This window comes from Malus domestica, chromosome 15 (assembly GCF_042453785.1).
Source record: "Malus domestica chromosome 15, GDT2T_hap1".
NCBI classification, from domain to species: Eukaryota; Viridiplantae; Streptophyta; class Magnoliopsida; order Rosales; family Rosaceae; genus Malus; species Malus domestica.
This window is the reverse complement of record NC_091675.1, coordinates 32,901,871-33,190,228: the sequence shown is the minus strand read 5'-3', so window position 1 is coordinate 33,190,228 and position 288,358 is coordinate 32,901,871. Positions and strand designations below refer to the sequence as shown.

General features: G+C 38.3%; 16 protein-coding genes, 3 long non-coding RNA genes and 1 pseudogene across 39 annotated transcripts in view; 8 read left to right on the top strand and 12 right to left on the bottom strand.

The window, feature by feature from the left end:
- Nucleotides 1-2,387: 2,387 nt before the first annotated feature.
- Nucleotides 2,388-8,609, bottom strand: LOC103444942 (probable LRR receptor-like serine/threonine-protein kinase At5g10290). Of its 2 annotated transcripts, XM_029095220.2 has the most exons (11): nt 8,424-8,609; nt 7,587-7,735; nt 7,023-7,155; nt 6,823-6,894; nt 5,496-5,639; nt 5,322-5,393; nt 5,125-5,190; nt 4,899-4,969; nt 4,668-4,811; nt 3,435-4,165; nt 2,388-3,009 (listed from the first exon to the last, which is right to left on the bottom strand). In XM_029095220.2, exons 2-11 carry the CDS (start codon nt 7,666-7,668, stop codon nt 2,695-2,697), a joined length of 1,830 nt encoding a protein of 609 aa, XP_028951053.2. In that variant the 5' UTR covers nt 7,669-7,735; nt 8,424-8,609; the 3' UTR covers nt 2,388-2,694. The 2 variants fall into 2 exon arrangements, with proteins under 2 accessions (XP_028951053.2, XP_070669418.1); XM_070813317.1 differs by lacking the exon at nt 6,823-6,894 and having other exon boundaries at nt 8,424-8,601.
- A 38,326-nt stretch (nt 8,610-46,935) lies between these two features.
- Nucleotides 46,936-54,938, top strand: LOC103444941 (pentatricopeptide repeat-containing protein At4g39952, mitochondrial). 7 transcript variants are annotated; one of them, XM_070814462.1, is made up of 5 exons: nt 46,936-49,304; nt 49,461-49,699; nt 51,524-51,782; nt 52,364-52,491; nt 52,570-53,022. In XM_070814462.1, exon 1 carries the CDS (start codon nt 46,955-46,957, stop codon nt 49,295-49,297), a length of 2,343 nt encoding a protein of 780 aa, XP_070670563.1. In that variant the 5' UTR covers nt 46,936-46,954; the 3' UTR covers nt 49,298-49,304; nt 49,461-49,699; nt 51,524-51,782; nt 52,364-52,491; nt 52,570-53,022. The 7 variants fall into 7 exon arrangements, with proteins under 7 accessions (XP_070670563.1, XP_070670565.1, XP_070670562.1 ...); XM_070814464.1 differs by having other exon boundaries at nt 46,936-49,699; nt 52,679-53,022; XM_070814461.1 differs by having other exon boundaries at nt 46,936-49,699.
- A 2,378-nt stretch (nt 54,939-57,316) lies between these two features.
- LOC103429474 (wall-associated receptor kinase-like 20) lies at nt 57,317-59,105 on the bottom strand. The gene is made up of 2 exons (XM_017330688.3): nt 58,066-59,105; nt 57,317-57,574 (listed from the first exon to the last, which is right to left on the bottom strand). Exons 1-2 carry the CDS (start codon nt 58,973-58,975, stop codon nt 57,489-57,491), a joined length of 996 nt encoding a protein of 331 aa, XP_017186177.2. The 5' UTR covers nt 58,976-59,105; the 3' UTR covers nt 57,317-57,488.
- Nucleotides 59,106-67,224: 8,119 nt separating this feature from the next.
- On the bottom strand, nt 67,225-68,113 carry LOC139191872 (lysophospholipid acyltransferase LPEAT2-like; annotated as a pseudogene).
- An 11,214-nt stretch (nt 68,114-79,327) lies between these two features.
- LOC139191871 (7-deoxyloganetin glucosyltransferase-like) lies at nt 79,328-92,216 on the top strand. Its single transcript, XM_070812901.1, has 3 exons — nt 79,328-79,465; nt 79,568-79,832; nt 91,942-92,216. The coding sequence occupies exons 1-3, from the start codon at nt 79,328-79,330 to the stop codon at nt 92,214-92,216; spliced, it is 678 nt and encodes a 225-aa protein (XP_070669002.1).
- Nucleotides 92,217-92,336: 120 nt separating this feature from the next.
- On the bottom strand, nt 92,337-95,700 carry LOC103444827 (haloacid dehalogenase-like hydrolase domain-containing protein At4g39970). Of its 2 annotated transcripts, XM_008383769.4 has the most exons (11): nt 95,048-95,700; nt 94,860-94,953; nt 94,531-94,575; nt 94,329-94,379; nt 93,893-93,967; nt 93,741-93,774; nt 93,212-93,267; nt 92,960-93,019; nt 92,804-92,863; nt 92,660-92,706; nt 92,337-92,566 (listed from the first exon to the last, which is right to left on the bottom strand). In XM_008383769.4, exons 1-11 carry the CDS (start codon nt 95,398-95,400, stop codon nt 92,518-92,520), a joined length of 924 nt encoding a protein of 307 aa, XP_008381991.1. In that variant the 5' UTR covers nt 95,401-95,700; the 3' UTR covers nt 92,337-92,517. The 2 variants fall into 2 exon arrangements, with proteins under 2 accessions (XP_008381991.1, XP_070670561.1); XM_070814460.1 differs by lacking the exon at nt 93,212-93,267 and having other exon boundaries at nt 92,960-93,057; nt 93,708-93,774; nt 95,048-95,616.
- A 9,738-nt stretch (nt 95,701-105,438) lies between these two features.
- LOC139191870 (uncharacterized) lies at nt 105,439-110,158 on the bottom strand. Its single transcript, XM_070812900.1, has 7 exons — nt 109,958-110,158; nt 109,405-109,443; nt 108,478-109,062; nt 107,580-107,961; nt 107,064-107,189; nt 106,157-106,353; nt 105,439-105,858 (listed from the first exon to the last, which is right to left on the bottom strand). The coding sequence occupies exons 1-7, from the start codon at nt 110,156-110,158 to the stop codon at nt 105,439-105,441; spliced, it is 1,950 nt and encodes a 649-aa protein (XP_070669001.1).
- Nucleotides 110,159-116,671: 6,513 nt separating this feature from the next.
- On the bottom strand, nt 116,672-117,958 carry LOC114821284 (uncharacterized). Its single transcript, XR_003768727.2, has 2 exons — nt 117,358-117,958; nt 116,672-117,090 (listed from the first exon to the last, which is right to left on the bottom strand). It is a non-coding gene; the product is annotated as an uncharacterized lncRNA (long non-coding RNA).
- A 20,366-nt stretch (nt 117,959-138,324) lies between these two features.
- Nucleotides 138,325-142,375, bottom strand: LOC103444823 (uncharacterized). Its single transcript, XM_008383766.4, has 3 exons — nt 141,557-142,375; nt 139,192-139,302; nt 138,325-138,836 (listed from the first exon to the last, which is right to left on the bottom strand). The coding sequence occupies exons 1-3, from the start codon at nt 142,190-142,192 to the stop codon at nt 138,681-138,683; spliced, it is 903 nt and encodes a 300-aa protein (XP_008381988.3). The 5' UTR covers nt 142,193-142,375; the 3' UTR covers nt 138,325-138,680.
- A 3,241-nt stretch (nt 142,376-145,616) lies between these two features.
- Nucleotides 145,617-150,071, top strand: LOC103444824 (uncharacterized). 3 transcript variants are annotated; one of them, XR_011576602.1, is made up of 6 exons: nt 145,617-145,740; nt 146,159-146,313; nt 146,589-146,722; nt 146,871-146,956; nt 147,583-147,679; nt 149,727-150,071. It is a non-coding gene; the product is annotated as an uncharacterized lncRNA (long non-coding RNA). The 3 variants fall into 3 exon arrangements; XR_011576603.1 differs by having other exon boundaries at nt 149,808-149,936; XR_003771277.2 differs by lacking the exon at nt 149,727-150,071 and having other exon boundaries at nt 147,583-147,841.
- Nucleotides 150,072-164,397: 14,326 nt separating this feature from the next.
- LOC103444825 (phospho-2-dehydro-3-deoxyheptonate aldolase 2, chloroplastic-like) lies at nt 164,398-167,713 on the top strand. Its single transcript, XM_008383768.4, has 5 exons — nt 164,398-165,073; nt 165,433-165,710; nt 165,924-166,200; nt 166,411-166,656; nt 167,108-167,713. Exons 1-5 carry the CDS (start codon nt 164,543-164,545, stop codon nt 167,369-167,371), a joined length of 1,596 nt encoding a protein of 531 aa, XP_008381990.3. The 5' UTR covers nt 164,398-164,542; the 3' UTR covers nt 167,372-167,713.
- Nucleotides 167,714-181,317: 13,604 nt separating this feature from the next.
- Nucleotides 181,318-186,098, bottom strand: LOC103444822 (polyadenylate-binding protein 2). 2 transcript variants are annotated; one of them, XM_008383764.4, is made up of 6 exons: nt 185,712-186,098; nt 185,513-185,615; nt 185,058-185,128; nt 181,912-182,103; nt 181,696-181,820; nt 181,318-181,604 (listed from the first exon to the last, which is right to left on the bottom strand). In XM_008383764.4, the coding sequence occupies exons 1-6, from the start codon at nt 186,003-186,005 to the stop codon at nt 181,556-181,558; spliced, it is 834 nt and encodes a 277-aa protein (XP_008381986.2). In that variant the 5' UTR covers nt 186,006-186,098; the 3' UTR covers nt 181,318-181,555. The 2 variants fall into 2 exon arrangements, with proteins under 2 accessions (XP_008381986.2, XP_008381987.3); XM_008383765.3 differs by lacking the exons at nt 185,058-185,128; nt 185,513-185,615; nt 185,712-186,098 and adding an exon at nt 182,777-183,321.
- A 348-nt stretch (nt 186,099-186,446) lies between these two features.
- Nucleotides 186,447-187,646, top strand: LOC139192430 (uncharacterized). The gene is made up of 2 exons (XR_011576601.1): nt 186,447-187,080; nt 187,249-187,646. It is a non-coding gene; the product is annotated as an uncharacterized lncRNA (long non-coding RNA).
- A 1,761-nt stretch (nt 187,647-189,407) lies between these two features.
- Nucleotides 189,408-194,117, bottom strand: LOC103444820 (ABC transporter G family member 1-like). Its single transcript, XM_008383763.4, has 8 exons — nt 193,519-194,117; nt 191,876-191,955; nt 191,273-191,737; nt 191,101-191,187; nt 190,808-190,933; nt 190,504-190,695; nt 190,320-190,406; nt 189,408-190,222 (listed from the first exon to the last, which is right to left on the bottom strand). The coding sequence occupies exons 1-8, from the start codon at nt 194,027-194,029 to the stop codon at nt 189,548-189,550; spliced, it is 2,223 nt and encodes a 740-aa protein (XP_008381985.3). The 5' UTR covers nt 194,030-194,117; the 3' UTR covers nt 189,408-189,547.
- A 15,110-nt stretch (nt 194,118-209,227) lies between these two features.
- LOC139191869 (uncharacterized) lies at nt 209,228-210,037 on the top strand. The gene has a single exon (XM_070812899.1). It carries the CDS (start codon nt 209,228-209,230, stop codon nt 210,035-210,037), a length of 810 nt encoding a protein of 269 aa, XP_070669000.1.
- A 185-nt stretch (nt 210,038-210,222) lies between these two features.
- Nucleotides 210,223-212,955, top strand: LOC139191868 (uncharacterized). The gene is made up of 5 exons (XM_070812898.1): nt 210,223-210,816; nt 211,006-211,080; nt 211,333-211,992; nt 212,311-212,455; nt 212,582-212,955. The coding sequence occupies exons 1-5, from the start codon at nt 210,223-210,225 to the stop codon at nt 212,953-212,955; spliced, it is 1,848 nt and encodes a 615-aa protein (XP_070668999.1).
- Nucleotides 212,956-229,932: 16,977 nt separating this feature from the next.
- LOC103444819 (ras-related protein Rab11D) lies at nt 229,933-232,119 on the top strand. Its single transcript, XM_008383762.4, has 2 exons — nt 229,933-230,489; nt 231,487-232,119. The coding sequence occupies exons 1-2, from the start codon at nt 230,266-230,268 to the stop codon at nt 231,929-231,931; spliced, it is 669 nt and encodes a 222-aa protein (XP_008381984.3). The 5' UTR covers nt 229,933-230,265; the 3' UTR covers nt 231,932-232,119.
- Nucleotides 232,120-232,258: 139 nt separating this feature from the next.
- Nucleotides 232,259-256,595, bottom strand: LOC103444818 (uncharacterized). Of its 10 annotated transcripts, none has more exons than XM_070814538.1 (15): nt 256,278-256,510; nt 256,058-256,160; nt 255,899-255,965; nt 255,667-255,782; nt 255,377-255,443; nt 255,170-255,218; nt 254,717-254,802; nt 254,272-254,491; nt 254,108-254,163; nt 253,964-254,004; nt 235,514-235,606; nt 234,544-234,878; nt 233,508-234,061; nt 232,870-233,104; nt 232,259-232,781 (listed from the first exon to the last, which is right to left on the bottom strand). In XM_070814538.1, exons 10-15 carry the CDS (start codon nt 253,966-253,968, stop codon nt 232,546-232,548), a joined length of 1,458 nt encoding a protein of 485 aa, XP_070670639.1. In that variant the 5' UTR covers nt 253,969-254,004; nt 254,108-254,163; nt 254,272-254,491; nt 254,717-254,802; nt 255,170-255,218; nt 255,377-255,443; nt 255,667-255,782; nt 255,899-255,965; nt 256,058-256,160; nt 256,278-256,510; the 3' UTR covers nt 232,259-232,545. The 10 variants fall into 10 exon arrangements, with proteins under 10 accessions (XP_070670639.1, XP_070670636.1, XP_070670640.1 ...); XM_070814540.1 differs by lacking the exon at nt 232,259-232,781 and adding an exon at nt 236,125-236,178 and having other exon boundaries at nt 233,059-233,104; nt 253,973-254,004; nt 254,235-254,491; nt 256,072-256,160; nt 256,278-256,595; XM_070814535.1 differs by lacking the exon at nt 253,964-254,004 and having other exon boundaries at nt 256,072-256,160; nt 256,278-256,514.
- Nucleotides 256,596-277,398: 20,803 nt separating this feature from the next.
- On the bottom strand, nt 277,399-279,386 carry LOC103440605 (uncharacterized). Its single transcript, XM_070813850.1, has 4 exons — nt 278,919-279,386; nt 278,744-278,817; nt 278,582-278,664; nt 277,399-277,756 (listed from the first exon to the last, which is right to left on the bottom strand). Exons 1-4 carry the CDS (start codon nt 278,958-278,960, stop codon nt 277,521-277,523), a joined length of 435 nt encoding a protein of 144 aa, XP_070669951.1. The 5' UTR covers nt 278,961-279,386; the 3' UTR covers nt 277,399-277,520.
- Nucleotides 279,387-287,610: 8,224 nt separating this feature from the next.
- Nucleotides 287,611-288,358, bottom strand: part of LOC139191867 (uncharacterized) — a 7,092-nt gene continuing 6,344 nt past the window's right edge. The window contains exons 5-6 of the mRNA XM_070812897.1: nt 287,808-288,358; nt 287,611-287,744 (exon numbers count right to left, since the gene is read on the bottom strand). The exon at nt 287,808-288,358 is cut by the window's right edge and continues 50 nt beyond it. Coding sequence (XP_070668998.1) covers nt 287,611-287,744; nt 287,808-288,358 — 685 coding nt within the window. The remainder of the gene's footprint in view (nt 287,745-287,807) is intronic.

Here is a 288,358-nt window from a genome sequence, read left to right as displayed (position 1 = left end):
CTTATAGATTTGGATGATAACCTCCTATGGAGCATTATTTTCAATTAGGGTTTGAACTTTATTAATCTTTACTTACGAGGAATTCAAAGTTTAGAACCTATATATGTGTCATGCTTTAGGCATGCAACAAATTAATCAATGTCACTTATGACTTTATATAGTTTGGATGAGACAAATGCGGATGTATCAACACTAATTCTTGACGTTCTTTGAAAACTATCATTTCTCCCCCGAACGTCGGGAATATTGTCTCACCAAAGTGACGGTCCACAAAACTGTGGTAACTATGAGCAAAACTTGAAACAAATTGACTTGAATCCCAATTTTAAATGCTTAAAACCATCTTTGTGTACACAATTACTTGTTGGTTGGAAAATAAAAATCAACCAAAATGATCATGATGATGCATGTGATCAAAATGCATCTCCCAAGCAAAAATTTGTAATGAACAAAACACATAAAGCTTGTGGTAAGCCATGAGAGTTATGTGCTCAAAATTAGTCCCAAATGGCATGAAATGGCCTACCAAATTTGGGAATTTCACTTGTAATTGCGAGTAAATAATATAATGACCATCGATACATCTAAGTCATTGGTCAAATAATCCACAATAAGATGTTGAATAAGCTCACAAATACACTTATAAATTCTTGAGAAAAAATACAGGATCCAAAGTAAATTTTAGATAGTCTGATGACCAAGTTTCCGTGTGAGCAATTCTTGGAAGGACATGCACAATGCACTATGTTAAGGCATATAAATATATCAAAGATAATTCTACATCTCATTGTGGATGGAGAATGGCCAAGATAATTATCCCATGATTGGGTCACTGAACTTCTAGTTCATGAAAAGGGTACACTACTTCAATGATTGTGTAATACAATTCATAAAAGAAAAAAGTAGGAGTTTCCGTTGAAAAAATGAATGGAACGATATACAATTCGATATGATAATAAATTGAATAAATGAATTCATAGTAACATAAAAAATAATTGAAATAAACAAAATCAAAATTAAAATAATAAAAGTGCCAAAAAATAAAGAAAATAAAGAGCCAAGCTATATATGGGAGATAACTCAATTGCTAATTGCTTGTAAGCTCAAGGATGGAGAATAAACTCAACCCCTACGAATGGAATAAAATGATTTTCCATGTGTATTGAGAAGTCTTATATCTCAGAGTGGGCTATGTCCACTAAGTTCAAATTCATGGGAGAATTGTAAAAATTTTCTCAATCATTTGTCTTATTTTAATCAAGACTTGGTAAAAATACACCAAATGTTTTAGCGCATGGCAGGGTCGTGCTCGATGCCAATTTGAATATACCACAGAAAACAAAATTGTATAGTTTAGTTACACAATTAAAACTCGAGGAAATTTAGGCCTTCAATTACTTAAAATCAAAGAACTTTAGGTTCCGATTCAGTCCAATAATTTGTAATTTAAGATGTGATATTTCATACCTAGTCCTTAGACAAATTTATCTCATAGTGTCAAGAAAAAAAACTCAAGGCGAAGTGTTTACATCCACCGAGTCCGACGTATTAATTTACTCATTTGGAGTATGAATACAGTGAGCTATATGCTACATGCCTCCCACTCATATTGGATGAGAACGAAAGACCAACAGATGAATGTCTCGTAACATGATGAGAGTTTGAAAAGCTATATGCCATGATTTCATTAAAACTCATTATCCCAAAGAACTCAAATAGATTGAGGATCAACACTTCGTTGGCTCTTTGATCTCATACAACTCACATAAGTCAGTTAATACTACGATATAGTGATATTTCTCTTCATTTGTAAGTGAGGTTTTAGATTCAAATCTCGCCAAATATTATTGTTGACCCGTTGTAAGGCTAAGCCCATATCTTTTTCCTTCGTTTGCTCAAAAAAATAAAAATAATAATAAAAATAAACTCACATAAATAATAAATGAGTGAGTGATTAAATGGAAACTAATAACTCTGAACAAATATGAATCATCTTCCATTTAAGATTACATAAATTGGCAATCATGAGTTCCAATATTAATAGGTATTACTAATAAAGGAAAGCATATTAAAAGTTTGTATCCATCTCATTAATATCCAAAAAATATGTAACTTTAAACGTGTATGGAAGTGGCCTTCGATATGGAATATAAGAGGGCATAACATGTTTATGTCATGTATTAATTCAAAATAATTCAACGCTCGATTAATATTTGTCAAAAAGGAACGAACAACTTTGAGCATGGTAGAGTCTAATGGTCGAGTATAAGAAACTCTAAACTACATGATGACTCTAGCTCAAAAGAAACATAAAAAGAGCATGCTGATAACGTGTTAAAAAATGAAGTATAAGAAATACAATGAACAAGAGAGAGAGAACATAGAGATTGGGAGGAGAAATACGAGTGCATCCTTATATTATTGTGATTCATGAGACCCCTTTATATAGGGTAAGAGTAACTTGGAAGAGAAGCCCAAGTGCCTCTAATTACATAAATGATCAATAAGAGATTAACTACATAATTGGTTACTAATGCGGACGGCCACATAGACATAAATATTTACAACATGTAGTTTTATTTTGAATTGGAAATACAGATATGCTTAATTCAGGGTTTAACCGAGCTAAACTACCAAAAACAATACTACATGCAGACGGTGTAAGAGGAAACGAGTACAAAATTACTAATTACCTCAACGTTCACCAAATAACTTAATAGCATCCTGATTATATACAGAATCTTCTCCTTGGTTAAATCTCCTTTGTAGTCTTTCATGCTGTTGCCTACGAGTAACCTCAACATTCTGCCATTCTTCCCAGCGCTCGGCCAGACCATCCCCTTGTAGCATCCGTACCACCTCCGACATTAATGGGCGGTCTTCAGGGGATCCTTGCGTACAAAGAAGCGCAACTTTGATCATCATTTCTACCTCTTGGACGTTGAAACTATCATTCAAATTTCTGTCTACAATAGCATCCAGTCTCTTTTCCCTTTCCAGCTTTTTGACCTTCATGAGCAGATAGGCAAAGAAGGTTAGCACAGTGAACACAAACTCAGGCAAAATTATGCACTCAGTGGAAGTAAAAAACAAACACCGCATTTTCTTCCTTAAGCGTGATCTCAATTTGTTTTGAGCATACGTTAGGCACAAAATTCCATACCATACCTACATATAATCGGAAACTGTTTTTGACCATACAACTACAAATCATTTGTGAGCATGCAGAGCTCCCAATATCAAAGAAACAATTGTTACGAGTAAAAATTAAAAATCATGCCATTTTTTTTAGTTATCTTAACATGCACGAAAACAAGTTTATCTTTCATGGTCAAGCAACAAAAAAAGTTAAGATAAATGCACACTAGGAGGAGGTAGGGAGAGGGGGACTTGGGAAGAGAAAGAAAGACCCAAATACAGAGAGTTTATCTTACATGGTCAAGCAAAAAAAGATCATCATCTTCGTCCAAGCGTGAAAAATCAACTGCCCGTTGTCCTGTTACAAGTTCTAAAAGCATAATCCCATAGCCAAAAACATCCGTCTTTTCTGATGACTTCCCAGTGGACAAATATTCAGGTGCTATGTGACCCAATGTGCCACGAACTTCAGTTGTCACATTAGTCTTTCTAACATCCACCAACTTTGCCAAGCCAAAGTCGCCAACAACTGCTTCAAAATCTTCATCAAGTAATACATTAGCAGCCTTAACATCTCGATGAATAATCTTAGGATTACAATGTTCGTGCAGGTACTCTAACCCACAGGCTGTGCCTAATGCCACCTGCCTTCTTGTAGGCCAATCTAAGACAGGCTCACCAGGTTTAATCTCTCGCAACCGATCGGCAACACTTAAATTCTGCATAAAGGGATACACAAGAAGGCGTTCTGATGGAGTCGTGCAAAATCCGATCAGTCTTAATAAATTCCTGTGAACAGCTACACTTATCATTTCAACTTCGCGCCGGAAAGCTGCATCACCCCCAGGTCTCTCATAATCAGTGAGACGCTTAACAGCAACTTCTGTGTTATCAGATAGCACTCCTTTATAGACTTTTCCAAAACCTCCCTGTCCTAGAACATGTTTCTCACTGAAGTTGTCTGTTGCTAGCTGCAGTTCCCTCCATGAAAATCTTATTAACTGGCCAAATGCAATTCTTTGGTCACCTTAAAAAAAACCCAAATGAGCTAAGTTATGCATGGCAGGGATCATCCAGGCCCTTTTGGCTCCAATCAATTTTCTCACAGATACATAACGTTTTTAACGGCAAGGGCCAGAGGCCAAATCAAGCCTCCCAACCAAAATGTTGTTATTCATGAAGTTTAGCCCTCCAAATTTGTATTTGAGAACAACTTTTTAACATTGACTGGAAAATAAACGATATTTCTTTTATGAAACTACAAGATATTGGCCACCCCCACCACTCTCAACGGTCAACCTTACCTAATGTGCAATGGCATAACATACCACGAACATGTAAATATTTATCCTAAAGAGGAACCCCTTACTTAACTTCAGTCATTGCGATAAACCAATTCAATAATAATCCTAAATTGGTTGAATAACTTTAGCATGATGGGTCAAAAGACTCAACTAAAATCAAGGTTCCATTGATTGGTCAGATGATGGAGTTGTTAATCAGTTCTACAACTAGAAAGCAATGCGTACCTGCAACATCCTCAAAAACTTCATGCTTGAAGCCTTTGTGTCTACGCTTGCAGGTAAAGTACAGTAAACCTCCAAGTAATAATAAAATGATAAGCCCCACAACAAGTCCAACTATGATTCCAAGCTTCGGCTTACTTTTAGCACCTGTCAAGAGTGGGAAAACCCCATCGTGTAAGCTTATAAAAAGAAAGGGTAACAATTCAATTTCAGATGTTTGTTCGACTCATTAACCTGAACCATAAATATCAGATGCACAATTGTGAGGGAGAATCACGCCACAGTTTAGGTGGTTTCCTGTAAAACTGAAACAAGCAACACAGGCCAAATCAAGACTAGATAAACATATTTTGAATATGTGGGTGTGTGGAGAGAGAGAGAGAGAGAGAGAGAGAGAGAGAGAGAATGGCTTGCAGTCTTGTCAAGAATAGAAACACTAACAGTAACAAGTTGTTCATACTTGTATGTTTTGACGCTAAACAGCTGCTCGGATATTTGACCCATGAGAGCATTAGAGGCAAGCTGACTGCAAACAAAGTTTCAAGTATGGCATCAAATACTGAAGAACTGAGCCCCAAGTATACAACTTCACACAGATAACGTTCAGAATTCTAAAAGATGGAGTGCCAAATTAATTGTCCATGAAAAATAACGTACAGACTAATCAAGTTTGAAAGACTTGAAAGTGACTCTGGGATAGTACCACTCAGATTATTGTTATTCAAAGTCCTGTTTACATCGTCAAGAAAGCACTGTCAGATAAAAGTAAGGATAATGCAGAGTCATTAGATATTAGTGAAAACATTAAACAATGTGGACAAAACAACTTACAAAAATTGGAGATTTTTCAGATTGCCAAAGGAAGCTGGTATTTCACCATTTAAATTATTGTTTTCTAAATTCAAGGTGGACAAACTTGTCAGATTTCCAAACTCTTTTGGTATCTCGCCAGTTATGCCATTTCCTTGTAATGAACTGCAAGATGAATGCACCTTATACGTATTAGAGTCGTTGGCATATGGAATGCATATAAATATATACATGTCTACAAATAGAAGAGGCTAAAAAAATCAGACAAATGGGAACTGCTGCGCAAGCTTTATACAGAACAAAAAAATTAATTGCTACCCTAAAAAATAGTTTTCTAAAGATGTTAACAATGGTCTCTCATGTGAGTAAGAATTCATCTCAAATTCCGTTCATCCTAAGCTAATATAGGACACATGTATTAGCAGTATGTACAATACAGAAGTGAAGTGCTACACCATGCTTTCAGTCATCTAAAGCTTAGCTCCTAATGGATTAGTCTGCACGTGTTAACAAACGAAAATGAGCACAACATAAATTGCATGAAATCATGGAATTACATATGGGCTTTTGGAAATTCTCATTGCCTTTCTGTTCTGCCTGTTACATCTTATGGTGATCAATAGAAATCCAAAAAACAATATATATATATATATATATGTATGTATGTATACACTTGTTCTTCATAAGTATGTTGGTGTACCACAAATCGGGAAAGCTTCAGTTGTTAGGAAGAGATCCACCACTTCTTTTATATTCTAACAGTTCTCCCCACATGTAGGTCTCTCTCCACTGTCATATTCCAATATGTGGGATTCAACTTATTTGGGAGGTCGCAATTGCAGGACTTCAAACTCATGATTTTCAATACTAAACAATTTGTGAGGTAGGGCAAGCTTCAATTAAAGAAGTTAAATGTCTCAGGCAAGCGATCAAACAGAAAATAACAAGTGAGGACACATGAAGCTAACCAAATTAGCTACAAGTTGGATCAAAGTTTGTTTAATCCTCAACTAATCTGTAACGCTTAGGTGAGTTGACTTTGAATCATCGAAAAGTTGACATTGTCATACTCTACAAACAAGTCTAACCATACGATCTTAACAATTACCTTACTTCTAATGCATGCGTCTGGAGACTAAGCTAAAAACAAATAAATTGACTTCAATAACTGAAGTACATAATCCAGGTCGCTGTCAATGCATCCCAATGATGCATGACATTATTTATTCTTCAATGCATCCCAATGAGAATCCAGCATTTGTGGTGACAATCCTAGTTTTAGAAATGACTCCAGAAAATGTAGTGTATAGAAATTATGATAAACAGGACCAGTATTCTCCGTGCTTACAGTGTTTGAAGATTTTTCAAGGATCCTAATTCCGGAGACAAGATGCCAGAAAATCCAATATTTGCCAATATTCTACAAAATGAAAAGACAAAACTAAGCATAGACAAGTAAAAAAAACCTTAGTCTATGCAAGGAGGAATTTCGTATTGTGAAGTGATCCGTTGACAACAATACATCACGATAAACAAAGGATGTCTTACACAGAAACGACATTTTTGTTAGGGTCACACTCCACATTGAGCCAACCGCATGGATTGAGTTGGTCGGGGTTCCAGTCCTTGAGCTGATTGGGTGAACTATTCAAAGATTTCCACAATGAAAACAGTGCCTCTCCTGAAACCGAAAATGCCAACATTCATCACCTAATCGGACAAATTCGCCAACAGAAATTCACTACCACATTACATAAATACTAGAAAAGGAATAGATACAACAAAGGAAAGTAAAAGATAGTGAACAAATTCTAACATACAAAAACCTCAAGACAGTGCACTAACACCCTGGGTCTGTGTTCGTTCTATAATATCCTAGAGAGAGAAAGAGAAGAGAGAAAGAAAGAGTTGCAGAGAGGAACCCCAATGTTTGAATGTTTTAATTGCATCGAGGTTACAATATTGGGTATATAGCATTAATCAATACTAGACTTGTTTGCCTTAGTCTTGTTTCTTATGATATGTAACTGAAAAAATGCGAAGATTGTTGTGATTAACATATCCCAGATGCTGTCCGAATGAATTAAATGTTGCAAAACCTCAGAACCGTACCCTGTGAATCAGGCAATACAAAAGACTGTAAGCAAGCCAAGACCAAAACTGCAAAGACTAGATCCATTTTCAACAGCATCATTCTTTCTAGTGATGGATGCAATGAAATGCATGGTGTTGATCAAGGAGCACTTGAAACAATTCCATATCTGCAAAAAGGGAAAACACCCATTCAGTGAGCTATAAATATTCAAATACACAGTAGGAACTGCAACAACAACAATGCCTTATCCCACTAAGTGGGGTCCGCAACAACAACAATAAAGTAGGAACTGCAACAATAATAAATTCGAGGCAAGCCTATGTTGAAGATCCTCTACAGTTTGCTAGTAGCCATGCTATCGGAAATTGTCTTCCTTTGGCTGTTTAAATTTTGAAGTGCACAATGTAAGAGATTCAATTTTCGATATGCCTCCCTCTTTGTTGGGGTCTAGTTTTTATTTACCACATCATGTTGTTGGCTTGGCTGTTCGCTTCTCAACAATCATTCATATATTACAAGCACTAGCAGAAATATTACTACTTCCTATCCCACAAGGTAGAAACTACTTGAAAATCGAAAGAATCATAGATTCAGCTCAACCCACAAAACCAATACATAAGAAATGGGGGAAATTGCAGTTCAATCTTCATTCAAGGAAAAAGTTTATTCTTTTTTTTCAGGTCCCAATTAAATGTTCAAAAGTTCAAACTTTTGTCACTTCCATTTCCCCACGATCCCATCAAATTTCCCAGCAACCAAACAAAAGTGAAAAACAAGCAAAACCCATGTCTGCAAATAATCAAAAAAAAGAAGAAATGCAGCTGAAAAGAGAAGAAGAGGACAGAGAGAAGTACCTGTGAGGAGGAATCAGGAAGACATGGCAGAACTTCTGGAAGATTGAGTGAAGCTAACCACTCACAAGCTTCTTAGCTGTTTCCATTGTCCGAGTTGGCTGTGAGACTTGAGAAGAGAGAGTTCAGAGGCTCCGGTTATTCTTAGCAGCAGGCAAATCTCCGAAAAGTCAGACACGCTAATAATTTAACGGAATAGAAGAATGAAGAATTAAACCTTGGATAAATAAATTAATTAAGGGTAAATTACATTTTACCCCTCAGGTTTGGCATCCATTGCAACCTCATATAATATCTTTAAAACATTTCAATTTCATACATTAACTTATCATTTTATTTCAATTTCATACATCCGTTAGAAAATCCGTTAAGTGATGTCGTGGCAAATATGGGATCCACATTTGTGCTAACGTGGTTGACAAATTTGTGCCACATGCCAAAAAAATAAAGGGTTTTTTTAATAACACCCCACAAATTATTGAATACACCTCACTTAATATTTAATGTTAAACGACTTGTATAAAATGACTATTTAAACCCTATTTTTCTCAAAAAAAAAACCTAAAATAAAAAAAGAAGCAATTATTTTCTTCCTACACCCCAAATCATGAAAAATAAAATCCTAAAACTACCCGTAAGTTTATTTATAATTTTGTAGTTTGTACACACCTGCACTCACAATGTCTTGTCATTATGTTTTTTTTATTAACTGTTAAGTATTCTGCAACATAACAGACAAAGATATAATCTGAAATATTCAAATCTTTGAGATAGTTTAGTGGTGTTTTTTTTTTCTTTTGCTAAATTTTTTTAAGCATGCTTGCTGTTTATTTCTTAGGATGGGTGGGGTTGCAATATCATTCAAGCATGATTGCATAACCAAATTTTTAACCTGGGAACAATAGGGTATAAATGGTCTCTAGTAAAAAAATGATCTTCGTGGCTAAATTGGTAGTGGGCACTGAACTTTTCGGATTTGACATTTAGATAGATTAGTAAATTATGAGCTTTGGTAAAAAAATGGTCTTCATGGCTAAATCGGTATTTAAACAAAGCAAGTGAATACCATCATCCCTAACCAAGATGCCAACATATAGTCCCCTACGTTAACACGAGTCACCGAGAGATAGTTCAACATGTTAAATGAAAGCAAAGGAGAAAGCCAAGGTAGCAAAACTATCTGTTGGACAAAAAGAAGGAAACAAAATATCATTCCATGGAAAATAATGAAAACCACATAAGCAAGAATATAAACTCAGATCAATTTTTATAATGTTTTATTTAAGGTAACAGATGCATCGACTAATAGAACTTTAATATAATAAGATTTAAAGAATGTGGGGTGCATGTGAAAATGTAAGGTGTATGTTGAGACTGTAGGGTGTGAGGGTATTATGGAGAAGTATGTGAGGTGTGTTAAGATAATTTTTAGTTGAAAAAGTAAATATAGGGTGTATTAAGTATCTGGGGTTTATTCAACAATATGTGGGGTGTTAATATAATAAGCCAAAATTAAATTTTCTATGCATTTAAAAAATAATAATTTAATCAGAATATTAAATACTAAAATAATTAATTAAAAAAAATTTTAAAACAAAACCCCATAAAACCCATGTCTTCCTTTTCCTCATCCCTAGTCACATTCCTCACCTCTTCTCCCATCACCACCCCCTTCTCCCATCACTTCCGCACAAAGCTTCTCTCTCCAGCACCATAACCATCCCCCATCACCACCACCTTCCTCATGACTTCTGCAACAAGCTTCTCCCTCCAGCACCACCACCATCCCCATCACCACCCCCTTCCCCCATCATTTCCACACTAAACTTCTCCCTACAACACCACCACCATCAATTTCCTCATCCGCAAAGCCCCAAGCAACCGAGAGACCCCTAATTTTTCCCCGACCTTCATCACCACCTCAAACCCTTGCCTCGATTCCTTCTTCTAAATGGTGCCCTTCACCCTAGCCTCCTATGTTACATCTGAACCTGGCGAGGGCTAACGTGATTGTCGACTTCGACGAGCAACAGCAGAGGACGAAGACCTTTTCGTGCCACCACCTGCACCAAATGAAGGCTACGACCATTACTAGAACTAGCCATTTCTTATTCTTAAAGGCCCGACCGAAAACTCCATCACAGACACCCAAAACCCAACCCCAATTTCTCAGTCGATTTGAATCTAAATTGAAGGAAGAATTCTTGTTTTCCAGAGAGATTCAAAGATTGAAAGAAGATGGAAGAGAGAAGGTCCAAAGCCATAAATGCAAATTTCATTTTTTTTTCTTTTCATTCTTTCGGTGGGGGGCATAGGCTGATTTGGAAATTGGATCAGGGGATTAAGGGGTTTGCAGGGGGAGAGGGAGAATGCGGCTGGGGATGGGGAAGGGGAAGACATGGGTTTTCGGGTTTTTTTTTTTTTTTTTAAAAAAAGAAAACTTTTCTTTAATTAATTATTTTAGTATTTAATATTCTGATTAAATTATTATTTTTTAAACGCATAGAAACTTTTTTTTTTTACCACATGGCACAAATTTGGTAGTCATGTCAGCACAAATGTGAATCACATATTTACCACGTCATCACTTAAAGGTCTACTTAATGAATTTTCTAACAATGTATGAAATTGAAATGTTTTAAAGATGTTGTATGAGGTTGCAATCGACCCCAAACCTAAGGGGGTAAAATGTAATTTACCCATTAATTAACTACTTTCTCTCATTGGCTGGTGGTTGCCGTGCTGTTGCTGCTACTTGTGTAACGGTTCCGTTCAAGTCTTCTGGTCAAGCAAGAGTCATAAAACCATGTCAATTACTTATTCACCTAATTATTGAGAGACAATTGGCTGTCTGTAACCAAAAAAGCTACTCTTATTACCTATTTATATCCCATTTGTACCACCTCCATAATAATGATGGGACCCACATGTGTTGGCGGGTCCTACATCTATTAGAGAGATAGTACAAATGATGGTTCAAATAGGTGGTAAGTGTAGCATTACTCGTTTGTAACTGTTGAATTTGTTGAATTGAGACCAGTAGACATGATACATTGGGAAATTAGATCTACTCCGCACCTTAGTGTTCGAAGCCTAAGGATTAGCAGATATAGACCGTACAAATTGAATATGACGATCTCTATTAACTTATTTTGCTAGCCCACAACAGATAAACCAACAGCTCTAATTTATTTTACACACCAATTAGCGGCCCAAATGTGTTTATCCTTAAGCTCCGGACACTAAGGTCCGGAGTGGATCCAATTCCAGAAGTTGGGAGCATTTTTGCTCACTACCGTAAACTATGGTGTATGCTTACTATACACCTAATTATCTGTCACGTGTCCTTTCACTTAACCTTAGTTAATTTTTTTTCAAAATTGAAAAAAAAAATAATATTCCACGGTTACGTTCAAGTCTTCTGGTCTTTCCCTGTTGTGGCCCAACACTCATCGGCCCACGCCGAGCCAGCTCCTGGCCCTGGTCATCCATCATGTCACATCGCCTAATCCTAGGCTTGTTGCCAAGCCATGTCATCACCATTAGGCAACTCTGTAATACCCTGATTATTTTTGAATATGTGATTTAATTATGAAATTCAAATGGGGGAAAATGTGAAATCCCGTTTCTGGATTTTATTCTTAAACATTCTGTAGTCGTAATCAGAGTTGTGACATATTTATATTTATGGCGTCTAATTTTTCGATAAGTGAAAAAATGAAAATGCCCCTAGTTAGCTAAACATAATTATACGAGGACGTAGTATTTCTTGGCATATCTGAATAAGGTCGATCCTACGAGCACGTAGGCAGAAACCGTTCATGAAACTGAGTTACAACGAAGGAGATATAAACGAACAAAGTCAAGGGCATTTCGATCATTTGACCCTTCGATTCCAGAAAGCTCCAACTTTATTGAAATGCACGTAAGTGTGATGTTGCCACATGTGTGGTTGTGGTTGGGAAAAGAAAAGAAAATGAGAGAAAGGAGGGGGAAAAGTGACCAATCGGGGAAAGGAGAAAGTAGGGAAATGAGGGAGGAGGGAACCCGGGCCAATACAGATCCTCCTTTGACTCGCGTGACCCGACCCGGTTCCTTTAAAATTTTCTGACAGTTTCTCTTCAGTTTTTTTGGCGAATTCGTCCAAAACCCACCTAGAAATGAATCACCGTCGTCCCAACTTCAAATTCCAAAAGAATTTGAGTCATTTTGGCTCTTGTTTTGTGAGAATCAAAGTTATGGCGTCGTGAGTGTCACGGCGGCAATCCGCCATTCCTGCAGCTACCACCATCGACCACCACCACCAAATTACTTCCCTTGAACCCAGGAACCATGCCCAATCATTGGTTGGAGTGTTGGGGCTTGATTTGGCAGCAATTCAAAGAACACCCATTTTAGGGTTTCCGGCGGATCGAGGTGAATTCAGGCATCTTTCGAACCGAATTGTACTTCGGCCCAAGTATGAAAATTCTTCCTCGTGGTGTGTTCTACAATCCTGTAAAATTTGGTAATTTTTAGTGTTGGTCGGAAAATTTGGTTTCCATTAGCCTAAAACTGCCGCTTACAGCGGCGTGTGGCCAGTGGGCCGACTTTGCCTTTTTACATTAAATTTGATATTCTGAATTCATAGTTGCTATTTGTTTTATATGATTCGATTGTTTGAACCTAGTATCGTTAACATTCGATACTTGAAAATTATAATAAACGGTCTAAATAAAGTGGTGAACTATAAATGGCTTGATCACGTTTAAGGATATGTAGGCAGTCTAACAAGAAGGTTAGAAGCAGCCATAAAGTAAACCAAATAAATTTTAATTTAGGTTGTATTTTATCTTACAAGTAATGATAAATGGCAGGAAAAAAATTTAATTTGTAATATGCAGGTGGTAGATGTAACCAAGTGAATCAAGGTAGTGGATTGTGAATCCACCATGACTTTATTTTTGACCTATCATTGAGTATCACTTCCAGATAAGTTTGGGTCATTACAAGCTCGTGGTGCCACAATCAGCCACCGATGACAGCTGCCTCGCAGCAGCTCCTAAAAAAAAAAAAAAAACAAGTAAGAAGATCTTCTTACCTTGGTGCGGTGATGAACAACTCTTTGCAAGGGTAAGCAAAGAAGATGGCTAGGGGAAGGGAAATAAATTTCCTCTGCCCTTCTTTCTTTCTTGTATGGATACAAATTGCTCTCCATATTTATTTAACTCCTTACTTAAGACAGACTTAAATAGGTTTTGGTGGCAATTGGTTTCCCTTTCCTAGAAGACTTTATTTCTAAGTCAAATTGAAGGATCTACATCAAATTGGGAAACAACTCTCTACTTATCTAAGCAGCTTGGGATTTCTACATTTATTGCCCTTTCATGCGAGCAGCCCAGTAGGTTTTGGGACATTTGTGGAGCCAAAAATAATCTCAAAAATCCACAAAGCGACACATGGACTTTAGCTCAAGAAAGATATGACTGCCCTCATTAAATAGGCAAGGCTCTCAAGTTCCCCACGCGCAGCTCAACATCCTTGGAAGTTGAAGCAGTGGGTGCTCAAATGGAAAAGTCAAAGCTATTAAAGATAAGGATTAACTACCAAATCCTATCTTTAATACAATTGTAAATGAAGACCAACACACCACGTAAGAATCTCTTTCACAATCAATTTGGGATATTCCCATCATAATTCCAAGATGTTATCTCCTAATTAATATCTTGGAAATATTGTTTCCTTGCGCATATCATGTATGATGTAACTTGGCCAATAAGAAGCCGCCATGTGTAAGGCAAAACCCTACATAGATGGTCGGCCACTACCTCCTATATATACCATTATTTCCACCAAATTTTGGTAAGTTTTTTGCTATACAGAAAACCCTCAACACCCACTATATTCAGAGTTACTGACTTAGGCATCGGAGATCGATTGGCCAAACCACCCCCTCCCCCAACTCCTCATGGGCACGTGAGGCTTTGGTCTTTGATCAAAGGTGTTGATTGTTTTGTAAGTACTTTTTTGTCAAGACTGAAGACGGGGAAAATTGACTACCACAGTTATATGTTTGTGAATAATATTTGTGTATTTGTGATCAATTTTAGGATTAGGGTTTATTTGAATCAAGTAAAAAGGGATCCTTGTGATCTTGATCTTCATCTCTGTTTACTACTATTTGTAGTTGTTGTGTAGAATAACATGAATCCCTCTTGCCATTTTCATAGACGATTCATGCCTTAGACCATCTCCAACTCTTGGGTTAAAACCTAAAGTATTTCACCCAGAAAATTTAAGTTCTAACCACAAACAGTTTTTCTTCTCCAATGGTTTTAGGTTAAAATTTTAGCCCGAGAATATTAAAGAATGAATTTAGGTTAGATTTTCTTTTCAGTAACCTTTTTGAAAATAAAATTGATGTAGATTATCATAATTTATTTTAGATTATCATATTTACTTTTATGAACATTTTAATATAAAAAAATATTAGATTCCAATAAAAGTTGAAAATCACTAAACCGACCCCAAGAAACATGTATTTATTGAGTTTTTGGGTGAATTGGATTTAAAGAATTTTTTAATTATTTTAGCCATTGGGGTTAATTTTTGTCAGTTACATCTTTCTTTTTTTACCGTTAGATTTGGTCATATTTGATCTCAACCGTTGGATTTATTGTATTTAAAAATTAATTAGGTTTGAATTTTGACTCTTGGATCAACCAACGGTCTAATAATTAAAACCGTCAAATCAAACAAGAGTCATTGGGCTCATTTTGGGCAATTGACATTCTTGTTCTGAGCTCCACCTCCTAACCACGTGGCGAAAAAGTTCGGGCTCAAGGCGAAAACCTGTTTCTTGGTCATAAAGGCGTCCAAAACCTTGGCCCTTGTCAAGGTCATGCACTGGTTCGCAAAGCCAAGTTCAGTATCCACCCAATCTGCCCAGCTAGTGGCCTCATTGTAAGGGAACTCAAAGTGGATCGACATGGCATAGAAACAACCCACTTTTGATGCAGCATTAGAAAATGGGCATGGGATCAATAGGAGTGAACGAGTCTAAGGAAGGCTCATCCTCCTTGAAAGCCTTGTTCTGAGAACTAAGAAGAGGCGGCGACCTACCTCGCTGAAGGCCGTCCTTGGTAGTGAAGGACCTGTCCACTGCAATTAAGCACTTTAGTGATTTCGTAGCCATAACGCACCTATAGAAAGCATGCGTCAAACCATAGATACTACAAGCCAATGCAACATGCAGGAAGAAATATGCAAGCATGCAAAGTGAAGCACGACAAGGAATCTACCTTGGGAAAGCAAGCAAGCACGCCCCGAGAAAGCAAAATGGTACGTTCATAAAATTCAAAGCCTTTCATGCAAAAGTCGAAGACTTTAACATAGGACTATTTTTCCTACATGCTATCATGCAAACACATGCATATTTCCCTACACATGCCATGCTATCAAATCCCTATAAGATCTAGCCACGGAAAGTATGTTATACGCATAATCGAGCAAAAATAGGCTATATGCAGTCAAGCTAATCATGCTAAGTAGATCGATGTAATTAATTGATTGATCCCGCTCAAGCACGCATCAACACACAAGCAAGCCAAGCTCGATGACAATTGCACAATATACATGACAAACAGGAAAGAAATCACAGAAAGCAAACACACAAGATTTTGAAGCAGCAAAACAACCCAAGGAGTGGAGTTTGATTTCGAAGGAAAAAGCTACACCTCTTGTGCGCCCATGCTGAAGCCCCAAAATGTTTGGAAATCATAATCAAAAGGAAGAAATAAAGCCTAATTTCATCACCAGGGCAAATAGAGAAGGCAAAAAAAGGAAGAAAAATTCAAAAATGGTCAAGGGAAGCACGAAAGGATGGCACAACCCAACACAGAAAGCAAAGAGGAATTTGAAAGAAAAGTAGTTATGGGAAATTTGAATAATGAAGGAGAAAGATGAGAAGGAAGATCAAGGACAAATTAAATAATTGTCCTAAGGAGAAGAGCAATTTGTAACGATAACCAAGTGGATGTGAGGGAATACCCAGAGTTTCTCCATATGATTGGACATGCATGGGAAGCAAGGGAGCACAATGATAGGGAGTTATCAGTTGCCATGTGGGAAGAGAAAGAGTCATATTAGGAGGCCCACGTTAAAAAAAGGAATCCCTTGGGCTTGGGGTTGATTATTCAACCTACTCAAGGTTTCTCATAGCCCAAATAATCAAGGGGGCTAATGTTGAGGCCCAGAAATGTTGCACACCAATCCAACCAAGTCTCAAGACCTAGCCTACATTCAAGCCCAAATACATACCATGCCATAATGATTAAGCTGGATATTCACACCATGCTCATGCCTATTCATCACGCCATGGTTCCTCATGCTAATCATTATTCATGCTAAGCCTAAGTCACATATTCGGGGCTTGTCAAGTAGATTGTGGTGTGGATGGTTACAAAAGGTTATCGGGTATACGTGGAATCGAGGTCATGAAAGACTTTGGGCTGGTTGGAGGCCCAAAGATCCAAGCCTATACCTTTTACATTTCATGCAGGCATCATTGAGAGAGAACTAGCCTAGTTTGCCCCTTTCCCTAGCGAGTCAACCCCCTTAGTTAAAACTAAACTAGAAACTAAACTAGATTCTTGCATTAAATGCATGCTAAACCCAACAAGTCAGGCATTTAATGTTGACTTTCCCTTCTTAGCTTGCACAGACAACCAATGCATGAAAGCCATGAAGCGCACTACCAAAAGTAGCGTTTGCGAAAAGTCGTGCCTTAGGAAGAAGCAAATTGCAAGTCATTATAATGTAGCTATCTGACCCCAGAAGGGGAATAATAGGAGAGTTAGGGAGAAATGAGGGGAAGACCAAGCCATAAAGGGAAATTCCCTTAAAGCCTAGAGAAGAACCCTTTACCTATATAAGGAGGGAGAAACCATTAGAGAAAAGAGAACACAAATGGAAGGAGAACACACAGAAGGTAACACAAACTACACCTCTCCATTGGGTTAGTTTAAAACCTAAACTTAGGTTTTAACCCAAGAGTTGGAGATGGTTTGATTCAATTTCTCATATTTTTTCTTTTTTTCTTTGAATTTAATGAAATAATATTAGAGAGGAAATGGAGACGTGTAGTTTATGTTATATATTACCACAAAGGGATGGGGATTGGAGAGGGGAAAATGGTAAGATAACGGGAAAAGACAAACTTTTAGCAAAGGAGAGTCAAACCTAATTTTTTGCAACGTTGGATCATATGTAGTCCTCACTACTCTTTATTTTTAGAGTCAATTTTAACAATTGTGGCAATATTTCAATTAAAAAGTACATCAATTAGCTGGATTGTAAAGGTTATAGATTTAACAATCAAATTTTGATGTAAACAACAATGTCGTATGCTCGTTAATGTTATAAAAAGTGTTACTATGCTTTTCTATGTATCGCTTTCTCAAGTTCCAATGCCTTCCCAAGTCTTTTCACAAGTTCAAAGGCCTCCTAAACCTTCAAAGAGTAAATGTCCAAAAAGAAAGGGAAAGAAAAATGTTGAAGTAGTGACTTGAAACACCAAAACTTTTTTGTTAAATTGCATAAACAATTTTTTTCTTCGGGTTGTACTAATGCCATAAAGCATATTGAAGAACTTTGTTTGAACTTTAATTACAGTATGGTAAATTTAACTTTCAATGGGGTAAACTAATGCCATAAGGCATTTTGATGTTGAACTTTGTTTTAGCTAGGTTGTATTAATGTCATAAAGCATTTAGTTTACAAATGACTAGGTTTTGGACTTCTGAGTTTGTTTGAATGTTGAATACTTGTTAGGTCCAAACCGAAGCCAAAACCGTTTGAAGCCTAACCGAACCAAAACCAAACTGTTTGGTTCTATTTAGGTTCACATCGTAAAATCAAACTGAATTGGACCAAAATAAATTTCAGTTTCAATTTTACTCAAAAACCACACTAAACCAAACCATGCCCACCCTTACATGGCTTCAAATTTAGTTTTGTAGACTCGCTTGGAGATGCTCTTATTTATTTAACCATTTGAAAACGATGAATTTCTATTCAGAGAAAACCAAAGATAAACGAAGGGTAGTCTATTAACACACTCATTTTACCTCTCACACACCCTTATTAATACTTGTTCACTGATATTCTTCAATTCATTTGATCCAATGGATAAAAATTAAAAGAATGTGTGAGAGGTAAAAATGAGTGTGGATTCCACCACCCTAAATGAAAAGTTATAAAATAGTTAAAACTAAATTAAATAAAAAACCTTACCAAAATGGGAGGAAACAGCCTTGAGGCATTGCCATAGTGGAATAGCCAGATTTTCATGTATCATGAAAAATTTAGGACAGTGGCAAAAAATAACCATGAAAAAAGGGAGAGATAAAGGTAGCATGATAGTTCGTGTGGAGGCCTAGGTTCAAGAACTAACAACATCTTGTTCAAAAATAAAACACTAACAATGTCATATCTATTAAAAAAAAAACTAACAATGTATTATGAAACTTGGTATATCAAGTCGTATTTTCAACATACTGAAAAAAATTTCCGTTTGAAATTCTAGGTTTTTTGTTTTTTTTTTGAACAAACGATATTTACTCTAAGGGAGAGAGGGTGAGCTTAGCCTCACAATAGGTTAGCAATAATGTAATTCAAATTCACCTTTGGCGAGAATTGAACCTAAGACCTCTCACTTATAAGTAAAAAGAAATACCACTACACGTTAATATTAAGTGATAGAATTCTAGTTAAGAGAAGGGAAATTTGGTATGTTGAATGTTTGACCATTTTTGTTCTTTCTAATTTATCTTATCTAAACTACTTATTCATACAATCTTGTTTGTCAATCAAAATTTCATGAAATTACCATTTTGACCCTCACACCAAAAGGATGTAAAAATAAAATACACAAGTCATTGAGCAAGTACATGCTACATAAACTTTGCTGTTTTTAACACCAACCTCACATCCATGTAAGCATAGCACCCCTATTTAAAAATTAAAAAAAATATGCCCACTATTATGGCTTATTTTAATCTGACAAGGGAGAGAGGAGGCGCGGCAGAGAGAGTAGGGAGAGAGATATGTTTGTAAAGTTATGTAAAGGATGTGTTATTTCTCTACGCAATGCCTTTATTTATAGTAAGAAGGGATGGAAAAATCATTATCCTCCAAGGAATACAAGTCCTAATAGGGAAGAATAACTAGTATAAAATCTAATCTAGAATTTACACAATCACACTTTAATAACATGTTTATAACACTCCCCCTTGAGTGTGTAAATACTCAAGTAGATTCAGCATCATGTAGAGTTGATGAAGTCGACTCGCCGACAATGATTCTAGAAACACGTATGTCTCAAACAAAGAAGGAACTTGCATATGGAACTAAGTCTCACAAAAAAACCCAATGACAATGGTAAAACCCAAGTAAGGACAAAACCCATAGTCTAAAGAAACATGTGTGAAAAAATGCATAGTCAAATGAAACGTCTAGGGACGTCATCAAGGAAATGATCAACCTAAGGTAAGTGCCTCGTCAAAACCTCGATAGGTAGCAAAAACACTAAAGGAAAAATGCTCTTAATCGTAGGGAAAACGAGTATATTTAGATCAAGCAAGTATACTTTAGGATACTCCCCTTGAGGTTGACATAATTCCAAAGAGAACTAACAATGTTACAACTCAGAAAGTTTACACATACATATTCCTTGAACAAGCTTCTGAAACGTCGCATTCGGTAGTGATTTTGTGAAGAGGTCTGCCAGGTTGTCTTGTGAATGAATTTGCATGACTTCAATATTCTGATGCTCTTGTTGCTGATGTGAAAAAAGAACTTCAGCGCAATGTGCTTGGTATTGTCTCCTTGATGTAACCTTTCTTGAGTTGTTCAATGCATGTAACGTTATCTTCATAGATCTTCGTGGGGACGTTAATGATAGGGTAAAGATCACAGAAGCTTCGAATATAGTCTACAATTGTTCTTAGCCAGAAGCATTCCTGAGTAGCTTCATGGAAGACGAGTATTTCAGCATGGTTAGAGAAGTGGCAACTAAGGTCTTTTTGTTGACATCCAAGATATTACAATGCCTCCAATGGTAAATATGTAACCCGTTTGAGAGCACGTCTTATGCAAGTCAGATAAGTAACCTGTGTTAACATAACCAACAAGGCGGGAATTGACTTGAGAATTGAGGGCGTTTGTGGCATCACTCGAGGATATGTAGGGATATAATAGACCCAAATCCATAGTACCCTTAAGGTAACAGAAGATGTCTTTAACATTAGTCAATTGTCTGCATATGGGTGTATTACTGTATCTTTCCAAAAGATTAACAACAAAGAAGATGTCGGGTTTAGTGTATTGAGCTAAGTACAATAAAATGTCTATCGCACTTAAGATAAGGAAATTCAGGTTCCAAAATCTCTTCATCCTCTTTCAAACGAAAGGAATCTTATTTTGCATCTAACAATTGAATGACCATAGGTGTACTCGAATGCTTCGTTTTATCCTCGTTAAAGTGGCGTAACACCTTCTGGGTGTAGTTCAATTAATGTACTAAGATTCCATCTGAACGATGCTCTATCTCGATATCGAGTCTTTGATAAGATCTTTCACAAATTCTAACTTCAGGTGTGCGGCAGTTCTCCTAAGCTTTTCAGGAGTTCGGATGAGTTTCATGTCGTTGAAATAAACTGCAACAATCACAAAACCGGAATGTGATTTCTTAGTGAACACGTAAGGTCATAGTTTGTTATTCACATATCCCTGACTAGTCAAATACTCACTTAGACAATTATACCACATCTTTCAGATTGCTTCAAACCGTAGAGTAAATGCCTTAGTCAAATTGAGATTGTGTTTCAAGGTTTGAAACTATTTGATCTAATCAAAGTAAGTCATTCAAGAACTTTCATATAAATTTTTGTATCAAGATCCCCATAGAGATACGCAGTTACTACGTCCATAAGCTACATGCTTAGTTTTTTGGAAATTACCAAACTGATTAGGTAGCGAAAAGTAATCACATCCATAATGGGTGAAAAAGTTTCATCATAGTCAATCCCAGGGCGTTATGAGAAGTCTTAAACAACATGAGCTTTATAACGCACAATTTTGTTCTTCTCATTATGCTTCTGAATGAAAACCTACTTGTAGCCAACTGGCTTCACATGTGGAGAAGTAGGAGTTATAAGTCCAAACACCTTACGTTTCACAAGTGAATCAAGTTCAACATGGATTACTTGTTTCCAGTTTGACCAATCAGTTCTATATCAACATTCATCAATAGAACATGGTTCAATGTCATCGCACAACATGATCTCGGTAGCTACTACATCGCATGCATCGTCGATTATCATCTCATTCTACACCAAACATCATCTAAGCTAGCATAATGGACCAAAATCTCGCTATTCTCGGAGGGTGAATTCATCTCTTCAAGGACGCTTCTGTAATCTAGAATTTCTTCTTGAGTTGGATAGAATGAGTAAGCAATGGTCAAATTCACAATAGGCTCAGTGGCTTGTGTCGTAGGTTTCCTCTTTCGGGGGTGTGAATCTTTTGAACCAAGAGGTTTGCCACACCTTTATGTAGGCGCAGAAGATTATCTAGCCACTAATGTATGTGGATTAGCCACTAGGGCGTCCCATGCCTTTAAAAGGGATATCCGTCGTACATTTGGTACATCCATCTTTGCAGGCACATTTGTAACTGGAATATGCGATCTTGTTACTCTCACTAGATCTGTGAAAGCATCTGGCATGCTCTAAGCTACGCTATAAAGATCTAATATGCCTTGCACTTCAATTTTAGACAAAGCGGTGCGGGGATCTAAATAAGACAAAGTGGGAGTTGTCCACGATAATTCGCTTCATTCTTCAGGAACGGGGACGTTCTTAACTCCTTTTAATGATGGGAAGATTATCTTATAGAAATGACAATCCGCGAAATGAGTGGTAAAAGGATCGCCTACCAAGGTTCTAAGTAACGAATAATTAAAGGAGAATCATATCTGACATAGATTCTCATCCTTCGCTAAGGCCCAATTTTTTTACGTAAGGGCGGTGAAATCGGCACATAGTGCCCCACAACCAAAAACGCGCAGATACGATATGTTAAGTTTGTATCTGTTAACCAAATGAAGGGCGCTATATGGTTGGATCGCAACATGCCTTAGGCGGACCAACATGGTTGGGTGCAATATTGCATGGCCCCAAACAACGATCGGGAGCTTGGTACGTATGACCAACGATCGAGCAATCATTTGTAAGCGCTTCATGACTGCCTCTGTAGGCCGTTCTGGGTGAGAACATGGGGTACATGATGTTCAACTTCAACCCCAACTGACATGCAATAATCATCAAAAGTTTTAGATGTGAATTCTCCAACATTATCCAATTGAATATATTTGATTGGATAATCAGGGTGGTGAACCCTAAGCTTGATAACTTGAGCCAACAATTTAAAGAAAGCAGCGTTCCTTGTGGACAACAAATACATGTGTGACCAACATGTGGAAGCGTCAACCAAATGGTCCGCATAGAGGATGAATCGGTCTACAAATGTCCTCCTAAATCCTTTATAGAAAAGTAGGATGATTCGAGCAAATCTTGTCATAGGAAGGCTTAATGATAAGCTTTCCCAAATAGTAGGTTTGGCATGCGATTCCTTGAATTAAACCTAAACTTTGGGTTATTGGATGCCCGTGTGAAGATTTGAGGATATGGTGCATTGTTGTTCATCCCGGGTGTCCCAAACGATCATGCTAAAGTGTAATTTCATGCGCAGTCCCTGAGGTAGGGCCTACCACATAGTGGCTCTCTATAGGGTGTATGGTTGTAGTATACAAACCACTCGGGATACACTCCATCTTCTCTAGAATATGCTTTTGGCCATATTTGTAGGAAGTGATGCACAGAAATTGAACTCAGTTTTCTACATAGGTTTCAGCGTGGTAATTATTGTCTCATATGTCTTTGAAGCTCAAGAACATTCTCCTAGAACGTGGAGAATAAAGTGCCTCATCAATGGTCAAGATCGTACATTGGACAACATTATACATATCTTATCGTATCCTTCGATCAGGTTGGATGGGCCTAAGAGGGTTATCAGATGTGCATTCTTATGTACGAAGTTAGTGAAACAGATGCGTTTACGTAAAATGGTGTGCGTGGTTGCAGTGTCTTCCAAACAACTAACTTTCCCATTAGTTATACCTAGAAAGTAAAATTAATTTGAATAGGTCACATGTATAAAAGTTCTAAAAACAAATATCCATTCAAAATAATTTAAGTATTTGAGGATGGTAATTAAAAAAACTTAATATCCAAAATTAAAACAAATCACCAACAAATAATCCAAACATAAAGGAAAATTGTTCAAACTTAAACCAAAAAAACAAGAGGGGTTTGCCCACTTAGTGAAATTCGCCTTCAGGAGTCTAAAATTCAACTAAAACCAAAAACCTCTTGATTCTAATCTTTCATAGGGGTAACAGCCTCTTGAAAATCAAAAACCTCAATCTTGGTACTTTTCGGTTCATCCACTTGCATAAAGTTTGATTCAAACTTCTTACGACGAAAATAATATTCATCAACAACCTTCGGAGGAGCACGACAAACACGTGACCAATGGTCCTTTGAACCAGAGCGGTAGCATATATTTGCATCCATGGTGTCAGGTGTTTTGCCCTTGTTCTTGAAGTTCGAGGCTTTGAGAGTGAGGTTAACCTTGACGGGGTGGCTTTTGGTCGCCTCTACCACGTCTATGTTGGTGTTTTGGGTGTTGGTTTGTGCTATAGTGTGCTTCAGGAAGAGCAGTCACCCTAGTAGGTTGAGCTTGATGATTCTTCATCAACAGCTAATTCTGCTTTTCAGCAATAAGTAAAACAGAGATCAAATCTGAGAACTTAGTGAACTTTTGAACCCTATATTGTTGTTGCAGGACAATATTCGCAGCAGAGAAGGTCAAATGGGTTTTCTCCAGAAGATCTTCTTCGGTCAAGTCCTCATTACATAACTTAAGAAGTGATCAGATTCGACAAACTTCATAATTATATTCATTCACAAACTTGAAGTCTTGGAAGCGCATATACTGTCAGTCGTGTCTTGCTTCAAGCAAGAAGATGTCTTTTTGGTGATTGAAACGATCGGCCAAAGTGACCCAAAATGCTTATGGATCTTCCTCAGCAAGGTACTCGACTTACAGTGCATCATGAATATGCCTCCGGATGGAGATCATGGTAGTAGCTTTCTTAGCTTCGCCAACCGAGTCATCTACCTCAACTTTAATAGTTGGGCACAAATTTGTTGCGGTGAAGTGGAGCTTCACTTCTTGGACCCACTTGAGGTAGTTTTTTTTCTAGAGACCTCTAAAGCGGTGAAGTTGAGTTTGTTCAAATTTGACATGTCCCCGTTAGGGGTGGAATTTTTTCCCGAAAATCCCGAACCGTCCCGAACCCGTCCCGAAATTTGCCCAAAAAATACCTGAACCGAATTTCCCGAAAAATTCGGTACCCGAAACCGAACCGATCCTGAAAGTTTCGATTTGGGATTTGGCCACATCTTTGAAAGTGTTCGATAATCCCGAACCGAACCGAATATTATATATATATATATATATATGATAAGAGCATATTTATGCGACTTAGTTGGCTTGTTCTTGTGCATTTATGTCGTGTTTCCTTAGTTATTTTAATGTTTAAAGTCATTTTCGTGTGTTTTCAGATTTTATGGACAAAGTAGGCAAGAAGATGCATTTTTGAGCATTTTGGAGCAAAATGGGGCTTGGAATGGATAGCAAATGTATGGGCCAAAGTGGATGGACGAATTTGAGAACTAAAGAGGCCAAGAATATGAAGAATTATGGTCCAAAAGATGAATAAGACAGCCCAAAAATCTGTCACCCCAACTTGCATTCCTTGCCATGCAAACCACTACATAATTTCTGATTTCATGCTTCAATTCATTTAATTATTACACTCAATTGCTTGATACCTCTTGTTCCCTTCACTCATTAGATTTTAGACAACATTTACATCCATTACATGCACCAATTGATGCTCCATCATTCACATTTGGAATCCAATGCCATGTGCAACACATGTTGTTGCACCTTTGACCCATTTGTTGACACATTTCACCTCCCTTTCCATCTCTATGCAATGTACACAATCATTCATGCTCCCTAGCTACAACACCACTCCATTTTACCCTTCACACTTTGCATCATTACTTCATTTTCACCCTTGGACCATTGCACACCACACACACAAATTGCCATGCATTTCATCCTTAACCTAACCTGATTTTCTAAGGTTTTTGGGGCCTATAAATACATGTTTACACCCCTTGGCCAAAGGACAATCCCCCATATTTATCATTTTATCACAAAAATTCGTCCATACACACCCTAGGAAGCAAAACACCCCAAAAACACCATTCTAGTGCCTAGAAAACATAACAGCCACTCCACCTTCTTCCACCCTCTTTGCCTAGTTCTCCACCACCCTCCAACCATCAAACACTCCTCCACACTCACCCTAAACCCTTCCATACCATTCCCCATCCATTCTACATCATAAAACCACCCAAAATCTGTCCATAACCCAATCTGCCGCAAGCAAGAGAAATGAGGAATCTTGGATGCACTTGCTACCAAGTTGGAGCATTTTAGGTGTTTTCTTTCCTTTGATTTTAATGTCTAATTTTATGTATCTTTGCTTTGTGAGTATGAGGAACTAAACCCCTCTTAGTTAGGGGGTGATTCGAAACTATGTTCATACTTGCAATATGATTTGATTACATCCAGTTGTGATTCATAAGTTGTGAATTCAATTTACTTATCCGTTCATATAAAAACTAATTTGTGTATGTTGGTTAAGAGTGCACGCTTAATTTTCATGCATGAATTTGACGCTAGAATATAAGGGAGTTTCACCTAATCGTTATAAACTTATATTCACAAGTAGTGAAGGTTGCTAGTCACAATCACGTTAAGTAAACTCTTGGCATAAGTTTCATGCAAATCATAGTAACGATTGCCTCGTCAATGCTTATGTTTTTCATAGAACTTAATGATTCTTGCTTGTATCTCTATTATGCAATTCATGTAGGGAACTTGTAGGGAATGTTTTGGGTTGTCGTATGCAATCATCCAACCTAATAACTTGTGGAAAAAACTGAGGGTTAATTAGTGCAATTCACGGTTAATTTGGGGCGTTGAGTATTCATAGCTTATCGAAAAGCAACTGGAAATCGTTTTGTATGCAAGTGTGACATATGTGGAGAAGAACCTCCTAGCTAATCTTCCATCCATAAGTTTCATTCAAATTCACTTACAATCTGTTTTGTTTTACAAAGTTTGTTTTGTTTTCAAATTCATTAAAACCAAAATCCCCCTTTTACTTTATTGTTTCAAAGTGTTTAATTTCTGTTTTGGTTGTGTGTTAGAGTGTTTTGATTCACCCAAATTTGTCTAAGAATTTGTTTACTTTGTTCTTGTCTTAATTTAATTATTTTCGTCGAAAATCAACCCCATCTTATTTCTTTGAGTCATATTAATTAGAACTTGTCTTAGATTATGTTTTTAAGTGTTTTAGTTCATTAGAAAACCAAAATTTGTCCAAGTTTGTGTGAGAGTCCCAAAATTGCCCAGATTGTGTTTTTAAGGTAGTTTTGAGTGTTTAGGGGCTGTTTTGAGTCTTTTGGTTTGTTTTAGTGTTTTAAAGTATAGTTTTGCATTCTTTGAGTCTAGTTAGTGTTTTAAACTTTGTTTTTACATTTTCAAGTCAGTTTCCAAGTGATTTAGCAATCCCTCCTAATCCCCGGCCTAGAACGATCCCTACTTACATACTTTACTACAATTGATAAAAAGAGGGTTTAATTTGTGTGTTTAGTTATTATACGCATCAAATTTTGGCGCCGTTGCCGGGGATTAGCAACTTTGCTAATCTCTTGGATTGTTTTCTTTCGAATTATTGTATTTTGTTTAAGTTTCTGTTTAAGTTGCTGATTTGTTTTGTTTTCTTTGTTTTTAGGTACTAGTTTATGACCCGTAGCTCACAACCTGTTCGTGAGCATATCTCCGACTTTGACGGTGATTTTGAGAGGACTTTGAGAAGGAAAAAGAAATTGCAAGAGTCTAATCCTCGTAGTCCCAAGCCTGAATTAGAAGAGCAAGAAGTTGAGGGTGAAGAGAAGGCCACGGCACAAGTGGGAGAAGTAGTGCAAGACATGGACATGGACAACCAAACACTCAAGGAGCTCGCCGCTTCGGGTTTGGATAATGCCGCACCATTGTGTATCCAATATCCCACGGCTGCTTAAGGTAAAACCGAAGAGTTCGAGTTAAAGTCAAGTTTGCTCCACCACATTCCAAAGTTCCATGGGCTGTCCATGGAGGATCCGAACAAGCATTTAAAAGAATTTGAAGTGGTGTGTTCAAGCATGACTCCGGTTACCGTTGACGGAAGTATTTTAAAGATGAAGGCTTTTCCATTCTCTTTAATGGACAAAGCCAAGGATTGGTTATACGAGTTGGCTCCCGGTACAGTTACATCTTGGGAGAGTATGAAGAGGGCGTTTCTGGAGAAGTTTTTCCCAACTTCTCGCATCATTCTTCTTCGTAAAAAAATAAGTGGAATTCAACAAGATGAAGGTGAGTCTTTTCCTACATATTATGAACGATTTAAATCACTTGTTGCTTCTTGTCCACAACATCAGATGAAGGAGGAGTTGCTTTTGCAATACTTCTACGAAGGGCTCCTACCACTTGAACGTCAAATGCTCGATGCTTCGGCGGGTGGAGCATTGGTAGACAAAACGCCCATGGCTGCAAAAATCTTGATTGCTAATCGAGCATTGAACGCTCAACAATACGAGGGTGTAGGCCAAAGAGGACCCCCACGGCAACAAATGCATGAGGTAAGTTCCACTTCCAATATTCAATCTCAGTTAGCTAATCTTACTTCTCTTGTTTCACAAATGGCCGAGGGAATGAAGATTCAAGGACCCATGGTGTGTGTCGTATGTTCTATCCAAGGACATGCATCCGAAAAGTGTCCTCAACTCATTGAGAATGGTGGATGGGAGAGCGCTAATGCCATTGGGTTTCAAAGCCAAAATCAGCCAAGACATGATCCATATTCCAACACGTATAATCCGGGGTGGAGAGACCATCCAAACTTCAAATGGAGAGAGCCACAACAAGCCCAACCACAAGGAGGCTTTAGGCAACAACCCCCGGGCTTCTACAACAAACCATACGCACCCCCTCAAGTCCAACCACAATCTACCCCAAATAATTCAGGTAATGCTTTGGATAATGATACACTTGTTAAGTTACTAACCACTTTGACTAATGGGCAGGAAAATCAAAACAAAAAAGTGGACCAACTAGAGAAACAAATGGGGCAGATTGCCGACGTTGTTGGGCAGATTAGAGACCAAGGAAGGCTTCCTAGTTCTACCATTCCAAACCCCAAGGGAGGCTTTGAAAGTGCAAAGGCCATACTCTTGAGAAGTGGAAAAGAGATTGGGGCAGGTTCTTCATCAAAAACAGGTCACAAAGAGGATGAAAAACTTCAATTTGAGGAGGAGGAAGCATGCCCACCCACGGCAAAGGTGGACACACCTATGCCGCAAGCCCCCATGGCTCAAAATCTGTCCAATTCATCCAATAAAGGTAAGAATGTGTCAAATTCGGTTTCTACTAATGTTGTGCCTTCGAATGCTCCTTTTCCTAGCAGGTTTGTGCAAACAAAGAAGGAAGAAGCTGAAAAGGACATCCTTGAGACACTTAGGAAAGTTCAAGTCAACATACCCTTGTTGGATGCCATTAAGCAAGTCCCGAGATACGCTAAGTTTTTAAAGGAGCTATGCACCACTAGGAAGAGGATTTCAACTAAGGAAGTGGTAAAGGTAGGTGAGAATGTCTCCGCCATCTTGCAACGCAAACTACCCCCTAAATGCAAAGATCCGGGTAGCTTTACAATTCCATGCGTCATTGGTAACACCCCTTTCAAAACTGCCATGTTAGATTTAGGAGCCTCTATAAATGTTATGCCATACTCCATTTATGTATCCATGAACTTAGGTGAGTTGAAACATGATGGTGTAATCATACAATTGGCCGATAGATCTAACGTTTATCCAAAGGGAGTGTTGGAAGACGTTTTGGTGCAGGTTGATCATTTAGTCTTCCCAGCAGATTTTTATGTGCTCGAAATGGATGAATCGGATCATGCTCCTTCATTACCCATCCTCCTTGGAAGGCCATTCATGAAGACGGCCCGGACGAAGATTGACGTGTATAGTGGAACGTTGTCCATGGAATTTGATGGGGAAGTTGTTAATTTTAATCTTTCTGATTCCATTAAGTACCCTAGTGAGGACCATTCATGTTTCTCTATTGATATAATTGACTCTTTGGCGCAGGGATATCTTGAAGATTTGAATGACGATGCGCTTGAAAAAGTCATTACACGAGGAATGGAACTCACAACCAAGGGGGCAGATTCTAGTGTAACCCACGGCATACATGGACTAGGCCATGTCGTGCCTCCTAGTGATGAAATTTTTGAGTTGGTTGCTGCCCTTGAGTCACTACCTAAGCATGGTGGTAAGTCTCCTAACTTTAATTCCATTCCAATTTCGACTAACAAGTTGCTTCCATCCATCGTTCAGGCACCCATACTTGATCTCAAACCCCTACCAAGCCATTTGAAGTACATCTTTTTGGGGGAAAACGAGACACTACATGCCATCATCTCCTCATCCCTCACGGCACAAGAGGAGGAGAAGCTAGTGCGTGTGTTGAAGGAATTCAAATCTGCCCTAGGATGGACATTGGCCAATATTAAAGGTATAAGCCCTACGACTTGTATGCATCACATATTTCTTGAGGAGGGGGCCAAACCAACTAGAGAGGCTCAACACCGTCTTAACCCTCCGATGATGGAAGTTGTGAAAAAGGAGATAATCAAACTTCTAGATTGTGGGGTGATTTATCCTATCTCCGATAGCCGTTGGGTTTCACCTATCCAATGTGTGCCCAAGAAATCTGGAGTGACGGTTGTCGAGAATGCGGCGAATGAGCTGGTGCCCATCCGAATTCAAACCGGTTGGCGAGTGTGCATTGATTATAGGAAGCTAAATGCAACCACAAGGAAAGATCACTTCCCATTGCCATTCCTAGATCAAATGCTAGAAAGGTTAGCCGGTCATTCCTTTTATTGCTTTCTTGATGGATACTCCGGTTATAATTAAATTGTTATTGCCCCGGATGATCAAGAAAAGACCACTTTTACTTGTCCCTTTGGAACGTTTGCATATCGACGCATGCCATTCGGTTTGTGCAATGCTCCTGCCACGTTTCAAATGTGTATGGTTAGCATCTTTTCTGATTATGTTGAGAGGATTATTGAGATATTCATGGATGATTTTAGTGTGTTTGGTAATTCCTTTGATAATTGCTTGGATAATCTCACTTTAATCTTGAAACGTTGTGTTGAAACAAACCTTGTGTTAAATTGGGAGAAATGCCATTTTATGGTTAAACAAGGTATTGTTTTGGGTCATATTATCTCTGAACGTGGAATTGAAGTTGATAAGTCTAAAATAGATCTTGAACGCTACTTACCCTCTCCCACTTCGGTGAGAGAGGTTCGTTCTTTCCTTGGTCATGCAGGATTCTATAGACGATTTATCAAGGATTTTTCCAAGATTGCACAACCCCTATGCCGTCTCCTACAAAAGGAAGTGCCTTTCGAGTTCAACGAGGCGTGTGAGCAAGCATTCAAGCATCTTAAGGACCTCCTCACCACGGCACCCATCATAACTCCCCCGGATTGGTCCATTCCCTTTGAATTGATGTGTGATGCATCGGATTATGCACTTGGAGCTGTTTTGGGTCAAAGAAAGAATAAACAGCCACATGTTATTTATTATGCTTCACGCACTTTGAATGATGCTCAGTTGAATTATTCTACAACCGAAAAAGAACTCTTGGCGGTTGTATTTGCTTTAGATAAATTTAGATCATATCTAATTGGTACTAAAGTTATTGTTTTCACTGACCATGCAGCCTTGAAGTACTTGTTCACCAAGAAAGAAGCTAAACCTAGACTCATTCGTTGGATGCTTCTACTTCAAGAGTTTGACATCGAAATCAAGGACAAGAAGGGGAGTGATAATGTTGTTGCCGACCACCTAAGCAGGTTGGTGCGTGAAGAAGAGGTTCTTCCCATCTCCGAAACATTTCCGGATGAACAACTCTTGTCCGTTCAGGTAAGTGCTCCTTGGTACGCAGATTTGGTGAATTATTTGGTGACTAAACAAGTTCCTAGCACCCTAAACAAATTCCAACGTGATAAACTTAAAAAGGATGCTAGATTTTATGTTTGGGATGACCCATACTTGTGGAAATATTGTTCAGATCAGGTTATAAGAAGATGTGTGCATGAATCAGATTTTCACTCAATTTTAAGTTTTTGTCACACATATGCATGTGGGGGTCACTTTGGAACCCAAAGGACAGCTTTTAAGGTTCTTGAATGTGGTTTTTATTGGCCTACTTTGTTTAAAGATGCTAGAACCTTTTGTTTAACATGTGATCGATGCCAAAGGACAGGTAATATTGGCCAAAAAGATCAAATGCCGCAGGTACCCATCTTTGTTGTTGAAATCTTTGATGTTTGGGGTATCGATTTTATGGGTCCTTTTCCTTCATCTTTTGGTTTCACTTACATATTACTTGCCGTTGATTATGTTTCCAAGTGGGTGGAAGCGAAAGCCACTCGAACTAACGATTCTAAAGTTGTGGCAGATTTTGTGAAAACTAATATCTTTTCTAGATTTGGGATGCCTAGGGTGCTAATCAGTGATGGAGGGTCTCATTTTTGCAACCGTACCATTGGGGCATTACTCAAGAAGCACCATGTGACGCATAAGGTTTCCACACCTTACCACCCCCAAACCAATGGCCAAGCCGAGGTGTCTAATCGTGAGATCAAACAGATTTTGGAGAAGATCGTTGGGCCAAATAGAAAAGATTGGAGCTTACAGTTGGATGATGCATTATGGGCGTATCGAACGGCTTACAAGACCCCCATTGGTATGTCTCCTTTTCGACTTGTGTATGGCAAGCCTTGCCATCTTCCCGTGGAATTAGAACATAGAGCTCATTGGGCCATCAAGACCTTCAATTTGAATGTGGACCAAGCTGGAATTCATCGAAAGCTTCAATTGAGTGAACTTGATGAGATAAGGCATGAAGATTATGAGAATGCTAGAATTTACAAAGAGAAGACCACGACATTCCATGATAAGATGCTTCGAGGCAAGACTTTCGAAATTGGGCAGAAAGTGTTGTTGTTCAACTCCCGTCTTCGTCTATTCCCTGGTAAGTTACGTTCCAAGTGGGTTGGCCCGTTTGTTGTTACTAATCTTTTTGTGCATGGTGCAGTCCAAATTAAGAGCTTGAGAACCGGGCAAGAATTCAAGGTGAATGGACATCGCTTGAAGCCGTACTACGAGCACTTTGTGGAGCATGTTGTGGAGGATATCCCACTGCATGCCGTGGGTTCCCATGAAGGTTGATCAAGGTGTTCATCGTCTGGCTGGAAGACGTTAAAGCAAGCGCTTTAAGGGAGGCAACCCATTTATTCTGCTTGATTGTTAATTTTATTACTTGTTTAATTATTTTTGGTTGTGACTTTCTATTTTGAAACATTAACAAATATGCAAAGGATTTTAACATTAAACTTCGTGGAAATGAACAGCAAACTGGGAAATAAAGAAACATAGCATAATACAAGAGGGAGCCTTCACAAAGGCTGCTTGGGAGAGGTCGCAGTAGTCGGCGGAGTTGCAGTAGTCGGCGGAGTCTCAGCAGTCGGTGGGGCCACGGAAGGAGGAGGTATCGGAGGTTGATCAGTTGGAGCTTCACTAAGCGGTGCCGCCCCAGAAGACGAAGGCATATGCTGTTGGAACAAACCCACAAACCTCCGGTGATCAAGTAAAATCTGACCATCATTTTCCTGCAGCTGGTCAATTTTCCTCTTCATGTTTGTGGCATAATTGTGTGCAAGCTTGTGCAATTGTTTATTTTCATGCTTGAGTCCTCTAATCTCCTCTTTGAGACTCTGTATTTCAGCCACCAACGATTCAACGTGACGGGTTCGAGCAAATAGGCGTTGGGCCATGTTGGACACAGAACCCGCACACTGCACGCTGAGAGCTAGAGACTCCTTAACCGCCAATTCATCAGACCGTCTAGCGAGTAGTCTGTTATCTCTGGGGGTGACAAGGTTCCGGGCCACCACCGCAGCGGTCATGTCATTTTTCATCACCGAATCCCCAACGGTGAGAGGACTAGTAGGGGATATGAGGGACGGGCGCCATATGTTGTCTGGAGAAGGAGGGGCTGCTCCTTCATCAAGGTTCAAGTCAAAACGACGGTCGGAAGGGCCAGACATTTTTCAGAGGTGTTAAAGAAAGAGGAGATCGGACAAGTCAAGATCGTAGAAGTGCAAAACGGGAGTTTTTACAGGCAGAAATTCAAGAGTGCTTTGAACGTCCTACATACCTCTATAAAAATCAGCACGCGATGGGATTTCAGAGATCAAAGAGGTGAGCTCAGAAATCGAAGAAGCCATTCGGAGATCGAAGAGGCGCCAGCTTTCTCAAAAGTTGGGCTTGCTCACAAACTACCAATTCCAGATACCGAAGAGTGTCAACTGTCTCAGCCTCGTCAGCACCCATCACACGCAACTCAGCTTTGCGAACATTACGGGCAGTCTGTCGAAGCACCGATTCCAACCATCTGTCTCTCTCAGCCTCGTCAGCACTTGTCACATGCAATCTCTGCCCTCAACGAAGCTCAGAACTCGAAGCGTAAATTCCGGATATTAAAGAGGCCTCTGCTTTATCGAGACGTGTCAGCATCTGTCAATTTGCACATCTGCGTTGCGTAAATCACGCGCAATCTGTCGAAATTTTTTGGAGAAGCGGAATGCACGTGAAAACTACTGTTAAATTATCCCAGGCTTGCCGACACGAGTAATGGAACAATGCCTTCCCAGCCATTAAGAAAATTCTATAAATGCTGAACTTCAAAGTGAAGCAGTCTCACCCAACTTTCAGCCTCACTTAACCCTTCATCCTCTCTGAAATGGCTTTCCAACAAACCCTCTCAAGTCACTCTGTATTTTTCATCCCCTGGGATACCCCTGCAAACAACCCATCCAGAGCACAAGTATTTCATATCATAAAGGTTGAGAGCACGAGTATCTCATATCATGCTTTCTCCCTGTCTTTTCTCCAGCCAGCACCTGCTCTCGAGTACTCATCATCTTATGCTTCCGCTTCGTCTCTCACGTATAAGGGAAGTGAAGATGATACCTCGAAGCATGTGGAGACAACGTGCTGATTCATCCTCAACTAGGGACAAGGAGAAAGAAAGCAAGAGGTGGGCACTTGGAAAGATTGAAGAAAGAAACAGACCAACACATTTCCCTCGTGCCTGCCCGTCGTGCAGAAGAAACAAGCAGAGAAGAATGCAGCTTGCACTATCATCCCAGCAGAAGGAGTCTGAGATGAAGAACTAGAGAAGCTGCCACATCTGCTTGGAGAACAAATAAGGAACTGCAACATCACCAAAGAGCAAAGCTTCGCCGTATAATTCCAATCCAGTTCAAGTTCAAAGCTGTGGAAAGTCAACAAGATCAACTATCTCCAAAACCAGATTTGCGTTCTTAAACTCTACTCTGTCTGGTTTTTACTTTGCCATATTTGTCATGTTTATTTGTCGTTTATTATTTGCTTGTTTTTGGTGTGAGTATATGCTTGAAACATTGAGGACAATGTTTGATTTAAGTGTGGGGGGGGTAACCATTGTTTTGCATGAAATTCGTAGAAATTTATCACCCATTACTTCTAGTGTTGTTCCTTGTTGTTTTAAGTATTTTTTAAGCTGTTTTGGAGTGTTTCAGTGTGTTTTGACATAAAAATCCGAAAATTCATAAAAATTTGAAAAATTGTTTTTGAAAATCCAAAAAAGAGTTGTTTTTGTGCGCTTATTTGTGTCTTAGGGTACCTTCCAACACAATGATGAGGATTCGGTTTGTAATTGCATGACTGTTAAAGAGAGTTATAAACATGGATGAAAGTTTGATTTACTCTTTATTTATGCGTGGTTGTGGTTATAACTTATGAAATCACATGTAATCATAAAAGAAAAAAAATTAGTTTTTATAACATGCTTGAAGGAAAGAACTCAAACTAACGCTACAACCTTGTGAGACTTGAGCTTAAACGTTTATTTGGAGAGTTAAAATCTGTGCATTCTTGTTTTCTAAAGTCGTTGCATGATCTCATTATTCTTTGCTTGGTTATTACTTAGAAGGCGTTTCATCATTTAGTTCCAAATGCTAGAACTCATGCCTATTTCATTCAAAGCATGCTATTGATTTGCATAAAACATATTCAAGATGAAGTTGTGTAGTTACCACCACCAAAGCCAAACTGCCATGTATCCCATATCGTTATATGTTTAAGTTAACCCCATTGAGCCTTGATAGCCTACATTCTTTGTTAAACCACATTATCCTTACCTAGCCTAGTTTAGGACCATCCATACCCTTGTTCTTGAAGCATAGTAAAACATGATTCAAATTGAATTTCTTTTGATTAATGTATGGCAGAAAACAAGTGTGGGGTAAGTGTGAGTTATTATGCTTGTTGAAAAGAAAAGAAGAGTTGAAAAATATGCGAAAAAGAGTTTTAAAGTGCTGCTTGTTGAAGAAAGGGTCCAAAACATAGAATTCGGCCCTAATTATTGCTTGAATTTTCCCTTCGTGTCTAAAAGCTGATTTCTGCAATCTAAGTGAATTCTAAGTTTCAATTTCATTACTTTACTTGCTATTGCTTTAAGAACGATTGTTATCCTTATCCTTCATTTGTTAGCCATCACCCCAAGCCCCGTTACAACCCTTAACTTCATCTTGAGTGTCATGCGTTTCAATATGTGGAGTTTGAATTTGGTATGAGCATATGGTGTCACTGGTTCTCGCATCTAAGTAGTAGCATTCCATTCATGAGATCATATCTAAACTTGCTTATTAACTCCAGAAATTGCTTTCTTTGTGATACATATATGTGAGCGTTCGTTTTCATATCTACATCAATCTTCTCACATATAACTAGTATAGGGTGTGTAGTTAGAAAATCTGAGTGAAAATTGAGTGCATACTTTGAAAGGAATTGAGTGCATACTTTGAAAGGAATTGAGTAAATTCTCTAAGGCATGTTACTACATCAAAAACATTGTTTTAATCGATTAATTGTGAACAAGTAAGTGGTGACTATGATTAAGTACGTGCTTAAGTGTGAAGATGACTCAAATATGTGGGGATAATAATTTTTAACATGTCATGTGCATTGGAAATCCCTGAGGCAAATGTTGGAAGGTTTAGGTTGTGTTTTATTTACTTTGTTTCGTTTTATCTCTTTGTTTTGCTCGAGGACTAGCAAAAGCTAAGTGTGGGGGAATTTGATAGGAGCATATTTATGCGACTTAGTTGGCTTGTTCTTGTGCATTTATGTCGTGTTTCCTTAGTTATTTTAATGTTTAAAGTCATTTTCGTGTGTTTTCAGATTTTATGGACAAAGTAGGCAAGAAGATGCATTTTTGAGCATTTTGGAGCAAAATGGGGCTTGGAATGGATAGCAAATGCATGGGCCAAAGTGGATGGACGAATTTGAGAACTAAATAGGCCAAGAATATGAAGAATTATGGTCCAAAAGATGAAGAAAACAGCCCAAAAATCTGTCACCCCAACTTGCATTCCTTGCCATGCAAACCACTACATAATTTCTGATTTCATGCTTCAATTCATTTAATTATTACACTCAATTGCTTGATACCTCTTGTTCCCTTCACTCATTGGATTTTAGACAACATTTACATCCATTACATGCACTAATTGATGCTTCATCATTCACATTTGGAATCCAATGCCATGTGCAACACATGTTGTTGCTCCTTTGACCCATTTGTTGACACATTTCACCTCCCTTTCCATCTCTATGCAATGTACACAATCATTCATGCTCCCTAGCTACAACACCACTCCATTTTACCCTTCACACTTTGCATCATTACTTCATTTTCACCCTTGGACCATTGCACACCACACACACAAATTGCCATGCATTTCATCCTTAACCTAACCTGATTTTCTAAGGTTTTTGGGGCCTATAAATACATGTTTACACCCCTTGGCCAAAGGAAAATCCCCCATATTTATCATTTTATCACAAAAATTCGTCCATACACACCCTAGGAAGCAAAACACCCCAAAAACACCATTCTAGTGCCTAGAAAACATAACAGCCACTCCACCTTCTTCCACCCTCTTTGCCTAGTTCTCTACCACCCTCCAACCATCAAACACTCCTCCACACTCACCCTAAACCCTTCCATACCATTCCCCATCCATTCTACATCATAAAACTACCCAAAATCTGTCCATAACCCAATCTGCCGCAAGCAAGAGAAATGAGGAATCTTGGATGCACTTGCTACCAAGTTGGAGCATTTTAGGTGTTTTCTTTCCTTTGATTTTAATGTCTAATTTTATGTATCTTTGCTTTGTGAGTATGAGGAACTAAACCCCTCTTAGTTAGGGGGTGATTCGAAACTATGTTCATACTTGCAATATGATTTGATTACATTCAGTTGTGATTCATAAGTTGTGAATTCAATTTACTTATCCGTTCATATAAAAACTAATTTGTGTATGTTGGTTAAGAGTGCACGCTTAATTTTCATGCATGAATTTGACGCTAGAATATAAGGGAGTTTCACCTAATCGTTATAAACTTATATTCACAAGTAGTGAAGGTTGCTAGTCACAATCACGTTAAGTAAACTCTTGGCATAAGTTTCATGCAAATCATAGTAACGAGTGCCTCGTCAATGCTTATGTTTTTCATAGAACTTAATGATTCTTGCTTGTATCTCTATTATGCAATTCATGTAGGGAACTTGTAGGGAATGTTTTGGGTTGTCGTATGCAATCATCCAACCTAATAACTTGTGGAAAAAACTGAGGGTTAATTAGTGCAATTCACGGTTAATTTGGGGCGTTGAGTATTCATAGCTTATCGAAAAGCAACTGGAAATCGTTTTGTATGCAAGTGTGACATATGTGGAGAAGAACCTCCTAGCTAATCTTCCATCCATAAGTTTCATTCAAATTCACTTACAATCTGTTTTGTTTTACAAAGTTTGTTTTGTTTTCAAATTCATTAAAACCAAAATCCCCCTTTTACTTTATTGTTTCAAAGTGTTTAATTTCTGTTTTGGTTGTGTGTTAGAGTGTTTTGATTCACCCAAATTTGTCTAAGAATTTGTTTACTTTGTTCTTGTCTTAATTTAATTATTTTCTTCGAAAATCAACCCCATCTTATTTCTTTGAGTCATATTAATTAGAACTTGTCTTAGATTATGTTTTTAAGTGTTTTAGTTCATTAGAAAACCAAAATTTGTCCAAGTTTGTGTGAGAGTCCCAAAATTGCCCAGATTGTGTGTTTTAAGGTAGTTTTGAGTGTTTAGGGGTTGTTTTGAGTCTTTTGGTTTGTTTTAGTGTTTTAAAGTATAGTTTTGCATTCTTTGAGTCTAGTTAGTGTTTTAAACTTTGTTTTTACGTTTTCAAGTCAGTTTCCAAGTGATTTAGCAATCCCTCCTAATCCCCGGCCTAGAACGATCCCTACTTACATACTTTACTACAATTGATAAAAAGAGGGTTTAATTTGTGTGTTAACTTATTTTACGCATCAATATATATTTTTTTAATTTATAATTAGAAATCACTTGGACCGTTGGATTGGTTAAGATCTAATCCAACCGTCCATTGGGAGTTAGGTCTTTTGTTGTATTCCTCACTTCCTCAGACTCTCAGTCGCTCACTCCTACTCTCCCAAACGCTGCTTTCACCACTCCTCCATCGATTCAAGTCATGCCGTTCCTCAATCGAGTCACGCTGCTCCTCCATCTGAGTCACTGTGAAACTGCAACTTTTCTCTCTCTTCCTAATGCTGCCGCAAAGTTTTTGTTTTGGGAATTTGGAGGGGAAGCTTGAGATTAGCATCCCGAACTGGGTTTCCGATTCTGCGTGGTGGATGCACATCATGGGCATGGCAGCTGCATCATGAGCAACAAGGATTCCTTTTGTTTCATATTTGATTATTGCATGCGTGCTGTAAGTATATGTATATGTATATAATTTAGGTTTTTATTCAACTTTCTCACTCTTCCTCTTCCATGGCTGAGGAGAGAGAGAACTCTCTTGAACTTTAACACTGCCGCCTCAGTCTCCACCTGCAGGTTTTTCCATGGTTTTGGTTTGCACAAGAGATTGAGAACTCTGTGGTAGCTCCCACCCAATCCAGACCCGAAATCCCGAAACAGTTTCGGGTATCCCGAATTTCGGGAATTGCATATTTTCGGTTCGATGTTGGGATATAAAATCCCATCCCAAAATGTTTCGGTTTGGAATTCAGATTGAGGGTTTCGGTTCGAGATCCCGACCCGAACCAGCCCTAGTCCCCGTCACAAAGTAAATGGATAAGAATGTGGTTAGTCTAATGGAGACAAATCAATCCATTCACATAGGAGTAGAACATTAAGGTTCTAATAGACATTTATTGGTTTAAAGTTACACGAAAAGCTTTGGGTTTTCACAGGTGATGTTTTAAGAAAAACTTCAGGTTTTCAAACAAGGCATGTTTCGAAAAACTTCAGGTTTCGAAAGAATTATGAACTTCAGGTTCATATGTTCTTGTAGACAAACACAAATATATATATATATATATATATATATATATATATATACAGAAATATGCAGCCAAAATATGCAAAAGGGTCTTCGGGGCCTATAACTATAATTGAATTAATTATTTGTACTTTGGGCCAAAATTAAAGTTTGGACAAAAAATTATAAACCTAAAGGGTCTAAAAAATAATAGGCGACTAAAACTCGGGGCCCAAAATAGTGGGCCGAAGCCCACAGGTGGGCTGAGTAAATTGATGATGTGAGGTCCAGGCCTAAAAATGGGCTAGGATAGACATGGGCCTAGCTGCAGGCAAGCCCATGGTAACACGAGCCCAATAAACCAGAGGCTCAGATGGCTGTTGATCAAGTACAACATGGTACGGTGCACCAATACTTCAGCATCGGGCAGGGATCATATGCAGATGGGTACACGAATGCACTAGCCAGGGCTGAGATCTAGTGTGTCGTAGGTGCCAGGACAATATAGCCCACATGATGGTGTCATGGGTCGAGTCGAACAAGGGGGCTCCAATTGTACAGAGGGGGGCATGTTCACGTAGGCCCAGGCATAGAGGCCCTAGACAGAGGGCTAGCTCCGACGCGGCGCAGGCACACATACACATCATCATAAGGCTGTGATCGTGTGTGGCATTGGTTCTCGGGCCGATAATCGCTAAAGCCTAAAAGGCTGGTGATGTGGGTCAAAGCAGCAAGCACAAGCAAGCCAAAGTTGTTGTGCTATATGGATAAAAGGAAACTGAGGCCCGTCAGGGCTCTCTTTGGATTTGTAGGCCATCCTAGCGGCGCTGGGTGTAGGAATCCGCTGGAGAAAATCAATGACACCACTTCAGGCGATTTTTCCTTGGTCAAGGCAAACCATGGTTCATCGGAGAACCAAGTTTTGGCAATGAAGGTAAAGCCTCAACATCGGTGGTGTGAGAACTAAGGGGATTCGACGTGAATCCCGTGAAAAACTCAAAAAATTCTTTTGGAATTTTTTAGGATCGTTATTGAAAATGATGAATTTCATCCAAATCGCACGACTACAGGTCGTAGTCTTGTCAGAAAATTCGATAGAGGAGGTCTCGACTTTAGGCCAAGGGTTTGGGTTAAGGATGATGGTGCCAAAACGTACCGCTTGGTTTTTTGGGCTTGCAGCCTTGTGACTTGTGGTTAGGCTGGGCTCGCCAAGCCGACGCAGGCTATTGGCCTAGTGTTGGTGGCTTGCACGGCGGCTTGGCTTGAAGCCACTGCAAACGGGGTTTCCAATTGAAATCCTAATTTAAATTTTTTTTTTTAGTATAATCATGCATATTCAACATATAATTCAATGTATAAATATATATTTGATGCAATTCATGGCAATATCAATTCACATAATTCAATAATTATGAATATAATGCATACACAATTTATGTAGAATCTAAAATTCGAAAAAACGTAAAGTTGGGTAATGCATTATGGTGAATGTTCATATGTTATCAGGGCTGCAAAAATGTCGAGATAAAAACCGTTGTTTTGGAAGAATCTGATTGCATTATGATATTAATGAACTGGTTTGATGTAAAAAAACTTCCACGTCAGACTCTTAAGCGCAGTGGTAAGAGCGTGTTGATAACGTGTTGTGGCTTATTTTAATCTGACAAGAGAGAGAAAAGGTGCGTCAGAGAGAGAGTAAGGAAAGAGATGTGTTTGTAAGGTTGTTTAGAGGATGTGTTATTCTCTCTACACATTGCCTTTATTTATAGTAATAAGCAATGTTCTAAAAGACGCTAGGCGCTAGTCAGGCGGCGGGCTGGGCCCTAGTGCCTAGGTGGACTAGGCATATTTAAGTAAATCTATTATATTTCGTGTAAATAAATGTCAGTGTCAGTTTATACTTAAAATACATATAATTTCATCATAAACTACATAATAGAATGACATATATATTATGAAGTATTGGAACATAATGAGGAACAAGCATATAATGTGTGTTCATTTAAGTATTCAACAAGTCTTTTACAATTTATTGAAAAAATAAAATGCAAAATGAAAGTTATCTGTTTTCTGTCTAAGTGAGTTGCAACTTAGGCAGGTGTCTACGTAGGTCTGGGCGGGCTAGGTGGGCGCCTAGATGGTCCAGGCAGGCATCTCAACAGGTCTAGGAGCCATTTCTTAAGTTTCAAATGCCTAGACATTAATCGGGGCGGTGGCCAGCCGCCTAGCGCCTAAGCGGGGCCTAGGCGGCGCTAGGCGGGGATTTTTAGAATAGTGGTAATAAGGGAGGGAAAAATCATCCTCCAATAAATACAAGTCCTAATAGGGAAGAATAACTAATATCAAATCTAATCTAGAATTTATACAATCACACTTTAATACAATGTTTATAACACCATAGAAGAAACTATCCCATATTGTACTATTTTTTTCATAACTGATTTGTTTTTTTGAAGAATTTTAAAATCCAATCACACTCTTTTATAAAATAAAACAAAAAACAAAATGAAATCAAATAGTTCACAGGCATCTGCTAATATAGATAAGGAGTAATGCTATAGAAATAAACATGGTAAATACCAATATTAAACTAAACATGGTAAATACCAAAAATATATATATGACAATATTTGGGAATTTCTAATATATTCATTAATCTCCAAAGTGGAGTATATATAGGAGTTACAATTGGTATTACATATGTACTTCACCAATGTGGGACAATAAACTAATATTTACACTCTAACTAATATATAACTCGCAACACTCCCCCTCAAGTTGGTGCAAAGATGTCACGCATGCCCAACTTGTCAAGCGAGTTGGAAAACACACTATTAGACACAGCCTTAGTAAGAGAATCAGCAAGTTGATCTTCAGATCTCACAAACAGAAACATAATAATTTCAGCATACAATTTTTCCTTAATGAAATGTCGATCAATCTCCACATGTTTTGTTCGATCATGTTGCACTGGATTATGAGCAATCTCAATAGCAGCCTTGTTATCACAATGAAGTTTCATAGCACCTTTGGGGTTAAACCCAAGATCTCTCAACAATTTTTTCAACCACAACAACTCACATACACCATGCGACATACCACGAAACTCAGCTTCTGCACTTGACCTAGCCACCACTTTTTGTTTCTTGCTTCTCCAAGTAACTAAATTACCACCCACAAACGTAAAGTATCCAGATGTAGATGGCCGATCAGTGATAGAACCTGCCCAATATGCATCTGTATACCCTTAGACATTCAAATGACCATTCTTTGAGAAAAACAGGCCTCTGTCAGGAGCTATCTTCAAGTACCTCAAAATACGGGTTACTGCATCCATATGAGCTTCACTAGGTGATTGCAAAAATTGACTTACCACACTAACTGCATAAGCAATGTCAGGACGAGTGTAAAATAAATAAATTAATCTCCCTACAAGCCTCTGATACCGTTCCTTATGAGTAGGAACTTGATCTGGAAATAAGCCCAGACGATGATTTTGCTCAATCGGAGTATCAACAGGTTTGGAATCTAACATACTTGTTTCAGCTAACAAATCAAGAACTTATTTCCGTTGAGACAGAAAAATACCATGCTTGGATCGTGCAACCTCGATTCCAAGAAAATACTTCAATTCACCCAATTCTTTCATCTCAAACTTAGTAGCTAGGTACTTTTGAAGACGTTGTATCTCCTTCTGATCATCACCAGTCACTATCATATCATCAACATAAATAATCAATGCAGTTAGCTTACCATTTTGTCGCTTTAGAAACAAAGTATGATCTGAATGACTCTGGATATATCCAAACTTCTTTATTGAACTTGTAAACCTCCCAAACCACGCTCTAAGATATTGTTTCAAACCATACAAGGCCTTTCGTAACCTGCATACAACACATTTTCCAGGAGATGTTCCAATACCAGGTGGGAGATCCATATACACTTCCTCCTTAAGATCACCATGAAGGAAAACATTCTTAACATCAAACTGCAACAGAGGCCAATCCTGGTAACCCTTAGCAACTAATCTAGCTTTATACCGGTCAATAGAACCATCTGCTTTGTACTTAATAGTAAACACCCATCTACATCCAACGGTTTTTTTTCCGTTTGGTAAAGGAACCAAATCCCAGGTAGAATTCTTTTCCAAAGCTTCCATCTCAACTTGCATGACATTAACCCACTTAGGGTCAGACAAAGCATCTTGCAATTTTGTTGGAATTGATACACTAAATAGCTGACATATGTAAGATGCATATGGTTTGGATAAACAATGAGTAGACACATAATTGTTGATAGGATATTTGGCTTTGGCATGCATATCTACCTCATATTGTACTTTAGATTTTCCACGATTAGCTCATGGAGGCAACTGATAAGTAGAAGAATCGTCAGAATTTACCTCATGTATGCCACCATCTTGTACCAAACTGTTAGAAGAATCATCACTAGACGAACCATCATCAGGCAACTCATTAGATATATCAGCAGCAGGCAACCGATCATTAGAAGGTAATTCGTCAGACATACTAACAAGCAACTCGCTGGGCACATCTGATCTATCGTCAGTAGAAATAGTTCCGGGAATAACAGGTGACCGATCACTATCTATAGTCGACTGATCAGTATCACGCAACATAATATGTTATGTTCCCAACTCTGCCTGTAACACATCATCCATACCATATCTTCGAATCTGCATTTCACTCCCCCTCTCCCCCTGAAGTGGAGAGTCGGAAGAGGGCTTCACAAAATATGAAACTTTCTCATGGAATGTGACATCCATGGTAATATAAGTTTTTTGAGTTGGAGGATGATAACACTTATAGCCTTTCTGATTGTTAGTATACCCAATAAAGACACACCGGAGAGCACATGCATCAAGTTTACTCCGCTGATGAGAGTAGACATGCACATACGCAATACACCCAAACACTTTCGGAGGAAGCTTTGATACAGAACCAAGAGAAACATGTTTTTGTAGCACATCGAACGGTGTCTGAAAATCAAGAACCCTACTTGGAACACGATTGATCAAATACACAGCAGCCAAAATAGCATGACCCCACAAATGATTAGGAACACATTTATCCAACATCAAGGAGCGAGCAACTTCCATTATTTGACGATTCTTCCGTTCGGACACACCATTTTGTTGGGGTGTAAACGGAGTAGTCGTCTGGTGAATAATATCATGATCACGAAAAAAAACATGACAAAATGTGATTCACATATTCTCCCCCGTTATCAGACCTGAAGACCTTAACTGTGGTCTGAAACTGAGTAGACACCATTGTACAAAATTCTTGAAGAAGTAACGGAACATCACTTTTATTCTTCATCAAGAACACCCAAGTTAACCGAGTACAATCATCAATAAAAGTAACAAACCAACGAAGTCCATTAGAAGTAACTTTCGCCGGACCCCACACATTAGAATGTATCAAATCAAATGGCAAAGTAGCTTTAGAATCACTTACGGGAAAGGAAGCACGATGACTCTTAGCCATGGCACATGTTTCACACTTGAACTCCGAATCACTACAAGTGCGAAACAAAGAAGGAAATAGATGTTTCATATAACTGAATGATGGATGTCCCAATCGTCGATGCCACAACCAAATTTGATGTCTGTCATCCACTTTAGCACTTAAAACTTGATGATTATTTGAACCAGAAACAACAGTATCCTCTATAGTCAAGATGCACAAACCCCCTATTCTTTTACCATGACCAATTATCTTCTAAGTTTGAATATCTTGAAAATAACAATATGTAGGGTAGAAGTGAGCAGAACAATATAAGGTATCAAGAAGTTTTCCTACTGACAAAAGATTGCACTTAAGATTAGGAACAAGTAAAGCACGGACCAATGATAAGGTTGGAGTCAGAGAGATAGTGTCTTCACCCTTCACAGGGGAATGTGCTCCATTTGCACTAGTAACATACGGATCACGAACATAGTCACATAACTCATCAAACACTCTAGGGTCACTAGTCACATGATCAGTGGCCCCAGTATCAATTATCCATTTATTTGTTCCACCAAGATGCATAACAACACTATGATTATATTGAGCAATTGAACAAAATCACGAACAATAAAGGCATAAAAGATACACAGCGGAATGAAAATAATTTACCAGAATACTGTAGCAGAGACTGTTCATGGCATTGTAGCAGAGCACTATTCATGGCACTGTAGAGGACCACTGTTCACTCACTGTATTGTTGCGCGACACTATTCATTTTTTTTTTCTTTCATGAAGGAAATCACGAAAAATGTGGGCACAAAATTAAAGCACACAGGTCACCAAGAGCGAACTGCTCTGATGCTATATAGAACTAAACATGGTAAATACCAATATTAAACTAAACATGGTAAATACCAAAAATATATATATGACAATATTTGAGAATTTCTAATATATTCATTAATCTTCAAAGTGGGGTATATATAGGAGTTATAATTAGTATTATATATGTACTTTACCAATATGGGACAATAAACTACTATTTACATTCTAACTAATATATAACTCGCAACAAATGTTAGACTTACCATTTATTTGTATTATCCAGTTAATAGTAATATGGCCCACGAACGCACATGGTACCATACCATCTCTATTAGATAGATGATACAAACAAAATAGATTGTAAGAATAACATTTTGATAAATAAGAGGCCAAGACCCAAGAAACCGTTAGACAATCCCATGTTCATGCTCAGACATAAACCCCTCTACTTGTTCGAACGCCTTCCTTCCTTCTCTCGTCCATTTTGTTCTTTCTCTTCTTCTAACTACCTCAACCGCCATCTCGATTCTTTCCTGTCTGACCAACTTCCAACTTTGCGGCATCTCTCTCAGTCCCACGCTCTCATTGTATCGTCTGGAAACTCAAACAACATCTTCATTGCCGCAAAGCTCATCTCTCTCTATGCGTCTCTCTCCAAACCCACGTTCTCCACCAAATTATTTGCTTCAGTTTCTCCCAAAGATACCTTTCTTTGGAACTCCATAATCAAAACCCATTTCTCAAATGGCAATTACTCGAAAGCCCTCGATTTCTTTTTCCAAATGCGGGGTTCGGGTTTTTCTCCTAACCAATTTACTCTTCCGATGGTGGTTGCCTCGTGCTCCGAGTTGATGTTGCTTGACCATGGTAGCAGTGTTCATGGGTTGGCTAAGAAACTCGGGAACTTCGCGGGTAATTCGGCAGTTGGGTCTTCTTTTGTGTATATGTATTCAAAGTGTGGTCGAATGGAGGATGCATCTCTTACGTTTGATGAAATTACTGTGAGAGATGTGGTTTGTTGGACCGCGCTTATAATTGGGTATGTGCAGAATGATGAGGGCGAGAAGGGTTTGGAGTATCTTTGTGAGATGCATAGGGTTGGTGGCATTGGTGAGAGGCCAAATTTCAGAACGTTGGAAGTTGGGCTTCAAGCTTGTGGGGGCCTGGGTGCTTTAGTAGAAGGTAGATGCTTGCATGGTTTTGTAGTGAAAAGTGGGACTGGGTGTTCTGAAGATGTTAAATCTTTGCTTTTGTCCATGTATTCCAGATGCGGGACACCTGAAGAATCTTATCTTTCGTTTTGTGATGTAGAAAATAAAGATGTTATATCTTGGACGTCAGTTATTGGTGTTTATGCTAGATCTGGGTTAATGACTGAATGCTTAAGTTTGTTTCGGGAAATGCAGGATAGTGATATATATCCAGATGAAATTGTTGTCAGTTGCGTGCTTTCAGGGTTTAGAAATTCATCCAATGTCAATGAAGGAAAGGCCTTCCTAGGATTAGTCATGAGGCAAAATTATGCATTGTGTCAGAATATTCATAGTGAACTACTGTCCCTGTACTGCAAGTTTGAGTTGTTGACTCTTGCAGAGAAGCTCTTTAGCGGAATGCAGCACCAGAACAAAGAGTCTTGTTACACTATGCTTTATGGCTATGGTAAGATGGGACTGCATACAAAATGCATAGAACTGTTTAGGAAGATGAAACATCAAAGCATTGGAGCTGATTCGAATGGCTTGATATCTGTGATTTGTTCGTGTTTTCAGACGGGAGCAATCCATCTTGGCCGATCACTTCATTGCTTTATAATTAAGGTTTCTATGGATGAAAATGTCTCAGTAGCCAACACACTCATAGACATGTATGGAAAATTTGGTTATTTGACCATTGCAAGGAGAATTTTTTCTAGGACACAGAAAGATATTATAACATGGAACTCATTGATCTCATCTCACACTCACAATGGACATTATTTTGAGGCCATAGCCCTATTTCATAAGATGATTGCAGAAAACTTCATGCCCAACTCAGCAACATTGGTAACAGTGCTTTCAGCTTGTTCTCATCTCGCATCTCTGGAAGAAGGAAAAAAGGTTCATTGTTACATTAAGGAAAGACATCTTGAGATCAATTTATCCCTTGCCACTGCATTAGTTGATATGTATGCAAAATGTGGGCAACTTGAGAAATCAAGAGAATTGTTCAACTCAATGGAAGATAGGGATGTCATTTCTTGGAATGTGATGATCTCAGGTTATGCAACACATGGACATGAAGAATCTGCAATAAAACTTTTCCATGAGATGGAAGATTTAAATGTTAAACCAAATGAACTCACCTTTCTCGCTCTCCTCTCAGCATGTAATCACTCAGGGCTGGTTGAAGAAGGGAAATATCTGTTTCTTAGAATGCAAGATCTTTCCCTTCAACCACATTTGAAGCACTATGCTTGTATGGTAGGTATTCTTGGCAGGTCTGGTAAACTGCAAGAAGCGGAAGATTTGGTTCTGTCAATGCCCATTTCTCCTGATGGTGGTGTGTGGGGATCATTGTTAGGTGCCTGCAAGATTCACAATGAAATTGAGTTGGGCGTAAGGGTTGCAAGGCATGCTATAAAATCTGATCCAGAAAATGATGGCCACTATATAATGCTTTCGAACTTGTATAGTTCTATTGGGAAGTGGGAGGCAGCTATAAATGTGAGAAAAATGATGGAGGACAAGAGCATTGGAAAGACAAAGGGTTGGAGTGTGGTCTAACTTGTGTCGTACCCAGTGCACAAGGCTCCCGCTTTACGCAGGGTCTGGGAGAGGTAAATGTCGGCTAGCCTTACCCCCATTTTATGGAGAGGCTGCTCCCAAGTCTCGAACCTGAGACCTACCGCTCATGGGCGAAGGCACTTGCCATCGCACCAACTTGTGTAGTTAAGAGAAACGGAAATCAGTTTACAAAAGGAGTAATCAGGAGAGCATTGGAAAGACAAAGGGTTGGAGTGTGATCTAACTTGTGTAGTTAAGAGAAACGGAAATCAGTTTACAAAAGGAGTAATCAGGATCTACTGCATTCACTTACAGAAAAGGAAAAAGTTTGATCCTGTGTCCCGAGTTTCAGTCCACCACCAGCAAAAACAAGGCCATGACCACTACTGAACTAATTTTGAGGTAATATCGTTGTTCAGTGCGCTGTACTGCTTTTAACCATGTGATACTGATAGCCTGTTGGAGATAACTGTCGAGATATACACGCATTACAGAATGATTTTCATGCTCTGTTAGCAGAATTGCATTCATATCTTCTCCAAAAATGAACCATACTGATAATTGATTTCAGAAAACACTACCTTTTTCTTCCTGCTTGATTTTTAGATTTTATTTCTTAGAACATTGCTATGGCATTAGGAGCATGGTTGAAGAGTAAACTTAATTGCCCCGTTCTCCGGTCCATGGATGCCTATTGAACATGGATCAGAAGACAATGTTAGGTTGTAAGCTACTTTATTAGCTACTTATGCTTTTGTGTGCTTGTATACATTCATTTGTTGATTTCTTGAAACCGTGAGAGTGCATCAGCTGGCTGTTTTATTTCGTACACTAAAAATCTCAAGCATTTGGAGTTGGATTTCGGAGAACTGCCAAATCCAAATGTTCCTTTAATCCCTCAGGATAGTGGAGATTTACTAATTTTTTGATCCCCTGAGCGATTACAGAACGTTTGAACCTCAATGTTAATAAAGTATTTATTGAAGGTTTCAGGTTGAAGAAATGCCTTATGTTAAGAGAATGCCCTTTCTTATTTTGCATGTATACAAAATCTCTAGTTTGCCCGGGGCTTCTAGAATTTTAACATATTCGATTTAGTGAGACTTACATTTGATCAAATCCCATGTCTTCATAAACTACGATAAATTTAGTGTTTAGGGGAAGTTGTGTTGTATGCTGCACTGCAGTACTATGTATTATTGACAAAAAAAAAAAAAAAAAAAAAAAAAAAACTAATGAAAAGAGCTTGAGAACTTGAAAACTTTGACTTTAAACAATAAAGACAAAATAAATAATTAAGTGAATAGTACCAGGATTGACTTTTTAGTGTAAAAATGTGGTTTTTCGTTAAAGTGAACAGTACCGGGAGCTTTTCGTTAAAGTTCCCAAAAAAAAAACCATGTTCTCTTAAATGGAAATTTTTACAATATTCCGTAGCATTGAGGGCTGGTTTGGTATTGCTGTTCTTTGAAAAAAAGCTGCTGTGAGAATAAGCGGCTGTGAAATAAATCAGCAGAGTGTTTGGTAAACTTTTTTTGTAAAAGTGCTTTTGGAAAAAAAAGCAGTCTGATAGTGGGTTTTTTTCATTAAATGAGTATTGTAGCTCCGTGTGCTTTGAAAAAAAGCCAGTTTTCCAAAGCTGCAAATAGCTGCTTCAGCTTTTTCCTTTGATTTCAGCTTATTCTCACAGCAGCTTCCAAAATAACCTTTTTTTTAGTTTACCAAACACCTAAAACCCTCATAGTTTTTTTTCATGGATGCTTTTTTTTTAAGCACCTCATTCCCAAACCATCCTGAATGATATGATGAATGCTTGATATTGAAAGTAGAATATCTAAACAGTTGTGTGTTTAGGGTTTAGGGATTCTCTTCTCTCTTTTTTTTTTTTTTTTTTCTTCCTTCCTCTTCTTGAACGCTCAGAATTTTATCTAGGGCTGGAAAAAAATCCCAAAAATCCCAAACCAAACCGAAAAAATCCCGATCCCAAACCAAAAAAATCCCAAACCAAAAATCCCGAAATTTTCGGTATGTAATCCCGAACCAAACCGATATTTTCGGTACGGAATTCGGTTTTGAATCTCAAATTTTCGGTATTCCCATACCGAACCGAAAATAAATATTATATAATATATATATATATATATATTTTTTTTCTTTTAATTATAAAAGAATTATTTCAACCGTTCATTGTTTTAGATTTAATCTTTGCCGTTCATATGTTTTTAGGTCAGAAACCATTTCACAAACTTCACTTTCGTTCTAGCCGACCCTAATCTCTTCTCTCGTCTCTGATCTCTCCCTCATCTAGCCGACGAGCCCTCATCTCATCTCTCTCTCTCTGTGACGAATTCCGGCCAGCCACCGGCCCACCACCACACTTGACGAATTGCAGAGTTCACTACTTCACTTCTTCCTCGTCCTTTCCTTCCACAACCCACGGTCCACCTCAGGCATCCTCTTCCTTCTTCTTCTTCCTCCACCTCAGGTAAAAAAGTTCGTAACTTCCGTGTTTCTTACTTGTAAATTTAAGACTGTTTGGATGTATATGTTGTTCTGTTTGAATTAATGTTTGGGATTTAAGATTGCTTTGTTGAACTTTGAACTCGCTGCTTGCATGCCCTTCGTTTCACGGCGGTCGCGGCGCCCTACCCTCGGCCGGTGGGCATCCCTCCGATCTCACCTTCCTTGCCGGCGGTGGTTGCTGCTGAAAACGACGACCGCCTGTGTTTCCCCTTCTGGGTTTTTCGTCATTTTTCAGAACACTTCGTTTTTTATTAAGCTGTAGGAAATGGTTACGGTTAAGCAGTTTCAAGATGGTAACTTTTTATCACAATGCTCTCCATTTTCTGTGCAAGGTTTATGATTTTTCTTGCTTTTGATTTGATGGGTTTGAATATTTGTGGTTGAATTTTATTGAGTAGTATCTGTTTTTTAGTTATTTTCTTGTTATATTTGTATTGATCGTGTTGTTTTCGATCGATTTATACTATCAGAAGGACTTCAAATTTTGTTGCTTTTATCGTTCCCATGGATTTTTTTCGAGTATTAATGAAGGAATGTTTACAGGTATAAAAATCCCCTTGTACCGCTTCGGTAGCAATTCGATATTGGATGATGGTTGTGCTGGACGCATTTCGTGCGTGCTAGAAGGAGAAGAAGAAGAGAGTGTATTAGATTCTATTGTTCTTGCTCAGGTATGGAGCATTGTGAATTATAATGTTGCTACTTGTAGATTTCTGTCATTGATTTATATGAATTTTCTCGATTTGCAGTGGGAAGATCGAATGTGGAAATATGGGTTTTTAATCATACTGCAAATACAATTCCATCTTGCTTCTCTTTTGTAATGCTATCTCTGTATTGCACATTCTTTTTGTGCAGGAAGTGATGCAATTCTTTTAGGTGCAGAGACCCTGCGCGGTTTGTACCCTAATTATTAAAACTTTGGATTGTAACTTAATTATTAAAACTTTGGATTGTAACTAATTTTTTTGCTTTTGGTTTGTAACTTAATTATTAAAACTTTGGATTGTAACTTAATTATTAAAACTTTGGATTGTAACTAATTTTTTTGCTTTTGGTTTGTAACTTAATTATTAAAACTTTAGATTGTAACTAATTTTTTTGCTTTTGGGTTTGTTACTTTATTTATTTTAAAACCTTGGCTACCATACAAGTGGAAAATGCAGCTGAACTGCTCTTATAAACATTGCAGGTTTGCCCAATATTTTTTTTATTTGGTTGAATAAAAGTTAAGCCCATATGTGGGGGCTGTTACATTCAGTGGGCAGACCCAATATTAGGTTTTTGTCCAATTGGACCAATATTAGCTTTTTTTTGTCCACAATCCCAAAAGCCCAAAAGCCCAAAATTATTTTTGGGATTCCCGATTTGTTCCGAAATCCCGAAACTATTTCGGGATTTCCAAAAATTGGGATTCCCGAAAATTTGGTTTGGGATCGGTATTGAAATTGGGATTCCCGAAAATTTCGGTATGGGAATCGGGACAAGGGTTTCGGTATGGGATCCCATACCGAACCACCCCTAATTTTATCTTATAAAGAAAAAGGGGGAAAAAGTAGAGAGAGAAGGAAAAAAAACTGTGAGAGGATGATAGGGTGGGGAGCGGAAAAGGAAGGGGGGACCATCCAAGTGGCAAAGCCTAATCTAACTAAATACAGAAAATGACAAAAGAGCCTTTGGATTTAAGCCTCCTATTTATGCTAATTAACTATTTATCCTAATTAAGCCAGTAGTTAAGCTGACAAACTCAACCATTAACAAACGAACAGAAGTACTGACAGGATGGAAAAAATACCATTGTTCTAAGAATCTCCGCTTAGCGTTGCCTAGACCCCGTCTAGGCGCTAGACGACTGGCTACCGCTCTGATTAATGCCTAGGCGTTTAAAAATTAAGAAATGGTGCTTAGACCTGCTAAGGCACCCGTTTAGACCGTCTAGGCACCTGCCTAGCCTGTCCAGACCCGCCTAGGCACTAACTAGGTTGCGACTCACTTAGACAGAAAATAGATAGCTTTCATTTTGCATTTTATTTTTTTTCAATAAATTGTAAAGACTTGTTGAATACTTAAATGAACACACATTATATGCTTGTTCTCCATATTTTCATTATGTCGAATACTTCATAATATATATGTCATTATTATGTAGTTTATGATGAAATTATATATATTTTAAGTATAAACAGACACTTATTCACACGAAATCTAATAGATTTACTTAAATCTGCTTAGGCGCCCGCCTAGCCACCCTAGGCGCTAGGCCCCAGCCCGCCGCCCAACTAGCGCCTAACGTCTTTTAGAACCTTGAAAAATACACAAGGGTATGGGCCCGCCCATATAAAACTTTTGGTTATGGTTATGGATAACTATTTAGATAAATAAACAGTTATGCGCATAACTATTTACCTGTAAAATTTATTTGTATGTCTCTTGTTAATGGTTATGGGTAAAATTAATTCTAATAAAGTTCTGCTCTATCACCATCAGCAAAAACAATTTATGTCTTTTCATAATTGATGTCTGTTTTGGACTTTGCATTGCCTCGCATAAAAGTAGTACCACAGAGACACAGCATTCCTCTGTTTTTCAGGAGTAATGATCATAAACTCTTAAGAGGAAAGCTCTAAATTATTGGAACAGCGTTTAGTCTTACTGTTCTTCTCCCTTTGCTGTCAAATAGGTGAGAGTGCAGAACTAGTGATCATAAAGAACGCAGGGCATGCTATAAATGCAGAGAACCCCAAAGAGATGTGCAAGCACATGAAGGCTTTCCTCATCGATCCACTCCCTAAACCGAAACAAGAAAACCACAGCAACGGCCACAAGATGGATTGAGATACCAAGAAAAGGTGAAGGCTAATCAAGACGATCATTTTCTGATTTTCGTTTAAACCTACATTATCGGATATGAGTTTCTGTATTGTGGATTATATGTTCGAGTTGAATTTTGTACTAGAAATTATTTTGTTTGTTTAGAAAGCAGAAGAGTATATATCACCGCCCAAAATGTCATTTGGTCCATCACGGTAGAACAATGATTGGTTTTGCAAGAACTTGATTTATGCAGATCCATCTTATATTGCTTGTATGTTCATATGATCAAAGTGTTTTCTTATCAGATTGACTGGCAACTTAAGAGAATTGTGTCACCGGACTTTGATTCATGACATTGATCCACGATCATTTTGATTTAGAGAAAATTGGAGCATGGACCCCTAAATTTTGATTCAATTGGAGCTCTGGCTCCTGAACTCGCTATAATACAGAACACTAAAGTTCTTTTGGGTAAATCACCCTTATTTGCCCTTTAAAACCCTTTTTTTTGGGATATAAGTTCGAATGGTGTTACCCATAAAGACTATTGTTTCATATCACGGATTATTAATTCAGGGACCAAGCTTCAATTGCAATAAAAGCCTAAGAATCAATAATACTGCACTTTTTTTGTTTTAATTTATGTTGTGTGGTTCAGATCGAACCTGGCATCATAATTCAGGCAAGGAAAACATTACTCTATCAATAGTATCTAGCAAGTTATATGGCTTTATAGTAAATCACAGCAAAGATTATGCTCTCGGATGTTTACAATGACTTTATACTTTATAGAAGCAAAGATGCTTTCACCAGCTTTGGACTCTTTAAGCGTTAAGCCTGTGTATGGTAAACATCAAACGTATTATGTTCTTAATTTGTTACATCAGGATGAAGCTGGTTTGTGCCATCCTTTTGCTTCCCGTTTGATCAACATTTGAGGTCTTCAAAATCGATTTTTTCACTGTGAGATGAGACACATTGAGAAGGAAAAGAATACTGCGGCCGGATGGTCTTGCCAACTGGAGCTATAATTTATATTTTGGTCTTTCTATTCTTATTGATAGCCCTCCTCTGCGGGTTCGAATTCGTCCTAACCAATTTACAAAAATGATTAATTGAATGGTTAAGGTTTCCAAGCTCCCACTACCCAACTTTCAAGTGGAGCATGGCATATCCTATGTAGTACACATATGCGCAGAAGATGCCGATAAGTTGCTCACCTTTATTCCTGTTTCTTTTTCCATTTGAGAATGGAATAGCTATTTCTATTTACCTGTTAATTAGAGCTCGACACTCGTACAAAATCTTTTCCTTTTGTATTGTTGATAAATTATCTCTCCATACATCTCAAAGTTGAATTTGCAAGAAGTAAGATTGACTATTCAACGTATAATAAAAAGCTAAATTACCACAACTACAGTTGGATTAAGATCGATTGGTCGGTGACTACAATTTATCAAGAAATATGGTATTATTTGACAATTTCATTGTTTTTCTTTTATGGGAAATTGGCTAAAAAGATTGGAAGTCAATTTTATATTCCATCATTCAAATGATTTCTTGAAGGCCTAAACCAAATTGAAAGGGAAACCAAAACTTACGATTTATTCGTCAAAAATAAATTTTTTTCATCAATATATTTGTGTTTTTAGGGTTTTCTTCTAAAGTGGAGAGTCTGGGTGAATTTTAAGAGCTTGAATAGTTATTTCATATTAGAGTTACAAGTTATTTAATATCAATATTTTGTATGATGTATTCAACAATATGTGGGATGTTAATGGAAAAACCTTATTAAATAGATCAAAATTTATTCTTGACAAATTCAGCGATCAAAGATCGATGACATTGTGATATATAAGATATTGACAACATATAACATTTTGATAGCTATTTCATTTTTAGTTTTTAGTTTTCATATTTTCAAAAATGAATTCTTATTTGATAATTATTTCAGTTTTTTTTAGAAAAAATGAAAACTAAAAACTCAAGGCCAAATTTTGTAAACTATAAAAGTAGTTTTCAATTTTTATTTTAAATAAAAACTGAAAGTAGCTACCAGACAAGATTTCAATTTCCAGTTTTCAAAAAAGTGAAAGCAAAAACTCAAAACTCAAAATAAAACGGTTATCAAACGAATTGTTGAGATTTGAAAAACGACAATTTCCAAACGAATCAAATCTCAATTTTCGGTCAGAAAACTTGGCGTGTTTACTAAAGAGGAATGAAGAGGACGGTAATGGAATTGCATGCTCTTCGATGGATTCATGTGTTTACTAGTTAGGTAGGAATCAGGTTTCGTGTGGGACCCGCACCAATTCTGAAACTTTTCTTCCTAGATTGCCCTCCTATAATTTTTCTTATTACAAAATAATCAACAACTTCACCACCAGCAGGCAGACACTAAATCCATCTTCTCCAATCCCACCAATTTCCATTGGAGGACTCAAGGGTGGGAATGGATGAGGATGCATGTGGGCGAAAGGGGGGATAAGGATGGTATAATATTTTTATTTTTTATTAAATAACTATACTTTTTATTAACACGAAACCTTACGTGATGAAATTTATTAATATGATATAAAATGAAATTTCATTAGCTAGCATGAAAAAAATTATGTTATACAAGGGTAGTTTAATAATCAAGCTAGTTTTAATTCCGATTCAGGTGAACTAGTACATAAGTTATATGAAATCAATATCATTTTTACTCCGATTCCAGCTAGTATAGTAAACAACATCAACAGAAATCTAATTCTGTTTCCTCCTCAATCCAATTCCCTTCAATCTGATTACGGATTAGTAAACGCACCATTATTCAAAAGATGACGATCGATTACAGCTTACACAGATCAAATCAAAAGAAGCATTTCCAAGTAAAAGCCATCTCTCTCTCAAGCATTATGATCATCAAGCCAGCCACAAGCGCAGACCACATTTTCCCTGCAAAATTCAAAAGATGACGATCATTGAGCTCTAGAGTTCATAAATTATTCTTTTTTTTTTATAAATAATTTTCTTACTCTAAACTACACTGAGATGAAGAGAAGAGTTTGAACGCTGTATGCAGTGGGTTAAAGAGGAATACCTAAAGCCAACAAGGCACTAGAATATTTTTCGATTTGAAAAGTTTTGTAACTTCCATTGCTCCTTAACGCTTAAGTTCTCTCTCTTTTGCTCACGCAATAAAACTTGTCTTTATTCCCCAACACAAACAAAACCCATCAATTCCAAACATACAGAGGGAAAGGCATCAGGTGCGCACTTTACGCACCATGAAACCACACTTTATGACAACAAATTAGCATCAACACTCACAAATAATTAACCACACTTATTAAAATGGTTTAGCTGTAATCAATTTCATTATCAATATATCATCGATTTACTTAAAATTAAAAAAATGGTAAGAAAAATATTGAAGAACAACTTACAAATATTAACTGGTAAATGATTATCACAGGCGCCGGAGCCCCAAAGCAGTTCCGAATCCGGAGTGTAATTATTATGGCAATCTGATGAGGTGTTGTAACCATTTTTACACACACAAAGAAACTGATCATGATCATCAACCCTATACCCACAAACCCCATCACTCATCTCACAGCTCTTGCACTTTGTATCCACAATGCCACTGTCCAAACCACCGTGACTGTACTTCAACGCCACCCCATACTCCCACCGCACAGGGTCCGTCGGGTAGTCTCCGAGAGACACCACGGATGTAAATGAGGCACACTTTAACCCGTTGAGGTCCAACTCACCCTTAGCATCAAGATTCCCTGGTGAATACACACAGCATGTGTTTGTTGGGGGGAACAAGGGGAGGCCAAGACCTACGACGGATGGACACGTATAGATAGAAGCACAAAGGTAAGAGTAGGAGGGATCACAGACGGGGATGCCGGAGGGTTTGAGGGTGAGGGAAGAGGTGGGGGGCTGGCAGGACAAGAGGATGAAAGTTGATGGGCCGAGCTGAAATGGGGAGGCCCAGTCAAGGCCGAAGTTGGAGGAAGAGGGTTGCATGGAGGTGCAGTTGGACATGGAGGGTGGGGTTAGGATTAGGGTTTGGGAGGCATAGGAAATGGAAGTGATAGGGTATGAGCCTGTGTGGGTGGTGAGGAGGAGGAGCTGCTGCTGATTATTGATAAATGCGCAGGTTATGTAGGGTTGGAAAATTGGTGAGCCACAGCCAGGGCCTGTGCCAAATGGGTATCTCAGTTGCAGGGATCCACATGTGGGCTTGCAAGCAGGCGAGTCTGCGGCGAAGGCTGTGGTGATGTAGCCGTGGTTGAAGAGGAGGAGGAGGAGGATGAATATTGAAAGAGCTGGTACAACAACCATTTGAGCTTTCTCTTGGCTTCTCACTCTGTCTAGTGATCGATAACGCGGTTATGATCCTATCCAAAGAGGAGGAAGAAAGGTGGACTTGTGTGTAATGGGTATAGGAGGAGGGCTACAAGTGTAAGAAAGCAGACCATCACATAAGTTACAACTTACTACATATGTAATTCGAGAGAAATTTTTTTTTATTAGGTGATTTGGGAAGGAGAGGTCGCACTTGGTGCGATGGCAAGTGCCTTCGCCCATGAGCGGTAGGTCTCGGGTTCGAGATTTGGGAGCAGCCTCTCCATAAATGGGGGTAAGGCTAGCCGACATTCACCTCTCCCACCCTGCGTAAAGCGGGAGCCTTGTGCACTGGGTACGACCTTTTAGGTGATTTGGGAAGGGAATTTGAACTCTCGACCTAATCAATGTTGAAAATTAAATAAAAATATGAAGTTAGTTTGAGAATTTACTGTTACTTGTATGTGGAAATTAACAAGTTTTGGTAAGTTTTTGAAGTTAACCCATTTAAATGGTGTCATTAGTTAAAGATACATGATTAGGTCAGGTCAAAAGTTTGATTCCTGACAATGAATTACAAGAAATAATTTTGCTGTAGAGTTGGTTCAAAACCATCCTCACTAGTAGTACCTATCCTTGACAACCATCAGCACAACTTCGAAGAATAATTTTTTATTTTTTTTTTAACTGCCTACAACTATGGATGCTGTTCATGTGCTTTCTTTGTTGTTGCGCTACTATAGACTATAAATTATGCATTTTTGCTCCAATTGGTTCTAATATATATTTACATATAGATTCTTCAAGATAAGGATGGAATAAACTTTAATGCACGTTTTTTCTCTTGCTTTGTTTATGCATGTAACGTACAGAGATGGAATCATGTGTGTGTGTGTATGAAATCTTTAAGGGAAGGGATCTCCATTTTTCTATAAAAATGGGATTAGTTATGGGGTCCACACTACATTGAACTTTAACGATCCGAATCATCCTTACAAAATATTAGCTAAATCGGAAATTTTTAAGACATTTAATTGGGTTCAAAGAAATTAACGAATACTTTGTTATATAAGAAACAATGAAATTTTATCTTGATAATTAAATAGGCAAATGATTTCGGATTGAATTGAATTTTTATAAGGATGATCTATGAATCGAGACTTACAAAATAGGCGGTTCGAATATATACATATATACATACATATACATATATATACATATAGATACATATATATATATATACATATATACATACATACATATATATATACATATATAGATACATATATACATACATACATATATAGATACATATATACATACATATATACATACATACATATATACATACATATATATATATATATATATATATTGCAGCTACCTACACCTACATTAGTTTGCCATTTGTATTTCTTAATAAAATCAACAGTGAAGAATATAGCAACACTAGCAAACTTTCATAGCCTTACATATACAATTGTTACTTCGCACTGAATTGCCATAATACAATTGTAATTACGAAGAAAATGTATACAAAAAGGCAATATATAAACACTCATGATTCATCATTATTCCTCCCCGAGTAGATTATGGTTATACTTACATTATCGTTTAGATTTTTAGAATCCTCCAAACCTTCATGAATAATGATTTTTATTTGAGGGAAAAATTGATAAAATTAATAATAATTATTATAGAAGTGTAAAAAATGTAAAAAAAAATATACAATCACTCATAGTGACAAACTTTACAACTTTCATGAAGGCGTCAGCTTCGAAATCCAACACTATAATTCATAAACCTTAAATTTATATTTAACCGTCGATTGTCATTTACACTTTATTCTTCTTACTGAATTTCATTTTTAAACTTTTCTTTTTTGAAAACATGATCATATGGCAGATGTAAGAAGATGAGCGGTTTAGATCTTTGATATCACATTTCGATACTTACGGTTAACTGAAATATATGTCGATGTCATATAGTTTGTAGAAACTTTATAAAAATCAAGCAATATTTTCACTAACCGTAAAACTTTGAATATAATATCAACGATCCAAACATTCATCTTCCTGCATCCTCTAATAGATTAAGTTTTCAAAAAAGAAAATCTGAAACAAACAAATTTGATGAGAATAATGAAGCGTAAATGTAAACAACAATCAACGGTTAAATTTGGATCTATGATTTGTATGATTATAGTGGCGAATTTCGAAGTTAAGCACTTCATGAAAGTTGTAAAGCTTGTCATTACGAGCGTTTATATATTTTTTTCTATATTTTTTTACACTTTTACATTAATTAAAAAACTATTAAAGACTTTAGGTAAGTGAAAATATACTTAAAAGAAAAATGTGTTTTATGTTTTGGATGTGACAATATGGTATGTATATACATATTTAGTATTATGTTTTTCATTTGATTATTTATTGATTTAAAATATATTTTTCTTAACGGGTAACGGGTCGGGTCATATTATCTATTAATATTATCGGGTCGATTTCAGGTCGGGTCATTTTACCCGTTTATTTTAACGGGTGTTACACGACACGATCCGTTAAGATATCGGGTATGACACGAAAACGACACGAACACGGAAAACACGATACAAATGCTAGGTCTATTTAGAAGCTATTGCATATTGACAAAAGAAAAAAGAGAAAGAAGATGCTATTGGATTGGATTGGTGAAAAAAAAAATGCAAAATAGAAAATAAATTCGAAATAAAAGTTGAATTATGTTTGGGCTTGACATCCGACGTTAAGTTGGAAACTCAAGTGCTCTTTAGCACAATTTGAAGTAAGGCGGGCACCAATGACAAGTTCATGAATGGTCATCATAATACGATCAATCAGAATATTTTTTGAAAGGAAGAAATTAATTTTGATTAAATCTTGTATTTTATCGGAATTAAGCCGCAACCTTCTCTGCCTATTATATTGCTAATTGTCCCATTATTGCATAGAAACACAATCTTCCAAAAAATTTCTCTAACTCCGAAATTTAGCATGTTTCGTTTTTCTTTAAGGGAAAAAAAAGGGTTGTTTTAAAGATTAATATTTTTCTTTATTTTTTGGTTGCATTAACAAAACGTTTGGAGTACAAGCAATATTACTATACTTCTTTAAATTAAAGAAAGAAGGAGAGTTTGAGCCGATATATAATAGTTGCATTGAAAGACTATTTACTCTGGTAATTCATCATTACTAGAAACATCTTAATATACATATAAGAAATAAGTAACATATTTGATACAAGAGCTTGAAAGTTAAGCTATATACTCACAACTCAAATTAATAAGTCTGAATACTAATCGTAAAAAATGCTTAAATGTAAAGGTAGAAATTAATTGAATTTAACTAGTTTCATAATTCAAATTAAGATCACAAATGCATGGTAATGGTCATCCTCATTAACAATCATATGAAAAAAATTTAGGAAAAAAATTCTAAAAAATTAGAATTTGATTAGTTGCAAAGTCAATAAAAGAACAATATACGTGCACCAAGAAACTCTCCAAAATGAACCACCATATTAGATGTATCATTTGTGCTAATAAACTATTGATTAAGTTATAATATTGGAACAATACTTGTGACACACCCTGACTTGGAATGTCCATTTGGATCCCGAATCAAGTTGTGCTGGCTGACACCTAGAGGATGACGAAGCCAGCACAGCTCAATTCGAGGTCTAAGTGGACATCCCAGGTCGGGGTGTGTCAGTTTGGTATTAGAGTATTAGTTTGGGTAGTATTGTGTTCATCACACGTGTGATGTAAGCATTCTCGGTTCTTGAACCTAATTGGCAAATCTTGCCACCTCGTCGAGCACGAAAAATGTGCTAGCTTTTCTAAGTTTTGAGTGATTTAGGCGACCTATTGACTTTCTAGAAGAACATTTTGATGACCACCTTTAGACTTAAATGAAGAACCTCCTTGCTAAGGAAATATCCTGAATTGAGACAAGTGGTTGGCACTGAAGCAGGGCTAATGTATCAATAATTGTATGCCACCAGGGATTTACCAATCAATCCTACTACCATCTAGTCATATCTACCAACCATTCTGAGATAGGAAACTAGAAATAGTTTTGATTCCTTGGCAGTACCTGTTAGAATACCAGCTATCAGAATTCCAGCGAAGTTTCACTTTTCGTTGAAATCTTTGGAAATGTCTCGAACGACAATGTGGTGCTAAAGTGGTAGCACTCAACGAAGGAACATGTAAAGGATAGTCACTTTTGGTCACCGATAACACTAATGTTCTCAAATGCACTAGTTGTAATTCTGGATCTTCAAGAGGAAGATCGAATCCCATTCTAAAGTAGGTTATTAGTAAATTCCTTTTTCTGACCTTAGGACATTTCAACCAACACTAGTTCCTAGAATTCCTTTCGATGTTGTACTCGTCATTTCGATGTGTATAGGCATGAGAGAATGAATTGTTATGCTTTCAATTAATAGTAATCACTTTTCCCTAGAATCAACGAAACCAACTCATAGGACCAGTTTCTTACCAATCATTCGAAACCATCCACCCGAGCAAGCTCTAACCTGTAACTAGCCGACGGTAATGTTACTGATTGACGATACTATACGATATCCAGAAGCTGTCAATCAGTATTCAGGCAGTATGATTTCTGATATCGGAACATGCTAGTATATGGGAAGGATACCTTTGTGCCATAACGCAGGTTCACAGTTTTAGAACAACGAACAATATCAAAATATCTTAAATACATTAAATAGCAGCATGAATGATAGACTGATTAACAGTGACTACCTGAGCCGAAGAAATTATATTCATGGAAACTTAGGAGCAAGCCTTGTAGGAGGACCGTAAACTTGCAGTTGTATTAACCATTTTACCCATCTAGGTAACTAGAACATTCTCGACCTGTCACCTTTCTGGTCACTTCCAAAGTCAAACATTAGAATTGAAACACGAGTGAAGTTCCCACTGTAAGAGAGAATTGAGTATCGAGAAAGCAGTGAAGACCTATTAGCACGTAGCGTAGTGAAGGGAAGTAGTATGGTACTTTTCAAGGACGTATATCTCTGGCATCATTTCTCAAAATTTTACCTGAGATACCACTGAAGCAGGAAGTTGAATACACCATTAATCCACTTACTTGTACTACAAAAATTCCCCTTACATTATATCGAACGACTCCTTCGACTTTGAGAAAACTTAGTTACAAAAGCTTATCGATTCGAAATTTACCCAACCAAACACTTTATCTAGGGAACCTTAAAACTATATGCGAAGGTGAAAGACTGAACCTTAAGATCATACCTAGATTTTTAACAACTCAATTAGGTGACGATGAAAAACTGTTAACCCCTACTTCGAGTTGATGGTCTATTCGACCAACTTTTAGAACCCGAGTTTTCTTCCATAACCTAACAAATTTGTAGTAGTCTTGTCAACGACTTTCTTACCTACTTTAGCAACAAAATCTATTCTCTATATACCGACAGTTAGCTTTATACCAAATTCCTCAAATGTTAGTTTTGTTCAAATTGGTACCTTTCTTAGGAGACGTGTTCTCAATAGACAATATTCTTTTCTTTTCCCAAAAGGTTGTAACTGTAGAAATTGAAATCCTCCCAAAGTGTTGTTGTAAATTATGTGATATCCTTGGCCTTGTTAGTTTTGAAGTACAGACTTAAAATGTACTTATTGATACAGCAAGGCTATCTCAAGAAAAGTTGTATAAGGAAATTGAATCTCAAACGTTGAAGATTTGAGAAAGTATTTCTACATATTTTAGAAAAATTGCTTTCATGACCCTTATAAAGAATATGTCACAAAATCACAATAAGGGACACATGTATGGACTTGTGAGATGATATCCAAAAGTGAAAAACCATAAGGGTTGTCACTTTAAGATATTACTATGGCCCAAGATCAGAACCATAGCAACTGATAGAATATTATTACCTTTGAGAAAGGAACATCAGAATGAGACTCTGGAAGTGTGCATTCACTTAGGTTATAAACCAAAGTGACAACAACCCATTTTAACAAATGGAACTTCATGGTGGATGAAGTACTAATCATATGAAAGTATTGATAGTATGGTACTACAATGGTCTCGAGGTTGGAGCAAAGTTTGTATAAAGTATACAAACGAAATATATGTCGATATATATTAAAGTTTTAGAAACTGCTTCAAAAGGTGTTTCGAATAGACAGGGTTCATTATGAACCAATGATTGAATCGAAACCATAAGGTCGTTAGTAGGATACTACGACGTAATGGGGCGATAGCTCAAGCCATGGAATCAAGGTCTCATCAAAGTATTTGAACACAAAGAAGAGACAACATTAAATGTTTTGGAAACATTTAATAAGTAAATTCTTTTAAGTTAAAAGGATTAATGCATAACTTAGTTAACCTACGAGCTCAAGTTCACTCGACAAGCATCTATAAGATGCAAAACTGATTGACTTTAGTGCAAGTGGGAGATTGTTGGAGATATGCCCTGAAAGTCAATCTTTGGAAGAAACCTTTCAGGACAATGTCTATACGTATGGAAAACTCTAATACATCAAATGGCAAAGTCACTCATTAGGACTATCTCAATAAACGATATACGTCCTAAAAGGTGAATCCATGGACAATGAATTGATGGAAGAAGTAATCTAATGATGTTAGATTGCAGAGACCTTCTTCACATAACCATGATGTCCAAAAAGGTTCCTGGTCATAGGATTGTTGGAGGGACACTGACAATACACAGACCAGTACATACTATATCCCCTTCTAATGGGAAGGATGGAAAGTCTCATGCCATTCGTGTAGTGACACTAAGACAAGTATGTAGGTGCTCATTATGGGAATGAGTTCACTGAACACAATCAAACGAGAGTACTTGCATAGAGGTCTACTCACATGTCAAGCAAGTAACTCTACTGGTTGGAATAATGTAAGTAATCTTTTAACCTGAGACATCATAGTTGTCTTGGGGATACGTTGCTGATCATTTGATAATGAGACGAGACCACATCTCATCTTGGATGTGTTCTATGCATTGTTGGGGTCAGTGATTTATTCTCAGAGGCATGAGGGAGTCCCTTTTATAAAATAAGGGTTCGCTCCTCAATACATGAATAATGGGTGCTCTTTAATGAAAATGAGGGAGTCCCTTTTATAAAATAAGGGTTCGCTCCTCAATACATAAATAATGGGCTACGTTCCCCCAGTATTTTTTATGAGGCCCAGTTGCGGAAGCCCAATATATGGTACATAGTGTAGTCCCCCAAGTTTTCAGTCAATAAAGTCTGTTGGCTGGAGACTTCAAATTTAATCCATGTATGGGTCGAAGTGGTGGTTGTTCGGAGGCGGTATTTGTATACCCTGCACTGAAACTTTGTAGGTGAAGCTTTGCAAGTAAAGCTTTGAAGCTGGAGCTTTTGTAAATGAAGCTTTTGAAGCTGGAGCTCTGTATATGAAGCTTTCGAAGCTAGAGCTCTGTAAATGAAGCTTTTGAAGCTGATTGACATGAGTGATGCTCATGAATGTTTATGTTAATTGACATGAGTGATGATCATGGATGTTGGCATGAGTAATGCTCATGAATGTTGACATGAATGATGGTCATGAATGTTTATGTATGATTTGACATGAGTGATGATCATGAATGTTTATGTATGATTGACATGAGTGATGCTCATGTATAATTTTGGAGTACTGGACGTACTTTTGATCACCTAGTTGATGATAATAGCAGCAGGCTGCCGAATAATTTTGGAGTACTGGGCGTACTTTTGATCACCTGGTTGATGATAATAGCAGTAAGGTGCCGAATAATTTTGGAGTACTGGACGTACTTTTGATCACCTAGTTGGTGGTAATAGCGGCAGGCTGCCGAATAATTTTTTGTAGTATTGGACGTACTTTTGGTCACCTGGTTGGTGATAATAGAGGGCCTAGCTCTTTTGGGCATATGGGCCTTCACCCTCCACATAACATTCCAGCCCATTATTTTGGGCTTGCCGTTTTTTTTTATTTTTTTATTTTTTTATTTTATGATTACCCTCTGATGGGGTTTATACAGATGTCTCCGAAAGGTAAGAAAAATAAATCACATCATTCAAAACAAAGGTTTCGACATTTGCAGATCATTGGTGCGTACTGCACCTACTACGTACTAGGTTGTTGCAGATCTTTTTCCATTTGCGTATTCCAGTGGCTTCTTCAGAAAAGTGGGAACATGCATGATGAAAGTTTTCTTTTTCAAAAGTTGATGGCATCTTCTGCTTTGGTGGTCGACAAAAGTGAAAGTATAATCCTGGCTTTTTCCTTTTTGTATTCTTTTTCTTCCCTTTTTCTTTTCCTGCTGCATTGCAGGTTTACAGCATGCGTGAGCAGCGCAAATGCCATCCCACCTCCACCATGAGATCTGTGTAAGGTCAGTATACAACACGAGATCTGAACACCAGCTGGTGTACTCCAGCTGTAAAACCTCATCAGAGTGCTTTTCTTTCTTTCCATTTTACAAGTCTGCTCCTCACCCAAAACTCTTGATTTCACTAACGGCTTACTTCCTTGATAATGCTGAAAACCTATTAACATATATCATCTGCATTGCTATGGTTTGAAACGACTGTTGGTGCAATGTCTCTAGGAGCTGGTTTTCCTTTTCGTCTTATCCAGTGGTAGCCAAAAGCGAAGAGAATGCATCGAGTACAGACCTTAGTGATCCACATAATCCTGCACCTCCACCTAGGCATAGGGTTATTCTTATCCTTCCACCCCTGAAGAGCCAATTTCGTCGCCAAAAACCCAATCACCAACGACACCCCCAAACAGCACCAGCAGAGCCAGGGCGACGAGCAGGTAAATTTTGATCTTTAACCACTCATAAACACCCGTAATCTCCAGGGTGTGGTTCTGAAACGGGTCCACGGTGGTGGAAACGGGCACGGTGAACCCATCAGACCTGAGAAACGTAAAAGGGTTGCGAGAGTGGTGGTAGTGGGCGCTGGTGCTCTGATGAGTGTGGGTGCCATTATGGTGGCTATCGGTATCGGTGTCGTCTTGGATGGTGAGGATCAAGTGGGAGTGATCGGAAGGTGGATGAGAGAGGAGGGGGGAGGTGATACCGTGGTCTGCCATTACTCTGTGTGTGTTTTCTTAGGGACGAGCACAGTAGCAGTATGGCAGATGAAGCTACACACTAAGCTCCTGTGTATGAGAGAGAGATAAAGAGAGGTGAACATCGACGGTGGGATTGCCACGGTTGTCGAAGATCTGCCTAGCCTTGACGCTTTAGATCGTCGCCATGGATGGATGTAGAGAGAGAGAGCTTCTGGTTTTGTGTTATTTGATCCCCAAAGAGGTTTGGTCAGACCCGATTGTTGTCAAAGCATGCTCGATCAGCACTAGCTTCCTAGAAGGAGAAGGTTGAGAGTGAAATGGCAGAGACGACGGGCTCGGAAGCTTTTCCTAACGGCAGAATCTACAGCGGGGACGATGAATCCACTTGCCCATTTGCTCAATTCCAACAACACATCCATCGAGAAGCAGAGAAATTGGATTCAAATCAGGAAAATCTAGCGTTCAGAAGTACTATTGTAGGATTTTCACCTTTTTGCAGAGAGAGAAATTTGAGGGTGGTTTTTTTTTTTTTGGGTTTTTCTTGTTTTTTTGTGTGATTGAAATATACAGAGTAGATTACCCCCACAATAAAAGAAGGCAGACACGAAGTAGGTTTCTTTTTTTGTTTCTGGGTTTTTGTGATTTTGCAGATTCATGGTGGTGAGATGAAAAAAATGAAAGAGAACTGACATAGCTTTTCGTGTCGATTCCCACAAACGGCGCCAAATGTTGATGCATAAAACTGGAGGGGTCTTGGAACAATGTAAATCTGACCGTGAATCTGTAAGAAAGTAAAGAACACAAGATGTATTGTGGTTCACCCCAATGTTTGGGCTACGTCCATACTGATATTGTATTTCTCTGTTTGTGAGAGGATTATGAGGGAAAGAAAGCTTCTTTGTGAGGATGAGAGCTCTGAATATGAGAGTGAGCCCTTCCTATTGTGAGGCTGGGAAATCCCTTTTATAGAATAAAGGCTCTTCCTGATTTTACATATTTGCCCCTTCATTTATTACATAATTACATTTGAGTCCCCCGAGTATTTATACGAGATCTAAATACGGAGGCCCTAAGTATGGTACAAATACAAGATCTACAAAGCTTCAATGTAGGGTATACAAATACTGCCTCCAAACAACCGCCACTTCGGCCCATACATGGATTAAATTTGAAGTATCCAGCAAATAGACTCTATTGACTGAAAACTTGAGGGACTACACTATGTACCATATATTGAGCTTCCACAATGGCCTCATAAAAAATACTTGGAGGACTTAGCCCATTATTTATGTATTGAGGAGCAAACCCTTATTTTATGAAAGAGACTCCCTCATCATCATTAGAGAGCATCGTCGCCAGTTGAGCAACTGCCTCGTCGCGAGCATCAACTCTAGCCCATTATTCATGTACTGAGGAGCAAGCCCTTATTTTATAAAAGGGACTCCCTCATCATCATTAGAGAGCATCGTCGCCAGCTGAGCAACCGCCTCACCGCGAGTATCACTCATAACCCATCACTTATGTATTAAGGAGCGAGCCCTTATTTTATAAAAGGGACTCCCTCACTTTCATTAGAGAGCATCGCCGCCTGCTGAGCAACAGTCTCGTCGCGAGCATCAACTCTAGCCCATCATTTATGTATTGAGGAATGAGCCCTTATTCTATAAAAGGGACTCCCTCACATTCAACGCCACAAGCCGAGCCAACCAAGGCAACATAAGCCACAAGCCGAGCAGCCTCGCAACATGTGCTACTTCTAGTTGAGCATCATTTCACATTGAGCACCGCCTCATATCAAGTATTCAGTTCTAGAGAACATCTAGTTACTTCGGCCCACACATAGACTGAATTTCAAGTCTCCAGCTAAAAGACTCTCTTGACTGAAAACTTGGAGGACTACTGTTTGTACCATACTTAAGGCCTCCGTATTTAGATCTCATATAAATACTCGGGGGACTCAAATATAATTATGTAATAAATGAAGGGGCAAATATGTAAAAAGGGGAGGATCCCTTATTCTATAAAAGGGACTCCTCACCCTCGCAATAGGGAGGGCTCACTCTCATATTCAGAGCTCTCATCCTCACAGAGAAGCTCTTTCTCCCTCACAATCCTCTCACAAACAAAGAAATACAATATCATTGTGGATGTAGCCCAAACATTGGGGTGAACCACGACACATCTTGTGTTCTTTACTTTCTTGCAGATTCATGGTCGGATTTATGTTTTTCCAAGAACCATCCGGTTTTGTGCATCAACAGGATATATTAGTTGTTTATTAGTGTAGCATGATGGAGTATTGCGTATGTTTCCCAATGGTTGAAACTGTACGAAATGAACCATCTTATTCATGACTTAAAGTCAACAATTATCATTTCATTTGAAAATCGGATGACACTTATCTGTGGAGAAACGTGTCTAAAATATTTACCAACCGTAGACCTCTCAAATGCATCTTCATTTGAAAGAAACTAAATTTCTGACAGCGATGATGGAAGAACCAAATCAACGCCTATGATTGCACTATCGTGTATCATCCAGGTTGTGCAAACGTAGTTACTGTTTACCATAACAAAAGACATATCTACCCTTGAACACCTTTAACATGTCCTATCCCAATGTAGCTGGAATTCATGAGTATTGATATGACGTTACTTACAAATCCTAAAGAAATCGTTTGAGTGGTTATAATCACTTACTATGTCTGAATAGAGATGGGAAATATCACCATAAGCTCCCAGTATGAGGTATCTTGTTCATGTGGATATTATGATGATGTTTCGTTGATTATCTATCAACTTGACAAGTCAGCTTACCTTCCATTGGTGCAGAGGGACTACATTTTAGACTACTTGGAAAATTTTCTTATTCTTGAATTTATCTGATTTTCTTGGCTTTTCGATCAACATTTACTTTGACTGTGATTTTATATTCATCTTCTTCTGCTGGAAAGCATTTCAATCAACCGTGGGTACGTGTCTACCATATTGCACTTTGTATTTCTTTTACGCAGACAAACTGCTTAAAAGAGCCGTTGACATTGACAGTTTTAGTTGTGACCATTAATTCTTCAATCACCTAACAAATACTCTCCTAAACGAATCTTTACCGTCGGTGATTGAATCTCCTGGAGGCTATCATTGTAGCGAGATGTTGTGCCTCAAATTCTGAAGTGTTCTTTTAGCTTTCTCGACGTAGTTTTTCGTTAAACCCGAAAGAAAAATGAATTTACTTGTTGAGGCATATGTGACTTACAATGCTTGGTTACATGGTGTGCATGTCACTACTGTATCTCACTGTGATGCGCGTTTCACTTCCAAGTCTTGGAAGTCTTTTTGAAAGCCATGGGTACTAAGTTGTTATTCAATACCACATTTCACCCTCAGTCTAAAAGCCAGTCTAAATGAACCATCTGAACTTTGGAGAACATATTGCCTTTGTCTATTTTGCAGTTTTAGCCTGGTTATGATAGACACATATCTTTATTTAAGTTGCCTACAACATAGGTTATTATTCTGGTTTGGCTATGGTACCGTTTGAGCCGATGTATAGAGATTTTATGCACAGTACATGATTGATAGATAAGTATTGCGAACAAGTATTTGAATTATAAAGATTATGACGTAGCAAAATTGTGTGTTATTGACATTGTCACCGAGAGGGTAGTACGTGAGCGCAATCGAGCCGTTATTCGGTTGATTTATGCGTATTTTCCAATGGGGGCAAGATGGTAATATTGCATCTTGGGAATTTATTACTCGCTTATTGGGATAATAGTGAACTATCGGTATTACGGGATGCAGACTGTAGTATCGATAACTTATTCATTGAACTCGTTAAACAAATGGACAAGTATGTATGATTAGATTAGCATGTTTATTTATTTGTTTATCTATTGGCTTGACCCAATCATACTACACTTATTCTCGAAGTACGTGACGCTACGACTGCATAGGTGAATTTTTTATATGTTCAGTTTTGATTTCAATACAACTACTTTAACTTTAGTCTATTATATACGTATTTTGACGTTATGTTATTATATATCTATTTTTGACTTTATGTTTTTATAAAGGTATTATATTATAGTACTATACTGAAGGAGAAGTAAAGTTTGACTTTGGAGGCATGAAAGAGGAGTCATTGCAATCCGATCGCGATGGAATGACATTCTCTTTTATGCAACCACTCTAGCTTGACTTCTTCATTATATAATTTTCTTCCTATCTTTGAGTATTTTTATGTAAAGCTACTTATTTCAAATTTTGGGGAAGAAATTTTTTAAATGGGGTAGATTATGACATCCCATCTCGAGGTTTATTATATTTTATTTTCAATAGTAATGAAATTATCAAAATGCCCTTGAGATGCCACGTAGCCTTTCCACGTGGACCTCAATCTTCCCTTCACTTTTCCACTCTTATTTTAATAGTTTTGAATAGTACTCTTTTCTACAAACATGTGACTGCAAATGGAACTCAATTCAGAATTGTAACGAATTAGTTATGTCTGAAACTGTGTAAAATTACCAGGATAATTTCAAAACTTGAACTGTGGCTTCGTGCAGTAGGTTGCCTTGGTCTTGTTTGTCTGATGACCTTCGTGCAGACTCAAGGCATGCATAGGTTTGAAAAATTGAACATCATATGGGTTGTGGACAAGTGGGACATTAAAATAATATTTATCTTGGGTTTTAGAAACCCACACTTGTTCCATCACACACATCACTTCATCATTTTCCTTCTTTTTGGTCTGTCACCTCACATTTCTCACCCTCTCTCCCGTTGCTTCCTTTCTCCCTCTCGTCCACACCTCACTTACTCTCATTACACTCAAGCCTCACTCCTCTTTACCTCACTGAACACACTTTCTCTTTTAACCGTCTCTATCTTTCTCTGCACTCTCTATTTATATCCAAGTAAAGAAAAACCATCACCACCACTTGCTGAAACCCTTTATACACACATTGATAACTGCCAACACCCTCATACAGTCTGCTAAGGATACAAAGCCAAGCCTAGCTTTGCGCATTATGTTCCACCACTGTTCATCACGTACCCCGATGAGTTCTCAAGCTATCGACTTGATAAGCCTCCATACTACTCACTCTCACTTCAGTTTCTGTTTTCTAGCTTGGTTTCAAGCTTGCTTGTGAACTTAGAAACCACACCATGAGCTGAAAACCCTTGATATGCCTCCTTTTATTCTTGTATAGAACTCCGACAACGGTTTTCGAAACCTCGTCGTTCTAGGTAAAACTAGGTCCTCGCTTCTAACCTCCTTTGTCACGAGGAGCAAGAGAGCTTGCATGCCCGACGTTCTAGCGAAATTCGACTTCCTCGGCCATTTAAGGGGGGCCTTGGTTCCGGTATATTTTATTCCCCTTGTTCCTAACTTCAAATTCATATAGTATATGCTTGGTATGTTGAGAAATCTTCGAAAAATAACGATCTTCTTGTACTGTTTTTACAACAATGATCAAAATGAAAGATTTGTTGAAGCTTTAGGGCTGTTTGGTATTGTTATTATGAAATTAGGGCAATTTTGCAATTACCTCTAGTTTTAGGGGTAATTTTGTAAAATGGAAATTTTGACAAATTATCTATAATCTACCCATTTTGTGTATAATTGTGTTTTAAGTATTTTGCTAAGTCAATGTGACTTGGTATAGGTACACGTAGGGGTGGGCAAACGGGTCGGGGCGGGTAATCACAGTTTGGGGCAGGTACAGGGCGGGTCCAAAAATTATAAATACAAAACGGGGCGGGGCGGGACGGGTCCAAGTAAATAACGGGGCAGGTCGGTTCTAGAAATTGGAAAAAATGGGCCCCCGGCCCGAACGGTTGATTTCCTACCTTGGGTCCTTGATTAACTCTCTACCGTATATCACTTTCTCTCTCTTATTCTTGTCCGAGACCAAGTTGTCCCGTCTGTTGCCCATCATCAAGGTTCCTAAGCTTTTCACCTATGCTTCTTCTCTTTCCTTCCAATCTCTGTCCTCTTCAATCCCAATCTCCTAACAAAATCTACAAATTGAATCAAAGGGAAGATCTTGAGAGAGAAAGTAGAGACAGAGAAAGAGAGGCGGGGGAGAGAAAAATGTAGAAGAAGAGAGTGAGACCATGACACTCAAGGACTTCCATGGTGGTTCGATTCCCTCTGATCTCCCTCTTCCTTCTGCTCCTGGTGTGTAAGTCCTGTTTACCCTTTTCTTAATCTTGATATATTTTCTGTGTATTTTGATTGCTTTGGGAAATTACGAGATTGAAAAACCCTATTGCTTTTTATTCATTGAAAACCCCTATTGCTTTTAGATCTGGGTTTTGTAATTGCTTTGATTTTCGTTGCCCTATAACGAAGGATTGGAAAACCTTGGTTAATTTTTGGACCAATTTTGGAATTTTTTTGTTCTGCAGAGTTGTTAAGCCAACGGATCCTTCGATTTACGACTGTCTCACCGCTTAGGGAAACGGTGGGCGGCTTACGATCGTTCGACACTTCAGCTTCCGTCATAGTTTATAAATTATATTAAAAAAAAAATTGGATCTGTGGGGCGGGGTAGGTCCAGTAAATAATGGGCCAGGTTAGGTTTGATTCCAAAATTTAAAATCTCTCTACCTGGATCGACCCATCTCGTTACTTTTTAAAACAGGTAAGGTCTGGTTCCTCCAAAATTGGGCCCGGCCCGGCCCGTACCCACCCCTAGGTACACGCTTATTCGGATCGATGAAAGACAAGGCTTATCGAGAGCAAGCAAGCTATGGTTATGTGAGTGGGTCTTTATTTTTAAATATTATATATTCATTTAGCTTCCATTTATATATTTAATAAGGATTTTCTATGTTAACGCCTAGATTAGATTAATCTAGTATAAGAATTAGTGCATTGACGGAATTTATGAAATTATTTTACGTCCTACGAGATGCATAGGTATGCATAGTATTATGGGACGCCAAAATTATAGTCACGGTCTTGAATAGTATTATGTTGACTAGAATTATCGTTTTATCCCTGCATGATCATATATATGTTATCTGCTCATTGTGAGCTACATTGGTGTTTGTACTCTCCCGGGTCTAGGCCAGGTTTCACATGTATGTTCACATCGCACCGTACGCTCACTTTGGATCCATTGTAGGTGCCAGTCCTGTCCTAGATTGCTATAGACTCGTGTGTGATGCGCATAGCGCCAGTTTTCACGTGATTGTAGTACTAGAGCGTAAATCATTATTTCACCCAGTTCTATTCATGTCTAAATACCTCTACATGAACCTGTGTGTTAGCATATGCCGATGAGCACTCAATATGATATGTTTGTCTATGTGAGATTATGTGATTACCAGATGTTAGATGTTTATTTACGAAATATTGTGATAAATTGAATTATTGAGATATTGCAGGCTACGGTAAGCATTTTCATACTATACTTGTTTTACGGCGATGGGTTATTATGTTTTTGAAAAGGTTTTTACAAAGCTTTAGTTTTAGGCCCACTCACCCTTGTTTTTCGTTCCTCCAGGTTTTAGTAACTGTGCTTTGTGTCAACGAGGATCATTGGCAAATCTTGGTATAGGTGGTTACCTTCGATGGTATAATTCTCATTCCACTTTTTCTATACTTTACCTATGCTCTGATACCTAACTGACACACCCTAACCTAGGATGTCCACTTGAACCCCAAACCGAGCTAAGATGGCCGTCGCCCAAAGGGTGACGAAGCCATAAAGTGTAGTGATGCGGAAAATGTGAATAAATTTAAACCTAAAAGTGCCTAAATATAAAAGAGGGCTAACTGACACACCCCGACCCGGGATGTCCACTTAGACCTCGAATCAAACTGTGTTGGCCGACACCCAGAGGGTGACAAAGCCATAAAGTGTAGTGATGTGGAAAATGTGGATAAATTTAAACCTAAAAGTAACTAAATATAAGAGTGTGCTTGTGAGCGGGAATGAAACCATTTCACACGTAATGTCAGAGCATAAGTAAAGTACAGTAAAAGTAGAATGAGAATTATACCATCGAAGTTAACCATCTATTCTCAGATTTGCCAAGGATCCTCGTCGACACAAAGCTCAATTACTAAAACCTGGAGTAGCGAAAAACAACAGTGAGTGGACCTAAAAATAAAGCTTTGTAAAAACGTTTTTGAAAACATAATAACCTCTCGTTGTAAAACAAGTATAGTTTCCAAAATATACATACTACGTATAGTATGAAAATACTTACCATAGACTGCAATATCTCAATAATTCAATACGTTAAATAAACATCTAACATCTAGTAATCACATAATCTTACATAAACAAACATTTCATATCGAGCGCTCATCGACATATGCTGGCACACAAGTTCATGCAGAGGTATTTTGACATAAACAGGACTGGGTGTAATAATTTACGCTTTAGTGCTACAATCACGTGAATACTGGCACTATGCGCTTCACATACGAGTCCTAATTTCCCATAGCAATCTAGGATAGGACTGACACCTACAATGGATCCAAAGTGAATGTACAGTGTGATGTGAACATACACATAAACCATGGCCCTGGCCTTGGCCCGGGCAAGTACAAACACCATGGTTAAGATTGCATATGACTCGTGACATCGTGGAGCAGCTACCTCACAGCAACATAGTATCGTCGCTACTAGCTGTGGTTATGTTATTAAAAATTGTTGTCCTATGCAGTGGGAATTTGGTGTGAGACAAGTTGTTGGTTAGCATATTAATGTTTAGCCTTTTATCATTTTTTTGTCAATTATGTTTACAAATATTATAAACATTATCTTAATATTATTAAATTTCTTACTATTATTTTGTTGTTTTTCATATTTGTAGGTCAATTTTGATTTTAAGGACATATCCCCCGAGGTCATTACCTACTTAGATGAGACCTTCGCAAACCGGTACAAAAATTGGAAGAGCGATCTTCATGCGCATTTTAAGAAATGAGGTGATTCGAAGATTGTTCGCTTACAGGGTTGCCCATCCGAGTTGGCAGACCGGCCAGAGGATTGGGAGTGGCTCTGCAACCATTTTACGGACCCAAAATTTGTGGTATGTACATAATATTTTAATAATAATTCATTAACGTTTTAGTTATTTTTTAAGCATTTTAAAATAATTGCTTTCAAATAGTCGCACTAACATCTATATTATGTCTTTCACAGAAGAAATCTATTGCTGGCAAGATTGCTCGAGAGTCAAAGACACTTCTCCACCATTCCGGTTCGAAGCCCTTTTCGTATAGGCTTGAGGCACGACGTGAGGTAAAAGTATAGTACTTTTGAAATTTTATACAATTTATTTTTATTATTGATTAATAAAATTTTCTTAATGTTTTTTTTTTCTTTAGGAGGTGTTGACCCTAAAAACTACCAAGCCTATGTGGCGCACATGCCGAGTAATCTATGAGTTAACTACATCCTTCGGTTGTGTGCGGGGCGTGCCAACTCGTCGACCGAGCTTGGCCGAGGAGTAAAATATGTTGATGTTGCGTTGGGTGCGCTGCTGACTTCTGAATCTCGCGACTGCAGCTGAGGAAAAAACACTCTCGGCCTTTGGGTTTTAGAGCCTGAAGACAAGGCTGCTAGTTTTGCGAAGTTCAATATAAAATTTGGCTTTCAATGTGTCGAATGTAATAATTTGTAATACTCCATTTCGCCGAAAAGGCTAATAAGATGACCTCTACCAATAAAGATTCGAAAATCCTTCTTGACCAAGACTTGGATAGATAACCAGTCAGCCTTGTCACAGTGCTATTTATCCAAACTGAAGGTGCTCCACGGTTGGCTGATTCTACTGCAACAGTGCTGTTTATCCAAACTGAAGATGTTCGTCGATTGCCTTCATAGTGCTATTTATCCACACTGAAGATGTGTTGGCGAAAAAGAAAATAAAAAATCTCAAGATGTTTGAGAGGTTTCGCGTAGAGCGAGGGTTTGCGTAGGGCATTTTGTGTGTTCAGTTGGAAGTCCTTTGAATGTTGCACCGAGTCTTGTATTTATAGTATTCATTTTTCTGCTTGGCAAGGTCTGATAATATTGTAGATTTTAATTGCAACTCTAATTCCTGAAGTTGATCCGCGTCAAAAGCCAGGCATATCCTCATATTGTAGTTCGTGACTTCAATTCTCTAACTGTTGATGCTGATCACTCATTTATCCCATGCATAATCATAATAAATAAAACTCTGACCACTTTATCTTTTATGCACCTATAGTCACTCATTAGACCTTATCACATCAATCAAAAAGAATACCTTAATAAACGAAGAAGGTATTATACCATATGATAACCTTACTTATGGGCCTATCATAAGTACTATACAGAAAGAAGGATTAAAAATGTGCATAGATATGAAAATATCCAGACAAGCACAATCTGAAAAGGCTGTCGCCAAATACGAATTAGGAACCTTCTGTGAGCAGTATGGTTTACCACCAGATTTCCTAACCAGAGAATTTTTGCAGGGAAAGAATGTCTAATAAAAACACAGCTCCGATAATTACGATATTCGTGCACAACTCTCTAGAGTCAATATTCCTCTAGAAAATGAATCATCTAGTTCCTCTTCTTCCAGTAGGCATTCCGAATCGGAATCTGACACACTTTCAGAGAGAAACATCTCATTCAGAAATCTAATAAGAAATGCAGTAAAACAAGATGAAGAAGGAATACCCATCTTCGATGAACATCTAGGACGTGGTGTCCCAGATGCAGTCAATACCTTACTCTATACAATCATACAACATTTTATAGGAATCCTTTCCAACATCACGTCCAGAATCCATGACCAACTAAGCAACTTAAGGTGCCCAACCCTAAGTGATTTTAGATGGTATAAAGATGTATTCATGTCAAGAGTTATGCTTAGAGATGATAGTAATCAAGCATGGAAAGATTTCATATCAAACTTTGATATATATATATATATATATATATAGTCTAGGAGATGGATGCGGACTATACAGCCTACATATATATATATATATATATATATATATATATATATATATAACTTGTAGCTTTTCACACGGCATGCAAGTCTTCCATCATCTGACAACATCCTAGCCCGCTTAGGTCCTATCCACCATTATCTTCGGCTTGTAGATCCATGTTAGGCCAAGTGAAGAGTCCAAGAATCTCTATAATTTATTAAAAGATAATTATGATAAAAATCATAATATTATCCTTTAACAAAAATATCTTCACTTTTCCATCTGACGGTTGAGAACTATGCTTACTCAACGCCTTGATTACACGGACCGATGGTGTAAAATTGGGTCCAAACAAGAGGGTTCTAAGTTCCCAGAGATCGACCTGTTCAAGGATGTTTACGTTCAACCTGGCGATGAGACTAGTAAGCAGCTTCATGTAAGTATATGTAATTGTTATTATTCTTATATTTATGAATCGTTCAAATATTATTTATATTTTGTTATTAAACATTATATGTTTTTTTCTTTATTATTACAGGTTGCTATGGTGGAAAAAGGCGTTATTGTTCTCCAAAAAGTAACATCGCAACTTCCCCCGGAGACCCCGATCGAGGACGTCATTGTACCCGAGGATGTAGGTTTTGAGATCATGACCGAGGTCCTGAATCAGAAGTTCAGTCGTCGTCATGGCAAAGTTGTTCGGGGCATGAGGAAGGCGCGGGTTCGTGAAACGGGTGCCTCCTCTTCCAGATCAACCACAGGAGAGGTCAATGCTCTGAAGGAGGAAGTGGCAACCCTAAAAGGTCAGCTTGTAGCCTAGGACAAGCAGATAAAGGCCAAGAGTGAGCAGATGAAGGCCCAGAGCTAGCAGCTGAGAGCCGAGAACAAGCAGCCAGGTTAGAACCCAGGACGACCAGATGAGTATGATTCTACAGGCCTTAGCGATGTCTGGTCTTCAAATCCAGCTGCCATCACCTAAACTTGCTCCACCTTCGACCTCCCAGCCACTTCGTCCAGCAGATACCTAGTAATTTGATGTATCAAACCTAGAAGACTACTTATTGTAGTTTTTTCTTGTTTTATTCGGACATCTTGTATGTGCATTTTCATATAGTTTATAATTAAATACTTTTTATTGGTTTATTATTTATTGTTTAGAATTGAATTACAATATTTATTAAAATTAAATAAAAAATACTTTTGTCCCAAAAAAAAAAAATTGCTTGCGAGACAAAGAAGTTGCATAGGTCACGCAAAGTGTGTTTGCGCGACATAGGATTGTGCGTCATGCAATGCATCACGCAAGACACTTTGCATGACGCACAATCCTACATCATGCAAAGACACTTAGTGTGACTCATTTCCTATGTCGCGCAAAGTGGGTTTGCATGACGTAGTATTGTGCATCACGCAAACCCACTTTGCGTGACGTAGGATTGTGCGTCACGCAAATGAAGGAAATTTTGTGAAAAACATGTTCATTTGAGCAACATCTATGGCATGCAATTAACAATTAAAGGCGGAATCATGCTTGTATGCACTTAAAACAAAACATTACGCATGAAATTCAAAGCCTAGTAGTTATGTGAACCAAGATTCAACTCAAGAACAAAGTGAGTTGAGAAATTTTATACCTTTGAAGCACCTCTTTGCTTAGCAAAGGTTAATCACCCATGTGAGGGCCTTCTTTCCTTTGTCACCTTACTCCTTGGCTCCATGGATGTGGATGGAGGAACTTTGCTTCTTGGGTCCATGCCTTCTTGGATATGGATGGAAGAATTGGTTTCTCCAAAAGTCCCCAAAGTTGGAGACCTCTAAGTTTCGACACCAAGGATGGTTGAGGAAGAAGATGAGTGGCCATGGAAGAGTTAGATGCTAGTAAACTCTCCCATGGTGGCCAACTATTCTAGAGAGAAAAGAGAGAGAGTTTTTCTCAGTTTTCATCCTTAGAAAACCCTAATGAGGATGGAGCAAAGATACCCCTTCTATGCTTTCAACTTTTGTATGCATTTTGGACCAAAAGGCCCTTCCTCTCTTTATGGCCAGTTTTCCCAAGCCTTTGGGCTGTTTTGGGCTTCTTGAATTTTGATTGTTAAGTTGTCATACAATTTAAGCTAATGGGCTTGACAATTTGAAGCCCAATTTGGGCTTTAAGGCCCAAAACTAACTCAAGGTTTAAAACAAACTTATTCGTTTGATTAATTAGCATATTAATTAATTCTTGCCATAAACAATTAAACCATTTAATTGTCCTTACTCATCTCCGTCAAATCCTTCAAGCATTACCTTACACGGTGTGCGATCCATTAGGTTCCTTTTAACAAGGCAGTGGGCGGTTAAAACTCTTTCAAATCGATTGTGAATTGAAACTTACTTTCAATTCTCCCTTTAGTGATTATACACGTTTAGGGCTTGCACAAACCATGAGTGGCACCTAGCAGTATGTCATGGTTACCCAAGCTAATCAGAAGAGGTGGAGAACCTATTCAGTTTAGGATTACAATGCAATACGGTCTTTCTCTAATACAATACTCTTGACCACATTGTTTGGTTTGATAGTTTATTCATGTCTACTATCCAATGTGATTCATTTACTTATATGATTACCTTGAATGTGATTTGGAACGACTTCCTAAATCTCATTCATACTCTGACCAGAGATTATTAATCATATCTTAGAGTATTCTCCCTCAAATAGTTTGAAGGTTAGAGATCCCTTGTTTTGCATTCACTTGCCTTCATGGCTAAGTGGCTTAACCCCAACTATGTCGTGGACACCCTCGGATGGAGTGACTTTGACATAGTCAAAGATCAAGGACCGAACCATAAGACAACTATGATGCCTCAGGTCAAATGACTACTTTGCATTATCCCAACCATGAGTTCTCATGTGACATGAGTATGAGAACTCCTTATTAATCACGTTCAGTGAACTCATTCTCTATTGAGCACTTACGTACTTGTCTTGGTGTCAGTCACACCAATGACTCGAGACCAGTCACTCTCCCTAAGAGAAGACATAGCACGTACTGATCTTTAACGGACTATCCAATTGGCAATCCTATGATCATGAACCTTTAGGATATGTATACAAAAGAGAATGGTCTCATGAATCTAACTTCTTTAGATCGCATTCTCCCAATTACATATTACTTGGACTTATCGTTTAAGCGTATAACATTTATATGAGACGGCTTCAAACAATAATCTTTGCTCTTTAAATTAAACTATATTAGTTTAACATGTGAAATGTCCGTAAAGTATCATCATATGATTGGTTTTAAGGCACATTTCCAACAGCAAACCCACTTTGCGTGATGTAGGATTGTGTGTCACGCAAACCCACTTTGTGCGACGTACATTATTTCTTCATCGCGCAAATCCTGCTTTCACAAGCTTGGCGCGTGACGAAGGTTCGTTGGGCAAATTTTTGCGCGATGTTTTTTAACTTTGCACAACGAAGGACCTACATCACGCAAAGTGTTTTTTGTACTAGTGCCAGTGTAATACACAATGAGCAAATAACGTATATATGATCATGCAACGATAAAACGATAATTCTAGTCAACATAATACTATTCATGACCATGACTATAATTTAGGCGTCCCATAATACTAGGCATACATATGCATTTCGTAGGACGTAAAATAATTTCATAAATTCCGTCAATGCACTAATTCTTATACTAGATTAATCTAATCTAGGCGTAACGTAGAAAATTCTTATTAAATAATAAATGGAAACTAAATAAATATATAATATTTAAAAACAAAGATCCACTCACATAACCATAGCTTGCTTGCTTTCGATAAGCCTTGTCATTTGTCGATCCGAATAAGCTTGTACTTATACCAAGTCACATTGACTTAGAAAAACACTTAAAGCACAATTATACACAAAATGGGCTGTTGGAGCATAAAATTTCGGATACTCCAATTCTCCACCAACAAGTAATCCTGAACACGTTAAGAAGTCTTGGACACTATCTTCATTTGTCAACAATGAGAGCGGGGGGACCTGCAAGAAAATACTCCTACACTCAAGTCAGTCGTTGTTCAAAATAATTGCAAGACATTGTAAAGCTATCTAATACTTCCCTTTCCTCCTCTCATGCTAATGGGATTATTGCCCTTTTATAAGCATTCAAGTCTTGGGCTTCAAGTTCCACTCTCCTTCTATTTCTCCATGTTCCATGTAGTGGGTATTATGTTGCTCCATTGTAGCTCCACTCCTCATGTTTGGTGTGCTAGTGGCTTATTATAGTTAATCTGTCTAAATTTTACATTTTACAAAACTGCCCCTAAAACTAGAGGTAATTGCAAAACTGCCCTAATTTAATAAAATTACCAAATAGCCCTAAAGCTTCAACAAATCTTGCATTTTGATCCTTGCTATACAAATAGTACAAGAAGATCATTATTTTCCAAGATTTCTCAACATACCAAGCATATACTATATGAATTTGAAGTTAGGAACAAGGGGAATCAAATATACCTAAACCAAGGCCCCACTAGGTGGCCGAGGAAGGTAAATTTCATTGGAATGTCGGGCATGCAAGCTCTCTTGCTCCTCGTGACAAAGCATGTTAGAACCAAGGACCTAGTTTTACCTAGAACGACAAGGTTCCAAAATCGTTGTCGGAATTCTTTGCAAGAATAGAGGGAGAAGAGGCGTATCAAGCCTCTGGTTTTTAGCTCACAATGTGGGTTCTAAGTTCACAAGCAAGCTTCAAAACAAGCTAGAAATTGAAAATTGAAATGAGAGGGAGTAGTATGGAGGCTTACCAAGTCAAGAACTCGAGAACTCGTCGGGGTACGTGATGAATAGTGGTGTAACCCATTGTGCAAAGCTAGGCTTAGCTTGATGTCCATAGCAGATTGTATGAGGGTGTTGGCAGCTATCAGTGTGTGTACGAAGGGTTTCAACAAGCGGTGGTGATGGTTTTTCTTTACTTAGCCGATATAAATGGAGAGTGCAGAGAGAGTTAAAGACGGTTAAAAGGGAAAGTGTGTTTGGTGGATAAAGAAAAGTGAGGTTTGAGTGTAATGAAAGTGAGTGAGGTGTGGACGAGAGGAAGCAAGGAAGCAATGGGAGAGAGGGTGAGAGATGTGAGGTGACAGACCAAAAAGAAGGAAAACGATGAAATGATGTGTGTGATGGAACAAGTGTGGTTTCTAAAACCCAAGATAAATATTATTTTAATAGCCCAATTGTCCACAACCCATGTGAAGTACAATTTTTCAAACCCATACATACTTTTAGTCTGCACAAGGGTCATTAGATTGACAAGACCAAGGCAGCCCATTGCACGAAGCCACAATTCAAGTTTTGAAATTATTCCGGTAGTTTTACATAGTTTCAGACATAACTAAGCTCTGTTTGCGGTCACATGTTCGTAGAAATGAGTACTATTCAAAAATAGTAAAATTAGAGTGGAAAGGTGAAGGGAAGATTGAGGTCCACGTTGAAGGTCTACGTGGCATCTCAAGGCATTTTGATAATTTCACTACTATTGAGAATAAAATATACAGGATGTCACAACTTGGCTACTCAAAGATGAGTAGGAACTCCTACTCAAAACTCTTAGTGTTTTAATCAAAGAGTTTTGTGCTTATTATTAGAATCGTTCATATTATGAATCACAATGTAAATATCATCTCTGTAAAAAATAACTTAAAACTAAGATTGTTTAGTCAATCTATTGCAGCAAATACATAGACAGTCTGTAATGCTTTTACCAATACCGCTCATTTGTTTTCAAATAATTTGATTACTAAACGACCTTAGTTTTAATTGATTTTTTTGTAGAGGCGATCTTTATAGGGTGATTTATAATATCAATGGTTCTGATTATAAACATGAAGTTCAATAAATTGACAACGAACAATTTTGAGAAACTTTAAGTATGAGTTCCTACTCATCTTTGAGTAGCCAAATATTGTTCATAATATTGACCTTTCTCTTTGATATTAGTCGATCTCCAATATTATCACCACGGCTATCCTAGGTCATCTCCAACCGATGGCTGGCCATAGGCTCGTTTTAGCCCTCTGGCCCTCCAATAAGCCCTCCAATATATTAATATTTTAATGAACAGGGTCAGAGGGCTTGTTTTAGCCCTGTCACAAAAAATCGTCTCCAACCGAGGGCCATAAGGCCAAACATAATTTATTATTTAAATTTAAAAACTACAACAACTTAAATTTAAAAACAACAACAACTTAAATTTAAAAACAGCAACAACTTAAATTTAAAAACTACAACTTATATTTAAAAACTACAACTAAAATTTAAAAATGACAAATTAAATTTAAAAACTACAAATTAAATTTGAAAAAAACATTAACTTAAATTTAAAAATTTTGTGAGGAATGGTGAATGAATGGTTTAGGTATTGATAGGGGAAAAAAAAAGAATTTTCGAGAATTAAAAAAAAAAAGGCCCAAAAAACCTAAAAAAATAAAATTTGAATCCAACGGTAACTGGCACCAGCTAGCTATTGCATTCAAAATTCTTTTTAAGAATTCCTATCGGTTATATCCGACATGAATACATATATTGTTTTTAATGTAAATGTATTAATGTCGGTTATAACCGACATGACTACATAATATAAACGTATTCATGTCGGTTATATTAAGCGGTTTTTTGGCCAACCCTCCAGGCATCTCTGATTCCGTGGGGCCCTCTCAGATTCCACAGCCCTCTAGCCTAGCCCTCATTTGGAGTGGTTTTCGGGCTATTTTCGACCCTCTGGCCCTCTAGACCCTTCGGTTGGAGATGGCCTAGCCCTCTAGCCTAGCCCTCACTTGTTTATGCAGTAAAATGGTTGGGGTACTTTCTCTTGATATGGCTACATCTTGTGCTATATTAATAAAAAAAAAATGAATAATACTTGTGCAAGTAATGTTATGTCACCTGGAGCAGCCATGGTTGAAAAGAAAAGGAATTCTTCTACTCATTAAAGACCTAAAGTTCCAGAGGTGATAGAACCTTGTGCAGGGAATCCAATTATATATAGGCCTAACCATTTGCCAATTTCCATCTATCATGGAGAGTTGGTTTCAAACAATTTTTCCAAGTAGTGGATCATCAGTTATTTCCTGTAGATGACATCCACATCTGCTTGATTATAGGAAGCAAATCTCCACATTTACTATGGCAACTGCATTTCATCTTTATAATGTTAGTCAAGTCCAATTAGGTTTCTAACATTCTCTACTTGGACATAGACTAATCATTGTATTGAAATGTAATGCCCATCATAATACTGATACCTTACTCATCACATTGAGTTTCACGTTACTGGCATCGTCACATCTACCACAATTAGTTAAAATGTTGAACTCTCGAAAATCATGTATAGTTGAATGACACAAGCACTCTGGAATTACAAACACTAAGTCCAATTTGTATGATGCTATATTTAATACTTTAGTGAATTTATATTTACATATTCCTTCAAAGCAATCCAGTTTATTTCATGGATTATCTTTGGAAAATCCTGATTTATTTACTGGTCTGCACCCTATGAATTATGCAAGTCAAGCTATCACGACACATATAGAGAGCCACTCAAACAACCATTTAGGCTAAGTAGTGCTCATAATTCAGCACGTTTTATTTTAAAACCTCACAATATGATAATGGAGTCTGATCATAGCGACATCCAATGGCGGATTCAGGATTTTAAACTCGGGGGTCCTAATAATAAAGGTCAAAAAATTTATAAACAAAAACAACATTGAAAATTTAAATATAATACATTTCATTCAAAAATCATATGCAAAACAATATTACAAGTTATAAAATCATAATTCAAGCGTCCATTACGAGGTTTCATAAGTTACTAGGGAGTACCTAAGTTATTGATTATCTGATATGAACCACTAAATTTAAAATACCGGTCAAATAAAACTCTCCCCAAACTCCCACTATCTTTCTAACCAAACACACCATTTTTCTCTTTTACTAGTTTCCAAACATCCATTTTCTCTCTCACTAAGAACACAGTTGTCATACCTCCACTAACCGCCTCCCTCCCCATTTTCTTGAAGCCATGGCAGCTCCACCCCCAAATTTCACCAACCCATGACAGATCATATCCATCGTACTAACCTTATGTAGGAAATTTCACCCATAAGAAAAATTACTAAGGTGGTTGAAATAATTTGGGGAAATTTGGGCTTATGTACTGCCCTGCCAGACAACAGAGAAAGGTTGGAAGAGAAATGGGTGGCACCAATGGATGAGACCATGGCAGAAGCAAGGAGGAGAGAGGCTGGAAAGGTCCCTATCTTCTTTCTTCTCCGTGCGCGGTCATCTTCTCTGAGAAGAAGACAGCCACTGCAACCTGCAACCTACAACCTGCATAGACCTCATGCTCGAGTACGAGGGGTCGCCGAAAAATTTCTAGCAGCGATTTAGGATCATTGACAGGTCATGCGACCTCCCAGGTCCCTATGTGGATCCGTCCTTGGCAACATCCGTATCCATATATATATATAGGAAATCTTTAAGGGAAGAGACTCCCATTATTTTAATAAAAATGGGGATTAGTTGTGGGGTCCACACTACATCAAACTTTAACTATCCGAACCATCTATTTTTCAAGTTGCACCTCATAGATCATCCTTACAAAATGTTAGCTAAATCGGAAATGTTTAATACATCTAATTAAGTTCAAAGAAATTAACGAATACTTAATTATATAAGAAACAATAAAATTTTATGTTGATAATTAAATAGGCAAATGGTTTCGGATTGAACTGAATTTTTACAAGGATGATCTATGAATCGAGACTAACAAAATAGACGGTTCGGATCGTTAAAGTTCGATGTGGAGTGAGCCCCACACCTACTCCCCATTTTGTGAAAAAAATGGGAATCCCTTTACATAAAGGACATGATATATATGTGTGTGTGTGTGTGTGTGTGTGTGTAAACATGCAACTTACAATAGGATTTCTCTCTCTCACATTTTAGCAGGTTCCAAGGACTCATGTACTCCCATTCTTGTGACATGTTCTTTGAACACTTCCACTGTCAATGGTTTTGTCAGAGGGTCAGCTACCACCAAATTTTTTTTGTCAAACAATAGATTTTGTTAGATTAGCCACTGACGGAGTTTGAACCCACACCGTCATGCAAGGACTCAACACCTTTCCACCACTATGGGCCACTTGCTATCACCAAATTTGTTTCAATGTGCTCGATCATGACCTCTCCTTTCCTCACATGTTCCTTGACTGACAAGTATTTGATGTCCGTTAGTTTTGTTGCTTCAAACTTCTTGTTGTTCTTAGAGAAAAATACTGCTGCTTTATGATCACAATATATGGTCAATGGTCTCAAAATTGTATCCACAAACACAATTGCCATGAAGCTAATCAAATTCTTCAACCACATCTCTCTCTTTGTAGCTTCAAAACAGGCTATAAATTCAGCCTTCATGGTTGATGTAGCCAAGGCTTTCTGCTTTGCACTCTTCCATGACACAGCAACTCCAACCAGAAAAAACAAATAGCCCTTGTTGATTTCCTCTCATCCATGCAACCAACAAAATCTGTATAAGTATACCCAACTAATTCCAAGTTCTCCACCTTTATACACACCAGCATAAAAGATTTGGTTTTTTGCAGATATCTGAGTACTTGCTTTGCTGCAACCTGTGCTGTTCACCTGGATTTGATTCGGATTTCCCTACATGGCAAATGCTAAGTCAGGCCTTGTGCGAATTAACCTGTGCATACATCAAACTTCCAACCAACGGTGCATTGGGTTTGTTGACCATGCTTTCTTTCTCTATTTCATTTCTCAGACATCGAGACTTGTTTAACTTATATCCCTTCCCTATTGGAACCTCTCTATTTGAACAACAATGCATATTAAAACAGTGCAACACTTTCTGTATGCATCATCCATGTCTTTCATCTCAAAGGTTTTGGACAGTAATTTCTTATTTTCAAATAAAAGATTGACATCATTGCTTGTTAGAAAGATATCACCCACATATAGTACAAGAAATATGAATTTTGATCCACTAACATTGAGATAAATGCAATCATCAATTTTGATCCACAAGGTTATAGGGCATTAGGTGTAGAACACCCGTAAGGACTTATTAATTGGAGTTGAAAGGCTACGAAACCAACTAACCATCCTACCCCATACCAAGACTCCATGATTTGACGCTAAACTCACTGCTGATTAAGTAAGAGTGGTCCAATTACTAAGTAAAGTCTTGGGTAGAACAATTATTACTTTATTTATAACAAAGCTTATACATTACTTTATTCAAAACAAAAATTTAAACTTTACTTTATTCAATTTTTTTTGTAACTACTTTCAGTTTTCAGGAAATAAAAACTTGAGTTTTCATATTTTGGTTTTCAGTGTTCATTTTTTTTAAAACTGAAAATAGTTACCAAACAAGATTTTAGTGTTTAGTTTTCAAAAAAAGTGAAAACTGAAAACCAAAAACCGAAAGCTAAAAACTGAAAGCTGAAAATGAAATGATTATAAAACAACCCTAAATAGTTATAAGTCGTCCCTGAATAATTATGAAGCGGCCCTTAACTATTTACTGACCCAAACATCTCTAATATTTTTTCACTAAAAATAGGTGCATGATGATTTTTTGTTGTATTAATAAGAATTCCCTAAAACTAACGCTATATCATTTACAATGGAACACTGGATACACCACTTGATTGGATCCCAGGCATGATATATGTTCGGCTCAAGGACATCCCCAGTCTCATCAAAGTCACTGATGTCAACGGCATAATGTTCGATTCCTTGGGATCCGAATTGCGTAATTGTTTGAACTCTAATGCAATCATCTTCGACCCTTTCGACGAATTGGAACATTAGGTCTAAGAAGCAATATTAACCATGTTAACATTAGGTCTAAGAAGCAATATTAACCATGTTCCCTAAAGCTATCTCCAACCGAAAGAGCTAAATATAGTTCCGTTCAGAATTATAATCCTATAAAAAATTATTTTTAAATAAACAATGTCAAATCATAGTCGTATGCCATCTACAACTAAAGGGGCTAAACATGGACTTGGATTGTCTGCCCTCCCATTTCGATGCCCTCCTTGTGCCCTCCTGTTTGTGTGGTTATGGTTAAGCCACGTCAATATTTTATATTACTATTTCTTTTTGTTTTATTATTTTTATAAAAAAACAATATAAAATGTTAACGTGACTTAACTGTGACCACACAAAACATGAGGGCACGGGAAGGGTACCGAAATGGGAGGGCAGACAATCCAAGTCCGCTAAACATAGCCCTTCAATAATTTATTAGTTCTAAGTTTATACTATAAATTTATTAGTTAATTTAGTTAAATTATCATTGATTGTTTTCAAATCTAGTCATTGAATTTGAATAAATTATTGCAATTGAGGAGTTGCGTCCCAAAAAAAGGGTTAAAAGGGGGCTACATTTGGCCAGCTTGATACCCCTTTAGCCAAATAATAATCTAGTAGGTTCCATAAAATTATATCCTAGTCATCGGTTGGAGATGAGTTTTTGGGCAAATCAGACCATTTGAGATGGCCTAACACTTACTCCATTAGCCCAGTTAAGCTACTTACCAAGCAAACCAAGCACTTCCTGGAGAGCAATTTGGTGGATTCACTTGGTTCAAGCTTATGGAAAGAAGACACAAAATGTCTTGACCAAAATAAACCGGATTCAATTGTGTGTGTATATATATATATCGCGGTTTCTTTCTTTCTCTCTGGGAACTCCAAATCCCAGATCCAGAAGCACCCCCAGTTCCTAAGTTTCAACCGCCGCCCCTTGCTCTTGCTCGAGGTAGGCGGCAGCCCGTTACTCCTCATTCCCTCCTCTCTTATGTGCCCTTTCCTTCTTTTCCTCCCCTCTCATCTCTGCCCCTTCCCCTCTCCTACATCCACCTCCTCTTCCTTCCCCCTTTCTAGTCTCATTCCTTCATTTTCATTCTCGATTATTCGTTAGTTTTATCTCAGTTTTTCCTAAGCCGAATCTCAACTATCACCTGAGTTTGTCTTAGATTTGGGCTTCATGCCCCTTGTCCAGCATTTTTCGCCTGCTTTTATTGCTTTATATCTTTTAATTTTCCTTCCTCCCTCCTCCCTAGCTATGATACTTCATCCCCATCCCACCATGTGCTCAAATCGGCGTGCTTCGATAAGAAATTGGATATCAGATCCACTTCCCTCCCTCGCTTCCCTTCCCCCCAACCGGCATGCCGGATCCCCATCGAGGTCAAGTGTTGGGTATTTTACATACCCCTTAGCCTCACTCACTACCCGTATGATACTTTATTTGTATATTATTGCAAAGGTTCGTGAAGGTGACTTGGATCTGGTGTCTACTCTCTCAATTCAGAATTTGGCTTCCTTCGAGGATGTGACGGTGGCGGCGGTGTGGTTTTTGCTGCTGGAGATTAGGTATTTTGTTGTTTGTTTTTACAGCCTTCATGCCTAAGTTGCTGGAGATTAGGTTTTTTGTTGTTTGCAACTCTCATTTTGCTTGGATGTTTTCCTTTATATGTAGTTGTTAACCTTATTCTTTTTTGTCCTTGTAATAGTTTTTAATGTAATGGAAGATACCTTACTTGACCCAAAAAAAAACAAAAGCTGTGTTTATAAACTATGGCAGCGTAACTACGACGACACACCAACATCTCAAAGAGTTTGCGTGGGGGGTGGCAAATAGCAAGCACCCGTTTTTGTGGATCGTGAGGGATGACGTGGTACAGGGAGACTGCAATACTTTACCCAACGAATTTTTCGAGGAGGTTTAGGTAGGGGTTACATAGCAACGTGTGCACAGGACCGAGTGTAGGCCGGTCCATCTGTTGGGGGCGTTTTTAACACTGGTTGCAATTCTACTCTTGAGACAATATCTGAAGGTGTGCCTGTAATCTACTGGCCTTTCTTTGCTGTGCAAAAAACGAATTGTCGATACACATGCACTGCCTGGGAAATGGGAGTGGAGGTGAGCCCCGATGTGAAGCGAGATGAAGTTGAAGGCCCCGTTAAGAAAATACTTGACGGAGAAGAGGGGATGAAGATGAGGGCCAAGGCAAAGGAATGGAAGAGCGTCGAAACTACGGACATCCAAGGCGAAGGATCATCGTACAATAATTTCAAGAGATTGATTGAGGCTCTCCAATGTGGGAAGTGAGGAACAAACCTTTGATTTAAGTTCATGTTTATGGTGTCTTAGTTTATGTTTGGTTTCGTGTCTCTGATTATTAAAGCCCTATAAATAAACAACTGTCTTACAGTTTAAGGAGACTTGCTATGAATGAAATCCATATTTCCCTTCATTATTTTCCATCGTTCATGTAAGCTGTTAATGAATACAACATACAGAGCCATTTGTAAATGACAAGTTCAACGAAAAGACCATGCCGGATGGTTTCGCCCCTTAATTCTACAGATGCTAAACAAGTTGTTTGAATCCAACAAGTACAAGAACTTTCCTAATTGGCAATGGCAGCGTTTTGAAGTAACAATTCCAAGTCTTTCAGTCTGCAAAGAATCGTAAGTATGAACTATGTGTAAGTCTGCCAAACAGTATAAGGAAAACAATGCATTCGCTAAAGAAGAACATGACTGCCATACCTTATGCTACTCAAGTCAGGGTAGATTGCTATTGCATCTTTGAAATCCTAATAGAATAACAACAAAGGAGGCTCAATTATCTCATACCGCGGATCATGTTGACGAAATCCTTCGTTTAAGAGACTATAGAGTAGGAAGCCTCACCTGCTCAGCTGTTGAAGAGGTGTAGGTAATGACACATGACATCCCAGCTTTTGTTGCTGCCTGACATTACCCAAAAACAAAAAGAGAAGAATTATGCGTAACCACAACGGTTAAGAATAATTAGTAACTGTATATTACAGAAAAATAAGGATCTACCTGTAGACCAATAACACTGTCCTCCACGACCAAACAATCTTTCTCCGAGACTCCAAGTCTCTGGAAGGCAAACAATGTAGTTACATAAAAACCAAGATCTAACAGTTAAAAGCAAAGAGTAATCCATACTGCGCAGCACCATAGAATTTTTCATGTTATTGAGGAGAATCCTTACAAAATTAAAATTGTTGATCATAAATGACTTCTGAATTCATATTTGGAAGTTTAAATTTAGGATGTTAGATTACTGACCTTGGCAGCAGTAATATAAATCAAAGGATCAGGCTTTTTTTCCTTTACATCATCACCTTCACACAAAAACCACACCAGACAGGGAATTCAAAAGTCTAATTCTTTTTTAATAAACTAATTCAAACATAAAACGTTCAATGTGATTTGATAAACCAGCAAGCAATGTTCTTAAAATCGCAAGGCGGTAGTCAGGTGGCGGGAAAGAGCCTGATGCCTAGGGGCTTAGGCGGTTTTTATTAAATATAAATACATGTAGAATATTTTATAGCTCGGTTTGTAACATATTCTAAGTCCATATGTTATTGTTGGGCCTTGTTTTCTCATTGGGATTTAGAGAATTCTTTAGGCATTAATGCACCATATATTGTCATACAACTAATCCTACTCAGGGTAATTGACATGTTCCCGAATTCCATGCATGAATATGAAGAACCAGATAAGGGTTATTAATGTGTCATGACATGTCTCGCAAAATTTCAACTGAAACAATTTATACAAGGATTTTGAAGTTCAAAAGTAATCAACATACCAGCAAGGAAGCAATCAAGACCCTGAAAACGCTCCTACGATCAGGAATGTATAAATTGATGAGCACATTTGGTACTAACAAAGAAGCAAATACAGCTGGTTCTAAGTTCGAACCATATTAAGTTAACAAAAATGTTGAGGAAAAAGGCTTACAATTCCTATAAGGTTTTCAAGACATAGAATTACTGAACTTTTAGTTGCTGCAGAGCAAACAGCAAGCTTTTTCCCCTACAACAATCCGAGAGAGAATACTCTTACAAGCATAAAAAAAAGGAAAACTAATGAAAAGGGCTTGAAAACTTTGAGTTTTAATGATAAGGACAAAATAAAGGGTAAAGTGAATAGTACCAGAATTGACTTTTTAGTGTAAAAATGTGGTTTTTCGTTAAAGTGAACAGTACCGGGTGTTTTTCGTTAAAGTTCCCTAAAAAAAATGCAGTTTAATGCAAGAAAGCAGAAGAGAAACAAACCAATACATAAAATGTAAATAGATGAACTGAATCGGGGATAAAAGGATGCATATAACATAAGTGGATTTAAAAGTACCGTGACAAGAAATTAAACTTTTGAATAGTAAACATTAGCTTACAGAAGCCTTGGCCTCATCCATCAATCTTATAACTCCTGGTCTTGGTTCCACCTGGTCAAAAAAGAAAGACAATAAAACACAGTTCGCAAGTCCATATCGCTACGAGTTTATTTATTCAATTTCAACATAACCGATCATTTGTTCGAAAAGAACAAGGTTCAACAGGAAAACCAAAATGCAGCAAGTATAGATGTCCCCTTACAGTTCCGGATTTGATAATTTCTTTGTACCTTTCTGTTTTCCAATCCTACAAGACGATAAAAGGATCAACATACTACGAATAAAAGTACATATAATTCAAAACCAATCTATGCCCAAGATTTGAAAACACAAACTGCAAATTCACGACAAAAAGATAAAAGTAACAACAATCTCAATGCACTGACAGTGGAAGGATTTTTAGATGAGCTACAAAATTTCTAACAAGTTTAACCCAAACATGCCATTGATTAGAGGAACTTAAAACTAAGAAAACAATGCGGAAATTCATTTTCTCCGAAGCCAAACAACTAGAACAAGCATAATTAGAACCTGAATAGTATCAATGATCTTGGCTCGGCCCTCATCGTCTTCCGGAGGCTTCTCGAAGATTGTGGACGACGGCCAACCGTGCTCCTTAAAGTACCTTAAACAACCCAAACCCGAATTCAATCAAAGAAGAAAACAAAATCCAAAGTTTCAATCTTTGGAGAAAATTAGAGAGAGAGAGAGAGAGAGACCATCGCATTTTGGGTTTGCCACCGCCGATTTGGTTCTGGAGCTGATCGTAGAAGTGGAGGTCCCAGTTGAGGGGTTGAGAGGCAGAGGAAGAGCAGCGGACATTGAAGTGAGCGAAGGCCTCGTTGTAAGCTTGGCGGTGCAAGTGCTCGGACTCGAGTATTACGCCGTCGCAGTCGAAAATCAGAGCTTGGAGAGCAGAGGAGGAAGCTGAGACCGAAACTGAGAGTGAGAGCCGCTTTCGTGTGGAGGAGATGGAAAGATTTCTGGGGGTTCGGAACCGAACGAGGGTTGTGTGTGAGAGTATAAAAGAGGAAGAGGAGGAGGAAGAGAGAGGAATCGTGATACACGCCATGTCTGGCTGCCTGTGCTTGGGTTGGGATGGGATGGGAGGGGTTGGGTTCCTGTGGCTTTGGGTTGTCGTCGTAGTTTAGCGGGTGAAGCACGACCGTTATGAACCTCCAAATTTTCCTATAGTTTTCCGCCTTATATAGTTGAAAAAGAGAAGGATAAGAGAGTACACATCAGGTCCCTTACCTACGCTAGGGTCATCGGAGGTTAGATGCGTTATGAAGGAATTCCATGAGGGGAGTTAAGGATATCAACGCCAAGCTCATCTCTAACCAATGAGCCTAAAGTTCCGTCTAGAATTATAGCTCTAAAACAGTGTTAGATCATATATTTATATACCTAAGTTTTAAGTTTATTCTTTAAGTTTATTGGTTAATTTAATTAAACAAATACTTATACCATATTAAAATAAGGCTATTCAGACATGATTTTTTAGTGTTGCGTGTTGCCAAATGAGGAAGTCTTCAAATTTCTTATCTTTATATAATCTCAATAATTTTCGAATGTGATTTTCAAGTGACACATGTTGAGATGTAATGGGTTATGCAATAGGCTTCTTATCCACGTGGCATTTCTTACTTCCAATTAATAAATTGACTGGATATTTGATATAATTCTCACACCTTCATCTTTACCCTTTCCAATATCTCTTGTCGTTGTCTAAAATTATATCATTTCAACTTAGGTTTGTAATGAATTCCAATTCTGAATTGGAAGATAAATGAGCAGAGCAGAGACGAGAAGAGGAGTCTGATGAAGAAAATGAGGTATAGCCCAACATAACCTTTATGGAGCCAATGGTCGTGACCATGGAGTTTGAGGAAACTCAACAACAACCTGAATGGGGTGGCTAAGTTGGTGGTTGCTCTTACAAATCACGACAAAGAGAGGTCGCGCATCAAACTTTGATGCACAACTACTTTCAACCCAATACGGTGCTCTCAGAAAAGGATTTTAGATGCCACTTCTAGATGAGGCATCACTTGTTCGACTGTTTGCTCCATGATGTCCAAATTGTCAATCTGTAAAGCAGGTCATCTCGGTCTCTCGCCTCACCAAAAGATAATTGTTGGACTCTAAATGATGGCCTATGCCTAATTGGCTGATAAGATGGATGATATATATAGTATGTCTAAGTCTACATGCCTAAAAATCTTGATCAACTACAATTGTTCACATTCACAAAGATATGTACCTTTGTGAAACTCGTAGTATTTTTTAAATGTATGAGTCCAAACACTTTTACTTGAATGCTAATCAGTGCCGGATCTAGGAAATATTATTAGAGGTCAGTAAGAAAAGCGTACGTGGCACACAATTTTTTTTAACAGAAATAGGATGCATATCACCATTTCATCGAGTCTTGGTAGGCCTAAAGTCATTTGCAAAGGCATACTGCACACCTATTAATTCCTCATTTGCGTGGGTAACTAATATATTCCAAGGTTGCTCTTATATGAATGCTTAACAAAGGAACACACTTATCTTGAGCACACTAATAAATTGATTGATATAATGGTGTCCTATTAATATGTTTGTCCAAGATTGATGATGTTTTGTTCATTCTTTGAGATTAACATTTCATTTACTTTGCATTTTTGGATAGTCTTTTACTTGGCTCTTTTTTTTTTTCCTTCAATTGCAATCACAATCAACAAACAAACCAGAGGTAAATAATAATAGGACTAGACTATAAAGGGGCAGCACCTCTCGAACTCATTTTATTATGCAATCGAAGGGCATATATGAAGGACAACTCCAACCTTCAAAGGGGCAATACCTAAGTCATCTGTAGAGATTCACTGGAGTTTAGAAGATCAGCTGACCCGTTTGCCCCTAAGTCAATACACCCATGGTGCTAATACCCTTAACATTATCTTCAGAGACCCACCTATAAGCCTTAAAGAGCTTCATCTTCCTTTGGGGTCCAACCATTTCTTTTGATTGAAGATGCGGCCATTTAAAAAAGAATGATAATTGTAAATTTAGATTATTAGAAGAGGTAAGAAAGGTGTGTGTATGAAAGGAGTTTTTGAGGTGAAAATAATGTAAATTTTTGGATTAAAATAAAGTAAGATAGTATGTAGGGTGAAGAGGATATGAGAAATGGTATAGAAATCGGATATGTATTTATATAGAAAAAAATGATTTCTATTTTTTTTTAATTTCCGCCTAAAATATATATAAACAAACACACACACACACACATATATATATATATATATATATATATACGTCCAGCTGGCGCCAGCTAGCCATTGGGATTCAAATCTAGCTGTTGGAATCTTTCAAATATGACTATTGGATCCATTAGCAAATTACAGCAGCTACTGTTGCTCCTTAATAAATGGCCAAGTATTGGCTTGGATAGCTCGATGCCCCTTAGATCATGTTTTGGCCTCGTGGGCTTCATTGATTTTTACCAAGCATTTGGCTACAATTGGGTTTTATCCAAATCAAGCCATATTTTGGCCATTTAGCCCACTTCATTAAAGATGGCTTAAAGTTAAGAGTCAAGCACGATGTGCTAATGCAAGGCTATATTTTGGCATGGTTTGGCTTAGGAGGTTGAATTGTTTCAAGAAAATTTGATTAAGTGTTAGAAACATGCACCTCAAATCAAGTAGATAGCAAAAGAACTTGACCCAATCGTGGGACCACATCCGTTCACACAATGGGGGATGAATATTCAGGTCAAAGCTTATGGGCAAAAGATTTTCGTACTCACTACCGACTACTTCACCAAGTAGGTGGAAGCCAAAGAATACAAAAATGTGATCAAGAATGATGTGGTGAATTTCATTTGACGCAACATCATATGGAGATTCAGAATGCCTAGGGCGACTGTATCAGACAACGAATCTCAGTTCAAGAAAAGGAATTTAAAAGTTACTGCTTTTGAAAGGGAATTATCCAGCAATTCTCATCCCGTATCCCCAAGGAAATGAATGGTCTAAGAACACAAACCAAACCATATTTGATTACTTAAAGAATAGACTTAAGCAGTGCATGAGAAAATGGCTAGAGGAATTGTTAAAGATGTTGTGGGCATATCAAACGACCAAGTAGAGGCCGATATGAGAGACTCAAATTTCAGTGGCTTATGGATCTAAGTGAACCTATTAAGATTGGGTTACCAACTATTTTAAAATGATAGTTGCAGTTGAACAGACAATGATCAACATAAAACCCACTGCTTTCACTTGGTCGAAGAACAATGAGATATGAAAGCTATCTTGCTGGCAAGTTATCGTACCTAAGTAGATGTTGGGGCCCAAAAATGTCACACACCAATCCAACCATATCTTAAGGCCCAATTGTTATGCAAAGCCTACATTCAAGCCCACACACATGCCAAGGTGTGGGATCAACGAGGAATATATTTACCAACATGCCATTCCATGGTGATTAAGCCGGATATTTACGCCATGCTCATGCCTATTTCACCACACCATGCTCCCTTAGTCACTATCTATGCTAAGCCCAAGTCACATATTCGAGGCTTGTCAAGTGGATTGTGGTGTGGATGGTTACAAAAGGTTATAGGGCCTACGTGGAATCCGGGTCATGAAAGACTTTGGGCTACTTGGGGGCCCAGAGATCTAAGCTCATACCCTTTGTAATTCACGCAGGCATCATTGAGAGAGAATTAGCCTAGTTTACCCATTTCCCTAGCAAGCCAGCTCCCTTAGTTAGAACTAAACTAGATTCTTGCATTAAATGCATGTTAAGCCCAACAAGTTAGGCATTTAATGTTGACTTTCCTTTCCCAACCTGCACAGATAACCAATGCAAGAAAGCCATGAGGCGCGCTACCAGAAGTAGCGTATGCAGAAGGCCTCATTGGGAAATCCGCGTCTCGGGAAGAAGGAAAATGCAAGTCTCAACAGTGTAACTATCTTACACCAAAATGTGAATAATATGAGGGCTAGGGAAAAAGGAAGGGAAGATCAAGCCATAAAGGGAGATTCCTTTGAAGCCTAGAGAATAACCCTTCATCTACAAAATGAGGAATACAAGCCATTAGAAAGGGGATTAGAGGAACATGCAGAGTAACACATAAAGAAATAGAGAGAACATAGTGAGAGAGAATCACCCAGGAAGAAGTACAGAAAGTTCCACTTAGCCCAGAAGCATACTCCATGCCTCATGCATCACCATCCATGCAACCTTAGTAATTCTCACAACCTTCCATTAAACATCCAAGCCATTAGAAGACTTACTATCACCTCAAGAAAGCCCAAATTATCCAGCAAAGAATACCATACAACCATGCAATCCTTTCTCTCTCATGTAAACCAATAATCTTCTAGCTTCCACACCACACTTCACTTGAGCAAGTCATTATCTTGATCATTCATGCTATCTTCGAGTCGTTGATGTTACCAAGTTATTTCCTAAGACAAGCTAACTCTTTTGAGATATCCCGGGACTTGTTACGAATCAGTACCAAGGGTGACAAGTGGACGTTCTTAAAGCCTAAGTCCACCTCGACCTAAAAATCGCCCAACATAAATTGGCGACTCCAATAGGGACATGTTGCAATCTTCATTCAATGGCTCCAAGATCCAGAAGGAACACTACCAGAAGTGGCAACACCTCAGACGCAGGCAAGGCTACTTGCCGGCTCGACGAGTTTTAACGCAAAGGCCAACACCAAGAGAGCCAGGAAAACCTGGATGAATATGACATGCTAGGCATCACCCCAACCATTCATGCCTTGGGTGAAGCCCAAAAAGAAATTGATGCATTTGTGAAAGAGTTGAAAAACTCAATCCCAAGGCCAAGCGAGAAAGCTAGTAACAAGAACTGCATGCCCAGGGAAAATGCTTCCCAAGAGAAGTTAGCTGCTATTGCTGGCAAGGGTTCTGAGAAAGCATCATCCTTTGTCACTCAGGAAGACGTCATAACCATGCTCGAAAATGAGCTACACAGAAGTTCAAAGGATTGAAAATATGTTCATAAGCGACCATATCCTACCAGCGTTCTCCACATGCCATATCCTAAGGGATACGAGACCACCAACCTTGTTCTTTTTTATGAGAAGAAGGGTAGCCCTAAGCAATATATAAGCCATTTCATTAATGCTTTGGGTCTTCATGCCAAAGACTACAACCTTCGTCTTAGGGAGTTCTCGAAAAGACTAATTGACCGTGCCAATACTTGGTACACCACCCTCGCACCAGGTTCCATCCGGACTTGGGAAGAGCTAGCAAGCATGTTCTGTAAAAAAGTACTTCCAACAAAAGGAAAAGGTCACGATAACTCAGCTCAACAATGCGCGTAAAAAACATGAAGAAGATCTGGTGACTTTTGTTAGACATTTCCGAGACCTCACCTTTGACTGCTATAACGAGAAAGACGAGGAAGCACTTGTGAATATCTGTATCAGCAACATTGTCGCTGACTACAAGGTGTACTTGGAGAACATAGGAATCAGCCAGTTCTCGAGGCTTCTGGAAGTAATGATGAAGACCAGCTTGTCAATCAAGCCTTCCACAGGGAAATCCTGCAAGACTGACAAGAAGAAAGCTCATCCTTCACTAGCGTGTAGCGATGAGGAATTCCAAGCCACGAAAAAGGAAGGAAATTGAGAGTAATAGGGAAACCTATCCTCCATTAGCATGCAACGATGAAGAAATTAAACCCTATTGTTGACAATTATAGTAAAGATGTAAGTAGGGATCGTTCTAGACCGGGGATTAACTAGGGATGTTAATCAACACAAATAAGACTTAAAAACTCTAAACTAGACTCTTTAAACTTAAAACTGACTTAAATGACTCAAAACAACAGCAAACAATAAAAAAAGACTCAATTCTAGACCTAACAAGTGACTTTGACAAAAATAAACTTAACTTGACTCAAAAGATTAAAAGAAAATAGACTTAATGAAAGGGGGATTGTTTTTTACGAATTTAAAACTTAAAACAGAAACTTTGCATAAAACACTTTATAAAAACGAATTTGGTGAATTGAAAATGGTGAAAGGCTAGTTAGAGAGTCCTTATCCACACATGACATATGTATACAAACCAATTTCCAGTTATTATTCCCTTAGACTATGAATGACAACACCCCAAGTTAATCGTGATAGCACAAATTAACCATAAGATTTTCCTTAATTCATTGAATTGGATGGAATACGCATCGCAACCAAATTATCCTTATCAAGTTCCCTAACTATGAAAAGCATGATAGAAAGACATATCAAAGGTCATTAAGTTCTTTGAAAACCATAAGCATTGACGAAGCATTCGTAACTATGAAAAGCATGATTCTCTTGCCAAGGATTTACTTAACACAATCATGACTAGTGACTTCCACTACTTGTGAATATAATTTCATAACGATTAGGTGAAACTCCCTTATACTCTAGCATCAAATTCATGCATGCAAATTAAGTGTCAACCCTCAGTCTACATACATAAATAAGTTTTAATAACTCAGATAAGCAAATCACATTCAAGACTCAAGATACACTAACTAGATGTAATCAATTCATATAAAACATATAATCATGGTTTCGAATTCACCTCCAACTATAAAGAAATTAGTTCCTCGTGTCTTTGAAAATATAAAACCAAATTAAAACAAACATTGAAACAAATCTAGGGATAGGAAGAACCAGGAACGTCCCAGCAACTCCAATGGTAGATTTCGAACCCCTTTTGGATTGCAAGCCATGGCACAAAGCTCATTCCTTCCTTCCTTGCAAGCACACCTTTGAAACTCTCTTAATTGTATCTGAATATATGGGTGCGTGGTGTAGAAATATATGGTAGCGGGTGGTGATTTGATTTGTGCGGCATAATGATGTATTTATAGCTAGGGTTATGCACAATTTCTAAAGGGAAAAGGATTGCACAATCCTAAGGGAAAAGGTTAGAGTTACACAGCACAAATTCCTACAAGGAAAGGGATAAATTCGGCCTAATTCAAGAGGAAAAAGGACTAGGGTTTGGCAGAAATCCAAAAGGAAAAGGATTGCAGGTTCTAGAGCTTCTAGAAGAGGGGGAGGCGCCAGATTTGTAGCAAATTCTAGAAGGAGTGTTATGTGGCTGATTTCTAGAAAAGCAAGGCCTAAAACATGCGGCACCAATGTAGGAACAGATAAGACTTCTAGAAATCAGGTATTTAGGTCCCTTTGCAGTTGGATTTAAGGCATGATAAGATTAGGATAGGATAAGATAAGATAAGGTTTGTTTTTTGATAAGATAAGGTTGGATAAGGTTTTGGATAATGTTCCTTCTTTTGAGCTGATTCCTTATCTTCTTTGTCTTGAATTAATTTCTTCAACTCTTTAGCACATTCCTAGACATCTTTGGTCTTCAAATTCGTCCATCCATCTTGCTCCACTCATAAGCTATCCATTCCAAGCTCAAAACTGCTCTAAAATGCTCAAAATTGCACTTTCTTGCCAACTTTGTCATTTGGACCTACAAACACACGAAAATAGCTTAAAACACTATAATAAGTAAGAAGTAACTATGAAAATGCAAGAAAACAAGCTAACTAAGTCGCATAAATATGTTCCTATCAAATTCCCCCACACTTAGCTTTTGCTAGTCCTCGAGCAAAACAAAACAAACAAAACATAACCTAGATCTTCCAACATTTATCTCAGAGATTTCCAATGAAACATGACATACTAAAAATCACTACTCACATAAATTTTAGTTATCCTCACCCTAGAGCACATACTTAATCGCAGTCACCACTCACTAGCTCGCATTTAATCAATTTAAAACATGATTTTGAATGTAGTAACATACCTTAGAGAATTTCCTCAATGCCTCACCGGATATACTCTCTATTTTCACATCTTACTACACTCCCTATACTAGGTATATGTGAGAAGATTGATGTAAACATGTAGACTAGCCACACACATATGTTATAATAAAAAAAGGCAATTTTCTAGAATTATTAATGCATGTATATATATATATATATATGATCTCATGAATTGAATGCCACTACTTAGATGCAAGAGCTAGGGATACCATATGCTCATACCAATCCCAAACTCCACATATTGAAACACACAACAGCCAAGATAAAGTCAAAAGGTTGTAATGGGGCTAAGGGTATTGGCTAACAAAGAAAGGTAAAGATAGACAACGATTCTTAAAGCAATAGTCAGCAAAGTAATGAAATCAACTTAGAATTCACTCTTGAATTCAACAAATAACTTGAAACACCAAGGGGATTTCATACATACTTAGGGTCATATTCAAACTTTTTGGACTCTTTCTTCAACAACCAATACTGGTGAGCTCATTCTCACTTATTTCACAATTTTTTTTTCTTTCTTTTCCACTTTTTCTTCTTTTTCTTCTTCTTTTCACGTTTTTTTTTTCTTTTTATTTCTACCCGTGTTCATAACCTTCCCCCACACTTGATTTCTGCAATATGTTTGATCAAAAGGAATTCTCTCTAAGTTATGCCTCACTATCCTTTAAGAACAAGGGTATGGATAGTCCTATTCTAGGCTAGGTAGGGATAATGTGGCTAACAAAGAAAATAGGCTAAATAGGGCTCAAAGGAGTTAAACCTACAAAACATATGCATGGGATGAAAGCTTTTTGGCTCTGGTTTAACTAAACAACTTCATCTTGTTATATGTTGTGCACTCAATTTTAAGCTTTGAATGAAACGGGCATGAGTTCTAGTATTTGGAACTAAAATGATAAAATGCATTCTAAGTAGCAACCAAGCAAAGAAACAATGAGATCATGCAACGACTTTAGAAAACAAGGATTCACAGGTTAATAACTCTCCAAATAAAGTTTAGGCTCAAGTCTCTCAGGGTTGTAGTGTTAGTTTGAGTTCGTTCCTTCAAGCATGTTACAAAAATTGATTTTTTTTTCCTTTGTGATTACATGTGAATTCATTAATGACAACTACAACCAAGTATAAACCAAAGAGCATATCAAACTTCCACCCATGTTTGTAATTATCTTTAACAGTCATGAAATTAAAAACCAAATCCTCATCATTGTGTTGAAAGGTACCCTAAAACACAAACAAACAAACAAAAACGATTCTTTTTGGGTTTTTAAAACGTTTTCTATTTTTTTTTTCAAATTTTCATATTTTTCCCTCAAATCACATTAAAACACTTCAAAACACACTAAAAACACTTAAAAACAGTGAGAAACAACTCTAGTGGTGCTAGGTGGTAAAAACCCACGAATTTTCAATAAAAACACTTGTTTCCCCCCCCCCCCAACACTTAAACCAAACATTGTCCTCAATGTTTTAAACATAAACTCACACATAAGCAAGCAAACGACACAACTAACAAACATGACAAACATGGCAAAGTAAAAGCAATAAAGAGTAGAGTTTAAGAACACAAATCTAGTTATGATGCCGGAGCTTCTGAGTTCTTCTTTATTTGCATGGGTTGCCTCCCAAGAAGCACTTGCTTTAACGTTTTCCAGCCGGACGATACCTCCTTTTAAGCTTAATTGGAGCCCACGACCTAGAGGGATACATCCTCCACAACATGCTCCTGAAAGTGGTCATAATATGGCTTCAAACGATGTCCATTCACCTTGAAATCGTTTCCGGTCTTTAAACTTTGAATTTGGACTGCACCATAAGAAAAGACATTAGTAAAAACAAAAGGTCCAATCCACTTGGAACGTAACTTACCTGGAAACAATCGAAAGCGGGAATTGAAAAGTAACACTTTCTGCCCTACAACAAATGTCTTGGTACGAATCATCGTGTCCTTTGTAAATAAGAGCGTTCTCATATGCCTCGTTCCGAATCTCTTTAAGTTCATTCAATTGAAGCTTCCTATTACTTCTAGCCGTATCAAGGTCCATATTGAACGTTTTGACGGCCCAATGTGCTTTGTGCTCCAATTCAACCGAAAAAAATGGCATGGTTTCCCGTAGATGAGCCGAAAAGGAGACATCCCATTCGTTGTTTTGTAGGCCGTATGATATGCCCACAATGCATCATTCAAGCGCAAGCTCCAATCTTTCCGGTTTGGCCCAATGGTCTTCTCCAAAATCTGCTTAATCTCCTAATTAGAAATCTTAGCTTGCCCACTTGTTTGAGGATGATAAGGCATAGCCACCTTATGCATGACGTTATACTTGTTGAGCAGCGCCTCAATAGTTCGATTACAAAAATGGGAACCCCCATCACTTATAAGAACTCTTGGCATTCCAAATCTAGCAAATATGTTAGTTTTCACAAAATCTGCAACCACTTTAAAATCATTAGTACAGGTGGCTTTTGCTTCTACCCATTTCGACACATAATCAACCGCAAGTAAAATATAAACAAAACCATGAGATGAAGGAAAATGACCCATGAAATCAATGCCCCAAACATCAAAAATTTCGACACAAAAGATAGGGGCCTGTGGCATTTGGTCTTTTGAACCAATGTTTCTGGTTCTTTGGCAACGATCATATGTTATGCAATAAGTTCTAGCATCCTTAAAGATAGTAGGCCAATAAAAACCACATTCAAGTACTTCACATGCAATTATTTGAGTGCCAAAAGTGACCCCCACATGCATAAGTGTGACAAAAAGTTAAAATTGAATTAAACTCAAAATCATGCACACACCTACGAATGATTTGATCAGGGCAATATTTCCACAAATAAGGATCATCCCACGCATAAAAGTGTGCCTCTTTCTTAAGTTTATCACATTGGTGCTTGTTTAGAGTGCTTGGAACTTGTTTAGACACCAAATAATTCACTAAATCGACATACCATGGCACACTTACCTCAATGGACAGTAGCTGCTCATCTGGGAATGTCTCTGGGATAGGCACAGCATCCTCTTCATGCACCATACGGCTCAAATAGTCAGCCACCACGTTTTCACTTCCTTTTTTTTGTCTCGGATTTCGAGATTGAACTCTTGGAGAAGAAGCATCCAGCGAATAAGCCTTGGTTTGGCCTCCTTCTTCGTAAGTAAGTACTTCAACGTTGCATGATCAGAATAGATTATAACTTTAGTACCAAGTAAATAAGAACGAAACTTATCTAAAACAAAAACAACAGCAAGAAGTTCTTTTTCCGTTGTGGAATAGTTCAATTGAGCATCATTCAAGGTCCGAGAGGCATATTATATGACGTGCGACTGCTTGTCCTTCCTTTGTCTTAAAACAGCCCATAATGCATAGTCGGAAGCATCACACATAAGCTCAAAAGGAAGGCTCCAATCTGGTAGGACAATGATGAGGGCCGAAGTTAGCATCTCTTTGAGGTGTTTGAACGCCTTCTCACATTCCTTGTCGAACTTGAATGGAACATCCTTCTGGAGGAGACGGCAAAGGGGGTTAGAAATCTTTAAAAAGTCCTTGATGAATCGCCTATAGAATCATGCATGTCCAAGAAAAGAACGAACCTCTCTATCCAAAGTAGGAGAGGGTAAGTAGCGTACAAGATCTATTTTCGATTTATCAACCTCAATTCCCCTTTCTGAAACAATATGACCTAAAATTATACCTTGTTTTACCATAAAATGACATTTCTTCCAATTTAAAACAAGGTTAGTTTCAACGCATTGTTTTAGGATTAATGTGAAATTATCCAAACAATTATCAAAAGAATCACCAAATACACTAAAATCATCCATGAATACCTCAATAATCTTCTCAACGAAATCTGAAAATATACTTACCATACATCGTTGAAATGTGGCAAGTGCATTGCATAAACCAAATGGCATGTGATGATAAGCAAAGGTACCAAAGGGGCACGTGAAAGTGATATTTTCTTGGTCATCAAGAGCTATGACAATCTGATTATATCCTAAATAACCATCAAGAAACAATAAAAAGAATGACCAGCTAACCTTTCAAGCATTTGATCAATGAACAGCAAAGGGAAGTGGTCCTTCCTTGTGGTGGCATTAAGCTTCCTATAATCGATGCAAACTCTCCAACCTGTTTAGATACGAGTTGGCACAAGCTCATTCTCGGCATCCTTCACCACCATAACTCCCGATTTCTTTGGAACTACTTGAACCGGCGAAACCTAATGACTATCTGAGATAGGATAAATCACTCCACAATCGAGAAGCTTGATAATCTCCTTCTTCACAACTTTCATCATTGGAGGGTTGAGTGCGTTAAGCCTCTCAAGTTGGTTTAGCCCCCTCCTCTAGAAGTATGCGATGCATTCAAGTTGTAGGGTTAATACCTCTAATGCCAGCCAAGGTCCATCCTATGGTTGTTTTGTGCTCTTTCAACACCCGAATCAATTTTTCTTCCTCTAATGCCGTGAGTGTTGAAGAGATTATGACTGGCAACATTTCTTTGTCTCCCAAATAGACATACTTCAAATGACTTGGCAACAGTTTAAGTTCAAAAATCAAGGCCTGAATCACTAAAGGTAACAACTTATTAGTGAAAATGGGAATTGAAATTGGGATTGGAGACTTACTAGGATGTTGTGGCAATGCCCATAGGGCAGCCACCATCTCGCCAATTTCATAATTAGGCACGGCCAAATTGGGTTTTAGGCCCAATCCCTCGGCAATTGTTGTTTCAAGGGGATCTTTGTCCAACGAATCAAGATAGTCCTACGCCAATGAATCAAACACTTCTATAGAAAAACAAGAATGATCATCTTTAATAAATTTAATAGCTTCAGAAATATTAAAATCAATAATCTCGCCATCAAATTCCATCGTTAAAGTCCCTTTGAACACATCGATATTGGTGCAGGCTGTTTTCATGAAAGGTCTCCTAAGGAGGATTGGCAATGAGGTAGAATGGGCTGAATCTTCCATGTCAAGCATGTAAAAGTCCGCTGGAAATATCAAATTGTTAACCTGCACCAAAACATCTTCTAAAACTCTTTTTGAATATGTATTAGAATGATCGGCCAATTGAATAATCACACCATCGTTTTTAAGCTCTCCTAAGTTCATAGATGCATAAATTGAGTAAGGCATGACATTAATTGAAGCTCCTAAGTCTAACATAGCATGTTCAAACTTAGTATTGCCAATAACACAAGGAATTGTAAAACTACCCAGATCTTTGCATTTAGGTGGTAGTTTCCTTTGTAACACCACAGAAACATTCTCACTTACCTGGACCACTTCCTTGTTCAAAATCCTCTTCCTTGTTGTGCAAAGCTTTTTCAAGAATTTGGCATACTTAAGAACTTGCTTGATTGCATCAAGGAGCGAGATATTGACTTGAACTTTCCTAAAGGTTTCCAGAATGCCTTTCTCATTCTCTTCTTTCTTTGATTGCCTAAACCTACTATGAAAGGGCACATTTAGTGGAATAGAACTAGAAGAACTCGAATTTGGACTTACCTTGATGGTTTGGGACAGTTTAGAGGCCTTAGGAGACTGTGGCAAAGGTTGGTCCTTCCTTGCCGTGGCCCTTGCTTCTTGTTCTTCTTCTTGCAGCAGCTTTTCATCCTCGTTAAGGCCATGTTTAGATGGTTTTTGATGGTTTCCAAGCTCCTTGCCACTTCTCAATGTGATGGCCTTGGCGGATTCAAAACCTCCATTTGGATTCACAACGGTTGAACTCGGAAGTTTGCCTTGTTCTCTAAACTGCACAAGGAACTCTAAAATCTGCCCTATTTGCTTCTTTATGTCTCTCATCTCTTTGTCTTGATTTGCTATTCGATTTGTTATTCGATTATTTTGATTTTGTAATCCCTGCGATACAGAAGTTAGTAATTGAATAGCTTGATCATTATCAAATAACGAACCTGTGCTTTGTTGGGCAGATTGTGGTTAAGGTTGAGATTGTGCGAATGGCCTTTGATATATCCCAAGGGGTGGCTGTCGAAATCCTCCTTGTTGAGGTTGTTGAGGCTCCCTCCATTTGAAATTTGGATGATCTCTCCATCCCGGATTGTATGTATTTGAGTATGGATCATTCCTTTGCTGATTTTGGCCTTGATAACCTATGGCATTGGCACTTTCCCATCCTCCATTCTCTATCAATTGAGGGCATTGATCATTAAGGTGCCCTTGCATAAAGCACACGCTACATACACTTGGTGTAATTCCTTGCACTGTGCATCCTTCAGCAACCTGAGATACAAGCATAGTGAGGTTAGCTAATTGAGATTGAATTTCGGCTATTGAACTTACCTCATAGACTTGTTGTCGTGGGATGTCTCTTTGTCCAACACCTTCATATTTTGGCAACCACCGGTGTTTTGTCAACCAAAGCACCTCATGCCGAGGCATCTAACATTTGTCTCTCAATTGGAAGGAGTCCCTCGTAGAAATATTGAAGCAAAAGTTCTTCCTTCATTTGATGTTAAGGGCACGAAGCAACTAGAGCCTTGAAACGGTCATAATATGCTGGAAATGATTCACCTTGGCTTTGTTGAATGCCACTAATCTTCTTCCTCAAAAGAATGACTCTCGAAGTTGGGAAGAATTTCTCTAAGAATGCCCTCTTCATGCTTTCCCAAGAAGTGACGGTTCCAGGTGCTAATTCGTAGAGCCAATCTTTAGCCTTTTCCAAAAAAGAGAATGGAAAGGCCTTCATCTTCATAATGTTCCCATCGACATTGATGGGTGTCATGCTCGAACATACCATTTCAAACTCCTTAAGATGTTTGTTTGGATCTTCCATGGAAAGCCCAAGGTATTTGGGAATGTGATGCAACAAGCTAGACTTCAATTCGAACTCATCAGTCTTTCCTTGGGCAGCCACGGGGTATTGAATGCAAAGGGGCATGGCATTGTCCAACCCCGAGGCTGAAAGTTCTTTGATTGTACGATTGTCCGCTGCCATGACTTATTCTTCTTCTTCTTCTTCCTCAAATTCAGCTTCGACCTCTGAACTTGAACTAGGTGGATTAGGTTCTGGTTGCTTCCTCTTTCTTCTCAAAGTTCGTTCAAAATCGTCATCGAACTCCAAGATGCTTGCACTAATAGGTTGAGAACTACGAGTCATAAACTAGTACCTGAAACGAATAAACAAACACAACTCAGCAACCAGGTAGAGGATACGGCAATAGAGTTTCTAGAACTGGACACCGCAAGAGACAGGACCGCCAAAACAGATCACCCCCAGGCGGTGGAACGCCAAATTAGCATGCCCAAGGTTGTGCAACCACAACGTTTGCACGACACAGGTGGCGCAGCAATAGATCTAGGCCTAGAAGGCGACGCATCCACAGAATAAGTCGATGGGAGTATCACAGCACAGAAAGTATGACAGAAGTGGCTCTGATCCACCAACAGTATCTAAACCCAAACCCCAAATCAAGGAGGAGACCTTGAGAAGGGAAAAACCCGGATCTAGGAAGGAGACCCGAAGCCATGGTACAGCAGTGCACAAAATGGTGGGAGAGAAAAAAAGGGGATGGAAGAAGGAAATGTTTTGAAATGCAGAGAGAAGGGGAAAGGGTGGTGGAGCAAAAGGGAGGAGAAGGAAGGATGAGGGAAGAAAGAAAGGAAAGGGAAGCTAGGAGGAGATAGGGATGGACTGCCATCGGCCCCAAAGCATGGCAAAAGGCTGGCGGCTAAGACGATTGCAGGTTACGATTTTCTGGAGAGGGAAAGAGGAGAGGGTTTTCTGGCGGTTTGGAGTTTTGTAACCCTTCGGAAAACTGGTAGTTCGAGAGGTTGGATTGGAGCTTCTTGATAACATAGATTCATGTTGGGGAACAAGAGTGCATAGATTTTATCATGGACATACAATGTATTGACATTAGGGATCGTCGACATCCTAAATATCTAGCTGGACTTGATGAATTTATAGAAGTTGCAAAGAACAATGCCAATCATCAAGGTAAATCAAGTGCCCGTGTTAGAAGTATAATAACTTTTCATGGATTCAATAGATGAAGATTGAAGGCGTTTGACTGATGTTGAATGATGAAGAACCAAAAAGAAATCTTTGAAAAAAAATAAAAAATAAAAAAGACGACGACTCCGCAGAAGGCATTGTGTTACTTTCTAAGTTGGCTATTTGGTTTTTTTTGTACGTAAGGGTATTTGGTATCTTGTGTCTTTGGGTTTTGTTGTAAGTTAAGGATTTCGATTCCTTCCATATGAGGATTAGAGTTAATTAAGTAGATAAATTTGTTACCAAATTAGGTTGTCAATTGCATGGTTTAGTCGAACTCTTCTTTCCCTTAGTGTTAAATATATCTTTGTACTTTAAAAAAAAATAGAGTTAATTCTCTATAAATAAGATGTTAGAAATTCATTTGGGACATGTAAATCTGTCAACGTATAGTCCCTTCTGGCCGTTTATACAAATTGTTTATTTATTGTTTTGTTAATAAAATAATTTTATATTTTGTAATTTATTCGTGCGTAATCTAATTTCAAGTGTAGCCTCATTCCACCCCTTTTTCATTTTTTTCCTAGAGCATCGGATACTCTATATAAAGGGATCAAGATCCTCTTCCTTCTTCTTTCTATCTCCTTTTCTCTATTTCTTTCACATTCTTTATTTTGTTCTTTTTTATATATAAAATTAATATAATATGTTAACGTTATTTAACCGCGACCGTTTAAATATGAGAGGAGAGAAGAAAAAGATAAAAAAAAAAGGGGAGAGAATTTACTCCTATATAAAGACACCTTTCCCTCTACAGAGCAGTTGACCCTTGTTGATTGACCTAATTATAATAATCTGCTTGGCAAATATTGGTCCCGTTTCGTTTGTTGAAACCTGACTGAGACAATGCCTTTTTTAGCCTATATTATTGGTCTCTAGAATCTAGGAAACAGAAAACAAGAGTGATTTATATGTAACAAGTTTACAATTTCTTATTTTGAAAGTCGAAAAGATTTATACAAGAATTTCAGTTTTTCTTGATTGTGCAATTTACGTTAGGAATAGAATTCAAGATGTTCTATTTTTATTTAATAATGCATTGTTATGCGCATATATATATATATATATATATATATATATTTTTTGGTTGGTAAACTGCATATTTGTTTTTATATGACAACGTAGTATTAGATACTGAAGCCGTATAATAGTGAACTCTTTGCAAGTTTCTTCTCCCGAACCACAAGACTTGGCTTTAAACATATGCGTAGCTATAGCCTATAGGGTAGTACGGATAATGCAGGTGTTGGAGGTTAGGGCAGAAAGAATATAAAAAAAAACTAATGAAAAATATTTAAAAATTTTGAGTTTTAACGTAAGAACAAAATAAAGGGTAAAATGAATAGTATCAAAATTGATTTTTTAATGTAAAAATATGATTTTTCATTAAAGTAAATAGTACTAGAAATTTTTCGTTAAAGTTTCCTATATAAAAAATCGTTATCACCAAAATAACCCTGGAACTGTACGCCATCACGCGTTGAGTGCCGAGGCGTTTTGGTCAGTTTGATGGAGATTGTTACAATAACCAAAGATACGGGAGAAGACCGGTGATCAGAGAGTGATGTATCATGTATATGGTGATGGGCCATGCATCTCACCAGATGGGGGTAAAGATAAAGAGCGGTCTTATCTACGTATTTTTTTGGGTAAATTATATTTTACTCTTTTATATTTGGGATCGATTTCAATTCCTTACAATTTTTTTAAAATATTTCACTTTTATACCTCAAGTACAATTTTATTTCAATTTCATACATCTGTTAGAAAATCAGTTAAGTAAACCGTTAAGTGATGACATGGCAAATAAGGGATTCCCATTTGTGCTGACGTGGTTGCCACATTTATGCCACATGGCTAAAATCTTAATAAAAATTTTAAAATATTAAAATAATTAACTAAAGAAAAGTATAAAAAAAATTAAAAAAAAAAAACCTAGAAATCGTCTCCCCGACCCACCTTCTTCTCCCATCCATCATCACCCACCCCAAAATCCCACCCGAGCCACCCCTTTCTCCCATCCCTCATCACCCCTCCCAAAAATCCCACCCGAGCCCACCGCTTCCATCCAAGCTTCTTCCTTTGCTCTTCTTCTTCTCTCTCTCTAACCCTAACCCAAATCTCATGCACTCATCTCTCTTCTTCTTAACCAGCGCGCTCACGAGGTAGGACCTAGACCTGACCAGTCGAAGCGGGCTCTTGTTGGCCTTACCACCATCGGCGAAGGCAGCAACAACTAGCTCGCCCGAGTGGGTATCGGACGCTCTACGATCGTTTAAAGGAGTTGGTCTTGAAGAGGAAGAGGCTGTTTCGTGGGTCCCTCTGCACCAACTTCAGGTATTGGGGAAAATCAACGTCGTTGATGGTTTTGCCGCAGAAGACAACGGTGGAGGAGTCGAGTTTAAACTCCGGCCAGTCAGGTATAGGTCCCACAGACGGAAAGGGTGGGCTCGGGTGGGATTTTTGGGAAGGGTGATGGGGGATGGGAGAAAGGGGTGGCTTGGGTGGGATTTTGGGGTGGGTGATGATGGATGGGAGAAAGGGGTGGCTAGGGTGGGATTTTGGGGTGGGTGATGATGGATGGGAGAAGGGGGTGGGTCGGGGAAGATGATTTCTGGGTTTTTTTATTTTTTATTTTTTTTACTTTCTTTAGTTAATTATTTTAATATTTTAAATTTTTTATTAAATGTTTAGCCATGTGACACAAATGTATATTTTAAAGATGTTGTAAGAAATTGAAATCAAAGCCAAACCTAAGGGAGTAAAATGTAATTTACCCTCTTTTTTTTTTAGGAACTTTAACGAAAAAGCTATTGGTACTGTTTATTTTAATGAAAAATCATATTTTTACACTAAAAAGTAAATCATGGTACTATTCAATTTACCTTTATTTTGATCTTATCGTTAAAACTAAAAGTTTTCAAACTCTTTTCATTAGTTTTCCTTTCTTTTTTACATTACACATATTTTTTTTATTAATTTTTGTCATTTAATTATCTTTAATAGTTTTAATATGATGTCCAAAAATCAACTAAAAATGTATAGAAGTAGAAAATGTTGCGTAGATAACAGTAGCCAAGCCAAATCAGTAGTTTGTAGTTTGAAAACTTGTCTTTTAATTGTTTTGAATACAGTTTTCGATGCTGCATATCATTGAATCATTTAATACTACATAGTTTTTAATTGTTAGATTAATTTTCATAATCATTTAGATTTTTTATTTTTAATCTTAGTCATTCATTTTCGTATCATTTAACGCTACATAATATTTTGAATAAATTTTTCCGTAGTTTTAGCTTAGTAGCATTCCATAGCTCTTTTATTGAAATACTTATTAAAACTCCACTTAGTCTCACTTTCTCGAGCAACTTTTCTTCTATGATATGCATCATTGAGTGATTTAAAAAATCAACGATTAGATCTTTCATATACAGATCTGATATACCTTTACAATTGCTATATTTATTAAAAAAAAAAAATCGTAACACTAAGTGATATTTACTATTGTAGCCGGACACGTTCCTGAAACTTCATTTGTTGCACTTGTCTCTCAATTAGTCATTTTCTATTTACTTTGCCCTATTCCAACTTCTAGTTTTTGCTTAGATGGCCGTTAGTTAAACATTTGTGCTACCAAACAATCATTTTTCTCAATTTCTTTTCAATTGTAACACTCCGTTTTTTAGTTTTGTGCACTTCAAAGGTGACTAAAAAACATAAAAATCGCTGCCGCTAGATGTACAAACTGACTGGAATAGAAGCTTCCTAAGAACATGATTGTTCATGTCTTTAAAGTATATAATGATATGTGAGTGACTCTTGCATTGGGGTAGCAACAAAATATATTTTCTCATTTGACACAAAATTAAGAAGATGACTGCAAATGTAACATTCGAAGGTGGAAAAACAGCTACCTAATTTGCAGATCAAGGACTAACACAACACACTAAGGGTGTGTTTGGTTTGTAGGAAAATAGGGCGGAAAGTGACTCCATCCACATTAGGCAATCACAAGCAAAAAAGCCCGTGCCATGCCGTGGGTTTTCAACTCTAGTTACACATAATTACAACAATGTTTCTAATTCTACTACTACATATATACAACCATACTCACAATCCTATTTACAGATATACTAATCAGTATTTAAAACTATGTTAAATGGGGGGAGTTTTACCTCAAGATTAACCATGTCCTACCGGGTGTAAGCAAATAACTCCAGTTCCGGAAGCGGTGAGTTTTCTCGTAGGACTGTGGCAAGCAAGGCACGGTCAGTTCCAGTCCCAGGCTGGGTAAACTCTTACTCCCGCCTCCCCCAGTACAGAACTTGATAAAATTAAACAAATCCCCATGTCATTAGTTTTCACTTTGACCACTGCTCTTATAAACTGGCCTGAATGCTGCACTTGGACCGTCAATTTCCACTGCAAAGAAGGGTTTCTCCATCGTCACCACCATTGGTGTTCTCTTCCTGTTTTCCTTTGCCCAGACATTGGAAAATCCAATTTTGAAGTCATTTTCTCACACTAAATAGCAAAAAAAATTAAAAAATTAAAAATTAGAGAAAAACAAAGAAAAGCATCTAAAACTTATATTCGGAGACAGAAAATTAAGCAAAACCCAGTTGAGAACTCACCATAAAAAACCAAACTTCACCCAAGAAAACTCTTAAAAATAAAAAAAATAAAAAAAATTAAAGAACCCATTTGAACTTTACACAGGATGTAGCAAAGGAAAGACAAAAAAGAAAAGAGTTAATTTAAACTCCAAAAATATTAAACACAACCCCATTGATCATTGAATCATTAATCTTACTGTTACGACAAATTATTATGGCCAAACACAAAATTGAGATTGAGCATGTTAACTTTATTTTAAAGGATTCATAATTTACCTAATTCATCTGATTAGCAGCCACTAATTACAAATAGATTTGTAGATGCAGGACTAAATTAGTTCGGGTTTGGACTGCAATTCACACAATTACCTATATTTTTCCCAATTGTTATAATTTCCCAAAATAATTCATAGGAAAAAAACAGACTTGAATCAAACCCAGCTTCCAGCTTGAGTGAAACGACGCCGTCTTCAACGGAGACAATATCGACGTTACCGCCATCAGCCATGAGATAGGGGCGGACGCCCTCTAGAACCAAGTCGACGTTGGGAACCGTGAGTTCGTACTGCTTGGCGGAGTAGAGTCCCAGAGAAGAAAACAGGGGCAATGCCGTAATTACACTGCTTAGGAACAGTGTTTTCTCAGTGCGCTTTAGTGTAAATATAATTTCCTTGCTCGCGCTTAAACTAACATAAAACATTAATTGCTTTTTTATGACCAATCGTACCTTCATTGATAATTGAAAATGCTCATTATAACCTGAAAGTCGATATTTCCTTCCATGATTACCAAATACAGAAGAAAAAAATTTCATTTTCTCGTATCAAACATAGCCTAATTGGTAAGGAAACTGATTCATCACACTATTTTTATCCAAGAGCACATCCCATATTTATGAGCGTTTAGATAAACTAAAGTAAAGAATATCAAAAGACAAGAACCCATCTCCTCTAATTTCGACGATAAAATTTCCAATTAATTCATTGGAAGTTTGAATTAAATCTAGGGGTTGAACAAGTGATCGCCACAGTGACATTTCCAATCCAGAGGCTTGTAATTCGAGTACTTGTTGGTACCTGGATGAGATGGGTCAAAGAACATCATGGGGATGGTTCGGGTCATGCCTGGTTCGACCCGCCGCTCGTGGCTGGAAATGGTGGCCACTTGAACCGCCACGCATGGGTGGCAATAATTGCACTTGTTGTGGCAGCTTGGTGGTTCTGAACCCAGCCTGGTTTTCTCCTCAAATAACATGCCCTGCACAATTTTTAGCAAAACATTAATTAACTAATTATAACCTTAGTTTTGTTTCAATTTGATCATAAATAAAAATGAAAATTAAGACACTGTTTAATAACCATTTTGTTTTCAGTTTTTTAAACATCGAAAACTATTTATGTGATTTTTCAAAATTTGAGTTTCATTTTTCAATTTTCGATTTTCAGTTTTCAGAAAGGCAAAAAACAAAAATGCAATGGTTATCAACGGGCCTAAATTAATTGAAGGGTAAATGTTTGTGCTTACCCGAAGAGGAGGAGTGAGAGGCTGAGGCAGATGAGCAGTAAAACAAAAGGCTGGAATTGAAGAGAGAAGAAAATGCACAAGGACAATGGCTCTGGTGGCCTTCAAATGAAGATAAAATGAGTTTTTCATGGTAGTGAAAATATATATACATATGATGTGCATATCATGTCACCATGCAGTCATCCCCCAGATTAAATTAAACACAACCCTTCAAGGATAATAAGTTTACAAAAAAGATATTGAAATCCCACTTGCCAATTTCTCTGAAAGTACTTCAAAGGCAATAAGCGAGAGAGAGAGAGAGAGAGAGAGAGAGAGAGGTTTTGGTTAAATTTGTGATGGAGTGGATAAAAGGAAGGAACAGGAAGTGAATAAATTGGGGGGGGGGGGGGGGGTGGTCGGTTATGGGGGTTCTGACTGACCACAATGAGAGAGAGAGAGAGAGAGAGAGAAAGAGGTGCAGAGGGGAGGCAGAATAGTGAAAGGAACAATACGAAAAAGCAAAACAAGGTAGTAAGTGTTGTATGAAGTCTAACTGGTTTTATCTGCAGCTGGGAAGTGAGTAGGAGTGCTTGCAGTACATACAAGTTAGGGCAGTGGTAGAAAAGCAAAAAGAAAGGAGGCTTAGATATTACTAGTTACAATAAACATTTAATGAATGACGTTTGACTGCTATTAGAACTCAGCTGGATGAAACTCTCATGTGTCACGGTCGTATCGTATATGCTCTCCAACGATGGAGTTTATAAAGTTAGATGTGTTTAGCTTAAAAGAATGAATCAGGAATACCATGTTGTTGTCCTTATTTTTTAAGAAGTTTATTTATTTTTATTATGAACAATAATACTATTTTAAATTATATTAATCGGAAGGAATTGGTTTAGTTAAATTAAAGAGAAAAGTATTATCTACCGGGCCAATTTATATCTGGCTAAAATAACGATTATGTACACAAAATGATTCCTAAATGTAAATCCGAATCAAAACCCTTTAACTTTTAGAATATGAAATGTACAGTTCTTCTCATTTTCCAAAATAATATTTCTTGTCTTTTTGAGATTTTAAGATAGTTCTTCTTAGCCCAAATTGTTTCACAGCCCTTGTTAACTAGTCAACTTAAACTATTAACATAAAGGTAATGCTCGAAAGATTAAATTTGTAAACAATCTCTAGCTGGAAATTACGGAAAGCTACAATCAAGGGTTGGAAAAACAGAAGGTCATTGCATGACCAATGTCAAGCTAGCCACATATGAGACATTCACTTTGCAATGTTAAATTCATATGCAAGAATGTTGTGAAATCGAAAGTTACTTATCTCCTTATAATATGTGAGAATGTTGTGAAATCGATGATGTGTAGTGGAATACAAAATAAATAAGATAATATTTATGAGGTTTGACAAAAATAATTCTCACTATTTTTCTCTCCTCTCTAGCCTTGTAGTTTATTGATATATTTCTTTTCATCATCACGTATATCATTTGTGAGCTATCATTGACCGTTATATAGGAATTGTAAAATGTGCTGATTAGGAGGATTGAATTGTAATTCTCAACTTGGTGCCTCTCCACCAAGCCACTTTCTTCGACTTTGTCCCACAATTGAAGGTTCATTCCAACCAAATAATGTCATCCATATTTACAACAGAAAATCGTTCTTCTTGCAAACATATTAGAATTTAACATGTGTGCATATATATAGTGGCATATGACAATTTAACATAGGGGTGGGAAAACGGGTATAGGAACCGCAGGTCGGGGCGGGTAATGCGAGTAAAGGGCAGGTACGGGCTGGTTCCTAATTTTAAAAAGAGAAACGGTCGGGCCTTTGAAACTTTAGGTTCGGGCCGGTTCCATGAGTGTAGAAAAACGGGTACCTGGACCAACCCGTTTCTAATTATAATGAACGGCCTAGATTGGATGATAAGTTATCATCCAATCTCAACCGTTAGTTTCAAGATCAACCCTAGCAAATTCCTCCAGGTTCCAGAATCACGCCCTTGCCTCTCCCTCGACTCCCTGGACAACCTCGCCTCTCCCTGGACTCCCTCCACTCCATCGCCTCTCCCTCGACTCACTCCACTCCAACTCTCAATCGTCTTGCCCTCACCTCACAATGCTCACACTAGCCTCACTATCTGGGTTTTCATTTCCCAGCTCCAAGGTGTGGTGGCCCCTATTTCTCTCACCTCACAATCCTCATTTTCTACATGCTCCCAGGTTTGGCCCCAGACTTACAATCTTTCCATACCAGATATCTTGTTTGATAACAATTTCATAAATTAAGGTTTTTTTTTTCTTTATGTAAAAATTGAAAACGAAATTGTTACGAATCCTTAATTTTCCGGTTTAAAATTTGGTAAAGCAAAAAGTGGTTTTACTTTCTAGATGTACACGATATATTGGGAATATTTTTGTCTCATATATGGTATGAATTTTGCAGACTAGATGTTTTTTTTTTTTTACTGGTTGTATTACCAAATTGCTTACTTTAACAAGTTGTACTGTCTCCTGCAAATTGCTTGTGAAATTAATCTCATTATTCCATTGAGAACCACATCTCCAATGGAATCATTTTCAATCTCCGAGTTTCCAACTTTAGGTTCTGATCCCTATGAAGTAGTTGTTATGTGTTCTGGAGGAGACACCAACAAGTCTTTTATAGATTCTCTATATACAGAGTTTAAGAAGCAGAACCTGCTACAAGGTTTCCCCGCCAGTGTTCGAAGAAGATTTATTAGAATTTGCTATCCTCGTCGAGGAAGGTGGAGGTATCGGAAAAAAAAACAAACAAAGAACTCGTGGACCCGGCCCGAACCGGCCCATTTCAATCGGGTCGGGTAAGGTTCGGTTCCTATATAAGAATTTGCTATCCCCAGCTCGGCCCAGCCTGTTTCCTTTGCATCCAGGTTCGGTCCGGTCCCTCCAAAAATGGGCCCGACCCGGCCCGTGCACACCCCTAATTTAACACACTGTTATTGGGAGTTCAAAAATATCTTACTCTCTAACTTATTGTAAATAGTTTTATTAATATTAGGTTTTACGCTAAATGGTAAGGTTTTCTTTGTCATTTGCAGGTCAAATAAGTGGTGTTGTGCATAAAATTATATTTTTTGTGATTTTTATTTAGTCTTTTGTATGTGTTAGACTGTAAGTTGCAAATAAAAATTAATAATTTTTAACATATAAATGAGAGGTCTTAAATTTGATTATCTCCAAAGACGAATTTGAATTATATTATTGCTAATTCATTATGATGCTAAGTTCACATTCTCCTTATAGTAAATAATTATCATTTGTTAAAAAAAAAAAACATATAAGAAGTAAGCAATGTCTAATTCAATTTTAGTAGAGTTAGGAATTGGGACCAAAATTGCCAAAACCGAAGCTACAAAACTAAAATGAAATTGTGAAAACACCTCAAAAGTTTACAAACTATGCCAATTAGAAAATATGTTGTAATTTCTAACAGAAATTCTTGAAATTTCTAAATGTATTGGTTCCAAAGCTGCTGATTATCTGGACGAAAGAAAGAGGAGCAAAAATAATTTAAAAGAAGATTTAATATTAAAGGATCCAAAGGAAATGGCAGCCCCCTCTAGTTTTCCTGATTTGTTGCTGTGATTTTTACGGATCACAATTAGTCAAGCTGCCAGCTGCGGGGCATTCACAGTACACTGCCACTGGGGAGGTTGCAGATACACAGACAAAGAGACAGAGAGACAGAGAGAGAGAGAGAGAGAGCGAGAGAGCGTAACGTGAGGCCCTTTTCATATTGTGGGAAAGAAAAAGAGAAGAAAGATGTCTGTCATCTAGTTTTCGTTTTTGAGGTTAACCTTTACGTTAAAGCGATCCAACCAAAAGACGTGTTTTCTTCTTTTGTTTTTTTTTTTTTTTTGGATACACTTTGAAATTAATCCACAATGTGATTATCAAATAACATGTTTATAATAAGTCATCTATTATTTAATGCATTTAAATGATTAAATGATATCTGATTTGATTTTTTTTTTATTAGAATGATTTTTGAATGAAAATAAAAAAATTGAATCGTACTAATTATGAAATTTGTAGTAAAGATGTGTTATTCAAAAAGACTGAGATACATGCATTCCCACAAAAATTTAGTATAAATTGTATGGAGTGATTTCATTTCTATTTACACCAAAATAATTTATGACAAAACTTAGACAAATAGATTAATGGCCTTCATGGTGATAGCTTATTCAAAAGATATCCCAATGTAAAAAAAAAAAAAAAAAAAAAAAAAAAAAGACTTCGGATTTAAACCCTCGTGACAAAGATTGTTGACCAATCTAATCCAAAATGAGATTTTTGTCAAATATCCATTAGATGCAAGGATAAAAATATCCAACCCCACTATTTTTTCAATTTACCTTCGTTTTTCTTCGACTTTTTCTCTCCTCTCTCTAATTATACGTCAACGTTCCACCACCCATTCTCTACTCTCTTCTACCATTAGTTTCAAGATTCATAATAAGAATAAAAATAAGAGTAAACTAAATGTATAAATTAAATTTTGTAAACAAAATGACATAGAAGTTGATAATTGGATTATTACTTGGATGTTGATTAGCTTGCTTATTTCTTATTGGAGACACAACATTCAGTTTACAAATTTTGTCTACAAATTTAGGTCATCCCCTATGACCAAATTGAAGTCTCCCTTCCAATTCGTCAAGTTGTGGATCACAAAGTTGTAGAGGCTGTAGAAGACGCGATCACAGAGTCAATGCTCGCTCAAGAACAGAATTTGAAGTGCACCGTTTGTGAATTTGATCCACCGTTTGATTTTGTTCTCAAGTTCTTGCCATGGCGTCTTCTAAACTTCCTCTAGGTCTTGTAACATTCAGTTTACTATGCATTAACATTTTATTTTGCGAAATACCCAAAAATATGACATTTTCTTAATCTTAGGACATAAATAGGACAAACCGGTCATGCACAAGTCATGCACACCATGCACAAAACTAAAATTACTAAAACACTCATATATAAATACTAAAAATTATCAGCCCATTGCATCACTTTTCTCATTTGGAAGAGATGGATGTGGAGAGAGCTCTATGAGCTATGGGTTTCTAGGTTGAGCTTAGATCGTTGAGCTTAGATTTCGAAGAAATGGAAGTCCAAAGAGAGGTGAGAAGAGTGGTTGGGTTTTGGGTTGACCTCATACCTCTTATTTCAAACAAAGGGATGTGAGAGAGAGAGAGAGAGAGAGAGAGAGAGAGAGAGGAGTGAACTGGGTTTTGTACCATATTTTCTGTTTTTGCCGAAAAATTCCATTTTTTTCAACGACTGAAGCTTCGGTAGGTATAGTAAGGTAGGGTGTTTAGTTCCAAGTTTCTACATCCATGATTTATGGAATAAATGGGTTATTTGTAAGATGAATTAATACTTCGAAGTTAAATTAGGGTTTGTGTTTCACGTTGGGGCCTATGAGTTGTGGAATAAACTCTACTTTTTGAAGTGCCACAAAACTGGGATGGAATAATTTTTGGTTCAAGTGTACAATTACAAAAATTTGTGAAATTTTTTTCTGTAATGTGCATGTGGTGTGCAACTATGCATGCTACAACTTAATATGAGAAGCGTGAATGTCCACTAGTTATAATGCACGGATGTTGGGCCTCGAAATTTAGGGAGTATGACCACAGAACAAAATTAAGAAAAAGCTTAAAGGACGTTAAGGATCATGTGTGTCCATGAAATAACAACAACGAATATCATGTTTTCCACATGCATGCTTAAGCGGTGGTTGATATACATAACAAGACTTTTCAAATTGTCGTTGTAACCTTATGTACGTACGAATTATGTTTTAATTGTATCCACTATACCAATATATTGCCTTTAAAATTTCTTATTAATGCGAAAAGCAGCTCGTTGCTCAATCTCAAGTTCTATACATATCATGTGCATGTACTGATGTGCATGTGGTGTGCATATAGTGTATATGGTTGAAACGTCATTTTTATGTTTTTGAAGAGAGAGCTGTGAGCTCTAGGTTTTGGGGTTGGCTCAGATTTGTGAGCATATCATGTGAATGTCAGGTGCATTCGTGTGCATGTCACTGGAAATAGATGATTTTTAATGGGATTTTGAGAATCTAAGTTCAGGTAAAAAATTTGTAAACTACAAATCTCTAAGGAATTTCAAGAATCTAGGCTCGCATAACCCCTAATATTGCTAATTGCACGATGCACGTCCACAAAAAAATCGATGTCGTTGCACGTATTGTTACAGATAACAAATTTGGGATTTTCTTAGAACTTAGAGGGAGAAAGCGTTCATCGGCAAATGAGAGAGAGAGAGATTGCAGCAAAAAATGACATCTTTAGTTTTTCATAATGGATTTTCTTCGACATCTAAAATTTTTTTGGCCTACAGATTGGTTTTGACTCAGATGGGTTTTGAATGGGATTTCAAATCTGGGGACGAAGATGATGATCTGAGGAAGAAATCCCCAACCTGCAATTGCAAGCACATAAATGTGTTCATTTCCTAAAAGGGCCAATCAGCAAAAATAAACAATCTCCAAATAAATCAAATCTTCCAACTGGGTTTTCGAATTTGAGGAAGAAGATGATGATTTGATGAAAAAATCTCCAATCTACAACTGCAAGCATAGAAATGTGTTCATTTCCTAAAAGGGCCAATCAGCAAATAAACAATCTCCAAATAAATCAAATCTTCCAACTAGGTTTTTCATTATTTTTCACTAATCTAAGAACATCCAATAAATGTCAATTTTAGAGAGAGGGTGGGAGGGAAAGAGAGTGCAGAGAGAGAGAGAAATCAGAAAATGGGAGGAAATAACTCGTTTATATACAAGGGCAATTTGGTCATTTCAAGGTGTAGAAAAATCCTTGTTGTGCATAGCGTGTGTATATTCAAAAAATTCTATTTCTTTTCCAAGATTACGAAATGTCCTATTTTCAGGTATTTCCTTTTTATTTTTGGTAGCAAGGTTCGCAACTTCATTAAACCAACCAAACAAATTTACATGAAAAAGGTCCAAAAACAAAAAACATAAAATATAGATATGGACCCCAATATACAACCCAATAGAAAGTTGTGAGCCCAAAGAAAAAGAAAAAAAACGAAGAAACCGAAACAATTTGCATCCACCGCTGCCTTCTTTGGAAAGACCTTATTCAACCAACGTAAACCAATCACTAGAAATTAAGCCATCCAACGCTTCAAAAGCGGAGAAAAAGAAAATTTCAACATCTTCTAAGGAGCACCTTGCAGATCTGCACCACAAACCGAATGAAGCTTGAAGGAAAAAATCTACAAGCAACGATGCCAATGCGGGGTAAATTGAGGAACAGAGGTGGTGAAAGCACCCGAGCCACGAGAAAATCTGAAGCTCTACACACCTTCCTCTTGAATTGCAGTCAGTTATTGATAAAACTAGTAATCCTAAGCTAACGAGGCTCTTGAGATAGAGGTTTCAGAGATTGCCTTTAGTAGTCAGAAGATTAGAGGTCAGTTTAATCATAAATGGCTCGGGGTGGAAAAAATACATTAGAGCAATGCTCTATTTTATCGGATGAGTCATAATATCTAATCGTAGCAATTCCCTAGTTTGTTCCCGCTGCTTGTACCTTTGGATGGAAATATAAGAGTTTGGTATTATGCTTGGGGAGCAGCTGCTATAGCCCATTTTTATGACTCACACATCTCGGTTGCGGATTTGTATATTCATGATAAGTTATAAGATTGATTAGTTTAAGTTGTTAATTTGTTCAGTTTATATATATTTTGTTTATTGGTCTGTATATTCTTTTAGGTGATTGCTTATGACCTCCTTCTTACGCTTTCAACTAAAGTTTTTGTGTAGAATCTCGATCACCCCATCAATGGGAATTCCTTAAGTCTAAGAGCCTCTTTCAAATTTCCACCAAAAACTTCAGTTGTAAGCGTGCTCTTAAGCAAACATCTAAAAGAACAAATAAAACAATGAACAGACATATATCTCTACTAATTAAAGAAACCCTCTTTGTCAACCAAAAAAGAGTGAAAAGACAACTTAGTCTTATATCACACCAAAAAAAAAAAATTATGGGCAATAATGTAATTTCACAGGTCCAAATTTTACTGTTTTTTATTAAAGCCTCACCTACAGGTGATGTTAAAATATCTCTAATATTTAAAATAAAAATAAAAACAAAAATAAAAATAAATAAATAAAAACCAAAAACAAAAACCTCCCACTCCCCCCACGTTTTCTCTCCCTCTCCCTCTCTCCCTCTCTCCTTCTCATTTCCTAAAAAAATGTGTTCATACACACAAAATGTGTAGGCAAATGTTGGTATAAATTAAACAAATTAATAGCTTAAACCAACTAATAATATAACTTACCCATGAGATGAATTCAGTAAAAATAAGCTAGAGCGGCCACTCCTCAAGCATAACTACCAATCTCTGAAATTTTTATCGAAATGGACAAGTTTATGATTAAAGTATGATTTCTAGGTAGGATAGTATGCTTAAATTGAAACACCTCATAACCACACCTTGCCTCAATAAAATCCTCTCACACATTGCACTACACCTCATATATACAGTAGAACATCCATAATTTAGTACTCAATAAATTAATAACCTTTGTTAAATAACATTTTTGGCCGGTTCCGACTTGTGTATAACGTGCTAAGTTAATAATTCGCTAAATTTATCAATAATGCATTATAAAAAATTCATATAGGTCCCACGTAATATGTAAATTAATAATTTCTTGTCCCTATGGCTTTTGTTTATTTAAATTGGGTTTTTGTTTGATTAAATGTTCATAAAATAGAATAATGTAGTACATTGAACACTGTACAATCTATTTTTAGGAAAAATAAGTATATTCATGAAATTTTACTTGATTAAACAAATACATAAAATTATTAGTTCGTAAAATAAAAAATAACAGGGTTGGCCCAGAAAGTAAGGAATACCTTGATATTTAATATTACTAATTAACAGGGTCGGCCGAGAGAATTTGGGGCCCTAGGCGAGCCTTCGAAGTGGGTTCTAAAGTTCTCTGATCCCCTGTTCCTTGTACATTGATATATATATATATATATGCTAAATACATAAAAAAATTCTATTTCTATATCAAATATCATTAAAAATTAATAATAAAAGAAGATAGATATCCAAACAGTACTTAATATTACACGTCTCACATTTTTAGATGCAAATGTACTAAATGTTTGCGGTCAAGAGTCCAAAATTTAGAGTGAAGAACAATAAAACTTGATAATCAAGAGTGTAAAGAACAATAAAACTTGATTGACGAGTATAATAAATTCAACAATGACCAATTGTTTTCTCTTGTGTTTTTTCTAAAATTAACATCACACTAACAAATCGAATATTAAAATTATCCATTGAATAATAAATTATTGAAAAGAAAAATATAAATTCAAATTAAAACCAAATTAAAAATCAAATTAAAAATCAAATTAAAACTTATTTAAGCGAGAATTAAGTAAGTATGTGGAAGTGGTCAAACCCAAACTACAAACATTCAGAGCATAGATAACATAAAGGTGCAGTCGAACTAATTAAGTACTAAATACACAGCCAAAGGTAAAATATCCCTACATTATTTGATGGAGTGTTAGAACTGCCGATTAGTCCTAGTGTGCCACAAAAGAGAACAATTGTCTAGGACCTGGAGGGGTGAAAAAACAGAACGGTGAGTGGGCTAAAACAAAACTTTAGAAAATGCATTTCTCTTTTCTAAAAGTAATAACCCTTCACTGTAAAACCTGTATAGTTTCTAGAAAATAATACTACATAAGTACGAAAACGAATGCATGAGTGCAGTGAAAATAGAAGCATGCCATGCCACGATATCTCAGCAATAATAGGCGTAAGCCAGGTGTGAAATCAATCTAACTAGCATGCAAGTCGGAGTCACTTAATGTGACATGTACGACTGGACCTATTGCTCATCAGTTTATGCTAGCACAAGAGTCAGAGTCACCTAGTGTGACCTGTACGATAGGCTGAGTGTAAATATGTACACTCTAATGCTATGATCACGTGATGGCTAGCAATAAATTGCGGGCCACCTACGAGTCAAAATGGCCTAATGCAGTCTATACAATAGGCTAGCACCTACTTGGATCCAAGGCAAGCGTGCGGTGCAGGAGGTGAACATACACGTGAAGGTTGTACCATGGTCCAGGGCGAGAACACTAACACCGAGGTACATCAGTGATGAGCTCTAAATGAATATATGCATGCTCATATAATGCAACATTTCAATCACATAATAACTCACTTGAACTTACCTGCACCTCCATAGGATCATTTGACATAATCACAAATCTCATCAAAATGCAATATTTAAATATAACACATTTAAATCATGGCATGCTATGCATAATCAATTTAAAACATTTTTGGAAACCGTAAGATATATATAAACAAATGCCCACTCATGGATATGTTGAAGGATTGTAGCCCACGACATGCGCTGACGGAACCCTAACGTTAGTTAGGAATATTCTGTCATAATACACGAAATATTCCATTAAATGGTAACGGCGTTACCTGATGCCGTCAAAATATTTTATTAGCTTTGACAGAATATTTTCCTTCTTCTCTGGCGAGCTTCGCCGTCCGCTGTCACCGGCACCGTCGTTTGGTTCACCGATTTCTGGAAAATATCGCCATATTCTGGGAAATTTTTCAAACCTTAATATCTAGTTCATTTCTCAACCAAAATCCATGAAATTTATATGGATTTAAAGCTCTTAAGGAGTAGAACAAGTTCATACCTCTTAAAAGTCCAAAATCAAGCGAAAAATGGCTTGAAAATCCCTCGAAAGTTCTAGCCAAACTAAAACTTCTCAAATTCGCATGATCCGACGTCAACTCCTTTCCAAACTTAGTCTAGGGTCCTTAGGGAGTTGAGTAGAAACTTTCTAAAGCCTTAAAACCTCGTAACTCGGACATGATCATGGCGACCCAAAAACTATCGAGTCGGACTTCAGAAGTTAATGAGCATGATGGTGATATTTTTAGGCTTGATCCGTGATGGTTTGCTGATGGTTAAAAGGTAGTGGTGGCTCGAGTATGGGAAGAACAAAGAAAAAGGTGCGAGAAGGAGAGAGAGAGCTCGGGTTTGATTGGGCAAAGGAGAGAGATAATTTTAATTGGTCCAAAAGAAAGAGAATCTAATTGGGCTAGGGATTGTGGGAAGCAAAATAATTGGTGGATAAGGATAGTGATAAAAATAATGTAAAACCACATATGTACATCCACATCACTTAGCCAACCAGGGCATAATCGTCACTTTACACACTCGGGGAGAAAATTACATAGAAAATAGGGACAGGTTGTCACAGTCTACCCCCTTAAGAAAATTTCGTCCCCGAAATTCCAACACCACACAAATCAATAATCAAAGAACAGACGTGAATACAAGTCTCGCATGTATTCCACCGTCTCTTAGGTGGCTTCCTCAATTGAGTGGTTCCTTCACAAGACTTTCACCATGCGAATGGTCTTGTTCCTAAGATCCTTATCTTTCCAATCCAGAATCATCACTGGAACTTTATCATAAGTCAAGTCTGGATTAATTTCCAGTGGCTGAGGAGTAGACTTGGCAATTTCTTACACGACGACTCGTTAACACGACACGTAAACGACACAAAAATAACGGGTTTTAGGTCAACATGATAACTAATTAGGTCATTATCGGGTCACACGATAATAACCTATTAATAACGGGTCCTTAACAGGTTTACACTAGAGTGACACGCGAGTAACATGTTTCGACATGATTAAAAAAAATGATATTTTGATGATTTTAATTTTTTAAACTACTAAAAAAAACTTACTATAAAATGCAATAGATATAATGAATATGTATATATTGTTTATTAATTATTATTCTATATGAATTTTAAAATTGAAGTTTTATTTATTTATTTATTTTTTTAGTATATTATAGGCAATGATTGAGATTAAAAATCATAAAACACATTAAAAATAAAAATATCAAGTAATTTAAAAATACCAAACACATTTATAAAAAATTATAATAATTAATTTACATGTGCGAAAAATATGAAAAAATATGCAAACGCTCATAGTCACATCCTCTATGCTTTGAGGATGGGTATATGATCGTGTGAATTTTTAAAACCATACAAACTCTCATGAATAGTATTTTTAAGGGAGTTCAAAATAAACAAAATTTATAATCATTAATGTATAAGTCTGAAAGATGTAAAAGCATAATAAACGTTCTTAATTACATCTTCAACGCTTAGATGATGGTTACATGGTCGTTTAGATTTTTAAAACCCTACAAATCTCATGAACAATGTTTTTTATTTGAGTGCAAAATTAATAAAATTAATAATAATTATTGTAGAAGTGTGAAAAATGTAATCACTTGTAATGAAAAGCTTTACAATTTTCATGAAGGGGTCAACTCCGAAATTTAGTATGTATATACTAATTTAGTATTATGTTTTATATTTTTTTGGGTCAAATTATGTTTTTCATTTTCATTTTTATTGATTTAAAATATATTTTTCTTAACGGGTAACGGGTTGGGTCATATTACCTGATAATATTACCAAGTTGATTTCGGGTCGGGTCATATTACCCGTTTACTTTAACGGGTATTACACGACACGACCCGTTAAGCTAGCGGGTATGACACGAAAATGACATGAACACAAGAAACATAACACAAATGCCAGGTCTACTGAGGAGGAATCACGTGTGACGGATCATACACATATCTACGCACCTTCGATAATTCTGGTGGTAGCTCAAGCCGGTAGGCAACTTCACCAACTCACTCGATGATTTGATACGCTCCAATATAACAAGGACTTAGCTTCCCTTTCTTCTCGAACAGTACCACGACTTTCCATGGTGATAACTTCAAAAACACCCAATCTCCAATCTTATATACCCTGTCAGTTGAATGTCTATCGACGACACTCTTTTGTCGATCCTGGGCCGCCTTCATGTTAGCTTTTATCACCTGAATGTTCTGTGTAGTTTCATCCACAATCTCAAGACCCATTAAAACTCTCTCGCCGACTTCAGACCAACATAGCAGGGCACGACATGGTTTCCCATAAAACACTTCAAAAGGTGACATACCAATGCTAGAATGATAGCTATTATTATAAGTGAACTCAATTAAAGCTAAGCACTTATGCCAAACGTCACCAAACTGCAAAACTTAGGATCTCAACATATCTTCCAGCGTCTGAATAATCCTCTCAGATTGCCCATCCGTCTGAGGATGATAAGCTTTGCTGTAAAGTAAATTCGATCCGAGATCTTCTTGAAAAGCTACCAAAAATTTCGAAGTGAATATGGGATCCCAATCAGAAATGATACTAACTGGAACTCCGTGGTACTTAACAATTTCAGAGATGAACCGTTCTGCCAACTGACTCAACGAGTAATTCTCACGAACGGGTATGAAATGTGCTGACTTGGTGAGCCGATCAACTATCACCTAAATACCATCATAACCATTTCACGTACAAGGTAACTTGTACACGAAATCCATGGTAATATTTTCCCATTTCCATTGAGGTACGGGAAGTGGCTATAGTAATCTAAATGATTTCTACCTTTTTGCCTTGACCTGTTGACAAACTACACAACGACTTAAATACTTTGCGATTTCTCTTTTCATACCAGGCCAATAATAAAATGGTCGGATGGTATGATACATCTTGGTACTCCCAGGATGCATTGCATAAGTTGAAATATGCACTTCATCAAGTATTTCTTTCTTCAATTCTTTTATGTCTGACACATACATCCGCTCACCCTGCATAAGCAAACCATCAGGTCTCTACATTCTGAGGTCTCCTCTTTTCCCTTCAGACATTACATGTACCAATGCTTGTGACTCTGGGTCATTGGCTTGAGCTTCGAGTACACGATCCAGCAAACTTGGCCTAACTTGAAAATTAGCAAGTAAAGCTCCCTGGTAATCTTCCTCTAATGTAACTCTAGTATATCACAATTCAGTCAAAAGTGGAACACTGCGTGCATAAAAGTGTGTTGAGTCAACCCTGGGATTTCTTGCTTAAAACATCAGCTACAGAGTTTGCATGACCAAGATGATACTCAATTGTGCAGTTATAATCACTAAGCAACTCAATCCATCTCCACTGCCTGAGATTAAGATCTTTTTGAGTGAAAATGTATTTAAGGATTTTATGGTCGATGAAGATCCAATACGTTTCCCCATACAAATAATGCCTTCAGATTTTCAATGCAAAGACAATAGCTGTTAACTCGAGATCATTAGTAGGATAATTCATTTCGTGGGGCTTTAACTGTCGCAAAGCATACGCGATCACTCTTCCATGCTGCATTAATACACATCCCAAACCATTCAAAGAAGCATCACTATAGATCTCGAAGTTCCCACTGTCATTAAGAAGTGCCAAAACAGGTGCATAAGTGAGACAATATTTCAATTGTTGAAAACTTCGCTCACAATCATCACTCCACTCAAATTTAACTCCCTTCTTGGTCAACCTGGTTAGGGGCAAGGCTATAGCTGAGAAATCTTTCACAAAGAGTTGATAATAGCCCGCAAGACCAAGAAAACTCCGCACTTCCGTGACAGTCCGAGGCTGTTCCCAATTCTCCACAGCAGTTGCTTTCTGAGGGTCCATAAGAATACCCTGAGCTGATATCACATGTCCCAAAAACGATACTTAATCCAGCCAGAATTGACATTTACTAAATTTAACATACAGCTGATTTTCCTTTAACTTCTTCAGAACTAGACCTAGATGTCTAGCATGCTTTACATTAGTATTAGAATATACCAAAATATCATTAATGAAAATAATGACGAACATATTCAGATACGGCCAAAATACTCGATTCATCAGGTCCATAAAGGCCGCTGGAGCATTCGTTAACTCGAATGGCATCACGAGAAACTTGTAATGACCATAACGAGTTTGAAATGTTGTCTTCGGGACATCCTCCCTCCTGATCTTCAACTGATAGTACCCGGATCTTAGATTAATTTTCGAGAAGACACATGCACCACGAAACTGGTAAAAAAGATCATCAATATGAGGCAATGGATAATGGTTTTTAATCGTTACCTGATTTAATTGTCGATAATCAATACACAGCCTCAAAGTTCCGTCTTTCTTTCGCACAAACAAAACTGGAGCTCCCCAAGGAGAAGTACTCAGCTGGATAAAACCCTTATCAACAAGTTCTTACATATGGATTTTCAATTCTCTCAACTCATCAGGTGCCATTCGATAAGGGATTAAAGAAATAGGAACTCCACTTCATGATCTGGAGGTAGTCCAGGTAAATCATCAGGAAAGACATCAGCAAAATGTCTAACTACCCTAACATCCTCCACTCGGGCATAAGTATCCTCGTTCAGCACCACATGAGCTAGGTAGCCCTGACATCATTTCCTCAATAGTCTTTTCGCTCTCATGGTAGAGATAATGCCCTGTCTCAACCCACTACGCTCACCGACAAAAGTGACCATGGGCAAGTCCGGCCGATGGAAGGTGACAACCTTCTGATAACAATCCAACTTGGCACAATTATAATGTAACCAATCCATACCCAGAATAACATCGAAATCGACGATATTTAGTGGAACAAGATTAGCTGGCATGATGACATCCTCAATAAGAACAGGACATCCTTGATACTCCCAACTAACATAGCAAGTTTCATCTCTAGGCATGAAAAACTCCAACTCATAACCAAGAGGAGTAGGGTATGGTTGAGTATTTTGAGTAAACATATGAGATATAACAGAATGTGTAGCACCTGAATCAATTAATACTTTAGCAAAATAACTAAGAATATTCAACATACTCATAATCAAACCAGGGTTGCTCTGAGCATCTTGCAGAGTGATGTGATGGACACGGCCATGTGCTTGTTGCCGACCTCCACAACCCATGTTTCCTTGATTACCACATCCCTGGATACCTCGTCCCTGACTAGGCTGACTAGGTTGCCTAATCGAACCACCACTACTCAAGGCGACATCAAGATTCTGGGACTATCCCTTAGCATACCATTGCGATATGCCGCCCTGATATGGCGCATGCAACATATAGCATCCCTGGTACTGTGGGTAACCACCTTGATAATAAAGATCAGGTGGATACATATATGCTCTTCCTGGATACTAAGCTATATCCCCCTAGTAGTGGTAAGCACCACTATAACCTGTCGAAGTATAAACACTAGGTCCTTAAATTTGCTGGATAGGGACTACAGGTGGTAATGTAAGAGGTTGAGGTTTCTGTTGTTTCTGTGGACACTGGTTAGCCCTATGCCCCATCTAACCACAAGTGAAACATCCACCACTACCACTTTTACACTCTCTGAAATGCCAGTTATTACACTTACGACAAGGTGGAGCACTAGAACTGGTAGGATTCCTCTGTTACTGAAAGCGAAAACCACTTGTAGACCTACCGCCTCTTTGCGATTTATTAGAACTTGAACCATCACTAGATGAACTAGAACTATTACCATTGCACTTAAAATTCTTAGTTTTACGGGGACCATAAGATGATTGCCCTTTATTATTTTTCTGAACATTATCTTTTTGCTCTTCATCATCACTATCATCTAGAGCATTCTCGGAGTCCTCAACCCGAAGTAGAACCTTGAAAAATTCTTGATATGTAGAATAGGGAGTCTGTGTCGCCATAGAACGCAAAGTTTGCGAGTCCCCTTCTTAAAACGCTATAACATCTCAGTAGGATTTGCAGTAATCTCAAGACAATATTGAGACAAATTAGTAAACTTCCTGTGATACTCAGTGGTTGACATTTTCCCTTGTTTCAATTCTAAGAATTCGTCGCTCTTATGATCCAAATACTACGGTGGTATAAATCTAGCCTGAAACTGCTACTTAAAAACCTCACAATTCATGGCATCTTGAACTGACAATAGGAGCAATTCCTGAGTCCACCAGGATGCAGCCTCCAAAAGTAAAAACCAAGTGGTTGTCTTGACCCACCTTTCTTCTAGAAGAGTTCCATGACACTGCATAACTCTGAAAGTTTTCTCGACATGATTGAGCCAAAGTTCAGATTTCTCAGGTCCCTCATTGCCCAAGAAATTATTGATCTGAAGGTGAGATACTGTTTCCAAAGTAGTCTTTTGAGGAGAACGAAGTGAAGACTGAATAGCATTAGCAATAGCTTCACCAAGTTGTCCAAAATCTAGAAAATTAGACTTAGAGAGAACACGTGGCTCTCTACGAGGCGGCATGATTCTGACATAAGAGATAAAAAAATGATTAGGACTTATAATACAAACAAAGAATGCAAGACTGCCAAACCTACGCTCTGATACCAAACTGACACACCCCGACCAAAGTCGAGGCGTACTGGCCGTCACGTGAGAGTGACATAGCCAAGAGTGTAAGAGAAGTACATAAGAATGTGAACAAACAAATAAAAACCAAATTAAAACTTATTTAAGCCAGAATTAAGTAAGTATGCAGAAGTCGTCAAACCCAAACTACAAACATTCGGAGCATAGATAACATAAAGGTGCAGTCGAACTGATTAAATACTAAATACACAACCAAAGGTAAAATATCCCTACATTATTTGATGGAGTGTCAGAACCGTTGATTAGTCCTCATGTGCCACAAAAGAGAACGGCTATCTATGACCTAGAGAGGCGAAAAACAGAAGGGTGAGTGGGCAAAAACAAAACTTTAGTAAACACATTTCTCTTTTCTGAAAGTAATAACCCCTCACTATAAAACCCGTATAGTTTCCAAAAAATAATACTACATAAGTACAAAAACGAATGCATGAGTGCAATGAAAATAGAAGCATGACATGCCACGATGTCTCAACAATAATAGGCGTAAGCTAGGTGTGAATTCAGTCTAACTAGCATGCCAGTCGAAGTCACCTAATGTGACCTATACGACTGGACCTATTACTCATCAATCTATGCTAGCACATGAGTCGAAATCACCTAGTGTGACCTGTACGACAGGTTGGGTGTAAATATGTATGCTCTAGTGCTACGATCACGTGATGGCTAGCAATAAATCGCGGGTCATCTACGAGTTGAAACTGCCTAATGCAGTCTGTACAACAGGCTAGCACCTATTTGTATCCAAGGCAAGTGTGTGGTACGGGAGGTGAACATACACGTGAAGGCTGTACCCTAGCCCAGGACGGGAGTACTAACACAGGGGTGCAGCAATGATAAGCTCTAAATAAATATATGCATGCTCATATAATACAACATTTCAATCACATAATAACTCACCTGAACTTACCTGCGCCTCTGTAGGATCATTTGACATAATCACAAATCTCATCATAATGCAATATTTAAATAGAACACATTTAAATCATGGCATGCTATGCATAATCAATTTAAAACATTTCTGGACACCGTAAGAGAGATATATATATATATATATATATATGGAAACAAATGCCTACTCATTGATATGTTGAAGGATCGTAGCCCCCCAGCCTCGCTTGTTCGCGCTTGTCCTCGGGGTAAGTCTCCCCTATATGCGAAACAACTATTTTTAGTTAATTAATTAGCACATGCACAAGAATCTAAGAATAACTTCTCATAGTTTGCTCAAACGGAAAATTTGAATATATGAAAATGTTCTACTCGAAGTCACGGACCCGCACATGAAAACCACTCGTCGGCCGGAGGCCGGACGCGCCGTCCAACCCACGGCCTTAAATGCAGGCATGTGGACGGCATACGTTGACAGAACCCTAACGGACGTTAGGAATATTCCGTTAAATGGTAACAACGTTACTTGACGTCGTCAGAATATTCCATCAACTATGACGGAATATTTGCCTTCTTCTCCAACGAGCTTTGCTGTCCGCCGTTGTCTAGTTCGCTGATTTCTGGAAAATATCGCCATATTCTGGAAAAAAATTTCAAACCTTAATATCTAGTTCATTTCTCAACCAAAATCCATGAAATTTATATGAATTTAAAGCTTTTGAGGAGTAGAACAAGTTTGTACCTCTTAAAAGTCCAAAATCAAGCGGAAAATGGCCTGAAAATCCCTGGAAAGTTCTAGCCAAAACTAAAACTTCTCGAACTCGCGTGATCCGACGCAAACTTAGTCTAAGGTCCTTAGGGAGTTGAGTAGAAACTTTCTCTAGCCTTAAAACCTCGTAACTCAACCACAATCACTACGACCTAAGAACCATTGAGTCGGAGTTCACAAGTCAACGGGTCAAAACTCGTTAAAATGAGAAACGATTGAGTTCGGGAGGTCGAGATGAGCACGATAGTGATGTTTTTAGGCTTGATCCGCTATGGTTTGATGATGATTAAAAGGTGGTGGTGGCTCGGGTATGAGACGAACATAGAATAAGGTGCGAGAATGAGAGAGAGAGAGAGAGCTCGGGTTTGATTGGGCAGAGGAGAGAGATAATTTTAATTGGTCCAAAAGAAAGAGAAAATATCTAATTGGGCTAGGGATTGTGGGAACCAAAATAATTGGTGGATAAGGATAGTGATAAAAATAATGTAAAACCACATATGTACATCCATGTCACTTAGCCAACCAAGGCATAATCGTCATTTGACACACTTGGGGAGAAAATTACATAGAAAATAGGGACGGGTCGTCACATACAATCTTCAAGACCATGTGATAGTTGATTTAAAATTCGATAGAAATGGAGAGATTGAAAAGTTGAAGGAAAAAAAATTGCAAAGGGACTTGAGTTTTATAACTTTATATGCACTTGGACAAATCGATTGGCAGTAATTTTTTAAAAACAAGAAAAAACTAGTGACTAAAAATGCAACTCCATGTTTCAAACTCAACACCCAAAAAAAAGGAAGTTGAACATTTCCATTGCACCAAAAAATGAAATTTGATATATTTTTTTTCTTTTTTTGTATTTATATGTAATTTACAGAATCTATAAATTTTTTTATGACCCCTCTTAAGTGGGGCCCCTAAGCGGGTGCCTACATGGACTGCCCTCAGGGCCAGTTCGGCTAATTAATTGATAATTTAATAAATTATTAATTCATTGATTATTTTATATTTGCTAAATTAATAGATTTTCTTTGGTCTGAAGGCTATTAATTTATAGATATTTAACTGTATATTACATGCTACTAGCTCATGCATGAAACAATATATGAGGTTATTTAGTAGCCAACCTCGTAGTTAATTGTTGACCGACCTCTCTAATCCACTAAATCAGCAAGTTAGAATCATAATAAACTGATCATTGTTAACTTTCTTGGTTGTTTTCTTAATCATGCTTTACCTGTTTCGTGGAATACTCAGTGTAAGTTATTGCAACTAAGTATTCTGAGGATTTTGATGAAAATCTGTCAAGAAATTCTCAGGCCTGGGATGATTGTTCAAATTACTGGGTTTCTTCTGTTCTGGCTAGTGACATTGGGATGTAATGGATGATTTGACGAAGAGATGTTAGGTGAAGAATGGGAAGACGGTAACAGTATGAAGGACGTAGAAATGAGGTTCGATGATGGTTTTTATCTCGATAATGGTGGGTTTGATTGGCTCCGATCTCCTTGAATTTTCTTGATGGAGTTCCGGAGGAGGTTGGAGATTCAACCACCTGTAACCTGGTGTAAGAAACGTTGTTTTTGCTACTAATTATCTGCCATTAATAATCGGCATTAAACTTCCATGTGTGTGTTTCCGTAACCACGTACTATGTGTATCAATGCAAGTGAAATCTGTCCAACCAAGAAACTAAAAACGAAATAGTTATCCAAGTTTGAACCCACGACTAGTCATGGAGGAACTAGGTAGGTTCAAACCCACGTAGGGTCCAAACGTTAAGAAATGATCAGGTTTTGAAGCGTCAGTTATAAACCGATAGCATTACACGAGACCAAGTTGATCCGGGAAACCAGAAACATATACATCGTGACACGAAATCGGATTGATTACGCAATTGACAATTACAGAACACGAGCGAGGAGAAATTACATTCCTACCTTATTGTTACAATTGTACGCTCAAATGGTTGCAATTCTGTATTACAATTATTCTTTCTTTGTTGTTTATCCTTTACCACCCAGCACTGCGTACGTCCAACAAGCCTAAGAAACTTTTCGCTTGGCTGAAAACCTGATACCCCCGGGGAAAAAGCTGCATTGATAATCGCCTGAGCGGAATACAGATCCACGTATTTGGCTTGTGACCAACAACGTTGGAATAACGGTTACATGAGAATTTGCAGCTCCAAAATCCTTGGTAGTCTGCGTTGCTTCCATCAATAGACTATATTTGGTGGGCTTCCTTCTGTTTTACATCCTCCTCACTTGAATTAGGTACTATAGTGGTACTTTGTTCCTGGTCGCGTACCTGTCTACTTTCCCGTAGCTTCCCAGAAGTCGCAATTGCAAGAATTAGCTCAAGTTGTTTTTCCTGCTGCTCCTGCATATGACAATCAGCGAAACATATTATATTCAAAATAATGATGCCAAAAGTTGGATCTCACAATTAATAATTTTTTGTTAACCTAGAGAATCCATGACAGAGATTCGAAAAGCAGATAAGAGTGCAATCACAAACAGATAGAAACACTGAAAGTCCATTAACCTTGGCATTCTAGCTTGTAGAAGGGAATATAACCAGTTTCTACCAGCTGAATCACTAATGGAAGAACTCCATAGAAGTTAATGTTATTCCCAAAATCATTGAAAATATTTGATCCTCGAGTCTACATGCTGAGGAAACCTGACAACTCTAAATCCTGTTTAGCCACCAGCTGGGAGTGGAGAACACTGACCTGCATTGCCAGCAAAACTTTTTGAATTTCTCCAAGCTCCTTTTCCAAAATGTCTTCTTGTGCTGCTAATGCTCGAGTGGCCTCAGAATTCTTTTGAGCCAAAGCTGCAGTCTTCAGAAACAACAAACTAGTTAGATGAAGGGCCAGATAAATTGCAATATTATCTGATACAAGTTTATTGATACTTTAAGCAAACAAGATCACTTTATTTCTGCATTTCAACTTATTGAATTAATCCATTTTTCAGGGTTAGCAGTAAATATCCTAAGGTCCTAAACATTTCAGCATGGCATAGGCTCATAGCCAAAGAACCTTGAGTTTTTGTTGTACCAACTTTACCCATGTTGCTTACCACTCATACCATTACCCACACTATCTTGCATATCCGCTAAGTGTCTAAACTTGTTTTAACCTGTCCCAATCATCTGCAAAATGGTCTCCAGTTCGACAAAATTATTTCAGATGCTACCAGAGATTCGACAGAACCATTTTTCAAGATCACTGGGTTCTGAAGTTGAGTGTCTTTGTTCTCATGGCTATGACCTTTGACATTTCACAATGATTAATGATCATGCAGGGAAAGGAGAACGATGTGTCCTTTCTTTTTTTGGCTGTAGGGAGAGAATAGTTGAAAAGCCTGAAAATATGATTTGGTCATCAGGCAAAGGTAATGATGACTATTAAATAGGTTAGCTTTTTTGCATGTACAGCTCACCACAGAAGTAGAGGATTCTGAATAGCTGCTATGATTTTAGATCTCTTTTACTATTCTTCTTGAAAAGAATCCTAGCGTATTCAGCATTCGATCCAAGCACATGACCATATGGCCTAGACGACACTCTTCTATTGTATATAATCGTTACTCGTACTTGATTGAGAACATGGTAAGCATCCACTAGAATCCAGTAGGCATACAGATCTTACTTCTACAGTTATGATCCTTAAAAATTCTCATGTACCAAAATTGAGTTATTAACATATATAGATGCTCCATTGTGTAGAGACTCTAAGAGGTGCTTCATGAGATAATTTCACAGGTTTACAAGTAAGCACATAAAGTCCTCACCTTTTTCAGCGCTCTACATGATATACTAATTTCACTACTCAAAACTTACAGCATTAGCCTTCACTCAGTATCTGTTTCCATATTCAAAGGGATATACAAGTACTTAAAAGCTATAAACTGTACAAGAAATAGATTATACAGCATGCAACTGAAATCATAGGCATGTATATCCCAATATTATCACTCCATAGACACTTATTGCAATGTGCCAATACTAGCCTGATGCAAGATAGAATCATAGAATTCACATTTATTTTTTGAGGTTAATGATGACAGAAACCGAGGTGTTACAATAACAGGTAGATGAATGGGTTTCCACAAGCAACTTCAAATTTTGACGTAAGTCTAAACCAGTAATCCATGAAAGTGGTGGTGATTATGGGACAAAATCAAATCTCCAAGGGTGTGGTTATTGTAATAATCTAGACACCATTTGAAGAACAATCAATCCTACCGAGCTATAGCAAATAGATTCTAACTGTGTGGCCTTTGAATAATAAAAATTAACCAATCTCAAAATTCTTAAGACTCCACATTTGTGGACAGTGTATTTGAACATTTTTGGATGGGGAAAAACTCAATTCAATTGGGCAGATAGATGACATATCCAAATGTCAAGATATACTCCAATTTCCACAATTTGACAATCAACAAAATGAGTTATTCAGAAACCACCAGCACAAAGCTACCAATTAAATCATCACTAACTTAACCATATAGTGTGTAATACATGGTTTCATATTCCCTCAGAGGTCACTCTATAGGATGGAGCTTAAAAAGTAACAGATATACTCAATTGATACTTACAACTATTACGGGTGCAAACCATGTAATCAAGTTATACTGCATCCTATTCGAGTTATGCCATTTTAGGTTCGTATCAAGTACTAGTCAAGACTAACTCAATATGTTTAATTAATAATGTAAGATCACCGGACACTAACCAATCTGTATACTATTCGTGCCATGTGGAGTTGATACATGTTACTTATGAACAGAAACCCAAACAAAACTATAACCTCATATCATTTTTGTCTTTGTAATAAACTATAATCGAACTTAACCCACTAAACTATAATCAAACACTTCATTAATTTCTAAAGCTATTTAGTATTACTCTGATACTACATTTCCATGACCTTATCACAATTTATAATCCAACTAGAAAGGCCAATGCTTGCAAAAATAGTTCAAGTATTTCCTTTTCTCTGTCAAACAGTAATTCTCCGAAAAATCATCTACATTACTATAAACAGAAGACTTTACCAAACTTATCAGTCATCCAAAAGTTTCCATTACCTCAGCAATGGGCTCTTTCAAAGCCTTACGGGTAACCCGAAATCTTATCCCCAATTTCTCGAGCTGCCTTGACAAAACCCGAATGATTGTAGTCGAGCTCCGCAAATCCTCTTCCAATTTCTCAATTCTCTCAAACAAATTCAACTCCATCCCACCCTTCACCGACTCCCTGCACATTCGCCTCCACTGCCGCCGCCGAATCCACGCCCCGATCCCTACGGCCATTACCAACGCCACAGCCCCAGACGCCAAAACCCAGTTCCCCATTGCCACTAAAGACGTCTTCTTTAAGCTCAAAACCGCGCAATTGACCGCGAAACCAATAGAAACAACCGCCGACGACGCAATGCACAAAAACTCCGCAATCGACAAGAAATAGTCCAAATTGAAAGCACCACTGACGGCGTCATTTGGTTGCAGAGCTGCATCGGAGTTGTACACTCCAAGACGAGATTGATGGGAGCTGAAATTTTGGGGATTTACAGGACTGTTGTTTGAGATTGGGAAATGCCTGCGACTGATGATTGGGAGAGAGAGAATGGCTGGGGTTTTGGGGAAAGATGCGGCGGCGATGTAGAGGGCGAGTCGAGGTCGCGGAGGTGAATTTACTAATAGCTGGAGGCAAGTGAATGACATTGTTTTGGGGCTGTGGATCTCTGTGATTGTGCGGTTGGGTTCAGTTAGGGTTTTGGATTTTGGTCCATTTGAAGTTGCAGAGGGAGAGAGAGGGACAAAGAGTGGGCGATGGGTTCGATAATTGGCGCGTGGAGAGTGTGCTTAACAAAAACCAAGCAAAACATTAAATCGGCCTCCATCTCGTTTTGATTTTTTTTTTCTTTCTTTTTCAGTTTAAATAGAAAAATGACCTGGATTAACAAAGTTTAAAACTTAATCGTATGATCCAAACTACATATTAATAGAATATTTTTTGTCAATTAAAATATAGTGAAAAGATTATTTAGTCTTCTATCACAACAAAAAAAAGATAAGTGTAAGTGATTTTAACATCTTTAATTTAAAAAAGTTAAAAAATAAATACAAAATAAATCTTTCTCCCTCTCTCCACACTCCCTGTTCCACAATCTCTCTCACTCTCTTCCTCTCTCTCCACTTCCACGTTCTCTCTCACTCTCTTCTTCTCTCCTTCAATTTTAAAAACAAAAATAAAAAATTTCATATTAGTAGAACCATCTTTGTCAACCAAAAAATGATGAAAAAAACATTTAGTCTTCCATCACAAGATTCACAACAGAAAAATTAAGGGCAGTAACGTAATTTCACAAAACAAAATTTTGCTGTTTTTTATTTAAACCTCACCTATAGATGATTTTAACATCTCTGATTTTAAAAAGTTAAAGAATAATACAAATAAATCTCTATGCCTCTCTCCCCACTCCCATGATCTCTCTCACTCTCTTTCTCTCTCCACACTTCCACGTTCTCTTTCACTCTTCCTAGAATAGTACTCCTTAACAACATTGGTAGGGGCACAAACAGTTGCATAACCAATGGTCTATTCCATTGAGACGGAAATAGGTTTTGCAGGGTTAAGGTTCGGGAATATTTTCCCTTATTCTTGAAGTTTTAGGTCTTAGGTACCAAGGATCATGCTTCGGGCATGATGCCACACCTTAGCAGACCCTAATTCTACCATATGTTGTAAAAACAAACTCGAAATTGGATTGTGAGAGAATATGCCATTCGGTGTATCCCTACCGAAGCAGTGCATCACCATTCAGTAGGCTTTGACCAAACTGGGTAGAGCTATTCAGTAGACTCCAGCCAAATTGGGTCCATACCTTTCTCTCACGTTTGTGGTAGTGATCAGATCTGAGAATTTGGTAAATTTCCACTTTCTATGCTTGTTGCTTCAGGAGCGAATTAGAAACAACGAAGGACGAGAAAAGTATTCTCGAGCCAAAATTCGATCGGATTTATAAACTTCAGAATTGTACTCATTCATGGACGTAATCATGGTGTGCTTCAGGCAATGTCTTTTATGATTAGACAGTCTGTAGGAGCGAGCCAAAGAGCCATGGAATCCTCGATCGGGAGGTATTTCCATTTGTAATGCTTTGAGCATAAGTCTTCAAATGAAGATCATGGCGGAAGCTTATTCAACTCTTCCATACTATTGTTGGCTTCAATGGTTTATCAGCTTCTTGATAGTCAAGTGGAGATTCACGTCTTGTACCCCACATAAAGTGGTTTTTATTAGAAAACACCCAAATCAAGAAAATCAAACTTGTGACGATTCGACAATCCACTGAATTAGAGGGAACAAGATTATGATTGTTGCTATGGGAAAGAATCATCCATAAGCATCAAAGTTAGAACATTCGAGTTCTAAGACATTGCTCTCATGAAAAACGTCGGGTTTTCATGGGTGTATTGTTTTATGAAATCTTCGAGTTTCAAAGGCACTAAATTTGAAACTACATGTTCAATTTAGTTTATGAATGTTTAGTTCATAAAGGAGAGGTTCCTGCAAGAACACAGAATGCAATATACAACCAAGTGTAGTGGATTTGGGTTGCTTCAGGAATTCAAGTGTGAGCGCTTCGGAACTACGAAATAATTGTCTAAAAGTGATATTCAGGTCAATAATTTTGGATTCATTATCAGATTAATGGACTGCAGGTCACCTTTAATTAATTTAATAAATTGGGACCATTTGGGGTCGATTGTAGAAGCAAAATAATATTAAGATACGGGTTTAAATTATTTAGAATGCTAAAATAATAGCATTGGGTAAAAAATATAGCCCCAAAAATATTAGGGCTGGGTGCCGTAAGGAGGCAATGCCCTAGGGGGTATACGGGCTCGAGGTGAGGCTGCAAAAACAGCCTATAGATTGGTCTTCAGGCCACGGGTCTGGCTGCGCTAGGCAGCCCAGATAGACTGCAAGAGCGGGCCACGGCTGAAATAAACAGCCCATCAAATTAGAAAAAAAAAACTTGGCTGCTATTGGGCTTTGGAAAGGCTGTTGTCCAGCTCAGCTTGCAGTTGAAAATGGGCCGAGCTGGAGGAAGGCCCAGTAGGGCAAAGGCTACTGGCGATGGCCGAGGAGAGAGAAGCCCAGCACGTTTGCTGGCTTCTGGAACGGACAGAAGGCTTGAAGCCCTTGCACCAATGAACCCAAGCAGCAGGCTTGGTCCAATTTAAGCCTAAAAAAATAGTCCAGTCACATACCCAAGCTTCAGGCTTGGTGTATTTCAAGGCTGGGCTCAGCCACAAAAAATTTCCCAAAAGTTTTAATGTTTTTTTTTTCGACAATCTTAGGGTTAAAAAACAAACCCGAATTGCTTTTAATTTCTTTCGATTCTTTGACTCACAATTTCACATAGTAATTTAATTACGTAATGCATGAAACAAATATATATATTGACAAATATATGAACATATACAATATATATATCGGAAGGTAAATATAAATGTAGGGGATTCATGCATCATGGGGAATGTTTTCATGATTCACAGTCGTTTCAAATATCTTACTTTATTTTAAGCGTACCTGATTGACAGAAAACAACAAAAGCCTTTGAATTTGTAGAAGTTCCTTCTTGGAAAGCCGGAATTGCATCTCCAATGCATTATATCACGTTCAACACAGAAAAATTAAATTGAATCAATAACATGTAGATCAATTTAATAAAATAAATTAATCATAAAAGAATGATTAAAAGGTAATACTCTTCTGATTGAAGAATAAATTGTCTTTAGCGCAGCGTCAAGAACGTGCTGATAACGTATTGTAGGCATAATTTACTAAACAATTATGGAGGCCAAAGAGAGGGTGCGGCATAGATAGAGAGAAAGAGATGTGTAATTGTAGGTGTGTTCTATTCTACCCCATTATGCATTTATTTATAGTAGTAGAAAGGGTAAACCATTTCCCTTTAGGATTACAATATTTAATATCTACTAGGATTTACACAATCAAATTCTTATTACAATAGGACTACAACAAATAGTATCAATATTAATATTTTAGTGTAAAAATATAATTTTTCATTAAATTAAACTGTAATGAAAAAAATTTATAAAAATCTTTGGTTATTCTGCACTCTCTTACCTTCATCAAATTCTTTCTCAAAGATTTTCTCTTCCTCTCACTGATTTCTTTCGCTCTGCTGGGTCCCTCTCTAAAAGCGGCTGGAACATTCCCGAACTCTTATTTTCAGGTGTGCGCTCTATATTTCTCTTATTTCAATCAATTTCTCGAACTTTGGTTTTGGTTCTTTTTTTTTTCTTCTAATTTTTTCTTTGTTTTTATTCTGATTTCGATTGTGAAGTCGAATTTCTACTTTGAAATTTCAGTTCTTAGGTTTATGATTTAGAATTTGAGGTAGGGATTTAGGGTTTAGGGTTTGAGGGATGCGATTTGGGTTTGAAATTTCTGAAAAAATGCAACTCTTTCTGTATTTCAATTTTTACCGTTTCGATTCGGGCTTAGTAAAAGAGCCGCATAAGTTAAGTGTGTGTAGTGAATCTAGTGACTGTGTCAAATGAATAAAGACTCAGAAACAGCAAGCAGGTTCTTGGGTTGTCTGTGTGAGTTTGTGGCCTGTTGTTTTCTTAATCTCGATCGATCGATTGCAGGTTTGCTGGTTAATTGCAAATTAATTATACATGCTTGCTTCCTCTGTATCTTTTGATGGGTTATCATCTTTATTCAAATCAACTAATGCTGATAACATTGACGAGGGCGAAATTCTTCTTGTGGAAGGCTTGTGAAAGTTCACAAAGTTACCAAGGTATTGCATTGCAGACTAGATGTCAATATATATAACAGAGAGAGAGGTTTAGGTTTATGATAGGGAGAGAGCAATGGAGGGAAGAAAGAAAACTGGGTCGTCGTCTTCTTCCTTTACCTCTGAGCTTTTCGGGTCGAAGGAGTCTTCTGCTTCTTCTTAATTGTTTTCTTCGATTGTTCTATTGGGTTTTGATTTTTATCTCTGCATTTTTCGTTTTCGCTTGTGTGTTTGGGAAGTGTCTGATTTGGATGGATATCGTGTTGTTGCTGCTGCAGATGGTGCCTCGGAAGAGAGCGAAGGGGGAGAGTAAGAGCATAACAAATATGGACATAATAAGCTCCATCACGCTGTTGATATTATATGTGTGCATGAAGCAGGGGGAAATGTATGTTCTTTATTTGTTCACAAGGTATATTCTAGGTTCTCTATATACCAAACCATCTGTACTTGCACCGATTTAATCTATCTCTATCTCCTTTGGAAGTATTTATATGTATTTTGTAAAATAATTGTGCGATGTCTCTGTTATGTTGTTGTGTTTTGTTTGAATTTTGTAGAAGCTGAACACTTGTTTGATTGTGTGCTTATAAAAGACGTGCTTCCCATCTCTTCCCATGGAGCTCTAACCTTTGATGAGGCCCAGGTAACTCTTTCATTGACTTGAGATTAGGCCCTATTAATTTTTCCAAGTATTGTAGTTTTCCATAAATGGGGGTAAGGCTAGCCGACATTCACCTCTCCCAGACCCTGCGTAAAGCGGGAGCCTTGTGCACTGGGTACGACCTTTTTTATTGTAGTTTTCCCATATATAATAGTTGTGCTTTTGCTTTCAACGGGGTATGATTGTTGTGCTTTTGCTTGTTGAAGATGATTTTGCTTGAACTTGGTGTCGTAGAAAACTTATGAAAATTTACAAGGATTTGAGCAAGGGCTGAGCCATAAGTAATGTTTATATGAATTTGAGCACTTATTTTATATAATAACAGTCTAATTAGTTGGGGTTGCAACTCCAACCCCACAATTAGCTTGAGTAAATTTCTTCTTCTTTCATTTTTAGGTAATACTTTCAGTTACAAGTTGGTAGCTACTTGGCTGACTTCTCTCCCTGTTATTTTCAGTTCAGGTTTATTATTTACCTTACTTACCTTGGCATCAAATTGAACTGTACCGAACTAGAATTTGTGCACTATGAGCATAGATTAATTGAGTTTGTTTGCTAATTGTTGTCTGTGGTATAGTGCTCAATTTTTTCCTCTTGTACCTCCCCAGGTTTATGAGAAATTTTTGTCGGCCAAGTTACTTGTGCTCTATAACCAACAGTAGCAGCTACATAAGGGTCTTCATGGTTCTGTTTCGTACTTTGACGGTTAGTTTCATATTTTTTTAGTATAGCTCATTGGTTTTAGACCTGATTTTGTTGTAGTTTAGCGTACCTTTTTTTAATTTTTTTTTTATGTGAAAGCGTGCCGTTTGTAATACTTTTTTATGAATATGTGATTGGTTATAGAAGACTACAGCAAACATACAATTCTACGTAGTCTTTTAACTATATATAATACATATATATATATATATATTTGGGTGCCCAGATTAATGGGCCCTTTAAAAAAAAAAACATATTACAACATAGACACTGTCGTATAAAAATTATATAATATTTCAAAGGTGTAACTATTCATTGTGCCACTGTTATCTAATTGATGGTGATTGTAACATTAGAGACTTCTATATAGGACATGTACTTCTATTTGGTGGCTGTTTGGTGGCAATTGGGGTTTACCACCAATGTTAGTGTCCATTCTTTATAATAGACTCCAATGAAAAGGGTGTCTTTTAGCCAAAATTCTAGTAGTGGAAGTTGACAATTGGAGCCATGATCCCTCAACTTTAACCTAATTGTAGCAATGATTCTTCTAACACGAATCATTTTGATGGAAGTTCAGACGAAGTTTACGAAATGACCATATCTGCACGTTTTGAGGGAGGGACCATTGGTCATGAATTTTAAGTTGAAGGATCATTGCTCCAATTGGGTCAAAGTTGAGATATCATTGCTACAATTTCCTCTTATATAAATACTATAATCAGAACTGTTTAATTTACTATAAGCTATTTTTGAGTCGAATATTTTTTTCATAGTGATTATCTTTAAATGATGATTAAGAAATTCAGTTTAGATTATAAAATTTATATGATGAATATATGTAATTCATAAAAGGTGCGATATGTGCATTCCTCCCATGAGGAGATGCAAGTATTATCTAAATATATAAAGGGTTGAAATTCAGGGACACATTTTTCACATATATTTTGACACTCGTTTTGTATGACCCACTTTGTAATGTATTTCGACGTTCTGAACTGTCTATATTTTAATACATCATTCCTAAGTCATCCTTACAAAAAAAATTTGACAAATCCAAAACCACTAAGATATTCTTTTGTAGTAAAGAAAATAAACGAATACATTTTTGCAACGAAACACTAAATTTAATCCAACACTCATATGGTTTATATTTGGGTGATTTTTTACGGAAGACGTATAAGTTAGGTAGTTGGATTATTGAAATAGATTACAGATAAATAACGCATATAAGAGATAAAATATCTCATATGAACAATCTTTAAGATTGTGGCATCGAAAAGGAGGGGTGGGGGGGGGGGAGAAAATTGGAAGATGAGAGAACGTCAGGAATGAAGTCGAGGAGTTGGTGGAAGAGTAATTTTTCTCTTAATTTTTAATTTTATTTCATTGTTAAATATTTAAGTTAAGTAGATAATTTATAAATAAGTTTATAATAATTGATGAACTTTTTAATAGGGAATGGATGAAATGTTATTAATTGGCTAAACGACATAAACATGAGCACCAAATTGGCTAAATTAGAAATAGGAAGACTAAATTGGGCAAATGGCATTACGGCAATAACACAGGGATCATACATTTAAGCCAAAAATATTATAATATCTGAAATTTACGTCTTAGCAACCATGCAATAGAGATACCTTGAAACAGCTAAGTAAGATCATATGAAGAGATTTTTTTTTTTTATTTATTTTTTTTTAATTTTTTGTTGGGAGAATCTCTAATCCTTTGAGTTAAAACTAATCATAAATTTATATTTCAAGAATTGATTATTTGTTTCTAACAAGAAAAGTAAATTTACAACGAGAAACCGCTACGAGAATAATAACAGAGGGAACATTGTTAAACCAAACACAAGAATGATTATAAAGATGTACTAAATTTGTTAAGCCATCAGCGATCATATTTATCTCACATGCGTGGGTGATTAGTTGAAAAATGAGGAATCTGATGAATATGATGCCAAATGTCTTATAAAATAGCCTTTGATTCTCCAAGGTATTCGAATATGATTATGAATTGGTTCTTGCTGTTATTCCAAGTTCAGGTAAAAGGGGCTGAGCTGGGGCTAGACGGGCGTATGTGGAGAAGCCCGTTACGCCGGAATATGAAAGTGTTTTTGTTGCAGAGGCAGCGTGCGACTTTGAAGATGATGTTTTTCAATACAACGCATCCCTTGTTTCTCTTTAAGATGGTCCTCACCACCTTCTGTTTCCCTCACCTTTATATTCTTTTATTTATTTATTTTCTTAACCAATCTTCTGACTTTTTGTTTTTATTCATTTCTAACTTTTTTTTTCTTTTTAAGACCACATCATTTTTGTTCTTCTATCCAGCTTGGTAACAAATTATTGTAACTAATTTATTGTATAATGCCCTTCCTGACGAAAAATTCTAGCTTCGCTACCGGTCAAATGTACAAAAAGTTAATTCAAATAACCTAGGATGATTACGCGCTCGTTTGGATGTACTTTTAAAATGGTTGAAAACGCTTTTAGAACAAATGTTTTTGGGTTCTAAAAACACTTTAATGCTTACTGTAAGAAGCACTAGTTATATGCTTCTTCCATGAAGCACTTTAAGTGATTATTTTCATGATTTATTTGTATTTTTACTAAGGATTGGTTCAAAAAACATTTTCACTAAAAGCGTTTTTGGTCATTTTAAAAGCATATCCAAGCGAGCTCTATTTTACGAAAATAACACCTCTGAATAGGAATCAACATAAGGTTATTTTAAGCATACTAAGGATTGGTTCCAAAAACATTTTCACTAAAAGCATTTTTGGTCATTTTAAAAGCATATCCAAACGAGCTCTACTTTAAGAAAATAACACCTCTGAATAGGAATTAACATAAGGTTATTTTAAGCATATATTTACTTATAACAAATGAATTTGCAATTCCCTATCCCTTAACCAAAAATTAGATCTTACCGTTTCAGACCCGATGGAATTTCAATTATTGCACTTTAAGATTCGATTTTTGCTTTGGGTTTGCTTGCCATTTTTGGTTTGATTTGGCTATGGGTTGCTTCTTATTAAGGTTTTATCGGCTGTTTTTATTTTTGGGCTAACTGCTTTTGATATCTTTTTGTATCCATTCGTTGTTGGTGCTCCTCTTAGTCCTTCCTACAGTTGTGGATTTCATGTCTGCGGTGGTGGGTCGGATAGTTTGAGAGTCATGTTTGACTCATCCTCTGATCGCTTGAAGATGACGCCTGTTGCTAGCTCCGGGTGGGTGCTGCTATACCATCTTCTACATATCACATGTCAAGGCTTTGGTCTCCTCTTTGGTGTTGCTGGCAGCGGTGCATGCAGAAAGTTTGATGAAGTTGCTAGGTTTTTTTGTATTAGGCTTTTTTGTTTTGGGCTCCAATTTCTGTTTTGGGCCAGACTTTTGTTTGTTTATGTTTGTTTGGGTGGTCCGTTCTGTTGTTTTATGTCTGTTTTTGTTTTTGGACCTCCTTTTTGTAATCTTGTTCTGTTTGTAATGAAGGTACCTTTGACCAAAAAAAAAAAAAAATGAATCAATTATCATTTGTTTGGTCAAATGAAAAAAAAGAAAAGAAAAGTTGAATTTCCATCTATTTTTTATAGGACAAATCTGAAAAATGAATTTTTAGGTATGAAATAACTCATGAAAATTATACCCTAATTTATTCCATACTTCCGTCTTATCCTCGTTTATTTTCACATATATCTTTTCTCATCCCTTACAAATATGGGCAATTAGCTTGGATGATTATTTTTTGACATTTGGTTGGAGTAATGTTCATTTTTTTAATAATGACAACAAAGTAATCATACAACAATAACACAACTATAATATAATGACGCATGATCATTTCTGTCAAATGGTAATCTTTCCTGCTAATCGCCTTTCAAATAATTAAATATTCCAAAAAGTGAGAGGAGTATCATCCTAAAGTTGGCACAACAAGACTGAGAAGAAAACTTGGGTTAGTTAAGATTTGAGGCAACTAACTTAAGAAAGGCATGTGTCGTGTGGCATGTATTGCTTAAGTTCATTTCCCAGAAAGAAAAAACCGAAGAAAAGCGTGCGACAGGTCACATAAATTGTGTTAAAATGGAGAATATTCCTCAATCATTCAAATACCTTTTATTTATTTATTTATTTATTTTTATTGAGTTCACCTTTTATTTAATATCCGTTTAATTGATTCCATGTTTTAAATATGCTCTAATAAATAATAATAATAATATGTTATTGCCAATTAGTATTATGATTTATTAGTATTCATCTTCATTTGTAAGTAATAGGTTTTATATTCGATTATCACTAAAGACGAATTTGAACCACATTATTATAATTGCTCATTGTGAAGCTTAGCGTCCACTCTTCCATCCCTTTAATGTAAATAACATCGTTTGCTTAACAAAAATAATAATAATATTATTATATTGTCCGACCTTGACTTGCACCTAGCATAGGACCTTCTCTTTCAAATTAACTTGGGATCCAGGTTCTCTCCTTTCCATTTTCATGCCTCTCCAAATCACGTCAACATTTTTTGAGGAGAAATAATCCTACTCCATTATCTTGACCAATGTTTGTAGTTATTTTGTAGAGAGAAAGATGAAGAGAAAAGTGAGAGGGGAGGAAAAGGGAGGGGAGGTGAGTGAAATGAATTTTGGAGAAGAAAGAATCCTACACCATTAACTTGACCAATATTTACAGTTATTTTATTATTTTATTGTGCTGAGATGAAATTTTAGTGCCATCCGATTGAATTATTATATGAGCAACTCCAGTGTATGAGCCTTCTCCCCAGACTATTCATTATTTAATTCATCCAGTGAACAGTAACTGCCCTTAATGAACAGTAATTGCCGTGACAAATGCCTTTTGCATCTCCACCCCTACACTGAATAGCCCTGATAATTGGCAATAAAATATTATTATTTTTTTATTTATAAAATAATACATAATAATTTTATTTGTAATTTCGGATAAGATTTTTAATTGTTCTCGTTGCGCCACGTGCCATTATCCGAAAAGCCAATAGCAATAAAATATTTGTATTTTATTTATTTATAAAATAATTCAAAAGAATTTTATTTGTAATTTCGGATAAGATTTTTAATCATTCTCGTTGTGCCACGTGTCATTATCCGCAAAGATAATTTTTCATAAATTTTTTTCGGATTTTAAAATTTTTTTTACATTTTAAAAAAAAAATTTATTCACCTAATTAATTTATGCCGTTGGATTTAAAAAAAAAATTGAATTTCAACATTCCAGATTGTGCCACGTGGCACAACGGTAACATTTCAGAATTTTAAACTGTTTTTTTTTTTTAAATTTACAAAGCCTAATAACGTGGACCGTTGATTTTAGATCAAACGGATGAAATTAAATGAGATTTTTAAATATTTTTTACCGTTGGAAATCCAACGGTCCATAAAATAAGGCCGTTGCAATTGAATAGACATGGGGAAGCCACGTGGCTTCCCCAATGGTAACATTTCAAAACAGGTGTCGTGGGCCCAACCCTGTTTTTTTATCGGAAGACGCGCGCCCACGCGCGCGTGAAACGCACGCGCCTAATGCAACCCTCAGGCTCTCGGGCTGGCAATCGACGTCGTGCCTGCTCCTCAGGCCTCACCTGTCACTCGGGCTACCCAACGCTGGACCTTATCCCCCCAACAATTTGGTTCTGTTTGAAGGCCTGGCCCCCGAGCAACCTCCCCCGCTGGAGTTGCTCTAACATGTGACTGGTCTTCCAAGAAAAAAACTAACATGTGACGGGTCACATCAATCCATAAGAAGTCTAGCGACCCAACATAATGGTTGAGTTTTCAAATCTTATTTCATATCTTTTCTTTTTCCTTTTAAATTTTAAAATTTCAATGATCTAATCATCAAATATAGTGAAAAGACCATTTTTGACAGTAAAAGACTCGTTTGCTATATGTTTCCTTAGAATAAAAAATTCGACTTTGTTTTAAATACAACGTTATATTTACAGTAAGGAGTGATGGAATAAATTAGTATCAAATATTCGAACTTATAATTTATGAGATTCGGTTCCAACCTAAAACTTTGTACTTATAAGTTATGAGTAGAGAGAAATATCATTAGAATTTAAAACTAAACGAAAGAATAAAAAATTCAAACTTAAAACATCTTATGAGGCTGTCTCGTGATTTAAAAAAATATATAATACATTGTCTAGTGGTAGATGTACTTGATTGATGGCATATGATAATTAGTTGTTCTTGATCCCAATAACTCCAAAAATCCCATGTATATTTGTTTGTATATTGTATTTGACCTCTATAAATAGGTAATGCAAACTAAATTACAACCTCCTTTTTGTGCTTCTATTTTCTTTTATCATATTTGTCTTCATTTCCTCTTTTCTTGAATAAAGTACTTTAGTTGAAAAATCTTGGTAGTCTTCAACATTACTCCACAATATCTTGCATCCACCCTCGACAAGTCTCTATAAATAATAGTACTTATCGACATATATTGGCATAAACTTTCGGCGTATGCTAACAGGAATTGACAAGTGCCTACTAGGTGCTCGATGAAATGACCCAATGAAACTTTATGCTGATCTTATGACCTCATTATTTAAAAATCTTGGCTACGCCATTGATTGAAGGGTAGTAACTGGATGAAAAAAAAAAGAGAAATAATTGGGGCAATTATGAGATTGACACTCATTAGCTAATAAGACCATATGATAATATAATTGATAGCTAAATTGAATGAATGAAATAATTAAAGAGAAATGCTAAGGAGATTTTCTTAAAGGGTAATTGTCACAGCCCGTCCCGGAATTTTAATTCCGATGACGTGAAATTACAGAAACGCCCTTAAACGGGATTAAGGTGCGTCATTTATCTATTGGTTTTTACCTAAATCCCCTAATCTATATTAATTGGAATATTATTTAGTGTCAGAAACATAAACTTAGACTTAGGGTTACAATTACATACTAAAGTTTTAATGTTGGTTTTGGAATTTATCACGTGGGATCCCCACCTCCTGAATTTCTTCCCCAAAACCCGTAGGTTGTCTCTCTCTTCCTCAGCTCTCCCTAGTCACTCTCTCTCTCTTTCTTCATTTCAGAAACACTCTCTCACTCTCTCTCTTACTCTCGAACTCACGGCAAACACCAAGAACAACCACAATTCTACACGAACGTCCAATCTAAGATCACCATCGTGATCTTGGGAACTTCACGAGCACGGGGGTACAAGTTTCAGGTGAGTTCTATTTCAAAAACCCTAGTTTCAAATCACCCCGTGGATTTGCACTGTTCACAAACTTTAAGTTGGCCGTGTTTTAGGTTAAACAAAGCTCACAGTGAGCTTAAGGAGGTCACGAGGAGGCTCGGAGTGCCTCGTTTGAACAAAATGGACGTCGGGATCGTTGGGTTCGAGTTTGGCCGAATTTGAGGAATTTTGGAAGGTATGATCTAGTTGTTTTTAGGCCCTAAAACCTTTCCAACGTGATAGTACATGTTAAATGCTTCATTTTGGTATAAACTGCGAAGAAATTGGTTGAAAAACGAAGGAGAATAGTGGATTTGAAAATTTTCCAGAAACCGGCGAACAGTCGCCGGCGACCGGCGACTCGCCGGAGAAGACAGGGAATATTCCGTCAAAACTGACGGAATATGCCAACGCCGTTACCGTTACCGTTGGATATTTAACGGAAAATGCTAGGATTTAACGGAATATGCCTTAACGCCGTTCACTGTAGCCGTATGTGTGCATGTCACGTGGCCGCGCGTGGGGGCGCGTAGGTCCGTGACACGTCAGGCGCGTGGGGGCGCGTGAGACCTCCAAAAATTATTTTAAAAATATGGGGATGATCCTGAGGTTGTGTAGGTCACGGTGGTATATTCATATACCCAATTTGAGCAATATATGAGGAGTTATTAACTAAGATTTGGGTTAGGCGTTAAATATCGTCAAAATGGTTACTTTTGTATAGGTGAGGTTTATGCGGGCATCGGGCATGGCCAAGGGATGCTCAGGGACTTACGAGACGTCGATGTAATATGTGAGTGGGCAGTTTTGTTTTCCGTATATATATATATACTTGACGCTTTCCCAGAAATTGAATTAGAATGAAATTATGTTTTAAATGAAAGGTATATAGAATGATATGAAAACGTGAATTGAAAGATCATGCATAGAAGTATATGAAATATATATGGAAATGTAAATTGAATTGCCATGCATGAAATGATATGAAAAGTATGATTTGAGATATATGATGCATATGAATGAATGTTGCGGCGGACGCACATGTGAGTATCAGGTGAGTATTTAATTACTGTTATGATGATGTTGATGTATATTGAGCTCAAATCCTGCACCTTGGTTTAGTGCTTATAGTATTCACCGCATCGCACGCTCGCCTTGGATCCAAGTAGATGCTGGTCGCACAGTCCACGCGGAGTGGGTGCGACGGGCCAGTCGAAGAGTGTTAGTGAGATTTCGACTGGTGGGTGACCTTAGATTATGTGCACAGATGATTAATGAGAAAGCACTAGAGCGTAACTTGTGTGCAGAAGGCCGGACGGGTCACAGAGGTGACTCCGGTAGAGTGATAGTGATAGATTTTGAGCTCTAGGTTCAACCGTACAGGCTATTAGAGGGCCTCCGGTTGATTACTTTCTTGCACCTGATATGATTATTGTTGATGCATCCATATTTAACTGTTGAATTAGACATGGCATGGCATGATTGATAAAGAAAAATGTTGAGATAGTAAAAATGAAGTTTTGAGAATATATATGTATATTTATATTTTACATTCTGGGAAAGTATACAGGTTTTACGGAGAGGGGTTACAACGTTTTGAGAAATGTTTGGATTTGGATTTGGAAAAGAATTGTTTTACTGACCCACTCAATTTTGGTTTTGCGCCCCTCCAGGTTAAAGAATAGCTGAGGTGTGGTGGCTACGAGGAATTCGACGATGTTCTGACAGATTGGACAAAATTAGGACTCAACTTCGGGTGTATCAACTTATAAATTGTATCTTAAAGCTTCCGTACTGTGCAAATGGTTACGTCACTCTCACGTGACGGCCAGCATGCCCTCCTTCGGGACGGGGTGTGTCAGTTGGTATCAGAGCATGGTTGCAATCTTGGACATTTTGAGAAGTTCTAGTGAATTCTGTCAGAACTACACCGCCTCGTAGCAAGCCACTTAGTTAGAGGAATTTAGTCTCCCTAATATAGCGGTTTAGGGAAAACTATTATTATGGTGATTCAATCTATTATAAAAAGGGACATTTTAAGACGGATTATGAGTCGAATTTGAATCACCTTATGAAATGATGAACCCGAGGGAGCGAAGTAACGGTTTAACCATTTGGAAAAGATGTTTCAGATTATGCAAGTCAAAGGAATCTTCCTTCTGACAAGGGGTCGAGACGACTACCTGGTTTTGGGTATGAATTTGTATCCTGGTGGAAACAGGATTGTTAATTGTTGTCACCGGAGAAAACAGCTGATTGAGAATTATTTAAGGACTTGTTTAAGGAAAAGTTTATCCCTCCGGCATTTATCGATGGTAGTAAGCAAGAGTTTGCAAATGTGAATCAAGGAAGTTGACGATAAATGAATATTATAGAAAGTTTTCAGACTTGCCTCGTTCCATCCAGATATTGTTGTTAATTTGGTGGAGGTGTTATGTTGTTTTAAGCTGGGTGGCAAAAAGGGAAGTGGTATTTTGGGTGACCACTATCCAGTGTAGTTCTTATCAGGAGTATGCTAGATGTTGTTGAGTCTTGAAGACTCTGAGAACATGAGCAACGAGAATAAAGAAGAATAAGAAATGAATGGGAATTAAAAGAAGACGATAAAGTTAATGATTCGTCATATCAAGGATATAGAAAGATTCAGAGCTTCGAAAGAAGTGAAGCTAGAGTTAATTCTTCCAGCTGAGGTTTTAATGTCGCTGGTCAGAATAAAAGTGATGGATATACTGGTAATCCCAGATATTTGAGACAAGGTGTCTCGAGTAAAGGAAATGTACCTTGTGCAGCAGGTACAAAATTAACACTTTGGGAAGTGTGAAATTAATGAATGTGTTTATGTGAACAGAGGGGACACAGAATTGTGAATCGTCCCTAAAATCAGTTGTACCCAACAGTTTTCTATGACATCGTAGTATCGATTCAGCAGGTTTATGGATTTAGTAGTTTGGTCGGATTGACCGTGGGTACAGAGAGATTTGATGAGTATGTTCAGCCATACAGGCCACGAGAGGTGGATTCGACTGACGCATGAGAAATTGGTGAGTTATAGGCTCGGCCGTACCGACCACGCGGAGTGGATCCGGCCGACGTATTATTGAGATAAGAGTTGAATCAGCCGTATTGGTCATTCTAGTTGACTTCGGCTGATATATTTCTTATTATGTATGTTATTACTTAGAGAGTAGTAAATAAATGTAGTTGAGACGAGTGTATGTATTTTGCATTGAGTGGCAAAATAGTATTGTTATATCTTTGAGAGTGGTTGCCTACTTATCGAGACAACGATGATTTATCAGTATTGCGGGCTGCAGACCGTAATATTAATAACTCATTCGTGGATTCGTTAAGCAAGCAACCTGGTAGATTATTTTATGTTAGTATTGTACTTATTTAGAATGCTTATTAATAATAGAATATATATTGTATCAGTTAATTCTGTTCCATTAGATTGGTTGGTTATAATTGTGACTAAATGGATTGTTACGGGAAACCAGTCACTTTCCATCGATCTGGATGATCAGAGATTACCTTAATGAGTGGGCATGCAAAGTGAAGTGAGTTCAGCCATTATTTATGCTGTGAAAGCAAAGAGATTGTTTTGAAAGGCTGCCCAAGAATATTTAGTTCATGTGGTACTAAAGGATGTTGCTCGGAGAAGTGTGAAAAAAAAAAAATAAAAAAATAAAAAAATAAAAAAAAATGAAAAAGGGGTTAGACTTTTCTTGATGTCTTCCCTGAAAGTATACCTGGATTGCCTTCAGGCAGAGATATGAGGTTCACTATTGATTTGTTGCCAGGTATAAATTTATGTTAAAGATTGGTTCATGATGAGTTAAGGGAATTGGAAATTCAGTTGAAAGAATTGGTTGATAAAAGTTTTATTCAACCTAGTACAACGCTTTGGGGGAGCCCCAGTTCGTTGATGAGGAAGAAAATGGATTTTTAAGGCTATCCATTGATTATAGATAATGGAATCGGGTAACGAATGAGAACCGTTATCCATTGTGGTGTATTGACGCTCATTTGATCAGTTCAAAGGTGCTTGTATATTTTCAAAGATTGACTTGAAGTCTGTCTATTATCAATTGAAGATTATGAGTAACGTTGATCATAAGATGGTTTTTCTGGACTTGTTATAGTCTTTATGAAGTTTGGTGATGCTATATGGATACTCATGCTGTTTTATGAGTTGATGGATGAAGTATTCCAATAATGCCTTGATAAATAGATATCATTTTCATTGAAGATATCCTGGCATATTCTGAGCCAGAGCAGAGCATGTAAACGTATTAAGTCGGTGGAACAAAGATTGGAAGAATGTCGATTGTATGCTAAGTTTAGCAAATGCGAATGTTAGATGAATCAAGTAGCATTTCTGGGATATGTTATACATTCTTAAGGTATTCAAGTGAATCCTTAAAAGATAGCAGAAATTGAGAATTTGGAACAACCACGAGTCGTAATTGAGATTTGGAATTTCTTAACTTACCAGGCTATCTTGGATGGTTGTGAAAGATTTTTCAGTCATTGCTTTGTCATTGACGAGACTGTTGAGAAAGGAGGTTATGTATGAGTGGGAAGGAAATTGTGAGCAAAGGATTCAACAACTGAAGTATTTCCTCACTCATGCACGTATTTTAGTAATCCCAGAGAATAGTGGTAATCATAAATTTTTAGTGATGTTTCTTGAATGGTATTGGATGCATGTTGATGCAAATGTTAGGGTGATTGCATACGTTTCACGACAAATGGAATCTCATGAGATGAATTACCCTACTGGTGATTTGGAAGTCACGATTACCATCCTTGCTGTGAAGTTATGGAGACATTATATTTTAGTGAGAATGCAAGATTTTACAAATCAAAAGAGTCTCCAATATTTGTTTACTCAGAAGGATTTTGATATGAGGCAACAAAGGTGGATTGAATTACTTAGTGATTATGATTGTACGATCAGGGTGATCGTGAATTGTTCTAGCTGAAGCACTTGGTGAGAAGACTACAGTAAGATTAATATCTGGCACGTTTGCCAAGAGTATCATCTTGTGGATTGAAAACCAACGGAAGAAAAATTAAGAATGGAAGATCGAGAAGAAGTTATACTTGTTAAGTAACAAGTTAGTACATTTACTCCAGTGTTGAGTAACAACCTTTCCCAGACAGTGCAACATTACTTATTTGTTTTATGGAAAAGAGAATTGGTTTACGGAACTGCTGAGTTTCTTAAGTATGTTGGTTGTGCAGTTTCCGAAGTAACGCCATAAGGATCATGAAATGTGTCATGTGAGTCGGTTTTTGATGACTTGTGAATGGAATGTTTCTGGGTAGAGAAATATTCGATCAAGAAAGAGTTTTAGTAGACCTTGAGACTATGGATGAGTCTCCTCAAAGTATTCAGGTGATTAAGTTAACCTGAAGTAACCAGGAATGGCAAAAGAGATCAACAGATGGATATGCCACTAATTGAGTGTGTAAGGTAAATGGTTTGATATTTTTGGAATTTCACCATGAACAGAAATAGTAAGATTTAGAAAGGAAGACAAGATAAGTCTTGAACACATCAGTCCGTTTTGATCATTAAAGGAATCGACGAAGTTGCATACAAGTTTGTGATGCCTTCAGAATTGGCTAAGGTACATAATGTGTTCCATGTCTCGATGCTTCGGCATTATGTGTCAGATCCTTCACATGTGATTCCTCCTCAACCATTGGAAATTAATCCGGATTTGACGTATGATGAGGAACCAGTGACTATACTGGATTGGAAAGATAAGACTTTGAGGAATAAGACCGTGAGCTTGGTAAAAGTATTGTGGAGAAATCATTCAGCTGAAGAAACTACTTGGGAGACAGAAGAAAGGATGAGAGATATGTATCCGAGACTATTCTATGAGTTTTGATGTTATGGTTGGTGACTGGAATTTCGGGGACGAAATTCTATAAGGAGGGGAGATTGTCACAGCCCGTCCCGGAATTTTAATTCCGATGACGTGAAATTACAGAAACGCCCTTAAACGGGATTAAGGTGCGTCATTTATCTATTGGTTTTTACCTAAATCCCCTAATCTATATTAATTGGAATATTATTTAGTGTCAGAAACATAAACTTAGACTTAGGGTTACAATTACATACTAAAGTTTTAATGTTGGTTTTGGAATTTATCACGTGGGATCCCCACCTCCTGAATTTCTTCCCCAAAACCCGTAGGTTGTCTCTCTCTTCCTCAGCTATCCCTAGTCACTCTCTCTCTCTTTCTTCATTTCAGAAACACTCTCTCACTCTCTCTCTTACTCTCGAACTCACGGCAAACACCAAGAACAACCACAATTCTACACGAACGTCCAATCTAAGATCACCATCGTGATCTTGGGAACTTCACGAGCACGGGGGTACAAGTTTCAGGTGAGTTCTATTTCAAAAACCCTAGTTTCAAATCACCCCGTGGATTTGCACTGTTCACAAACTTTAAGTTGGCCGTGTTTTAGGTTAAACAAAGCTCACAGTGAGCTTAAGGAGGTCACGAGGAGGCTCGGAGTGCCTCGTTTGAACAAAATGGACGTCGGGATCGTTGGGTTCGAGTTTGGCCGAATTTGAGGAATTTTGGAAGGTATGATCTAGTTGTTTTTAGGCCCTAAAACCTTTCCAACGTGATAGTACATGTTAAATGCTTCATTTTGGTATAAAATGCGAAGAAATTGGTTGAAAAACGAAGGAGAATAGTGGATTTGAAAATTTTCCAGAAACCGGCGAACAGTCGCCGGCGACCGGCGACTCGCCGGCGACCGGCGACTCGCCGGAGAAGACAGGGAATATTCCGTCAAAACTGACGGAATATGCCAACGCCGTTACCGTTACCGTTGGATATTTAACGGAAAATGCTAGGATTTAACGGAATATGCCCTAACGCCATTCACTGTAGCCGTCTGTGTGCATGTCACGTGGCCGCGCGTGGGGGCGCGTAGGTCCGTGACACGTCAGGCGCGTGGGGGCGCGTGAGACCTCCAAAAATTATTTTAAAAATATGGGGATGATCCTGAGGTTGTGTAGGTCACGGTGGTATATTCATATACCCAATTTGAGCAATATATGAGGAGTTATTAACTAAGATTTGGGTTAGGCGTTAAATAACGTCAAAATGGTTACTTTTGTATAGGTGAGGTTTATGCGGGCATCGGGCATGGCCAAGGGATGCTCAGGGACTTACGAGACGTCGATGTAATATGTGAGTGGGCAGTTTTGTTTTCCGTATATATATATACTTGACGCTTTCCCAGAAATTGAATTAGAATGAAATTATGTTTTAAATGAAAGGTATATAGAATGATATGAAAACGTGAATTGAAAGATCATGCATAGAAGTATATGAAATATATATGGAAATGTAAATTGAATTGCCATGCATGAAATGATATGAAAAGTATGATTTGAGATATATGATGCATATGAATGAATGTTGCGGCGGACGCACAGGTGAGTATCAGGTGAGTATTTAATTACTGTTATGATGATGTTGATGTATATTGAGCTCAAATCCTGCACCTTGGTTTAGTGCTTATAGTATTCACCGCATCGCACGCTCGCCTTGGATCCAAGTAGATGCTGGTCGCACAGTCCACGCGGAGTGGGTGCGACGGGCCAGTCGAAGAGTGTTAGTGAGATTTCGACTGGTGGGTGACCTTAGATTATGTGCACAGATGATTAATGAGAAAGCACTAGAGCGTAACTTGTGTGCAGAAGGCCGGACGGGTCACAGAGGTGACTCCGGTAGAGTGATAGTGATAGATTTTGAGCTCTAGGTTCAACCGTACAGGCTATTAGAGGGCCTCCGGTTGATTACTTTCTTGCACCTGATATGATTATTGTTGATGCATCCATATTTAACTGTTGAATTAGACATGGCATGGCATGATTGATAAAGAAAAATGTTGAGATAGTAAAAATGAAGTTTTGAGAATATATATGTATATTTATATTTTACATTCTGGGAAAGTATACAGGTTTTACGGAGAGGGGTTACAACGTTTTGAGAAATGTTTGGATTTGGATTTGGAAAAGAATTGTTTTACTGACCCACTCAATTTTGATTTTGCGCCCCTCCAGGTTAAAGAATAGCTGAGGTGTGGTGGCTACGAGGAATTCGACGATGTTCTGACAGATTGGACAAAATTAGGACTCACCTTCGGGTCTATCAACTTATAAATTGTATCTTAAAGCTTCCGTACTGTGCAAATGGTTACGTCACTCTCACGTGACGGCCAGCATGCCCTCCTTCGGGACGGGGTGTGTCAGTAATGCTAAGAGACTAACTTTGTAAACAAATTTATAAAATAAATGATTTGTCACCAATAGGAATGAGCACGTTTATCAACGCTTAAGTAATAACTTAATCATCAATTTTCATGTTATTTAGTTTACAAACAAATTTAATTTTTTTAGCATTACCTTTTTTTAAAATGGGACTTTCTAGGAACTCACTATCACCTAACAATTTAATGTCAATTTCTGTCCTAATATTATAAAATATTGTGCTAAAAAAATTAAGGTGACAGAGTCTCATTTTTAAGAGAGTTCTGTAACACTTATCATAAATAAAACTAGTAGAGAGCACACACTTTGTGTGTGTGAACAATTTTTTTTAATAAGTACATATTTTTTTAATATTACATAATTACTGTTTTGTCCTCCTTATGTAAATATTGTGTATCAAAAGTGAGGGTAAAATTGAAAAAATAAGTATAAAAAGGGTAAAATAGAAAAATAGGGATATGGTTGTCATTTTGTCAAAAGGTATAAAATTACTATTTTGCCTTCTTCATGTCAATATTGTGAATTCAAAAGTGGGGGCAGAATTGGAAAAAGTGGGGAAAAAAAGTTAACAAGGGCTCTTCTCTTAATAAAACTAGCATATGGGCGCACACAAAGTGTGTGAGAAATTTTTTTATTTTTGTTTTTGAAATAGAATGAGTGGAAGAGAGTGATAGAAAATGTGGGAGAGAATGATATAAATTTTTTTATTTTTGTTTTTGAAAATTTTATTTTATTTTAATTAGAAATATGTTAGGATTACATGTAGGTGAGGCTTTGAAAAAAAAACATCAAAATTTAGTTGTGTGAAATTACATTTATGTTTCATAGTTCTTATTCATGTTCTGTTTTAATTAGAAAGTTAAATTAATAATTTCATAAGATTTTGTTTGATAATAAATGTTTTATTAATCAGTAGAGATAATAAACATTATAAGGGAAAGCATCCGACCACGGTTGGTGAGATTGCACCTTCACTTACCCTACCAAAAAGACTCTAATGCCCCTATGCCCCCACCTAATTGCGCTTCATAATACCCATGTGAGATGCGACCCACTGACCCTATAATTCACTTATTTCCCAAAATACCCCTTCTTCCCTCCTTTCCCAACTACCCACCTGTTTGTTCAAGTTGAAGTCCTCCCCTCCAAAATCCTTATATAAACCCCTTCAAACCAAACCCCTCCTCCTCACAGCCTCCTCACCAAACACCTTGCTTCTCTCTTTCTCTCTCTAGAAATTTCAGTTTTCTCTTCAGACAGTAAGAGAGAGAAGAAGAAAGAGGAGGAGAGAGAGACAACAGCAATGGCTCTCACAAACCCAGCAACCCTGTCCTCCAAATCAATCTGCAACACTCACTCTCTCTCCCTTCCCACCCCTCAATCTCACCAACCCATTTTCTCCCCATTTCCTTCCAAGAAAAAGACCCTCCACCCCATCTCCGCCGCCGCCGCCGACTCCGGCAAGTCCCCCGTCGTCGCCGAGAAGCCTCCAAAGGCCGCTGCGGCGCCCGCGAAGCCGGTTTCCGGAAAATGGAGCTTGGACAGCTGGAAATCCAAGAAGGCCCTGCAGCTTCCGGAGTACCCGGATGTGAACGAGCTGGAGACGGTGCTCAAGACCATCGAGTCATTTCCTCCGATTGTGTTCGCCGGAGAGGCCAGGCACTTGGAGGAGAAGCTCGCCGAGGCGGCCCTGGGCAATGCTTTTCTCTTGCAGGGCGGCGACTGTGCTGAGAGCTTCAAGGAGTTCAGCGCCAACAACATTAGGGACACCTTCAGAATCATGCTTCAGATGGGTGTTGTTCTGATGTTTGGAGGACAAATGCCTGTTATCAAGGTAGTGTTTTTGACGATCTCGTCTGGTTTTTTGACAAATCTTTGATTTTTGTTTTAGTGTTTTAGGATACCGTTTGATAACCATTTCAGTTTTCAGTTTTTAGTTTTAGTTTCAATTTTCGCAAACTTGTTTGGCAACTACTTTCAGTAAAGAAATGATTATCAAATGTCACCTTAGTTTTCGGGTTTATTGATTTGAATGGTGCGTTGGATGAGGACTGAGAATTTTTTTATAACCATTTCAGTTTTCAATTTTTCAGTGAAACTAGTTACATAACGAGTTTTTAGTTAAAAAAACAAAATGTGAAAAGAAAAACTGTGTTGGACGACGATTGAGAGTTGCGGGGTTTGTTCATTTAGGTGGGAAGAATGGCGGGTCAGTTCGCGAAGCCAAGATCAGCGGAGTTTGAAGAGAAGAATGGGGTGAAGTTGCCGGTTTACAAAGGGGATAACATCAATGGTGACGCTTTTGATGAGAAATCTAGAAATCCAGACCCCCAGAGGTTGATAAGAGCTTATTGCCAATCTGCGGCAACTTTGAACCTTCTTCGGGCCTTTGCCACCGGAGGGTATGCTGCTATGCAGAGGGTTACTCAATGGAATCTTGATTTTGCTCAGCACAGCGAGCAGGGAGATAGGTATGCACTCAACCCACATTTTAAAATTTTAGATCCCTATCCATATTATCCATATTATTTTACATGACCATAAGGAATGCTAAAACATATACTTGAATGTTCTAGTACAAAATCGGAATTTGGACTCGTAGGAGTTTCAAAGATAATCAAATTTGAATATCTGACTGAAGAGTTTCAAATTTGCTTATTTGCGCTGTTACATTGATTCAACAGGTACCAGGAACTGGCTAGCCGGGTCGACGAGGCTTTAGGGTTCATGAATGCTGCTGGACTTACAGTTGATCATCCTATCATGACAACAACTGATTTCTGGACATCCCATGAATGTCTGCATCTGGCCTATGAGCAATCACTCACAAGATTGGATTCTACTTCCGGTCTGTACTATGATTGCTCCGCCCACATGCTTTGGGTTGGTGAGCGTACCCGGCAACTGGATGGTGCCCATGTAGAGTTCCTAAGAGGACTTGCCAATCCCATCGGCATCAAGGTAGGATTTTTTAAACTCTCGATTAATCTCATTGTTATTAGTGGCTTCACATGTTGTGTGTACACTGATAGATCAAACTCGTCGTTGTTGAGTGACTAAAAGTGTCAGTAATTTAAGCTGCGGGTTCATTTTTTCGGGTAAAGTTGTGTTCAATGGCTTAAAATGATTCTTCTCAAAAAAAAGGGGCTTAAAATGATACTTGTGATGCAGGTGAGCAATAAGATGGACCCAAAAGATCTTGTTAACATCATCGAAATCCTGAACCCTAGTAACAAGCCAGGAAGGATCACAATCATTGCTAGAATGGGTGCTGAGAACATGAGAGTCAAGCTTCCTCATTTGATTAGGGCTGTCCGCCAAGCAGGGCAGATTGTGACCTGGGTCTCCGATCCAATGCATGGAAACACTATCCAGGCACCCTGTGGACTCAAAACACGTCCATTTGATTCAATCTTGGTATAATTTCTTTTCTAATCAACATGAAACGGAAAAATCTCAGAGTATTTCCCTTTCTAATAATTTGTTGTAGGTAGTAGCATTGACTGCTTGATCATGTTGCACCACCTATACATATAAATCAACATAGCAATACTGCAACTGCATATCGTTTAAGTCAGCATTATTTTTGAACAATCCATGCCATGTAGATTAGTATTGAAGAAAATGTCCTGTAGACTGTAAAGTGCTCATAATCCTTTGGTGGCACTTTATCGGTGCTAGCATCTAGTTCTTAAAGAGACTCAATCAATATGTCGGTTTTCTACTAGACGTAAAAGTTATTATATGCAAGATTGTGATGCCCTTGTGTATTCACAATTTGTTACCTATCAATCTATTTACTTATTATCATTGTCATTGAATCATCGTCTTCGTGTAACAATGGTTGGTATATTGTATTTGTTTGCAGGCTGAGGTACGAGCATTCTTTGATGTGCACGAACAAGAAGGGAGCCACCCAGGAGGAATTCATTTGGAGATGACTGGGCAGAATGTGACAGAGTGCATTGGAGGCTCGCGAACAGTGACTTTTGATGATCTGAGCTCACGTTACCACACCCACTGCGACCCGAGGCTCAATGCTTCTCAGGCTCTTGAGCTATCCTTCATCATTGCAGAACGACTTAGGAAGAGAAGGATGGGAACTCAACGTTTGCCCTCGTTAAACCTCTAAACAAAACATCGAAGTCGTGCATTATATCAAATGATTGGAAACCGTGGTGTATTCGGTAGAAAATAAAACTGGTATGGATTATCCAGCAAACTGCATATTGCTCCACCTGCAGATTAGCGATAAGAGAGTCGAAACAGTTCAGAGAAACAGGATAAACGATGAGAAAGTTGAGCTCTGGATCGAAAAATGTCGAGTACTATATATATATTCCCAAGTTGTTTTTGGTTGTGCAGATTGGATTGCAAGGTGCTGGCGATCAAAGCTTGTACAATGCCATAATTTAATTTGTTGTATTTCGGATTTGAGTTTGTCTTATTTATGGATGCAGTTCTTTTCTTTGTTTTTTTTTTGTCAAAATTTATAGATGTAGGTCTTTTTTTCCTTTTTTCTTTTTTTCTTTTTTTTTCTTTTTTTTATGTCAAAATTTATGGAGGTAGTTTGATAAGGTGGTGTCACTTGTACGAAATTTTTGGAAGAATAATAGCAAAAGTTTTAAAAGATTTTAGACGTTAATCAGGTGGGGAGTTGGGACCTAGAACTTAGGCGTATGGGCGAACTAAACGAATTTAAGTAAATTTATTACATATCGTATATATAATTGCATGCTCATACTTAATAAATACAAAATTGCATTGGGATACATAAATTGTAAAATAAAATGATATATAGATTATAAAATATTAGAACATAGGAACAAGCATATAATTTGTGTTCATCTAAGTATTCAACAACTCTCTTACAATTTATTGAAAAAATAAAATGCATGTTGTAAACATTCCTAGTTTAAGTGTGATTGTGTAAATCCTAGATTAGATTTGATTCTAGTTATCATTTCCTATTACAACTTGTATTACTTGGGGAAGAAGGAATATCTTCTCTCCTTCTACTACTATAAATAAAGGCACAATGTAGGAGGGATAACAAAACACACACATTCCTCTACAATTCCATAAACATATCTTTCTTTTCTCTCTTCTCCTTGCCGCCGGCCACCCTAAATATTGTCAGATAAAATAGACCACAACACGTTATCAGCACGCTCCTATCGCTGCGCTTAGGAATCTGACGTTGAAGAATTTTTTTGCATCAAACCAGTTCATCCATATCATCACGCAATCAGGTTCTTTCAAAATAACGGCTTTTAACTCGATATTTTTGTAACCCTGATAGCGTTCATTCACCATGATGCATGACCCAACTTTACGTTTTACGAATTTTAGATCCTACATAAATTATGTATGCCTCATAATCATAATTGTTGCAATTATGTGAATTTGATATTTGCTATGAATTGAATCAAATATATTTTTGCATATGCATACTATTGAATTGCATCAAATTGAATCTGCCTTTTAATTGAATTATATATGCATATAATTGAATTGAAAAACTAAACGAAAAATTAAAACGGGAAACCTAGGGTTCTTTCGAACCCGTGACCACCATCTTGTAGATGGGGTCTCCACGCCAATCTGAGAGCCTGCAGCTTTCATCCTCCCCAGAAAACCCATGGAGCTAGAAGTTCTGAGTCTCAAAAACCCGACACCTTTCATGGTGTCCCCGACCACAACATGGCCTGTAGCCACTACCCTAAACCTTTAGTTAATATTGCTGACGACCTGAAGTCGTCACACATAAAAAATTGCACCGAGATTCACTTGAATCTCGTCGGAATTTTGTCGAAAATCCAATTTAAATTTTCTAGGGTTTGGTTAGTATAACATTGAGATTATTTCAACCCCGTTCACCACCGTGGTCGTCAATGACCACTATGACTCAACCCGAGTCATCACGAACCCCAGACCGTCACAGGTCTGGCGTTCTTCTCTGGTGATATGCACCCAGTACACGTTGGGGTGCCCTTTTGGACCTAACCCGAGCCTTCTTGGGCTCCTTCTTGTTTCCCCGGCCTGATGAAAAAAAAAACAAAATAAATTTTGTTTTGGGCTTGTGTGCAGCGGCTCGTATGTTTTCTCTCTGGGCTTGCCTGCAGCAACCCAACCCCCCTCCCCGGCGCCGCTGTCCCGTCCTCCCCGTAGGCCTTTAGCCTACACTCGAGTCCAAATCCAGCCCATTCTTGGGCCCTTAGTTTTATTCGCCTAATTATTTTAGGCCCAATAGGTTTTATATTTTTCACCCACACTTTAATTTGGCCTGAAGCCCAAATAATTAAAATTCAATTATAATTATAAACTTAAAATTATTTCTTTGCATATTCTTGTTGCATATTTGTTTGTATATATTTGTGTTTGCCTGTAGGAATATATGAACCTGAAGTTTTGTTGACCCTAAAACTACCAAGCCTACGTGGCGCGCAGGCCAAGTAATCTATGAGCTAACTACGTCATTCGGTTGTGTGCGGGGCGTGCCAACTTGTCGGCCGAGCTCGGCCGATGAGTAAAATATGTTGATGTTGCGTTGGGTGCGCGGCTGACTTCTGCGTCTTACGATTGCGACCAAGGAAGGAACTTGTCTCAGCCTTCGGGTTCTAGAGCCTGAAGACAAGGCTGCTAACTTAGCGAAGTTCAATATCAAATTTGGCTTCCAATGTGCCGAATGTAGTAACTCGTAACACCTCACTTCGCCGAGAAGGCTGATGAGATGACCTCGACCAACAAGGATTCAGAAATCCTTCTCGACTGAGACTTGGATAGGTAACCAGTCGGCCTTGACGTAGTGCTGTTTATGCCAACTGAAGATGCTGCGAGATCGACTGATTCTACGGCGACAATGTTGTTTATGCCAACTGAAGATATCACCGATTGCCTCCACAGTGCTGTTTATGCCAACTGAAGATGTGTCGGCAAAAAAGAAAAGAAAAATCTCAAGGTTGTTGAGAGAATTTGTGCAGGGTAGTTGTGTGTTGAATTGGAGGTCCCTTCTTATCGTTGCCGCTGCCTCTATTTATAGATTTTGTAATGCTCAACCACTGAAATAAAGTATTCCAGTTCCATTCTAACTCTCAGCGTTAGGATATTGTGATAAAGAACCTTTTTGATAATATCCCTCAAAGTCAAGATTCCTTGGGTCAATGTCGTGCTCCTTTCATCTTTGCAGAACACCAATCTAACACAAAGATTGGTTATAATATTTAAATGTCGTGGATCACTGTCATCCAAATTCCCATGCACCATTATCTGTTCCAATTTGCATCATTATCTTGACTTCAACTTTATCCTAAAACCATGCATCCTGACTATTCATCTTGACTATTCAAACCTCATCCTAATGCACCATGCTGCTTAATCTGATAATATAGGTCCTAAGTCCATTTGAATTGTACTGCTCGCTCGGAAATATGCTTTGCATCTTCTTATCCCGTATAAGAAACTATCAAGACAATTTGTTAACCGAGAATTATTATGATAAAAACCATAATATTATCCTTTAATAATAAAAATTATCTCCACTTTTCATCTGACGGTGTGAACCTATGCTCACTCAACTATCTTGATTGCATGGGCCGATGATGTAAATTCGGGTCCAAACAAGTTCATAATTATTTTGAAACCTGAAGTTTCTTATAACCATGCCTTGTTTGAAAACCTGAAGTTTTTCATTTAAACACATCACCCATGAAAACCCGAAGTTTTTCATGCAAAATTAAACCAAATCATGTTTATTAGAACCTGTATGTTCTACTCCTACGCGAATGGATTGATTTTTCTCCATTACACTAACCACATCTTGTCCATCTATTTTGTGATAGAAACATGTTGAATTTGAACAAACTCGACTTCGCCACTTTAGAGGTCTCTGGAAGGAACTACCTCAAGTGAGTCCAAGATGTGAAGCTCTACCTCACTGCAAAGAACTTGCGTCCTGCCATTGAAGAAGCAACGGAGGAGTCTGTTGGCGAAGCTAAAAAAGCCACTGCTATGATCTTCATCTGAAGACATATTCATGACGCTCTGCAAACTGAATATCTTGCTGAGGAAGATCCACGCGCATTATGGGTTGCTTTGGCTGATCGTTTTGATCACCAAAAGGACATATTCTTGCCTGAAGCAAGACACGATTGGCAACATTTGCAATTCCAAGACTTTAAGTCTGTGAATGAATATAATTCTAAAGTTTGTCGAATCCGATCACATCTCAAGTTTTGCAATGAAACTTTGACTGAAGAGGATCTCCTGGAGAAAACCTATTCGACCTTCTCTGCTTCTAATATTGTCTTGCAGTAACAATATAGAGCTCAGAAGTTCACCAAGTTCTCGGATTTGATCTCTGTTTACTTCTCACTGAAAAGTAGAACCAGCTGTTGATGAAGAATCATCAAGCTCGACCTATTAGGGCGACTGCTGTGCCTGAAGCACATTATACAATCATCAACGCCCAAAACGCCAAAGGGAGCGTGGTAGGGGGGGCCAGAAGCCATCCCACCAAGGTCAACAGAGTCAAGGCCCATCCAAAGGAGGAAACAAAGCCCAGAAGCGCCCAAACCTCGTTCCCAAGGCCCCAAACTTCAAGAATAAGGGCAAAGCACCTGAAACCATGGATGCGGACATGTGATATCACTGTGGTTCAAAGGACCATTGGTCCCATGTTTGCCGAGCTCCCAAGAAGGTTGTAGATGAATATCATTCTCATCGTAAGAAGTTTGAATCAAACTTCATGCAAGTGGACGAACCAGAGACTACAAAGATGGAGGTTTTTGATTTTCAGGCGGATACCACCCCTATGGAAGATTAGAATCTTAGACATAGACTTATTTTTAGTTGAAATAAGACAATTGGGGCCGAATTCCAAATAGTGGTTGAACCCCTCCTTTGTTTTTGGTTGATTTTTGAACAATTTTCCTTTATGTTTGGATTATTAGTTGGTGATTTGTTATGGTTATTAAGTTTTTAATCCTTGAATAAATGAAATTATTTTGAATTGATAATTGTTTTTATAAACTTTTATGCAAATGACCGATTCAAATTAATTTTTCATTCTGGGTATGACTAGTGGGAAAGTTAGCTGTTTAGCAGATAGTGCAACCACGCGCATAGTTTTGTGTGAACGCATCTATTTCACTAACTTCATACCTAAGAATGCACCTCTGACAACCCTCTCAGACCCATCCAACCTGATAGAAGGATACGGTAAGGCACGTATAATGTTTTCTAATGGTATAATCTTGACCATTTCAGAGGCACTATATTCTCTACATTCCGGAAGAACATTGTTAAGTTTCAAGGACATTAGAGATAACAATTACCACACTGAAACCCACGTAGAAAACGGAGTTGAATTTCTGTGCATAATTTTCTACGAATATGGCCAGAAACGTATTCTAGAGAAGGTAGAGCGTATCCCGAGTGGTCTGTATACTACGACCATACGCCCCATTGAATGCCACTATATGGCCGACCCTACTACTGGGACCGTGCAAGAAATTACACTTTGGCATGATCGTTTGGGACATCTTGGACGAATAGCGATGCACCGTATCCTCAAATCTTCACACGGGCATCCACTAACCCAAAGTTTAGGTTTGATCCAAGGAATCGCAAGTCAAACATGTTCGATGGGAAAGCTTATTACTAAGCTTTCTTATGACAAGATTCAATCCTCCCATTTTTCTACAATGGATTCAGGGGGACATTTGTGGACCGATTCACCCTCCATGCGGACCATTTAGATACTTTATGGTTTTCGTTGATGCTTCCACACGTTGGTCACATGTGTGTTTGTTGTCCACAAGGAATGCTGCATTCTCCAAACTGTTGGCTCAGGTTATCAAGCTTAGGGCTCACCACCTTGATTATCTGATCCAATATATTCGATTGGATAATGCTGGAGAATTCACATCTAAAACTTTTGATGACGATTGCATGTCGGTTGGGGTTGAAGTTGAACATCATGTACCCCATGTTCACACCCAGAACAACCTGGCAGAAGCTTTCATTAAGCGCTTACAAATGATTGCTCGATTGTTAGTCATATGTACCAAGCTCCCGATCGCTGCTTAGGGCTATGCAATATTGTACGTAGCAAAGTTGGTCTGCCTGAGGCCTGTTCCGACACAACCATTTAGTGCCATTCAGTTGGTTACCGGATACGAACCAGACATATCGCATCTGTGCATTTTTGGTTGTGCGGTTTATGTGCCGATCTCGCCGCCCTTACGTAAAAAAATGGGGCTTCAGCGAAGGATGGGAATCTATGTAGGATATGATTCTTATTCGATTATTCGTTACTTAGAACTTTTGACAGACGATCTGTTTACCGCTCGTTTCGCGGATTGTCACTTCTATGAGACAATCTTCCCGTCGTTAGAGGGAGATAAGAACATCAACATTCCTGAAGAATAACATGCATTATCGTGGACGACTCCCAATTTGTCTCATTTAGATCCCCGTACCGCTTAGTCTGAAACTCAAGTGCATTGTAAATTAGATCTCCAGAGCATAAATTAGAGCATGCCATATGCTTTCACCTATTTAGCGCGCGTGACAAGATCATATATTCCAGCTGCGAATACGCCCGCAAAGATGGATGTACCAAATGTACGACGGACTGCCCTTCTGGAAGCCCGAGACGTCAATCTTAGTGATCCACGTACATTAGCGGCTAACCAATCATCTGCCCCTACGCAAAAGCATGGCAAACCTCTTGGTTCAAAGGATTCACATCCCCGGAAGAGGAAAACCACGGCACAAAGTCCTGAAGAACCTATCGTGAATCCGACTATCGCTTACTCATTCTACCCAACTCATGAGGAAATTCTAGATTATGGAAGCGTCATTTGAAGGGAAATAATGAGATTTATGTGGGATTTCTAGTGACTAGCATGCATATACAATTCAAAATTTATATACATTTGCAACGGAAGCATGTTATCACATAATATCAAAGCTATAGTCATGCAAATCCCCTTCAAGAAGCATAGGTTCATATATGATGCATCTAAGAAAATATTGAAGAGCAAAGTGAAGGTATAGTTTTATACCTCTTGATCTAGACTTGAGACCAAGGATGGACCACCTCCAAGCTCTTTGTTCTTGGAACTCCTTGAGTCTAGCCTCCTTTCTAGCTTCCTCCACATTGAAAGATTTAGAGCTCCTTTCTCCTTTAGTCTCCAAAGTAGAAGACCTTTAAAGATCCACACCCACTAGTGTAGTGAGATGGATAATGGAATAACCAAAAGGAGGAGAGATGATTAGCTTTCCCTCCTCTTGGTGGCCGGCTATAAGTGTGTAGAGAGAGAGAGAGACTTGTTTTTCTCTTTTGTGAAAAAGAACACACAAAACCCTAATGAAACTTTTTCACTAAACTTCCTTTATAAATGTCAAAGAAGTGAGTCAACCATTTGACTCCCTCTCTCTCCTTTCACTTGTATTGGCCGGCCCCTTAGTGTGGGTTTGGACTTTGGGCTTTCATCATTTCAAGTCATTCTATGCTTGAATAAAATAACCCAATTCGTTTGGGCCCAATGGGCTCGAATGAACCCGAACTTTTCTTTAAGTCCTAAACGATCTTTTATCGTTTATATGATTTCTTTAGACTTTCTAATTAATCATAACACTTAATTAATCCAATTAATTAATTCCATCATCCCTTAGTTGTCTCACCATAAGAGTGTATCGGTGTACAATCGTTTTAGGTTCTAATTAGCAAGGCAGTGAGGTGATTGGTACCAATCCAAATTATTAGTATTTATCCAATCACATAGTGAATTAAAACTTACTTTTAATTCTCATTCTTCTTTGATGACTACTTATTTAATCATCTAGAAGAACCCACAAACCATGAGTGACATCTAATCATATATCATGGCTACCCAAGCTAATGTAGAATTTGTTCGGAGAACCTATTCAGTTGGAATTACAATGTAATTCGATCATTCTCTAATACAATACTCACAATCACATTACTAGGGTATGGATATTTAATGTCAAACCCCTAATGTGATTATATCAAGTTATATGATTCTATTGAGTCGTATAGGAACGCTTTCCATCATTACGCTCGATACTTCGGCTGAAGATTCCTGAATCATATCTTAGAGTATTCATCCACTCATAACGAGGATTAAAGATCCCTTGTTGATTATTCACATGCCTCTGAGAATAAATCACTGACCCCAACAATGCATAGAACACATCCAAGATGAGATGTGGTCACGTCTCATTATCAAATGATCAGCAACGTATCCTCAAGACAACTATGATGTCTCAGGTCAAAGGATTACTTACATTATTCCAACCAGTAGAGTTACTTGCTTGACATGTGAGTAGACCTCCATGCAAGTACTCTCGTTTGATTGTGTTCAGTGAACTCATTCCCATAATGAGCACCTACATACTTGTCTTAGTGTCATTACATGAATGGCATGAGACTTTCCATCATTCCCATTGGAAGGGGACATACTGTCAGTGTCCCTCTGACAATCCTATGACCAGGAACCTTTTTGGACATCATGGTTATGTGAAGAAGGTCTCTGCAGTCTAACATCATTAGATTACTTCTTCCATCGATCCATTGTCCATGGATTCACCATTTATGACGTATATCGTTTATTGAGATAGTCCTAATGAGTGACTTTGCCTTTTGATGTATTAGAGTTTTCCATACATATAGACATTATCCTGAAAGGTTTTTTTTCCAAAGACTTTCAGGGCATATCTCCAACATCATTGAAGAGAAAAATCATCCTCCCGAGAATCCCGAGAATTGTGAGATGATTATCGACGATGCATTAGCATTTGCAGTAGCTACTGAGATCATGTTGAGCAATGACATTGAACCGCGTTCTGTTCATGAATGTCGATGTAGAACTGATTGGTCAAACTGGAAACAAACAATCCAAGTCGAACTCGATTCGCTTGCGAAATGTAAGGTGTTTAGACTCGTAGCTCTTACTCCTCCAAATGTGAAGCCCGTTGGCTACAAGTGGGTTTTCGTTCGGAAGCGTAATGAGAAGAATGAAATTGTGCATTACAAAGCTCATCTTGTTGCATAAGGCTTCTCACAACGCCCCGGGATTGACTATGATGAAACTTATTCACCCGTTATGGATGTGATTACTTTTCGCTACCTTATCAGTTTGGTAGTTTTCGAAAAACTGGATATGCAGCTGATGGACGTAGTAACCTCATATCTCTATGGGGATCTTGATACGGAAATCTATATGAAAGTTCCCAAAGGACTTGCATTGACTGGTTCAAATACTTCCAAACCCCGGAACATGCTCTCAATTCGGCTGAGGCGTTCACTCTATGGTTTGAAACAATCCGAAAGAATGTGGTATAACCGTCTGAGTGAGTATTTGACTAGTCAGGGATATGTGAACAACGAACTATGCCCTTGTGTGTTCATTAAGAAGTCATATTTCGGATTTGCGATTGTTGCAGTATATGTCGATGACATGAATCTTATTGGAACTCCTGAAGAGGTCATGAAAACTGCCACGCACCTAAAGTCGTAAGTTGAGATGAAAGATCTAGGTAAGACTCGATACTGTCTCGGTCTCGAGATAGAGCATTGTTCGGATGGAATTCTAGTACATCAATCGAACTACACCAGAAGATGTTGCGCCGCTTTAATGAGGATAAAACGAAGTTTTCTAGTACTCCTATGGTCGTTCGTTCGCTAGATGCAAAATGAGATCCTTTCCGTCCGAAGGAGGATGATGAAGTGATTTTGGAGCTTGAAGTTCCTTATCTAAGTGCGATATGTGCTTTATTGTACTTAAATCAATGCACTAGACCCAACATCTCCTTCGCTGTTAATCTTTTGGCAAGATACAGTAATGCACCTACATGTAGACACCGGACTGGCGTGAAAGACATCTTCCGTTACCTTAAGGGTATTACGGATTTGGGCTTGTTCTATCCCTACGAATCCTTGAATGATGTCGCACCCTATGCTCTTCGAGTTGATCCTCGCCTTGTTGGTTATGCTGACGTAGGATACTTATCTGATCCGCACAAGGTGCGCTCTCAAACGAGTTATGTCTTTACCGTTGGAGGCACCACAATATCTTGGAGGTCAACTAAACAGACCTTAGTTGCTACTTCGTCTAACCATGCTAAAATTCTCGCCTTACATGAAGCAACTCGGGAATGCTTTTGGTTGAGAGTAGTAGTGGGCCATATTCGAAGCTCCTGTGATCTTCATCCTGCCGTTGATGTCCTGACAACGATCTTTGAAGACAACACAGCTTGCATCGAACAACTCAAGAAAGGTTACATCAAAGGAGACAACACCAATCACATTACGCTGAAGTTCTTCTTTACACATTAACAACAAGAACATCAGAAGATTGAAGTCACGCAAATTCGTTCACAAGACAATCTGGCCGATCTCTTCACCAAATCACTGCCGAAGACGACGTTTCAAAAACTTGTTCATGGAATTGGTATGCGTAAACTTTCTGAGTTGTAACTTTGCTAGTTCTCTTTGGAATTATGTCAAACTCAGGAAGCGTATCCTGTAGATACTTGCTTGATCTTAATGTACTCTTTTTCCCTACGATTAGGAGCATTTTTCCCACTGAGTTTTTGCCATCTAACTAGGTTTTAACGAGGCACCCACCTTGGGCTGGTCATATCCCTGATGACGTCCTGTAGAAGTTTCTTTGACTTTTGCATTTCTCACGCATTTTTCCTTAGACTATGGATTTTTTCCCTCCTTGGGTGTTTTCCATAGCCTTAGGGTTTTTTAGTGAGACTTACTGCTTATGCAAGTTCCTACCTTATTGAGAATAAGCGTTGTTCCTTGGAATGAGTACCGATGAGTCAACTTCCTCAACTTTTGCATGATACTCAATCTACCTTGAGTATTTACACACTCAAGGGGGAGTGTTGTAAACATTCTTAGTTTAAGTGTGATTGTGTAAATCATAGATTATATTTGATTCTAGTTATCCTTTCCTATTACAACTTGTATTACTTGGGGAAGAAGGAATATATTCTCTCCTTCTACTACTATAAATAAAGATACAATGTAGGAGGGATAACAAAACACACACATTCCCCTACAATTCCATAAATACATCTCTCTTTTCTCTCTTCTCCTTGCCGCCCGCCACCCTAAATATTATCAAATAAAATAGACCACAACAATGCAAAATTAAAGTTATATATCTTATGTCTAAGTGAGAGTCGCGACCTAGGCAGATGCCCATAAGGGTCTGGGTGGGCTAGCCAGGCGCCTAGGCGGTCTAGATGGGCACCTAAGTAGGTGTAGACACACTTTTTTAATTTTCAAACGCCTAGAGATTAATCGGGACAGTGACCAGCCGCCTAACGCCTAGGCGCTGGATGGAAATTTCTAAAATAGTGCTTATGGTATATACAATTTTGTGTTCATCTCTTCCATCATATGACTAGTGATATGAGAGAAAGTTCTCATTTTGATGGTGCCCATAATTGATTAACGCACACTGCCGTATCTATACAACTGGTGTATACAAACACCTCTTAGTCTCACATTCAACGCTCTGCATGTCATTCTTGTAATCAGTTTTGTGATAGGAATGTTGTGTCCAGGGGTTTGTTCCTCATACAATCGATGTATAATGCATACAACTAACCCACGTTCTTCACGCGACCTACTCGTCTTATTGTTCTTTATATTTTATTTTTCATATTTTGATGTATGGTGAATGATTTTGTTGAGTTGGTAGGCAAGTAGCAATCTTTCTAGATCTAGATATTAATTTAAGGAAGAGGATCCTTTTCGGATTCACTTTGTGGAGTCTTAGGGATCCCCATCTCCTAACCGTTCATTGTATATCGTATGATTAGTTTTCGTTAGGTACTATTTGTGTTTAATTTTAAATTAAAAAAATTAAATAATTTCTGACCGCATGATACATGTTAAATGATTAAAATATGAGAATCCTTATAATCTCCATAATTTGGATCTTGATGGGATCCAAATCGTCAATGTAAGGGCTAAACGAAGGCCTCGCATGTGTATAATAAATATTGAAAATCATCGTTGGACCATTTTAAAATTTGAATATAAAAAAATACAAGTTCAGAAATATAGTCCAAAAGCTCAACAAGCAATTAAATTATAAATTAGACATCTGCACTGCACACGTACCCTTGCGAAGTGCGTGCGGTGCCACGCATAACATATGCACACACGTGTTCTCTTTCTGTTGGGGGCAACGTTTCACTTTTATGCTACTTTTACCACCTAATTGTATCATCGTTTGTGTCATATTTCTAATAAAGATGAAATTTACATGCATTAGCGGATCCTATTTTCATTAGAGATGTTACAAATGATGGTATAATTAGGTGGTAAATATAACATTACTCTAAAAGATGGTGGTTGCAAGAATCTACTCAAGAAAAAGATTTAGAAAATGACATTGTTAGATCAATGAGATAGATTGTTGAGTGAGAGTTACAAAATGTTTTTCAAGTAAAGTCACTTTTCCTACGTGTGTATGTTAAATTTCTTGGTCAATAACATATGTAACCCATAATTGTCAAATTCGTTCAAATCTTGTTTTAATGATCCAAATTATTTTCTTTATTCAAAACTCATCGTTGCAAGAAATTATTCATGAAAACTATTTAAAAAATGGAACCATTCAAATTATTAAAATACAATGCTGAGTTAGTTGTACAAAGTTGTTTGTCGATGAAAGTCGCTCTTTATAATCGGGTACATGTTAAATTTCTTGGTCGGTGAGAGATGTAACCTTAAACTGTTAGGAGTCAAGAGATCTAGCACTAGTAACTTAGTTGTGGCCACCAGGGGAAGAGGTAGATGAAACCCTAGTTAGTTGAATGAAAACCCTAACTAGCTAGTTCAACTTGAAACCCCCATATGCGTATAACTCACGTGCCCATCTAACTACATATTCTGGTTGGTTTGTACGTGAAACCCTAATTAGTTGAATGAAAACCCTAACTAGCTAGTTCAACTTGAAACCCCCATATGCGTATAACTCACGTGCCCATCTAACTACATATTCTGGTTGGTTTGTTCGTCTTATTGTAGATAGATACAGGTAGGGCACCGGTAGCTCAACCTTTGTTTCGTTATTTAAGGATTTCTTTCTTTGTTTTGTTTTGTTTTGTTCTGGCCATCTAGCATTCACCCATGGTTAAATTATTAAATAAGCTAAACCCCTAAATAACAAATGCCAAACTTCACTTTTGGTCACGTTGTTTATTCCATGTTTTGTTTTAGTCGATGTTTATTTATTTTTTCTTAAAAAAGAGATTAGTTGGTGATGAAGTCACGACAGTTTTTCTTTTCAAGAATTAGAAAGATTTATAGAGGCATTTTAGCCTCTTCTGGCCACCATCGTGTGATTCACCAATTTCAGAAATTGAATCTAAGACTAGCCGTGTGAAATATGACAACGTAAAAACAACATATTAGGAAAGAACATATCCATCTTCATTGGTATACAATCCAAGCAAAATTGTATGAATTTATACAGGCTTATTGTAGCCTACTCCAATGAACTAAGCAAACCAAATAATATTTATTATTGCCTACTTGGGGAGAATAGACAATATTTGCCTACAGAGAATTGCTTATAACGTTGGCTCATCAAAACAAAAAAAATGTTCGACTCCATCCATCACACCTTCCTTCTTTTGTTGACAAAACTCCACCAATCTTAAGGTTTAGGCGGGGTCCTACATCTAACAAAGGAAAAGGAAAGTTGGAGTGAAGGACACGATGAGTATATATGACTTGAATGTACAAAGCCACGAATAACACATACACCACACACACACCACTCGACACAAACGCACTACTAGGCTCACAACTAAATGCTCTCACTGGAATCCCATTGAGTGCTAGGTTCAGTCGCCCACATGCGTGTGAACGAATGAGACCTACCGACCGATGCGCATGTGAACGACTAAGCCAATCCTAGTATATCTCTAGTAATGCTACCCTTGAAAACACCATTTTTGAGGCATACGAAAGATGTTGCCAACATCGATGGAAGAAATTATAGACCATGCATTGCATTATTGGCCAATAAGAAACTTTTATTAGCTACTTCATAAGGCACACGTGCATAACCCTCAACCGCAACATAGGCGTTCTAGTCATACAGTTCAAAGTGCACTTTAGCAATAAGGGCACATCGATAGAGCTACCAGGTCAAAACTAAAACTCAACTACAATATGAAACGACAGGCCTTGTATTAGATGACGAATCCTTTCAGCCAGATGAATACGCTAGTCCAAGATGCAACCAATCTTCTAGTAATACGGCATGTATCGAGCTGGCCTTCTGAACCTTGGAACCTTCCTGCAGATGGAAGAAAGGGAAAAGAAAGCAAGATACATCAGGCACCTTCATTTTGATTATAAATAGAGTATGAGCACTGGAAGGAACATACCCATATCCATAGGGCGAGAAGTAAGGAGGTACATATGGCCTCCTGAAGCGGTAACCCATGTAAGGATTGAAGCGTCTTGGCCGGTATTGCTTCATACCAGGAACATTCGTCCTTTTAGGCAAAACCTATAGACATATATATTAAGAAGAAAATGAATAAATGCGATAACAAAAATAATGGATAAGAACATCCATGCCCAGCTTTCTGACGAGTTACCTTCAATTGCCGGCCGTGCAACTCAGACTCGTTTAGGCCGAGAGCCTCTTGAACAGCTTCGGTTTCCACAAATTCCACATAAGCGAAACCCTTTGGTTGGCCAAACTTATCTGTCAGTATAGTCACTCTATTGACTGTACCACATGATTGGAAATGCTGCTGCACTTCTTCAGGTGTGCATGCATAATCAACCTACAAAACATGATTTATCCAGTTTTTGAAGACAAAGCTGAGTCAGCCAAAGACACAACACGCACGACAACACATGGAAGTGCCCTCAAGACCAAAAAAGAACCAAAAAAGCTCAGCTGATACTTTGGCCTTGAGAACAACTGAGTGTGTTTGAAAGTTTTTTTAAAAGCGTCAGGGCATTCTAAATACCAAAAGCGCTTTCTGCAGTACTTAGCTGAATTAACAAAGAACTTTTTTAGGCAAAGAAGAATTCCATGTCAAATTTTATTATGCATGGCACATAAAAACATAATCCCCATCCAACATTCCAACGAATGTTTAGTCCCTGTAAGCCTGGTAACTTGAGAAGACGGAGCTTTCTGCATCCTACAGTCTCGGTATTATTTCAATTACTACTTCCAACAAAATTTTGCACGAGATGAAGAAAAGTCATGGATAAGTCTTATCAATGTAACACAGAAAGCTGCTATCCTGTAACACTCTCCACTAAAATTATAACATAGGACCATGGGTGAGGCACACAAGCAAGTGAAAAAAATTTCTAAGGTAAACAGAATTTATAAAAATATTACGAGAAGAAGAAAATCACACTCAAAAATTTGGGTGAATGTAGTCGACAGATAAGAAAATCTATCTCAATCAATATAGAGAAGCAGAATCATGTACCCCTCACCACATAAGTACATGGACACATATTCCTGAGCCACCAACCAACACCATTCCAGCAGCAGAGAAGCTCTACAACTAGAATTGAATACACGACTTTCCTTTGCTCTTCAAAACAGAGTTGCTGGCCTCTTGTACACTGAAGATCCAGCATCTAAATTCACATCCTACCGCGTGCCCCAGCCTTCACTTGGAATATCTTCAGCAAATTTCACCCCTTCTTTCCTCCTCAATACATCATATCCCCTACAACTAACTGTTGTAATTTTCCAAATGCACTTTTCTTTTTTCTAATTCTTTCTTCTTTTTCTTTTCATGCTTTTTTCTTCACCTTTTCCAAATTTTTCTTTATTTCTTTTTTTATTTGATATTTTCTTCCTCCCATTTTCAACTTTTGTAATTCTTTTTTCTTCTTCTTTTTTTTTTTTTTTTTTTTTTTTTTAATTCAACGTGTCCCTAAAATGACAGCCTAATTCTACATCAGAATACTCTGAGCCACCCACAAACTACAGTGTAACATGTCCACACAGAACTTGATGAAAAACAATGACCCTGCGATCATTTTACGACATAAGGTCAAACCATGACTCTGAAGTTGGGCATCATCCACATCCACATAAGAGTACAATAGAAAGATAACTTCAGTGAGTAGTACAATTGAGGAGGTTAACCCCTTACTTTCTCTTTTATGTTCCAAAGTAAAAATTAAAGAAGATGACAAAGGGAAAAGAAAAACACAATAGACAATAACAAAAAAAAAAATGAAAGGACTAGCAAAATTCAGAGAACCGTCATGATACATGATTACGGGTTGAAATATAAAATAACAAAGACATAGCAATATCTGATGTTTTGAAGTGAAATCTTATAGATCGCAGAAGTGGTAAAAGTCTACAAAACTAACAAATTAGAAAAGAACCTACTTAAGAAATGAAACATTATGGATGTGAAGCAATAGCAGTTATGACCATAAATTATTAAGCTATTACAGTAGTTTGTTATCCTTGTTATTTCAAGTTTTCCAACTACCGATTGCCTATATATGGGTTGTCTTGTAGTACGTTTTTGGTCCATTGGTTTGATAACGAAGAATTGAATTTACCCTTGTGATTGAAAACAAAAAAGAATTGAGTTCACCCCACTTGCCCCTCTTTCTCCTTCTGTCTTTATTCTCTTTTACAGTTCCATCATCCTTCAAATATCTCTTCCCATTCTTCATACATTGGTGCAAAGCTTTTTCCTTTTTAAAACCATATATCTTGTGAAAAATTATGCATGCTTTCATTGAGGACTAGGTAAATGTAAATATAAAGAAGCGCATAAATAATGTTAAGCCATGGCGTGTTGATCAACTAATGCATAAAGCACAAGTTCATACAGACTGTTAGGTTGTGGGTTTTGTTATTTCTTGGGTTTTAACAAAACTAGAATCAAATATAGATTGGGCAGCGCTTAAGCACACATTGATATGTAGATTATTGAATTACAGATCTAGAGAGTTTTGAAAAATCTTGACCTAATATATTCATATGACATTACGGCTAAAGTATTTCCAAATTCTAGATAGACTGTACTGTGAGGGTACCTTTAGATTGTACAGCGATGTATGAGTCCCAACACAAAACATTCTCATATCCTGATTGATATAAAAGTTATTTTATGATAAAAAACAAGCATTATTTAAGTAACTATTTCCTTTAAATCCTTTCATATCCAGAGGTGATAATAAAATTAAGGGAATCCCTATTAGCACTCCAAAATAGCCATCCTGCACTCCCCCATTCTTTATATTTTACTTGACAGAGCAGTGCATGATGACTTTTTGAAGTTCAATTAGCAGCTCCCTAATTTAATTCTATGAGTGCATTTTAATAAATATCAACACTACTACCATACAAAGGTTAAACAAAAATGCAGATATCAATGGCCTATCAACATTACTAACACTAGATAGAGATACCAAAAATCTGGTCAAATCATAAAGAATATCCTCTTCATTTTGATACTGAAAAACTAAATTGATATATAAAATCTAGTAGTGGACTTGCCAAAACCACATGTTTACTTGCACTATGCAACTTCACACAAAGATAACATGACAAACTGGAGGATTTCTCTATAAACAGCCGAGTGTCAGAAGTATGAGTGCGCTGTCGACATAGGTCAGAAAATGCCGAACGCAGGGCAACATAGCCATTAGGACTAGACAAGTAGACAGATCTAAGCTTAAATGCACAGAATGCAAACGCTTCAGAAAGAGTAAGAGATTTCAACATTCTGGTACTTACATTGCCAACAAAAACCGAACGTGCGTCCACCTCTTCTCTGTTTGCTTGAGAAGCAGCGGCAATTGCAGGATCTATGTGGAACCAATAACGACACATAGGTAAATGAGCATGTTACTCAAAAGAAGTTAAACCAAAATTCCTTGCAAGTCACACGAAAAAACAAACATAAAAATGTTAAACTCCACAGGACAATAAGAGTGTAATTATCAAAACGCTGATAACATAACACACTTCAAAAAAACACTTAGCGCAGCGCATAATTAAACCCTTGTGCTATATTTTTCAAATTTCATGATATGCACTACAGATTTTCTATAAACATTCAATAGAACATGGTCAAATACAGCATTTCACAAACCATATATTCCAAAAACCTCCCTTTTTCAGTTTCAGTAACCACAGGATTCAAGAACCAAAAAATTAATTACTTTTTCAGGAGAGAGAGAGAGGGGAACCTTGAACAGCGCCCATTTCCTTCTCAACCTTGGCCTGCATCTCGCGAAGAGCAGCAGCTTCCTCCTCCATCTCCTTCAACCGCTTCTTCATCTCGTCCAGCTCCTACAATACAAAATCAAATCCACCGAATTAATTTGACAATTGTGTTTTACGATTTGGTTGTTGAAACAAATTGAATTCTAGGGATTTAATGAGTACCTTTACGGCGGCGACGTCCGCGGTGGACATGTCAACGTCGGCGTGATGAGCGTCCATGTCGCCGTCCAATTCTCCTTCGTCTGGGATCTCTGCTCCGTACACCTCATGCTCCTCTTCCTCCATTGCTCTTTCTGCGACCTCTGAATTCTTTTTTACGAAGGTATATACTCGTCCGCGTCTTATATTTGCCATTGGATTATATTTGGAAGCTACACTAGTTATACGGGGTCGTTTTGCCAGATCTATTTTGCATTTTTTTGGAATTTTCCATTGGAAACCCAAAATTGAAATCATTCGATAATCATTTCGTTTTTAATTTTTAATTTTAAGCAATTACCATAGTTAGTAAAATACATAACGGGTCTGGTGGATAAATTACACAAATGTATATTATTCGAAAACTTTATTAAAAAGAATACCTAATTAGTTTTCAGTTTACAAAAAAATTAAAATTAAAATTAAAATATGTAAACGAAATGGTTATCAAATAGCTTCTTCCCGGTCCATAAACACCAGGGCAAATCTTCCAAGACCCTATCTCAACCGCTCAGTCGCTCACTCTCCGCCACCTTCGATGAAATTGTTATGTGAATATATTTGTATTGCATTGTTGAAACTGTATGAAGGTGTAAGAAATTCAATTATACAAGAGCATGTGAAGCTATTCTAGGCAAACTGATGCTAATCTTATGCTAGTTACAGTCATCTCCTACAACCACTCCAAGAAAGATTTTTGCTCCTTCAAGCACTCTAAATCATATCAAATCGTTGACTATTTTATTTCCTTTAACACTCCCCTCAAAATGGAGTGTGGATGACAATAACACCCAACTTGCTAAGATGTGAGTAGAAAACAGGTGCTCTTAGCAGCTTTGTAAACATGTCAGCTATTTGATTTCCTGTTTGCACATGATTGGTCTTGCCCTATCCCTTTTGAACTCACTTGCCAATTCTACGTGTTTGGTCTGCTCATGATATATTGGGTTCGCTGCAATGTGTAAGGCAACTTGATTATCACAAAACAGTCTTGCTGGCTCAAGATGGGGGTACATGCAAATATTTCAATAAGTACCTCAACCAAGTGAGTTCACAAGTGGTTGCACCATGGAGCGATATTAAGCTTTTGCCGAAGATCTTGCAACGGTGACTTGCTTCTTACTTTTCTATGATGCGACTTACCAAGAAAAAAACAATAGCTCGTCACTGATTGGCATATGATCAGGCATCTAGTTCAATCCATATCACGAACGACCAAGAGATTCCGGCCAGTAGGGTGAAGGTTCCGGCAAATAGCTTTAAGCTTCGAATCTCTGAGTGCTTGATTGGGGACCAGATTTGGCCATTCTCTTCACTGTCAGGAACAATCAAGGTAATGGGTCTTTCTCTTACTGTTTTGTTTGGTTCCTCGGAATGGAGAAAATGATCAGAAAGTTGGATTTATGTGTTTTATGTGTTGGGTTGTGAGAAATTGAGTTTATCTGTCCAATTAGTGTGATTCATTTATGTACTGTGTATATATATTAACCTAACCGGGCAGCGGAGCATAGACAGTGTGGCATTGCAAATCGTAATCCAAGTTGATCGATTTCGGTTCCAGGAAGAACAAATACAAGCTTTGATATATATATATATATATATTTAGAAAAAAAAACCCATGCTTTAATGCTTTGATTGTTCATCACTCGCATTTTACCTAGTTAGTTTCAGATAAGGATTGGGGACCACGATCTGGTTGTGATTAATTTACATGAAAAGTGTATTAAAAATCCATTCTTTGTTAGTCTGATGGTCATAATTTGTATCCGTTTTTCCAATCAAACTCAACTTTTGAGGAGTTTTTGGAAGTGAGGTTTGTTTATTAGATGGCTAAGAGCTTGAAAATCATTTGTTTAAGGTGGATTTTTGCTATCTTGAATCGAGAGATGGCATGAATTAGCTGATGGGTTCAGATCCTTTTTTATGTTGACATGGTAAATATGTGGTAAAAGGCTGGAAAGACGGGATGAGTGCAGTGGTAAAAGCACTTCCCATCTAACCGAACTTGACAAATTTCAATAGGAGCCTTTGTGAATATCTTGTTTTTATTCATTAGATACATTGGATTCTCTGGTACAAATAGCATCTACTTACCTACAAATAGGATGTAACTTTTTATTATAACCGGAAAACTATAGATCCGTTTGTTGTTGGAGGGGTGGATTTTGATGGAGTTTTCGATACTTATAAAAAGAGTTTTCGTAAAGTTTCCATGTTGGGAAAGTGGAGGTGGTGATTTCAATATTTCTGGTATTTTCAGGGCTAGGAGTAGTAGTACTACTGGTGCTCATCGGTATGAACATCTCCTCCATGTCCTCTTTTTTTCTTTTGTGTGTGGTCTTTTTCCTTCTCAAATCCCTTTCTTTGTTGCTGCTTTCTTTTTACTATTCTCTTTTTTTATCTAATGGCATTAACATTAACATTATACTTTAGCATATACTTTAATATTATACTTTAACATTAACAATCATAAGCTGATGCCAAATTATCCAATTAGGAAGTAAAGATGCATTCCTGTTGCATGTTGTGTTGTGCACAGTTTCATTAGAATGCAATCAAGGAATGATACTTTGTTTCAACAATTTGAAAACAATGATGTTGATGTGGTAGAGAAAGCTCGGGGCAAGTCAAGAAGGGGAACATGCATTTGAATGACGACAATGTTACGAATGATGTTAGAGAGCATGTAACCGGATCCTCTAAATCTCGACGGGCACATGCAGTAAGAGGAGCTCGAACCGTCGCTGACGCAGATGGCGTTCGGCCCGCACATGCCGTGGACTTTGCACAATTCGTACCCGGCTTGCCAGATGATGTTCCATTGCCGCAGACTGGGATCGAAGCTGTAAATTCTGAAATTCCCGTCGTCGTTGATCATCAGTTTTCGAGATCGATTTAGGCCGAAATCGGAGGCGATAAACGACTCGCCGTTTTCCTGCTGCACTTTGCCTTCGGAGTCCAGAGACTGGAAAGCGTTGCTGAGACTCTAATAGACGTCAGTGTCGTTGAAGCCTAAATTACTCGCGTTGACGACGCTGAACTTGCCGTTCTTGGAGAAAAGAGGGTGAAATTAGCTCCGGTCATGATCTGGTTCGGCAACACGATGCAGCGGGGAAGGCGAAGCTCTCCCATTTGCCGTAAATTAAGTTTCCGTCGTTGCGGAGGAGGAGTCTGGTGGTGTTTGGGTTCGAAGATGCAGGTCTGGGGTTGAGGTGGGGAACAGCCCATAAACTTTTCTTTTTTTTTTTGTTTCAAAAAAAAATTAAAATTTTTATATTTATGTGGGCCCTATGACATGTGGCGTCTAGTCACTGTCCACGTGAGCGTCGCGTCACTAGTTAATGCCTGATTTAACAGCAAACTTAATAGATGATGAAAGACTCCCAAAATTATGAAACTTCAGGGTAGTAAACTGAGATTAACCCTTAAATTAAATAAAAGAATCAAATTTAATTTTGAATTAAAACAAATATAAACAACAAGGGTACTTTAAGATGAGATTGTGTTTTGAAATACCACTTAAAATTTCAACAACGGTCACGATTAATCCATGTTAACGTCATGTTCACATCTTGTATTGACTTTTTTAAAGAAAGAATGTGAGAGAGGAGGGGAGGGGAGTGGAGGGGAATTGACGGGATTCCAACTCCTCCATATATATACTTTGTAAAATAAATTTCGTATATTTTCTTTCTGGTAAAGTCCGTTCAACCATAGCTGGAATACACGTACATAGATAATACATTCAAACAATGTTCTATTTAGTGCTACAAATTAACAAAAACACACTACAAGTTTGCTTAATCTGAGGGTATGGGGGGTGGATTTTCTGTGATCTGTTTCGAGTGCTTCGGAGTAGCAACTATGAGAGCTTTGATGATTGGTACAACCTTTTCTGTGAACTTTATGATTCCCAGAAACATGAGCCTGTAAACTATTACCATTCCAAACAAAATGGCAAGATCGACCCACTTGGAGTATCCCATCTGCACTTGCCAAACGCTACGTAAAATTTCTTCACCGTTAATGGTTGAATATCCTTCTGCTTGATTGTTTGGGAATGTCAGTCCTTCAAACTCATTTTTGTAGAATCCTTCATTTGCGTACTTGTGGAATGCAATGTAGTACATTGGATATCTCCAGAAGGGCTTAGGGAGGTCATTGGGTAGTCGGAAGAAACCTCCGTTCAGCATCATTACTCCTTGAATTCCAGCACCGGTAATAATTCCCATGAGGAAATCTGGCACAACGCTTGCGACAATCATCATTAGGCTCTCGACCAACATCATGGTCACAAAGAGTAGCAATGCAAAATAGGCAAAGTGATCAAAGCTCTTTTGAAGACCGACAAGGTAGTAGGCTATAGCTCCGGGAATTAAAGAGATGATGAGCAAGTATGGAATGGAGGAAAATGTGTTTCCAACAACAAATGCCGAAACACCATAGTGCCCGTTCAATCTCTCTCGCCCGAAGATCTGGTTCGTGAGACAAATAAAAGGCGGTCAGATCATCAATAATGCTTATTAGATGCAATGCTCACAAAATAAGGAACGATCCAGCAAACTGACAAACCTTCATGTCTTCTACAAAAGAAGGGAATCCACCTATTGCCATGAAAGTCAAGAATGCTCCAACAAACATAAGCATCGAACCTCTCGCCTGAAAATTCGGTCATTTTTGGAGCTATTAAATTAGTATTGGCTAATGTTTTGCATCACAGTAGAGAAATATATCGGTGATATCTTCAGTGAATTACCTGTATGGAGCCAAAAGTGGAGCCAATGTCGTAAAAGATAGTGCCTACGCATAAACACAAGGCAATGTAAATTGCAAGGCGAAGCCAGTAGTAGCCAAGATCGCGATACATGTTCACAAACGATCTCCTTGTGAGAACAAGGCATTGGGTTACGAAGCTGGCTTGACTTCCCTTCTCTAGAGTTCCACCTTTCTACAATACAAAAGAAAAGCGCATTAAGTAGTATTCGCTAACCTCTTTTCTTTTTTCGTTTCTATGCTTTCGATCAGCTCATAATACTTTAATTGAGTGACAGATGGTTTACCTGTTGGGAAATACTAGCTACCTGCAGCTGAACTTGCTTGTTAATATTTGAATACTTGTATGATTGTATGAGAATATTAATCGCTTCTTCTGTGCTTGTTTTGCCCCCAAGCCCTTGTTCGATATCCTAATATCAAAGGCTCCAGGTAAGTTTTCGTAGTTGGAGTTTCCATATTTTTATCATATGAAGATATCTAATTAGTTTTCCTATCAAGATTTATTTATTTAATTTTTTTTTTTTCGGGGTATCAAAAAGTTGAAATATAGCGAGGAGATTGTTCTAAGAAGACTTACAACATCAAAATCCTTGTTGATAGTTCTAAGGTAGTGATCTGATGGGTTTCTCAGAGTCGGGCATGGGAATCCATTTGAAGCAAAAAACTGCACCATTCGGATTAGTACTATTGCTTAATCGCTCGTATGTAAGAAGTAAACAAGTTTATGCTGATGAGAGTTCAAAGCTTACTTGTTCTGCCATTGAAGCAAGGCCAAAGTAGACTGTCCTACTAGAGGAGAGTAGGCAAAGATTTTGGAAAAGATCGAAAACCTCACTGCTAGGTTGATGAATCGATGCAATAACTGTCCTTCCATCACGGTGAGCTAGCTTAACAATGCGGTTCATGACGTGGTAAGACGCTGCACTGTCTAGGCCACTGGTAGGCTCATCAAGGAAGAGAAGCTTCGGGCGAGTCAAGATTTCAATGCAAATGCTAACTCTTCTTTTCTGGCCACCGCTAAGTCCTTTTATGCTCCAACCTCCAATTCTTGTGTCCATGGAGTCTTGCAACCCCATCTCCCTTATCGTCATCTCCGCTCTTTCCTTCTTTTCTGCTTGGGACATGGAGTCGGGCAGTTGCAGCTGCGCTGAGTAATATACAGCTTCCCTTACTGTTAATGTTGTCATTAGAGTGTCGTCTTGAGTCACGTACGCCTATATCATCGAGAAATCAAACGTAGGAACTATTATTTCCTAAAATAAATAGGAATTATGACATTAAAATGAGGAAGTGATGCATTATATATGTGAGTGATGAGATTGTACATCTTCATATATGTTCATTTTTCTTACCGATGTTCCGAAAGCAAGTGTTTCTTTACGGCCATTGATTAAGATCTCCCCGGTCTGCTGTGTGTTTGAACTTAGCCTTCCTGCAATATTTAAACGTTTTAAAAATCCCTACGGCGCTAGGCGGCTAGCCACCTTCCTAATTAATGCCTAGACGTTTGAAAATTAAGAAAGAGCACCTAAACCTATTGAGGCGCCCTCCTAGGCACTTGCCTAGTGCGCCCAGACCCGCCTAGGCATCCGCCTAGGTTGCAATTCACTTAGATAGAAATAGATAACTTTTATTTTGCATTTTATTTTTTTTCCAATAAATTGTAATAGACTTATTAAATACTTAAATGAACACACATTATATGCTTGTTCTCATGTTTTCATTATGTTCCAATAGCTAATAATATAGGGGTGTGATATTCACACACCCCTTTTTACTTCTCTCACACCCTTTTAATTTTCGGTCGTCGGATCGGATAAATTAAAGAAGATCAAATGACAGAAATTAACAAGGGGTGTGGGAGAAGTAAAAAGGGGTGTGTGGATAGCACACCTCATAATATATATGTCATTCTATTTTGTATTTTATGATGAAATTATATGTATTTTAAGTATAAACATACATTTTTTTACACGAAATATAATAGATTTAATTAAATCCGTCTAGTCCGCCTAGACACCGCCTAGACCTTGCTTAGCCGCCTAGGCGCTAAACCTCAACATGCTGCCCGAGTAGCGCCTAACATCTTTTATAACCTTGATTATAGATCTTAATTGGAGCTCTGACTTTATCAGAATTTTCACGTAGCAGAATGGCTGCTCCTTTTTTATGGGAAATTAGCCGTTTTAGACGGATTTCAAACAGGTTGTTCCGAAATAAAAAGATATAAGTGGCTTTCAAAATGGTTGTGCCGAAATAGAAACTTTTAGAAAATGAAAAGACAAAGAAATCCATGCTTTTAAGCCCCCTTCCGCTCTCTCTCCTCCCTGCGTTCATGCTCCAGACATCTCTCTCTCTTCCAGATTTTAGAGCAGTGACTAATTGAATTTCATTGCAGACCAAAATTGGAGAAACGAAAGAGATTTGGAGGAAGTGTATCCAGTAGCAAAAAGACACCAAAACAAAATCTATATTTTGTCAGGTTCCCAACTTCACCACCTACTATTACAATATTAAATATTAGGTTTCATCAACAAATGATGTCGGTGATATTAAAATGAAAACTCTCATATATTAATTATATATTATTTTATATATGATCGATATAGAATCATATTCTCCAACAATTTCAACTTGCCCTTACCCCTAAAATTAGAAGCCTTTTTACACAGTTACACATGACAAACAAGAAAGAATATATGAAATCAAAGAAATAAATGAATTTTTTAAATTTGTTTTATGATCTGTTATATAAAGTTGGTCAGTTTTTCATAAAAAAAATATATTGAAAAATAGGCTGAAATGAAGATTTTACCCTTTCAAATGTTGAAATGATAAACATCCAATAATATATGGATCAAATATTAGTGACATAATCCATTAAATATTAACGATAACTTGACAAGATCTAACAAATGGTCATTTCTTCTTCTGAGATTTGTATTTTCATCATTTCAGCCAATCTCCAAAAGAATTATACATAGTTGAGAGTTACCTGCCAAAGCATCCAAAAGGGTAGATTTGCCAGAGCCAGAAGGACCCATGATAGCCAACATCTCACCAGGTTGAGCATACCCTGTAACCTCCTGCAAGATCATTCTTTGCCCATTTTTCCCATCAGCTACACCAACCCACAGGTCCTTCCATGTCAAAGAAACTCCCTTCCTTTTCGACCCGATTTCGACATCAACACCATCACCACTACTTTGATGATCATTTCCGCAACTCAGCTTTGCAACGGATTCCAGTCTCAGAGGCGGAGCTTCACGAACGTCCATGCCGGAGTTCGAAGCCAAACCGCCTTTAAACTCAATGCGGAACGGGAAAATTCTGTCCATGCTGGAGCAGGACAATGATATGTTCCCACCATCCTCATCTTCTTCTGCAGAATCTCTGGTTTGTTGCCTTTGCATATGATCATCATCTGATGACAATAATGTTCTTGTTGGGCTTGGACTTGGTGTCCATCTTGGAACACTACTTTTAGCCGAAGAATTCAACTCCATGGCAATTGATGGATGTTAAGGTCGTTGCAGGTTTTTGCACTAAGATATATCCAACTGGTCGTATTTAAAGTTATTTAAACCTTACAAGTTCAAATATATTAATGAAATCCTAGCCAACTTGTTCAATTGGGTAAATAAAATAATTAAATTAATGTTTGGAGGTGGGGTTGCTGACATGCTGCACCATCCTTAAAAATGCATGAATTTTATTGGATAAACAGTACATGTTCAATGCACTTGAATGCTAATGCCCGTCTCCTTTACATACATTTGTCGTTAACACGTGTCACTCCTTTAGGATTACATACATGTACGTGTAAGAATGTGAACATGAGATAAGATGATCCGATATTAGTTGTTTGAGTCCAATCCGAATAAGAAAGCCTCTAAGAAGATGGAATTCAGTTCTTGGCAGTAGAGGACTCTATTGCAGGGAAAAACTGATTTGAATTAGGAAGGCTTAAGTAGTTTTCCATAAGGATTTTAATAGGGAATCCATATTCTAATATGAGAAGGATATGTGTGTACATATATATATATATATATATATATATATGGCAATCTCTTCTCTTACAGGGGTGTGCTCTTTTGGAACTAAGCCCTATTTTTAGTTTGAGTGATAAATACCCTGACAGAGAGAAGAAGAATTGCTGTGCTCTCACAGGTTGATCGAGATCCACCATGACTGCATCAAACGGGAGTTCTACAGGTTAGTATAATTAGGTTTTATTTGGATTGATGTTTTGTGTCTACTTGGTTGTAGTTTAAGTAACTGAATCTTGCAGTTAGATTTTGGTTTACATGTGGTATCAGAGCCATAGATTCATGTTCTTAAATTCAATCGATAAAATTGATTGAATCCAAAATAAAATTCCGGTCTTCAGACTTCGAAACAGGTTCTGGTAGTTAAAATTAGGAAAAGAAGAAACGGTGCGTTTTGATTAAAATATGATGATTAATACTTGACCGTTAAGAACTAATAAACTATCTTCTCTTCCGAATTGGGAATACAAATCGACATCTATCGATTTCGATTTCGGGGTTTGAAAAACTGGGTTATACGACATCTATCGATTTCGATTTCGGGGTTTGAAAAACTGGGTTATATGAATTGTTGTTGAGTATCCACAATTTATATTAATTGCTTCCGCTACTGGGTGTTGATGCTCATAGAACAAACGGGTATGTCTCCTGAACATTGAATTGAAATTTGTTTTTTTAATCAATCTTATCTTGAATTTCATTATGTTCTACAGCATGATTCGAATAGTGAGCATAAAAATATGCTTATTTATGCTGATTAGTCCTATGTTTATGCGTTTTTCTCTAACCATCTATGGAAGGGAGTTCTTCGATAAGAACCTCTGCAGATTTCACTTGTTTTATGCAGAAAGTTTTATGAAGAACTGTTCATTTGATAAAGATCTGCTAAAACTGTGTTCTTAAAAGGAAAAATCTTTTATTCTATATGTGCTTATCAATTCTTCATTGTTAAGATTATATATATGGATAAAAGGTTTTGATGATATGATGTACAAAGGACTGTGAGATGAAATCTGGAACTCTAAACGTTCTTCTGTGATTTCATTGTGTTCTACAGTGTCTGCAATATCAATGAAGACTCTAAATTTGGCTAACATCCCAATTCTTACTGGTGGGGGAAATTACAAGAAGTGGAGAAGGGAAATCAGTTTGCTGTTGACTCTAAACGAGTTTGATATAGCAATCGAGAATCCCAAACCCGTGGTCAATGATCAGAGCACAAGGGCTGAAAAGGCAGATTTTGAGAGATGGACAAGGGCTAATAAGGTAGCAGAAAGACTCAATGCAATGGACATAAACATAGGTGAAAAGCAGTTAGTATTCATGATTCTTCAAGCACTTCCCAGTAAATATAGTCAGTTGAAGATCTCCTACAATACTCAAGACAAAAACTGGGATATTGATCAGTTGATTGCACAGTGTGTGCAAGAAGAAACTCGTCAAAAACAAGAAAGAGGCAAAGAAGTTGAGGACATCAACTTTGTGCAAACTATAAATGACAAAAAGCAGTTCAACAACAGAAGCTTTTCTGGTTCTGGTAAGAGTTCTAAGCCTTTTAAAACTTCTAATAAGTTCAGTAATTCTGCTAAAGTAGTTGACTCCCCTAGAAAATCTATCAAGTTTAAAGCTAAACCTAAAGATGTGTCTAAATTAAAATGTTTTTGGTGCAAAACTAAGGGCCATTTAAAAGTTAACTGTGAAATTTTCAAAGATTATGTAAAGAGCAAAGAAAAGGAACAAGTACTTGTCTGTATTGAATCAAATCTTTGTGAAGTACCTGTTGATTCTTGGTGGTTTGATACCGGATGCTCAGTGCATATAACTAATTCTTTAAATGGTTTTCAAAAACAAAAGGAATTTGGAAATGCTACATATAATGTTTTTGTTGGGGAAGGAACTAAAGTTGCAGTAGAGTCAGTTGGGATAGTGAAATTAGTCTTATGTTCTGGTTATGTTTTAGAGTTGAAAGATGTGCTATATGTGCCTAAGATGAAAAGAAACTTAATTTCTGCCTCTAAAATTGTAAAAGATGGTTTTTCTTTTCTTGGTGATGATGAGTGCCTCAAAATTTTCAAGAAAAACTGTCCTAACACTATTTTAGGGACTGCCCTTTTGTCTGATAATTTATGGAATCTAAATTGCACTGTTAAGGCACTCAATCACACGATTTTCAGCATTAGTACTAAGAGAATGATAGGTCAGGATACTTCATACATTTTATGGCACAAAAGACTAGGACACATCTCTAAAGAAAGGATAATTAAGCTGTCAAAAACTGACTTGATTCCAAAATTAGATCTTTCTACTGCAACTGAATGTGTTGACTGCCTAAAGGGTAAAATGACCAATTTTAGAAAAACAGATGCCAAAAGGAGCCAGGGGTCACTTGAAATCATACACACTGATATCTGTGGTCCTTTTCCAGTTAAGACAATATGTGGAAACAAGTATTTCATTAATTTCATAGATGATTTTTCAAGGCTGGGATATACCTTTCTGATTAATGAAAAAGCTGATGCCCTTAAGTGTTTTATAATCTACAAAACTGAGGTTGAAAAACAGTTAGGCAAGGTTATTAAAATTGTTAGATCGGATAGGGGAGGTGAATACTTTGGCAGGTACACTGAATCCGGGCAGCAAAAGGGACCATTTGCTCTCTATCTCGAGAAGAATGGTATTGTGGCGCAGTACACCACACCTGGAACGCCTCAACAGAATGGTGTTTCTGAAAGAAGAAACAGGACTCTTATTGGTATGGTTAGAAGCATGATGTCCAGATCAAAATTGCCAGGATTCTTGTGGGGAGAAGCTTTAAAAACAGCTAATCATATATTGAATCGAGTTCCAAGCAAGGCAGTATCTACCACACCCTATGAGTTATGGCATGGGAGAGTTCCTAGTTTTACTTATTTCCATGTTTGGGGTTGTAAAGCAGAAGCTAAGTTATATAATCCTAATGAAAGAAAGCTGGATTCAAGGACTCAGTCATGTTATTTTATTGGCTATCCTGAGAAATCAAAAGGATACAGGTTCTATATCCCTCAAGGTCACACTCGGATCCAAGAGACACACAATGCAGTTTTCCTAGAAGATGAAGATGTCTCTCATTTGTCAAGGGAAAATTTCATATTTGAAGAGATGCATTCAGATGGTGGGGACCATGTGACAATGGATTATAATTCGGTCTCATTGTTTCCCAATCAATCATCAATTGCCATTGAAGATATGAGTGAAGATTTAGGAGTTCCTGATGACAACTCTGTAGGAGTTGATTCTACAACACAAGCTGCAACAATTCCTTTTGCAGAAGCATGTGAACCAGTTGCTGTTCCACCTCCAGTTGAAATCAGAAGGTCCACAAGAGCTCGGAAAACCACTGCAAGCAATGACTATGTGTACTTACAAGAGACTGAGTTCGATATTGGTGACATTGATGATCCTCTTACATATACTCAGGCAACTGAAAGTCCTCAAGCAGTTCTTTGGAACAATGCAATGAAGGATGAGTTAGATTCAATGTCCAAAAACCAGGTTTGGACATTGGTGGAATCCAACTCTGAAATTAGGCCAATAGGCTGCAAGTGGGTATATAAAACCAAAAGGGATGCTGCTGGAAGAATTGAAAGATATAAAGCAAGGTTGGTTGCTAAGGGGTTTACTCAAAGGGAGGGGATCGACTATAATGATACTTTCTCTCCAGTTTCCTCCAAAGACTCCATGCGAGTTATCATGTCTTTAGCTGCCTACTTCGATCTTGAATTACATCAAATGGATGTAAAAACCGCTTTTCTTAACGGAGACTTACAAGAGGCTATATACATGAAACAACCTGTTGGATTTGTTGAAAAGGGGAAAGAGAATTTGGTATGCAAGCTCAATAAGTCCATATACAGCTTGAAACAAGCATCAAGGCAATGGTACCTAAAGTTTGATCAAATTGTCTCTGCACAAGGTTTTGTAGAAAACAAACTGGATGATTGTATATACATTAAGTTCTCAGGTTCCGAGTTCATCTTCTTAGTACTTTATGTTGATGACATTCTCCTAGCTAGTTCATGTCCCCAATTGCTTCATAGCACTAAGAGAATGCTAAGTGATAACTTTGAGATGAAAGATCTTGGAGAAGCACATTATGTACTAGGAATAGAGATTGTTCGAGATAGGAAAAGGAGGCTCCTTGGTTTATCTCAAAAGGGGTACATTGACAGAGTGTTGGAGAAATTTCATATGGCAAGTTGCAATTGTGGTCAGGTTCCAGTCAATAAAGGTGACAAGTTTTCGAAGATTCAATGTCCAAGATCTGATTTGGAGGTGAAGAAAATGCAAGCTAAGCCTTATGCCTCGTTGATTGGAAGTCTTATGTATGCAACTATCTGTACAAGGCCTGATATTGCCTTCATAGTTGGTATGCTAGGACGATTTCAAGCAAATCCTGGAGAAGCACATTGGGTGGCAGCCAAGAAGGTTCTTCGATACTTGCAGAGAACCAAAACTCACATGTTAGTATATGGCCGAACTGATTCTTTGGAGCTCAGGGGGTATACAGACTCGGATTTAGCTGGAGATGTGGATGACAGGAAGTCCACAGGGGGTTATATCTTCATACTCAATGGAGGGGCAGTTTCGTGGAAAAGTGCAAAGCAAACTATTATAGCCACATCAACTATGGAAGCTGAGTTTGTAGCCTGTTTTGAAGGCATGAAACATGCAGCATGGTTGAAGAATTTTTTGACAGATTTAAAGATTGTGAATTCGGTTCAGAAACCAGTAACAATGTTCTGTGATAACAACTCGGCTGTGTTTTTTGCTAAGAATAATAAAAGGACTTCAGCATCTAGATTGATGGACGTGAAGTTTCTTAAGGTCAGAGAACAAGTCAAGAAAGGAGTTATTGAAGTACAGCACATTAGCACTACTATGATGATTGCTGATCCCTTGACTAAGGCACTGCCAATTGGAGAATTCAAGAAACATGTTTCTTCAATGGGAGTACTAGAAGGTTTTGATCAGTGGGAGTAATCACGTGTGTGTTAAAGGCTTGGGATTGCATAAGTATATGTGTTTCAAGAACTGTATGTGCAATTCTGACAAGCTGAACTAAGGATGCTTTATGTTTTAACTTGCTTTAGTTAGTTTGTTAAGGTTGTTTGTGTTTTAATAAGTGTCCTTGTCTGCTACTCGATACTTTGGCTTTCAGGTGTTGAGGTACGGATACTGGACTGAGTTAGAATTTAGTTTCATTAGTAACTTTGAAAGAACAGTTTGTCTGTTTTTAAGTTTGTGGTTAATAATTTTATATAGTCAATTACTATGTTGCTTTTCTGTGAAGATTAATGTGTGTTGTGATCTTTTGAAAAGTGGGAGCATAATGTTTGACGGTTTATGTTAGTCATGAGTCATATTTACAAATTGAATATATGTGAGCCTTGAATTAATACTACAATTTGGTTGTGGTCTGAGATTCTTGGTTTCTATATTTTGAGATGTAATGGGACAGTGGTCATGATGGTTAAATCTTAGATGAGGTTATGTGATCACTTCTTATGATTGGTGACGGCAAGGTTTGATCTTTGTCTCATGTTCAAGTGGGAGAATGTAAGAATGTGAACATGAGATAAGATGATCGGATATTAGTTGTTTGAGTCCAATCCGAATAAGAAAGCCTCTAAGAAGATGGAATTCAGTTCTTGGCAGTAGAGGACTCTATTGCAGGGAAAAACTGATTTGAATTAGGAAGGCTTAAGTAGTTTTCCATAAGGATTTTAATAGGGAATCCATATTCTAATATGAGAAGGATATGTGTGTACATATATATATATATATATATATGGCAATCTCTTCTCTTACAGGGGTGTGCTCTTTTGGAACTAAGCCCTATTCTTAGTTTGAGTGATAAATACCCTGACAGAGAGAAGAAGAATTGCTGTGCTCTCACAGGTTGATCGAGATCCACCATGACTGCATCAAACGGGAGTTCTACAGGTTAGTATAATTAGGTTTTATTTGGATTGATGTTTTGTGTCTACTTGGTTGTAGTTTAAGTAACTGAATCTTGCAGTTAGATTTTGGTTTACAGTACGGACAAAAATGATCCACGTGCATGTGGGAAACTGACTACAGCACTTCTTATAATAATAGGTTAAGCTTTGGTGTTAGATTGAGTTTTCACTTTGATCTTTTGTGTTTAATTAGTGTATTAATTAGTACAAAATTATGAATTTACACAGTTTCATTAACAAGCATGTGAAAGAGAACGGCCTCTAAAATCTTAACCGAGAAAAATCCAGTGGCAAAAAGTCCGGTTAAGGAAAGAAGCCTCACGTAGTACTAAAACGAAAACTAACCAACGTTTACCGACCTCTTATGTGTATATTGCATCAGCCATGGCAGCCCCCGAATCCATTCGAAACGACAGACCACTACGCGTGTATTCTTAATAATGTAGCTTAGTTTGCCAATCCACACACTGTATGTAATCAACGACCATCGATCCTTTTGATTGTTGCTTAGTTTGCAAGTCTGAAATGCTTTTGACTTTCAAAACCAAATATAGAACAAAGATTGAGAATATGGTAAGTTGGCTGGCTTGTTTTATCGTAATAAGTGGTTGTTTTACTATAATAATTAAGGTGGCTTTGAATTTGGACTTTTCCAACAAAGCATGCATCCACAAGTTGCGACTAATATTTTTTTTTCTTTTCAATCGAACCTCGGCGGAAGGTGGTGAGTTTTGATGGGTCAAAGAAAGTTATACTTAGGAGGACATGAATTTTATCCCTCTTATTACAAAGAAGATGAAAAAACAAAAGGTAATGTTATCCACACATTCATTTTTAACTCTCATAAATCCTCTTAATTTCCGACTGTCAAATTGAATGATTGAAGAAAATCAAAGGGTGTATGGAAAGTAAAAATTGGTGTGTGGATAGTATCACCTAAAACAAAAAAAAATACAAGTAAAAGTGGAGGAACATAAACCTGATCCTCCTGAAAACAAAAATAATATTACAAGAAAAAGAAGGGGGCATAGAACCTAACCCTCTAAAACAAAGCCTAAGTATTACGGTTTAGTGATATTTCTCTTCACTTATAAATGAGAGGTCTTATGTTTGATTATTGCCAATGAAAAATTTGAATCACATTATTGCTAGCCCATTGTGAAGCTTAGCCCACTCCCCCACCCCCGTAGTATAGATAATATCGTTTGCTAAAAAAATGCCTAAAATATAGAAACCTAGACAATAAACTTTGAACACACCAAATACAAAATATTAGAAAAATAATCAAATCACACATCATGAGAAAAAGACTGACATGTAAACTGAGATTCAAACTAATTTGAAAATCGAAAACCAGGTAAGGCAAGAAAATCTGAATGCAGTGAAGCTAGAATTGTCGACAGAGGTGAAGCATGCCACGCCAAGGTTGAGAAAGCCAAACCCATGTTAGCAAAGCTATCCGCAACAACATTCCCTTTCCAGTAAATGTGAAAGCAGTAAACAGTCATCATCTTGAAGCGAGCCAAAAAAGTAAACCATTGTGTATGAAGAGGCCATGGAATTATCACATCCCAACCAAAGCATATGCCAACTCCTCTGATACGCAAAATCAACACCAAGAAGAACTCCTAATAATTCCACAAAAAGGAATTGCAATGACCAATACCTTGACAAAAACCACCAAGAAATTGACCATGCCAATCCTTAACCCCCCAAGCAGTAGGACTAGGATTCCCTTTAACCAACCCAACCTAAAAATCAACTGAATTGTGTAGGTCAGTGTAGTGGTGATCCCCGACGGCGATGGTTTCAAGAAGTTCCAGACAGCTTTCTCTCTCTTCTTTCAACAACAAAATTGTAGATCTCTCTCTCATTCCTCAACAGATCACTCTCTTGTCGTCAGTACAAAGAGTTTTTTTTTTGTATTACAAAACCAAGAGGCCGCCTAGATACCGATTAATAGCCCTTTCGATTTGTTGAACGATTTCATAATAATCGCTGCGGGGGCCTGCCGTCTAACGCCTAGGCAGCCGCCTAGCCCGCGTTTTAGAACACTGCCTTTAGCCAAACTATCAATGTTATTAGGTTGACAAACCAGCAACATATTTAGTTTGGTTAAACATCGGTGGAGTCGTAAAATAGTTGGTTTTGAAGTACATTCAGTTTGGTTAAACAACGCTACTAATATTTCGGTTGGTTATTTATCTCAAGTCTTAGCCTACGAAGAATCTACAATTCTTTCGCTTAAATAGGTCACTTCATTAGCCTTTCCAATGAAGTGAGGCGTTCTATGAAGTTACTCACAAGTGCATTTAGAGTTCGGTACCATTATCGTAAAGATTCTCATTTCCTCTAATTATTTTTGTTCATACAACATGATTCCAGTTCGACGCACCTATATTTTCAGAAATATAGTTAAAGAGGCTAAACCGGGTGCATAAGATTGAATTTTGTACATAGCCTTGTCTTCAATTTTTAAAACTCAAAGCCGAGAATGTTTCTTCTTTGGCTAAAGCCACTCGGTGCATAAATCAGCAACGCGGTTCATCACCACACCACCGCATTCATCTCATTTTTCTGATCGAATTTGGTTGAGAATTGGCATGCCCACATCAACTAAATGATGTAGTTAGCTGGAAAGGGATCCTCTCCGTATCCCTTCTACCAAATCCTCCCCATCAACTAATCTGGACCCTTTCCCAGTTAGCTCAATATTAGTCAATCTGCGTGCCACATAAGTCTTGTAGTTCTTTCTTGGGTTTTCCTCTGACTTTTATATGAATCTCTATTTGATAAAAAAAAATTAAAAAAAAATAGAAGAAGAAGATAAATTACTCACATGTTTTGCACATGATTCTATCTTATTAACAAGAAATTTATTTCAACTAATGGTTTATTATATTTGGAGTACCAAACCGTATTTTCATAATATTGAAAAATCTCTCCTATTCAACCAATCTTTCGGGCCTAGACAAGGGAAAGTCTAATGTCCTTTTTTGGTTCTTTCAAATGGATGATTTTCTCTCATTATGTTCTCTCTCACCTTCTCCTTTTTTTTCTACTTGTACAACTATGGTTAAGTTACGTCAATATTTTATATTAATTTTTTTTTTATAAAGAAAATAAGACAAAAAAACAAAGTGTTTGAGGAGAGGAGGAAAAATGATGAGAATAGGAAAGGAGAGAAGTATGAAGAAGCATGAGACAAACGACAAGTCGTTAAAAGATCCCGAAGTAAGGTCATCTTCAATGGAGAGGGTCAAAGGTTAAAAAACCAAAAAATAGCTTGATTTGTCCAAAAACCATCTCTAGCCGATGACAAGGCTATAATTTTTATGGAGCCCACAAGACCATTATTTAGCCAAAAGGGAATCAGGTTGCTCAAATGTAGCCCCCTTTTAGCTTTTTTGGCGATCAACTTTTCAATTCCAATAATTGATTCAAATTTAACGGTTAAATTTAAAAACATTCAACAATAGTTTAATTAAATTAACCAATAAATTTAAAGTATAAATTTAAAACTAATAAATTATTGAGAGGGATAGGTTTAGCTATTTGGTTAGAAATGATATATGAGTATGACTTAAAATTGTTTATATAAAAATAATTTTTTATAAGATTATAATTTTAAACAAAACTATTTTTAGCCTTTTCAATTGGAGATTGTCTAAGAGGGAGCTTCATCATGGAGTACAAACAAGACAACTCACCCGAGTCATACACTTCACTTCCCATCTCTGACACTCCGATATCAACCATACCCTGTTTTCCCACTGTTCTCCATTTTTATAATAAAAACGAGCTCACCACACCAATGAATCACATGCCTCCACGTGACAACCTAGGGTAGACTTACTGCCAAAGGCAAATTTCGACTCCTCTCCACATAAATGCAAGCAACCAGGAAAAGTCTTATCCTACTCCAAACATTACAGTCTATGGTAGTATTTGGCCCAATTTTACACCACCGGTCCGAGCAATCTCAAGTTTTGTTCGTCTCTCGTGTTCATAAGTGCTGCCATGGAACTTCAATAGGCCAAACCGTATTACATTCGGTGAGGTTTGCGCTGAAAAAAGAGAAATGTGGGAGCATGCTGACTTGTTTGCCCAATCACATGTGAAAAATATATATCAAGTAAAAAAAGAATGAAAATGTGATAGACATTTGCATGTGGATTAGCATTACTCCAGTTCATACGGTGGAGCTTGCCATCATCCAAAACATGAGATACCATGTGCTTTATTGGAATGCATGACATTCTCCCTATTCACATGCTGGATGCACGACATTCTCCATGTTCACATGTTGGAGTTTGTTTTCATTTCAAAAGAAAAGTGTCTATGCGCATATGATGTGAAGTGATTTCGTCAGATAGAGTCTCAAGAAAGCATAATTTGGTGCTTGGTTCGGCAATATTTTTTCGGCCTTTCACACTCAGGCCGAGAAATTTGAGGATACCAAGGAACGACAATCAATTTCCTTAACCGTTCAGCTTACGAGCTGAAGCTCAAGAAAATTGGGGGGGGCAATGTTTGGACCCAATTTTGCACCATCGGTCCGAGCAATCAAGACTGTTAAATGAACAAGGTTCTAAGCTATTGGATGTGAATATTAATGTGTTGAATAAGGGTTATAATAGTCAGCAAGTGAAATAAAGGTGAAAATAAATGACATGCATGGAAGTGAAGTGATTGGGATGAAAGACATTTTGGTCAAAGGTGTACGTTCTGATAAATAGTGGGTGCTTATCTTGCTTAGGTACAGAGCTGCAGGTGATGAGTGGTTGACTCACAATCAAATTGAGTTGGTTTGTGAATTTCCATGTGAATTAATGAAGATTGCATGGAGATCGGCATGCATGCGACATTTGAGGCAGAGACAAGCCCACATGGCTTATTGTTATAAACCTAGAGTCCTACTTGAGATGGAAGTACATCTCTTCAAGCACGTGGACTCATCATGAAATACTGTTTGCCTTCGCATAGGCACATGATAAAGATGTATGCGGATTACACTAAAGAGATTGGGATTTGATCAAAGCTTAAATAGTGGAAGAGTTTTAGTAGCATTGTGGAACTTCAGAGCTTATCGACTGTATACTCGTCCATATAAATATAAGACACCATGCAATATTCGAGGCTCCCTCCAATTCAACACAAAAATTGCCCTGAGCAAACTCTCACTTTACACGAAACCTCTCAACAACCTTGAGATTTTTATTTTCTTTTTCTGCCGACATATCTTCAATTTGGATAAACAACACTGGAGCCGTATAATCAACCGATCAATGAGCACCTTCAGTTTGGATAAACATCACTATTTCTCGGCCGACTGATTACCTATCCAAGTCTCGGTCGAGAAGGATTTTCGAATCCTTATTGGCAAAGGTCATCTCATCAGCCTTCTTGGTGAAGTGAGGTGTTACCAGGTTACTACATCAGGCACCATGAAAGCCGAATTTGATATTGAACTTCACAGAACTAGCAGCCTTGTCTTCAGGCTCTAGAACCTGAAGGCCGAGACATGTTCCTTCCTTGGCCGCAGTCGCAAGATTCAAAAGTCAGCAGCGTGATAGGAGCATATTTATGCGACTTAGTTAATATGTTTTCTTACACTTACTTAGTTAGTTATTGCTTATAAGAGTGTTTTAAACCATTTTCGTATGTTTGTAGGTCCTAATAACAAAGATGGCAAGAAAAGTGCATTTTGGTGCATTTTAGAGCAATTTTGGGACGAAATGGATTGCATGCACTTGGAGACATGAGGATGGACGTTTTGGGAAGATTAGAATTCAGCATATGTGTGTAAGTGTGTGACCTACAACTAACAAACATCATAGCTGCCATGTGATGGAGACAACATCATGCAAGGTACATGCAAAGACACCCACATGCAAAGACAACACACACACGGCATGGAGAGAAAGTATAGTGGTTTGTGGCTGAAATGTTGAAGCAAGTGTGTGCAAATGCAAAGGGGATCTAAACATGGATAGCACATGTCATGTGCAAAGGAGAAACAAAGATGACAACACACACATGCAAAGAAGAAAGCAGCAAGAAAGGCACGGCACATGGAAGAAAGCATGGCAGCACACACATGGGAAAGAAAGGCACGGCATGGGCAGGAAATGAGTTGAATTGTGGCTGAAATAATGAAGAGCATGTGTGTGTGGAAGTGTGACAGCTTGTACATGTGGAAATGATGACTAGATGGCAGCACACACACATGGGAATGCAAGGAAACACACGACATGGGCAGCAGGAAATCAGAAAATGAAGAATGAAGATGTGGAAATGATGATTACATGGACATACACACACATGCAAAGAGGCCTTGAGCACCATCCTTCACACTTGTGCACCAGCAACCCTTCATCATTACTTAACATTTCTGCCACAAGAACATGGAGACAACATTATACAAGGCATGTGCAAAAAAGAAACATGGACAGCCAACAAATTCGTCAAAACTGCCTGTGCAGATTAGCTGACTTTGGAAGCATGTTACGAACAGCTCCGAATGAATGAGAGAATGAGCCTTATATGCTTGGAAAGCTATGGATGTCTATTTTCTGGAGAAATTTACGGATTGTTAATATCATGTTTCTAGAAGAAGTTATGGGCATTGTAACACTGAAAGGTTCAGAAAAGGGCTAAGCAGATTTGGCTAATAAAATGAGAAAGTAAAGGCACTTGTTTTGTGTTTTGCTTTGTCATCAACACTCAGCAGCAAATGGGGTTATGATTGCACTCATTTGGCTTTGGAGCAGGTGGAAATGCACAGCTAGAAAGAGAAGACACACCCACATGCAAAGGAAAGGAGAAACATGGGCAGAAAATGGGTGGATTGGTGGTTGAAATGATGAAGCATGTGTGTGCAAAAGGAAAGGAGAAACATGGACAGCACACACCCATGCAATCTGCACATGCAAAGGAAATGGAGTGGTCCTCTCCCTAGCCTATAAATACATCCACCACCCCCCTTCCAAAGGGGTACAATCTTGATCCATCAAAAGAGCTTCATTTCATTCACAAACACAATTTCCTTGTAGTGACCTCCATTCATTCATCTAACCAATCCATACACTTTCATCTCTTAGCCGTGCAAATCCATTCCATCCATATATCCATACAAATCCTAGACACTTGTGCTACAACAAGGTGGTGAAAACAAAGGTCCTTGGCGTTTCAAGCTTGGAACTTTGGAGCGTTTTAGGTGTACTTCGTTCTTGCTTTCAATGTCTACTTTATTACTTTCTAATTTTGTTGCAATTATGAGTGACTAAACCCCTATTTAGTTAGGGGGAAGTTTGAAGCCATGAACATGCTTGAGATTTGAATTGATTTCCTCCAATTGTGATTTGATAAGTTGTGATTGCAATTCAATTATCTATTTTATTCATAACTAATTCTTGTATGTTTATTAAGGATGCATACTTAGTTTTCATGCATGAATTAGATGCTAGAATATAAATGAGTTTCACCTAATCGTTACAAGTTTATATTCATGAGTAGTGAAGGTTGTTTATCACAATCGCGTTAATTGAATTCTTGGCAAATGTATCATGCATTCATAGTTATAATTGCCTCGTCAACACTTATGATTTTCATTGAACGTAATGATCTCTGATTGTATCTCTATTATGCATTCATATAGGGGACTTTTAGAGAATGATTTGGGTTGTTGCATGCATTCATCCAACTCAATGAGTAAAGGAAAATCTGAGGGTTAATTTGTGCATCACGGTTAATTTGGGGTGTTGAGCATCATAGTTAATTGAAAAGCAATTGGAAATCGATTCATATACAAGTGTGTCATGTGTGAAGAACGGACCTCTAACTAATCCATCCATCATCTCATTTCTTAAATTCGTTTTACAATCTGTCTAATTTTATAAGTTGTTTGTTTGTTTGTTTCAAATTCATCAAAACTAAAACCCCCCTTTTACTTTCTTGTTTCAAAGTGTTAAAATCTGTTTTGTTTGTGTTTTAGAGTGTTTTGAGTCAAGTCAAAAACCAAATTTCGTCCAAAGTTGTGTTAGAGTCAGAAACTACCTAGTCTTTGTTTTTAGGCAATTTTGAGTGTTTTTAAGGTGTTTTGAGTCTTTAGAATCTGTTTTGAGTCCCTTGAGTCTATTCAAACGTTTTTAATTTATTTTTATGTTTTTGAGTAAGTTTAGAGGTTTTAGCAAGCCCTCCTAATCCCCGGTTTAAGAACGATCCCTACTTATACATATACTACAATTGTCAAAAGAGGGTTTAATTTGAGTGCTTAACTTTCATTGCATCAAATTTTGGCGCCGTTGCCGGGGAATTAGCAACTTTGCTAATCCCTCGTTGTTTCTTTTTATTTATTTTTGTGTGTTTTTATTTTAGTTTGCTGATTGGGTTTATTTCTTATTTTCAGGTACTAGTTTATGACTCGTAGTTGTCAACATATTAGTGCAAACATCTCGGAGTTCGACGGCAATTTTGAAAGAACTTTGAGAAGAAAGAAGAGGGATCCAGAACCTAGTGAACCTAGTTCAAGTTCAGAGGCCGAATCTGAATTTGAAGAAAAAGAAGAAGAAGTCATGGCAGCGGACAATCGTACAATCAAAGAACTCTCGGCCTCGGGGTTGGCAATGCCGCACCCCTTTGCATTCAATACCCTATGGCTGCTCAAGGCAAGACCAATGAGTTCGAATTGAAGTCAAGCTTGTTGCATCACATTCCTAAATACCATGGGCTGTCCATGGAAGATCCAAACAAGCATCTTAAAGAGTTCGAAGTGGTTTGTTCGAGCATGACTCCCATCAATGTCGATGGGAACATTTTGATGATGAAGGCCTTTCCATTCTCTCTTTTGGAAAGGGCTAAAGATTGGCTTTATGAGTTAGCACCCGGAACGGTCACGTCTTGGGAAAGCATGAAGATGGCGTTTTTAGAGAAGTTTTTCCCCACTTCGAGAGTCATTCTCTTGAGGAAGAAGATTAGTGGGATTCAACAAAATCAAGGTGAATCGTTTCCCACATATTATGAATGTTATAAAACTCTTGTTGCTTCATGTTCACAGCACCAAATGAAGGAGGAGCTGCTCATTCAATACTTCTACGAAGGACTCCTCCCCATTGAACGTCAAATGCTAGATGCATTGGCGGGTGGTGCGTTGGTTGACATGACTCCGGTGGCTGCCAAAACTTTAATTGCAAACCGAGCACACAATGCACAACAATATGAGGGTGTTGGACAAAGAGAAGGCCCACGGCAACATAGTGTGAATGAGGTAAATGCAATTTCTGAAATTCAATCACAACTTTCTAATCTTACCTCTCTTGTGTCTCAGGTTGTAATTGGGTCAAAACCACAAGAAAATCAAGTTTGCACCGTGTGCTCCATTCAAGGGCATCCATCTGAGAAATGCCCTCAGTTGATCGAGAATGGTGGATGGGAATCTGCCAATGCTATTGGATTCCAAGGCTAAAATTAAACCAGATACGATCCATACTCGAACACATACAACCCCGGATGGAGAGATCACCCTAATATGAAGTGGAGAGAGCCCCAACAACCTGCACAACAAGGGGGATTTAGGCAAAACCCCCTGGGTTCCCACGACCATATCAACAAAATCAACCACCCCCGGCCCAACCGAGAACAAGTTCGCCCATGGATAATGATCAACTTGTTCAATTGCTAACCAATGTGGCGCAGGGCATGCAAAATCAAGCCAAGGAGGTGGAAGATTTGAAAAAACAAATGGGACAAATGGCTGAATTCATGGGGCAATTCAGTAGAGAACAAGGCAAGTTACCAAGTTCAACAAATGTGAATCCAAAGGGCGGATTCGAATCCGCCAAAGCCATCATGTTGCGTAGTGGAAAAGAAGTTGGAAGTGAGTCCGACACTCCTAAATCTGCCCAAAAAGAGGATGAAAACCTGCAAAATGAGGAGGGGAGCACTAGCACACCCACGGAAAGAGTGAATCAACCGTTGCCCCAGGCCCCTATCATTCCTAAATCGGCCAAACAAGGTAAGTTGAGTTCAAATTCACTTAATACTAATCTGACTCATGTTCCTTTTCCTCGTAGGTTCATGCAATCGAAGAAAGATGAGAGTGAGAAGGACATTCTTGAAACATTCCGGAAAGTGCAAGTAAACATTCCACTCCTTGAGGCAATTAAACAAGTCCCGAAATATGCCAAATTTCTCAAAGAGTTATGCACAACCAAGAGAAGAATGTCGAACAAAGAGGTAGTTAAGGTAAGTGAAAATGTTTCAGCCGTATTGCAACGTAAACTGCCCACTAAATGCAAAGACCCCAGAAGTTTTACGATTCCTTGTGTGATTGGCAATACTCGATTTGAAAATGCAATGCTAGATTTAGGTGTATCTATAAATGTCATGCCTTACTCTATATATGCATCTATGAACTTGGGTGAATTGAAAAAGGATGGTGTGATTATACAATTGGCTGATCGTTCTAACGGATACCCAAAAGGTGTTTTGGATGATGTTTTAGTACAGGTGAACCATTTGATCTTTCCAGCTGATTTTTATGTTTTAGACATGGAAGATTCAATCCATTCCACCTCTTTGCCGATTCTTCTTGGTAGGCCATTCATGAAGACAACCCGTACAAAGATTGATGTATACAAAGGAACTTTGACGATGGAATTTGATGGGGAAGTTATCAATTTTAATATTTCTGAAACTATGAGATATCCTGTTGATGATCACTCTTGCTTTTCTATTGATGTTATTGATTCTTTGGCGTAGGAGTATCTTGAGGAATTGAACGAGGATGCCCTTGAAATAGCCATTACGAAGGGCATAGAACTAAAAAACCAAGAACTTGGGGCAATGCAAACCCACGACCAAATTGGGGAGCCCAATGTCGTGCCCTTTAATGAGGAAGTTGTGGAGGTTGTGGCTACCCTTGAGTCGCTTCCACAACAATATGGTAAGGTTCCGCTCTCAATTTCAAGTTCAGTTTCTACTAAGATGTTACCTTCTGTTGATCAGGCACCTACTCTTGAACTTAAGCCGTTGCCGGACCATTTGAAATATGTGTTTTTGGGAGATGATGAGACATTGCCCGTCATTGTTTCTTCAAGTCTCATGACACATGAGGAAGAAAAGCTTGTGAGAGTGCTACGAGAGCACAAAACAGCCATGGGGTGGACCTTGGCCGACATTAGGGGAATTAGCCCCACCACTTGCATGCACCGCATACTTCTTGAGGAGGGGACTAAACCACCCCGAGAGGCTCAACGCCGTCTCAACCTTCCTATGATGGAAGTTGTGAAGAAGGAAATAATCAAGCTCTTAGATTGTGGCGTGATCTATCCTATCTCCGATAGCCATTGGGTTTCACCAGTTCAAGTCGTTCCCAAGAAGTCTGGAGTTACTGTTGTCAAGAATGATGAGAACGAGTTGGTACCTACATGAATTCAAACCGGATGGCGTGTTTGTATTGACTATAGGAAGCTAAACGCTACAACGAGGAAAGATCACTTTCCTTTGCCATTCATCGACCAAATGCTTGAAAGGTTAGCAGGTCGTGCTTTTTATTGTTTTCTTGATGGATATTCTGGATATAACCAAATTGTGATAGCACCGGATGACCAAGAGAAGACCACATTCACATGTCCCTTTGGAACTTTTGCCTATCGTCGCATGCCATTCGGCCTATGCAACGCACCTGCCACTTTCCAAAGGTGTATGGTAAGTATATTCTCCGATTATGTTGAGAAGATAATTGAGGTATTTATGGATGATTTCAGTGTATTTGGGGAGTCTTTTGATAATTGTTTGGATAATCTGACCTTGATCTTGAAACGATATGTTAAAATTAACCTTGTGTTGAATTGGGAAAAATGCCACTTTATGGTTAAACAAGGTATAGTTTTAGGCCATATTGTTTCAGAAAAAGGAATTGAAGTAGATAAATAAAAAATAGACCGTGTACGTCACTTACCCTCTCATACTTCGGTTAGAGAGGTTCGTTCGTTTCTTGGCCATGCAGGGTTCTACAGGCGTTTCATCAAGGATTTTTCCAAAATATCCAACCCCATTTGCCGATTGCTTCAAAAAGATGTGCCCTTCCAGTTTGATGAGGAGTGTGAATCAGCATTCAAGCAGCTCAAAGAGAAGCTCACTTCAGCCCCTATCATTGTTCCTCCCGGTTGGAGCCTTCCTTTCGAGCTTATGTGCGATGCATCCGACTATGCATTAGGTGCTGTTTTGGGGCAAAGAAAAGACAAGCAGCCGCATGTTATATACTATGCCTCTCAGACTCTCAATGATGCCCAATTGAACTACTCCACAACGGAAAAAGAACTTCTAGCTGTTGTCTTTGCTTTAGATAAATTTCGATCTTACTTAATTGGAACTAAGTGATTGTTTATACTGATCATGCAGCTTTAAAGTACTTACTAATGAAGAAGGAAGCAAAACCGAGGCTCATTCATTGGATGCTTCTTCTTCAAGAGTTTGACATCGAAATCCAAGACAAGAAAGGAAGCGAGAATGTGGTGGCTGACCACTTGAGCCGAATGGTCCATGAGGAGCATGAGCATAACCTGCCTATCCCTGAAACTTTCCTCGATGAGCAGCTGCTGTCCATTGAGGTAAGTGAACTATGGTATGCCGATCTAGTGAGTTACATAGTGTCTAAACAAGTTCCTAGCACTCTCACCAAGCACCAATGTGATAAACTTCGAAAAGATGCACGTTTCTATGTTTGGGATGATCCCTATTTGTGGAAGTATTGCTCTGATCAGATTTTGCTTAGATGTGTGCATGATTGTGAATTTCTTTCGATTATAAGATTTTGTCATACTTATGCTTGTGGTGGACATTTTGGCACTCAAAGAACGGCATTAAATGTTCTTGAATGTGGATTTTATTGGCCCACGTTGTTTAAAGATGCTAGAACTTATTGTCTAACGTGTGATCGGTGCCAAAGAATGGGAAACATAGGTACCAAGGATTAAATGCCACAGCAACCCCTATCCTTTGTTGAAATTTTTGACGTTTGGGGTATTGATTTCATGGGTCCTTTCCCTCCATCTTATGGTTTCACTTATATCTTGCTAGCTGTTGATTACGTTTCAAAATGGGTGGAAGCAAAAGCCACCCATACTAACGATTCTAAGGTTGTTGCAGATTTTGTGAAAACTAACATTTTTGCTAGGTTTGGAATGCCTAGAGTTCTCATTAGTGATGGAGGATCCCACTTTTGTAATCGAACCATTGAGGCTTTGCTAAAAAAGTACAACGTTACACATAAGGTTTCAACACCTTATCATCCTCAGACCAATGGGCAAGCCGAGGTTTCAAACAGAGAGATCAAGCAAATCCTTGAGAAAACTGTGGGGCCAAAAAGGAAGGATTGGAGCTTGCGCTTAGACGATGCATTGTGGGCTTATCGTACGGCCTACAAAACTCCCCTTGGCATGTCCCCTTTTTGGCTCATCTATGGTAAGCCATGTCATTTGCCCGTCGAGTTAGAGCACAAAGCACATTGGGTTGTGAAGACCTTCAACATGGATATAGATGCTACCGGGGTGCATAGAAAGCTCCAATTAAATGAACTCGAGGAGATTAGGCACGAGGCGTACGAGAATGCTCGGATTTACAAGGATAAGACCAAGGTGTATCATGACAAGATGCTTCGTACAAAGACATTCTCCAAGGGGCAGAAAGTGCTTCTCTTTGATTCTCGCTTTCGGTTATTCCCCGGTAAGTTACGCTCTAAGTGGATTGGCCCCTTTGTTATTACTAATGTTTTTTCCCATGGTGTAGTCCAAGTCCAAAGCATGAAAACCGGCCATGAATTTAAGGTGAATGGGCATCGTTTGAAGCCCTATTACGACCTGTTTGAGGAGCATATCGTGGAGGAAATACCTCTCCATGCCGTAAGCCCTAATGGAGCTTAAAATGAGGTATCGTCCGGCTGCAAGACGTTAAAGAAAGCGCTTCTTGGGAGGCAACCCATGTATTCAAATAAGGAAGATTTTTGAATTGCTCCACAATCAATTTTGCGTTTCTAAAAACCTTCCATTTTCTGTAGTTTTATTTTGCCATGATTGTCATTTTTATTTTGTTGCTTGTTTAAATTATTTTTGGTGTGGGTTTATTTTTGAAACACTGACAATTATGCAAGGTATTTTTACATTCATAAAAAAAAGAAAGGAACATTAAGCAGATAAATACAAGAGGGAGCCTTCACAAAGGCTGCTTAGGAGAAGTCTCAGTAGTCGGCGGAGCCTCAACAGTCGGCGGAGCCCCAGAAGGAGGAGGCATCAGAGGTTGATCATTTGGAGCTTCATTACGCGGCACAGCCCCAGAAGACGAAGGCAAATGATGTTGGAACAAACCCACAAATCGCTGATTATCAAGTAAAATCTGACCATCAGATTCCTGCATCTGGTCAATCTTCCTCTTCATGTTTGTAGCATAATTATGTGCGAGCCTGTGCAATTGTTTATTTTCATGCTTAAGCCCTCTAATCTCCTGCTTGAGACTCATCACTTCAGCCGCCAATGATTCAACTTGACGGGTTCGGGCAAATAGGCGTTGGGCCATATTGGACACGGAACCTGCGCACTGCACACTGAGAGCCAGAGATTCCTTAACAGCCAATTCATTAGACCGTTTGGCAAGTAGTCTGTCATCTTTGGGAGTGACAAGGTTCCTGGCCACCACTGCAGCTGTTATATCATTCTTCATCACCGAATCCCCAACGGTAAGGAGACCAGTAGGGGATATGAAAGATGGGCACCATATGTTGTCTGGAGAAGGCGGGGCTGCCTCTTCAGCAAGGTTCAAGTCAAAATGACGGTCGGAAGGGCCAGACATTTTTCAGAGGTGTTAAAGAAAGAGGAGATCGGACAAGTCAAGATCGTAGAAGTTCAAAACGGGAGTTTTTACAGGCAGAAATTCAAGTGTGCTTTGAACGTCCTGCATACCTCTATAAAAATTAGCACGCGATGGGATTTCAGAGATCGAAGAGGCAAGCTCAGAAATCGAAGAGGCCAACTAAAAAAATCAAAGAGGCGCTAGCTTTCTCAAAAGCTGAGCTTGCTCAGAAACCACGGCCAATCTTCTTTTCCAGATTTGTCAACATCTGTCACATGCAGAGTAAGCTTTGCGGAAATCACGGGCAGTTTGTCGAAGCGCCGATTCCAACCATCTGCTTTTCCAGACGTGTCAACATCTGTCACATGCAGAGTAAGCTTTCTGAAAATCACGGGCAGTTTGTCGAAGCGCCGATTCCAACCATCTGTTTTTCCAGACGTGTCAACATCTGTCACATGCAGGGTCAGCTTTCCGGAAATTATGGGCAATCTGTCGAAGATCTCTTGTGAAGTAGAAAGCACGTGAAGTTTACTATTAAATCATCCAACGGTTGCTGACGAGAGTGAAAGACTAGTACCGGTTATTGATTTTTATAAATGTCATCCTTCACTCTCAATTGCAAGGCAGACATACATAACCCTTCTTCTTCTCAGAGAATGCCTTTCCAACAAACCCTCTCGAGTCACTAAGTGTTCCTTATTCCTTGGGGTACCTCTGCAAACAACCCATCCAAAGCAAAAGTATTTCATATCATGAAGGTTGAAAGCAAGAGTATCTCATATCATGCTTTCTCCCTGTCCTTCTCCTTGTCATTGTTTTAGGACAAGGAGAAAGTGAGTAATCAGCCAGCACTTGGTATCAATCTTCCGATCTAGAACCGACTGCCTAGAACCCCTTCCTGATTGCTTACCTAGCCTTGCTCTCGAGTACTCATCTTCATCATCTTATGCTTCCGCTTCGTCTACCACATCTGCCTGGGGAACAGATAAGGGAAGTGAAAATGATACCTCGAAGCATGTGGAGACAATTTACCAATTCATCCTTAACTAGGGACAAGGAGAAAGAAAGCAAGAGGTGGGCACTTGGAAAGATTGAAGAAAGAAACAGACCACACCTTTACCTCGTGCCTGCCCGCCGTGCAGAAGAAACAAGCAGAGAAGAATGCAGACTGCACAATCAAATCATCTCAGCAGAAGGAGTCTGATTTGAAACCAAGGAACTCTCATATTTCTCGCTCAGAATTCCAAACTAGTTCGAGATCAAAGCTGTGGAAAGTCAACAAGATCATCTATCTCCAAAACCAGATTTGCATTCTTAAACTCTACTCTGTCTGGTTTTTACTTTGCCAAATTTGTCATGTTTATTCGTTAATTGTTTGTTTGCTTGTTTTTGTGTGAGTTTATGCTTAAAACATTGAGGACAATGTTTAATTTAAGTGTGGGGGGGTAACCAAGTTGTTTTGCATGAAATTCATAGGAGTTTATCACCCATTACTTCTAGTGTTGTTCATTGCTGTTTTAAGTGTTTTTAAGCTATTTTGGAGTATTTTAGTGTGTTTTGACATGAAAATCTCATAAAAATTTGAAAAATTGTTTCGAAAAAAAACAAACAAAAAAGAGTTGTTTTTGTATGTGTCTTAGGGTACCTTCCAACACAATGATGAGGATTTGGTTTTTAATTACATGACTGTTAAAGAGAGTTATAAACATGGATGAACATTTGATTTACTCTTTGGTGTATGCTTGGTTGTGGTTATAATTTATGAATTCACATGCAATCATAAAGGAAAAATCAGTTTTGTAACATGCTTGAAAGAAGGAACTCAAATGTACGCTACAACCTTGTGAGACTTGAGCCTAAACGTTTATTTGGAGAGTTAATAAACTGTGCATCATTGTTTTCTAAAGTCGTTGCATGATCTCATTATTCTTTGCTTGGTTGCTACTTAGAAGGCGTTTCATCATTTAGTTCCAAATGCTAGAACTCATGCCTATTTCATACAAAGCATGTTATTGATTTGCATAACACATATTCAAGATGAAGTTGTTTAGTGAGCCGAGAGCCAAAAAGCCTATCCCATTCATTATATGTTTAAGTTTAACCCCGTTGAGCCTTGTTTAGCCTACGTTCTTTGTTAACCCACACTATCATCACCTAGCCTAGATTAGGACCATCCATATCCGTATTCTTGAAGCATAGTAAAGCATGACTCAAGTTGAATTCCTTTTGATTAATGTATTACAGAAAACAAGTGTGGGGGAAGTGATTCTTGTGTGTGTGTGCCAAAGTCCTTAATAAGGCACGGGTCGAAAAAAAAAAAAAAAAAAAAAAAGTTGTGAAAATGTATGAAAAAGAGTTCTAAAGTGTTGTTTGTTGAAGAAAGGGTCCAAAACATTGAATTCGGCCCTAAGTGTTGCTTAAATCTTCCATTTGTGTTAAAAGTTGATTTCTGCATTCTAAAGTGAATTCTAAGTTTCGATTTCATTACTTTGCTTGCTATTGCTTTAAGAACGTTTGTTATCCCTATCTTTCCTTTGTTAACCATTACCCCAAGCCCCGTTACAACCCTTGACTTCTATCTTGAGTGTTACGTGTTTCAATTTGTGGAGTTTGAATTTGGTATGAGCATATGGTGTCACTGGTTCTCGCATCTAAGTAGTAGCATTCCATTCATGAGATCATATCTAAACATGCTTAATAACTCCAGAAATTGCTTTCTTTGTAACACATATATGTGAGTGTTCGTTTCCATGTTTACATCAATCTTCTCACATATAACTAGTGTAGGGTGTGTAGTCAGAAAATGTGTGAAAATAGAGAGTATCTTGTAAGGAATTGAGCAAATTCTCCAAGGCATGTTACTACATTCAAAACATCATTTTAATTGGTTAAATGTGAACTAGTAAGTGGTGACTGTGATTAAGTATGTGCTCAAGTGTGAAGATAACTAAAATATGTGGGAATAATGATTTTTAACATGTCATGTGCATTGGAAATCCCTGAGGCAAATGTTGGAAGGATTAGAATGTGTTTTATTTACTTTGTTTTGTTTGTTTGTTTTCTTTATTTTACTCGAGGACTAGCAAAAGCTAAGTGTGGGGGAATTTGATAGGAGCATATTTATGCGACTTAGTTAACATGTTTTCTTACACTTACTTAGTTAGTTATTGCTTATAAGAGTGTTTTAAACCATTTTCGTATGTTTGTAGGTCCTAATAACAAAGATGGCAAGAAAAGTGCATTTTGGTGCATTTTAGAGCAATTTTGGGATGAAATGGATTGCATGCACTTGGAGACATGAGGATGGACGTTTTGGGAAGATTAGAATTCAGCATATGTGTGTAAGTGTGTGACCTACAACTAACAAACATCATAGCTGCCATGTGATGGAGACAACATCATGCAAGGTACATGCAAAGACACCCACATGCAAAGACAACACACACACGGCATGGAGAGAAAGTATAGTGGTTTGTGGTTGAAATGTTGAAGCAAATGTGTGCAAATGCAAAGGGGATCTAAACATGGATAGCACATGTCATGTGCAAAGGAGAAACAAAGATGACAACACACACATGCAAAGAAGAAAACAGCAAGAAAGGCACGGCACATGGAAGAAAGCATGGCAGCACACACATGGGAAAGAAAGGCACGGCATGGGCAGGAAAAGAGTTGAATTGTGGCTGAAATAATGAAGAGCATGTGTGTGTGGAAGTGTGACAGCTTGTACATGTGGAAATGATGACTAGATGGCAGCACACACACATGGGAATGCAAGGAAACACACGGCATGGGCAGCAGGAAATCAGAAAATGAAGAATGAAGATGTGGAAATGATGATTACATGGACATACACACACATGCAAAGAGGCCTTGAGCACCATCCTTCACACTTGTGCAGCAGCAACCCTTCATCATTACTTAACATTTCTGCCACAAGAACATGGAGACAACATTATCCAAGGCATGTGCAAAAGAGAAACATGGACAGCCAACAAATTCGTCAAAACTGCCTGTGCAGATTAGCTGACTTTAGAAGCATGTTACGAACAGCTCCGAATGAATGAGAGAAGGAGCCTTATATGCTTGGAAAGCTACGGATGTCTATTTTCTGGAGAAATTTACGGATTGTTAATATCATTTTTCTAGAAGAAGTTATGGGCATTGTAACACTGAAAGGTTCAGAAAAGGGCTAAGCAGATTTGGCTAATAAAATGAGAAAGTAAAGGCACTTGTTTTGTGTTTTGCTTTGTCATCAACACTCAGCAGCAAATGGGGTTATGATTGCACTCATTTGGCTTTGGATCAGGTGGAAATGCACAGCTAGAAAGAGAAGACACACCCACATGCAAAGGAAAGGAGAAACATGGGCAGAAAATGGGTGGATTGGTGGCTGAAATGATGAAGCATGTGTGTACAAAAGGAAAGGAGAAACATGGACAGCACACACCCATGCAATCTGCACATGCAAAGGAAATGGAGTGGTCCTCTCCCTAGCCTATAAATACATCCACCACCCCCCTTCCAAAGGGGTACAATCTTGATCCATCAAAAGAGCTTCATTTCATTCACAAACACAATTTCCTTGTAGTGACCTCCATCCATTCATCTAGCCATACTACATCTCACCAATCCATACACTTTCATCTCTTAGCCGTGCAAATCCATTCCATCCATATATCCATACACATCCTAGACACTTGTGCTACAACAAGGTGGTGAAAACAAAGGTCCTTGGCGTTTCAAGCTTGGAACTTTGGAGCGTTTTAGGTGTACTTCGTTCTTGCTTTCAATGTCTACTTTATTACTTTCTAATTTTGTTGTAATTATGAGTGACTAAACCCCTATTTAGTTAGGGGGAAGTTTGAAGCCATGAACATGCTTGAGATTTGAATTGATTTCCTCCAATTGTGATTTGATAAGTTGTGATTGCAATTCAATTATCTATTTTATTCATAACTAATTCTTGTATGTTTATTAAGGATGCATACTTAGTTTTCATGCATGAATTAGATGCTAGAATATAAATGAGTTTCACCTAATCGTTACAAGTTTATATTCATGAGTAGTGAAGGTTGTTTATCACAATTGCGTTAATTGAATTCTTGGCAAATGTATCATGCATTCATAGTTATAATTGCCTCGTCAACACTTATGATTTCATTTAACGTAATGATCTCTGATTGTATCTCTATTATGCATTCATATAGGGGACTTTTAGAGAATGATTTGGGTTGTTGCATGCATTCATCCAACTCAATGAGTAAAGGAAAATCTGAGGGTTAATTTGTGCATCACGGTTAATTTGGGGTGTTAAGCATCATAGTTAATTGAAAAGCAATTGGAAATCGATTCATATACAAGTGTGTCATGTGTGAAGAACAGACCTCTAACTAATCCATCCATCATCTTATTTCTTAAATTCGTTTTACAATCTGTCTAATTTTATAAGTTGTTTGTTTGTTTGTTTCAAATTCATCAAAACTAAAACCCCCCTTTTACTTTCTTGTTTCAAAGTGTTAAAATCTGTTTTGTTTGTGTTTTAGAGTGTTTTGAGTCAAGTCAAAAACCAAATTTCGTCCAAAGTTGTGTTAGAGTCAGAAACTGCCTAGTCTTTGTTTTTAGGCAGTTTTGAGTGTTTTTAAGTTGTTTTGAGTCTTTAGAATCTGTTTTGAGTCCCTTGAGTCTATTCAAACGTTTTTAATTTATTTTTATGTTTTTGAGTAAGTTTAGAGGTTTTAGCAAGCCCTCCTAATCCCCGGTTTAAGAACGATCCCTACTTATACATATACTACAATTGTCAAAAAAGGGTTTAATTTGAGTGCTTAACTTTCATTGCATCACAGCACGCCCAACACAACATCAATAAATTTTACTCATCGGCCGAGCTCGACCGTCGAGTTGGCACACCCCGCACACAACTAAAGGACGTAGTTAGCTTATTAATTACTCAGCATGCGCGCCACGTAGGCTTGGTAATTTTTAGGGTTAACATTTTGGCACGCCCGGTGGGATCCAATGCTAAAACTACGAAGTTGATATGATATATCAAGATTCCAATCCGGCTTCGTGTAGCTGATTACACGAGATTCTTACGCAATTGAAAAGAAGCAATGAAGAGGGTACAAAACATCTTGAGGAGGATAGAAAACGCCTTGAGGAGGATAAAAGATCATAGGAAGCGGTAAAAGTTCTTCGTGGCGTGAGAGCCAAGCAAAAATCATTCGCCTATATGTTGAGAATAAAAGCTCATGTTACCCTACAAGAGCAATGGGTAAACGAAGACAGGGCTCGATTTAATGCCTGGCTAGATGAAGAATGATTTCCTTACATTTCTGACTACAAATCAATTCCATTTGAAAAATGGTTAAGTCCAAAAGCCAGGGGGTAATTTTCAAGTCCAAGAGAAATGTGGGAGCTTGCTGACTTGTTTGCCCAATCACATGTGAAAAATATATATCAAGTTAGAAAAGAATGAAAATGTGATAGACATTTGCATGTGGAGTAGCATTACTCCAGTTCATACGGTGGAGCTTGCCATCATCCAAAACATGAGATACCATGTGCTTTATCGGAATGCATGGCATTCTCCCTATTCACATGCTGGATGCATGGCATTCTCCATGTTCACATGTTGGAGTTTGTTTTCATTTCAAAAGAAACATGTCTCTGCACATGTGATGTGAAGTGATTTCGTTAGATGGAGTCTCAAGAAAGCATAATTTGGCGCTTGGTTCGACGATATTTTTTAGGCCTTTCACACTCAGGCTGAGAAATTTGAGGATACCAAGGAAGAACAATCAATTTCCTTAACCGTTCGGCTTACGAGTTGAAGCTCAAGAAAACTAGGGGGCAATGTTTGGACCTAATTTTGCACCATCGGTTCGAGCAATCATGACCGTTAAATGAACAAGGTTCTAAGCCGTTGGATGTGAATAATAAGGTGTTGAATAAGGGTTATAATAGTCAGCAAGTGAGATAAAGGTGAAAATAAATGATATGCACGGAGGTGAAGTGATTGGGATGAAAGACATTTTGATCAAAGGTGTACGTTCTATTAAACAATGGGTGCTTATCTTGCTTAGGTACGGGGTTGCAGGTGATGAGTGGTTGACTCACAATCAATTTGAGTTGGTTTGTGAATTTCCATGTGAATTAATAAAGATTTCATGGAGATAGGCATGCATGTGACATTTGAGGCAGAGACAAGCCCACGTGTCTCCTTGTTATCAACCTAGAGTCCCATTTGAGATGGAAGTACATCTCATCAAGCACATGGTCTCATCATGAAATACTGTTTGCCTTCGCATTGGCACATGATAAAGATGTATGCGGATTACACTAAAGAGATTAAGATTTGATTGAAGCTTGAGCGGTGGAAGAGTTTTAGTAGCATGGTGGAACTTCAAAGCGTATGGACCGTATACCCATCCCTATAAATATAAGACATCATGCAATATTCGAGGCTCCCTCAAATTCAACACAAAAATTGCCCTACGCAAACTCTCGCTCTTCGCGAAACCTCTCAACAACTTTGAGATTTTTATTTTCTTTTTTCGCCGACACATTTTCAGTTTGGATAAACAGCATTGTGAAGGCACCGGCGACATCTTCAATTTGGATAAACAGCACTAGAGCCGTATAATCAATCGATCAAGGAGCACCTTCAGTTTGGATAAACAACACTGGTTCTCGGCTGACTGATTACCTATCCAAGTCTCGGTCGAGAAGGAATTTCGAATCCTTATTGGCAGAGGTCATCTCATCAGCCTTCTTGGTGAAGTGAGGTGTTACCATGTTACTACATTCAACACATTGAGTGCCAAATTTGATATTGAACTTTGCAGAACTAGCAACCTTGTCTTCAGGCTCTAGAACCCGAAGGCCGAGACGTGTTCCTTCCTTAGCCGCAATCGCAAGATTCAGAAGTCGGCAATGCGCCCAACGCAACATCAACAAATTTTACTCACCAGCCAAGCTTGGCCGTTGAGTTGGCACGCCCCGCACACAACCGAATGACGTAGTTAGCTTATTAATTACTCGGAATGTGCACCATATAGGCTTGGTAGTTTTTAGGGTCAACAGGTAGTAAGGGCGCATTTACTAATCCAGAATCAAATTAAGAGGAATTGAATTGAGAAGGAATTGGATTAAGGATGAATTGAAATAAGGTGGAATCAAAATCAGATTCATGTTAAAGTTGTTTACTAAAACTGTCTAGAATCGGAGTAGGAATGATGTTGAGTCTATATAAGTTGTTTACTACTTCACTTCAATCGGAATGAAAACTCGGTTGATTACTATATTTCCCTTACATAAATAAATTATTTCGATACTAATTAATTAAATTAAATCTTAATTAAATTTATATAATAAAATTCATCTATATAAAAATATATAAATAAGTTTTATTGATTTATTAAAAGATGGTAGGAATGATGTTGAATTCATATAAGTTGTTTACTAATTCACTTCAATCGAAATGAAAACTAGTTTGATTACTAAATTGCCCTTACATAAATAAATTATTTTCATACTAATTAATTGAATTAAATTTACATAATAAAATTCATCTATATAAAATATATAAATAGGTTTTATTTATTTATTAAAAGATGGCATAATGAGTGTCAAATGAAGGGCAATGTTGGGATAATAAGAAACAAGTGAGGGCATAATTGGTAAATAAACTTCATTCCGGATTCCTCAAGTCACAAGGAATTGAAATACCTCCCTTACGTAGGGAGTCCAATTCCTCCAAAATTTGGAGTTGGATTCCTTAATGCCTGTGGACCCCATAGGTATTTTGACTCCCTAAGATTATGTAAACAAAGGTGTATCCCGTAATCGGAATCCAATTTCGTAAATTGATTCCGATTACGGGTACGTAAACGTGCCATAAGAGATGAAGCTTTTTATTATGCACCGGAGCATGATATGCTCGAAGTGTTTAAGATCGTTTAACTATTTGAATTCATTGACTAAATACAAAAAAGAAAGATCTTGGCCTTTTGCTAATTTGTTATTGTGTATATCGAACCCAGATCCTCTCCAGATCATTTGAAATTTGATTCAACGGCTACAAACAGGGTGACACATCCCGACCCAAATTGTCTACTAGGACTCTAAATCGAGTTGTGCTGGCCGACACTTGGAAGGTGACGAAGCCATAAAGTGTAGTGATGTGGAAATTGTGAATAAATTTAAACCTAAAAGTGCCTAAATAAAAGAGTGCGTTAGTGAGCGGGAATGAACCCATTTCACACATGACGTTAGAGTATAAGTAAAGTACAGTAGAGTGGATTGAGAATCATACCATTGAAGGAAATCTCCAATACCAAGATTTTCCACGAAGCCTCGTCGATGAACAAGCTCAGCTATTAAACCTGGAGGGGCAAAAAACAAGGGTGAGTAAGTTTTAATAAAAACCTTTTAAAAACATTATATGTTAGATCTCACATCGGCCAAGGGAATGAATCATGTAAGCCTTATATGTATATTCTCATCTCTACCTAGCACAAGGCCTTTTGGGAGCTCACTGGCTTTGGGTTCCAACGGAACTCCGAAGTTAAACAAGTTCAGGCGAGAGCATTCCCAGGATGGGTGACCTACTGAGAAGTTCTTGTGTGAGTTCCCAAAAACAAAATCGTGAGGGCGTGGTTGGGGCCCAAAGCGAACAATATCGTGCTACGGCGAAGTCGAGCCCCGGATGTGGTGGGGGCCCAGGCCGGGATGTGACATTATAACCCCTCGCTGTAAAAACCCATATGGTGTCCAGAAAGTCATACTATGAATAAGTATGAAATCAATTGCAAATCAATCGTAAATCCAGAAATATTCCAAATTACTACATATCAGCAGTAGCATAATAAAATCATGCGTTCATCAATCTATGCTGACACATGATTCAGAGTTGCCTAGTGCAACCTATACGACTCATAAATCAATCTATGCTAACACACGAGTCGGAGTTGCCTAATGCAACCTGTACGACTCATAGGGAACCTGTACGACAGTGTCAGAGTTGCCTATCATTGCAACATGTATGACAGTGTCGAAGTTGCCCATCATTGCAACCTGTACGACAGTGTCGAAGTTGCCTAAAACAGAAATATAGTCATGCCATAACTCAATCATTTCAACTAACACCCTAAACTCACCTGAACTTACCTGTGCGTTCCGCATTCACCTTGGCACTTCAAAGCTTTTACCACAGTTTTATGCATATAGAAACGCCATGATGCAATCTAAAATTCAACCATTTCATAGGATTTTAAAATATATATATACATGACATGGCATAAATGCATTAATCAATTTAAAAGCATTTGTGGAACTATCAATCATATATATAATATAAAAAGGAAAAGACCCACTCGCCTGGAGTCCACGCTACAACTCCCTAGCACGAATATCAAGGTGTCACGAACGATCGCCGCCTAAAACAATTATCAAATCACGTCTCAGAATTCTTATCAATAGAACACATAACTTACATAAAACACATCCCCAAGGACGTTCTAGAATGATTTGAGACCCATTGACCAAAGTTAGCTGTCGGTCAAAGATCGACGATATGGTCCACAACCCTACGTAACTCAATTCGGAAGATTTGCATTACAGATTTCCGATCCGTAACTTTTAAAGATACACATTATATTTCTAAAGCATCATACTAAAATTTCATTACGATCCAACGGTTGATCACCGCCAATTGCAAATTCAAGTGGCGGTTAACGTTTTATTTTATGAACTAACAAATTCAATTCGGGAAGATCCGTACATCGGATTCCTGATCTGTAAGTTCCTATGATCCTCATATATTACGTACTATAATGTATCAAAGTTTGGTGACGGTTCAACTGTCGAATCGTCAATTGCTATAATACTCAAGTGGCGGACCTTAATGGAACTAGGTTCAAACGACGAAAATTCGTCAATCGGACTTCACATATGGAATTGGAGAATAAAATTTAGCCTAGGGAGGTTTGGGGATGCCTCGGCCCATGCATCGCCGCCACGTGCCGCCGTACATGGCGGTCAGCAGTCCCAACTTGCCAGAAAAATCAACTATTTCTAAAAATTCTCAAACTTCACAGAAATGAAGATCTCAGTGAGTAAAGCAAATTTTATACCTGTGGGTAAGCCCAATTTGGCCGGGAAAAGCCTCAAATTACCATGAACTCGCCGGAACCCTAGAATTTGGGTGTTCTTGATTCGATCAATCCGCAACACCACCACCCTAAAAACTGTTTGGGCTTTGTTCTGACCTCTAGAGAAGTGTTTTGGTGTTGGTGATTGAAGGTAAGTGTTTAAGAAATGGGTGGATCGCTGCCTAGTCACCCACGAAGCCGTGCGTTGGCCTTCACAAAATTGGAACTAAAACTCTTTGTTTTTGGGCTGAGATGGTGGATGGAAGGCCACGTGAGTGATTTGCAGGTGATGGATGGTGGTGATCAACAAGAAAAATGGCGGAAATTCGCCGGATTTGGAATATGGTTGAAACTGGGTTGTGTACTTGAAAGGGAAGGGTTCATGATCCCGTGCCTCTCACTTTTCTCTCCTTTCTTCCCTTCTCTTCCTCCCATTGGTCCACTCACCTCCTCATTCTCTGGTTCGTCCGCCTCTCATCAGATGGGTGCTTCCTCCCCCGTACCACCTTCCCTCACTTCTGATTGGTTACCCTTCCCACATGGTGAGAAGTTTTTAATTAATTTATATCTAAACTTTAAATTACTAATTTCAAACGTCTGTAACTATACCAATATAATCCGGACTCGCAAACGGCTTTCACCTATGTGTTCGTACTAATGAGTACTACTCAAATACGCTAAAAGAATAATTCATACGTTTCTCTAGATGATGGTCAACGGAAGTCAAAGTCCTTACCTCTAGAGGCATTTTCGTCAATTCCCTCGATTAAAATAAATAAAAACGTAATTTCAAGGACGGGTTGTCACAATGATAATTGTCACATCCCACATAGCCTAGAGGTAAGGATCCTGTAAGCCTTATATATATATTCCCATCTCTACCTAGCATGCGGCCTTTTGGGAGTTCATTGGCTTCGGGTTCCATTGGAACTCCGAAGTTAAGCGAGTTCGTGCGAGATCAATCCCAGGATGAGTGACCCACTGGGAAGTTCTCGTGTGAATTCCCAAAACCAAAGCAGTGAGGTCGTATAGGGGCCCAAAGCAGACAATATCGTGCTACGACGGAGTTGAGCCCGGGATGTGGTGGGGGCCCGGGCCGGGATGTGACACAGAGGGCTCCTCTAAAAATTATAATAATTATAGCCGTTGGATCAAATTTCAACGGTCCAAATCATTTGATCCTTAGGCTCAGTTTTTTAAGATTTGGAGAGAATCTGGGTTCGTGTATATCATACATGAAAACATAATAAAATTTTGAATAATAATTGCGTTCCTCATTGGAGAATGCGCATATTTCATATTTTGTGAATAAGGTATTTTTTTGTATGAACTTCAAAATTAAAATCTTTAAATTTCTTAACTTCTATTTGAAGATCATTCATAAAAATATTATTCACATTGAAGGTTATTTGGTTATCTAAATGTATAAAACAAATCGACAGTTCATCATGAATATGTTATTTGGTGCTTATATCATCGATTTCTATACGTTTGAATGGTTAAATATCTTCAATTCAAATGAGTTTTTTTGTTTTTGTGAGAATAGGTCTTCAAATAAAGATTAAGAATTTAAATAGTTCTTATTATAAAAATGTATGGTAATACGTTATTCAAAGAGAAGTTAAACGGTTTCAGTTATAAAATTTGTATGATAAATATACGTTATTAAAAAAAGTAAAAACGTATGTGCATTTTGTCACAGCCCGTCCCGAAAATTTTATATTGGAAGCGTGAAATGACGGATTTACCCTTAGCGGGTATTAAGGTATGTGTGTGTGACGTTATTTGGTTTAACTTATTATAAGTTTTGGATTAAAATTTTGGCTTTTGTTAATTTTATGGTTAGGGAATTAGATGAAATGGATGGTGAGGATTGGTGTTGGACACCTCACACTCCCTGTCCTTTCCCTCTTTCCCGTAACTCTCTCTCTCCTCCCTCACGATTCCCTGCTCTCTCTCTCACCCCGATTGTATGGACCTCACCAAAACCATCCAAAACTCCATGGATCGAAGCAAACAAGGGAATTTCAAGCTCATAGTGAGCTTAGTGAGGTCCCAAGGAAGCTCGGAGTGCTTCGTTTATAAATTTTGGACGTCGGGATCACTAGGTTCGATTTTGGCCGGTTTTGCTTGGAATTTTTCCGGTGACACCTATCCCGAGGATGAGCGCATCCAGGGACGTCACGGGGGTTACGACCCATCTACTTATCAGTGAGTGGGCAGTTTTGTTTTCGTATTACCTATATACTACTGTTTTCCCAGAAAATGCGTTTATATGAAAATATGATTTAAATTGCCATGCATGCAATTGTTGAGATATTTAAATTGATAATTGATGCATATATATGTGAATTGACGCGGTGGACGCATAGGTGAGTCTTTACATCATTCAGACGATTTATTTTATGTGAATTGCATTGGAAGCTTATAACCTGCACCCTTGGTGTTTGTGCTTATATTATTCACCACACCGCACGCTCGCCTTGGATCCAAGTAGGTAGATATCGTACAGACCACTAGAGGTGGTTCCGACATGCCAGTCGTACAGACCATTAGAGGGGTTCCGACTGGTGGGTGACCTTAGATTATGTGCACAGATGATTGATGAGAGAAGCACTAGAGCGTATTATTTCACCATCTTAGTCGTACAGACTACTATAGGTAGTTCCGACTTATGTGCAGTGTAGTGCCGTACAGATCACAGTTGGTGACTCCGGCAGGGCCGTACAGGTCACGGTTGGTGACTCCGGCTGGATGGGATAGTGAGCTATAGAATCAGCCGTACAGGACCACTGCAGGGTCTTCGGTTGATTTATTATTTCACTTGATTATATTGATGCATTCATATTATATTTTGGCATGGCATGACATATTCTTTCTGAGATGTTATGTTGGTAGTTGGTGAGCGGAGTTTTGATGATATATGTATTTATATGTTTATATGCTATTTTTCTGGGAAAGTATACAGGTTTTACGGTGAGGGGTTAGAAACGTTTAAAATAAAATGTTTTTGGAAAATCTTTGGTTTTACTGACCCACTCATCTTTATTTTGCGCCCCTCCAGGTTCTAGTTAGTAGTTGGTGGCTCACGAGGTCTTTTTCGGCATTCTGACAGGCATTCTGCATGTAGGACTCACCTGCGGGTGTTGTACTTTAATTATGGTCCTACTTGACTGCACTTATACTTACGCTCTGAATTCGTGTGTTTTACTTTATAACTCTCTCTTGTATGCTAGTAGGTTATGCTGCTAGTGGTTGGTTTAAATTCCTTCATATTTCTGTTATATCTTGCTTCTGTGTTGCACTTTTGGCTACGTCAAACTCACGTGACGGCCAACATGCCTTGATTCTAGGATCGGGATGTGTCACATTTTCCATAAACATGAAGTTCACAAAAATTATCCTAAAATTTAATTAAATAATATTTAATTTTGTGACAAACTTGATACCTAATTAACAATCATCGTTGTGAGAACTGATAATTAGCTTTGTTGTGCAACTAGTGCATTACAGACATCCGTTCGTATTTCCAACCAAAATAAATAAATAAATAAATAAAGTAAAAGTCTTGTGGGGTTTAGATAAATTTCAAGTCCTTTCCTTTGTGGGGCTTTTGATAGCAGAAGTAGCGATCTGGGTTTTCTTCTTATTTGATTGGAGAGTTGGCGTACTTGAGTTGGGAGGGAACAGAGAAATGGCGAGTTATGGGGACGCGAGCCAGAAGATAGACTATGTGTTCAAGGTGGTGCTGATAGGGGACTCTGCGGTGGGCAAGTCTCAGATTCTGGCCAGGTTTGCCCGGAACGAGTTTAGCTTGGACTCCAAGGCCACCATCGGCGTCGAGTTCCAGACTCGGACCCTCCTCATCGAGCAAAAGAGTGTCAAGGCCCAGATCTGGGACACTGCTGGACAAGAACGGTCTCTCTCTCTCTCTCTCTCTCTCTCTCTCTCTCTTCAGCAGTAGCGTTCAACCCTTTTCTTTCGGTCTTCTACTTGGGTTTTTAGATTTGGATAGTTTGCAACAATTCCAGTAAACTTTCTGCTTTTTACTTTTTCCTGTTTTAGTAAAAGTTGTTAAGTTGCTTTTTTTGTGAGCTGTATGCATAGATTTCATTTACATCCTTTTAAGTTATCTTTTTTATTTTCTGGGTTTGATTTCTTCAAGTAAATTTGTAATGTTGGTAAGTGAATTACTTCTTTGTATGCTACATATGAATAAGATAATCACCTGAGGCTTTTAGATCCGTGTTTTTGAATCTCATAAGTGCACTTAGTATGTTGTGATATTGATATTGATATTGATATGGATATTCACCCAAACGATTAGAAATGTTAAATGCCAGGAATGAAATTCGTTAACATTATCGGTTTCTTATTGTGATCCTTGTGTTCTTAATTGTATAAACTTGGCACCAGTAATATGGTTTTCGGTTACAAAGATATGAAATCGTGTTTAATTTGTCTTCTACTTTTGGTCTTCTTGCAATCTTGGATATTGCCATGGATGATATAGTGGGAGAAGAATTGTCACCTTTTGTTAAGCGGTGTGAATAATTGCTTTCTTTGATTCCCTATATTTGAGAACCATGACACATATGACTTGTCCAAGCTTGTGTTTCTTGCCTGTTATCACCGATTTGGTCTAATGTTTAGTTTCTTTATAAAGAAGATAAGACTTTAGAGTTTATTAACTGATGGGAATGAATGCTGTTTGGGTGACGATTGTTCACTACGATGATGCACAGTTTTGGACAAATTTACTCCGATTATATTTGGTTATCAACTAAACCGGTCACCTCTGTCTAGTATAAGATGATATGTGCTGCTCATTCTATTTCGTTAATTCCAGATTTGCACTAAAGGTTAAGTGTATTCACATCTGATGATTGTCCTTCCCTTGTGCTGCTTTGCGCAGATATAGAGCGGTTACAAGTGCGTACTACAGGGGTGCTGTTGGGGCAATGCTGGTATATGATATAACCAAACGCCAGACCTTTGACCACATACCACGCTGGCTGGAAGAACTGCGTAGCCATGCCGACAAGAACATAGTCATCATTCTGATAGGCAACAAAAGTGATCTTGAGAACCAGCGTGCAGTCCCCACTGAAGATGCCAAAGAATTTGCCCAAAAGGAAGGCCTTTTCTTCCTGGAGACCTCAGCACTGGAAGCAACAAATGTGGAGAACGCTTTCTCGACTGTGTTGACAGAGATATTCAACATTGTTAACAAGAAAAGCCTTGCTGCCAACGAAAATCAAGCTAATGGAAACCCTCCATCTTTGACCGGTAAGAAGATCCTTGTCCCAGGCCCTGCACAAGTAATCCCAGCTAAGAGCAAGGTGTGCTGTACATCGTGATTCAACAGGACCGCGGATTTATAAACATCGGATGCTTTCTTCGACATTCTTAATACTAGCAAATTTTGAGGGGTGTGATATATTTCCTTTGTATATTTTTCTCATTGCTTTGCTTTTAGTTTGCATCAGCTGATTAATTGCATGTTTTCAAAATTGAAATGAAGAACTAGACGAGCCTGATTTGGGTATGCCCGTTGTTGAACTTTTCTCTTAAATATGTAGTTTCACATTCTCCCTACTCATGTTAATTCGTCGAAAAAAAAGCTAAAACTACTCAAAACACTCGTCCCCCGAATCTACAATTTAGGGTTAAAATCTCACATTAAATGTCGCAGCACTGTTTTGTATATCCAAATCGTAAAATGGTTTGTAGCTAATGTGGTTAAGAGCATTTATGATTACAAACTTGGCGATCAAAGCCACAAATACAAACATGCATTCGATGTTAAAAAAAATGAAATTCCAATTTTGTAGGAGGTAGTAAAGAAACAATATGAATTCCTGCCTAAATTACAACACCTGTGTTAATTTATCTAATTAGAGTACAACAACGCAAGGTTGGAATTCCGGAAGTTATCGCTTTACTCTCTGATGCAAGTGTGATACTTTCCTTGTCAACGTTCCTTTTCAATATCCTTTACGTCCTGTACCTCATCCCTGTTGACACTAGAAGCCTCGTCTTTCTTCTCCGAAGGCTCCTTTTCAGTTTCCATGCGCGCCAAAAGCCTTTCTTGCAGTTCTTGGCAGTCAATTGCTGTGATCATCACAGACAAACTGGACCTACCTTTCCAGCATCCAATGGCTATTGTTGACTCGTCCACTTCAATAGGACCCGACGTGGCTTCGCCATCTGCAGATATAAAGTTCTACCTAGGTAAACATAATATATATACAATGAATGTGCACTTATGGTCCTTTAACAAATGATGCTATATTACCTTTACTCAAAACTATCACACAGCATCCTGACATTATGCCTGATGCCTTCTGACTGAACCCAGAATCAACAAAATCAGCAAACTTGATAGATTTATACTCAAGAAGATGTTTAAAGTCGACTAGGGATGCACATAGAATCTGTTTGGTTATGTACGGAAGAATAAGTGGCAATCCTTCTGATGATATCCGGAATAAACAAGGCGCCAAATTTCCTTCTCTTGCAGTTTGTCGTTCCTGTTGAGAGCAAGAATAAATTAGAGAAAGATTGTTACGGAATATTTAATGCTAGACACCAGAATGTAGAAATACTTCGTTCATCAGTCCAGGGCTTCACCAGAATCTCTAGCTTCAAACATGAGAACCCTAGGATGAAAATATATATACTACACACTTGGAATCCAAGAGTGAGCGTAATAAGGTTTAATATTTCTACACCCAATCAGTAGGTACTGGCACTACTTGTCTCGCTCATTGTCTTAATTATACACACCCTTAGGCTATCAGATTTAGAAAGTGATCAACTTATATGAAGGCATAATAATTTTGCAGAACCTTCTTTGATCACATATCTAGAAATTCGAATCGTATAACAGCCTTATTTAAAAGAAAAAAGACATTCATATTTGAAAATACTTACGAACATCTTGAGCCCAATAGATGTTATCTTAAGTTGCTGTCCAACGGAGAAATTCAGCTCAAGAACATCTTTGACTGACTTTGAGATGTAGTAAATTCTTTTCACATGATTAGCATCGGTGTTTCTTGTGACAAGGTGGTCATTGAAGGGAAACGATTCATCAATGCCATAGAATGTCTTTATGCTATTAATGGTAGCTTCATCTTTAAAGAAAACAACAGGGTCCACTCCTCTCCACTTGCCTTGACACTGCTTCTTTCTCTTTCCTCCAGCTTTCTTGGGATCTGTTTCCTCATCAACAGGCTCCTGGGCTTCCTCCGATACATCTTCTTCAAGAGTGACAGAAGGATCAAGCTCCAAAGACGCCCCATCTAGTTCTTCCTTTATTAACTCTACCTCTGAAGCTGCTTCTAAAAAAGTCTCATCTGTACCATCTTCCAAACTAGCCACCGTCCCATTTGTACCTTCAGTACCCAGATTTTCTAATTCTACCTGCGGCTCGTCATTTCTAGTGCCCAAGTCCTCTTTCAGACCATTAGGTTTCCCCTGATTGGCTGTTCAATGAAAGAAGAAAAGAATCATCGAAAGGAGAAAGGAAACCAAATTAAAAATAAACAATATAAAGAGATTGTGATTCTCTATCAGCAAAACCCAAACCTGGAGCACATGTCCAAATCCTAAACAAACTACAGGCCACACATATTGACACAACGACCCAATTTAAGTGTGAAACGCCATTTTATTTTAAATTCTTTTTAAGGTGCTCCCTTTCTGCAAAAATATCTTTGAAATGGATAATTAGGTGAAAATAGCATTTACTAAATGAGATAATAGAATAATGGGGTCATTTGTTTTAGGTCATAAAATTTATTCCGTCTGCTAAGGGTCATTTGTTTTAGGTCATAAAATATATTCAGCATTAGCAGACTTTTTTTCTACATAGGAGGGAAACAACCCCTTCATACGTATAAGAAGACAATAATACAGTAAAAGCTACCTCAGAGCACTTCAACTCTTTGCAGATACTTGAACTCACCTGGCAAAGCAGAATGTTTGTGGAAGACAGCAATGAAGAAAGCTCCTCCATTTTGATCATGCGGGACTATCCTCGTGCAGCGTTCTAGTGGAAATTCAGAAACTTCCTCCTCTTGTTCGTTGGCTACAGTTGCAGGATCATCAGTTGACTGCAATGCATCTTCAAAATTTCCATTGCCACCATTCTCATGCTTTTCTTCCACTTCCATATTATCATTACCGTCTGTTGGTTCTGTAAAGCTTCTTCCAGAAGGAAACATGCTGGGAACAATGATATTTTTCCGATATTTGCTGACATTTTTGTGGGAAGGTAACCACCTACCCTTGGTCATGTATCTGCATTGTCAAATGAATGAATAGGGATTTTGTCGCAAGAGAAAATTTTAAAGCTGCAACTTGCATGCAACACAGTAGGTGATGTTTGAACAAACTGTTGCAATTGAGACCACTATGCTATAAGATGTGTGTGTGTTGAATTTGACTCTGATGAGTGGGTGGGTGTGTATTGAATTTGATGTATTGAAGACAAAAATATTATAATGTTGACCCAACTTATACATAATCACGAAGCAGAGTCGAATAAAATGGTTTCACCTAACATTCCTGGCGCAATATAATGCATTGATTGCAAAAGGATTTCTTAACCCCTGAATCTTATATCAGGACAAGAATGGAAATTTGTGATATCTTCTCCTTGACAGGTAACTCCGGATTATTTGTGGCAAATATACCTTATTACAGTTTTATATTATAGTAGTGAATATGTGACATAAACAATGCTTCAATCAGACGATTTTCAAAGCACTAGGATAAAATAGCACTACAAGTGATATCAGCAACATCCCATTCAGTAATTGAGAAACAAACTTATGTTACACAAACTAAGGAAACATTCTTATTCAATAATATGTTGTGCACATCAAGCTTTCACTATACAGCACTACCATAAAAAAGGTAAACAAACAACCAACCTTCCATTTTTTAAGACCTGGCCTCCGAACAAGATGGGGAAGCTCACTAGAGACATCAATAAGCTCAACAGACCCACCACCTCTCCGCAAAATCTGCGAAAAAAAAAAAAAAAAAACAAACAAAAACAAAAAACAAAATACAGAATGACGTAATCTACCACTCATAGCAAGGTCATCCAAATAAAGAATGAATAAGCACAACAAAAAATCATGAAACTCTGCCACTCATAGCAAGGTCAAAAGCATCAAATTGAAAGAAAATGTTTTCTGATGTACTTTCATAACACAAACAATATTCAAATTAAAAGCTAAAACATAAGCTGAAACAGTACATGTCCACAATGACCGAATAAACAAAATCCATAAAATCAATTAATCGTATGAGGTGAAGAAGTGCTCCAATCCACTAATCAATTTGCAAGAACTGAAAAGGTCAAAAGAAATAAAAGAAACAATAATTGTACGGTTGGCATTCCATGACTACCTACTACGCCTACAAGCTCTCTTCAATTGTATGAATAAACCATGCCGTTGTCACTTATAAAATAAAATCTTTCAACCCATCAAGTTCTAAGTTAAATATTTTGTAAGAAGATAAGCAAACATATTACCTCAGCAACCACAGCTTCATTTTCAACTGGATTCATAGAGCAGGTAGAGTACACTGATCGGATCATATTTATATATATTTTTACTTCGAATTCACTCGTCTTTTCTTAGTTAGTTCCTTACATTTTTGAGCTATTTACGTTATTTTTGTGTTTATAGGATTTGTTATGCAAAGAAAATAAAAATAGCACAAATGAGTTTTAAATAATAAATTTGTCGAAAATTGCTTTAGTCGTTCTCATTCTGTCATGGATTATTGGTAGAATTATGTCACGGCATAAACAAAAGAAATGGGGAGAGTCGGTCAAAGAGGGAGCAAGAGAGCATCATGATTTATATTTTTTTTACCTCGTTGACTCCCATATTCTTCACTTCTGAAAACAACAGGAAGCTGCTTTGCAGCTGGAAAGGAAGGAATCCAAGGTGGAAACGTGAGGAGGTGGAAGGCAGATGCTGCTTTGGCAGCTGGGGGGCGCATAAAATTGTGAACACGGAAAATTCCTGAAACGAAAGAGACAAGAACAACGTGCACAAACAAATATTTGTATTTGATGGTTTTGGGTTACAATCTCTCTCAAATTTATCCTCTGATTCGATCTCCGTGAGGTGTTGATTGGTGGGTGTTTCGTTGATCCAAGGGTCGTCGAGGCTTGATCTTGGATGAACAGTTGGAAGTTTCTTCAAAGGGCCGTGGGCTTGATCTTTGAGGTGGATTTGAACGGATCTTCAAAGGGGCTTTTGGGCTTGATCTTTGAAGAACAGTGATGAACGGATCTCCAAGGGCTTTTGGGCTTGATCTTGAAGAACAGTGATGAACGGATCTTCAAGGGCTTTTAGGCTTGATCTTGAAGAACGGTTGGATGTGTGGATTTGTCGACGTTGTTGATCCAAAGGGCCGTTGGGGCTTGATCTTGGATGAACGGATGATGAACGATGATGCTTTCTTCAAGGGCCGTCGGGGCTTGATCTTGAATTGGTGGATGATTGTTGATCCAAAGGGCCGTTGGGGCTTGATCTTGGAAGAACGATGAACGAAGAACGAAGAACGCTTTCTTCAAGGGGCCGTCGGGGCTTGATCTTGAAAGTGGATGATTGTTGATCCAAGGGCCGTCGAGTCTTGATCTTGGAAGAACGATGAACGAAGAACGAAGAACACTTTCTTGATTCTTCGGGAACCTGGATGCTTGAGAGCTTCGGAGTTTCAGAGCTTTAGAGCTTCAAGGTGTAATATGAATTGGTCCCCTTTCAAATGAATGAAATGGGCTTGTATTTATAGAATTTTCCAAGGCCTAATTTTGAATATAATATCCCAGATGAAATAAGTCGTTTCTGCCAGGTGTTGACACGTGTCCTATTTGATGACTTTTCCAACTCATTTCAATTTTCGTTTAGTCACACGCCACGTGTAAAATTTATGTAATACATGAGCGTTGACACTTTGATTTATCGGTCAACATTTATTTACCGAAATTTCGATGTCTACAAATGCCCCCACTTCAAGGCACGTCGTATACATGTGCTTGTCACGTGTAGGAGATGCGTTTTGAAGTCCCTTACTGTAGATGTCGATCCAAGGGCTGTCGAGGCTTGATCTTGAATTGGGCTGGAGATTTCTTCAAGGGCCGTTGAGGCTTGATCTTGAATTGGGCTTTGAGATTTCTTCAATGGGCTTTTGAGGCTTGATCTTGAAGGTTGAAATTGGACCACAAGGAGCTTCATGTGGTAGATGATCTTTGGCTTTGGTAGTGGGTGAATCGGCACATATTTTGTTGCGCTTGTTGACTTTCCACAGCTTTGATCTTGAACTGGGTTGAAGGATTTTCTGGATTCCTCCAATTGTTGATTTTCCACAGCTTATTCTTGAACTAGGTTTTGATTCAAGGGTGGTAGACACTTAATCTTGAATCGGACTTGTGATTTCTTCCAGGGCCGTCGAGGCTTGATTTTGAATTTGGCTGGAAGCTTTTTTCAAGGGCCGTTGAGGCTTGATTCTTGAAGGCTGACTCGAACACACGGCAAGCAGGCACGAGGTGAAGGTGACGACTTGTTGCTTTGTTCAATCTTTCTAATTCACACCTGAGCAGTTTGGTCAGCGGTATGATCTTCAAGATTGATGGGCTTTTCTTCCAGTTGGTGACTTGATCTTTAAGGATTCGATTCAAGGGTGGTGAATCGGCATGTGCAGCTCACAACGCCTAGTAAGCCGACCCAAGAATTTGAGGGTCAAAATAAGTTCACCGTCCTCAGGCAGATGCAGCATCTTCTCGAGTTCTTCATCTCAGACTCTTTCTGCTGAGTTGACTGTGCATGCTGCATTCTTCTCTGCTTGTTTCTTCAGGCAGATGTGGCAGCTTCTCGAGTTCCTCAGTTCGGACTCCTTCTGCTGAGTTGACTGTGCAGGCCGCATTCTTCTCTGCTTGTTTCTTCAGCACGTTGTCTCCACATGCTGCAAGGTATCATTTTCACTTGCCTTATCTGTTCTCCAAACAGATGTGACAACTTCTATGGAAGTACAGCAGCAGTGGGAGACGAGTACTCGAGAGCAGTGCTAGGCAGGCAATCAGGGAAGGGTTCCAAGCAGTCGGTTCCTTACCCGAGTTTGAGTGGAAGTTCCGGCATATTATTTTCTTTATCCTTGTCTTTGTAGGTAGGAACAAGGACAAAGGAAACGACAGGGAGAACGCATGATATGAGATACTCTTGCTTTCTACCCTGGTGATATGAGATACTTTTGCTTTGAAGTTATTGGCTTACAGAGGTACCCCAAGGAATAAGGAACACTGAATGACTCGAGAGGTTTCGTTGGGAAAGCATTTTTGGAGATGAAGAAAGGCTCTGTATGTCTGCCTTGCTATGGAAGGTGAAGGTGGACAGTTATAGGAGATCCCTTAATACCTGTAGAGGTACTATTCTTTCACTCGTGTCGGCAACTAACGCGTGATTGAACAGTAAACTTCACGTGCTTTCTCCTTCACCAAAAATCTTCGACAAATTGCCCGTGATTTGCGCAAAGTTGAGTGTGCATATGACAGGTGATGACGCGGCTGAAAAAGACTGGCGCCTCTTCGATATCTGGGATCGGCGCTTCGACAAATTACCCGTGATTTCCGCAAAGCTGAGTTTGCGTGTGATGGGTGCCGACGCGTCTGGAAAAGCAAGATGCTTCTCCGATTTCTGAGCTTGCCTCTTCGATTTTTTGAATGGCCTCTTCGAATTCTGAGCTCACCTCTTCGATCTCTGAAATCCCGTCGAGTGCTGATTTTTCTTTATAGAGGCATGCAGTTTGTTTCAAAGCACACTTGAATTTTCGCTTGTGAAAACTCCCTTCTTGCACTTCTAAGATCTTGATTTGTCCGTTTTCTTCTTCCTTCAATACTTTGAAAATGTCTGGACCCTCCGACCGTCGTTTTGACTTGAATCTTGGTGAAGAGGCAGTCCCTTCTTCTCCAGACAACATATGGCGCCCATCCTTCATATCCCCTACTGGTCCTCTTACCGTTGGGGATTCAGTGGTGAAGAATGATATGACCGCTGCGGTGGTGGCCCGGAACCTTGTCACTCCCAGAGATAACATACTACTTTCCAAACGGTCTGATGAGTTGGCCGTTAAGGATTCTCTGGCTCTTAGTGTGCAGTGTGCAGGTTCTGTGTCTAATATGGTCCAACGCCTATTTGCTCGAACCCGTCAAGTTGAATCATTGGCGGCGGAAGTGATGAGTCTCAAACAGGAGATTAGAGGGCTCAAGCAGGAGAATAAACAGTTGCATAAGCTCGCACATAGCTATGCGACAAACATGAAGAGGAAGATTGACCAGATGCAGGAATCTGATGGTCAGATTTTACTTGATCATCAGAGGTTTGTGGGTTTGTTCCAGCAGCATTTACCTTCGTCTTCTGGGGCTGTACCGACTGCTGAGGTTTCAAACAGTCAACCTCCGGCGCCTTCTCTTCCTGGAGCTTTGCCGAGTTGTGAGGCGCCACCTGATCGTCCTTGAATATCCCCTCTTGTAAATTTGATTTGATTTGATTTTTTTTTTTTTTTTTTTTTGGTATGTAGAATGCAATTTTATGTAAAATTTCCAGAAAAAATAAATAAAATAGACTTTTATTTCTCTTAATGCTTTTTTTTTTTTTTTTTTTTTTTTTTTTGCACATGGTGCCAGATGCACCATCCATTTTTTATATTTTCCTTTCTTTTCCCCTGTTTTATTTTTTTGCACATGGTGCCAGAGCACCAAATATCGAACAATTTTTTCTTTAATCATGGTGCCAGACGCACCAAAGATCAAACTTTTTATTTTTTTTATTTTTTTTTGCAATTTTTTTTTCTTTCTGCACATGGTGCCCATGCACCACCAGAAACTTTTGATCTGTCATGGGGTTGTTCCCATCTTTGATCCACCATCCCATTTTCTATTATTATTTTTTTTTTTATAAATTTCGATGATGGGCTGTGGAATTTGCAGAGAAGGATGAAGGCGCATGGAGAGCATGAATGTGACCTTGATGTCGGAGACTTTGCCGTCGCCGTTGGAGTCGAGGATGGATCTGATGACCTTGAGCATTTGGAGTTTGTCCTCGTACTGTACAGACTCGTGCTCGAGCTCGCGAACCTCACGGCAGGTGGAAAAAAAAAAAATGGGGAGGTCGAAGTGTGGTGATGAAGTTGGAGGCTAGAGGTAAAAGAACAAACACCTTCTGTGCAGCACATCGTCGTCGTCGACCCAGCTGCCACCGGACATGAATATTCCGGTCGCTGGAATTGGATCTCCGGAGAAGGCCGTTAAGGGTCCCTACGACCACATACTGGAAACCTTCACCGAGAAATACGTCGTCCAGCCAAAGGTTTACGGTGCTGCGTTTCAGTGCACCACCATGATGCGAGAACCAGACCCTGCACTTTCACTCGGGTCGGTCGGCTCCACCGCGACGTCAGTAACTGCACCTTCCGTTATGCCTCAGTGGATGAACATTAACCCGTCGTCAACAACGTCATCCACCACCCCTTCGCCTTCGGTGAGCTTGACGCTGTCTCCCTCCGATCCGGTTCCCGACACGGACCCGACCCGACTCACATCCAGAAACAACCCGAGCTCCTTGTGCTGGTATAGCCAGTCAACGTACCTCCGCCACAGAGCGTGTGGGTCCTTCACCAGCCCTTTCTTCTGACTCGGAGCCCCATCGGTGGTCTTCGTTAACTCCGCCGAGACCTCCCGAGCCACCGACAGAGCAAAGCCGTGATCGGCCGATTTGACACGGCCGTGAAACACAACAGAAACCGAAGCGGGATCCTTCCGCAGCGAACTCGCCGGTTTCAGGTGGCGCGTGATCGTCGGAGAAGCAGAGTAAATGCCGGAGATTGAAGCCATTGGAATCGCCAATTGAGGAACTTTAGAGGATTTTGGTGCTCCCACACCCAGTCACACCATGGATGTGTGCTCGGGAGTTGCAGTTGAGAAATGCGTTCGGCCTCTTCCACACAACCGTCCTCATCTAACCCTTCCAACATGGACTGGAATTCCCTGCTGTAAACATGGTTGCTTCTTAGACTCGGAGATGAAGATGAGGGAGTGGGAGATGCGGGTCTTGCAAGTGATGATGATGATGATTTGGACGGCGCAATCTCTGTGCTCGAGGAGATCTTGGAGAGGATGATAGCCTGGTGGACGTGGGCATCGCACCCAACAATCTAATGGTGGCGCCGATCTGAGCACTCAGCAGCGACAGGTGATGGTGAAGATGGCCACGGGAGTCACATCTAAAACCATGTCGGTGACTCGGGACGAGCCATCTCCGGTGTGGAGAGTGACCTGGTCCTGCGGTGTGGACTGATATGGGCTATTTTCCTGGGCCGGGTGTTGCTTTGGAGAGATCTGGGTTTTGTGCTTCTTCTCAACCGAATTGGGCTTGTGGCTTAAACCTTTTGTTGCGGCTGGGCCGAGACACTCATACATATACATTTTTTTTTTCTTTTTTTTGTAATAAAATTGACTTTCTTTAATAAAACATTTTATTTTATTTGTTTTTTTTTAGTATGACTGTACTCAAAGTTGAACGTTTGAGTTGCCTACGTACCCTTCCAAAGAAAGAGATCAAGTCAAAACGTAGTTCAAATACATACATATTTTTTGGTTTTTTTTTTTTTTTGTGGTGCCGTTTGCAGTTTCAACTCGTGCAGGCAAGGAGTGTTGGTGTCGTTTGCAGTTTCAACTCATGCAGACAAGGAGCATTTGGTGCCGTGTTGCAGTTTCAGCTCGTGCAGACAAGGAGCGTTGTGTCATGCAGTTTAGGCTCTTACAGACAAGGAGCTTTGGTGTTGCCTTTTATGCTCGTGCAGACCAGGAGCGTTGTGCCATGCAGTTTAGGCTCGTGCGAACAAGGAGCATTGTGCCATGCAGTTTAGGCTCGTGCGAACAAGGAGCATTGGTTCGTGCAGTTTAGGCTCATGCGAACAAGGAGCATTGTGTCTTGCAGTTTAGGCTCTTATAGACAAGGAGCTTTGGTGTTGCCTTTTATGCTCGTGCAGACCAGGAACGTTGTGCCACGCAGTTTTGGCTCGTGCAGGCGAGGAGCTTGGTGTCTTGCAGTTTAGGCTCTTGCGGACAAAGAGCTTTGGTGAATTTGTCAAGCAATTTTGGAGAGGGGTTCCTCACAATCTTCATAGCAAGGAGCCTTGACCGCGTGATTGAAAAAGTCTTCGGGCAAGAAGTCGCGCATCGTGATGGCAACGGACGATCTTTGTGTTGCAATTTCATCATCTTCAACACGTTCACGTTGCTTTGAAGGTTGACAAGAGCTACTTTGCCCCCTTTCCGATTGGCGGACTTGTGGAGGAGACGTATGCTTCTTGTGCAATTTCTTAGGAGTGACTTGAGTCCATCCTTCAATTTTGCTTGTCTTGGAGGATGCCCCCAGCGGTTGAGGTGAAAACTTTGAGTCGGAAGAGTCAGAAGTGATGGTGGTATAGTTTGACTTCACCACATCGTCAAGATCTAGCTCGATGATTCCTTTTTGAGCCAGCTTCATGATAAGATCTTTCAGCACGAAGCACTTTTCTGTCGGATGACTGATGAAGCGGTGGAATTTACAGTACCTTGGACTGTCGGTGCGATTCATCTCTTCTGGCCGTCTGCACTCAGGCAAGCCGATCACCTTCTTTTCCAGCAAGTCTTCTAACATGGCAACCACATCAGAGTCGGGGAATGGATAAGTTTTCTCCTCGAGCTCCTTCAAAGTGCGTCTACGCATCTCTTGATCACGAAAGCCTTCGGCTTGAATCGCCTTGCCTCGTGTGGAGATTTTGACAGGAGATGTGTTGACCGTCATCGCTTCCTTGGTGGGTTTCCACGCAGCCTTATCCACCTTTGTCTCAAGAACTTTGTCAATCTTGTAGTCAGCGATCGGTTCTTTCTTCCCATGATGGGCGATGCTCAACTCCATGTCATGGGCGCGAGTGGCCAATTCCTCGAAGGTCCGTGGTTTAATGCCTTGAAGGATGTATTGCAAACCCCATTGCATGCCTTGGATGCACATCTCGATTGAAGAGGTTTCCGAGAGCCTATCTTTATAGTCGAGGCTCAGAGTGCGCCATCTGTTGATGTAGTCAATGATTGGCTCGTCCTTCCACTGCTTTGTGCTCGTTAGCTCTAGCATGCTCACAGTGCGGCGGGTGCTGTAGAAGCGGTTGAGGAATTCTCGCTCTAATTGCTCCCAGCTGTTGATGGACTCGGGCTCTAGGTCCGTGTACCACTCAAAGGCATTTCCTTTCAGCGAGCGCACAAACTGCTTGGCGAGGTAGTCTCCCTCTGTCCCCGCGTTGTTGCAAGTTTCGACGAAATGTGCAACGTGCTGCTTTGGGTTTCCTTTTCCATCAAACTGCATGAACTTTGGTGGTTGATAACCCCTTGGCATCCTTAGAGCATCAATCTTCTTGGAATAGGGCTTCGAGTAGAACAATGAGGTATGTGAGCTCCCTTCGTACTGTGCCTTGATGGTGTTGGTGATCATCTCCTGCAGCTGCTGGATAGAAAGAGATCCCATGAGTGCCGCTGCTTGGTCTGGCTCCGGCTTCCCATCGATTTTCTTCACCGGGGGTTCTTCGTCTCCGCCAGCTCCTCCCTTTAGTGGATCATCCTCTGGGTCGGGTTTATCGCCGTCTTGTGCCTTCAATCGGTTGACTAGTGCTGCAATTTGCAAGTCTTTTTCTTCCACAGTTCGGGTTAGCCTTGCGATTGCTTCATTCATTTGAGCCAGCTGCTCATCGATTGAAGTTGCTCCAATGGTCATGACTTGCATGGCTGAACTGCCGCTTGAATCGGCATCGGAGAGCATGGATTCAGAGTACTTCCTTGGGCTTTCCCCCCTTGGTGCCCTTAGTGAGGCTAAGGTGATCAAAGGCTTGTGCCTTGGGTGCTTTTGTTCCCTTGGCAGAGTTGATGCAGAGGTGAAAGAGGTGGCAGAACTAGCTTTTGCCATGCTTCGAGTCGTGATGCCCAAAGTGACACCACTTGCGACGATGACGCTCTTGTTCTTTGTACCGGTTGCGGGAACAGTTTGAGCCTTCCTTGCTGCCATTGACTTTGAAAACGCGCTTGAATTTCTTGAACGGAGAAAGAGATGAGAGGCAGAGATTGTCCCACCGGGCGTGCCAATTTGTGAACACGGAAAATTCCTGAAACGAAAGAGACAAGAACAAACGTGCACAAACAAATATTTGTATTTGATGATTTTTGGGTTACAATCTCTCTCAAATTTATCCTCTGATTCGATCTCCGTGAGGTGTTGATTGGTGGGTGTTTCGTTGATCCAAGGGTCGTCGAGGCTTGATCTTGGATGAACAGTTGGAAGTTTCTTCAAAGGGCCGTGGGCTTGATCTTTGAGGTGGATTTGAACGGATCTTCAAAGGGGCTTTTGGGCTTGATCTTTGAAGAACAGTGATGAACGGATCTCCAAGGGCTTTTGGGCTTGATCTTGAAGAACAGTGATGAACGGATCTTCAAGGGCTTTTAGGCTTGATCTTGAAGAACGGTTGGATGTGTGGATTTGTCGACGTTGTTGATCCAAAGGGCCGTTGGGGCTTGATCTTGGATGAACGGATGATGAACGATGATGCTTTCTTCAAGGGCCGTCGGGGCTTGATCTTGAATTGGTGGATGATTGTTGATCCAAAGGGCCGTTGGGGCTTGATCTTGGAAGAACGATGAACGAAGAACGAAGAACGCTTTCTTCAAGGGGCCGTCGGGGCTTGATCTTGAAAGTGGATGATTGTTGATCCAAGGGCCGTCGAGGCTTGATCTTGGAAGAACGATGAACGAAGAACGAAGAACACTTTCTTGATTCTTCGGGAACCTGGATGCTTGAGAGCTTCGGAGTTTCAGAGCTTTAGAGCTTCAAGGTGTAATATGAATTGGTCCCCTTTCAAATGAATGAAATGGGCTTGTATTTATAGAATTTTCCAAGGCCTAATTTTGAATATAATATCCCAGATGAAATAAGTCGTTTCTGCCAGGTGTTGACACGTGTCCTATTTGATGACTTTTCCAACTCATTTCAATTTTCGTTTAGTCACACGCCACGTGTAAAATTTATGTAATACATGAGCGTTGACACTTTGATTTATCGGTCAACATTTATTTACCGAAATTTCGATGTCTACAAAAATAATAGGAAAAGCAGCACTTGGCTGCTGGCGGGAGAAGAGACGCTGCCTTGGAGCGTGACTGAAGAGAGAGGTTAAGAAAGAAAGCTGCCATTTGGCAGCTTGAGCATGAGTTGACGTGCAGAGGTGAGTGAAAGGGCTGCCTTTGGGCAGCGTGGAATAGCAGAAGGCGGGAGAGTCCAGAGAGCAGCAAGAAGCTGCAGGGGAAAGCTGCCTTTGGCAGCTGGAGGAAAAGAGGAGTGAGGACGGAGAAACAAGGCAAGTCAGCAGCGTGGAATAGCAGAAGGCGGGAGAGTCCAGAGAGCAGCAAGAAGCTGCAGGGGAAAGCTGCCTTTGGCAGCTGGAGGAAAAGAGTGGAGAGAGCAAAGGAGAGAGGGCTGCCTTGGCAGCGTGTGAAGAAAAGCACACGGAACAGGAATTGGAGAGCAGAAAGCTGCCTTTGGACAGCGTGAGGGACAGAAAATAGAAAGAAAATAGAGGGAGGTCAGAGAGGTTAGAAGAGAGTAGCGCGGATGGGAGGAGGACAGAGACAACGTCAGGTGGACAGAAGCTGCAAGCCTTCTCTCTCTCGGTTAAATCTTTCTAAAACTTCTATTTTATTTCTATTTTTAATAATGTGTAAATAAATTGATTTTGGCTAGAGGTTAATTCAAAGCCATGATTATATCTGTAATATGAATTGATTACCTTCGGTTGTGATTTCATAAGTTGTGATTTCAATTTACTTATCCGTTCGTATAAAAACTGATTTGTGTATGTTGGTTGAGAGTGCACGCTTAATTTACATGCATGAATTTGATGCTAGAATATAAGTGAATTTCACCTAATCGTTATGAACTTATTTTCACAAGTAGTAAAGGTTGCTAGTCACAATCACGTTAAGTAAATTCTTGGCAAGAGTATCATGCTTTTCATAGTTACGAATGTCTCGTCAATGCTTATGTTTTTCATAGAACTTAATGATTCTTGCTTGTATCTCTATTATGCAATTCATGTAGGGAACTTGTAGGGAATGTTTTGGGTTGTCGTATGCAATCATCCAACCCAATAACTTGTGGAAAAACTGAGGGTTAAAAAAGTGCTGTTCACGGTTAATCTGGAGTATTGAAATTCACAATTTATTGAAAGAACAACTGAAAATCAATTTAGGTTGCATATGTGTCATGTGTGGAGAAGAACCCTCTAGCTAGTCCGTCATTTATCATTTCACCTTAATTTCATGTTTTTGTCAATTCTGTAATTTAATTAAGTTTAATTTATTTTTCATCAAAACCAAACACCCATCCATTATTAAATTATATTATTTATTTAGTTTTCTTTATTGTTAGTCTTTTAATTTAATTTCCGTCCATTTCAGTTCCTAGTGTTTAATTTAATTGTTTTCATTATTTTGAGTCATTTTAAGTGTGTTTCGAGTTATTAGAGTTTTTAGCCTAGTTTTGTGTCCTTGAGTCTTGTTTAATATTTTTAAATTAATTTAGAATAGATTAGCAATCCCTCCTAATCCCCGGCCTAGAACGATACCCTACTTACATCTATACTACAATTGTCAACAAGAGGGTTTAATTTGTGTGTTAAGTAATTCACGCATCAAATTTTGGCGCCGTTGCCGGGGATTAGTAACTTTGCTAATCCTTTTATTTTTGTTTTTGTTTATGTTTATATTGGTGTTTGTGTATTTTACTTTTGATATTTGATTTATTTTTCTTTCTTTGATTTTAGGCACAAATGGAGCTGAGGGAAATTTAAAGGAAAGATGCGTCCGGCTAAAGACGTTAAATCAAGCGCTTCTTGGGAGGCAACCTAAGCATTCAACGAAGGGAGACTTTGGAATCGCTAACCCAATCAGATTTGCATTTTTACACCCTTATCTTTACTGCTTTCATTTTGTTTTGTTTAGTTAGTTGTGTTATTTGGTTGATTTCTGTGAGTTTGTATTACTTAGTTTAAGTGTGGGGGAAGGTTAACCAAAGTCTCTTTACATTAATTTACATAAAAAAAAAAATTAAATTAAAAAAAAAAAAGATAAAATTTAAAATTAATGATAAAAAAAAAAAAAAAACAATGAAAAAAAAAAAAAAAAAAATTTAAAAAAAAAAAAAAAAAAAGATAAAATTTAAAATTAATGATAAAAAAAAAAAAAAAAAATTACATAAAAAAAAAAAAAAAAAAAAAAAGTACAAATATTTTACAATGATGTAAACTAATAGTATTCATTGGTCGGGTGGTGCTTCAGTAGTAGGCGGGGCTTCAGCAGTCGGCGGGGCCACAGAAGGAGGAGGCGGCAGAGGTTGATCAGTTGGAGCTTCACTACGCGGTGCCGCTCCAGAAGACGAAGGCAGATGTTGTTGGAACAAACCCACAAACCTCCGATGATCAAGTAAAATTTGACCATCGGTGTCCTGCATCTGGTCAATCTTCCTCTTCATGCTGGTGGCATAGCTGTGTGCGAGCTTGTGCAATTCCTTATTCTCATGCTTGAGCCCTTTAATCTCTTGCTTGAGACTCTGTATTTCAGCCACCAAGGATTCAACGTGACGGGTTCGGGCATATAGGCGTTGGGCCATGTTGGATACGGAACCCGCACACTGCACACTGAGAGCCAGAGACTCCTTGACCGCCAATTCATCAGACCGCCTTGCGAGCAGTCTGTTATCTCTAGGGGTGACAAGGTTTCGGGCCACCACCGCAGCTGTCATATCATTTTTTATCACCGAATCCCCCACGGTAAGGGGACCGGTAGGGGATATGAAGGATGGCCGCCATATGTTGTCTGGTGAAGGCGGAGCTGCCTCTTCACCACGGTTCAAGTCAAAACGACGATCGGAAGGGCCAGACATTTTTCAGAGGTGGTGAAGAAAGAAGAGAGTTGGACTGATCAAGATTAAACAAGTGCAAGATGGGAGTGTTTACTAGAGGGAGCTCAAGTGTGTTGTGGAACAAGCTTAACGCCTCTATAAAAAGAAGAAATCGAAGAGGCGCTCCTCAGAGAAGCGTCCTCTCGCAAATCGAAGAGTCGGGGTTCCTTTCTCAAAAGCCGGATTCTTTTCTCAAAAGAGGAGTTTCCGTTCTCAAAAGCCGGATTCTTTTCTCAAAAGAGGCGTTTCATTTCTTAAAGGCTGGGCTTGCTCAGAAACCACGAGCCGAACCCCGGATTTCAAAGGATCAATTGTCCAGACGTGTCGTCACTTGTCACACGCAAATTGCTTTGCGGAAATCTCGGGCAGTTTGTCGAAGCACCAATTCAGAAATCGAAGAGGGAAATTCAACAGTTAAAGACACGCTAGCTTTCTCAAAAGCTGGGCTTCAACCCACGGGCAAATCTTCTTTTCCAGATTTATCCGCACGTGTCACATGCTACCTCTACAATCGACGATGCTCAGAGCTCGAAGCGCCGATTCTAGATATCAATGAGGAATCTGCTTTGCGGAAATTACGGGCAGCTTTGTCAGAAAGCGCGTAATTTGTATTCTTCACCCATCCACCGGCTGCCGACACTAAGTGAGAGAACAGTTCCGGTTGTGAAGACAAGTCCTATAAGTTTCTACTTTCGCCTTCCACAGCAAAAGCACATTCTCTCAGCACACCCTCTCAACACCTCTTCATCTCCGAAAATGCATTCCCAAAGAATCCTCTCGAGTCATTCTGTGTTCCTCATTCCTTGGGATACTCCTGCGAACAACCCATTCAAAGCAAAAGTATTTCATATCATAAAGGTTGAAAGCAAGAGTATCTCATATCATGCTTTCTCCATGTCCTTCTCCTTGTCTTTGTTTTCCGACAAGGAGAAAGAGAGCAATCAGCCAGCATTTGGTATCAATCTTCCAATCTGGAGCCAACTGCCTGGAACCCTTTCCTGATTGCTTACCTAGCCTTGCTCTCGAGTACTCATCTTCATCATTTTATGCTTTCTCTTCGTCTACCACATCTGCCTGGGGGACAGTAAGGGAAGTGAAAATGATACCTCGAAGCATGTGGAGACAATTCAGCTAGGGACAAGGAGAAAGAAAGCAAGAGGTGGGCACTTGGAAAGATTGAAGAAAGAAATAAGGACCAACACCTTTCCCTCGTGCCTGCCCGTTGTGCAGAAGAAACAAGCAGAGAAGAATGCAGCTTGCACAATCATCCCAGCGGAAGGAGTCCGAACTGAGGAACTAGAGAAGCTGCCACATCTGCTTGGAGAACAAATAAGGAACTGCAACATTCCCAAAGAGCAAAGCTTCGCCGTACAATATCATCAAATAGTAAAAAGCTAAGTGTCACCCTGTTCAAGAGGAAAGCTGTGGAAAGTCAACAAGCACGACCAATGATTACTTATTAGTTTTATTCATTATCTTTTATCGTAATTTTCAATTTTTCGTTTGCAATTTTTTTTTTAATTAATTTTCTTGCGTACTTAACTGAATTATTTCTTTTCTTTGCAGGAACTTTTGGTTATTTCCACCCTTGAAGTTGATTGCAGAATTTTAGCTTGGGGGTCATCGCTTGATTTTACTGCAAATTAGGGAAGTTTTCAGTCCCATTGTTTTATTTTGTTTCTTATTATTTATTTATTTATTTTATTTTTATTTGCGTTATAGTGTTTTCTGACATTGGGGACAATGTCCAGTTTAAGTGTGGGGGTAGAAATCTCCAGAATTTCATTTGTTTCTGTGTTGTTGTTTTTTGTGTTCTTAATTAGTTTTGTTTTCTTTTAAAAATAAAAAATAAAAAAACTGTGTTGTTGTTTTTTGTGTTCTTAATTAGTTTTGTTTTCTTTTAAAAAAAAAAAAAAAAAAAAAAATTTTCGGAAAATTTTAAAAAATAAAAAATTGTCTTGTTTCCCTTATTGTTTTGAATTAGATTTTTGTTAGTTTCCCGACCCAATGATATAATTGGATCAAATTTGAACCATGATCATCAAGAACTTAGTTAACATGTGTTTTGTGAAATTCCTAATTCTCTTGTTAGTTTTGTACATGTTTGATCATCTTTGAAAAACCAAATGCACATAGCCTTGTTAATGTGAAACTAAAGTATGACTTAAAGCTTCATATGTGAATTTAGTGACCATATACATCCTATGTGAGTTTTTGAGCCTATTGAAAGTGTGCATTTTTCATACACTCCTATTCTTTTATGTGTGATGAACTTATGTGAGATACATCTCTAGAACTTGCGTAACGATCTTTCGAAATGTTTGTCATTGATTGCATGAACTTGGAAATGATAGAGGCATTAGGTTTACCACTATGGCCCAAATAACTATGTTTCCCAAAGAAAAATGATATCATTAGATTGCCAATTTGAGCCGTGTATGTTGAGCCTTTTATTTCTTATTTCCAGATATGTCTACCCTTATACCTGAAACATTTTTTTTCCTTACCCTTTCCAAAGCAAGCTAGTGAGCAATGTGAGATTGTCTTATGAGAAATGTTGTAAAGTACTTTGAAGGTGTTTGGCAAAAAAAATAAGTGTGGGGGTATTTCATGTTTGTATAAAAAAAAAAAAAAAAAAAAAAAAAAAGAGAAAAGAAAAAGAAAAAGAAAGATTGTATACGAAGAAAAAAGAAAAAAAAAATTGTTTTTCAAGTTTCAGTTTAAGGGTGTGATTGGAGGTTTCTGAAGAATCGTTGGAGAGCTTGAGTTCTTATAAATCTAGACAAAAGAATTGCTTGCAATGTAGCTTGGAACTTGTGTTTTCCTATTCTTTCGTTTCAATAACCCTATCCCTAAGCCTCATTACATCCAATAAAAGTCCTCTTGATTTAAGTTTTGCAATTATGACTGTGGAGAAGTGATCTTTATGCAAGCTTATGGTAGAAATTTTACATTTGTTTCTTTGAGCGAAACACACTAAAACTAAACACATATGTGATTGAGTGTATATCCCGTGAGAAGGTTACTAGTTTGCATATGATGATTTTAAAAATAAAAACTTGAAATTGCATTAGCATGGCTATCTCACACACTACACTTCAAGGATGATTCAAAGATTACTGCTAATATTTGAATAAGGAAGATGAACTTGGATTAGTTCCTTGATGCTAGCTATGGTTCTTGATGATTTGTTTTCTTGAATGAAATTCTATGAGGGTCACATAGGGGGAAACTAATGTTTTTCATGTTAGTACTTTTTCTAGTTTTCTTGGTTTTGCTCGAGGACTAGCAAAAGTTAAGTGTGGGGGTATTTGATCGGATCATATTTATATATATTTTTACTTCGAATTCACTCGTCTTTTCTTAGTTAGTTCCTTACATTTTTGAGCTATTTACGTTATTTTTGTGTTTATAGGATTTGTTATGCAAAGAAAATAAAAATAGCACAAATGAGTTTTAAATAATAAATTCGTCGAAAATTGCTTTAGTCGTTCTCATTCTGTCATGGATTATTGGTAGAATTATGTCACGGCATAAACAAAAGAAATGGGGAGAGTCGGTCAAAGAGGGAGCAAGAGAGCATCATGATTTATATTTTTTTTACCTCGTTGACTCCCATATTCTTCACTTCTGAAAACAACAGGAAGCTGCTTTGCAGCTGGAAAGGAAGGAATCCAAGGTGGAAACGTGAGGAGGTGGAAGGCAGATGCTGCTTTGGCAGCTGGGGGGCGCATAAAATAATAGGAAAAGCAGCACTTGGCTGCTGGCGGGAGAAGAGACGCTGCCTTGGAGCGTGACTGAAGAGAGAGGTTAAGAAAGAAAGCTGCCATTTGGCAGCTTGAGCATGAGTTGACGTGCAGAGGTGAGTGAAAGGGCTGCCTTTGGGCAGCGTGGAATAGCAAAAGGCGGGAGAGTCCAGAGAGCAGCAAGAAGCTGCAGGGGAAAGCTGCCTTTGGCAGCTGGAGGAAAAGAGGAGTGAGGACGGAGAAACAAGGCAAGTCAGCAGCGTGGAATAGCAGAAGGCGGGAGAGTCCAGAGAGCAGCAAGAAGCTGCAGGGGAAAGCTGCCTTTGGCAGCTGGAGGAAAAGAGTGGAGAGAGCAAAGGAGAGAGGGCTGCCTTGGCAGCGTGTGAAGAAAAGCACACGGAACAGGAATTGGAGAGCAGAAAGCTGCCTTTGGACAGCGTGAGGGACAGAAAATAGAAAGAAAATAGAGGGAGGTCAGAGAGGTTAGAAGAGAGTAGCGCGGATGGGAGGAGGACAGAGACAACGTCAGGTGGACAGAAGCTGCAAGCCTTCTCTCTCTCGGTTAAATCTTTCTAAAACTTCTATTTTATTTCTATTTTTAATAATGTGTAAATAAATTGATTTTGGCTAGAGGTTAATTCAAAGCCATGATTATATCTGTAATATGAATTGATTACCTTCGGTTGTGATTTCATAAGTTGTGATTTCAATTTACTTATCCGTTCGTATAAAAACTGATTTGTGTATGTTGGTTGAGAGTGCACGCTTAATTTACATGCATGAATTTGATGCTAGAATATAAGTGAATTTCACCTAATCGTTATGAACTTATTTTCACAAGTAGTAAAGGTTGCTGGTCACAATCACGTTAAGTAAATTCTTGGCAAGAGTATCATGCTTTTCATAGTTACGAATGTCTCGTCAATGCTTATGTTTTTCATAGAACTTAATGATTCTTGCTTGTATCTCTATTATGCAATTCATGTAGGGAACTTGTAGGGAATGTTTTGGGTTGTCGTATGCAATCATCCAACCCAATAACTTGTGGAAAAACTGAGGGTTAAAAAAGTGCTGTTCACGGTTAATCTGGAGTATTGAAATTCACAATTTATTGAAAGAACAACTGAAAATCAATTTAGGTTGCATATGTGTCATGTGTGGAGAAGAACCCTCTAGCTAGTCCGTCATTTATCATTTCACCTTAATTTCATGTTTTTGTCAATTCTGTAATTTAATTAAGTTTAATTTATTTTTCATCAAAACCAAACACCCATCCATTATTAAATTATATTATTTATTTAGTTTTCTTTATTGTTAGTCTTTTAATTTAATTTCCGTCCATTTCAGTTCCTAGTGTTTAATTTAATTGTTTTCATTATTTTGAGTCATTTTAAGTGTGTTTCGAGTTATTAGAGTTTTTAGCCTAGTTTTGTGTCCTTGAGTCTTGTTTAATATTTTTAAATTAATTTAGAATAGATTAGCAATCCCTCCTAATCCCCGGCCTAGAACGATACCCTACTTACATCTATACTACAATTGTCAACAAGAGGGTTTAATTTGTGTGTTAAGTAATTCTCACATCATACACCATTCTTCCGCCAACTTTAAGCAGCAATAAACCTAGGATAAACAATATAACATATGAGAATAAACTAGTACGTAAAGCATAGAGCCATTGTTAATAATAAAAAAAATCTGAGAAATTTCTTTTCATGATAGATACCTCGCATAGCTATCTGAATTTGTAGAGGATGAACCCCATTTCCCAGTCCAGCATGCCTGTATATAAATAAAACGAATCTCATCAACCTGCCAAAAGTAAAATAGCGACTGAAAAATTAAAGTTACACCATTTCCTCCAGATATCAGGAGCCTTGCGAAGGGTACCGTCTCCACTGCAAGGGACATCACATAAAACACGATCAAAGATAAGATGGCTGATAGGAGGCTCCATTTCAGCTCCTATTTCAGAAGCACTAGACTTTGCCCGGCAACCAGGAAAGTGCTGAGCTTCATGATTTGTGACTATCAAGTTGGCTGTGCACATTCTTTTTGTTTGATGGATGAGTAGATTACATCTTTGGACATCAAGATCATTTGCTACAACCTAATTAATGGGCCAGTAAAACAAGGAACCAGTATCATAAATGGTAGTTAAATGAGGGAAAATCTATGTCACATGAAGGGAAAATAGTAACTAGGAGAATCAAATAAGAATTGAAAGGCAAGATAACAGCCTAAACTTGAGTCCTTGACCGAGGAAAAGACGGAACTGACGAACTAAATCAGATATAAGGAATGTGAAAGAATATATAATTCAAAGGAACCATACCAATCCATCAGGTAGAGATCCTGGTTTCATTGATCGGTGTATTACCTCAAGCAATTGGAATGTTTTCGAACCTGGTGCAGCGCACACTGAGAAAAATTGTAGCTGACGGTCAGTAAGCACTAGATTTAGTCTTTAAAGCAAAACAGAAGGAGTAACATGTTACAATCCATAAGGTAAATTTTTTTCCTTATAAAAATTGAAAACTATACCACAGAACAGAGAGTTCCCAACAAAAGAAGTCCCTCAAGGAATTATGCATCTCCAATCCAAACTACAATTTTCATCAACACTCACAATGCCAATAAGAAGGTTGAAAATTCAATATAGAATAGAACACAACCGATTAGATTTTCATGTGATGCTCGTGATTCAAGTCTCATCATTTGGGTCAACTAGGTTTCTAAATTTTCAGTTTTAGAAAGGGGAAAGATAAATGCAATATAAGTTGCTTACTATCAAGTACAAAATGATCTGGGCGTACATCAAGGAATAGTGGAGGTACCTGTATCATTAAAATTAAAATAGAGGTAACTGAATACTTGAGCATTAGTAGAAGGTGAACTACTCAGCCCTGAAACACCCAAGATTTATACTTGAATATTGCAGCACAATTCAGTATTTAAACCACAAAGGGACAAACTGCAAGTAACATAGGCCTACCATGCTGACAGCCTCCTGTCTTGTGATGTTTCCAATCTCATTTTCAAGCTTTAAGAACTCATGAAACCTGAGATATTTGTACCATCAGAACCATGAATACACAGATAATAATATTAGAACGGGGGATAGATTGAAACTAAACAGAGTGACTTGATACCATTATGCAGAATTTGGTTAAGCTCTATATAAACAAGAAATTGAACAATCACAATAGTTAAGGTGGATACATATTACATATTAGTATTATTCATATAGGTAGGAACCCTGTTGGAATACATCAATTCATTTACCTCTCAAGTGTTTGGTTCTTCCTCAGTTGCATGCGAGAAAAATTTGAATGCCAAGCTAGATTCTCGGGGTACCAAGGTAATGGCCTAATAGGCTGTGATTCACCTCCTTCACTTACCTGGAACAGTATAGATTAAATAATCATAAACACATTACAATTTACAACAAAAATGAAATGAGGCAACACAGTTTTTCGCTACATTTTATTAGTAAATTAGCCTACAAGAAACCAACCTCAGATTGCAAAGAGATCATAAAGTCATTCTCCAACTGCCTTCGGATATCCGAACAAAATTGGCTACTGCAACATCCACAGAAGTTCAATTGAGAATTGAGATTAACATTGAATGAAACCGCACACGAAAACACATACAGAAACAACATAGCACATACATTATTTCAATCACCTTGAATTGATTCTAAAAGCAGCAGGCAAAGGCCTTCGAAGAACTTCATTGAATGCATCCCACTCTTCTGGGCTCACTATCCCTTGCTCCTACCACCATAACACATTCCACGGTTCAATAAACGAATAAAAGAAACTAACTTTTACTCCAAAAACATACATGCATAGATATAAACATATATATGTATATATAGAATATGACATCACCTTGTAATATTCATCGAATGCGGGGTTTTGAGTGGCAAACGGCTCCCAACCACGATTTTCTCCATTGTTTTCATTGTTGTTTTCAGAGGAAGGATCAGACTTGGAACGCTTCCAAACGTTCTCTCGGTTCTGACGGAAGTGGCGCCGCTGAGTGCGAGAACCTCCTCTGCCTCTGCCGCCGCCGCCTCCCATTTCTGTAACTGTTTGATGTTTGGTCTCAGAGAACAGAGCTTCGCTGTTCCACTCGGTGTGCGGAGTGCGGCGGGTTTTAGAGGGGACCATAACCGGATTCATGGGCTGGGGGATATCATGGTTTGGGCTTTAGAGTGTGTATGGTTTCACTTGACCCATGAACGTAATAAGTCTCTTTCCTTTTATGTCAAACGATAGATTTGTTAGGTTAGATGTTAGATTATAAAGTTGACAGAGTTTGAAACCACGTCGTAGTGTAAGGGCAACACTCTTTCTTGAGGGATCATTTTATTCATTGTCTTATTGCGATGTCTGGTAGTCTAGACATCTGACATCACGTTTTGGATAGTACTTGAGGATGATCGATGTATAAACACTTCGGGGTGTATTTGGGGTGTATTTTTTTGCCATATTGCCGTGTCATACCGATTTTGTGCCAAATTATTAGTACCAATCGGTAATGATACAGTATTGTACCGGACCAAAATTTCATGGTACGGTATTAGTAATGGATACTATTACTACGGTATTACCGTATCATACCAAAAATATAATATAATATAATATAATATATAAATTATATAATATATAATTATATAACACATATTTATAATATATATATAATATTCCAATAATTCGAAAATAAAACCCTACTTATATTAGCATTGTTGTTGGTGACTTTGATCTCTTGAGTTGGTGGAAATCAAACACAAAAGAGTTCCTAATTCTTTCACAAATAGCTAATGATATCTTTGCAATCCTTACTTCTACCGTTGTTAGTGAAAATGCATTTAGCCCAGGGAGGAGGGTTGTGGACCCTTTTAGGGCATCATACTCCTAAAATGGTAGAGGCACTAATGTGTACTAGTGATTGGCTTAGGGCGGATGAAGTAAACTTTTACAAGGAATCAACGAAAGATATGCTTTAATTTTACAAGGAAATGAAAGAAGTGAAAACAAGTAAGATATGCTTTTTTTTTATTTTAATACATTTGTTATTAAATGGTTTTCAACTTTAATTCTTCTTGCTATTAATATGTTTTCTTTGTTTGTAATGTAGGCTTGACACAAGTTCAATACCTCCTCCAAAGGCTTTGACATCTCAAGCTTGAAGAATTGATCAATGAATTTTACTTTTTGAAGTTTAATTCCAATTTTCATTTGGTTTGAAACTTTAACTTCTATTTTGATTGTTCACTTCTATTTGTTTTGGTTCATAACTTCTATTTGGATTGTAAGCTTAATTTTCATCATGAATCTTGGTGCATCGTTTGAATTATTTTGTGTGTGTGTGAATTGTAAATGATGAATAATAGATGAATTTAGGCTACAATGTATGAGATTAAGGTACAAAAAAAAAGTTTTGCCCTTGAATTGGGTTAAAAAAACAAAAACAGATTTTGTCCCAAAACAAAGTGGCAATTACCATTGTCATATCATGCCAATCGAACTATTTGGCAATACCGAACTTCGATATACCAAAAGTTTGGTACAGTAATGGTTGTTTATACCATACTTGACCAATCCCGAAACTACTGAGCACCGGTCAACGTTATACCGTCAAGGACCCAGAAGAGTTTCCCTTTAACCAGGAGGCCAATCACAGCGCGACACGTGTCGACATCAAAAGCCAATCACAACACGACACGTGTCAATATCAGAATGAAACTAGAAACTCTCTTTTATAAATAGAGATCATTCTCTCACAATATTTCCTAATGTCATTTGTACTAAATCATTCACTAGTACTCACTAAAGGAGAGCTTGAACCTATGTACTTGTGTAAACCTTTCACAATTAATGAGAACTCATCTACTCCGTGGACGTAGCCAATCTGGGTGGTGAACCACGTACATCTTGTGTTTGCTTCCCTATTTCTATCCATTTACATACTTATCCACAATAGTGACCGGAGCAATCTAGCGAAGGTTACAAACTTAACACTTTCTGTTGTACCAAAGTCCTCACTGATTTTGTGCATCAACATTTGGTGCCGTCTGTGGGAACAACACTTATTCTCACTCTTTTCAGATTTGTTAAGCTGGTTTCCACCATTCGTACACTCTCTTTTGACCAGGCATCCCTCTCTAACATGGGGAGCGAAGGAAGCCACAACACACAGAATGATACCCCTCTTGCACCTAGTGCGAAGCAACGAAAGAAGGAAGGAAAGAGGGTTGCTCTTCAAGCTAAAGTCGATGAGCTAGAAGCTTAGGACAACAAGATAGCAATGAAGAATGAGGTCCTCCAGGAGCAGTATGAGAAGCTTTTTGAGACGCTCCACGAAACTAGGCGTACTTGATAAGAGCATATTTATGCGACTGAGTTAGCTTGTTCTCATGCATTTATGTTGTTATTTCTTAGTTAATTATGTATTTTAAGCTATTTTTATGTGTTTGTAGGTCCATAGGCCTTATGAAGCAATAAGATGCATTTTGGTGCACTTTGGAGCAGTTTTGGGCTTGGAATGAATAGCACATGCATGGAGCAAGGTGGATGGACAAAATTGAAGACTAAAGAGGCTAGGAATGTGTTAAAGAGAAAGAAGAATTAATGTAAAAAGGACAAAGAGCTTAGCCACAAAGGGGTGTCACTCCACCATTCACCTTTCCATCATTGTCGTGCACCATCATTGCACTCCCTTTGGATTCCTATGCCGTGCATCATCATCCATGTTCCCTCAATTGACTCATTTGTTGCATCATTCCACCTCCCTTTCCTTTCTCTACCATGTGCATAATCATTCATGTTCCCTAGCTGCATCACCACTCCATTTTACCCCAATGCTTTGCATCATCACTTCACTTTCACCTTTGAATCATTTCAAACACCACTCAGTTGCTACACCATTCCTTGTTCCCTCCATCATTTTAGATTTCATGCATCATTACATTGAATCATTGCACTCAATTGCTACACCATTCCTTGTTCCCTCCATCATTTCAGATTCATGCATCATTACATTGAATCATTGCACTCAATTGCTACACCATTCCTTGTTCCCTCCATCATTTCATTTTTCATGCATCATTGCACTCAATTTCTACACCACTCCATGTTCCCCTCTATTGCCATGCACTTCCTCTATAAAAGGAAGTGTGTGTAACATAAATTTAGTTCATACTTGGTTATATCATTCACTCCCATTTCAACACAACCTTCATCCAAACACATCCATTCATCTTCACATCCATTCCTCCATACAAACAAACCTTCAAACACTCACCAACACTTTGTGCCGTAGCAAAGGAAGGGAAGGAAAGTGCTTGGATGTGCTTGCTTTCCAACTTGGATCGTTGGAGCGTTTATGTGTTTTCTTTCTTTTGTTTCTAATGTTTAAATTCATTTCCTTTCATTTTGTTGTAAATATGAGTGGCTAAACCCCTCTTGGCTATGGGTGATTTCAAAGCCATGATTATGTGTGCAATATAATTTGATAAATTCCAGTTATGAACTCTTGATCGTGAATGCAATTGGCTTAACTATTTGATTGATAACTTATTTGTATTTGTTAATTAAGGGTCGACACTTAATTGACATGCATAAATCCGTTGCTAGAATATAAGGAAGTTTCACATAATCGTTACAAACTTATATTCACATGTAGTGAAAGTCGCTTATAAACGATCGCGTTAAGTTCAATTCCTAGCATGAGTGACATGATGTCATAGTCGCAAGTGCTTTGTCAATGCTTATGATTTTCATTAAACGTAATGATCTTTGATTGTATCTCTATTATGATGTCATGTAGGGAACTTTAGAAGAATGTTTTGGGTTGTCGAATGATGTCATTCAATCCAATAAAACAAGGAAAATTTGAGAGTTAACTAGTGATGTCACGGTTAATTTGGAGCATTGTTGTTCATAATTCAATGAAGTAGTAATTGGAAATCGAGTTGTTTGCATACATATCATGTGTGGAGAAAAAGCCTCTAGCTATCCCATCCATCATCTTATTTCTCAAATTTGTTTTACAATCTGTCTAGTTTTTCATACTTGTTTGTTTGTTTCAATTTCATCCAAAAGTCACTCCCCCTTTACTTTAGTGTGTCTAATTAGTTAGAATCTGTTTTAATTTGTGTTTCTAAATGTTTTGATTCAAGTAAAAGTCAATTTTTGTCCAAAGTCATTCCTAGTGTCTAGTTTAAGTTTATTTGGTTGTTTTAAGCTGTTTTGAGTATTTTAAGTTTGTTTTGAGTCTTGTGAGTCTTGTTAAGTGTTTTTAAGTTTAGTTTTATGTTTTTGAGTCAGTTTAGAGGTTATTAGCAAGCCCTCCTAATCCTCGGTCCAGAACGATCCCTACTTATACTTATACTACAATTGTCAAAAGAGGGTTAAATTTGTGTGTTAAGTTAATTTTCGCATCAAGTTTTTGGCGCCGTTGCCGGGGATTAGCAACTTTGCTAATCCCTTGTTATTTCTTTTTGTCTATTTTCATGTGTTTTTGTTCCTAGTTGATGACTTTACTTGTTTTCTTGTTTTAGGTGGTTTATGACTCGAAGTTCTCAACCTGTTCATAAGCACATCCTTGACTCTGACGACGATTTTGAACGAACTTTGAGACGAGCAAGGAATCAACAAGAACCCCAACCACCTCAACCGGCTCAGATTTTTGAAGAAGTACAAGACATGGCAGCGGACAATCGAACAATCAAGGAGTTTTCTGCTTCGGGATTGGACAATGCCGCACCACTTTCCATTCAATACCCCGTGGCTGCCCAAGGAAAGACCGATGAGTTCAAATTAAAGTCCAGTTTATTGCACCATATTCCTAAGTTCCATGGGTTGTCCATGGAAGATCCTAATAAACATTTGAAGGAGTTCGAGGTTGTTTGTTCGAGCATGACCTTTGTGAATGTTGATGGGAGTATTCTGAAAATGAAGGCTTTTCCCTTTTCTCTCTTGGAAAAGGCTAAAGATTGGTTGTATGAACCAGCCTCCGGAACTGTCACATCATGGGAGAGTATGAAACAGGCATTTTTGGAGAAGTTTTTCCCAACTTCTCGAGTCATTCTACTACGCAAAAGGATTAGTGGCATTCAGCAAAACCAAGGTGAATCATTTCCCACTTACTATGAACGTTTTAAAACCCTTGTTGCTTCATGTCCACAACATCAAATGAAGGAGGAGCTTCTTCTTCAATATTTCTACGAAGGGCTTTTAGCAATTGAACGCCAAATGCTAGATGCCTCAGCGGGAGGAGCTTTGGTGGACAAAACACCCATGGCTGCCAAGACCTTAATTGCTAATCGAGCATTGAATGCTCAGCAATATGAAGGGGTTGGTCAAATAGACATCCCACGGCAGCAACATGTTAATGAGGTAAGTGCTATTTCCGAACCTAAAAATCAAATGGCTAATCTTACTACTCTTCTTTCACAGGTGGTTGAAATACCAAAGGTACAAAATGTAGCTGCTTGTGGCGTGTGCTTAATGCAAAGACATCTCACGGATAAGTGCCCTCAATTGATCGAGAATGAAGGGTGGGAATCTGCCAATGCCGTGGGTTTTCAAGGCCACAACCAGCAACATAATGACCCATACTCCAACACTTACAATCCAGGGTGGAGAGATCATCCAAATTTCAAGTGGAGAGAACCACAACAATCTGCCCAACAAGGAGGATTTCGGCCACAACCCCCTGGGATGTATCAAAGGCCATATGTACCCACTCAAGTCCAACCACAATCTACCCAAACCAATTCAGGTACATCCATGGATAATTATCAAATTGTTCAATTACTAACTTCCTTAGTGCAGGGGTAGCAAAATCAAAATAAAACAATGCTCAATCAAGCTAAGGAGGTGGATGAATTGAAGAAACAAATGGGCCAAATGGCGGAGTTCATGGGGCAAATCAAAGAGCAAGGCAAACCGCCTAGCACAACCATTGTGAATCCAAGGGGAGGATTTGAATCTGTAAAGGCCATTACCTTGAAAAGTGGAAAAGAAGTTGGAACGGACCCCCAACCATCAAAATCTGCCCAAACGGGGGACGAGAAGCTGCAACAAGAGAAGGATGTCCAACAGACACCCATGGCAAGGAAGGAAACAACCTTGTCGTGCACTCCTACACTCCTTAATCCATCCAATCTGTCCACCACAGGTAAGAAAGGTTCCAATTTGGTTAATTCTAACGTTATTCCACCAAATGCACCTTTCCCTCGTAGATTCATGCAAACACAGAATGAAGAAAGTGAAAAAGACATCCTTGAAACATTCAGAAAAGTACAAGTCAATATTCCACTTTTAGATGCCATCAAACAAATCCCAAAGTACACTAAGTTTTTAAAGAAGCTTTGCACAACAAGGAACCGGATTCGTGAGAAAGAGGTGGTACATGTGAATGAGAATGTCTCTGCAATGTTGCAAAGGAAGCTGCCACCCAAATGCAAAGATCCAGGTAGTTTCATTATCCCTTGTGTTATTGGAAATACGAGGTTTGAACATGCTATGCTAGATCTAGGTGCATCAATTAATGTCATGCCATATTCTGTTTATGCATCTATGAATCTAGGAGAGCTTAAACATGATGGTGTTGTTATTCAACTAGCCAATCGATCTAATGCCTACCCGAAAGGAGTTTTGGAGGATGTTTTGGTGTAGGTAGACCATTTGATTTTTCCTGCAGATTTCTATGTGCTTGACATGGAGGATGCAGCCCACTCTTCACCACCACCAATCTTACTTGGACGACCTTTCATGAAAACAGCTCAAACTAAGATTGATGTGGCCAAGGGAGCATTAATAATGGCATTTGGTGGTGATATGATTCACTTTAAAATTCCTGAATCTAATGTGAATCTTACTGATGTTCGTTCTTGTTTTGCCATTGATGTAGTTGAAAACATAGGACAAGAACCTTCAGCACCAACCAAGAATGATGAATTTCCAACCACCAACGAAGAGGAAATTGGAGTGGAGCACAAAGAACACACCACTAACCTCCAAATGCATAATCTGGCCGAAAGCACATTTGGAAAATCTGTTGACAGTGCTGCCACTTCATTGCAACACATTGGTAAACCACCTATTCCAATTTCGATTCCCATTTCAACTAATAGGTTGTTAGCTTGTATGGTGCAGGTCCCCAATCGAATCCAAGCTTGTGGGAATGATTACATTGACTTAAGGATGCTCAACGCCCCAATCGGGAAGGATTACTATCCCCTTCCATTCATAGAGCCAATGTATGAGTATTTTGAGAAGTATGCCGTAGAGGACATACCCCTCCATGCCTTGGGCCCTATTCAAACTTAAATGGAGGTATCGTCCGACTGGAAGACGTTAAAGCAAACGCTTCTTGGGAGGCAACCCATGTACTCAAATAAGGAAGATTTTTGAATTGCTCCACGATTGGTTTTGCATTCCTAAAAACCTTCCCTTTTATGCAGTTTTATTTTGCCATGATTGTCATTTTTATTTGTTGCTTGTTTAATTGTTTTTGGTGTGGGTTTATTTTTGAAACATTGACAGATATGAAGGTATTTTTACATTCATTTTCATGAAAAAAAAGGAACATTAAGCAGAAAATACAAGAGGAAGTCTTCACAAAGGTTGCTTAGGAGAAGTCTCAGTAGTCGGCGGAGCCTCAGCAGTCGGCGGAGCCCCAGAAGGAGGAGGCATCAGAGGTTGATCATTTGGAGCTTCACTATGTGGTATAGCCTCAGAAGATGAAGGCAAATGCTGTTGGAACAAACCCACAAACTTCTGATGATCAAGTAAAATCTAACTATCAAATTCCTGCATCTGGTCAATCTTCCTCTTCATGTTAGTAGCATAGTTATGTGCGAGCATGTGCAACTGTTTATTCTCATGGTTGAGCCCTCTAATCTCCTGTGTGAGACTCATCACTTCAGCCGCCAATGATTCAACTTGACGGGTTCGAACAAATAGACGTTGGGCCATATTGGACACAACCTGCACACTTCACACTGAGAGCCAGAGAATCCTTAACAGCCAACTCATCAGACCGTTTGGAAAGCAGTTTGTTATCTTTGGGAGTGACAAGGTTCCGGGCCACCACCGCAGTGGTCATATCATTCTTCATCACCGAATCCCCAACGGTAAGAGGACCAGTAAGGGATATGAAGGATAGGCGCCATATGTTGTCTGGAGAAGGCATGGATGCCTCTTCACCAAGGTTCAAGTCAAAATGACGGTCGGAGGGGCCAGACATTTTCAAAGGTGTTGAAGAAAGAAGAGGTCGGACAAGTCAAGATCGTAGAAGTGTAAAAATGGCATTTCTACAGGCAGAAATTCAAGTGTGCTTTGAAACGTACTGCGCGTTTCTATAAAAACCAGCACTCGATGGGATTTCAGAGACCGAAGAGGCGAGCTCAAAAATCGAAGAGGCCAATTCAAAAATCGAAGAGGCGCTAGCTTTCTCAAAAGCTGAGCTTGCTCAGAAACCACGGGCCAATCTTCTTTTCCAGATTTGTCCGCACTTGTCACATGCAACCTCTGCACTCAACAGAGCTCAAAATTCGAAGAGGCGAGCTCAGAACTTGAAAAGGCAAGCTCAGAAATCGGAGAGGCATCTGCTTTTCCAGATGTGTCAGCATCTGTCACATGCACACTCAGCTTTGCGGAAATCACGTGCAGTTTGTCGAAGCGCCGATTCCAGATATCGAAGAGGCACTTGGTTTTCCAGACATGTCAGTGCCTGTCACATACACACTCAGCTTTGCGAAAATCACGGGCAGTTTGTCGAAGCGTCAATTCCAGATATCGAAGAGGCACTTGCTTTTCCAGACGTGTCAGCGCCTGTCACATGCATACTTAGCCTTGCGGAAATTACGGGTAATCTATCAAAGATTTATTGTGAAGTAGAAGGGACGTGAAGTTTACTGTTAAATCATCCAACGGTTGCCGACAAGAGTAAAATAATAGTACCGGTTATTAATTCCTATAAATGTCAACCTTCACCCTCCATTGCAATGCAGACATACATAACCTTTCTTCATCTCCGAGAATGCCTTCCCAACAAAGCCTCTCGAGTCACTTAGTGTTCCTTATTCCTTGGGGTACCTCTGCAAACAACTTATCCAAAGCAAAAGTATTTCATATCATGAAGGTTGAAAACAAGAGTATCTCATATCATGCTTTCTCCCTGTCCTTCTCCTTGTCGTTGTTTTCATCTGCGGGACAAGGAGAAAGAGAGCAATCAGCCAGTACTTGGTATCAATCTTCCGATTTGGAACCGACTGCTTGGAACCCCTTCCTGATTGCTTACCTAGCCTTGCTCTCGAGTACTCATCTTCAACATCTTATGCTTCATCTTGGTCTACCATATCTGCTTGGGGAACAAATAAGGGAAGTGAAAATGATACCTCGAATCATGTGGAGACAATGTGCTAATTCATCCTCAGCTAGGGACAAGGAGAAATAAAGCAAATGGTCGGCATGTGGAAAGATTGAAGAAAGAAACAGACCATCACTTCTACCTCGTGCCTGCCTGCCGTGCAGAAGAAACAAGCAGAGAAGAATGCATACTGCACAACCAAAGAACTCTAATATTCCTCACTCAGAATTCCAAACTAGTTCGAGATCAAAGCTGTGGAAAGTCAACAAGATCATCTATCTCCAAAACCAGATTTGCGTTCTTAAACTTTACTCTGTCTGGTTTTTACTTTGCTATACTTGTCATGTTTATTCGTTGTTTGTTTGTTTGCTTGTTTTTGTGTGAGTTTATGCTTGAAACATTGAGGACAATGTTTGATTTAAGTGTGGGGGGGGTAACTATTGTTTTGCATGAAATTCGTAGGAGTTTATCACCCATTACTTCTAGTATTGTTCCTTGCTGTTTTAAGTGTTTTTAAGCTGTTTTGGAGTGTTTTAGTTTGTTTTGACATAAAAATCTGAAAATCTCATAAAAATTTGAAAAATTGTTTTGAAAAACCCAAAAAGAGTTGTTTTTGTGTGTTTATTTGTGTCTTAGGATACCTTCCAACACAATGATGAGGATTTGGTTTTTAATTACATGACTGTTAAAGAGAGTTATAAACATGGATGAAAATTTGATTTACTCTTTGGTGTATGCTTGGTTGTGGTTATAATTTATGAATTCACACGCAATCATAAAGGAAAAATCAGTTTTTGTAACATGCTTGAAGGAAGGAACTCAAATGAACGCTACAGCCTTGTGAGACTTGAGCATAAACGTTTATTTGGAGAGTTAATAATTTGTGCATCATTGTTTTCTAAAGTCGTTGCGTGATCTCATTATTCTTTGCTTGGTTACTACTTAGGAGGTGTTTCATCATTTAGTTCCAAATGCTAGAACTCATGCCTATTTCATTCAAAGCATGCTGTTGATTTGCATAACACATATTCAAGATGCAGTTGTGTAGTGACCACCAAAGCCAAATTGCTGTGCCCCTATTTCATTATGTGTTTAAGTTTAACCCCGTTGAGCCTTGTTAAGCCTATGTTCTTTGTTAATCCACACTATCCTTACCTAGCCTAGTTTTAGGACCATCCATACCCTTGTTCTTGAAGCATAGTAAAGCATGACTTAAAATGAACTCCCCTTTTATCAATGTATTGCAGAAAGCAAGTGTGGGGGAAGTGATTCTTGTGTGTGTGTGTGTGTGTTCCAAAGTCCTTAATAAGGCATGGGTAGAAAAGAAAGAAAGAAAAAAAAAAAAAAGAGTGAAAAGAAAAAAGTTTGTTAAAAAATGGTCCAAAACATTGAATTCGGCCCTAAGTGTTGCATGAATTTTCCCTTTGTATTTAAAAGTTAATTCTGCATTCTAAAGTGAATTCCAAGTGTCTATTTCATTGCTTTGCTTGCTATCGCTTTAAGAACGTTTGTTATACCTATCCTTTCTTTATTAGCCATTACCCCCAAGCTCTGTTACAACCCTTGACTTCAATCTTGAGTGTTGTGTGTTTCAATTTGTGGAGTTCGAAATTGGTATGAGCATATGGTGTCACTGGTTCTCGCATCTAGATAGTAGCATTCCATTCATGAGATCATATCTAAACATGCTTAATAACTCCAGAAAATTGCTTTCTTTGTTATAACATATGTGAGTCCTAGTCTTTCGTGTTTACATTAATCTTCTCACATATACTAGTGTAAAGTGTGTAGTCAGAAAATGTGTGTGAAAATAGAGAGTATCTTGTAAGAAATTGAGAAAATTCTCTAAGGCATGTTACTACATTCAAAACATCGTTTTAATTGGTTAATTGTGAACTAGTAAGTGGTGACTGTGATTAAGTATGTGCTCAAGCGTAAAGATAACCAAAATATGTGGGAATGATGATTTTTAACATGTCATGTTTCATTAAAAATCCCTGAGGCAAATGTTGGAAGGTCTAGGTTGTGTTTTGTTTGTTTTGTTTGTTTTGTTTTGCTCGAGGACTAGCAAAAGCTAAGTGTGGGGGATTTTGATAAGAGCATATTTATGCGACTGAGTTAGCTTGTTCTCATGCATTTATGTTGTTATTTCTTAGTTAATTATGTATTTTAAGCTATTTTCGTGTGTTTGTAGGTCCATAGGCCTTATGAAGCAATAAGATGCATTTTGGTGCATTTTGGAGCAGTTTTGGGCTTGGAATGAATAGCACATGCATGGAGCAAGGTGGATGGACGAAATTGAAGACGAAAGAGGCTAGGAATGTGTTAAAGAGAAAGAAGAATTAATGTAAAAAGGACAAAAAGCTCAGCCACAAAGGGGTGTCACTCCACCATTCACCTTTCCATCATTGCCGTGCACCACCATTGCACTCCATTTGGATTCCTATGCTGTGCATCATCATCCATGTTCCCTCAATTGACTCATTTGTTGCATCATTCCACCTCCCTTTCCTTTCTCTACCATGTGCACAATCATTCATATTCCCTAGCTGCAACACCACTCCATTTTACCCCCATGCTTTGCTTCATCACTTCACTTTCACCTTTGAATCATTTCAAACACCACTCATTGCACTCAATTGCTACACCATTCCTTGTTCCCTCCATCATTTTAGATTTCATGCATCATTACATTGAATCATTGCACTCAATTGCTACACAATTCCTTGTTCCCTCCATTATTTCAGATTCATGCATCATTACATTGAATCATTGCACTCAATTGCTACACCATTCCTTGTTCCCTCCATCATTTCATATTTCATGCATCATTGCACTCAATTGCTACACCACTCCATGTTCCCCTCCATTGCCATGCATTTCCTTTATAAAAGGAAATGTGTGTAACATAAATTTAGTTCATACTTGGTTAGATCATTCACTCCCATTTCAACACAACCTTTATCCAAACACATCCATTTATCTTCACATCCATTCCTCCATACAAATAAACCTTCCAACACTCACCAACACCTTGTGCCGTAGCAAAGGAAGGGAAGGAAAGTGCTTGGATGTGCTTGCTGTCCAACTTGGATCGTTGGAGCGTTTATGTGTTTTCTTTCTTTTGTTTCTAATGTTTAAATTCATTTCCTTTCATTTTGTTATAAATATGAGTGGCTAAACCCTTCTTGGCTAGGGGTGATTTCAAAGCCATGATTATGTGTACAATATAATTTGATAAATTCCAGTTATGAACTCTTGAATCGTGAATGCAATTGGCTTAACTATTTGATTGATAACTTATTTGTATTTGTTAATTAAGGGTCGACACTTAATTGACATGCATAAATCCATTGCTAGAATATAAGAGTGTTTCACATAATCGTTACAAACTTATATTCACATGTAGTGAAGGTCGCTTATAAACGATCGCGTTAAGTTCAATTCCTAGCATGAGTGACATGATGTCATAGTCGCAAGTGCTTTGTCAATGCTTATGATTTTCATTAAACGTAATGATCTTTGATTGTATCTCTATTATGATGTCATATAGGGAACTTTAGAAGAATGTTTTGGGTTGTCGAATGATATCATCCTATCCAATAAAACAAGGAAAATTTGAGAGTTAAATAGTGATGTCACGGTTAATTTGGAGCATTGTCGTTCATAATTCAATGAAGTAGTAATTGGAAATCGAGTTGTTTGCATTCATATCATGTGTGGAGAAAAAGCCTCTAGCTATCCCATCCATCATCTTATTTCTCAAATTTGTTTTACAATCTGTCTATTTTTTCATACTTGTTTGTTTGTTTCAACTTGTCCAAAAGTCACTCCCCCTTTACTTTAGTGTGTCTAATTAATTAGAATATGTTTTAATTTGTGTTTTTAAATGTTTTGATTCAAGTAAAAGTCAATTTTTGTCCAAAGTCATTCATAGTGTCTAGTTTAAGTTTATTTGGTTGTTTTAAGCTGTTTTGAGTATTTTAAGTTTGCTTTGAGTCTTGTGAGTCTTGTTAAGTGTTTTTAAGTTTAGTTTTATGTTTTTGAGTCAGTTTAGAGGTTATTAGCAAGCCTGCCTAATCCCCGGTCTAGAACGATCCCTACTTATACTTATACTATAATTGTCAAATGAGGGTTAAATTTGTGTGTTAAGTTAATTTTCGCATCAAGTTTTTGGCGCCGCTGCCGGGGATTAGCAACTTTGCTAATCCCTTGTTATTTCTTTTTGTTTATTTTCATGTGTTTTTGTTCCTATTTGATGAGTTTACTTGTTTTCTTGTTTTAGGTGGTTTATGACTCGAAGTTCTCAACCTATTCATAAGCACATCCTTGACTCTAACGACGATTTTGAACGAATTTTGAGACGAGCAAGGAATCAACAAGAACCCCAACCACCTCAACCGGCTCAGATTTTTGAAGAAGTACAAGACATGGCAGCGGACAATCGAACAATCAAGGAGTTTTCTGCTTCGGGATTGGACAATGCCGCACCACTTTGCATTCAATACCCCGTGGCTGCCCAGGGAAATACCGATGAGTTTGAAGGAATGGAAGGATCGGAAGCTGTCTTTCGCGACTGTCGAGATTTCCTAAAGCAACGTCGAGACAATCCCATCCATGTAAGCTCAAAGATCAATAACCCAAGGGTCTCTGAAAGACTCGGTCCCCTCCCATGTCCCAGGTCGGCTACCAATTTGGGGAAGGGGCAATAAGTCCTAGAGAAACACGAAGGTATAGAGGACTCAGAGATGTTCCGACAGACATACCTTGGAAGTCAGTACGGCAAGTCCAGGGAAAAATCACATGCTCTTGATCAAACCTTCATACTTCTAAGAGGAGATGGATACTTACGAAAGAAAGCTCCAGTGGTAGATGACTCCACTTAGGACCCTCTTGTCCTACAACTTCTTAAGGAAGTAAACAAGTTGAAGGCCGAACGTCAGGCTGAGATACTTGATTGGAACAACCTAGGCCTGGCCTTCTTACAAGGAAGATCCTCGACACCCTCCTCCAAGCAAAGACAAAGCAAAAGCTTGGCTTGCAACTCTATACTGGAAAGGAGGACCCGATTGAACACTTTAACCTTTTTGAGTACACCATGGCATACCAGATGTACACCGACGAAGAGAGATGTCTTCTCTTCCTTTCTACCCTCTCTGGTGGAGCTCTAAACTGGTATTGCCGTCTTCCACCTGAGATGGTAGACTCATTTGAGGAATTGAGGAAACTGTTTTTTTCTCAACACATTTTCCAGACCGATCGCTTGCATTCTGCAGATGATTTGTACACTATTCGCCAGAAGCTAGACGAGTCATTATGTATGTATGCTGGCCGCTTCAGCCATGAGTATTCCCGTTATGCCGAGGCAAACGACAAGATTGCCCTCAAAGCTTTCACGGCAGGCCTACATGACTATTTCTTCAAGTACATGATCAATGCCAACACTTGGAAGACTTACTCTAAGGTGATGGCACAACCTTACAACCATGCCTCCGCCGAGGCAAGGACATATCAAGGGAAACCCCCCACAACCACCCCTTATCAGCAAGTAGGGAGTGGAAGTCAGATCCAACCAAAGGAGAAGACCTCGACCTTCCAAACGGCAGCAATGCCTCCCCCTGCTTTACTTAATACTTTGCCAAGTCAACAGACATATCAATCTTAGGGCAAAAAGAAAGATTTCCATCCTCACCAGTCTCATTTTAGTAAAAGGAGTAAGGGATACTACCGCGATAACCAAGGGTATCGCCATGATAATCGCCGACCCCAGGCAGTCAACATAGTAGGTCAAACACGTGTCAAGACAGCCTCTACCCCAAGGTATGAGGCATATACACCTTTGAACGCCACACGTGTGGCCATTTACCCCAGCATAGCACACCTGATACCAAAGCCAAAGCTGAGGCACCCGGATTACAAGCTCACGAAGAACACGGGCACGTTTTGCTGTTACCACGAGCATAACGGCCATGACGGCAAGAAGTGTATCACCATTCGTGATTATATTGAAGCTTTGGCACGTGAAGGAAAAATTGATCAATTCCTCATTCACCCTCCAAGGGGTAACCGTAACCAATGCCAGGTGAATATGATATATTCCATAAGTGGTGGCACTCCCATAATTTAAATCTTCCAACAGGACCATGAAAAATAGTGAACGAGCTTTAAGGTCTGGCCACCACGTGATTCACGTGGAAGACATCAGGGGAGGTAAGTATCAAAAGCCTAACTGAGATCCAATATGTTTCTACCTTGAGGAAGAAAGAGGTATCATCTACCCTCACAACGACCCACTGATCGTGGAAGCTCACATAGCCAACTTTGAAGTACGACGAATCCTAGCAGACACGGGTGCTTCGGTCAATATCATGTTTGCTGAAGCTTTCAGGGCACTTAATGTAGCTGAACACTTGCTCGATCGCTCGATTTCCCCTCCAATAAGCTTTTTCGGTGATATCTTGCAACCTTTAGGGAGCATACACTTACCTTTCACCATTGGTACATGCCCTTACACATCTACCATTACCACTAACTTCCTGGTGGTTGATTGCCCAATGGCATACAATGTCATCTTCGGACGCACTGGCATCAATGATCTCAATTCCATGGTATCCACACATATGGTGTTGATGAAATTTCCAACCCCGTATGGCAATGGTTACATCAGAGGAGATCAACTTAGTGCACGATCATGTTACAACACTTCGGTCAAGCAACAACACCTGCCTGTGCCCAAGGAAACCCTTTCTATACATGACCGAGATGCCATCAGAATATCCCGCTCATGTGATAAGTGTTAACGCTACGCAACTTTTCCTCACTCCCCTCCCAAGCCGCTCACTTCTATGATCAGCCTTTGGCCCTTCGCCCAATGGGGACTTGATTTGATCGGTCCAATACCTGCAAGGAAGGGCAACGTCCGCTATGCAATCGTTGCAATTGTCTACTTCACAAAGTGGGCCGAAGTAGAACCCTTGGCAACCATTACTGAGGCAAAAGTAGAAGACTTCGTATGAAAGAACATCCTTTGCAGATTCGGCATTCCCAATGCGATAGTCATTGACAACGGGCGACAATTCGACAACAATAAGTTCAGGATGTTCTACTCTAAGTTCAAAATCAACTTATGTTTTGCCTCCCCAGCTCATCCTCAGTCTAATGGACAAGTTGAAGCCATTAACAAAATAATCAAGTGAACTTTGAAAACCAGCTTGGACAAGGCTAAAGGTTGTTGGCCAGAATTTGTACCCTAAGTTCTTTGGTCATACCACACTTCGTATCGGACATCAACAGGAGAAACCCCTTTCTCACTTGCCTTTGGTACAGAGGTAGTTGTCCCAGTTGAGCTTGAACAAGCAACGTTCCGTGTCCAGAACTACGTGCAAAGCGAAAATGACAAACAACTTACCCTCAACTTAGATCTAGTCGAGGAACACAAAAACTAGGCTCACTTGAGGAATGTCACCTACAAGCAGCGCATCTCCAACTACTATGACTCAAGGGTCAAACCTCATTCTTGTAAAGTGGGGGACGGGTATTGAAGAAAAGATTACTTTGCGACAGAGTCCTGAGTGAATAAACACTTAGTCCAAATTGGGATGGACCGTTTAAAGTTGTTGGTATCAGTCGCCCTGGCTTCTACAAGCTTAGAAGCTCTAATGGCAAGACCATTGGCCATCCATGGAACGCTGATCACTTGAAGTACTATTACAAGTAAACTCACATTATACAAGTGTTAAGCTTCAGTCGTTCGGCATCCTATGTAACGAAGACTATTTGGCATGAATTCAATAAAGAGGTGATTTAGACAACTCGGTCATAATCCTCTTACATTCTTAGCAATGAAACACTCTGGTCTAAAGCTTCACCACAAAAGCTTCACCAACAAAAGTTTCATCAATGGAGGACAACTACAAATTCTCAAAAGCTTCACACTATCTTGATCAAGATAGTGTGAAACAAAATCAATTAATGGTACCCAACAAAAGCTTCAACTCCAAAGCTTCACCCACAATAGCTTCACCTAGAAAAGCTTTACCAACAAAAGCTTCACCCACAAAAGCTTCAACATAAAAGCTTCATCCAAAAAAGCTTCACCCATAAAAGCTTGACCTACAAAAGCTTGACTCACAAAAGCTTCACCTACAAAAGCTTCACCCACAAAAGAACTCACAAAAGCTTCACCTACAAAAGCTTCACCCATAAAAGCTTGACCCACAAAAGCTTGACCCACAAAAGCTTCACCTACAAAAGCTTCACCCATAAAAGCTTCACCTACAAAGCTTCAACACAAAATCTTCACCTACAAAAGCTTCATAGTGTGAAGTAAAATCAATTCATGGTGCCCAACAAAACTTCACCAACAAAAGCTCACCCACAAAAGCTTCACCCAACACAAAAGCTTCACCAACAAAAGCTTCACCCACAAAAGCTTCCTCCACCACAAAAGCTTCACCCACCACAAAAGTTTCACCCATAAAAGCTTCACCAACAAAAGCTTCACCCACCACAAAAGCTTCACCCATAAAAGCTTCACCCACCACAAAAGCTTCACCCATAAAAGCTTCACCAACAAAAGCTTCACCCACAAAAGCTTCACCCACAAAAGCTTCACCCACCACAAAAGCTTCACCCATAAAAGCTTCACCAACAAAAGCTTCACCCACAAAAGCTTCACCCACAAAAGCTTCACCCACCACAAACGCTTCACCCACAAAAGCTTCCCCCACCACAAAAGTTTCCTCCACTACAAAAGTTTCATCCACCACAAAAGCTTCACCTACCACAAAAGCTTCACCCATAACAACTTAACCTACAAAAGCTTCACCTATAAAGCTTCAACACAAAAGCTTCACTACAAAAGTTTCACACTATCTTGATCAAGATAGTGTGAAGCAAAATCAATTCATGGTACCCAACAAAGCTTCAACATCAAAGCTTCACCTACAAAGCTTCACCTATAAAGCTTAAAATATATATATATTATTTTTTTTTTCAGAAATTCGAAAATTCAAAAATTCGAAAATTCGAAAATTTAGAAATTCGAAATTTCGAAAATTCAAAAATTCAAAAAAAAAAAAAAAAAAAAAAAAATCAAAAATTCAAAAAAAAAAAAAAAATTGCCTAGGCCTCATCTTCTTTGGGCCTAACAACTTTCATAGCAAATATATATGAAGGAGGAGTTTTGGGCTACCACTTAGAAAGGAAAATGGTGAAGTTTTGTTACTTTGGAAACTTGGCTACTAGCAAGACACCTTATTCGTCCACTCACTCGACCGGAGACTTGGCGGACTCCTACCATATGCTACTGCACCTTGATACTCGGAAGTCTCACGACCACTCAGTGACTTGGATTTTTTCAAGTCTCCAACCGAGAAGTTTTCCTCACTCGGGAAATTAAGGGAACACTACCTCAACCTACATGCTTCACTCACAAAGCTTCAACATACAAGCTTCAACAAAAGGAAAAATTCAAAGAACTTAGTGAAGAAGGCTTTGGTGTATTTAACACAATACGTTAGCAAGATGTTGGGCCATATTAGACACAAAACCTGCACACTGAGCACTGAGAGCCAGATAATCCTTAACAGCCAACTCATCAGACCGTTTGGAAAGTAGTCTGTTATCTTTGGGAGTGAAAAAGTTCCTGGCCACCACCGCAATGGTCATATCGTTCTTCATCACAGAGTCCCCAACGGTAAGAGGACCAGTAGGGGATAAGAAGGATGGGCGCTGATGAGTAGATTTTATATTATATATTTTACCCTAATCTTAGTATAATTTGGTTAATATTTTGGAAGAATTTTGATACTTTGAATTGTATTTTCAATATAGGACTTTCAACTTCCTCTGGAGCAAAACAGGACCAAATGGACGAATTTTGGAGTAATTCCAGTTGGAGGACGTTCGTGAGTCACTTAGCTTGATCGTATCAAAATTTGGGATTTTTCCACCAAGCGGTTATTTTCTGGCGATGAAATAAAGAAGCAGTGCGCAGTGCTGGAAAATGACGTTTTTGGGCTTAAATGACGTTTTTGGAGCCCAAGATGACCTCGGATGGGTTCGTGGCCTTCTGGATAAGTGTTCAGAATATTCCAAACATTAAATCCAGCTATATTGGGCCAGTTTTGAAGCAGCTTATGGGCCAAAACGTGGCTGTTCAGATTTTAGACGAATTTTACTATTTTTAATTAGGGTTTTTATTAATTTTAGTTGGCTAGGGTTGGGTGGTGGCTTGGCAACTATATTGTCTAGCCGTCTACAGTTTGAGACTACGCTTTCTTTGATGCAATTTTGGAGACAGAGAGAATTGCTAGGGTTTTGGAGATTTTCTACTTGAAGGTGTTTTCAATCCTGTTCTTAATAATATTTTCTATGATTTCAATTATGAATATGCGGAACTAATTTCTATTGCTAGGGCGAAGCCTTGAGCCTTAGCATGAATATGTGATTTTTATCTAATTGCTTATGATTGATTGCATGCATACTTTGAATTGTTAATCACCGGGATAAAAACTATCTAATTGTCTTAATGCCTGATCACCATTAGGATCTTTAGAAAAGTAATTTGATGCAATTTTGGTCGGAAGGTTCCCTGAAATTGACGCTGGCTTCTTGTGATTAATAATTGTAATTTCTCTTAGGATGAATATCACGTCTTAAGGATTGCATGGTTTTTCAAAGGATTTTCATAAAGCATAATGAGTCTTTCATGTTTAGATTTGATCCGAACGTCCGGACGGGTTGCATGTTAGATATACGTTCTATGTTGGAGGTTCCAAGTAGAATATGAATTAGGAAAATCTAACCTTCAAAGTGGCATGTGTAGATCATAAGTAATTGGTAAAAATTCATAGGATTGATAGGTGATGGTGGAACCCTAGTGCTTTCTTAATTTAATTTTCTCAAAACTGTTTTCTTCTCTCTAATCCTAATATTGCAGATTGTTTATTTTAATTCATTAAATTCGTTTTTATTTTAATTAGGTTATAAAATCAATCACTTCAATTTCTATTTTACAATAATTAAATGAAATCTGATTAGTTCGAATTATTTAATAATCCCTGTGGAGATGACCTTGCGAAATCTTTTTATACTACAATAACCTTGTGATTCTTGCAAGTAAAATAGGAGGTTTTTATCGCATCCACATGAGTTGTAAAAATCCTCCCAAGAAAATGGCGCCGTTGCCGGGGATTATTTAAAATAATTCCTACTAATCAGATTTTCAATTAGTTATTGCTGTTTATACATATAAAAAAATAAAAAATTTCCAATTTTCGTTTTTGTTTTATTTTTCTCAGATTACAAAGATAATTTGTGCATATCAACTCTTAGTTAATTATTTTTGTATATATCTTTTTATTTAATTGCTGATTTTGTTTGGTAGGTTACAATTTGTTTTTTTTTTTTGAGCAGTGCAACAATGGAATTTGCAGTTCCCCCTGAATTCAATCTAACACCCGGTGGACCACCTCTTTGGGTGTCATTAGCAGAAAAGGGTTATTATGGATTTAAGCCTGCAGTTTGTGCTCTTTGCTATTCAAGGACCCATGATATTTTGCAATGTCCTGAGAGGAAATATTTTCCAGATTATGTCCAAGAGTATATATATATGAGAATCGATTCAAAATGGAACTGGAATAATCCCCATTCAGAGTTCTACACTCAAAGTTTGAAAGAGCATCTTGGGCAATATTTCGAGCAGCTTAATGTGCCACAAGAGCTTTCAGTGGAAGACAAGCTCTCTAAATTGTTGGAATCAACTGAATTGTACATTGAAATAACCAATGAAGGATTTCAAATTCAAGCAGTAAACCGTGGGAGAAGCTATGATGACCAAGAGGTTGGTGCAGGAACTGAGGAGCAATCTGCCACCCAGTCATGCCCAAGGGAGGAAACACCACCTGCTGATCGTGAAACAATTTCCCCACAATCTTTTCCTCCCCAAGTTTATGTGCCACCAGAACCCTTCCCAGCAAGGCTGCAAGAATGCACAAGAATTGATATGTTAGAAGCTGTTCATTCAAAATCAGTACATCAGACATCACATGATCAGCTTTTGACTACTCTGACCATTTTGGATTCAGAGCAACAGGCTACTGATCAGAAAATTTTGGTTGCTGAATTGGACACGCAAACGTCGCAATTCATCAAATTTAAAGAAAATCAGGATCAATTCCGTGACAGCCAAATTCCTCATAGAGAAATTCTGCCAGTGCAGAGGTTGTGGGTGTTAAATACAAGGTTCAAGGCAGCTCGACGGAAACATAAACCTCACTGGAAACAACCTTATTTGATCACAAAGATTCATTCACATAGAAGTGCACTTATGAAGAATTCAACAACTGATAAACAACAACTCATTCCATACCTACTGTTGTCGTATGATGCTATCAAGAAGTGGTTAACTCGAAGGGAACAAGTGACGTGATCTTCAATTCTTCCCTCTACGTCTAGCTATAGACATTAACTAAAGCGCTAATTGGGAGGCAACCCAATTTTTCTAACTTTTTCTTTTTATTTCGTTTATTTTATTTTCCTGTTTTTATTCCTAATTACAAAAATCACAAAAATAAAAAAATCAGAAATTTGACAAAAAAATTGCAATTTTTAATCATTGTTATTTTTCTTTACTTATCTAATTAGTTTTTTTTTTTTTATTGCAGGTTGCATTCGTAACTGATTCCGCCTAATCCCAACTAAGGGGGTGCAATCAACATTTATTGCCCCAGCACATTCATCATCAATTCATCATCAATTCCTCTACATTCATGAGATTAGGCAGTGCGGAGTACAAGATTTTTACCTTTGCAGGCACTGGATCTACATTGTAGCTGGTGTTCCTTTTCATTGTCAGTGTTCCACTTCCAGATCGTCGACCTTTGCACCCTAACAAGATGCACAGATTTTACACATGCCGGGTGAAGCTTATATGAGACATGCAGTGAGAGAAGGCTAGTAATTTTACCCTTTCTGTCTCGGATCTGATCTGCTTGCATATTGTTTTTCATTTTCCTCGCGTTTGGTCGATGGCTCCACATCCTCGCAAAGGAAGCAGATCAGCATGAGTTAATGTTCTTTTCCGTATAAAAAAAAATCATCAACTGTGCACCTATTAAACAAGGACATGGACGAAGATTACCTTTGTGGGAAGATTTGAGCTTCACATGTGCTACCATTTCCATGGCAGAGTCGTGGGTGTGGTTGGCTAAGGGTGCGACGGGGCGATATTTTTCATTTTACGAGGAGCTGCTGTGAAGAGATATTTGAACCGAGAGAGGACTGACATATAAAAAATAAAAAAAAACCTGGAAGGATGACGGAGATGCTGTGAATGAGTGGGTTGCGTGGGTTGAGGAAAATGGAAAGAGAGACTCTTCGGTTTATTTACTGAGCGAGACTGATCTTGCTCTTCTGAGAAGCCATGAAGGAGAGAGAGCAGAGACATGGGATCCGAGAGAAATGAGAGAACAACGAGAGAGAAAGAAGGACTCGACTTGCTGAAAAAATGGAGAGAGTAGAAGTATTTTCAGATTTTCTAGAGAGAAAAAGATGGGCACATGGGGTTGATCCTAACCCTTGATTTGGAATCCTATGAACCTCTCTTTCCTGATGCATGACACACGGGACACGGTGTGAATTTAAGAGGGGAGAGAGCCGTTGGGCTCTGTGTTTGATGACTGACAGAAGACTGATGCCAGCTGCATGCCATTCAAAGCAGGGAATCCAATGTGTGTTTTCAAATGACAAATGCAGCTGCTACATCTGTTTCTATAGCAGCTGTTGCGCAAGTTGACACAAGTTTGACGCTATCCGTGTTGGTCAGCGCGTCTTCACACAGTCCCAGGTCCTGAGTTCGAATCCAGGTGCTTCATTTCTATTTGTTCTTTTATTTGTTTATTTTAATTTCTTTGTTTCTTTTCTGTTTTCCTTTGTCTTTTAGTTTATTTAGTCGTTTTTGTTTTATCTTTTCCAGTTTTGTTTTTTGTTTTTTTTTTTATTATTTTTTGTTTTGTTTTTTTTTTAGTTTCTATATATTTTTTCCACACCTTGAGGACAAAGTGTGCAATAAGTTTGGGGGTGGGAAAGTAAATTTTAGTTTAGTTTTTTTTATTATTGTGTCCGTTTAAAAATTTTCATTTTTGTTAAGTTAATATCCATAGATTATTTTAAACATTAGAACAAATGGACACGGTGAAGGTTAATCCCACATTAGAGTCTTTTCTATTTATCGTTGCTTAGACACTAATTCATGAATTATACTTTGAACTTTGCACATCACACCAACATGGTTTGTGGGGAGTGAGATTGAAACACTTGCTTTTAGTCTAAGTTTATTTTTAATTTTTAATTTTTGTTTTAAGTAAAGTAAGTTATTATTGTGAAAAAAGTAATAATTGTCTCACCCGAGGTTTTGCCTAGTAACCGGGCCAGTCCTGCCTAATCAGCAGTGATTCTCGCGTCAAACGGTAGAGTTTTGGCATGAGGCAGGGTGGTTAGTTGGTTTCGTAGCCTTTTCAGCTCGGGTTAATAAGTCCTTAGGGGTGTTCTACACCTAGTGCCCTAAAGCCCTAGTGGTTTGGGAGTCATTGACCTAAAGCTCGTTACATGGGTTGAATTGAAAGCTTAAGTGAACCGACATTGCACGACCACTACTGTTACTGGAAAAAAAAGAAAAAAAAAAAAAAAGAGAAAAAAAAAAAAGAAATAGAGTTATATTTAAAGTTACTATGTGTGAAATAAATAAGGACGAGAGGTAAGGGTTTTAGTCGAGTCTCTTTAATTATGTTGGTTCACTTTACACCAAGGGGAGTTTGTGAATTCTTTTCTAATTGATTCCAAATGGCTTAGACTCTGTGGTGGGATTAGTTGGAACTTTTGAAAAGATGTTCTAGTTTTTGAAATTTGCTATGGATTGCAACTTTGAAGGTGAAAATTTTTGTCAGTTAATTTTAGCTAGTTGTTTAGTTTGTTAAGTTTTTATTTTTGTTTGAGTCTTGTTTTGCTTGAGGACAAGCAAAAAGCTAAGTTTGGGGGTATTTGATGAGTAGATTTTATATTATATATTTTACCCTAATCTTAGTATAATTTGGTTAATATTTTGGAAGAATTTTGATACTTTGAATTGTAATTTCAATATAGGACTTTCAACTTCCTCTGGAGCAAAACAGGACCAAATGGACGAATTTTGGAGTAATTCCAGTTGGAGGACATTCGTGAGTCACTTAGCTTGATCGTATCAAAATTTGGGATTTTTCCACCAAGCGGTTATTTTCTGGCGATGAAATAAAGAAGCAGTGCGCAGTGCTGGAAAATGACGTTTTTGGGCTTAAATGACGTTTTTGGAGCCCAAGATGACCTCGGATGGGTTCGTGGCCTTCTGGATAAGTGTTCAGAATATTCCAAACATTAAATCCAGCTATATTGGGCCAGTTTTGAAGCAGCTTATGGGCCAAAACGTGGCTGTTCAGATTTTAGACGAATTTTACTATTTTTAATTAGGGTTTTTATTAATTTTAGTTGGCTAGGGTTGGGTGGTGGCTTGGCAACTATATTGTCTAGCCGTCTACAGTTTGAGACTACGCTTTCTTTGATGCAATTTTGGAGACAGAGAGAATTGCTAGGGTTTTGGAGATTTTCTACTTGAAGGTGTTTTCAATCCTGTTCTTAATAATATTTTCTATGATTTCAATTATGAATATGCGGAACTAATTTCTATTGCTAGGGCGAAGCCTTGAGCCTTAGCATGAATATGTGATTTTTATCTAATTGCTTATGATTGATTGCATGCATACTTTGAATTGTTAATCACCGGGATAAAAACTATCTAATTGTCTTAATGCCTGATCACCATTAGGATCTTTAGAAAAGTAATTTGATGCAATTTTGGTCGGAAGGTTCCCTGAAATTGACGCTGGCTTCTTGTGATTAATAATTGTAATTTCTCTTAGGATGAATATCACGTCTTAAGGATTGCATGGTTTTTCAAAGGATTTTCATAAAGCATAATGAGTCTTTCATGTTTAGATTTGATCCGAACGTCCGGACGGGTTGCATGTTAGATATACGTTCTATGTTGGAGGTTCCAAGTAGAATATGAATTAGGAAAATCTAACCTTCAAAGTGGCATGTGTAGATCATAAGTAATTGGTAAAAATTCATAGGATTGATAGGTGATGGTGGAACCCTAGTGCTTTCTTAATTTAATTTTCTCAAAACTGTTTTCTTCTCTCTAATCCTAATATTGCAGATTGTTTATTTTAATTCATTAAATTCGTTTTTATTTTAATTAGGTTATAAAATCAATCACTTCAATTTCTATTTTACAATAATTAAATGAAATCTGATTAGTTCGAATTATTTAATAATCCCTGTGGAGATGACCTTGCGAAATCCGTTTATACTACAATAACCTTGTGATTCTTGCAAGTAAAATAGGAGGTTTTTATCGCATCCACATGAGTTGTAAAAATCCTCCCAGGCGCCATATGTTGTCTTGAGAAGGCATGGCTGCCTTTTCACCAAAGTTCAAGTCAAAACGACAATCGGATGGGCCAGACATTTTCAGAAATGATGAAGGAGAAATGAGGTGCAATAAATCTCTGAAGTAAGGGGAAAATTCCTACAAGCAATAACTCTCTGAATGTACTTCTTGCACACAATTGGTGCCCTTATAAAAGAAAAGGTAACAGGTCCGTTGGTTCAAAAATCGAAGAGGCATCACTATCCGGACTCCGAAGAGGCACCACTTTCCACATGCAACAGCAGCTCCTCGGGTACCACATATAACTTTGCCAAAGATCTCTGACAAAGTTTAGACACATAAATTTTGAAGGTTCAGTTACCCTACCATTACCCACAAGGGTAAAGGAACAGCATCACTGCTTGATAAGTGGAAAGTCCCTGTGTGTGTCAACCTCTGTGCTCCGTGGCAAAGCAGACTGGCAAAAATGCCTAACCTTTACTCACATCGAGAAAACATTCTCAATAGGATTACTTGCTCAAAAATCGAAGAGGCACTGCTCCCCGAATCTCGAGAGCCAAACTCCCACAGGATTGCTTTCTTAAAAATCGAAGAGGCACCGCTATTCGAATCTCGAGAGCCAGACTCCCAACAGGATTACTTGCTAAAAAATTGAAGAGGCATCGCCCTCCGAATCTCGAAAGCCATACTTCTAACAAGATTACTTGCTCAAAAATCGAAGAGGTATCGCTCTCCGAATCTCAAGAGCTAGACTCCCAACATGATTGCTTTCTCAAAAATCGAAGAGGCACCGTTCTTCGAATCTCGAGAGCCAGATCCCCGACAGGATTGCTTGTTCGAAAATCGAAGAGGCACCGCTCTCCGAACTTCGAGACCTAGATTTTCTTGGATAAAGCTTGTTTGCAATCTTCACACGCAACATCAGCTTTCCAGATACCACAGACCACTTTTTCAAAGTGCTCTGATAAAGTTAAAACAGGTGAATCTTGCAGCTCTCACTACATTGCTATGACCGAAAAAGGTAAAGGAACAGCGTTACCACTCGCTGTTGGGACAATTCCTATATATGTCGACCTTCATCCTCCACAACCAGGTAGACCTGAAAATAAAAAAATGCTCAACTTTTCTTCACATCTGAGAAGGCATTCTCAGTAGAGTCTCTCGAAATACTCAGCTTCTTTTCCTTCCGGTAATACCTCTACAAACAAGCTACACCAGAGCAAGAGTATCTCATATCATCAGGGTTAAAAGCAAGAGTATCCCATATCATGCTTTTTCCCTGCCTTTTCCTTTGGCCTTGTCCTTACCTGCAAGACAAGGAGAAAGAGAGCAATCAGTCAGCACTTGGAATCAAGCATCCAGTCAGGAACTGACTGCCTGGAACCCCTTGCCTGATTACTTACCTGACATTGCTTTCGAGTACTCATCTTCAACATCTTATGCTTCTAGAGAAGATACCACATCTGCCTGAGGAACAGATAGGGCAAGTGAGAAGGATACAAGGAAACATGTGGAGATAAGCGTAACAGAACACGTGCCGATACATCCACTACTTTATCAACAACAAAAGTATCGCATATCATCAGGGTCGAACGTACTCTAGATTTGATGGACTTGTTTTGACCTTCAAATTCTTGAGTCAGCCTTATACTCTGGAGGAAACTAGAAAACCCTCTAGTCCAGTTTAAGAATAAGCTTGTGGAAAGTTACTTCTTCAAAAGCAAAAGTATCTCATATCATATCTTCAACATTTGCTTCTCCTTATCCTTGTTGCTGTTTATGACACAAGAAGAATGAGAACAATCAACCGGAAGCCGAAGTCAAACTTCCGATCCAGGTTGCTTGCTTGGAAGTCTGATTGTTTACCTTGTCTGTTACTTTATTCGGCAAATCTCCTAGCTCGGCGACTTAGGGGACTCCTACTATAGGGTTTGTATCATACTTGACCAAGCCCGAAACTACAAGTAAGCTTCAAGTGAAATTGATACATTACCTTATGCATCTTCATCGGTTAAAGATAGCACCCCTGGATGGAGGAAAAGTACTTCCAGAGAAAATGCCACATATGAGACAGATAAGGCAAGTGAAAATGATACCACACTTCGGTACTTAGAAGTTTCGTGATTACTCAATGGCTTGAATCTTGCAAGTCCCCAACCAAGGAGATTCCCTCACTCGGGAACTTAGGGGAGCAATGTTTATACCATACTTGACCAATCCCGAAACTACTAAGCACCGGTCAATGTTATACCGTCAAGGACCTAGAAGAGTTTCCTTCCAAACCAGGAGGCAAATCACAGCGTGACACATGTCGACATCAGAAGCCAATCATAGCGCAACACGTGTCAACATCATAAGCCAATCACAACACGACACGTGTCAATGTCAGAATGAAACTAGAAACCTTCTTCTATAAATTGAGATCATTATCTCACAATATTTCCTAATGTCATTTGTACTAAATCATTTACTAGTACTCACTAAAGGAGAGCTTGAACCTATGTACTTGTGTAAACCTTTCACAATTAATGAGAACCCCTCTACTCCGTAGACGTAGCCGATCTGGGTGAACCACGTACATCTTGTGTTTGCTTCCCTATCTCTATCCATTTACATACTTATCCACACTAGTGACCGGAGCAATCTAGCGAAGGTCACAAACTTAACACTTTATGTTGTACCAAAGTCCTCACTGATTTTGTGTATCAACAATGGTAATAGATTTTGTCAAACCAAAAATTTTGTACGATAATTGGTACATAATTTTGGTACGGTAACCGTACCAAACCCACCCCTATAAACACTTATTAAGGCCCACTTGCTAATTGTGCATATATTTGTATCCATCCACACCACACCGCTTGCAAACCTTTTTTTTTAATATCATTGATAATATTACTCTAGGAACTCGTTTGTTATGTATTATTGGATTGGAAATAAATAATTCATTAATTTCAAAATATGTTAAGGTGAGAAATTAAAAAATTATGACGAGGTACAAAATAGAAGATGGATTACTCAAGAAGAAAACTTATCAATTTCAATCCTCTTTAAAATGATAGGATTAGAAAGGGTGACCCCCAAGACAATGTTGGTACTTGGTGGTACCCTGGGGATGGCCTTGAACAAATTTTTGTGCAAGATTTCAAATTGCAATTTACTGCTAATGCTCGCTAGACCTAGAGCTGAGGATATTACGAATTTTGTACATGTTGTTAACCCGTGTATCTCTGTTTCTCAAAATGAAAGCTTAATAAAAGATGTTACTAATGAGAAAATTTAGAATGCTGTTAAAAATATTGGCCTTCTTAAAGCTCCGGGTCCTAATGGCATTCATGCAATCTTTTACGATATTGTCAGTGACTCTATTTGCAACCTTGTTAAGGACTTCTTTAACAACAACTCTTCTCTCAGGTTAATGAATCACACTAACATTTCCTTAATACCAAAAGTTGACAACCCTAAGCTGGTTAGCCAATTCCGTCCTATAAGTCTTTGCAATGTAACCTATAAGATCATCACCAAGGTTTTGGTCAATTGTTTAAAACCAATTCTCGCTAACTGTATTTCCAAAAACCAGGGAGCCTTTGCTACTGGTAGATCTATCCATGATAACATCCTCATTGCTCATGAGTTTTTCTTTTTTTTTTAAGAACAACAAAGGCAAAATTAGTGCTATGGCAGTTAACTTGATCTTGAAAAATCCTTTGATTTCATTAGTTGGGACTACATTAAAATTGTTTTCCATAGATTTGGCTTTAACAACCATTGGATAAATTTGATTCTTGAATGCATCTCTTCCTCGTCTTTTTCCATCCTCATCAATGGCAGAACTCATGGATATTTCCACCCTTCTAGAGGCATTAAGCAGGGAGACCCTTTCCCCCCACCTTTTTATTCTCTGTATGGAACCTTTAATTAGACACCTAAATAAATTAGGGAACTTACAAAAATCCAATGTAGGTGTGCTTACCTCTCCTAAAGGCTTTAAAGTCTCTAATCTTAAGTTTGTTGATGATTGTTTTATCTTTTGCAAAATCCACAGGTAAAACTGCAAGGAACATCCTACAAGTCCTAAATGAATTTGCAAATGTCTCAGGTTAGAAAATCAATTTTCATAAGTTCCCTCTTTATTTCTAAAATAACACCCCTATTCAAATTAGAAATGATATTGTTAATATCCTCAAAATTCAATACAAAACTACAATTGGCAAATATTTGGGTATCCATAATATCATTTGCTGAAAGACCACATCAATACTAAAGATCTAATTCTTAAAGTTAAGAACAAATTTGCTGGTTGGAAAGCTAATACCCTCTCTAAAGCTGGTAGACTCACCTTTAAGAAAGATAGTAGATCATTCTTCTGGGGCAAAAAGAGCAAGGTGAACCCAGTTGCTTTAACAAAGTCTGCCTTCCCAATTGTTTGGAGGGCCTTGGCACAAGAAAAAGTAATCACTTCAATAATGCTTGGCTTGCTAAACTTGGCTAGAATATACTAACCGAGGAAGACAATTGGTGGGTACAAAATACTTAAGGTATGACTCCTTCCTTAACTGCAAAACTAGACTCCACTCCCAAGCCTGGAAAGGAATCCTTTAGTGGGAAATGGAAAGAGTATATTCTTTTGGACCGACAATCGAGTTTTTCCTTTCTTTCTCATTAACCTCCTGCCCAATGACCAAATCCTTGGTTTAGACTTAAGTATTATAGTTAGCAACTTCATAAAAAACAATACCTAGGATAAGAATGCCCTCTCTAGTCTGTTGGACAATGACACTATCAACAAAATTTAGCATTCCTCTGTTGGACAATGACTCTTTGTTCTGGGGTCTCAATGCTAACAGTAAATTTACAGTCAAACCCGCAACCTGGATCCAAAATAAGAGATACTCTTAAGGTCTTAACTTGGATCTTCTCAAAAGAATGTGGAGTCTCAACATCCCCAAAAAAATCAAGTTGTTTCGTTGGCTACTAATCCTAGGAAGATTACAAACTAAAGATCAACTTTCTAAGTACATCTAATCTCTCCCCTTCCAATGCCTCTTTGTAATGAAGACACTAAGAGTATTAATCACCTTTTTATGGATTGTAATGAAGACACTTTGTTTACCCCCCCACACTTGAACCAAACATTGTCCCCAATGTTGCAAACATAGACTCACACAAAAACAAGCAAATAACACAACTAGCAAACATGACAAATATGGCAAAGTAAAGGCAATAAAGAGTAGGGTTTAGAAACGCAAATCTGATTATGATGCCGGAGCTTCCTAGGTCTTCTTGATTCGCATGGGTTGCCTCCCAAGAAGCGCTTGCTTTAACGTCTTCCAGCCGGACGATGCTTCCAATCAAGCTGGAATAGGGCCCACGGGTTGGAGATTGACTTCCTCCACGGTTTCCTCCTCAAAAGGTGTGAAATATGGCTTCAAACGATGTCCATTGACTTTGAACTCTTGTTGCGTCTTCAGACTTTGAATTTGAACTGCACCATGCGGAAAAACATTAGTAACAATAAAAGGTCCAATACACTTAGAACGCAACTTACCTGGAAATAACCGAAGGCGAGAATTGAAAAGTAGCACTTTCTGCCCGATAGAGAACGTCTTGCTCCGAATCATCCGGTTATGGAATGCCTTCGTTTTCTCTTTGTAAATACGAGAGTTCTCGTAAGCTTCATTCCTAACTTCCTCAAGCTCGTTCAATTGAAGTTTCCTATGAAGACCTGCGGCATCAATGTCCATATTAAAGGTTTTGATAGCCCAATGTGCTTTATGCTCCAATTCAACCGGAAGATGGCATGGTTTCCCATAAATGAGCCGAAATGGGGACATTCCAATTGGTGTTTTGTAGGCCGTACGATACGCCCATAATGCATCATTTAAGCGCAAGCTCCAATCTTTCCGGTTAGGCCCTACAGTCTTCTCCAAAATCTGCTTGATTTCTCTATTTGATACCTCCGCTTGCCCACTTGTTTGAGGATGATAAGGTGTTGCCACCTTATGCGTGACACCATATTTCTTGAGTAGCGCTTCAATGGTGCGATTGCAGAAATGAGAGCCCCCATCGCTTATAAGTACCCGCGGCAAAAATGTTAGT

What these genes read in the sequence shown, in the direction of transcription:
- LOC103444942 (XM_029095220.2), bottom strand. Translation starts at nt 7,668, where the DNA reads ATGATGCTGTTGAAAATGGATCTAGTCTTTGCAGTTTTGGTCTTGGCT. An exon ending in AACAAAAATGTCGTTTCTGT is followed by an intron (nt 6,895 to 7,022) that starts GTAAGACATCCT and finishes TTCATTTTGTAG; the next exon opens with AATATTGGCAAATATTGGAT. An exon ending in CTTTCAAACTTGATTAGTCT is followed by an intron (nt 5,191 to 5,321) that starts GTACGTTATTTT and finishes CTTTGTTTGCAG; the next exon opens with TCAGCTTGCCTCTAATGCTC.
- LOC103444941 (XM_029095020.2), top strand. Translation starts at nt 46,955, where the DNA reads ATGTTCATGCTCAGACATAAACCCCTCTACTTGTTCGAACGCCTTCCT.
- LOC103429474 (XM_017330688.3), bottom strand. Translation starts at nt 58,975, where the DNA reads ATGGTTGTTGTACCAGCTCTTTCAATATTCATCCTCCTCCTCCTCCTC. An exon ending in TCATTTACCAGTTAATATTT is followed by an intron (nt 57,575 to 58,065) that starts GTAAGTTGTTCT and finishes TGAATTTTGCAG; the next exon opens with GGAAAATGTGGTCTGCGCTT.
- LOC139191871 (XM_070812901.1), top strand. Translation starts at nt 79,328, where the DNA reads ATGCTTACTCAACGCCTTGATTACACGGACCGATGGTGTAAAATTGGG. An exon ending in AGACTAGTAAGCAGCTTCAT is followed by an intron (nt 79,466 to 79,567) that starts GTAAGTATATGT and finishes TTATTATTACAG; the next exon opens with GTTGCTATGGTGGAAAAAGG. An exon ending in GGAAGTGGCAACCCTAAAAG is followed by an intron (nt 79,833 to 91,941) that starts GTCAGCTTGTAG and finishes CAATATCTGAAG; the next exon opens with GTGTGCCTGTAATCTACTGG.
- LOC103444827 (XM_070814460.1), bottom strand. Translation starts at nt 95,400, where the DNA reads ATGGCGTGTATCACGATTCCTCTCTCTTCCTCCTCCTCTTCCTCTTTT. An exon ending in ACAGTGTTATTGGTCTACAG is followed by an intron (nt 92,864 to 92,959) that starts GTAGATCCTTAT and finishes GGGTAATGTCAG; the next exon opens with GCAGCAACAAAAGCTGGGAT. An exon ending in CCTGACTTGAGTAGCATAAG is followed by an intron (nt 92,567 to 92,659) that starts GTATGGCAGTCA and finishes GATTCTTTGCAG; the next exon opens with ACTGAAAGACTTGGAATTGT.
- LOC139191870 (XM_070812900.1), bottom strand. Translation starts at nt 110,158, where the DNA reads ATGGCAGCGGACAATCGTACAATCAAAGAACTTTCAGCCTCGGGGTTG. An exon ending in TGCAAGGAATTACACCAAGT is followed by an intron (nt 109,063 to 109,404) that starts GTATGTAGCGTG and finishes TCTGTATCGCAG; the next exon opens with GGATTACAAAATCAAAATAA. An exon ending in AGCAGCTACTGTCCATTGAG is followed by an intron (nt 105,859 to 106,156) that starts GTAAGTGTGCCA and finishes ACTATCTTTAAG; the next exon opens with GATGCTAGAACTTATTGCAT.
- LOC103444823 (XM_008383766.4), bottom strand. Translation starts at nt 142,192, where the DNA reads ATGTCATTCACTTGCCTCCAGCTATTAGTAAATTCACCTCCGCGACCT. An exon ending in TGAAAGAGCCCATTGCTGAG is followed by an intron (nt 139,303 to 141,556) that starts GTAATGGAAACT and finishes TTGTTTCTGAAG; the next exon opens with ACTGCAGCTTTGGCTCAAAA. An exon ending in AAGTTTTGCTGGCAATGCAG is followed by an intron (nt 138,837 to 139,191) that starts GTCAGTGTTCTC and finishes TGTCATATGCAG; the next exon opens with GAGCAGCAGGAAAAACAACT.
- LOC103444825 (XM_008383768.4), top strand. Translation starts at nt 164,543, where the DNA reads ATGGCTCTCACAAACCCAGCAACCCTGTCCTCCAAATCAATCTGCAAC. An exon ending in GACAAATGCCTGTTATCAAG is followed by an intron (nt 165,074 to 165,432) that starts GTAGTGTTTTTG and finishes TTGTTCATTTAG; the next exon opens with GTGGGAAGAATGGCGGGTCA. An exon ending in CACAGCGAGCAGGGAGATAG is followed by an intron (nt 165,711 to 165,923) that starts GTATGCACTCAA and finishes TTGATTCAACAG; the next exon opens with GTACCAGGAACTGGCTAGCC.
- LOC103444822 (XM_008383764.4), bottom strand. Translation starts at nt 186,005, where the DNA reads ATGATTTCAATTTTGGGTTTCCAATGGAAAATTCCAAAAAAATGCAAA. An exon ending in TGCACGGCCGGCAATTGAAG is followed by an intron (nt 181,821 to 181,911) that starts GTAACTCGTCAG and finishes ATATGTCTATAG; the next exon opens with GTTTTGCCTAAAAGGACGAA. An exon ending in TTCTCGCCCTATGGATATGG is followed by an intron (nt 181,605 to 181,695) that starts GTATGTTCCTTC and finishes TTCCATCTGCAG; the next exon opens with GAAGGTTCCAAGGTTCAGAA.
- LOC103444820 (XM_008383763.4), bottom strand. Translation starts at nt 194,029, where the DNA reads ATGGAGTTGAATTCTTCGGCTAAAAGTAGTGTTCCAAGATGGACACCA. An exon ending in CCTTTTGGATGCTTTGGCAG is followed by an intron (nt 191,956 to 193,518) that starts GTAACTCTCAAC and finishes TAAATATTGCAG; the next exon opens with GAAGGCTAAGTTCAAACACA. An exon ending in TTGCTTCAATGGCAGAACAA is followed by an intron (nt 191,188 to 191,272) that starts GTAAGCTTTGAA and finishes CGAATGGTGCAG; the next exon opens with TTTTTTGCTTCAAATGGATT.
- LOC139191869 (XM_070812899.1), top strand. Translation starts at nt 209,228, where the DNA reads ATGGCTGCTCAAGGCAAGACCAATGAGTTCGAATTGAAGTCAAGCTTG.
- LOC139191868 (XM_070812898.1), top strand. Translation starts at nt 210,223, where the DNA reads ATGGATAATGATCAACTTGTTCAATTGCTAACCAATGTGGCGCAGGGC. An exon ending in AGAATGATGAGAACGAGTTG is followed by an intron (nt 211,993 to 212,310) that starts GTACCTACATGA and finishes TATGTTGAGAAG; the next exon opens with ATAATTGAGGTATTTATGGA. An exon ending in CCACTTTATGGTTAAACAAG is followed by an intron (nt 212,456 to 212,581) that starts GTATAGTTTTAG and finishes TTGGCCATGCAG; the next exon opens with GGTTCTACAGGCGTTTCATC.
- LOC103444819 (XM_008383762.4), top strand. Translation starts at nt 230,266, where the DNA reads ATGGCGAGTTATGGGGACGCGAGCCAGAAGATAGACTATGTGTTCAAG. An exon ending in GACACTGCTGGACAAGAACG is followed by an intron (nt 230,490 to 231,486) that starts GTCTCTCTCTCT and finishes TGCTTTGCGCAG; the next exon opens with ATATAGAGCGGTTACAAGTG.
- LOC103444818 (XM_070814535.1), bottom strand. Translation starts at nt 254,292, where the DNA reads ATGTCCCTTGCAGTGGAGACG. An exon ending in CAGGTCTTAAAAAATGGAAG is followed by an intron (nt 234,879 to 235,513) that starts GTTGGTTGTTTG and finishes TTGACAATGCAG; the next exon opens with ATACATGACCAAGGGTAGGT. An exon ending in TGTGATAGTTTTGAGTAAAG is followed by an intron (nt 232,782 to 232,869) that starts GTAATATAGCAT and finishes TTATATCTGCAG; the next exon opens with ATGGCGAAGCCACGTCGGGT.
- LOC103440605 (XM_070813850.1), bottom strand. Translation starts at nt 278,960, where the DNA reads ATGGAAATGGTAGCACATGTGAAGCTCAAATCTTCCCACAAA. An exon ending in AGCTCAAATCTTCCCACAAA is followed by an intron (nt 278,818 to 278,918) that starts GGTAATCTTCGT and finishes TTCCTTTGCGAG; the next exon opens with GATGTGGAGCCATCGACCAA. An exon ending in TAGATCCAGTGCCTGCAAAG is followed by an intron (nt 277,757 to 278,581) that starts GTAAAAATCTTG and finishes GCATTCTTGCAG; the next exon opens with CCTTGCTGGGAAGGGTTCTG.